At 37.9% G+C, this 248,777-nt stretch overlaps 2 protein-coding genes across 4 annotated transcripts; both read right to left on the reverse strand.

Annotated features, from left to right (window-relative positions):
* Nucleotides 1-97,439: 97,439 nt before the first annotated feature.
* On the reverse strand, nt 97,440-182,920 carry STIM2 (stromal interaction molecule 2). 3 transcript variants are annotated; one of them, XM_051617524.1, is made up of 13 exons: nt 172,167-172,487; nt 132,803-132,933; nt 120,255-120,369; nt 114,237-114,348; nt 113,454-113,569; nt 111,445-111,622; nt 110,384-110,561; nt 109,616-109,783; nt 109,314-109,414; nt 108,816-109,054; nt 105,821-106,022; nt 105,397-105,545; nt 97,440-105,015 (listed from the first exon to the last, which is right to left on the reverse strand). In XM_051617524.1, the coding sequence occupies exons 1-13, from the start codon at nt 172,357-172,359 to the stop codon at nt 104,978-104,980; spliced, it is 1,920 nt and encodes a 639-aa protein (XP_051473484.1). In that variant the 5' UTR covers nt 172,360-172,487; the 3' UTR covers nt 97,440-104,977. The 3 variants fall into 3 exon arrangements, with proteins under 3 accessions (XP_051473484.1, XP_051473483.1, XP_051473482.1); XM_051617523.1 differs by lacking the exons at nt 105,397-105,545; nt 172,167-172,487 and adding an exon at nt 180,141-182,920; XM_051617522.1 differs by lacking the exon at nt 105,397-105,545.
* Nucleotides 182,921-188,705: 5,785 nt separating this feature from the next.
* On the reverse strand, nt 188,706-242,630 carry TBC1D19 (TBC1 domain family member 19). The gene is made up of 21 exons (XM_051618937.1): nt 242,491-242,630; nt 233,028-233,100; nt 232,221-232,266; nt 230,407-230,482; nt 226,282-226,356; nt 225,281-225,344; nt 224,511-224,557; nt 222,230-222,340; nt 221,350-221,422; nt 220,509-220,547; nt 217,955-218,067; nt 207,366-207,440; nt 206,835-206,897; nt 201,653-201,737; nt 199,360-199,404; nt 198,097-198,129; nt 195,749-195,858; nt 194,451-194,542; nt 193,622-193,737; nt 192,625-192,695; nt 188,706-189,094 (listed from the first exon to the last, which is right to left on the reverse strand). Exons 1-21 carry the CDS (start codon nt 242,587-242,589, stop codon nt 189,020-189,022), a joined length of 1,581 nt encoding a protein of 526 aa, XP_051474897.1. The 5' UTR covers nt 242,590-242,630; the 3' UTR covers nt 188,706-189,019.
* Between the last annotated feature and the right edge of the window lie 6,147 nt (nt 242,631-248,777).

Below are 248,777 nucleotides of genomic sequence, written 5' to 3' on the forward strand. Positions count from 1 at the left end.
CTATGAGCATTTTCCCCATATATTTGCATTGCTGTTCCTGTCACAAGAATAAGGTTGCAAATAAGCTCAGAGAGTTAAAAGAATAAATATTCTGGGAAAGTCACAGGGAGGGAAGCATAGTTGTACTCCACGAACACCAGGGAGCTGTTGAGAATTTTCAAAGATATTGGTGGAGGTGCAGGAACACATTAAAAACTACAGTAGCAAAAACTACCATGTATAGAACTACTGGCTGCCAGAGTGCCCAAGATATTTCGTAGAACATCCTCAGTGTTCTGACAGATGAGAACCTGCTTACACCAGGTCCTGCTGTCCTAGATTCTTTTAGGTCAATTTTTTACTTGGCATTTTCACTAGTATTCATTTTCCTTGCGCTCTCTGTGAGCTGGAGCCAATATTAACAGGGATTTTTTTGGTTGCTTTTCTTCACTTTCATAAACTAATATTTTAATTATCCTTTTGTCCAATAAATGCAAATATTTGTTTTATTTTTCACCTTTGTCTGCTTCCAAATTGCCACAATCACCACATACATCTCTGTTCTCTGAGAACCATAGCTGAAAGCAAAATAATAATATCACAAGTTGGCTAACTTCAGAGAAATCACAGGTGTCTGACATATATCTAAAGTTGCAACATCACTCCACATTTACTACAGAGAAATAAAATTGAAGCTACCATTCCCTTTCAACCCTTTGTAATCCTTTCTCAGTTGCCTCAAGGATTAATGTCACTGTATTCCCAAAAAATCTGAGTTTCTCTCTTTGAAGAGCTATGCAAATTGTTATTTGTATGCAAACTGGAACATTAGTCTTTATTCTGCTAATTTTAATTGGTTCACCATCATGCAGATGGCTGCTAATACTGGCTTGATTTCTAGATTAAGGTCAACAGACCCAAACTGCACAGTGTTACTTGTTTCAACTAAAAAGATCAAAACCATGAAATAACAATAAAAAGCACAGAGTTCAAATCAGAGGAGAGACTGGTTTCTCATCTTCCTAAGGGTCCCTAATCTCAGCTAAATATTAACCAGCAACAGGAGTTGGATTAATTTTGTCTGCTTGGTCAGACAATTTCTGAACAGCTGGCAAATGAGAATGATTTACCATTTATATACAGATAGTATTGACAGATCCTGGGATCTTGCTTAAAGATAGGCTTCCAAGTGACATTGTCAAAACTCATGGAACAATTTCTAGGGCTGGAAAGCAAATATTGTATTTTTTCTGGAATCAGTGAGTATTTCAGGTATTTCTAAAAGGACTTACAAGTTACTTTTTCACTTTCGTCCCTCATACCAGTAATGAGTCCCCTGAAAATATCTCCATACCCACAAATTTTCTTCCAAAATATGTAAATAAAATTGGTAGGAGATGCCTATGGGAAAAAAAAAAAATCTTCTGGTGTCTAAAAAGCAAACAGTAGGAAAGAAATTATCTGAGTACTAACTTTAAGATTTACTAAAAAATATTTCAATATATAAGCCTTAAGGATATTTCTGATGTAGTTATCCATATAATTTAATGAGCATGCTCCATTACACCAATAACAAGGACAAAAATCACTTTATGCCTGATTGTCTGATTTGATCAGAGGAGTTGAGGCAACTAGAACATTGGTTCAGAAAATCTCTAACTTCATTATCTTTATTTCTAAATGCCCATAGAAATTGAAAGAATGGAAACGAACCATTCTTTTTTCCACCCAATTTTATCTCTGTACCACTAGACTCTCCTAAAGAAAAATTAAACAATACAAAATGCAACTCAGTATGCTTCTGCAGGTCCTCAGTTAACACAAAACTGTACTTCAATTCATCTCAGAGAAACTATTCAAGTTTAAAAGGACACACAATAAAAAGCCCCTATTGTTCTGACAGACAGGGCATGTTAGAACATGCTCATACCACACAAAAAAAATGTACTTCAATTCAGGAGAAGAGAATTTCCAAACAGAATGTGATTAATGTTACATGCCAAACTAATTAGTGAAGTGCCATTGGAAGCACAGTCATCGCATCTACAGCTCCAAACTTCTGAGCCAAGATCTGGAAATTATACCACTTGAAAGCCCTTAACAGGAAATAATGAGTATTTTTATGGCACAAGAGCCATAATTCATATCAGCTATTTAATATGTGAATATAATTAAACAGTCAATATACTTTGGGGTAATGGCTGGTTTCTAAGCTCTTCTCTCCCACTCTAAATATTACAAAAAGGCACTGAAGAAATCATCAAAGGGATTTAAGCATCATAGGGCCTAGCACGCCCCTAGACCTCAGGATACTAGTGAGATCCTCAGTCAAGCATCCAGGAGTGTGTTGTGAGGAAGCTGATTTTATGCAAAGCTGATTGTCCTCTCAGTGAAAAGAACAGAGTTATAACTGACTAAGGAAATGCAGCAAAAGAAGGACAATTTTCAATGACCAAAAAAGCCAAAAGAAGTCTGGAGGGTTTCATTAACAAGAATTAAAATAATTGCTTTTTGTTTGTTTGCGTGGAAGGCACTAGACTTATACAACATCTATGTGCCTATAATTGTATTCTGAAAAGCATTTCTATTCACAGGACTTTGTAATACAAGCATAGGGAGACACTAGATGAAATTAAAAGAAAATAAATTTTATGTGCATAAAGGATAAGATATTTTATGCACCATATAATTACCATAACCGTCTCAGCCCTGTAAGATACTACTAAAAGAAATAGTGTGGTAAGATTAAATAAATTACAAAGGCCACCATGCCTCATGTTTATAGTACAAACTAATAACTAGCTGAAATAAGAAGGAAATTATTCCTCCTCTTCCCCTTTGTATACAAACTAAAAATAACATATAGCATTGTACATGGCTGTGCATGAGACATGACTTACCACCTCTGAAATACATAAAACATACAGACTACTACTGTAAGAGGAAAGACTACAGAAAATTACCCATGTAACCTATACTGCAGTAGAAATCTTTGTAATCCTAAACTGGAATACAGAATTTGCCTCTGTAGCTTAGGGCACCTTTAGTGTCTGGGCAGTGCCCAGTTTGCACTCATTCTGCTGGAGTTATAGTGATTGAGATATATGAGAAAAGTCTTCAGAGTAAAGACTGAAGCAAAGAAGGTATCCAGTAAATCTGCCTTCTCTGCACCCTCTGTTATCAGGGCTCCTACATCATTCAGCAGTGGGCCCCCATTTTCCCTATTCTTTCTTTTACCACTGATGTATTTGAAGAAGCTCTTCTTGTTCTCTTTTACTTCCCTTGCCAGGTTTAGTTCTAAGAGTGTTTTAGCCTTCCTTGTTGCCTTCCTACATACCCTGACAATGTTCCTGTAGTTCTCCCAAGTGACAAGTCCCTTCTTCCACAAACTATAAACACCCTTCTTCCACGTGACTTTTTTTAGGAGCTCCTTGCTCATCCATACAGGTCTCCTTCCTCCTTTACCCAATTTTTTGCTCAAAGGAGTGCACCTATCTTGATCTTGGAGGAAGTGATATTTGAATGTTAACCAGATCTCTTGGGCCCCTTTACCTTTCAGAGTCTTAGCCCATGGGATTCTTGCAAGTAGATCATTGAAAAATACAAAGTTAGATCTCCAGAAGTCCAGGGTTGCAAGCCTACTTAATGTCCTGCTTCTTTCTTGTAAAACATTTAACTCTACCATGTCGTGATCACTGTTACCAAGGCTGTCTCCAACCTTAATGTCCCCAGCCAGACCTTCTTTATTTGTTAATACAAGGTCCAGCAGTGCAGCTCTCTTCTTTGGCTCTTCCCCTACATGCATCAGGAAGTTACTGATGCACTGCAAGAGCCTTCTGGACTGAGTATGCCTAGCTGTGTGGCCAGCAGCCAAAAGTCAGGTGCTCCTGTCTCAGCTCTTTCCCTTGAGATAAAATTAAGATTCTAACTGTAAAAAAAATCTGCCACAGTAAAAATGAAACTATAGAGAGGCTGCATTCAATTGTGATCTGAGTTTGGCCTCTCTACATCTTTCCTTGAGTTCCACTGACAGAAAACCTGCCAGGTCCTCATCATTTTCTGGAGCACAGAGTTCTCACTAGGCTTTGTTGTGAGCCCCCATATCCCTCCATCTACCAACACACACAAGTTCATTGCAACAAATAACGTACGTTTTCTGAACAGGCTGAAAAGCAAAGGAACCATCAGCCAGTTGGAAAAAAAAAAAAAAAATTAAAAAGTGTGATAATTCATTCTCATGTCAAAGACTGAAGAGGAGAAAAAATGTGATAAATTAATCCGTTCTAATAAGGAGAGATTGTAATAAGAATAGAGACTCATTCAATTAATCCACTCTTAATATAATCCTATAAGAATGATATGGACCTCCTTGAGTACCATATCTCAGATATGACAATTCTTTTTTTCTTAGCCAGCAGTTCCTGATTGCAGAAAAGTAATTAGGCAAAACTGTCTAATAAAGTGTATTTAAGAGATAAGGAAAATATAACACAGAAAAGACCTGTCAAAAATGTAGCATATTTGTTGATAGGACCTTCTTAAAGAGCCAGGTCCTGCAAAGGGTAAGCAAATTGACTCACAGCTTGATTCCAATTATGACCAAGTCAAGATTTTTTTGTTATACCCACTGAAAATATACTGGTTTAAAATAAAAAGCACATTCATATTAGCTCATTCCTCTATATACTGAAAGACTTTTTAAAATTCTGTGGGGTGATATTAGAGGATCTAGGAGAAACTATTTTTCATGCTCATTATCTGTGACCCAGGGCCACAGATTTTTATTATCAGTCAGTTTCCTACCAAGCAATGTCTTAAGAATAAAAGGCCTGGATCACTGAAAAATTGTAAAATACAGTGGTCTATCTGGTTAGCTGCACCAAAAGTCTTCAAGATCTGGCCATATACTAGCAAGCTTTACTATGCCTGCCCCAGTCACTTCTGCACACCATGTTGACAGATCACCTGTGCTACATCCAGCAAGTCACTTGAAATAAGCAAGGGAAAAAATCTTATTCTCTGCTCTATGATGCATAGATACACAATAGTATACCCTCTAACCTACAGTACCAAATCTCCTGCCAATTCAAAAAATAAAAAACAAACACCAAAAACAGGCAGTAATGGGATCCTGATATGTCCTCCTCAAGAGCAACCCAAATCCTAACAGCCCATTAGACATGCCGCAAAACTGTTAGTTTCTGATATATTTTTTTTTTCCTACCCAGTATACTTTACACTGTATCACAGTTTGCATTCCATATAACTACTGCTAGGTTATTTTTTAGTTGAAGTTTGATTATACGTGATAAACAAAATAATTTTTAATCCTCTTTATCTGCATGGTTTCCACTCTGCAGCGGTTACTAGCAAGCGCTGGCATCTAGCCCGCATTTTCATATAGAAACAGACAGTAGACCTGGGTTGGTTCTACTTAAGTTTCTCCAGATGTGTTTCTGTCACCTCATATAATGGATACAACATAAGCTTAAACTTTCATTAAAACTTCAGTTTTCTTAGCTGGTTCTGTCTGCATCTATTTTACAGCTAGTTCTCTCTAGTCACATGTTCCATAGCACCTTCTTAGTGTTAATTTGCCCTTTGAAACATCACCAAACCTGATGCATTCACTCGTGTATAATGTTAATTTTGGGAAGACAGTATTTTATATCATAAACATTTGTTACATATAAATTGTTGTGTTATAATCAAATATATATTCATACAGTGCTAAGTTTAGTATATATTTCTGTATAACATTTCTGTTAAAAGGGCATTTCTTCCTTCAGTACTAGACTTTTTTTTTTTTTTTTGCAGTTTTGGAGGAACCGAAAGAAAATAATATTTTGGTGATGGTTTTGGGTTTCCTAAAAATGTATTTCCTTATCATTTTATGATTTGTCACAACATAAAGATTGCTCTGTGGAACATGTCTAACCGCTTGCTTTCAACACCAACTGGCATTGCTACATTTATTATCTTAGATCTTTCAGTAGCATTTGACATCAGTTGACATTGCTCATCATGGGATTCTCCTGGAGCATCTGGAATCTTGTGTTGGCCTCAAAATCACTACTCTACACTGCCCAAAGCAGTCAGTTCTAATCTTTTTAATTTATCTGTCTTCAGTGCAGTGGGCTTTGCTGCTTGGTTCATTTTTTGGCCCCAGGCTCCTGAAGTCTGTGTACTCCTCTTGGCCATGGTGTTTAAGTAGCAGGGCATTTGCTTCAACAATTAATTAAACAGCAGCATCCTAAAAGTGTTCACCAAAGAATGATTAAATAAATAAATAAAAATTAAATTAATAAAGTACAATATGTATTCTGCAGCATATGAAATTATAGATGGCCATTCTTGGACATAGCAGTAGAAGAATTTCTTGGTAGTGGGTCATTCAGTGAATATAATGTATTTTTTTATTATTATTCTTTTCTACTTATTCAGACTTTAATATTTTTTATTCATTGTATTTTTGTAATAACTATCAAATTAATGGTGTTTAGAAATGGAGCTAAACCATGCTCTTTGTTCAGTAACTGTAATGTGTAATTTGTCCATACACCTCAGAATAGTGAATTATTGATATCATGCTTAATAAATAATGCTTTTATGTAGAATATAAAATGGTAAATATCAGATACCCTTCTTTAAATATACATAATTTATGCAGATATAAAAACTAGTATTATTATGAACTACTGCTTACCAAACACTCTAGATGACAAAGTCACTGCTTTTTTAAACAATTAACTTAGTGGGCATCAATTTTGCCAAATCATAGCTAGCTATGAATCCTTTTTGTTGTTGTCACTAAATTCTGCTTTAGAGATTTAAGCTTTGTGACTCTGAACTGAGTTCTCAGTCATACCTTTCAGTAGTATTACAGACACAAGATACTGCTCCAGGAATTAATGAGAATTTGGACTAGTAGCTTTTCATAATACATATCTGTTTAACAGACACATTGCTCAAGAGTCAGAGTGGAGAAGCAGCCAGGAAGAACAGGTTACTGGTAAAGGATGAAGGGAAGAGAAGTAAATAGATTTTTCAAGCAGAAAGACTGGAAAACATATTAGGATGTAACAGGACAAAGAGGCTCAATCGAACTGTAGTAGCACTGCAGAGGAGACAATCAGTATTGCCAGGGAAAAATAAGGATAGTTTCAGAGTTTAGAACAGGATTATCTGTATCTCCCAGCTATTTTTTTTTCTAGATTGTTGAAGTATTCTTTCAATTCCCAGATGATCTGAATCTGATTTTTTTGGAGCAGACAAGCAGTATGAAAACTCAAAATTTTTAACCTCATAGCTGTATTTCATGTGTGGTGAAAATATTGATATCCCTAGAAGCTTAAAAGTCTTGAACAAAAAATAGCAAGCTAGTGATTTGTAAAAGCCATGGTTCTGATTTGATGTTAAAATGCCTAAACTCAGGATACGGGAGCACTGAACCATTCCAATTCCAGAAGTTCAACTTTTCAATACACTATTTTGCTGGAAAACTACAGCTTACCTCCAGTGGTCTGTGCTGTGTTCTTGACTTTTTTCACTGGTGTAAAAATGGAAAAATTATGGTAGTTAGGAATAAGTTCCAGCTTCAAGTCTCTGGGTTTAAAGTGTCTTCAGATCACTTTATTCAGGTTCTTTTCATTAAAAACTGATCAATCAGGCTTAAAAATGTAGCCCTTGGAGATTATTCTCTGTTGAGCATCTTTACTAGAGTGCCAAAAAATGATGCTGAACTGAATCGACTCGGTCCATACAAAGCTCAGTTTTTGCTCTTGATTGCATAACAGATTGATTTTTTATTATTCTCTCCTTGCTGTTCTTTCTACCCTTCTTCTGAACAGAGACCAAGTAATTCCAAATGCTACAGCTAAAATGCTGACCTGCAAAAAACATCCCAGTGTATTAGCCCTCTTCTTAATAGCTTGTATTGGCTTCTACACAAGGGTCTGATTAACGACATACAACACCATCATCCACCACAAAAACATCTATGGCTCTGGATTTGATAGCAAATTAATTTATTTGTTTCTTGCCAAGCCAAGAGATTTCATGAAGTAATTCACCACTCCTGATTATTCTGTAGTTCCAACTGATTGTTGATTACTCCTATTTCTGAAGTTAGCTACTGCAAGGACTTTTTATTCACCTTTGCGTCTCAGCTCCCTCCAACATCAGGAAGATGGATGCAATAAGCAACTTTAAGGCTAGATTTAATTCATTCTGCCTGAAACAGTTTTTAATTAGATATCATTTGAGATTTTTTTTTAATTACTTCTTTGAGCTTCTGGTCACTGAGCTCTGTAACATGCCCTAGTATGATAATGAGAAGTATGCCTTAGAAGTTGAAATGCTAAAATACTAAGCACAAAATCCATTCTTAATATTATTCTTAGAGTCAGAAGAATTCTGTCATTTGTCTTTTGCAAATTATTTTAGCAAAGTTTCTAAAAACATTGTGGGGAAAAAAAATAGCATAGCCTCTCCAAATCCAGTCTTTTTACAGTGCTTTTTTGGGGGAAGGAGACCCTAGAGTAGCATTCAAATGGCATGGTAAAATATTTTATTTTATGCAGAAGAAACTGAAGTCAAAAGATAAAAACAACCTCATACCCCCTCTCAAATAAATGCTGTAAAGTCCTTCAGTCTATCTCAATAAACCTCATGCGTTCAAGAAAGACAGTTCATACAGTTCTCTCTTGTCTAGGACCATCTCTGTACAAGTTCTGTAAATCTTTTTATTGCAATTAGGTTTGTGGAAATTATACTACCATGCTACAAAGTTAGAGGACAAGAAGTAACTTTATTTTTAATAACAACTATGCCAAACTTGTCATTTTTCTTGACAAGCACATTATTTTCACCGGCAATGTTGAGTAACTGCAACCAGAGATTCTATAATGAAAGTAAAACCAACATATTGTATGGTTTCTATAACTCAGACTTCATTCTAGGAGTTCATTCAAACTACAGAAGCTAAAGAAAAGTGCAGAAAGGTAGTGTAGTGATAGATTGTCTTTGCTTTCAGCAGTCTCTTTCATCCAACAGAAGCTGTCTTTCTCAGGAAACTCGAATCTCAATAATACAGGTAATAAAAGCAACCAGTTTCATCCAAACAACTGTAAGAAAAATCTTACTTTATGCAAGAAGCAGGTGTCATCAGTACAATCTTACTGGTAAAACAGTCACAGACCACTTTAATGAGATTCTCACACTGCTGTTACACCACAGCTCTATGATAAAATATTAACTCTCTATCATACTCCATGTGTTCATATACTACTTCGGTGTAGATGCTTTGAATGCAATGACATAAAATTATAGTTGCACAGAAATTATCCAGAACAGAAAAGACTAGAGTACAAAGTAGGTCTTCTCCAGCTCTGACTTCCATGACTCAGATATAAATAAATAAATAAATAAATAAATATTTCCTGCAGCCTTGCTCATCCCTGCTCACACTATTATGTGCAGGAACAAACAGATATTCAGTAAAAAACAGAGAATGGAAAGAGATGCTATTGTAGTCACTTAGAGAAAAGGGGAGAGCAGTGCTTCCCTGGAAATGTTTGTGTGCACCCTGTTACTATACCCCTAGTGTTACCCTTACATATAAATTTTATGAGCACACTGTATGTCATTGACTCCAGCTGCAGTCTAATCAGGACTAGGAAGGTGATATATAAAGAATAACACAACGATGGGGCATATGGTTACCCTGTAAACTCTCATATTTCAGATACAAATTTTTCTGTCTCAAGGAACAATTGGAAAGCTGTGATCAAAGCATCATGGGGTTAAATGCTTTGCCCAAGACTTGATAATTTTTTTTTTTCCTAGAAGAGAGATTAGAGAATAAAATAAGTCAATTTAATATAAAGACACTGACAAAGGCAAATCAATCTTCCTTATCCAATAAGCATCACACACAAAAGAAGTACTTGGTCTGTAACAATTCTCATTCAGTATCAGAAAATAAGTTGTTTTAATAAGTGCAGGGAAAACATTTTCAGCAGGAATTTACATAAGGTTATTTGCCTGTTGACCTGAATGGCATTGGATCAGACCTTTAGTTGACATTGCCATCCTCTGGTTCATTCTCAAAGATCTTCTTTATCAGTGGGTAAATCACTTAGTCCTCTAAGTCACTCATCCCAGTTTCCTTGCCAGTCAGATAAGATGATAACTAAAGCTTTGGCATGCTATGTATTAGCAAAGATAATGGATAAATGCAGACTTAGTTTAACTAATCAAGAACAAATTGCCGTATTTGTGTAAAAACTAGTATAGATATTTCTAATTAAGCTTGTCATAAGAAGCAGCTGCTAACTGTGGTCGCAACAGCAGTGTAATTGACATGGGAGCTTAATATCTTTGTTTGATTTCATACTACTGACAAATAACAAATTGAAAAAATGGAAGAACCAACACCAGGCATTTAGTTGGAATTGATTAACATTTAGATATGATCAATCCAAGACATGAAGCATCATTAATCCAGGTAGTGACCCCTAGTTATGTTGCTCAACTGCTCACAGATCCACAAATCTCATTGCTGAATTAATAACATCAATTTTATCCTTCCCAACACTGGCTAGCTACAACAACTTCACATTACTGATAGTAGCATAAGTAAAATCAGTGACACAAACATGTTGACGCAACGCAAAAAAAATTTATGCTCAATTTATAAGGCACAGTGAGCCAACACTTTGGTCTTCTGTAGGTCAACAGCATAAGTCTTCCTCATTTGAGAAAACAGCTGTCAAGGAACAATTGAAATTAAGGTATTCTCACACTTGAACTCTATTATACAGCTAGGGTCCAGACAAATTTAACAGCAGAGTCCTACATTTCTTTCTTCTGTTATAAAAGCTAGTGATTCATTAATCTTTTACCATTTGGCTTGCTAAAGATGGATTACTTACAGTCTTTCCCATGGAAATTGTGATCTTTGGAAATTCACGGTCAAAGCATTTTGTTTAGTTAGAAGGGAGTATCCACAAAAGCATTTGTATTTCAAGCAGGCATCCTTTTTAATTGTATAATGCTGAGGCACAATATTAGGCACATTTTTCTACAAATTTCCAAATGCAGACATCTACATCGTGATAGAAAACTTCAGCAAGAACCAAACATCGCTGCAGAGAGAACGCACAAGCCGTGCAAGTCTGTCCTGAGCTCTCTCCATTAAACTATACTTTTTAAGAAGATACTGAGAATGTACTGAGGCATTTAAAACAGACTGCTCAATCACTGATAAAGATGTAAGGAAGATGGATAGGTCTTTTACAAAAAGATAGTAGTGATAGGACAAGGGGTAATGGTTTAAAACTGAGAGAGGGGAGATTTAGGTTAGACATTAGGAAGCAATTCTTCACTATAAGGGTGGTGAGGAACTGGAATCGGTTGCCCAGGGAGGTTGTTGATGCCCCATCCCTGGAGGTTTTTAAGGCCAGGTTGGATGAGGTTTTGTGCAACCTGGTCTAGAGGTAGGGTTCCCTGCTCATGGCAAGGGGGCTGGAACTTGATGATCTTTAAGGTCCCTTCCAACCTTAATGATTCTATGATTCTACGACTCTATGAAAATGTTCAAAGGAAACCCAAATCAAGTATCTAACGGACTTATACCGGCCTCACCAAAACCTGCTCAGTTTTTGCTACTGAATTCAGGGCAAGGCAGAAATTCAAAAAAGGTCTGTGTTCATAGCAATACTGAGGCTGTTATTTAAAAATCTTATCTAGACACAGATATCTAGGTACAGATGATTGTTCAATGCTTTTGGTGTATGAGCATATTCCTATAATTCCAACATTTCTATTATAGCACTGGGTCATTCTGAGTTTAACTTAAGCTGTCTGAAAAATTTGCAGCCAAAAAAACTACTCAGTGAAGAGGCACAAGCAGAAAATTTGAAAGGACACAAATTCCGTTCTCTCATTTACCCAAAGTCTTCTGTATGTTGAGGCACAGATCCCTTGTGGGTCAGTACTGCTAAGGAAAGTTGTTAAGGAATTTTTTTCTAAGTTTGGATTCCCTATAACTAAAAAGCAGATAAAAAGACCTTCATACTTCACCCAGGTATCAGAACAATGATCACAATTTATTTGGTCAGTCTGGTGATGGTCACATAAATGTCACTAGCTTGTTCAGTCCTAAGATGTGTTATTGGAAGTGCTGATTGAAACCCTTCTTTGAAAAGAAAAATGGTACATTCTTCTCTCATTACATGGTTCATTTTCCTTCCTAGCAAATATTGTCAGGCCCTGAAAGCATAAAATCTGGGAAGTTCTCTCAGAAGATGTCTGTTGTTCTTGATAGTTTGGGAAATGAAAAGCTTTAATCAGGTCATCTTCAAATGTCTTTAAATTATATCCTAGCTTCAGTGAAGCCAGTCACCTGAAGAACATTAAGATACTTCAAAATCCCAAATTAATTTGCTACAACTGCTACTCAGCTTCTGTCCTAGTACTTTCCATTTGCTGGGCACAACAAAATATTTTAATGACAATTCATATAGGGCAGAATTAAGGACATAAGGTACTTTCAAAGAAATTATTATATTGCCTACAGCATCATGAGACTCAGACTTCTGAGTAGGAATAAAATGTCACACCTTATATTTACAGGTACCATGAGATGTGTTACAAAATCTGTCTGTGATTCCCACTTTGTAAGGACAGTAGTGTGATTTCACTTAACCTTAGAAACTGCCATTGCTACTGTTTAACTCACACTCTTTTACAATCTGCAGAAAAGGTATTATTTTACGGCTACTGGATACTTTCCCTTTTACCCCTCAGTAGCCAAAACCCTTCCATTCTTGTACAGCTCATCTTCAAGATAAAAGAAACTCCCTGGAAGGATCTGTCATTAAGGGCTACAAAGCATGACCGATTGCATGCAGATTACCTTGTCTATCTAAGACACTTTCACATCCCCATTACCATGGTGCCTGAGCACTTGGCAAGCTTAAATACACTTATTCTCATAAAATAAGATCAGCGCTACCATCAGCATTTCCTAGAAAGAGATCAGAGGCACAGAAAGTCTATGGGCCTTTTGGTGAAGTCAGTGACAGAGGCTAGTACACAAACTAGTGGATCAACCTCTCCATTGTTTTATTTAGCCCCCAATGAAGTATTCAGATAGAAGCAGTCTACATATGAAGTTTTCTGACACATTAATCTGTGTATGTGCATGTGTAATGCAGAGAGCCTAGCGAAATTGTGCCTTGACCTAGTTAGGGGCTCCAGATGTTTCCGTAGGCTGAATAATTATGATAGCAATTATGTTAATTTAGAATAAAGTTGCTGAAGCCAATCAAGTTATTCCAGCATTACATCAATCCAAGATGAGAACTGAGCACTGAGTGACATATCCATTAATGTTTTTGGACCTTTTTAGAGTGTTCATAGCCCACATGATGCATTCAATTGCCTCCTTAAATCTAAACTGTGTCCAGAGTAACGGGAAAGTGCTGTCCAAGCAGAAAGCCTCTCTTGTTCAATAAACTCAGTCCTCTAAAGTACTAGTATTACTGGAGGAGAAAAGCTTCTTTAAGCATTCTTCTGTTACCTCAAATGTTCTAGAACTGTATAAAATTGTTTAGAGGTTACAGCGGCATTTCTGCTTTTACAGCTCATTTAACTATGCAATTAGACATTACAATAGATATGGAAGATTTAAAATTAGATATGCTTATCTTTAGTGCATGGGTCAGTACTTCTAACTTTAAAACAAATTAACATTTTTCTTCTCATCCCCCCCCCCGCCCTGCTACCACAAAATGAGGGTGTTTATCTTAACTCAGCAATTCTCATTACTTCCATCAGATGGTAGGAGACAAACGGTTATGCTTTCTAGATTTAAAAAGAAAGTGTTGCTGTAAAGCAATTGTGGGATAACCACACCAAAAACACATTTTGTAAATGTGGAGGGAAATGTGTACGAATATGAAATTTCCATGATAGGAAGGTGAACAGTCTGTCCAATGACTGGTAATTCAGTGCTGGAAATTACATAATCCTGAACAGATATACAGTATTATATTTCTATTTAAAATAGAGAAACTCATTGTCAGTACAGTGAGGGACAAAGTAGCAGATGAATATTGCATCTTTAATAGGATTTTGAATTCAAATATGCTGAGCAAAACTGCTTAAAACTAGTATCTGAATAATAAACAGATAACATTTTCATTTTAAAAACAAACCAGCTGCTGGATCAACATGTCGCTATAAAATCTATTATTTTATGAAGGGGATGAGAAAATATACCCTGGAAATAGAAACTAGAAGTGAAATCTCAGCCATGTGGCCTTCTTCAAGCTATGGAAAAAAAATATAACAAGGTTAACTTTGTTCTTTTTTGTCTGCAGCCCACAGAAAGTCTCAAAGCCACAGTGTCTCTTCTCATCACAGTTTCTATTTCTAGCATAGAAGAGGAAGGTTTGAGGGTGGAGAGGGGACAGGTTTAAGTGTGTTGGTTTTTGGTTTGGTTTGGTTTTTTTCATTTTCTTTCACTCTCTGAATAGCATTACTGGTATTTAACATTCTATGTAACCTTGAAGTGTTTTATGTGAGAAATTATGCTTATTAGTAAATTACAACACAGTCACAGGCTACAGCGTACCCACATTTCTGGGAGATTAAGAAGTCTAAGGAATCCAGAGAGAATATTTTCAGTGACCAATACAAGAAAGACTGAAACAAAATAGAATAGATCTTGAAGCTTTGCCTGGGGCACATCAAAATCAATAGAAATTTACCTGTTTTCTTTCAATGGGGGTGTAAGGTCAGTTACTCATCTCTTATTCTCTGCTGTTTCCAATGCTGTGTATGTCAATAATGAACACTTTATCCTTACTGATATTGAGGCACCAGTGGAAACAGATCATACTTTCTACATAGAAAACTAAGACTAACCACCTAAAGCAACTGTAATTGTAAAACAATACAGAAAGTGTAGTTCTACGAGTCAGAATACTTGTGGAAAGAATGAAACAAATTGTCAAACAGCTATGTTGTTTCAATGTCCAACTAAAGAAAGTAAGGGCTGAATTTCCAGCCTCACCAAGCCCTCCTTTGGTATCACTTGCAGAGCTGTGTCTAGTATCACTGGAATGACTCTCATCAAACTCAATACCAGACACTTTTGCTGCAATAGCTCATGGCTTCTTGCTCAGAGCCTAACTGAGACAATCCGCAGCTGCGAAACAAAATACAGATAAAATAGGCAAAGTGCTTTTTGTCTGACAGGAATCAACCAACTAAGGTGGAACATCAGCCCTCGGGGATGATGACCCATAAAAAAATCATCAACCACTAATTCATTAAATGAAATCAGCATCTCTGAATCCCTCACTGTCACTATTAGGGTTTGACCACAGTACATAACCTACACAAAGGATTTTACTGCAGGATTTTAACTTTCTCTCTCTCTCTCTCTCTTTTTTTTTTTTTTAAATCTCAGGAATATCACTGATAGATTTGCATTTATTGTTCCACCCCACCAGGTTTTATTCTCAGGAATTCTCACCACCATATTTAACTCATAAATTATTCTTATTTTTCATTATTTGATTAGAAGTAGCAGAATTTTTTTTCGTTAACCAGCTTTTATTTGAGCTATGGCTAGAAAATTATACCAACTGATAAAATGGGAAAGGCAGAGAATAATCAGGTTTTCTGCGCCGCTTCTCTTTCCAAGGAAAATACCCATGATTTTTTTAAAATTCTTTTTTAATTGAATACTGCAAATCTGCAACCATTTGGTTGTAACATCATACCATAGGCTTGTAAATGTTTGGAAGATGTACTTAGTGTACATGCTGAAGGTAAACACATTTTCATGAACACATTAAGCTCTGTCCCACAGGGTTGCAGAGACACTGAATACAGAGAGCATTTTTATTTAAAGGACTGGTAAATCTCTTGGTGTTCTTGCTATCAGTGCTCACCTATTTTAACTAAGTTATTGAGTTAAAATTTAATGAAGGACCAAGTTTGAAATTCTGCCCCACTGCACAAAGTTTATATATACTCCACAACAATATTGCATCATCATGATAAATTATACATATAATGGTGCTGAAAGTTATGTAAATTCAAAACACCTTTATTAAAGTTGTACTCTAACTGACATTACAGAATCACAGAATGGTAAGGGTTGGAAGGGACTTCTGTAGACCATCTAGTCCAAACCTCCTGGCTAGAGGAGGTTCACCTAGAGCAGGTTGCACAGGATTGCATCCAGGCACATTTTTAATATCTCCAAGAAGCAGATTCCACAACTTCCCTGGGCAGTCTGTTGCAGTGCTCTGTCAATCTCAAAGTTTTTCCTCATGTTCAGATAGAAGTTTCTGTCCTCCACTTTATGCCCGTTACTCCTTGTCCTGTCACTGGGCACCACTAAAAAGAGTTTGGCCTCATCCTCTTGACACCTGCCCCTTAGATATTTAGAAGCATTGTAAGAGACCCTCTCAGTCTTCTCATCTCCAGGCTAATCAGACCAAGGGCTGTCAGCCTTTCCTCATAAGAAAGGTTCTTTAGTCCTCTGATCACCTTCATAACTCTCTGCTGGACTCTCTCCAGTAGTTTGCTGTCTTTCTTCAACTGAGAAGCCCAGAACTGGACACAGCACGCGAGATGTGGCCTCCCTAGGGCCAAGTAGAGGGGAAGGATGACTCCCCTCTACCTGCTGACCACACTCTTCTTAATGCACCCCAGGAAATCCTTTGCCTTCTTAGCCACAAGGGCACATTGCTAGCTCATGATTAACTTGTCCTCCCAAGTCCTTCTCTGCAGACCAGCTGCAACACTGATTGTGTACTGTTGCAGACACAATTTTATCAACTGATTCTGAGCTGCAGTAAAAGAGAAATATGTATTCTCTTCTCTTGTTTATTCCCTGGAAGAATAAACTGAAAATCACCACATTATCCTCCCTTCACAACTGTCTGAATATTAATTGCAAGTTTGAAGGGCAATGAAACACATACAGCATCACCAGGACTAGTAATTAATCTGAAAGTTTAAGACTCTGACACATTGTGTACACAGTGCTGAAATGATAACCCAGAGAATGTATTCCTCCTTTGCTGCTGCTGGTCTATGATCATTCTTGTAGATACATTCAGAATTTCAATTGTTCAGACTACAGATAGAATAAGTTGCAGACTTTAGAAACTAATCCTAAACAAAAAGTTACTATTGAAAGGGAAATTATATGCTATTTGTAAGTAATTTTTATGCTTAACTATTAATAAGGAATATTCCTATATTTTTAAATAAAATTTAAAATTGTGTTTCAGCCTATTATAAAATAAAATTGTGGGTAAAACACCATGCCAGTCAGTCAGTTCTGTAGTTGTTTTACTATGACCCTTTACAACTGACTCCAACATACATGAAATTTGGCAACACAGAGAGCTCACAGAATGTCGACAAGTCAACTCTCCCACTTTGGGGAAAATTTTTGCACTTGTTATATTTACTGCAGCATCTGCTGGTAAGGATCATTTTACCTTACTCTGATTATTTTCACATGTGCTTTAGAAGCACACTGTAAAGGACTAAAGGAGTCTGCTGACATGACTCTCTAAGGAGTCTTCCTATTTTCTTTGGAGGAAAAAGGTCTATCCCCTGGATAACTGGAAAGTTGCTTCCCTCCCAAAGGTCAAACTCACGTGCAAATGATGCAGATACCTCCAAGCTTGCAAGGAATCTCCAACAACAGCACTTAGACATCAGCTGCACTGTATATGTTGTTGGAGAGTAAATTATTTTACTCATTAGAAAAGATTAAAAAAGAAAGACACAGCATGAATATAAAATCCAGCTCCATAAATTTTCATTTTGCCTCTAAAAGATACTAAAGGATTTGATCCCTGATTGTTATAATTTTCTGAAGAACAGTTTAGTTTTCAAAAACTGGGAAATGTGCCATATAATTGAATTAATAGCTATGCATACACTAAACTTGAATATGCCCATATTTGTTTCATTTGCTCTACCCAGTCTGGTTAACTGCAAGATACTTGTAATCTGGAAGCAACAGAGATATTAGTGAAACAATCAGAGAACAAAAGGAGGACCTGCTATATGAGGAAAGGCTAAGAAAACTGGGTTTGTTCAGCCTTGAGAAAAGAAGGATTCAGGGAGACTGGCTCCCCTGTCTGGAACAGGCTCCACAGAGAGGTTGTGGAGTCTTCTTCTCTGGAGACTTTCAAGACCTGTCTGGATGCCTTTCTGAGTGACCTGCCCTAGTTTTTTGGTCCTGTTCTGGCAGGGGGGTTGGACTCAATGATCTTCAGAGGTCCCTTCTAACCCCTAATATTCTGTGATTCTGTGAGACCTTGTCATGAGCCGATGTTATTACCATGTACCAGTACTTAAAGGGTGGCTTCCAAGCCAATGGAGACTCCCCATTTACAAGGAGTCACTTGGAAAAGACAAAGGATAATGGGCACAAGTTGCTCCTGGGGAGATTGTGATTAGACACAAGAGGTAAATTTTTCACCATGAGGACAGTCAAACATTGGAATAGTCTCCCAAGGGAAGTGGTAGATTCCCCCACATTGGACAGTTTTAAGTCTCAGCTTGACAAGGTGCTGAGCTACCTCATATGAACTATAGTAGTACCTAGAAAGGCTGGACCAGATGATCCTTGAGGTCCCTTCCAGCCTGGCATTCTATGATTCTATGAAATACCTCTTATACGCAAGGTGCACCTTGCCTTTCATAATCTTTCTAAAAATCATTGACAAGCACGGACAGTCTCAATTACCAGCAGATGTTATCAAAGCACAACATCACCCATCTGTAATTCTTAGCTTCTATGATATAACATACTCAGGGCTCACTAGAGCACCTTGCATGCCACTATATTGTGGTCATGGGTACAGAGGGTGAGACTGCTGACTGAAAAATATGGCATTCTACGAGTGTTAAGCATTCAAAACCTGGTCTTTTGAGTTCCAGGTTGTCTCCGATAGAATTAATTTTGGATTCGGCATTTTATGGAGTTTAATATAACCAAAAGTTCTTCAACATAATAACTAAATGAGGAAAACAAAGAGAGAAAATACATGACACAAAAGCATCATCAGATCATTTCATCAAATCTATCAGTGATAGAGAACTCTGATTTTGAAAGCATAACAATTTGCTTACATTCAGGTAGGACTTAATTCATCCTATTAGAAAGTCAGGAAAAAAAATAGATTTGGCTCAGATCAGAACATATCCTAAGAAAATAAATACTCAGATACACGTTTGGGGTGTACTCATTTGTCCTTCTAGAGGAAACGAATAAAAGTGGCCACATATCACAGAAGTTCTTAAATAAACAACAGTAAAACTCTTATTGACAGCACTACACACAAACTCCATTTTCAGCTGGATATAATTTAACACAATGTGTCAAAGTCTCTCTTTCGTAAAAACTTCCAAAGAGACCTCCCTTCTTGATGGCTAATGGTATGGAGAAGTAATTATTCCCTTATTCTCTATGGTGGCCAGCTGGGAGTTTCAGGCTAACACCTGCAGTTGCCCTTTCTTTGCCTCTTCCCCTGGGCAAATGAACTATATCAGCCACTAAACCTTTTCATCTTTATCTTTTAGTTTCTTAAGGAAAGTTAGTTTCACCTGACCCTCCAAAGACCTGGAGTTAGGGTGGAGCATTTCAGCATTCTAGGGCTGCTAAAGCAGAAATTCAAAGGGCATCCCTCCCACCTCTTCAAACCTAGCCACCAGCAACTCTGTAACCTCTGACCTGAAATGCTTTATATAAAAGTACCGACAAATCAGTATGACACCTAAGTACTATAATACCTCAGGTGACTGTTTCTAAATTTCAAGATCAGAAATGCAAAGAAATTTTTTGTGAGCAAGTGTCAAAAATAATCAGAGTAAGAACTATATTGTTTTTAGTCCTAAACTATAAATGGTTTTCCATAAATATTTAGCACCCAATACAAATTCTCAGGTGGCCTTAAGGCATCAGATACCTTATTTTCCACACCAAGCCAAATGAAGTTCTTTCCCTAAAGTTATATGTCTATGTATTCCTGGAGAGCCTGGATGTCAAACACAGTATTTCTGCTGGGTAGAAATATTTTCATTACCACTCCATATCTGCAGATACTGTTTTGATTTGTTTGTAAAGAAATCTCTCTTTCTCTCTCCAACATGTGCATATCCATGTGCACCTGCTGTGACCATGAAAGCATTTTATAAAAATGGAACGGAAAGCAGAGGAATTTCAGATGCTTTAAGGATGTGGATAGTTGAGCAGTACCAGAACAAGATGAAAATGGTAGTCAATTCCCCTTCCAAAAAAAAGAAGTAGTACACTTCAGATCTCTAAGGCTGTGCAGAACTAGTTCTTAGCACTTGTTTTGCAAGGGTAAGATTTTTCCTCTGTTAGCTTTTGACTCTAGTCTCATTTTCTTCACTTTCTCTCAAGCCCCTCAGAACAAAATATTTTATTTCATGGTGAATGGAACCTTTTGTGTCAAACTAAATGAAGTGTCTCAGTCTTTCATTTCAGCAAGAAACATTCCATTATTACTATTTTAAAAATTCACTCCCCTTCTATTTCCCTTCCCCTCCCCTTAATTTTATAGTCTGATTTGGCAAGGAAACATCTGACATGATTGCACAGGTTGTCATTTCTCTCCTTCTCGCTGACTAATTTCTATAAAATCTGACAGTCAGAATTCACAGCTGCTACTTGAGTTCTGTAAAAATCAGTGTCTCAAGAGATGGTAGAGACCAAGTTAGCACTCCCACTGAAGAAAAGGCAGAGAGAACTCAGCATTTGGCAGTTACTGCTGGGCTAGTCAACACACAAATATCCAGTCAGAGTGCACGTATTTTGCAGTAGACCCACCACAGCACCTACGTCTCTCACCCAGTGACTAAGCTAGAAAGCAGGTTGAGATTCAGGGGGCCTGTCTACAGTATAAGGACAGTCCTCAGGAACAAAGAAGAGAGCTAGAAATATCTCCCTGCTGATTTTTACGTTCTTGCAGTGGGATGGAAGGGTGTCACAGGAGACATAAGACACAAACCCATCATAAACCAGACCTTTTCTGCTCTTTTGCCTGTAGAACTACTTGTTCTAGATTGGCTGCCAAAACAAAATTGACTGTTTACACAACTTTCAAATTCCACCCACCTCAAATTCTGAAAAATTAAATGGAAAGTCTGGGAGGTTTCACTTCACAATAATGTCTCTGGCTCTGACTTAATTTCTGCAGACACTACCAGTAAGGCAGGTAAGAATTCCTGTAGGGTTATTTTCTCTGCAGAAGCACTGAAAATAATTTGCCATCTCCGCACAGTGCTCCCTTATACATACTATTGAGATTCCAGATCAGTCCAGTCTGCCTAGCCATGAAACCCTGACTGCACTGATGAAGGCATTGGCCTGCATTCACTGAAATTTCCATCTCTTTATTCACCCTCAACAAAAAATTGAGGCTGGCCATGATTAAGGAGGTGATCAACTTCCAAGTGTGAAACATCTGCCTTGAGGGCTCATAACTAAGGCAAATTCATAACTCGTGAGATACTCAGTTTTCTTGGATCCATCATATCAGACATGTCAGTTTACGAAGAGCAGTTGTCTGCATCTGCCTCTGTATTCAAATTACTCACACACCAGGGAGGAACACTGTGGGAATGTAGGTCCTCTTCTTTGAAAAACACTTTTAACCTATGCATAAACCAAGGTGTAATGAAGGTCCTTAGTTTAAGGTCCTTAGTCTTGAACCTACGGTTCTGCTGAAAAATAAATAAATAGATAGATAGATAGATAGATAGTTAGATAGATAGATAAAATAAATAAATAAATAAACAAATATCTTTAAAGCCCTCCTTCTTCTCTGATTCACAACAGGAACCTTTAAAAAACTTTAAAACCATCCTTTAAAAAACTTCTTTCTCATACAAAACTTACCAAAGCCATTCCATACACCTATAAACTGTAAAAAATATAGATTTTCAGCTTAATTGTAAACATGATTGTGCTTAGCTATCCTCACTCAGGCTAAGGAACATATCACATTACTGTGTAGATAATCCTTGTAATATTTAGAGTGCTACTAAATGCAAAGAAGGATGAAGACTTCACAAAGTGAGTATCTTTTGGGGGCTAAAATCAAAACTAAAACAAGACAAGAAAAAAAAAAAAGATTCATGGTGTTGGTATGTATTTAAGGATCCAAGTGATTCATTGAATTGTTAGCATAAAAACACTCTCATGATTGGAAATTGATAGAGGTTTTTTCACATAGAGCTGTAGTGTTCCTGGGGTCCTACCTGTCATTTGCATAGGTTAATTTTAAATGGCAGTGAAAATTTAGCTTGAAAAGATAATTATAATATTTCACCTCCTTTCATCTCAGGTTATGTAAATGAGACTTTAATCTTTTTGTAGTTCATATTATATTAATAAGTAAAAGAGAAAATCTTGATTTATGTTATGCTGTCAATCACTTGATAGCAGTGGACGCAAATGAAAGCACATGGGTACAAATCAGGCTAATTTCCCACTATTCTCTTATGTCTTTCTTTTTATCTGTAGGGTTATGGCACATATTCCAGATAAGGAAGTGAATAGAGACATAGTTTTGACAGGCATCTTGTTAGATTGATAAGTAATTTTTTTTAGTAGTAAATGAATTAATGTCTCTGATAAGCAGACTATTTCTTAGCCAGATCTTTCTTTATACAGTGTTTAATTGTCTAAGACTTCCCAGTTCAGCTTAGGATCAACTACCTCACACATATACAGATTCTGAAAGTCCTCCTTTCCCTACTGTTTTTGGTTGTCCATGGTAAGATCAAAGCCCAAATAATTTTCCTGTGGTTTCTTCCCTCCATTTTATTCAAACTGTGGATTTTATTGTACACCTCATAGTTCCTGCATATTGCAACATCCTTCACAAATTGTTCCAAGAGGAGTATCACTCAGCTGGAATCAGGATGAGCCAAGGTACTACTGACTTAGCTTTCAAGTGACACTTTCATTCCAAGGATGAAAACAGGCCCAGTTCCTAATCATGACCACCAGATGACTCTGTTTTTTTAACTGTATGTAAACTGTGTTCCCCATTTCACAGCTGAAACAGTTTCTGGGCCTTGTGACCATCAACCCATCACAGCAGGAATCAATTTTGGGTAGTCAGAGATTTTCTAACTGTCATTTGATTTCTTTGTTCCACAAAACATAAACAAAGCCTGCTTTCTTCATAAGAATTATTGCAGAAATTATTTCCTACAGAAAGTCTGGAAAAAGCCTTCTGTCTCTTTGGACCACCCCAGAACTCCCATCATAACTTTAAAACAGATCCAGACCATGAAACACTTCTTCCTCACTGAGCACTACTTTTACTCCTAGAAGGTATACTTCGACAATGTGATCTGGACAAGATGTGTCTCCATACACACAGCTTCTCTGTGGCACAAAGGAGACTGATAAGATCCAATCATCTGAAGAAATGTAAGTGATTTAATGAGCAAAACCAATAGGATTTTTTTTATATCCTGTATATTTCATGTATAGAGGTACTTGTACATTGGTATCATCAGCAGCCTAAGAATAATTTCTCATTTCACCATAAAACTTCTCTTACGAGTTGAAAATCCAGTTTTCAGGACTACTGTCTCATAGTTGCAGTTTCATCAGGTTTTGATACGCCCACCTGTCACCTGGGATGTTTTTAACATGATTTTTAATGCATAATTGGCAATACTAGAGAGTTCAAACAATCCTCAGACTGCCTAAAAACATTTCAATCCAGGCCATGTCCTTTTTTTAAGATCTTTTAAATCTAGTGTTCTTTAAAACTTTCACATTAAGGTGTTCCCATGTTACTCTCTCCATCAGCTCAAACCAAACCAAAGGCAAATAGAATTTTAATCCTTCTGAAGTAATGCAAAATGGCCCTTGAAAATTACTGTCTAGCCCTTGAAAAGAAGATTTCTCATTGAAAGAAAATGGTTGACTTTCTACAGCAATGTAAAATAACCAACACCTGAAAAAAGAGATCATTTAAGAGCAAAAGCTATACAGACAGATTCTCAGCTGCTATAAATAAAAAAAATAACTTTTATCAGTAGAAAATTTGGCTTATGATTTATGTATGAAGATTTCCTAAGCCACGTTTCATCCCTCTTTTACACTGAACTCAGTCGTTCTGCAGATTCCAAAGTGTTTTCTGTGTCATTTTATAGATTCCAAGGAGAAAAGTAAGCGGAAATGCTGGAATGAGAAAGCCTTTTTCCAGTGTCTGATCTGGATTGAAAGGAAAATCACCAAGCACATTCTTACATGTTTTGAATCAGAAGGGTTTTTTTCTACTGCCAGACATTGCAGTTGGCACACATCTAAACTATGTCTGTAGATTGAAATTTGCTTATCACAGTGCCTTTCCAAAGTAAGCTATCTCAACATTTTCACAGAGGTTTTCTAAACAAAGTAATTTAATAAAACATAACATGATGTTATTCTTCCTGACTGTGTGTGGGGAGGTTCCACCTAATTACTTTTCCTTCCGTTTTCTCCCACACACATACAGATGCATGCACTCTCCCATGCTTTCATAAATGTGCAGTGTGGAATTACTGCACTGACAAGAAAATAGAAATAATTAAGTCCACTTATTTACCACTAGATCATCCAGGTCACATTCCTACACTCCACTTTCAGTGTAATCAAGTATTATTAGACACTTTGACCCATTAAAATCAATAAGAATAGTGCTGGATATAGCTGACAGTACATTTGTGGAAAGGCATTTTTCCCTAATGAGAATATGGATCAGATTATTTTACTGTCTTATTCCCGCTCTTGTTTTCACTGTTACTCACATGAAAGCAATGACAATTTTTAAAAATTAAGTAAGGCTTTCCTTAGCTGCTACTCAAATAAGATTTTTTTTCTTCTGAATGTTAAACTATGCTTGTTCACTAGACTTTACCTTTCAGCTCAGCAAAATAACCTAGTTTGTATGAAACCTCTTCCAGTGCCTAAAATTCAGTGTGGTGAAAAACTGTCTTTTCCTTTCAATTCCTAGGAGAAATAAAGTAGAAAAAATGAGAAGTTCAGATTTGGTAATGACACTAAAATATTCAAAAATGTAAAAAGGAGAGAGAGTGCATACTAGAATTTTACTCCGTGGTTTGCAGTGAAAGTGTTCTACAGTGAAAGGTTGTTTTGCTCTTGGGAATTAATCTACGTTCTGTTTTTAATGTGTTACATAGTCTGCTCCAGAGTAGTAAAACAGTAAATCCAGTACTGAAAGCATTTTTGTTATTTGCTTTTTCTCCAAAGAACAAATTACCAGTTTTCACCTGGGAGAAGCTCCCAGCTGAAAGGCTCAAATATTCAATGAATCAAGTTTTGCAAAGCAATGTTCATTCTCCGTTTATCTTCTTTTTTTCAAGAAGAAATTCTTGTTACTTAGAATTATATTAAGAGACAATCCTGAAAAGTAAACAATCTCTTTAGTAACAGAGGCTAAGAAAAAATAAAATAAAATAAAAACTCAAGCACCTCTTTCATAGAAGTTGACCTTTTAAAATAAAATCTTTACCTTTTATGCTTATAACAGTTCTTCTCTTGAAGCCAATCAGACTGTAGCTAAAATATTGACTAGGCACACAATAAGCAGCTGTCACTTTACTAAACTGTTATCCATTAAACATAATGGTCATAAGTGCATCAATCTAATGTAATAGCAAAAATGTCATGGAAATAGAAAGTTGTCACAGGATCAATGTCCCCTGCCTTGAAAATAAACATTGTGGTTTCGACTCAGCACTTACCGAGCAGCAGGAGACCATTATGCTGTGATAACATCCTATTCTATTGACATTATCTGTTAACTAGAGATACTTAGATAGCAAAATATCAGCTTTGTTCACTTTGGATAAAATAAGTACTCATTTTATATCTACTATATATAATTACTGGGAGTGTGCATTTCCCACAAACCTGAGTGATTTTAAAAATGCAAAAATCATTTTAAAATAGGGTACAACACATACTACTACTTATATGGCCATACAATGTTCTTAAATGAGCAACAGGTAGCAAAGCCATCAGAATTATAGTTACCTGCACATTGCTTTTCACTGCTGCCAAGCACTTTCCTGGTAATTATTCTGTCAATTGTCCATCATAATGTTGAGCTGAGATTTTTCCTTGGCTAACTTCCTTTCCTGAACTACCTAATATCCATTCTAACTACCATACAGTTTATGGGAATTTTTCTTTTTGTAAGTAGGATGGGGTGTTGGGACTGTTCTTTGTTTTGAAGTAAAAACTTTTCCCAGAGCTGATCTAATTAAGTAAAGACATCAGGACTGGACAACATTTTGACTGGCAAATGAAGGATTACTGACCCCAGGATGCTATCTTCCTGCCACTAAGACCTACATGCATCTCCCTCAGAAGTCAGCAAACCACTGGAGCACTGGCAGACCTTTTAAAAGCACATGATGTATTTCCTAATTCCACCTTCCCTTCTTAAGTTAGTAACTAACTTCATAGTTGAGTCTGTTAGGTGGTATGCATATTGCTCATTTAAGGCATCATGTCATGCAACAACTGAGACCTTGGCCCCCCCTATCCATCATTCTCTCACTCAAGTGTCTGTAGGTATTCACAGACAGTCATTATCTGTTGGCTTATGAGGTCTTCATTTTCCTCCTCTTCATTGGGATTTTTCCACTCACAAAACAAAAGTTCTTAATCCTGCTCCCTAAAAGTATAGAAATTGTTTTAAATGTCTTCTAGTTTTCAAGAAAATGATCCGGGTTTTAGAGCCTAAGAAACTTGCAAAATTATTTTTAAAAATTTGGTAAGATTATTTTGCAAATTCCAAAGTTGTGTTATTAATTTATTGCAAAATTACCACATATTTCTAGCTTTGATTAAACAACAAATACAAAAGACCAGATCTAACTGCAATCATATGATAGGCCTGTTGTCTAGGAGGAATAACTACTACACTTTTTATTTCTGTGGAGCTGAAGTAGCTAGTCTGCTACATAATACGGTGTAGAGCATTGAAGTGGAACAGTTTTCCTTGTTGAAAGTTTAATGCCAGCTGTATTCTTCTGCATGCATAATGTGTTTCCTACATTACTCATCAATATTCAGACAAGAAACAGTTGCAGAAGTAGTGAGTGAGGAGTGAATTAAGCTAAAAAATTAAAATAAAACCAAAAAAGAAGGACAGCTTATATAAAGAAGAAAACAAAATATATGCAACTGGTTACACATCCATCTACTCTGTTTTATGTGGGCAAGTTCTCCCATGATAAGCCACATCACAATGCCACATTGCCTTGTGTATCATAGTTAAGCATGTTTGGCACAAGGATTTTGTCCTAGCTTTCTAAGCATTAGGCAGATTGGAGCTTTCCTGTGAGCTGGTTTACAATGTACTGTGCAAGTTTTCTGCTCTGCTTCAGATCTCCATGACTGCTTGACATTTATCTGAGCTTTTCTTAAGCCTGCACCCCTCCTTTCTTCTGTCCTTTACTACAACTACTCCTGCTTTTCAATTTGAATTATAAAAGCTGTATTATGGTCATCTGTGACTCCACAGAACTTCTTTCCAAGCATACTGATGTCCCATCAGTATCAGGTAGTATCAGGTATTATTATGTATCAGGTAGTAGGCCTACCATCTGCATCTCACCATTTCAACAGGGTCCACACTTAGATGTCTCTTTCCTGGACTGTTTCAGCTACCCAGGTATCTTCAAAGAGAGAAGGAAAACAATGCAGGAACAAGAATAATCCAAAGTGCTGATGGGTGAATGTTATTTTGTCCCTTAAAGCCCCCACTGAAACAATGCACCATGGCCAAAACAGAGGTCAGAAGCAAATATGGAGTATCATGTTCATACTGGAATCTCCACAACAACATTCAAATAGTATCTTGAATTTGCTCTTGTGTGGTTTTTTTTTATTTCCTTGCTGATCAGTCATTACTACTGATCATAGCACTTTTTACACTCTCAACAAATAATACATATATGGTAAGTAGATTCTACCTGAAGTCGAAACTTTGTCGTATTATTTCTCTAAATATACTTCAATACATTTCCAATTATTCTTCAACATGAAAGAGCCAAAGTAACTGGTTTTGGCTCACCAAAGAGGAAAACATGCTTCTCACAAAGGCACAGGGAAGAGGGTCAGTGATGCTGGAATCAGCCAACAGACATAACAAATCTCATAACCCACGACTTATTATTGTGGCATGTCCCAGTGCCTTCACTTGCCTCAGCAAGGCACTAAAGAATCCAGTCAGATTTATATGTAAAGCACAGTAGAAACATCCAGACATATGTGAGAACATTTAAATGTTTCCCGTTTCACAGAGTAACAGAAAGGCTAAAAATTATTTCAACTGTTTCATACATTAGGATACCACAATGTTGTACAAGCTGATTTATGCATCCCTCCTGGGCCTTATTACCACAGAGGTACAGCAGAGAAAGACAAAGGGGTTGCTAAATTCTGTAGCAATTACAAATATGCAAGCAATTAGGGGCAAGTTCTTTTTGCCCTTTGTGAAAGCACAAAATAGGAGCTTCAAGTACAAGAAGTATCTATATTCCTTGGCATATTTTCACTCAGTATCTCAGCGTTCAGAGCAAAATTTAGTATACAAATGATTTTTAATATACAGTAATTTATAAAAGGAAGTCATGGCTGCATTTTTGTTGTACATGGTTTTTTTCTTTATATTATTTTTCTAAATTGGTAGAAAGCTATGTAAAAAAAAATCAGAAGTATTAATTAGGGTTGTAAAGGAAGACTCTAGTGAAAATATTTTCATGTGGCCTTGGGTAGTAAAGCAAAGGAAGTATGGTCTGAATTTACTAGGTTTTATGGTTGGTTCTAAAACACTGAACAAAATTTTAATCATGTAAGGCTGTTCTTTCCCAAGAGGAGTTTTGCTTCTTGGAAAGTCCAGCTCTAAAGTAATAAGTGGCTAAAAGGCCCAGCCATTCTTGCCTTGCTGCAAGTCTTTTATATATCCTCTTCAGACCAGGGTTTCAGCCAGTATTTCTCACATGAGATTAGTGCTTTTTCCAAACAGGCCACTAGCTACTTTGAGGTAGGTCTCTCCAACTGTTTCTTGGATCAGTTCTAGTCTATAAAATTAAAAATTCATGTAACCACGTCAAGAGGCAGCCTGAGTTTGTATGGCAGTGATTAGAGCACTTTAAGATGCAAGAAATTGATGTTAGAGTACTTGTTCAATAGAGTTTGATTAGTTATTCAAAATGGAACAGCCCCAACATGGGAAATGTATCCCTGGGAACAGTGCATGGCAGTAAAGGCACTCAGATGACTAAAGTTCATTTTGTAATTAGAATTGTGACAAATTTCTGTAGCACCATTTGCAGTGAATGCCCTAAATTTTGAGCATTTCCTATTAATGTGTACACATGTGGTTCTCACTGCTTTTCCATGAGTAAATTTGAAAGCTCACACCTCAATATTCAGAAGGAAATGAAACAATTAAAGAATATTGTACAGCTCCTAATCAAGCTCTGTTATTCACTAAAGTCTGCCCTAACTCCAAACCAGACTTTTCCATATTACACTGCTAACAGAACATGTACAGCAAAATTATCCATTCTGTTCCAGCAAGTTTATCATACGGTTTCAATGGTTCTGCAACAATTCTGTTCTGTAATCAATCATGATTACTAGCTATATACAGTACACACAGCATAAGAGATTAATCTGGGACAGCCTGGGGTAGCATACTAATTAGTGATATGCTGAAACAGCATTTGTGCATAGCTCCTTGAAACTGCAATTTTTTTCCACTGACACAACCGCCTCACCCTTAGTATCTCACCTTACAAATGATCCACCATTCTATCAAATTAACTGGCCTGTTACATCAACACAGTCTGGAGGGAGACTGGTTTTGTCTATAAAATCTTAACTTTGTTCCTCACATTATATGCTGCATTTCACCATTTTTCTTATATATCTCTAGATACTTTCTACTTTTTCAATCCAAATGAGGAAGCAATAACAATTTCATGTGATCATTATACTTAGTAAGGTGGGTTACAAAGTAGAATCCTGGTAGCCTGTTACATCTCTCCCAACACCAATAAATTTTTGTAACCATATTTTTTATGATGTTGAGTCACTTTGGAGAAAGGAGATAAAAGCAAGAGTGAAAAATGAAAACTCCCACAGCAGCAGCAAGGTTCAATCTCTACTGTCCCTGCAAATGCTAAGAACAAAATCCGACAATGTACCTGCCTGGCTGCAGTCCTGGGTAATGTGCTATAGGCAATTCTGCTTTAGCAGGGGAGTTGGACTAGATAATCTCTAGAGATTCCTTCCAACTCTGACAATTCTGTGACTCTGTGAAATAGCATTGAGTTTGATCTGTTATTTTGGTTTTTCTTCATTTATTGTCTCCTAGGAACAAAAGCTCATCTTGAAACTACTAAAGAGAACAACACGAGTACCCATACTTCAAAGCCATTTATAGACTGAAGAATCAAGAACTAACAGCTATGCTAGCAAAACAGCAGTCCTTATGCAAGCAGTTGGTACATACACTACTACATTTTCCTTTAGAAAAGGCCTGGATTTCTCAAAAAATGTCTAAATAATACCAGACCAGTTTAATGGTAGGATTTCATGTAGTATCTGGCTGAATCAATACTGCTGGATTATGTCCTAAACTGTGCTGTGGTGTTCCATCTCACTCCTTCACCACTAATCTTAATAGACCATATCCAGGACAGTGGATTTGAGCTCAAGATTTCTGATTCTAAATGAATATGCATTGCCAAAGGCTGCCTGAATGTATCAGAAGACACAAGAGTTAGAGCCCATAAATAAAATTAATTTACAGAAACTTTCTTAAGGAGTATTTACTTCTGCTGGAAATATGTTGGATCAAAAGGGTTAACTAGGGGGGTTTACTCAATATTTTGTTGCATTTTGTGCAAGCAAAGGGAAAGAAGAGTCCATTTTCATTCCTTTCCTGAGATTCAACAAAAATGTTGACAAAATTCAAAAAAATTGAAGTCAAAATTCCATTTTTCTTCTACAATTTTTAATTAAAACTATACCAGCTTTCTCTAAGTGGAAGATATATAGCTACTCAGTCCAAAATAGCTTCTGCTATTTCATATAAAGTAAACAAAACCTACAAAATGTTATACTTTGGCAAAGGTCTTAGACATTTGAAGCCATTGTTCAATATTCACAGATACTTACTATATGTATTGTCTGACCCCTTGGCAGAACAAATGTGATCTGGATCAAGCACAAGGACACAATTACATGTTTCTCCAGCTGCCCACACAGGAAGCACTACAGTGCTTATGCCAAATCTATGCCTGTTGTGGGAGGACAGACACTAGATGACTGGACCGGAACTGCTGAGACAGCAGAGTGAGCTTACACAGCTTCTGTGCTTTGCTTTGCATTTGAGCATTTTTTTATTTGTTGCTCTCCAGTCAAAAGCCAGATTTACTATTTTGTGGAGCTGCACCCTGAGGCACTCTGTTCATCATATCAGCGCACACATAATCAGCAAATTATTATTCTTCAGCATCTAGTGAGATGGCTATCTTTGGAGAGGAGATCTACCTAGTCCTAAGGCATATTCATTGTCTGCCTTTTTATTGACACTGTTAGCAAGGGGCAATTACAATCAATTCTGACAATGCTTTTTATGTTACTGATGCCCATCAACTGGAAAACGGTCTGAAAGCATAACAGTTGACAGAATTCAAGCAGCTATTTGAGAATACGTAGCTTTCAGAATTTAATTTAATTCCAGCTTGGCCCCTTCCTGATAATTCTACACTATTTCAAATAGTACAAATAGTTATACAAATAACTTTGATACAGGTTTGTTAATTTTTTCAGGGCAAGCTTCTGTAGTACCTGCCAAATTTTCATCATACCAAAGGCAAAACCAACCTAGTATTTATAGGCATCTCCCCCATCTTCCCAGTTTTCCCCTAAAATACAGACAAGTTTTTCTAGAAGTGATGAAATTGACTGGAAATAAATCCTGCAATTTCTTAGAAAAATTAAACATGAAAGCAAGCCTTGGCCTTCTTCTAAGTAGCTGTATTGTAGGCAATCACCTGTATACAAGTTAACTTACTCCAAGGGTTCTACATTGCTCACAGTGCATGAAAGACACAGTGTCAGCAGCTATCCACTTGATACAGAATTCAAGCAACAGCACATGGATTAAAGATTCCTCAGTTCATTATCTGTGCTCAGAAATACCCAGTCACCTCCAGAAAATGTCAGCCTACTGAACTGTGAGCATGACCATCGTAGCATTGTGAAAAGATAAGCTAAATACAATAGAAAGAACAGAGAATGGCTTTAGTGATAGATTATTAGGCTCTTCAGCAAAATCAGAGGTACAAATTAATCTCTTCTGAAGAATACAGAAAACATATCACCACCATAGTTGGAGTGTTTCTATAATATTAAATTAATTATAGCAAAATAATTTTAATCTAGTAGTTATTAGCCTTCTGTTTAAGTGGTTATCTAAGATAAAAACAAATATCAAATACAAAATGTGACTTTTTGAATATATATATTTATTTATTTTTTAATATATATGTGTGTGTATATATATATAAACAGAGGCATGATTTCAAACTACTGAACTCCTTTTGCGCAGAGATTTGCTGTTTCACCTAACACGGTGCCAAACTTACGATGGGCAAATCCTCCTAAGTGGCTATCTCACATCTACATTTCCACAACATCAGCAAAGCACAGAAAGCATCCATTCCCTTGAGAAAACATGGAAAAGGTCCATTTATTATCAGAGACAAGAAAAACACCTTGAATAAAGAAAACCAAAATAGTAACACTAAAGTAGAGCAACTAAGTAGTCTGGTTCTGCTTTATAACTAACTAACATCAGAATGAAATGGTGGGAATCAGAGGAACAAGTTATTTCCTGAATTAAAGAGAACATTTCCGTAACTCTTTCATTAGTCTTAAAATGGCAGGGGGGAGTGAGGGGAAAGGAGGCAGAGACAAGAAAAATTGGACCAGCAAACATTTCCTTGATCTATGGTTGTCAGAAGCCTGACTACTGAATCAATGTACTTTATTTTCAGCTTATGCCACTTAAGTGGTTTTGGTTATCTTAGAACAGTGTTGGAGATATTTTTCAAATATCTAAGTTAAAGCTGGGTACTCACTTTTCCATGAAAGTCCACTTTATTTTTATACCTACCACGTGCTTGTTTATATTAGGCGTCTTCTATTAACACTTAACATGAGAGGGCATTTTGCCTTATCTTTCTCTTAGTACATTTTTTCCTAATTTTCATAAGTGAACAATGCGTTGGGCTCTTAGTAGTCTTCCTTCTACCACAAAAGCATCCATAAGCAGTGGTGTTATGTATTGGCTTATTGCCCAGTGTTTGAAAGGGTTCTCACCTGTACTAAAAATGTACAAGTCTGAATTAATATAATAAGAATTGATTATGAGTCACTTGAAGGTTCTGAAAATCCCAAGCTCCCTAGCAATTTAGGAGTCTCATTTTAGACTCTCTCTTCTTTGGGCAGGGAGGATATAAAACGCTTGTAAAAATATATTGTGTAACAGAGGGTGGTGACATTTGCTAAGATTTTTTGGGTGCTGAGATTTATGCAGAACAGATCTGACACTTAGTTGCCACAAAGTTATTGCTGAAGCTAACAAGCAGGTGAACAAACCAAATTTTCAGTATTAGCATATTGACTGACTTAGCAGAACCCAAACTTGACTGAAGACACATAAACAGTTTTCTTTTTTTCAAAGAGAACATTGTCACTCATTGCCCCTCTAGAGATCAGCAAGAAAAAAAATAAATATTTTTCAAATCTGGAATAATACTTTGGATCATAACCATGGAGACACAAATATTCTTCCATCCCAAAGAAACTAGAATATTTAAGATTAGTGTCATTGCCTATGATGGGGGAAATGGAGATCTGGGCTGCTGCTGGAAGTCCAGAGTAGGCACTCGAATCTGAGTTTCCTACATCTCCAGTAAACTGTAAGCATGAATACTATGGGATTCCACTATACATGTATTACTTTATGCATGAAAACCACATCAGACCTATTTGATCAACAAAGGCAAAAGAGAAGACAAAAATAAAGAAATAATTTCTAATTCAGGAGTAATGATGTAACAACGCTCCATTTCCCAAAAACATGCAAAAATGCCAGCAGATTCCAAGGGAATACCTATTTACCCAACTGGATATGAACTTTGGAATTTGGCCTAACTGAAACTATACACAGATATAAAATATCAAACTGATTAGGATATGTGCATTGCACTGACAGCAATGTTAGCTGGCTGTTACATTTCAACTAGCACTAGACGTTTCACTTGGCACTAGATTTTCTACAGCTGTATTTCTATAAAAATAAAATATTTTCAAATATTTGTATAATGCCTTTATTGCTATGATAGAATTTTTGTAACCTGCACTGAGTCTTTACTATCTTGAGGAAGGGAGCTATAAAACTGCTGGGTTTAAAATCAATTTATTTGTAAGTCATCTTCCACTAGCAATTGCAACCTCACTCACTGCTACCTTCAGTTCAGTATTTGTATTTCTGTAGTTCCTGCAAAATGCACTTTCCCCCCCATTCTCAATTACAGGTTTCAGTAAGAAAACTATGCTGACAAACTGACACTAAAGAGACCTTTCAGCAAGTTATCCCAGAAAGGGTCAGCTTTAGTCTCTGAAGTACTTAGAAATGTATTGTACATGCCTCTACCATCATAATAACTGAGAACACTGCTGCTGGGTATAAAATCCATGGTCTTCTCTGATATTAGCCTTCACAGTGCTCAGAACACAGTATATTGAATGCCATTTGTGATGAAGTGCCGTTTGGAAATGGAAAAAACAGGAATAGTAATGTAGAGGAGCTTATGAAACCTTCAGGGCTGGGAGTGGGGTGCGCACTGGGAGAGAGAGCCTCACAGATCCACAGATAAAATGGAAGATCGAAAAACATGGTATTCTACCCAGATGGTATTTACAGTGATCCCATAATAATAGGTAGGAAGATCCCAGACATCTCTGCCATACACAAAGAAAACGTTTCTGTACATTGTGCAAAACCAGCTGCTATCCTCCTCATTTGAGGGTGGAGCCTTTCGCCTATTTTTCAGTTGATTGAGGTGATTCACACAGGTAAGTCCAGATTTGGTAGTTTATTCTTTTACAATTTTCCAATCACATTTTAAGAAACTCATCCTGACAATATTTTTTTACAAGGCTTACACGGCTGTTCTCTCTTTTCCATTTAACAAGCCTCCACATAATACTGCCTGTACTTCGGACCGCAAAGTTGACCACACGTGTAAGCATTTTGTTGACAGAGACATAATAAGTAGTTTAGAAGAATTTGTTTAAGAAGTAAGGTACACAGTTAATTTTCATACTCAAATACTGCACTTTCCAAAGTCATTCCAAAGATTTAAAATTGTCTCCAGAATAGCAAACACCTTCCCAAACTTGTAAAATGTATCAACTTTGTCTTTGTTATGAAAGACAAAGGGAATTATAAACAGGAAGGGCACAGCAGATTAATTTGGATCCATTTCCTATGGAGTCATATTCTCTCCTGTTTAGATTCGTTTTGGTTCTAGGATTAGTAGTTTGCCAAATTCATCAAGATAGCATTAAAATATTAAAGTAGAAGAGGGTACCCCATCAAAATGTTAAACTTCTTGGAAAAGTCACTAAGAAACAGTCATGACCCAAACAGACAAAACCCAACCAGCTAAGGAACAATAATGTCCTACGAAACAAAAAGAAAAGAAAAATCAAACCCCAAACCAGAAAATAGCTACCAGAAATTGGAATGGTAATTAGTTTAAACATAATACAACTTATTGCAGTTAATAAGACTTGATGTGAAGAATTAAGTCATTTTCTCATCTTTAATGTGCTGAGCACTGGAAACTGTGAATGAATATTCTTACCTTCCCCTCCTCCCCTTGAGAAATATCTCTATCTAGCAAGAGAAATTAACAGAGAGGGACCTGAAAAGAGATTCCATGTTAGCAATTAAAAGATTTCACAAAACCTCTTATTTCACAGTTGTATTTGGTGAGGGCTGGTAGATAGTAAGATAAGCAAGGAAAATTGAGAACTGTATGGCTGTGAGCACCTCCTGAAGGGGCATAGAAGTCAGCATGCACCTAGAAAGCAGTGAGGAGACAAAGGAAATTAAGTCTCAGATACAAATTTTCTGTTTGATTGGTTTTCTGACAGTTGAGAGGGAAAAAAGAATAAACAACTTATTAGAGATGAACTGATACAACTAGCAAGGTACCAGCTTCCAAAGGGCCCAGTTAAGTCAGGAGCACACTTATAAAAAGGCACTCTGAGTATCACCATAAGAAAGCACTAGGGATGCATTCCTGGCCAGTTACAACTTTTAAAATTAATTAACTACCTCCACTTGCAATGCCATAGCAACCTGATAGCTCATCACCATCCGGTGCTTCCTTCTACTCCACTGCAGAAAATCATCTCTTTTCTACTGGAGTATTAAAATATGGAGCATAAAATCTACCTACATGATAACTGCAGAATCTTGAATTACACCAAGAAAGAAAAAGATCCAGGCAAGACTCATTGATCCTGAATATGTAATTCTGCCAGTCAGAACTAGCCCTTACTGCTGACAAGCCTCCTTCCCAAAATATGACATCTAGCCTTCTCACAGGTCCCGTTTGTGTGGATCAAGTGGTCAGCACTCAGAATCTGAATTGTCTCACTTCCTCTTAACCATCTAATGCCTAATATTTTCTGAATGTGAAGAGCTCTTGCTCTGAAGAACTTTGGCTTGCTTTTTCTAATTATGGATTTTATTGTGGGTCTGGGACATCCATATCTAGGAAGCCTCTCTGACCACAGAGGGGACCCTACTAGAGTGTGTCATGTTTCTTCCCTGCCCAAGACCAATTCTTCCTTTCTTCCACAAGAACGAAAGACAGCCTGTCCGTATGCCTGGGACACACCATAACTGTACACATTCAGCAGCATAAAAATAGGTTAAAATACATGACAATGGCTGTGTTTACAGGTACTTTCACACCCACTTTGTTAATTTGTCCAGCAAGTTCTTCTATCATAGATAATTTCTTGAAGTTCCACATATTTCTGTCTTTTAACACTTCTCTCTCCATTAAGGATCTCATATTTATCTGCCTTACAGAAATTAAACATTTTTCTAGAGCAAGATCTGAGCTCTGATATTATTCTAGTCACTATAATCTCCCATCCCTACCAAACGCACTTCCCATACACTCAGGAGTAGCCTCCACATTCTACAGCAGTAACACTTCTCATCCCCTGAAGTGAAATACTGGTCATACTCCTGACATACTCCTCCATCTCTTGAGAAGGACAGTGCCCTCATCAGGACAGGGAAAATTTAAAGAAGCAATCTCAAGGTTCAGTACCTCAAGAGGATGAAGTCATGGATTTCAATGGATGAAGTAATGGATTTCAATATTAGATAAAATCTCATTAAAATGGAAAACATCTATACAAAACTGTAAACATAACTGCAATTAGATACCTACATATGCTGTGGCTGTGGCAATGCACTGAGGTTCTAAAACGCTGGAGCAATCTACAAGACCAGCAGCCATTTTAAGTTCGGATCAGTGAAGCCTGTGAAGAAAAAATAAAGATGGAGCTTTATTTTGTTCTTATTTTGTTGTCCTTAATTTAAGATGAGAGTTATTCCCACACAAAACATCTGATTGCTCTTTGAATGCAGAGTTAACACAATGGGACAGATTAGCAAGGTGGTTTGCTGGTACTAGTGCCTGTTGCTGAAATCTTTTGTCATGAAAGTATTTTCAGAAAGTAAGTAGAACCTGTTGAGTCCTCCACATTAGTGTTTTTCTCTCTAACAGTATTTGCAGAGACCAATTAACTCAAATGTCATTCTCTTATAGCATCATCCACTCTGCAGAAGAGTACTTGGTAGCTGCTGTGTGTTTTAGATCAAACAAAGCTCTGCAGGAATACAATTGTAACTCCAGAAAATTACTGTTGCAGGAGAATGTTAAGAAACAGCTTTTCAGATATATCCTGGGAAAATCTTACCCTGAATACATTCTCAGAGTAAAATATTCACCATGGCCCTTTCTTCACCATTAGAAACAATCTGTAATTGCTTTTCTACGTGCATTCTGAGGACAAGAGATGCTGCCTCTCAGTAGACATGGGACTTTAGTAGACATGGACTTTGGTCATTACTCCTTGGTGGAAATACTCTTTCTGAACATTTATACTTAAGGTACAGCTATATAACAATTATTTAACAACATGGGGAGCTGCTATTAATAACTCCCATTTGTTTGGGTTTGTTTTGGTTTTTTTTGTTAACCTGCATTATGTAAACAGCACACACACACACATTCTCCTGTGAGTCTTGCAAGTTTAGTCCTGGCACCAACCCTTGAAAATCAGACCCAAAATTAATCTCTACATTCAAAATATCAGAATGATTCAGTAATGTGTATAAAACTTGCTTTTATTCCATTCAGGCAAATCCCCTTGTATTTTTAAAAACATGAATGGGTCTTCACGGAACAAAACAAAACAGAAATAACATGGCCAGGTTGGTCAGTATGAATATATGTGCTAGAGAACAGTTCACCAGGCTCAAACTCTAGAAGTGACTTCACACTTTCATTGCCCCTTCCTGACTGTTAACTCTGAGTCTTTCTTCTCCCTCATTAATGGCTCTTTCCTCCTTGATGTCCATGCTCAGTGACAAAAGATCACAGTCTCTTTTACAAAGATTTCTGTTTTTTCTTCATTGCCATTCTTAAAATATGTCCCCAAAAAAAGGGTGTAGTTCTGATTACCTCCTTCCCACAGTGAAATGATTTTCTCTTTACAATTTTTCCTTCTATGGTTAGAATACAAAACAATTATCCACTGGCATTTAAGGGTAAATGACACCTAGTATAAAACCTACAAAAGTAAATCAGTAAATATACAAACAGGTAGCAAAACCACATTGAAAAACCATATTTCATACTGGATCCTCATACAGAGCAAGTCTGAATACTAGATTTATTTAACAAAAAATAACATCCAGTATAATATAATTACGGTAGCAGCCAGAGGGATAAAAAAGTCCTCTGAATTCTCACCATTCTCTGAGCAGCTACTAAACTAACAGCTGAAAGGGGCTGAACACTTTCTAGGCTAATATAAGGAAGCATTATGACAATCCTGCTCCTGAGCTTCTCTGAGCTTAAATCAGCATGAGTATATTAAAATAATGTCACATAATTTTCCTCATGAAACTATCATTTTGCTGTTACCTGGAGGGATTCTGTAAGATACACTATAGTACTATAAATGTAAATATTCTGTACACCAAGCGTTCCATAAGAATGGAAACTTAATGATGTTTATACTACAACATCACTGCTGGAGTTAGAGTAGTATTAGCATTTCTGTGATAACCCACCCCACGATTTCCCAGAGGTTTATAACTCAACTGTGAAAATTTACTACAAGCTAAAATTTAACGTATCAAGTCCACCCCAGGAGCAATTTATTTTTCTTTTTAAAGGAGACAAGCATCTGCATGTTTTAAGATTGTGAATGTATATATAAATATGTTAAACAAACTTTTTATTGTTCAATGAAAAAAAAAAAAGGTTTTAAGACAAAAATCCATAACCACAGCCTGGTCTGAAGGTGTCAGGTGGAAAACCAATTAAAATATAATTTCAGAAAATGTTTATGAAACGTCAAAGTGACTGTTAGGAATAAAACCTGATGAAAATTGCCAAAATCCTAAATTTTTTCATGTGTATTTATTTTTCTGCCTTGTAAAGACCTAAATTTCATCCTGTTCTGTTTGAGGACACAGAATTTATTTTGCTGATACAGCTAGAGATTCAATCCCTGAGTTATTGATATGCTTTTAAAATACAAGATATACTATATTGTAAGCTGAACCATAAACCAGTTTCTCCTCCTCTTGCACACTTCTTCTCCAAAGCTCAGTGTTCCATATTACAGATTTAGCTCACCCTCATAGCCACCATGTCTAGCTCAAATCCCAAGTAGCTGTGTAGAGATCAAAGCTTTCACCTCCTTATAGTGCTTACAGTTCTTGAGGTCAGCTCTCAAGAGGCATTTGTTTGCTCAGATTATACCTAGTATGACTAAGATAGACATGGTTCTTTCTATGTCTGCACCTGTATTGTGAAGCTTTGATACTCACTTTTATTTCCATTGATTTTTCTTTGTTATTGCTGCTGTATACATTTTACGTTCTTGAATATAAATGAGGTTTAGTGCTACAGTCTCTTATCGCCATGGGCTGTTCTAAGGAAATGTAAACTATCCTTTCTTCTGTAAGACGCTGGGAATGATCTGGGCCCAAGCTTAATGTATGTTTTTCCTCAGAAGAATAACCACAAAGTTCTGTAGGGCAGCAAAAACTGGGAAATTGGGCATGGAGCGGATGAACACACACAAATTTGAAAGTAATATTGCAGAATTACCTTACACTTTGTTTTCAAAAGACCAGATTATCTCTGTGAAGCTTCATTTTTGCCCAGAAAGAGGAATCTTAGTATTTTCTTTTATCAGCTAAAAGTATTTGTATTACAATTGGCTGTACAATGGAATTCGGAGCAGAATTGGAAAGACAAACACTGAAAATAGCTCAGTAATCAAAATCTTGTTGGGGAACATTACAGACTTTAAGTGGGAGGACACTATTTGCTACCTGTTTACCATTGATGGAACCTCTGATCGTACAAGAGCAGATAGACCATGCACTGAAGACTGTATGTGTAAAAAACATAACAAATACATTGAACACAAGAGAATATTAAATAACATGAAAATTTCCAAATGTAAACATTGTATTATTTAACATTCTCTGTGTTTGCTGGAGAAAGATGACTAAGAGGCCAAAGCCGTGCAAAAAATTAAAACAGAAGTTTTAGGACAGTTACAAGCAAGAAGAAGTTATTCAACCGCCAAAAAAATTGTGATGACAACAGCATGCATTGATGTGCATGAAAAAAATCACAAGTTCTTGAGCACAAATATGAAAATAATGGCAAAAATTAGTCGCTTACTTGAAGCTGACTAAATCCTTTCAAATAAAAAGATATTCATTTAGTGAAGCAACCGTGAAGCTGGGGGAAAGAAAACACAACATCTTTGAGTATCATGAACAGACTGTTAAATAGTGAATGAATTTGCTTGCACTTTGTGATCAGTCATCTGCTATTTCTCTCCTTAACAGTTTCATGTCCTAGTACTCCAACTATTTGCTAATACTTGTTTTTCTTCAGATAAAATAGCTTATGTTACAGAAGTGTCAAGGACTGACTGCTATAGTCATTCAAAAGATAGCCAGAATAGACCTTGAGAAGGCAGGGCCTGTGCATTATAGAGAGATCTTTCCCAAAAGTGCTCATAAAAACTTTTAGTGAGGAGGATACCAAACCCTTCCTGCCAAGGGACCTTGGAGAGTCCTTTCCTGTCCAGCAACTACCTCTGAGCCCAACAACTAGCCTCAGGCAGATGACTAGCCCATCTGTAGGAGAGAAGGAAGAACAGAGCTCCAGGTGAAGTATAAGTTCAAAGTCTGACCTTCCCAGCAGACACTTACTTTCTAGGCAAGCTCTACATTGGCTCTCCAGTCTCAAGTCTTAGCAGCTTTGATAAAGTCGCTACCTCCAGGGTTCAGAGGATCTTTTTTGTATCTTTTCTCATTTTGCTCTCTTTCAGCTCCCTTTGCAGATGCACTGAATGACAGCATTACACAACTCAGCCTGGAGAACTCTCATGGAAATCAATTTGACTAAAGCACTCCTAGCATAAAAGGGGATATTTAACTGTAAAGAGGATGCTTTTTCCCCTTGTACTGGAGAACAAGAGCAATCATTTGAGCTAGAGTTTCCATGTGGAAGTTGGAGAGAAGTGATGGTTTCCCCATGGATTAACATTTACTGACTTTCCTCTTCACACAAAGGTTACAACTACTTATGTTATATGCAAGATATGCATAATAATTAGACACAGGGCATCCTGTCTAAATCATCATACTTGTTAGCATTTCAATGCAGATATCATTTTAATCCTTGAATTTCTAATGTCAACAGTAGCTGCTTAGAGTTGTCATTGAAATCCTGCATTTCTCTCCACATTTATGTGCACACATTGCTCATTTATTATGATCTGTCATTTCTTCTAAGTTTTTATAACCTTGCAGTATATTTATGCACAACCGAACTTAAACTGGTAACCTAGTATATGTTATACCAGAGAAGTGTTATATTTGAATGAAAAGCATTCAAGTTACTTAAGATCCTATTCAGTAGGATTATATTGCATAATAAAGGTCAGCTGTGGTACATACTATTGTGTTACTATGCAAAAGGGTGTGTAGTAGTAGATGATAGGAAGGGTTTATTTATTATAAAAACAGGTCATGCATTGAGAATAAGTTTCAGATAGCAACAGACAGATACTGACATAGGCTATTGTAGGCTTATGGGAAAAAATATTCTCATATCAGATGACACAATCACTTTAAAACTGGAGTCAGAATCCCAAATCCTCATAGAGCAAAGAAAATACCTGACAAACTTTTGAAAGCAGCTTTCTTATGGGCTCTGAGCTGGTGTGGTTGTTTCCATCAGCAGGTTTCTTGGTAGTGGATCTATCTATCCATATTAAATTCACATATCTATCCATATTAAACTCACATATCTATCCATATTAAACTCACATTGAAAAGGCCTCACAGTGACTTTTGCACTTCATGCATCAAGAATACAAACACTACCTGTTGTGCACTGTAGATAGTAACAACTAAACCAGGACATTCCCTTACAATTAAAAATAAACATTTTGGACTTTTTCTGACCAATTATTACCTCCATCACCACTCTTCCATCACCATTCTCCCAGAATTTCTGTGGTTTGGGAAGAAAGAGAGAAGAATTACTCTTCTCTGCAGTTTCCTTGTGGAATGTGATGAGTGCTAAAAGGTACTTAAGGCCTTGTACAAGTCAGTTCTGAAGCACAGCTCATGCATTACTTATGAGATTTCACTGAAATGTAAATCTGAGTGATTTTTTTGTTGTTCTTCCCTTGGTCTTAAATGAAACAACATTTACTGAGTGCAAGGAATTATTTTCAGAGTTCAAATCCTAAAGAGAAATGTGTAGTATGGTAAAAATTATTAATAAAAAATAAATACATGTCCAAGCAAATAAGGCTTCTGCACTGTAAAACTTCACATTTGTCTGCATTAATGTTTAATGCATTTGTAAAAAGCAGTCCTGCTTTGCAGAGTATAGCCACAAAAGTGTCCTGCAACCTGCCAGCACTTAGGATCACAGCATGGGTCCAAAGAGGATTGTCAGAAACGCATCATCAGTGTTTGACAGACCAGAAGAACTGTACAGAGTATATTAAAACTGTATTACAGTTACTAACTGGAAAGTAAAGGTAAAAACATGTCTCTGATAGCTCTAAAATTAGACATTAACTTATCATTTGATTGACTTAAGCACGGTTAGGAAATTAGCAGTGGGTCTTGGAATTTGGGGAAAAAAAAAAAAATCAGTTATGACCTAAAAAAAAAAAATAAGCTAATGATAATGTTTTACAAATTACATGTCTTCCTATTACAGTAAAACAAAAACACACTTTAAAAAACCCCAGTGTTCTCTACCACAACCAGTTTACATCCATGCTATTGAAAGCAACGCATAGCCCATAGCTCCTTAGGCATCTTTAAAAAATACCTAATAATTTATCTGGAAAATTTTATTTCATTTCTGAGTTATTAAGATATATAGCTTTTAAAGACAATATGAATTTGGAACACAGGTAGGATATATTTAGCATTTGTTCAGATGGTTTTGCATAGGGTTATGTCAGTGATATTTCTGCTGCTCCTGCATTTGTGTCTGGGTAGGACATGATCTGCTGGTGCAATGGAAAATATTTCAACTCTGTTTAGAGGGTATTTCCATTTCAACTGAAAAAGACATTTGAAATATATGTAAAAGCTATATGTGTCAGTAAAAATCAAAAACTTGAATTCTTTGTTATTGAACTAAAGTTTAATCTTCCAGACTTCTCAGATAAATAGTTTTAAACAGTTGAAAATAAAATACAATCAGTGAAGAAGAGAAAAGATATAAAGAGTCATCTGAGACAGCAGTAAAAAATAAAAATAAAAATACATAGACAAAATAAAGTAAGTTTTCCAACCTGAATTATCTGAAATTATGACTGCATTAGAAAACACAGTAAAATAAACCTCAAGTCAGTTTGGGGAAAAGTTAAAAATAAAAACTGTAAACTATACAAGAGGTATTTTATAGGAAATGTGTCTTGTTCAAAAAGAAGATACCTAACTTATCTTCCCAGATGCAATATTCTATAGTTTAATTTGGTAAGCTAATTATTGTTTTTGATCTTTCAGCTGATTTCTGCCTAACAAGCTTTAATCTTAATGTTTACTCTTAATTGACACTCAGCAATTCCATGAGTTATTATGCCAACAACATCTTCACTATGTAAAAAGGCTCAAAAATATGTTTCAGCCAAAACAACAAATCCAAATGCTGTTAAAAATTGTCAAAATTCTAAAGATGTTTCAAAATGGTCATAAACTTTTTCTGGCAAAGGGAGAGTTCAAAATTACTTACAGTCCACTCTGGAAGTTAATGGCTCACACACAAGAGGAGAGCATACCACCACCAGATCTCCAAAACTGCTTATAATTGTACTTAAATTTGTAGGATAAGGAGGTTTCTAAATATATGTCATGTGATTAGGAACGCACTTCTGTGCATTGTGCAGAATCCCTACGCAGGGCTACAGGCTGGAGGAAGAGTGGCTGGAGAGCAGCCTTTCAGAGAGAGACCTGGGAACACTGGTTGACAACAGGTTAAACATGAGCCAGTGTGCCCAGGTGGCCCGGAAGGCTGATGGCATCCTGGCCTGTATCAGGAATAGTGTGGCCATCAGGAGTAGGGATGTGATTCTCCTCCTGTACTTAGTACTGGTGAGGCCTCACCTCGAGTACTGTGTACAGTTCTGGGCCTCTCACTTCAAGAAGGGTATTGAGGTGCTGGAGCAGATCCAGAGGAGAGGAACAAGGCTGGTGAAAGGACTAGAGGGAAAGTCTTATAGGGATAGGCTGAAGGAGCAGGGGTTGTTTAGCCTGGAGAAGAAGAGACTCATAGGGGACCTTATCACTGTCTTCAACTACCTGAAGGAAGATTGTAGTCAGGTGGGGGCTGGGCTCTTCTTCCAGGCAACTAGCAACAAGACAAGAGGGCATGGCCTCAAGCTGCTCCAGAGGAGGTTTAGTTTGGATATTAGGAAGCACTTCCTCATGGAGAGGGTGATTAGATATTGCAATGGACTTCCCAGGGAAGTAGTGGAGGCACTGTCCCTGGATATGTCCAAGGAAAGGCTGGATGCGGCACTTAGTGCCATGGTCTAGCTGATGTGGTGGTTTTAGGCCATAGGCTGGACTTGATGACCTTAAAGGAGAAGAGTGCTGGCTCTATCAGAGCTTGTGTTGAAAAATTCCTGAGGATATGAGAGGAAAGAAACATGGATTTTTGGAGACTGGGCTGCAAGAATTTTTAGACAAGTCAATCAGTGGAAATGGGGGTGAGGAATACATATATTTACACATATATTTGAAGCACAAAAGGAAGTATGATATAAAAAAAAATCTGACATCTATTGCAATAGACTATTCATTAAATCCTTGCTTTGTCTCCATTCAGTCAACTTCTTGGTACCATTTCAAAGTGAATCCAGGCTTAAATAAAAGAGTTATAGAAAATACCCGCAAAGCTCTTCAGAGTGAGTACAATAGGCAAGGACTTTTTTGGAAGGAGAGAGAGAGAATATTGGTATGTTGAGGCATTTCATCCATATAAAACTTTCTTTTATCAAGTATATATTAATTTTTCTAAGTTCCTAGAGCTAGAAAGAGGCATCTTTAATTATAAATGTGAAAGAATAAATACAAATCTTCAGCTTGCAACACTTCATTTTAGATTTAAGAATAAATGTGATTTAGAATAATTCGTTATTGTATCTCAGTTTTTAGTAACAGGAAGTGAAAGTTACTGAAGACTGAGAGAACAATGTAACCAGCTTGGCTTTGAGAAATTCAGGGCAGCTGACAGGCTCCTCTCAGACAAAGACAATATTCAGATATCCCAGAACTCATCTGGGAGGAACACTACATGCTTCAATATGCATTTTTGTTTGCAAAACCTGCACATTTTCATCCAATAAATATTCCTTCACATCAAAAGGACATATAGTTACTAATATCCAGTCTGATGTCCCACTCTTGAAGAATCTCGGGAGAGCAAGCTTTCTTCCCTTTCTCTTCATCACTACAAAGATCATTAACAAATATGAAAAGGCACCATGATATTAATAAAGCCCTGGTTGTGTCTCCAAATAGGTGCAGGCAATTCCAACACTGCAAAATCAATAGCCAAGGCTTTACCCATTAGCAGCAAGGCAGAGAAGGCTTTCAGTGGTATGAACAGACAGGACTGCAGCTCTGCCAGCCATCTCACCATCTGGGCTTGGAAGGAGCAAGGAAATACAATCTGGAACACAAGCTATTTCCCCTAGCCACAAAAGCACCAGCTTCTCCTAGACCCTGCACAGAGATAGATGTTAGGTACCATTTAAACAAATACATGTATGGATGATAACAGAGAACCTTTGTGCTAACCCTTCTCCTCCGAGAAGCAGCAGCTTTGATTTCTCGGAACCACTTTGCCTAGAAATAGACTGAAAATCAAGAAGGCAAGCTGAAGATCAACCCAATGATATCCACTGAAAGTGATTCCATCGGCTTTTCAGCAGACTGAGGATTGACTGTGCATATCTGCAAGTCGGCAGCAGCCACAGCAGTGTGAAACTTCAGCATTTTGATGAGTTATAGCAAAGGGAATAGGTGTTGAATAGTGAGGGTAAGGAAAGCAGAGAGGGAGTCTGAATCAGGCAGAATCCTGGATCATGCATACTATGCAAGGGTCCTGTGCATTTTTGCAGCTTTCTCCTAATTCTACGGAATTTCATCTTTAGGAGGGAGGTGGATGGGGGAGGGGAGTGGGAAGAAAAAAATGCAGCTCTGGCTATCACAGCCACAGAGAAGTCCTTGAAGTTTGAATCACGTTCAAAAAGCAAGCAAGAAATCCAGAGATGCAGGAAGATCAGAAAACAAAAGCTATGCTACTAATCGCTCCTTGCATGAGCAACACATCAATTTAAAGGAAAGGGTTATTGCCTTCCTCCCCTCCCCACAGCCTGACAGATGAAATTAAAAAACACACAGAGAGGAACCAGAATACTCAGTGTGGAACTAAACTGAGACCACACATGCTGATCAAAAGATGAGAGGTCTAGTTTGCTTGGGGGCAAAAGTGGTAACAATCATCACTTGGAATTTACCAGCAAGACTTCCTTCCATTGGATTTGCTCCACAAACTTCAGATGACATCACTGAATAAATTATAATGGTCAAGTCTCCTCTCGCAACCAGGAGAGCAGGAAACATGACACCCAAGAATTCAAGTCTAATTAAATTTATATTACTGCCAGGTTTAAAAAAGAAAAATAATTCTGTGTCCTGAGCCTTACATATATCCTTACAAAGAGGAATGCTAAGAGAGATTTCATCGTAGGAGTTATGAACTTGTGAACATATGTTCATAGGACATACGTGTGGACCACAAGATAATTCAGCTTGGTAGGGACTTCAAGAGGTCTCTAGTCCAAGCTCCTGCTCAAAGCAGGGCCAATTCTGAGGTCAGACTCCTGAAGCCTGGCTCCATCTTCTCTATGTCCTCCTTGCAGGTACTGGAGGCTGCTGTTAGGTATCCCCAAAGCCATCTCTACTTCAGATGGAACAAGCTCAGTTGCCTCAGTCTGTTCACACAAGTCAAGTGCTCCAGCCCCCTCACCATCTTTAAAGCAGTTGAACATAAGCTCCTAGATAGAAATAGAATAGATGCTTCAAATACCAAACTGCTATATTGAAAAATATTGCTATAGCATCTCATATGGGAGATAATCCATAAAACCACAGGAAAATTCAGGTTGGAATCTAGCCAACCTCCTGCCCAAAGCAAGGTCAGCTGTGAACTCAGGGTTTTAATTCTTCAGTGATCCATTTACCACTGGCAGAATTCAAGCTTTATTTTCAAAGAAGTTGATTTCTTGCTACCTCAAGTTTCATTATAGGATTCTAAGGAATGAAAGTGTTTCATTATGAACATGGGAATTACAAGGCAAAAGGGAGGGGTAGCCATCTGTAGTAGAACATGCTGCTCCTGTTTACAGTCATCTCATCAGTTTGTTTACAGTGAACCCTCGTGAACCTCTCCTTGCTAGATAGGATGCCTTCCCTTTGTGTTAAGCAGGCTTATGCTTAAAGTCAGAATGAGCAGATGGAAAGAAAAGTTTTAACAACAAGAATGCTCTTCCATTGTACTTATGATGACAAAACAGTACAAAGTGTCAGCAGTAGGCAGAGTCTGCTGCCATCTACAATATTAGGTATATTGCAAGTTTTCTTAAATCCAGAGTAGGCTGCCTCTGAGCAACTTGAAATATGCAGAAAAGATTTTCAAAGAAATTAGACAACTGAGGACAAAATTCAATGAAGGCTTTCATTCTGTGTCCTATCCTTTTATATATAATAAAAACAAAAGAAGTAGTCAACCTACAGCCTTGAATCCAAGGTAGTACACAAGTACAATTCATCTACCTCTCCATTTGCTTTTTTTCAGTCAGGGGCACCTTGGGCACAGGCAGGAGGGGAAATGAATGCCTTAAACAGGCAATTGCAACCTACTTCTAGCTGACCTCTTCAGTGTTAAATTCAAATACAGCAGCCTGCACAGCAGTTTCTGGCTCTGCTTATAAATCCTCCTGACCTTCTAGGATTGCTATAGTGCTCCTGGGAACTCTCTGAGGAGCACCAAGGTTCCTGCTGCTGCCAAGAGAGGATAGCTACCTCCTAGCAAACTTCAGCAGCTTCTAACAAGATCTGGCAACTGTTCTTGATCAAAGGGTGTTCTAGCCCTGATCAGAAGATTAGGAAGTGTCAAGCATCCTTTCAGTAGGTACTAGAGAGACACCTGGAGTGCAGCAGTTTGTACAGAAGGGAGCTAAAAACTCTTTATATGTGCCTACGCAGTGGCAGTGAAATGACATAGGGCATGATCCCCACCAGTGACAGAAGCAACTAGCTCTGGCATCCTCTTTGAAAACTGATGACTGCTCGCAAGAGAAGGGATCACCCAACCAAGTGGGGCAAAAGCATCTTACCAACAGGCTGGTGAGGAGACCTTTAAACTAGGAACAAGGGGGCAGGGAGAGATGGTAACACCCAATACAGCAAGGAAGTGATGGGTGGGATTGGCAAGGAAAGTGTGCGGTGTGATATGGACAGGAGACACCTCAACCAATGGAACTGGGCCAAAGGGGCCACCCCAAGTCTATGGACACAAATAAAGTAGCAAAAAGATGACAGATTGTGTATGTTTTTGCAGCATGGGAAACACATGCAAGGTCCATGTGCAAGGTTGCAGTCTCCTATGAATGACAGAGTAGCAAGAGCTTTGACACTAACACAGCTTTGCCACAGACACATTGATGAAATATTAGTGGACAGTAAGGTGGACTGAAAACTTTCTGAACTGCCAGGCTGAAAGGGTTGTAGTCAGAAGAACAAGGTCCAACTGAGACCATCACTAATGGGGTTGATACTGGGACCAGTACTGGTTAACATGTTCATTAATGACCAGGAATGTGAGCCTGAGTTCACGTGAATGGGGAGGAGTGGCTGATACACCAGATGGATGTGTTACCATTCGGATGGACCTCAACAATCTGGAGGAATGAGCCAACAGGAATCTCATGAAGAGGGAAGGAAAGAAGTTGTGCATTTGGGAAAGAATAACCCCATGCACCAGCACAGGCTGGGGGCCAACGGGCTCAAAAGCAACTCTGCAGAGATGTACTCTGCAAAGGAGGAAGTGGACAAGTTGACTATTAGCCAGCAATGTGCTCTTGTGGCAAAGGCAGTCAGGAGCCTCCTGGATTGTGTTAGGAAGAATGCAAATAACCTGGGGAAGGCTGTTCTTCTTCACTCAGTACTGTTGAAGCCACTGAGTGCTGGATCCAGTCCTGGAATCCCCAGTACAAGAGAGACATGGACATACTGGAGCAAGTCCATTTAAGGGCCATGAAGACAATCAAGAGGCTGGCAGCTTTTGACACAGTCTCCCGTAACATTCTTGTGAGCAAGCTCAGAATATGTGGGCTAAAAGAATGGATAGTGAGATGGATTAAGAAATGGCTACACAATAGAGCCAAAAGGGTGTTGGTCAATGGTGCAGAGTCCAGCTGGAGACCTGTAACTAGTGGAGTCCCTCAGGGATCAGTGTTGGGTCCAGTCCTGTTCAACATCTTCATCAACAACCTTGATGACGGGACAGAGTGACCTCTCAGCAAGTTCACTGATGACACAAAACTGGGAGGATTGGCTGATTCACCTGGAGGCTGTGCAGCCACTCAGTGAGATTTGGACAGGCTGGAGAGCTGGGCAAAGAAGAACCTAATGAGATTCAACAAGAGCAAGTGCAGAGTCCTGCACCTGGAACAACAAAACGCACCAGTACAGGCTGGGAGGAGATCTGCTAGAGAGCAGCTCTGTGGAGAAGGACCTTGCAGTCCTGGTATGCAACAATTTCTCCATGGGACAACAATGTGCCCTTGTGGCCCAGAAGGCCAAGGGTATTTTGGGGTGCATTAAGAAGAGTGTATCCAGCAGGTAGAGGCACATTCTCCTCCCCCTCTTCTCTGCCCTAGTGAGACCCTATCTGGAGTATTGTGTCCAGTTCTGGGCTCCCCAGTTCAAGAGAGACAGGGATTTACTTAAAAGAGTCCAATGGAGGGCTGTGACAATGATTAAGGGACTGGAACACCTGCCTTATAAGGAAAGGCTGAGAGACCTGGGGCTTTTCAGACTAGAGAGAAGACTCGGGGGATTCTAATTAATGTCTATAAATACATGAGGGCTGGGTGTCAAGAAGGCAAGGACAAGGTCTTTTTACTTGTGCCCTGTGATAGGACAAGGGGCAATAGACTCAAACTTGAACTTCCTCAACATGAGGAAGAACTTCTTTACTGTGAGGGTTACAGAGCACTGGAACAGGCTGCCCAGAGTGGTTGTGGAGTCTCATTCTCTTGGGAATTTCAAGACCTGTCTGGACACCTTACTGAGTGATCTGCCCTAGTGGTTTTGTGGGTTTTTTTGTCCTGCTCTGGCAGGGGGGTTGGACCCGATGATTTTCGGAGGTCCCTTCCAAAACACAATATTCTGTGATTATGTGGACCACCACTGCTGTGAGAAAAGTTTGAGAGAGCTGGGACCCTTTAACCTAGAGAAAAGAAAGCTCATAACTTATTATATGAATAAAGAAGGTAGACACAGACTCTTCTCAATGGTAGCAGCCACAAGTTCAAACACACAAAACACAATTTAACCATTAGAAAAAAATGAGAGCTAAAAAAACCTCCCACATTTTTTCTGTCAGGGAGATTAAACTTCAGAACAGGTTGCCCAAAGAGGTTGTAGAGTCCCAGTCCTCGGAGATATTCAAAATCAGATTTGACACAGCCTTGAGCAACCTGCTCTAGCTGACCCTGCTTGGAGCAGGGATCTCCAGATATTCCCTCCTACCTCAGTGAGCCTGTGGTTCCACAATCAGTTTGGTCACCATTCCAAACACTTGACCAAAGTGCAGGAACCTTTCATCATGTCTTGCATGCACTTGTGGTCATCTGATGGGAGCACTCATCTGTTTTATCAATAGTACAAGAGTGCATTCACTTCCATAACAAAGGAAGATCATGACCTACAAGCCCTGGAGTACTTTAGGAACACATATATGCCCCACTGCACCAGAAACATTAGGAACTGCTGACAGAGTAGATTCTTTTAGTTAAAAAGCTGTACTGATAACAGAGACATTATAATTAGCTATGGATTCAGAGCTATTTTTGCTGGTAGTGGAACGCACAGGAAGAACTACTCTGATTTACAGTAATATGCCACTGAGGGTTTCAAACTTCACCAAAAAATCTAATGAGTTCATAACATAACAGAAAAAATCAGAAAACTTCTCAGAAGGCTTTCTGTGTTGTAATATTTTTGCAATATTTTTGCATCCTTCTCCACTCTGCATACAAGGCTGTACTTGCTAACATAAGAATTAAGAAGATTAAGAACATTCACTCGGACCAGGATTGGGGGGAGGGAGAAAGGTTGTCAAGCATGTGAAATATTTCTAGTGTTCATAATTTTTAAACCTTGTGTTGGTTTGTAATAGAGATCCCACTTCAGACTAGCCCGTTGACTCTGGCACCTGCAAAGGAAATCAGACATGGAAGTTCACTTTCCTGCTCCAAATCAAACGAAGTAAGGATTTGAAGTCTGTTCTCCAGAATTTCAGCCCATGTTTTATGGGCTAATTTTATCAAATACATTAAGCAAAAGAGAAAGTCTATGGGGCTAATATGACTTTACTATCCCTTTACAGTATTAAGCATGAAGATAAATCTGAGTTCTATGGTATGCAGACTTTAACATCTCAGCAGACAATCACCATTATAGTTTTTTAACATTTCATGGAAAACAGAAAAATAAACAAAAAAGAAATTCAAATCTAAAGACAAGTATTTCTAGATGGGTGTTTGTTTGTCAGTGTAACACAGCAACTCGGTGCAGACTTGAATACTTGTTTGGGAAACTTAGTCAAGACACTTTGATAACCTCTATCAAAACTTACACCCTCAAAGAAATACCAACAACTATATTTGAAATAGAGAGTTTAAAACCAACCTTACATATTCCCACAAGGCATAGTTAATCTGTACCACTGTCAAGATATTATCTTACACATAAGTCCTCCATGGAGAGGAAAAAACCAAAAAGGAGTAGTCTGTAGAGCTGCCAAGGAGGCAGCAACCTTGAAAACTTGTATCACTTATACCATCACCTAAGAAATGTCTATTTGCATCTTTGTTCAGAGGTTTACATCACAATGTTTCAGAACACACAGTCTTTCCTGGCTAAAAAGCTGTCATGGTGGGGGTCAAGGAGACTATAAGAATAAGACATTCATTTCAGACAACTGAGGCCCATTAACCAAAACATCATCTAGGATTGTTTCTTACTGCAATGTTGTCTGATCAGTCTCTGTCTCTCTCTCTCTGAAGATCAGGTTAAATAAAACTCCAAAGTATCTTGAGGGATCCCAGGCTGTGGCAGGAACAGTGAAATCCAAGCTCTTCAATTTAGCTTCCCTCTAGAAAGGAGGGAAGCAAATGGACAAACATCTAACTGTTTCAAACACCTGTGTTGTTTAATCACCAATTAGACCTCATTTCTCGTCTGCCAAGTTCAGCCTATTGATTTCCAGTCACACATTCTTCTTGTTTACTGTAAAGATATGCCTCCTGTCTGCTCAGAGAAAGCAGACACGTGTGGGCCCCGCTTGTGCCCCAAGGCAGCTGGCTGGGAGCCCACTCCAGCCCAGCACCAGCAGCCCCATTAGCACGCAGCTCTGCTCCTGCCCAGGTGCCCACCCGAGGTGTAGGACATTTTATTGCAGGCATAGCTGCACACTAACAGGTCTGAAAGCTTCAGGCTGAAGTTGGCTCAGAGCAAACATCTGACTATGCAGATATTGCAGCTGAAAGCAGCCCCTGAACAGCTCTACCTGCTTCTTAAAATAAGCAAAAGCATCAGTATTGGGAATGATGAACTGCAGTCATACCCACAGTAGAAGCAGAGAAAAAAACAAAGAGTGGCAACAGAGCCCACAAATGAAACAGAAAAAAAGGATTACATTTATTGTCTGGCTATTTTATATGCTAGCCAATATAAACCTATCCTTGTTCCAAGACATCAAGTCATCTCAGCTCTGTACTGCACTCTTTCCTGTTGCAGATAACTAAATGGGTCTCTCTTATCCACCTTTTCACAGTTTGTATTGTTTATTGATTCTATGAAATCACATTTTTTGTGAAAGTATAGTCTGCCATTTTGTGGAAAGAAATGCATAACAAAACTACACTTCTTCGAGCTCATCTATCAGATTACCTGACCACTTCTAAGCTTTCCTAAACCGTTTGAAAGGAAAAACTCTGTTAGAATTAAGAATTGTTACTGTTATTATTATGATTACGCCCTTCTAATGTGCTTAACAAGACAAATCACTACAGAACTTTGGCAAATGTACATTCCTGACAGGGGAATGGCCATTAACATGACAGCAAAGCAGTTTCTCATGCTCAGGAGACACTCTAGAGGTCTACTTTCATTTTAGATGGACTTAAGTTAGATAAAACCAGTGGAAAGAAATCAAATAAACAAGAATGCTGGAGTACAGAAATTTCAACAGAGCCTATGAAAAAACAACAATCTAAAAAATTGCAAACCTACCATCACAGATAGCTGTAGAGGCAGAGGCTGATTAACCAAAAATATAGCATCTGATCCCGTGTTTGGCTAGGTGCTGAAAAGTGAAGTCCATTTATTTAGAAGAACAAGATGACAGTGATACAATCTGTTTAGAACAAGAATGTAATTTTCAGTTGCATGTCCACTTTCAGCAACTGCTGTTGCTGGGGGAAAAACAGGAATCGAATCACACTCGCTGCTAAATACATATTTAATTGCTTATGTTTTTTTTATATTTTGTTTTGCACCAGACTGTTTACTCTGCTCATGATGAGATGGAATTAGTGTTGCAAAGTTTTCTGCTTCCCTTAATCAGTCTTCAAGTGCCCCCTCGTGCACGTTGAAGGAAACGGCCCAGCCTAACAAAGAAGTGCCAGGCTCGAGCACAGAGAATATTCCGAGATATTTTATTTATTGTGAAAATATTTCATTATCTCCCTCCAGTTGATTTCATCACATTTTAGTAGCTGAAACGGATTCTGCGTCTGTGGGAATGTGAATCAGCAAAAGTGAGTCCAGTGAGGTCCTAGACTGATGCAATGTCAAAAGCAGCCCTGGTCCTTTCTAGCCGTGTAACCTCCAGCGCTGCGCAGCGCAGCTCTCGGTGCGGAGGCTGGAGGCTCCGGTAGCAGCTCCGGTAGCAGCTCCCACCCTGCAGGACCCTTCCAGTGCCACCAGCCCAACACAGCAGCCCAGCCCCTGCCCAGGGGACGTCATCAGCCCCACAGGGGACATCCACTCCAGCCCTTCTGTACTCAGCACGAAAGGATGAGACCCCCATGACTCTGTTTATACTTAAGGAAAGAAAACTTAAGGAACAGAGTTACCTCTTCAGAGGCTTTGTAACAGAGTGTTGGGGCCTGATATCCAGCAGCAGAGTCATACAGCAGCTGCAAAGTAAGCAGCTACAGCAATAGATACTGCTGAAAACTGCAGTTATTTAACCACATGCAGACATAGCATTTTACATCATCGTAACACCTCGTGTTTTCCTAAGGGTGAACAAATCACCACTGTTCTATGACACAGTGAAAGGAAAAGAGGGATTATACCCTTTTTAATCACAAAAATAAAGGGATTAACTTACTCAAACACATGAAGTATCTGAAATTGCCTGAGCTTTTTAGTTACCTGACTTGTGCTTGAACCACAGACTTCTTCCCTCCTTTCAAAGCAGGGTATGTCTGAAATAAGCTCTGCTTTTCACTCCCTGAAAATCTTAACACTGCAATGGTATAAAAGAGTTTGTTTCTCAGATGCTTGAATATTAGTCCTGATGTACAGGAATCTACTTGTCTTTTGTGATATGTTGTGATAAGCTAATTTCTTCTGCAGAACTTTATTGGAAAGAAATTATACTTCAGTGTGGAAGTCAAATGAAAATAAACTGTAACTACATTTTCAGCTGCAGAATGAAAAAAAAAAAAAATTAAATTAAAATTAAGAGAGTTCTTCACTCATCATTATCACATATAAACTCCAAACAATTGAGGATCAATGAATGTATCCAGCTGGCAAATCTCAGTGACAAGACGGACTTATAATTATGGAAACATCATCTGTGGCGTGGTTTCTAACTGCTTTCCCCATCCCTCCCCCACAGAAATCACTTAAATCTTGACTGTTTAGGTATTTAGCATTTACACTGATGAGAAGAATTTAAATTGCAAGACAGAAGACTCTGCACAAACATATCAAGAATATTTTAATTCTTCTCAGATTTCTCTTCTCATTGGGATTAAACCAGAGTTCATACTATCACTACATTTTGTGGTTTTATTAATTTGTGTCTAACTACTTAGGGAGCTATTTTGGCTTGACATTATTCCTACTTGGGTCCTGTTAAAAGATCTTCAATAGCTGTTCCAGATCAGTGTAAGAATTGATTTCACATCCATTTGATTCACAGTCATTGGAATTAATGAAGAGAAAGAAATATCTGACTTGCTGTGTGGTCCATGGCAAGTGGGTTTGTCTCTCTGTGAGATTTTCTGCATCAGTACCCTCTGCACAGAAACTTATCAGGAATCAATTTTTTTACATTCATGCAGTTCCAATCACAAAAAAAAAACCAAACAAACACAAACAAACAAACAAAAAAACACAAAACAAAACACAACACAACCCAAAGCCAAAAACCACACCAAACACTGCAGAGAGAATAACCAGCCACATTCTTGTATGTTTCTGATAGTGGTATATTTAAAATTTGTCTAGTGCAGATTCCACATATTTTAAAATGTCATCTGACCATAGCTAATAGGACCGAAAGATCATTAGTCCATCTGGTCAAACCAAGACAATAAGACTTTGTACTATAAGATTTGAAAACATCCTATCATGCCACAGTAAGAAGCACTATGCAAAAATGAATTATTTTATTTACATTTGTCACAAGCAGCTTGTTCTCATTGTCTTCCCTGTAACCAAATTATATATGCAAAGTAGGGTCTGGTAGGATTGTTTTCCCCTGTGTAAATATATATATGTCACTGTGTGCTTATATTAGAGACGTCAAGGTCAAAAAAGTATACTTTCCATTTGAAGCAGCAACTACCATTGTGGTTCCTACAGAAGACTATTAAACAACCTCAGTTGAAACAGACCTTACTTTCATACTGAAGAGCAGCACTTTGCCAGTGAGCCAGTCTACGTCTGATGGCTTTCTTCCAAAACTTGTACTCGGTGGAGTGCTGAATGGATCCAGCCTTTAATCACCTTCAAAGTCTTGAGAGTTTCAAACTGGGTCAAGTAGCTCGGGAGCAGAATCACTGAAATGTTTATAAGACATCACTGAAGCTCTCCAGCCCAATCTAGCCCTCCAAGTGGTATTAACAGCAGCACCACATCAAGTCATTCATAGAACACCCCCAAAGATAGTCACCTACCTGGTGCTGCATGGCATTTCTAGGAAGAAAGGATGGCTAACCTGATACTCCCTATGCAGAAACTGTGGCCGTTGCCTCTTTTTTCATCTGTGCCTTCTGAGGAATGTTTTGGTACTCTCATTTTCATAACTCCCACACTTAAAGTAGTTGCTGATGTCAACTAGATTACTGCTTAGCCTCTAAAAGGCCGTAAGCAAGCCCAGCCTTCTCAAACTGTGTGTGGTTCATACTCTGTCTTGGTGTCCCACTGACAGACACTCTCAATAAGTAAATTATGCTTTTACTTAATTGAAACATGGCTGTGTTTTGAGTTAAAACTTCCTAAGTCACTGGGTTTCACATTTAAATGTGCTGTACTGCTGCAGACTCCAAAGATGTGGCTAAGACATCATCTGCTAGACAGAACAGTATAGGAAACGGTAAAGGGCCTTTCAGATGCTATTATGCAAGAACTTACACAGGGAATTTATCCTCTCCCCAGAGAATGCTGTACTTTGGCTGAAAATACATCAAAAAACAGTTTAGGTCTGCACTAAAACTCCTGCATGTGTGTTGTTTACATTGGGCTATATTTGTGCTTTAAGCACCTACCTCTGGGTAATTTTGATGGGAGTCATATAACCTTACACAACTGAATGAGGCACTGTGTCGTGCATTAAATTGCTTGTATCTTAGCTCAGCTCTTTCTAGATATGTCAGGTTGCATAATGCCTATGCCATCCTAATAGATCTTCATAAGATCTCCATGCAAACTTGAAGTAGGTCTGGAAAAGGATTTACCCTCTTCAGAGGACTGAATCACATGAGAGATAGTAGAAGCGTAGTACTTGTGATACTAATATTTCTCTTGAAGCAAATATATACAAGTTCTGAATTTACAACTTAATCTAAAATGGACTTACCAACAGAATAACCACAGACACCATTCTATGATCAAACTGAAATTCCGGAGATTAAAATGTAGACTGTATTTTTAATACATATTTTACTGTTTACCATAAAGTGAGAGCAGCAGTGTCTGGCCTGCAAATTGGCCCTCAAATACAACCAAAAGCTGAGGCTAAGACAGAATCTCCTTTTTGCAGTTCTCATGTCAGTCACTTCCTTTCCAGCCACTGGTTTAAAAATTGCCTTTTTATCCCTGTACATTTTGACTTCAGAAAACCACTCCAGGGGTTTCAGTTTAGAACTGTGTCAGGTCCCCTCTAGCCTGAGCTGTATCATATTTTCTTCAGTCAGACCTATTTGATCCAATGCATCCAGTTCACTGGTTGCTGTGACATCTGCATTCAGAGAGCTGTGCCTTCCCAATGTGGCAACAAGCAAAAAAAAAACCCACAGACTCTGACAAGTAGCAAACTTCTCAAAAGGGAGAGAAATTGGGACAAGATTTATGACAGACAGCACATCTTGAAATTTCATGTGAGAAATGAAAGACGAACTTCTATTTGTAAATTTTATGGACTAATTTATAGTTGCTGCTTCGTAATTTTGCACTTGCATGAAAACAAATGAGAAAACAATCTTTTACTTTTCTCTTCCAAAAGAACAAGAGAATCACAAAGGGTTTGGCTTTGTTTTAATCTAGCAACTGTTCTTGAGAATTTCGATCACTTTTACACAAATGTGAATGTTTTCCATGCATTGTTGCACATCAGCAACATTTTCCAATGTCTTTCTCCAATAAATTTGTACAGAAGACCACAGCAGGAAATTCTACATGCTCCGTTGGGCTAGCAATCGTTAAACATACAACATCCTAATGAAAGGCAGTTTACAGTACCAGCAAAGAACTTTTCACACACTGACAACCAGTTTCTCAGCTCTTGAAAACCACATAAAAAGGCTTCCAGCTGCCATGCAATATTTGCAACCAAACACAAACTAATCCTTGGCAAATGTCTTTGCAAAAAAATAACTACAGAGAACAATACAGTGGTTAAAATGGAGTCACACCAACAGGAAAAACAAACATTAAAACAATGCTTTTTAGTCCCCTTTTCCGTTTCAAATTGATATGGTTCACTCTTCCATGTCATTCTCCCACCTGTGCAAACTTTGCAGCAATATATCAATTTCCGATCCTTCAGCACAGACAAATATGACAAAAACTCTCCTGGACAGAGCCAAATCCCACATATCTCAACATTCAGTAGTACACAAACCCCATTTAGCTCAGCAGAAGCCTAATGCAGGCTGACATAGTAGTATTTTTACATTCAGCTATGTTTTTCGTAAAAATATTATCAACTCCTGAGTGAAACTCATTTCAAAAACCCTACCAAGACAGGAGAGTACAGATTCCCAAGGGTCTTGCCTTCCTTTCACCCTTGGCCACATGTGGACCAGTGACAGACCTCAGGGTAGCAGAACCATGGTTATGATCTGGAATTTAGAGATACAGAGTAGAAGCCTTTCAAAAGTGCTTGCATTTCATTCTTTTTTGACTACAGGGAATTAGGCAATGGTATTAACCCCCTCCAATACAGCTAGAGGAGCAGGTGAGAACTGCACCTAGAGGGGGAATGTCAAGGGGCAGCCAAGGCCAGTGAAGTTCAGTGGGGGATATTTGGGGTCACTATGGGCTGGGCATCAGCAGGACAGCAGAGGCCATGCTTGGCAATGCACCAAGGTCCATATCACACCTGGCAAGAGTAAAAAAAGAGACAGATTATTTAAATCGGCATCAAAGGCTTTATCACAAACAGACACCCCCGCATCCAAATCCTACCAAAAAAGTGTATCAGCCTTTGGGAAGGAAACTTCATATGATATGTGTGGAACGAGTCCTTGTGGGAGCAAGACTATCATGCTGCACTCTCAGTAAGAAGTAATGCTCCCAGCCAAAGCTTGTATTCCCAGACAGCAAACTTCAACTTTCTCAGAGAAGAGGGTAAGTTTGCAGCTGTGTGATATGACTTAATACAGAGCCAAAGGGAATGGCACATATCTGACCTATTTTAAAACACAAAGTGTGGAAACAACTCTCAGCAAGAAAATATGAGCTTTACTTTCAAGTGCAGACAGGCCAAAGTAGCCCAATTATTTACCACCCAAGATGCTGAAGAGGAAAATAAGTCTCTCAGCTTCCAGCATTGTTACAGAATCTCAGAAATATTCATGCCTGTAATTACTAGATGATGTTCCTAATACCCTTCTCACTGATGCTCTCTTTTTTTTTTTCCTGGTCATCAACAAGCTCAAACTACGAATCTCATTAACTGACCCCATTTAATGCAGCAGTGCTTTTGTTTAGATTATGTTACATTATATTCTTATTTACTTTGGAAATTAATAATATATTCCTTAAGCATAAATTAGCTTGGATCAGAAAATACAATGTTCAAAAGAAACAACAAAGGGACAAATGTGTGTTTAATTCCATTTTAATTATGTATTTCCAGAAAAGAAAAAGACTTTTCCTGCTATCTCCATCATAACAAGAAAAAATATCACTAATGCAGAGACCATACCTCGCAGAGGTACAAAAATTATTTCCCTATTTCTTCTAGCCTCTCCCCAAGAACTCCACATAAAATAAAAAAACAAAAAAACCCACACCAAATCCCACACCCAAGTAGAGGCTCCTTTTAATCTTTTGGTCAAAAACATCTCTTTTTTCCTTGTTGTATTTTTAAACATAAGGAAAAAAATGTTACATGGTGCTTTAGTAACTTGCACCTTAAAAAAAAATAAAAACATGTTTTTTTCTTTTCTCTCTCATGAAAGAACTTCTGCAAGAATCACCTTTCAGCATCACTGCTAAGCTTATTGGCCTGCTTTAAAAAAAAAAAATAAATTAAAAAATTAAGGCAAAATAAAAGCACAGATGTCTAACACTAGCACTGCCTAAGGTAGCAAGAGCCAGCCAGGAGTCTGCCTCCAGTGACATCTATGAAGATGTCCTTTCACAAAAAGAAAATGTTTGCTCGCTCTCATCACTGGTTTTAATAAGATTCATTGGCTGAGACAGCTGCTCATGCAGAGCAGTGATGATCCCCTCAGACTTTCTTTGACCTTCAGGGAATTATAAAAGGAGGAACCGATTTCAGTTCCTTGAAAGGAAGAGGGAGAAAGGCAAACCCCTCTCACGAGGTAAATACTTCAACGGAAAGCGCTCTGATGTTATAAAAGAAATCCTAACAGCAGGGAAGAATGCATCAAATCAATAGCTGTCATTTTAAATATTTCCTACAAAGGAGGAAATATGCTTTAGTGCAATGAGATATCCAGCAGTAGATTTCTACGTAGCATGCTCAAGAATTAATCTCTATGTTCAACCCTGCACTACTACAGCTGAGTCAGCACCATTCTTTTAAATGACCTGATTCTGTAATCCCATTATTAATATCATGAAAATTACTTTCCTCTTTGCTGCTTTGTGCTATCAATGTAAAGCCACACAACCAAAATGCATTAGCCCTCACAGGTCTCCTCTAGGATTATTTGCATCAATACAAACTGAATTAATCATGGGGACATTTGAATAATCACCACTCACATGCTAGTGCCAAGCTATGTCAGGAGCTGTGGTTCACTTCTGTAAAATGCTGCATTTTATTTGTGTTATTGTTATCTGAACTATGCATATTTTATCATTCGTTATCAGTATGAGATCTTACAGTCTACATCGTTATTCTTTTCTTGTTTCTTGGCATATTAGATACACAGTCTGCTTTGCTTCCTAATCTTCAAGCCTAAACTTTTAGGTGGCCCATTCTTAATTTTATGCATCTGAAGGGAGGAATTTATCACATTAAATAAACATAAGAAATACTGATATCATGGAGACCCCCTTTATTTTTTGTGAGCATTGACATTTGATATGTAGTGGTTTATACAGCTACAGCTTTGAACAGCAAAGAGGAGAGAGTCTACTAGGCTACCAGAGGTTTGCGTTTGACAGCAAAGTTTAACACTTCCTTCTGAGCAATGCTGCAATTCAAGTGGGCTGCAAATGTGAAGAGTAAAGTTCTTTAGAAAAAAATACCCATTATAAAATCAACCAGTTCTTACCCAAAAGAGTCAGTAACCAATGGGTTCAAAGCAATTTGTGGAGACTGTTTAGCAACCCAGACTCTAAGACTTCAGCATTTGTAGCAACATCACAGAATCTCAGAGATCATCAGAGATCATCTAGTCCAACCCCCGTGACAGAGCAGGATCCCCCAGAGCAGCTCACACAGGAATGCATCCAGGAGGGTTTTGAGTATCTCCAGAGAAGGAGACTCCATAACCTATCTGGGCAGCCTGTTCCAGTGCTCTGTCACCCTCAGAGTGAAATAGGTTTTCCTCATGTTTATGTGGAACCTCCTACGCTCCATCTTGCACCCATTACCCCTTGTCCCATCACTGGACATCACTGAAAAAAAGCCTGGTTCCATCGTCCTGACACTCGCCCTTTACATATTTGTAAACATTGATGAGGTCACCCCTCAGTCTCCTCCAAGCTAAAGAGACGGAGCTCCCTCAGCCTTTCCTCATAAGGGAGATGTTCCACTCCCTTAATCATCTTTTTGGCTCTGCCCTGGACTCTTTCAAGCAGTTCCCTGACCTTCTTGAATTGAGGGGCCCAGAACTGGACATGAGGAAGCATTTTAAATGCAAAAGGGCCTTGGAGAACCAGGGACAGAGCTGTGACAGGAGTGCTGTGAAGCTAGTAAGCACATTTCTCCTGCAAAATTAATTTAAATAATTAAATGTTTCTTTAAATGAAAGCAACCTGAATTCTCACAAGACAAAGAACAGATTAGGAGTTCTTCAAAAGTTGTGATACACTGCTGTAAAATATTACATCTCCCCCAAAAATTATGTATAAATACACATGAAAGAGATGCAACAGGGACAACAATGATAACAAGTGGTCTTACGCACAGAAGGAGTCAAACGAGTGACTTGTACTGAAAACGGTCACAGAAAAATACATTTACACCACACTGTTGAACATGTTAGAAGCATATTTTTGGCTATGAGGGAAATCTATAATTATCAAGGAGAATTCAGAATAACTGGAGTGCTGCACAGCTGCCACAGGCCCTGGAGGAAGGCTGGGGGTAGTACTCAATGTCCTGACAGTCATTCCCACCACTTCCCTGAGTCCTCCCAACTTCCAGGCAGCCTGTAGCAGTGGTATTGGAACATAAGCACCTTTTCCCAGAAACATGAAATGTCACAATGCCAACAACTTCTAAGCAAAACTATGGAAAAAATAAAGGAATTGCCATACCAGAAACAATAATAAAAGTAAATTAAATAAATAAATAAAAATAAACCAACAAACTGCAAAAGCAAAAAGTGATAATGTATTAAAAACATTCAACCAAAACAAACATTGACTTTCAGTGGAGTAAATATATCAGTCTCTGCCTGAAAGGGGGCAAGGCCAATTGTTTATGCAGGGCAAGGTCTTCCATGAAAGTATAACAGCCAGTTTACAAAAACATTTGACTGGGCTATTTCCTCATTAATTTTCTTCTGAAATGTTTTTGTTTTTTTTCTTTTTTGTATGTGGAAAACAATGCTTCACAAAAGTCCACAAAGAAAAAAAAAAAACAACTATTTAATTCTACCCTGTTACTGTACAGCTCCAGTTACCATAACAACTTGCTGTAGCTCTTTTCATAATAGGCTTAGGGTAGCCTGTCCTCAAAACTACTTTGTGACTGGAGCTACTGTTAGCAAACTTCCGCATCCATGCGGCTTCTCTGTTGCCAAGAGTCAAATCTATCTCACTTTAAGTGTAAAGATAATTCAAAATATTTTGAAATTTCATGGCTAGAAAAGTCAGACTACAGGAAATGTTAGTAATCACACTTATCACTGTGGCACTGGATTCATCACTTTAAACACAGAAGAAAAAAAATTTAAAAAATCAGCATTTACCATACCATTGTTCATCAAATGCTTCAGTATTTCATTGTGCTTGTAACAGGAAATGGTATTTCAAATATGTATGTGCATTTGTAGCTGTATTTTCAGCCATCTCACCAGTTCATTTACACCAAGTCTGTAGTTCTTTCATTTCTATATTTTAAAATTGAAAGTTATTTAAGCCTGCACTATATAACAACTCTTTGTCAGGAATCTTTTACTCCTGTTCTTTGAGAAAGTATGTACTGCAGCTGTGGAGAATGCTCATGAAATCTGCCAAAATCCTGTGCATAAGTTGGAAACCCAGTGCTCAGTTTGGGGGTCAAATTTTTTTGGGAGCTTCATTTCACAATACAGGCATTTAATAATAAACTACATTAAGGAATATCAGTTTCCCTCAGCCTGCTTTTGGTAGGAAGTGTTTGTACAAAAGCTAAGATGGAGCCTGATGTCTAAGTATGGGGTTTGAATGGAGAATCTTCAAAATACCTTTCAGATTTTTTGTATTCTAGTAATTTTTTAATAAAATAATGCTGTCTTTTCAAGACAAATGCAAACCTAAATACAGATACCTCGAAGTTTTTTGCTCTGCAGAAAGTCTTAAAACCTTTTTAAGCACATCATGAAGAGGAACTCATAACTTTGCCCCTATAGCTGATGGTCAAGTTTCATCGACATTGCCAACAACAGGTTCTTCCTCAGGCTTGGCCTCTTGAAGCAGGCTATGCTCCAATCCTGTGTCCAGTTTTGGAGCAGCAAGACTAAGAAACCCTTACCAATAACAGGCATCTCCCCATTTGATACAAGACCCAATAGAATCTTAAAGTAGCAGAGGACTGGTGCCCTCTCTAATTTTGCCGGATAAACATCACAAGATCTGCATGAAAGTCTCTGCCCTGGATGGTGCCTACTTCCTCATACAAAGGTGAGTGTTCTCAAACACTCACCAACATGTATGTGGGCACCAGTATGAAGGTGGGCAGTGCTCCTGACTTACAGAGATGTAAAATCCCCACAGTTCCACTGGTTTTCCATGCAATTTTCTGTGCTCTCTGTGACACATATTAGCCACCTTGTCAACTGAAACAACAAAATTAGAGTCCATTTGCAGTTTTTTATTAATTTCTTTGTTTCCTTTTTAGAGGCATTTCCCAACCTAAATCCTTCCCCAGTGAAGTTTATTTCTATCTAAAACATCTGCCTCTGAAAAGTTCTTTGAGCTCTTTAGATCTGGGGTGTGTTATTTTATGAAGCTTGATGTTTGAAGCATTCCTAAATCAAATTAAACAACATAATGTATTTGGACTTCAGTTGATGTGTAAAGACCATTATTATCTAGTTAGCAATCTCAATTGTAAGTCTTTTAAAAAGATAACTAAGAAAAAATTCTGCAGTGCAACAGTCAACACATACAAGTCATTAGCTAGCACAATAATTTCCCTTAGCCATGGATAGAATTTTGTCTTTTAAATTATCAAGTGTGGAAGAGCTGCAAGAATTTTTGCATGCAGGCATCCTAAGTAGTTCTAGTATAATTGATTAGCGTTTCCTGAGCAGAAGTGGCAGGCTTGCAAACACTACTTAGCTGATGTCAGCTCAGCTCTGACAGCAGTGAAGTCCCTACTGTAAACATACAAAGGACGGATAAGTACAATGAGCAGATTTTTATTTCAGATCCATTAAAATGCTGGAGATTGCATTGTCGAATAAAACCAGGAAAATGGATATGAAAAGCAATTATTTCCAACTTTAAATATTACGATGAAGAAAAATAAACTAAAACTGTACTTTAAGTCTCCTTGGAAAAACAGCAGTAACAAGTTCTTGGAAATTCATTAATCTGTACAACACAGTCCACCTTAATCACAAATTATTGCAATTGAGCAAATTGCTCAATGTGCACAGCTAAACAGCCTTCTGTTGAGGAAAATGCCATGTAAAAGAGAAAGAAGAGGTGAAGAAATAACATCAGTAAAAACTGAAGGTTACCAGAGCCTTAACAGGTTACTTCCATGGTCAAGTTGATAGGCTTGCACATATACAAATTAATGCCTCATTTCTATTAAGACACAGGTATGTGATCCATGGTAATGACTAGCCACTAGGCAGTCCACTTAAACAAGGGAATAAATAGAAACACATCGCAAAAACCAAAGCTGTTGTCCAAGACACTGCTCTGTAATAAACAGGCTGAGTACAACTTGCAGGCAGGGTGAGACTGAACTCCTCAAGAGCCTAGTGCGAGCGCAGTATTTGGAAAAATAAATAGGAGTTTGTTCTGTACAAGGAATAGTGGAAGCCCAAAATAAGTTAGCAATAATCATAGAAGGTTTGGAAATCCTGCAAACACAGAAAACACTTCTTGTCCAGTAAAGCAAGTCTTTCATACATCTTCTTCATACATCTGTCATACATATCAACAGGACAATGCCAGAGAAATGCTTGCCTCATCACAGCCCTCCTCTGAATAAGTCCTCCCCAGAAAAGCCTCAGTGTGGTTAGTCTTTTCAATAGAGCAAGAACATCGAAGACATTCATATCCTGAGATGCTGTAACAGCTCTGCATCTACAAAGACACATTCAAGGATACATGCAAAGTCTGCTGCATTGTCATAACATGAAAAGCATGTTTGACCAAGTGAGCTCATCTTTTATACTCTTCTAAACACAGACTTCATGCTGTATGTCTTAACAAGAAGTAGGCTGTTGCACCAATTCATAATACCCTGAGTGGCATCACTTGCAAATTACTTCCAAGGAAATTAGTACTTAGGAATTTGTCAGAAACCTGATTAGATGATGAAATGAATCAGCGTTAGAACTGCAATAGACTTTGATCAGTTTAAAAATGGCTTGTTTGAACATCTGAAATCATTAACAAGGTGCAAATGGGAGTGATATAATAGTGTTGAAAGCAATTAGATTGGAGTTCATTTTGTAGTGTTTAATGAGTGCATTATTTTTATCTGGTTTAGAAACATTGTAATACTTGCATAATAGATGTGACATCCATTCTCCTTGGGCATTATTATAGATCTCTTTTCAGTAGTTTTCATACACGTGAAGCAGCAGTAAAAATAGTGTTTGCTCATAACTTGATCTTCCTCTTAGAGAAAGCTGAAGATTTCAGTGGATCAAATACTTACACTGCCTCCCAAACTCTTTTGACATTTATCCAAAGATCTACTAAAGCAATCACTGCAGATGGAAATGAAACCTTAAGACCTAGATCTACAAGGTATTTAGATTGAATCGGTTTAGAAAAATCCAACTACACATATTAAATAGAATGCAGCTTCCTTAGAAAATACCATTAATCTTGTCATTACAGCTCCAGCTTCTCCCAAAATGTAGAGTATTACTTTTAAACTAAAGCCAAGTAAAATGAACATACTTCAAGAGATTCTATTCAGAAACTATAGTGATAAAAGTCCCTGACTTTTCTGTTTATTATAATTAATTTAATATTTTGTATGTGAAATTTTGATGGTTGCCTCCCTGCTCTCTTCCTTGCAGTCCTGCCTCCTTCTCCATTAACAAAGACTTGAAGCTCTTTTATATCATTTTTCAACCAAGAACAACTGGTAAATACAGCTGTTTAAAGGAGAACCTGTAGAAACAATAAACACAATGACTGTGGTGATCTGAAAATCAAGCTACATAACTCAATAAATTACCTACTGTCAGACAATAGGGTTTTCAAAATCTTGTTGTTCCATCTAAGTATTCCTTCATTAGAGTAGATAACACTAAGAGCCTGATCTAAACCATTTCAAACTCAACAGCAGTCTTTTCATTGTTATTAGTGTATTTTTGATCAGATACCTAAACATGAAAGTCTAGACATATAGAATAAAAAAGTGCCACTTAGAAACCAGCAGTAGGACACAGAAATGTTGTGGCAGTAAAGGAAGTTACTAAGCTGAAACACCAAGTTCATACAACCAACTTTTTCAGCCCACCTCTTCAGTCTTTTGCCTACTCAGGCATTGCTGTGATAGTTATCTCTGACCATTCCTAGTTTGAAACCTACAGCTCCCTTCAAGGAAACACCAGGAGTTCAGACCGGTAGCATCAGCATGCTCCACAGTGGCTCTGGATGGGATTTCATCCCAAGACAGAGGATAATTTTGTGTTCCTCAAAGTCCTATTCCAGGTTCCACAAGCAGATTTTGTTTTTTCTAGGGTAGTACTGACATGGGAATCTGCTTTGGCACATTAGCCAGAGTACCCATAGTGTACTAACAGATCAGAGGAAAGCAACATAGAGACAGTAAGTTGAGCTATTTAATGTTGCAAAAGCTCCTCATCTGCCAGATAATTTATGCCTTCTACTGGAGCTAAATCATTAGAACAAACATATTAACTACATACAGAAGCAGTTTCAAATAAATTATTACTTCTGCCCTGATGCCAAGTTTTCACTCGGGAGCTTAAATTTTTGTTATCAGGCAAATCAAAACCTGCTGTTCCCCTTGATAGCACTCCACAGCTATCAAGCTCTTAATTCTCATTCAAAATCCTTCCTAAAGACTCAGCTTGCTTAAACATGTGATTGTGGAGGACTCAGTCTGTGAGCTTTTACTAAGCTTCATTCATTCTGCTTTTTCAGTCAGTATTTTATGAGCCACACAGTAAGCACAGTCCTTGTCATGCATTTTGTAAAGCACACCAATAATCAGTAAAATCAGTAATAAAAGGTTAAGAAACAGAGTCAAGCTAGTCAGCAAAAGAGGCTTTCCCAGCATCATAGGTATTTCCAATGTCTTTTGTTAGTAGTTTTCGCTCCTGGAGGACATGGCAACATGGGGGGCAGAGCAAAGAAAGACAATCCACCTCATGAGCTCCCTCTGGTTCCCATGAGGCAACTGAGAAGAGCAAGATTAAGTGGAATCATCCCAAAACTTTTCAACAAGGAATTATTTTTCAATGTTTAATTTTGCCTGTGCAAAATACAGAATTGTATTAATTAAAACATTTCTATAGAAAATTGACTGTGTTCAAAAAGTAACAAGAATCACATTTTTCTTCTGCAGATGACCAAATGGAAAATAAACCTACAAGCTTTTTAACACAGTTCTGTCTACCTAAATAGTTTAATTGTTTTAGGGAGGGAGGTTTTTAAATTTTATTTTATTTTAAGCAATCAATCCTTCAAGAATGTCAAGTCACTTAAAACAGATCCAATAAAAGGAAAAAAAAATTCTGCCCTTGCTAGAAAATGCATAATCAAATAAAAACAAATAACAGCGGATGCAAGACTATTTCAGAGAGAGAGTTAAACAGAGAGAAGCTCCCAGAGGACCTTACTAACAGATGCAGATAGTATATTAGGCCATTTTTATCATGCAAAACTATTTTCTTTGCTTGTAAATTATGTTAATGTGTCAAGATCAATACTTAGGGATTTGAATAATAAAAGAGATTTCAATTACCAGCATATTTCTATACCTGATGGGATCAAGCCCATTGTATCAGGATGCATCCTGCAGAGTATTATCTACTTAAAAGTGATTTCCCTGTTTGTCCACCTCCAATGCTCGCAGGGGCAGGGGAGGGAGGGGAAATTGAGGTGGGTGGCAGCAGAGCTGCTTCTGATGGGCCCCAGACTGAATCCCCCCCACAGGCTCCCAATACCATCCATCCACCCAACATGACAGGGCTGAAAGATAAGCAAAATTAGGGCAGTCCTTACAGCAGTCAATTGAAGACATCTCTAGCACTGATTTAAACAGACAGTGCAGATCTAAGTGATACAACATGTAAGCAGCACTCAAGGGCCACAAGTCTGACCCAGTCAAAAAGAGGGAACCAGAAGGCTTCCTCACCTGCTGCAGCCTCACAGCTGGCTTGTGTTCTCTAGTTCAACCCCCCATGGGCCTTGCCAGTGATACCTCCTTGCACTTGGTTAAGGATCCCCTACCCTTTAAATCCATCTCCCTCTCAGTGACTACCGAGAAAACTTCCCTGTGCCAGATCCAAGTGATGCAAAACAGACCAGGAGGCTCCTCAGTAGAACAAGGAGCTTTTCCCCCACCTCTGCAAGCAAGAAACAGGAAACTTGCATAATTAGTTAATTCAGACCCTGTAATGAATGTTGTTTTATGTTCTGACATTAAAGGATGTAAGAATAATTTACAACCTGGAAGGCAAATTCACTGTTGATGCAAACAGCTGACTTCAGTGACATTCATCTTGTTTATGCAAGCAGTGAATTTGGCCTTGCTCAACACCTCTGTCAAACGATGCAGAGCAAACAATATTTGGCTTCATCTCACTCTGTGCAGATCAACTGTTTGCACCCAGGACTTTTTTCTTTGCTCGCCAGTTTGAATTTTGCCCCAGCCCAGGCTTTGATGTACCTTTATAACAGCTGCAAAACACATTTCATGCCAAGGAGCAATTTGCAGGCACAGCACTAGACATTTTAGAGCATTGCTAGTTATTCATACAGTATTTTTTTGGCAGCTTTTCGAAATATAATACCATAGAACTGTCATCTCTCACAGTAACAAGTATTTTCATGCATTTGTCTTTTCTGGGAAAAGAATTTATAATTTTTTACCACAACAGAGAACACATCCTAGCAACACAGACATTTTAAATCCAGTACTTTGCTTTTAACAGTGCTCATTCTAAAGCAGTCTTAACAAAAGCTATCTTAACATGGGTGTAGAAAACACCTCTTGGAGGTAACAGAAAAGAGACAACAAAAAAACCCTAAACCTTACATCCCCCACTGCATGCTTCAGCTGACCTACCTTCCTCCAGGGAAAAAAATGCAGTGCCTGATAAATCATATGCATGCTGTGAAAGCAAAGGCTCATCTCTCTGTTTCTGCTTTTTCTATACAAAATATACAAATAAGTACTTTTAATTTAGATAATAATTCCACATAAGAAAATATTCGTGTTAAGCAGACATAGGTGTAGGCATTTAATTTACTTTAAACTCCTAAAAACAGGTTAGGAAGGATGTGAACTTTGTACTTTATGAATGATTTTACCATAAACATATGGTAAATATTTTTTTAAACAATATATCTTGCACTCATACTTTACTATCAACAGCATTATCTGGAAAAAACAAAGCCGCTCATAGTTGCTTTCCTCAATGAGGAAGAGTCTCCATCACAGCCTATATTCTGGAATATGAAAGGACAACTTATTCTTAGTTGCCTTTTGAGACCCAGATGTATTTCCTACAAAGCGGTCCAAGGACAGGTCCATCACAGAACTTAAAATCCATTGACGTCCAACTATAAGTAATCCATTCCTACAGGCCAAAACCCACTTGGCATCTATTTCTAACCTTCTATCTTCCCTCAGCTCAGCAGGTATGTCACTGTTTTCTTTTCATTTCACATCACGGGCAGACTTAGTCATCACCCTGAGTTACGTTTTCAATGGAGAAAAACATCCAAATCTCATGTTCTGGAAGGTGCCCATGTCTACTCACCAACCCCTCTCCCCTACCCTCTGCCCCGTTCACCTTGACAAAAAATCATCTCATCAGACTTAGAGGCAACCTGATATTCTGGCTTTCAGGGAAGTACTCATTCATCCCTGGGGGCTGGACTGGAGGCACTTCCAGGAGAACCTCCTGAAAAGACTAGTTTCACCTCCTGCAGCAAGTTCCAGCTCTCCAACGCAGGTCACCTCTGTCCCAGAAGGTAGGGCAGCCCTGCCTGTCCAGAAAGGGATGACCTTCTCCCATCTGCACCAGGCTGAGAACCTCTTTGGGAAACAGAAAAGTATAACCACTGCCAATTCACCACTCTGCTCCTGGCCCTTCATGCATCTTCCCCAGCTGCCAAGCAATTTGATATTCAGCTGGCAGCAGTCAACTTGTTCTCTCAGAGAAAGTAAACTAATTGCCTTCATTATTGCTGTTGTTTTTCATCCCCATTTGTGGTTTGTGTCACTTGGCCCTTTTGATCACTCATCTTAAATACAGGCAGACTTGAATCCAGTATTGTATTCTCCAAGGTTGTTACTCATTCCAGAAAGTAAAATTTCTTGTATTTTGGTTGTATTTGGATAAGTAAGGAGTCAGTGTCTGCCTTTGAACCTTATTTACTTTTCCCCTCCTTCCACATATCAGTTAATAAAAATATACAGATGCAAAGTGTAAGAAAATCTTACAGGATATCAGTGAGTACAGTAACATACAGAGAAGTTAAACACCATCAGCTAGCAAATCGAGAGCAAAGTCAGAAAAATGTCCAATCTCTTGATCTAAATCCTAGACAATCCCAAAAATGTACTTTAATTCTAACATCATCTTGTCTTCATTTATGATATACTTCTCATTTCAGTTGCTTTAAATACTCTCAACAGTGAAAGAAAAAATGCACTATGAGCTCTCCTTTATTTTCCTGGTTTAGTTTTAAATTAAAAAGAAGAACCTAGCATCTTCCATAAATCCTATATTTCAAAATTTAGATTTGATTTTAAAAGGATAGATTAAATGGAGAGCAGAAAGTGTGGAATTTTTTGTTTAAAATCAAGCAATTTTTATTAAAACGTGGAAGGAAAATCTCTACAAGGGTTTCTCAACTGTAACTTGCTAAAGATAAATATAAAATGCAAACATTTTACTCTAATTTGATGTACAGAATAATAACTATACTAATACACAGGAGCAATAATCAAAACCCAAAGATACAGTTTTCAGGATCTTCTAATAAGTTGTCATTTAAGACAGCAAAAATACAACCAGCGAGACAGGTGGATCCACAGTCTCTTCTCTCATATGAAAGATTATTTCTCTGTCATACCAGAAACATTCATTATATTTGGAGCAGTGAAACAATGAAAACATCATCACACTGTAATTGGCCTGGGGGATGCTGGCATTAGAGCAATCAGTTCTTTCAGTCAGAGGCAGATTGTAGCTCATTCCTCCAGTGATCCTCACCCAGAAACAGCTCTGCAGCTGAGAACTCCTACACCTTTGTTCTAGCTATTAGTCTATCCCATCAGGCTTAGATACCCTAAAACACAGTAAACAAGCTCAAAACGAGCAGTCACTCATCCCTCCTGGATTCCACTCTGGCTTGTAACAAATTGCAGTTTTTATAAGCAATTACAATTAAATAATTTTGTGATGAAACTTTTATTGAGAGGCACCATAGGAACATAACTAGCACCATAATTCAGTTTGTTTTCTCACTAAAGATACAGGGTTGATCAGTATTTTTCAAATCAAGGCCTTCTACCCTTGTGTCTTGTAAAAGACAGAGGACATTTTTCTAACCTTATTAAGTTCATAACAAAGACAGAAGGAATACTGTCTTCAGTTTTCAAAAGATGACATATGGTGTGTTCCACAGTATTGTCAGAACTAATCTCTGAAATCTTCACCTTAAATTGGCTGACAACTGTGCTAAGCTAAATTTATTTTTGTATTAACCCTTAGGAATACAAGCCCTTTCCAGATTGCCAGTAAATAGTAGAACTAGTAACCTTTGCAATTTCATTTTGTTGTTCACCTGAAGCCTCAAGGCAGTATACATGTGCCAATCTTCACAACATCCAGTATTAAAGCCATTTAAAAGACAGAAACATAGAGTTACACATAGAATAAATTAGATGGCAAGATAAGATTGCAATTCAAGTGCAAAGCTACTGAGCTGATTTCCCAAGTCCTAGCTCATAGCTACGAACTAAAATAATTGTTTATTAAACATTTGCCAGATCCACCACAATATCCTCTTCAGCCAGCTTGAAAACTTCTGACAACCACCATTTTCACATCCACAGAGAACTATCAACACATAGCACTCACTCCAGCCTTGTTGGAAGCTGCTCTGGTTGGGAACAGAGAGATACTAATTCTAACACATCCATTCATGTATGTCAAGGATCTGATGAAACCTAGAGGACCTCTGCTTCACTAGAGAATCAAATTGCTATTGTCCTGAGCAAGGACCTTAAAGTGAGATGCTAAAAATATTAAGTAACTTGTCTTCCTTGCCCACTGCCCCTCCAAATCTATAAATGGATAAAACACCATGCTATACTTCATAGATTCTATAAGGAAAGCTGATAAATACTAAGATATTCAGTTATTACAGCCAGCAATCCTGTAGACAAGACTTCAGTAAAAGGAAAGTTTTCCCACTAAGTCCAAAGTCACCTGGTAAAATTTCTCCTTCCATCATTTCACATGGTCTCTTCTAGCTTTTACTAAAGGTTGTTTCCAGTATTACACCGTGCAGAATGTGAGGCTATCTAAAAAGATCAATAAGATCAGTGAACACTAGCAAAATCAGTTTTAACAACATGTCCAGACTTATATTTCTCAGAAACTAGACAATGTAGGCATTCTTTGGCTTAGTAGCAGAGAAAAGGAAAGCTTACATCTCTAGAAATCATTTCCCTTTGATCATTTCATGATCAGAAACAACAGCTCCCCTCAACTCCACCTGGAGAAGTTGCCTTAACCCTTCCTAGATCATCTTCACACTAAGGCATATTGCAACTTACTGCTGTTACACGGTGTAGTATTTTTCTCATAAAACATTCAACTAGAAAGAAAGAAAAGCCTTTTTACAAGTGAGGATTTTCTCTTGTCCCCAAGATATTATTGTCCCCTCAACAGTAAGTTAGAGATTCCTACACATTGTTATCTCTAAACCTAGCTCCTCACAGCTTCTTCCTAGTTGTATTGCCATAAACAGCCACAACCCACACTTATTTTTGATCTGTGTGCTCATTGTGCTTGACAGTGTTAGAAATCACAGCCCATGTGGGCATGGCTTTTTTCTTTATCTGACTAGTGTTTGTTATGGCTAAAAAATATTTGCCTCTGCATTCTCCCAAAGATGTGAATGTGTGAATTGAATCATGATAAATAAAGATAATTTCAGAGATAATCTCAGATTTGATAAAAAGTATAGGCATTCATTTCATGAACGAAAAAATCTTCAGCTGGTGTTGTGGTATTGTTCAGGCAAAAACATCAACCTACACAGTCTTCAGGAGACATCACTCAGATTCTCCGTGAATAAAGCCCTCAGAGCTGCAGTCTCTGTCATGCACCAAAAATTAGGCTTGAAAGCTTCTCTAGGAAGAGAGGAAGAAACAAAGAAAACATTCAAGTCCCTTTTATATCACATACACATAATACACCAGTGATGGAGTAAAAATAACACCAGCATAAACCCTTCATCTAGCTGCTCATCACTTCCATTGGAACTGCTAAAGCAAAGACTTTGTGTCAGCTTCTTATTGATCGCAGATGGAAATCAGTTAACCATTTTCCCTTCACAAAGATTCTTGCCACGAAACTGCAAGCATCTTTGTAATAGAAAAGTTACTTGCTCAACAACAGAAAAGAAAGCTTTATCTTCAACAGTCCTGAAAATTAGGCCACTAACTCCACTGAGCTGCAGCCTATATTCAAAACTTGCTGAATTCAAAAGAATTAGGAATGTCTATCTACTGTGCAAAATAATACCTTTTGATTATAGGGGTTGTTTTTTTTTGTTTTTTTTTTCTTTCTTTTTGCAGCTGTACAGTCATAATAGCATAGGTACATCTAGATCTTTGTAAAATTTATTTCAATTATTCCCTAAAAATTAATTGTGACCTTATGCAGTAGGCTGGTACAAGTTCAGTATCTATAGACTTCCTTTACAGAGCTCTGCAGAGGCATTATTGAAAGAAAGGCAGACATTATTGCTGAAATTCACAGCTTCGGAATAGATCGAGTGTTCCACTTGAGAATACTGTCAGGTTGTAAGATCAGACAGGCACAGTTGACCTATAATTAATACCGTTGCAGTGAAAAGTGTATGCATGTCTGTATAACTGAAAATCAGTTATAAAATGCTTATATCTTGCAGAATATTAATCTACATGCAAAGTAATACATAATAGAAATAATTCTCTCCTGCAATTATAATGGTTTCCAGTTAGACCTCACATACTGCAAAAGCTTATGCCTGTACCAAAACATGTATGAGCACTTTTATGCTAAGTCAACACTACAACACTGTATCAGCAAAGCATTTGGGAGCCATCAGGCTCTAGGCTTTCAAACACCTTTTAATCCAAGTTTGTTTTACACCAGCTGTATTAGCAAAAGTGTTTTCCTTTCAAACCAAAGTCTTGAACTTCCAGGGCAAAAAAAACTTTCTACAGCACATTTTCATTTCCAAATAAAGGCAGAAATGGTCCTTTCTGTAGAAGATTCCTAAGCAAAGCAGTAAAACACCAAGGTAGGGGAAACAGTTATTTACTTCAGTAAGATGATGTCTACTAGGTGAAGCTATGCAACTGGCCACAGTTTAGGTGTCCCAAGGTGTGTTCAGGACAGACTTTAAAGAGTACAAAGAGCATTAAGATAGTGTTTCAACAACATATACAGGCTCTAGTTTACACAATCTTTCCCACTGGCTTCAGCAATCCAAGTGGTTTTACAGTACAAGTTATCTGCCCATACTCTGATAGGCTCAGATTTCTGAAATGTGTCCAGCCTTGTCTCTTTAGGAGGGGGAGGAGCTCTGCAAATCAACTTGTACTCTTGTACAAGCGTAACTGCTGGAAACAGAGAAAGCCCAGCACAAGGGGACACCCTCTCCCCTCCTTCACCACATTTCCACAATTCCATGTTTTAGCAGAAGGTTCATCTTCATGACCCTAACATATTTAGAATTCTCTTTGATGACTGCAGAAGAATAGGAGCTCACAAACACCTGTCATCTTCTCTTGACCTTCCATTTGGCAAAACTTTAACTAAATCCATTCATTTAAATAATCATGACATCAACATGAATACTTGCCACCATGACGTTTATACTCCTGTTGTTTCCTCACCAGGTCTATTTAACTTACAGCATCTCTGAGATGAAGACTAATTATTGCTTTGTGTTTGCTCTCCAACATGATTGAGCCCTACTTATCAGCATTTAAGATAATAATTGCATACTTGTATGAATTGCCACAGAGACAATTCAGGCACAACTACTTTTCTTCACTGCATGAAAAAAAAAATCCCATTTTACTTCGCTGTTATTTGGAAGATAAGATACAGCATTGAGGACAATAGGAATTAGCAAAAAAAAAATAATAATTCTCTCTCTCTCAGTACACATACTAAGTCCCTGTGTAAAAACTTCAGGACCTAGAAACAAATTTTACTGTCTACATCTGTTCTTACCTGAACCAACTCTCTAATGAAGGCAGAAAACAATTCAGTGAAGCTCATGAAGTAGTCAGGACCTCAATGTCGTTCCTGTGCCCAAAACTGGACACAGTATTCAAGGTGTGGCCTCACTAATGCCAAGTACAGGGGTATGATCACCTCCCCCTGGTCCTTTTGGTCACACTATTTTTAATACAGGCCAGGATGTCATTGGCCTTCTTGGCCACCTGGGCACACTGCTGGTTCATATTCAGCCACCTATCAATCCCAATTGCTATTTTCCAGTATTTAGAGTTGAACTAGCTTTACGTTTGCAATATGTAGGCTTCATTGAGCCTAAACTAGAAATTACATCTGGTCTGGCCTCAAGTATCACAAACATGATCAAGTCCCCAGCGTTTTTCTCGGGGAGTAGATTTTTGAGGGAAAAAGAAGAAATTAGTAGCTCCTTTTTCACACAATACTTCATAAGAGTAGTAGCACATATTAAAGGAACACAAGCTTTCCAAAGAGTTAATAGCAGAAGCATTTCAACATTCCTGCATGTTTCAAATTCATTCCTAGTATCATCACAACTAATCATTTGTTGTGCTCTTCATCAGACTATGAAGAGATGTGCAGGCTTAGTTTCGGGTTTTTCTAAAGCAAAGAACCTGAGAAACAGTGGATATTTTGATCTATCTAAATACAAGACTACACAAAATGATGATGAGACAGTTAAGGTGATATAGGTGATTAAATTAATCTGCCTCAACAGCCCAGAAGGAAGGAAAGCTGGGCTATCAGAATCTGCTGTAACCATTTAATGTGGATGAAAACTAACATTTCAAAATTGACCACATAACTCAAAATTTCTGTGTGAGTGTTAATGTGCAATACATACATGAGACAGGTTCTTTTGATATAGATTTTGGATCTTCAAAATATTTTTTGCAGCAATTGTTTAGATATGGTGTTTAAACTATAGTCTAGGTTCTTAGAAATGCCAGCTGAGAATTTGAATGGCTTAATACTTTTTTGTACTAAACATGCCAGTATTTTCAGAGAACAGGAGAATGCTTGCTTAATTTCCTGAGATGTTATAGATTAAGATATTAAAATTGCATGGGAAAGCACAACTGTACCTTCTTATGTGCATTAGTAATGTTATCATATGACAGGTCCTGAACACACTACATGCTTTTCTGCCAACTTAGTTTTCAGTTTATGAAACTTCTCATAGAATTTAGTTAACTCTGGGAATAATTCCATAATGACAGCACAAATGTGACAGATAAGAGGCAGCAAAGGGAGATACACCGTAGGCCAGCCCTCCATCCCTACCTCTCAGAAGCACTGTTTGTCCATTATACCCTCCAACACTGCTCACAGCCAGAGGAAATTAAAAAGCTGAATTTAAGCTGAAGGGAAGAACAAAGTATAAGCACATGATTCACTACCCCCAGGCCAGTGATGTTGGGGAACATTGCCACAGGCAGTGTTTAATGCTGCCTTTAATATGCTTAGGATAAGCCCCCCAATTATTTTTTTTAGGTTGGCTATACTGAGTGAGGAATTACTTTTTTTCATTAACAATAATGGAGCACAGTCTCCAGAACTCCAAAGAATCTTTCCAAACAATGAGGAGTAGTTGCAGTGGCAGTCTCTGAGCTTTTCTAACATGGTGAAATAAGATAACTCAGGTGTTATTGGAAAATGACATTGGCTGCAGTAATGTGCTCTGTCCACAGGCTGATGCGCTCCTCAGAAGGGTGCTATTGAAGATCTTCAGGCAAATTTGTTTCCCCATTCAGAGTGACATAACTAAATACCACTCAAATTAAGTCAAAACAAAAAGTTATTGATTTTCTCCACTGTTAAACAAGCTAATTTTGAGGTACCACGTGGATTAACAGAGTACATGAAAGTCTGGCTGGGTCCAGCACTGGAGTTCTCTTTGTAGACAAGCTAGGTTCCTTTCCTTCTTATAGATAATTAAAAAAAAATAAAATCTCATTTAGACAATACAGCTTAATTGCATAAAAATAATATGTCTAATACTAAGCAAAAGAGAAAAAAAACCAAAACATCTCAACAAATTTTAGGAAGGTTTCAGTGTGTAAAGCAGGAAATAGATTTCTTTGTTCCCTCCTTCTCCCCGCACCAGTGTGTTTACACTCTTGGCACAGTGTGATAGAGCCATGCCTTGAAACAATGAGTATGATATTATTTAGGGTCTAGGCAATATCTCCATTGTATGGGAGAAGGACAGGCAATGCTAGCAGAACAACTGTGCAATTCTCAGGAGTGCCTTAAATGAAGAAAAGACTTGTCATGTTGCCAGTGGCTGCAGGAGAAACAGCAAACCCTCTCCATCAAAACAAAAAGAGTTAATGTCCCACAAACAGCACATTTTAAGGGCAAAACTATAAGGTAAGTCTAGCTAGGGACACATTCTTTGGTAATCCAACAATAATTAAATGTTACAATTAATATAGAAGCAATATAACAGCGTGTATCCAACTTTACACAGAAACACTCTTTAATTCTAAAATATTTATATTTATTCTGAGTAACTCTCATTAATGCATGGAGGGTCAGCATTTACTTCATCTTCAGCACTTACTGTGTTGTAATATTTCCTTTTAATAACTGGATTTAAGATGCAGTATGGACTATATATCTTTCCTCAGATAATATTTTGAGAACCACTCAACTTTAAATTATTTTTATGCCTGTCAGGTGGTAGTGGAACTTGCTTCAAAGGCTCTTTGTAGGTGTAAATCATCAGACCTGCAAATTGTTATATTGCATGTCATAAAGTACTCTTATGCAATCACAGATTTTGCACACTTCTCTCTCCTCTGCAGGTCATAACACGTTACAACCTTCCCCTGTTCTTCTTTAAAAAGGCCTGTTCTTCCTTAAAAATACATTTTTCATGGAGAAAAGCCTCAAACTGAGAATAAAAAACTCTGACAACTGACTTCTCTCTTTAGATCAAAGGGCAAAATATTTGAGCAAAGGCTTTTTACTAAGTTGTCTCCAGGTTTTCTCAGGGAAAAAACAGCAGCCCCAGTGGGCAACTGGCTTTAGCTTCTAGAAGCATCCCTGGCCAGGCTGTGGCTCAAGGGGCTCCGGAGCAGCGCAGCCGCTCACCAAGGCAGGCAGACGTGACCATGGCACGTTGGCTTCAAGAAGGAAGGCAAACAGTTTCAGTCGCTGTGTTTGGGTAGTAAAACCCTGAAACAATATTGCTAAATGAAAATGAGGGGAAGGAACATTGACAGAGAGGAAGGTCAAAGCATGCAAACTGACATCCCAGAGAGCAGCAAAGAATTTTTCTTAACACCCTGTTAAGAAGGGCAGAATGGATACTGATACTGTTTGCAGCTCATGTAAATAAAACTGCATACAACCCTCCGTAAAGCAGCAGGTGTAAAGGTTTCACTTATGCTTTCTCCAGGATAAAATGCAAAGTCAAAAACCTTCTGTAAGATAGCTTCATAAAATGTAAAGTCAAAAACCTTTTGTAAGATAGCTTCATTAACATTAAAAAGATGTAAAAGTGTGACATTCTTCTAGAGCACAGAGCAGCTACAAAGGTAGCCACCCTCACCTCCTGAACATCATTTTATGTTACTTGATAGCAAACCCCTGTGGAAAATACATTAAACAATATTACATAGAGCTTCCCACTTCACAGAGAACAGAATCTCCTCAGAGTGACTAGAACAAGGAAGAAGAAAAATGATGTTGCAAAAGGTGACCTCTGAATCGTTTTATAGAGAAGTGATAATATAAACCTATTCTCCAAAAATAGAACAGCATAAGAATCACAGTTATGAGCTAAAGAGGATTAGTTCAGTTGCCCTATAGCAAGGAGAAAGTATTTTGTTTAAAATTAAGAAACTACAAATTAAGAAATATGATTACATTAAGCAGAATTCAGCTTTGTATGACCTTTCTCATTGACAACAGGGTATGAGTAATCTATAGAAACACCAGTCTTGTCATATCAAGCAGTGCATAGCAGCATTAATGCTGTAGACCTTCAAGACACCCTAATGATAAATGGTTCCGTTGCAGTAGCACTAGTTAGCATGCAGGCTGCCAAAATCCCTCGAGAGTCAAAATATTCCCACAAATATATATCACTGATTGCAGTTTTTTAAACACAGCAGATTTCTTACAAACAAATCAAGCAATTGAAGGCAGTCTTCAATTTTATTGAGTAATTGGGCAGATTTATTTTTTTAGAAGTGGTAAGGGTCCAAATTCATACCAGTTTTAGTCAATAAAAAGCTGCTTTTATAGTCTATGGAAATGCTAAACTTGTAGGCTTTGAGGATTTACACATAAATAAAGCTGAAACTCAAAAATAGGCTAAGCATTCTTCCATTTCCATTTAAAAATATTAGAGTCTTTCATCCAAGTTGTCTAGCAGTTTTTTCACAAATTCAAATATTCATATTTTCCTGAAACTTCTACAATAAAAAATTTAGCTATTCAAATTTCCTTTTGCTTTTCACTGCCAAAAAAAAAACCCAGCAGCATGGTTTTCCTCTCATTTAAGTTTTTTCCTAGAACAGAAGGGCTTTGTTTAAGGATGCAGGGAGCAGCAGGCACCTTCAGCAGCTCCCAGCTAGACCCTGTCCTGCCGGTCACCAGAGCCCAGGCTGGTGCCCAGGGGCTGCTGAGGGATGCAGCTGCTGCTTTCCCGTTGCCACGTTCAACCAGTAGCAAAGCTGCAGACATGTCCCAGACACACATACATGGGCTGTGGTGACCAGGCATAGGGCAACCCCTTGTGTACCTCTTTTTGTCTTTAACCACTTTAGTCCTTCCCAATCCCCTTTCCTGGCACATTTCCCCTATCAGTTTGTGCAGTACCATGAACCTGCAGCATCCTGGACCCTCTGGTTTGGACGCTTAGCAATTACAAAGTCCCGATTTGCCTGCTCTTTCCTGATAGCCTGTCCATTTTTGTTTGCCCCATTATGTTTATCTATCAGTCTGTGTCTCTGTGTTTTGGTTATTGCTTCCCATTCTCCTTTTAATCACATTTGACAAGGTCCTTGATCAGATACTTTTACAGAAAGAAATATTCCCACAGTTGGTGTGACATACCCCTACATACTTCCACTTACCCATACAAACCTCTGATTGAAGTTAAATGAAATCAAGTGAAAAATGCACTTCAAAAGTTTCCATGGATAAATTGCTGTGAGAGTCTTCCACCTTCTTGCTTGCTTTTGGGGTGTTCAAGCAAGGACTGTATTCATATCCATAGAGAGAGTTTATACCCCCTGCATTTACAAAGTGACTCCATTTTATTTCAAAGGATCCTTCACAGAGGAAAGCTATAGGCAGTGTAAAGGGTGCTCTCTATGAAAAATACAAGGCAAATTATACTGCAATAAGACAGTCTTAGAGGGGGGGGGGGAATAGTCTAGATAGTCTGCCAATAAAAGGCAAGCATTTAGTCAACAATTCAACTTTCTGTGAGGAGAAATTTAAAAAAAAAATACATTTTCTACAACTTTGAGAAGAGATTTGCAAGGCAACTCTATAGCTATCTCACTCTCCTTTTAAACCACTGAAAACATAGGAAGTTTTCAGTCAAATGTAGTTTTGAAAGAAAATTAATTCTTTCCCTCATGTTCCAGTACTTCGGTGCACAGCTAACACTTTCCACATTGCAAAGAAAGGCAATGTCAGTCTGTGGAGTAGCACTACATAATAGTGCTTAAAACTTCCACAACAGCAACCCTGCTTCAAAATTCAGAACAAATTTTAAGCACCCAAAGAGTCGAATTTAATTCTCCCTTCTTCTGAAAGCATTTATTACTTCTTTCTTTCTCTGTAATATAAAGTTCAGAAACACTGTCATGAGGATACAAGAGTGTTTGCTTGAAGTTAATTAAATTGGGTAACAAAGAAATTATATCAAATGTTCCAAAACAAAATTATTTTAATTAGAGGATCTAGGGTGGACCTTGACCTTTTGTCAAAGTGTTCCTGTAAAGTAAATGACCAGCTCGGTCCTCCTAGACTCTTGCAATGCACCTGAGAGATAGAGCCCACACTTGCTCAGTACAGGCATACAGATTTCAGTCTAAAAGAGCTGTTTCCTTATAACTGTGTCTAAATGCCCCAGCTCCTGTTTAACATGCTTTTTGTGTTATAATTTAATTCCTCCATATGCAAAGAATTCAACACAACATTATTGGAAGATTAACTCTTCCCCCAACCTCAACCCCTCCTAGGAAACTATAGATACGTAGCAGTTCATACACACTCCCAAAACATTGCTCCAAGTATCAGCACTTCATGGCAATTATACTTTACAAAATATTCTGCAACTTCTAATTGAGTCAGGCGGTTTTTATGAAGAAAGGCATTTTTTTTTCCTCTCTTAAAAAACACAGCTTATGAATTCTACCTGCTTACTGACAAATTTGACACTATTGGAAAAATAAGGCAGCTGATTTTGGAAACAAGAATTATTCACACTGGGGAGGCGTACATCATTAACCATTTTTTGTTTCTTAATCTGTTCTTCACGTGCTGTAGATAGAACAATTCTGCCACCTAGAGTAAAATCCAGGACCAAGGTAAACAGATTTTTGTGAACATGCAGTACCTGCTTGACTAATTTGAAATGGGAAAGATACCTTCCATGACAGATAATTAAATGCAAATATTATGGTTTATTCCTTTTTTAAAAATTCTGCAGCAAAATGTTTAGTAGGCTGCTTGCTATCGAAATCAGCAGCATTACCAGACAACTAGGTGAAATATGTGATAAATACAGTTGAGATCATTTACATTTTTATTGGTCCTTTTATAACACACGTCACCTAATATTTCCAAAACTTCAGAAAATAGTTTTCCATTTCTCCATATAAATGTGACAGAAATCCCTTAACAAGGTTTTAAATTATGAATTGGTTCATTTGGTCAAAAAAGGAAATTGTAATGCAATTTAACAGAAAAATGGATCCCGTTCATATATCGATATACATCACATTTTCAAATATTTCTATTTCTGAGTAAAAAAACTGCTGCCAGTTGATATGTAAAACACTGTCCATTAGCTGGGAGAGGAAAAGTGAGGCAATAGCAAGGCAAAGCAATTCCTTACAAAGAGCTGATGATCCTTAGTTTAATTTACATAAAAGCTAGGATTTTAGCATCTTATTAATATGAATTACTGCATACACCTCCAGCTCATAAGGGTGAAGTCTTGATATCTCCTTGGATATGAATCTGTAGTTTTAAAGATTCAGATAAATTTAAAGGAATAAATCATCCTATTCTGAGGGCTGAAAGGACATACACTGAGCTCTTTCATGAGCAGTTATGTCAAAGTACCAAATAGCACATAATTTTTCCACTAGTGACTGAAATACATTTGTCATCGTGGTAGAGGGAGATTTACTTCCAACTAAACAGACAAAAATTCCTCTAGTTTCTCTCTCTCTCAGACAGAAGACAACACCCTACAGAGAGTATGCAGGATGAATCCCCTGGCTTGGCAAGTGCTGGTTGAAGAAATATGGACAAGAATTCCCTTCAGAGGCAGGTTCTGGATGTAACCTCTGGATCACAAAGTCTTTAAAATATTTGTTGCTAGAAGCCAGGAGTTTTGTCAGATAAAGCATCTTTTTTGGAGTTCTCTTCCTTAAACAGTTGACATTCCTGAAGACTAGGTAGCAAGATAGCTGTACCTTGGCATGACCTACCACAGGCATCCTCATGTCATTGTTTTCGCGATAGGAAAAGCACCAAGTTGTTGCTGGAATTAAAAATAGCCTGTGTTTATGGGCAATAATATGTTGCACTGGATGCACACAGCACACTTCATCTGAGGATTAAGTGTTTTGCAAACATTAATTAAGCTCTGCACTGCTGTTATGATTCATGGAATGCCATTATTACACCCAAGGGATGCAGGAAAGCAAGCCATTGAAGCAAAGTATAGGGAGGCAAGCCCTTGAAAGCTCAATGACTCTGGTTCCATTTCAGATCACATCGATCTACATACATCCCAGGACAAAGTCCAGGATTACTCAGAAGAGAGCATTTAACTTTTGCGTGATTTATGAAGCATAGATACTTCTTAAAAGTACTGGTTTCTTCTGACCATTCTTTCTTTTCTTGTTACTTGTGGGATTATATATTACTAACATTTCCCAGTCCTATTATTTCTGTTTACTCTGATCTCTTTTCTTCCTAAAACTGAATACAAATCTGCTAGTTGTGAACTACTTGCCATCATTTGTCCTTTCAGTATCACTTTTCCTCCAAACATCCCCTCCCTCAGTTTCTTTCACTTGACATTCCCCCACAGAAGTCAGAGAACATTTTCCTTTTGCAACCTCTGCCACTTTTCTCAATACTGCACTGATCATGTCTGACTCCCTGGGAAGCAAACAGCTTGTTATCAACATGGAGTAAATAAGCATAGGAGACCTCAGGAGCAGGGAGCAGTAACCAAAATGCATTGCCCTCCACAACTTCCTTTCTTCTCACCTCCATTAAAGCAAAAACTCACTGAAGGACACATCCTCAGAGTTCAAATAACTGGTGCATTTTGTGCTGTGACAGATCTTCATAGAATCAGTCATGGCATCAACAGGAAACCAGCACAACTGAGCCTGTACACTAACACAGCAAGCAGAACTGAGAACAAGACTTGAAGATCTGCACACAGTTGCAGGGTTACAGTCTCATTGGTACAGTGGAAACATGGTGGGACAGCTCACACACCTGCTGCAATGGGTGGATACAGGGCACAATGGTGAGAAGGTGGAGTTGCTCTTGATGTGAGAGCAATGCAGCTCTGCCTGGGGATGGGTGATGAGCCAGCTGGCTGCTTCTGGGTCAGAATCATTGTGCAGATCAAAGCCAGCAATGCTGTAGTGAGTGTCTGCTACCAACTATCTGATCAGCAGGAGGTACTGGAATTTTGTGGCCTTCTTCAAACAACCGAAGAAGCCTCACATGCACAGGCCCTAGTCCTCATGCAGATTTTGAGCACTCCCAATATCTGCTGCAGGGACAACATGGAAGTTTGCAAGCTATTGAGCATGTTTTAGAAGTGCATTAATGATGACTTTCTGATACCAGTGATCAAGCAGCCAACAAGGGGAGATGCTCTGCTTACAAAGAAAGAACAACTTGTCAGGGGGGTTGTGATTTAATCCCCATAAGCAGCTCCGCTCCACACAGCCACTCACTCACTCCCCCTAGAGAGGGATGAGGGAGAGAATTAGAAGGGCAACAGTGAGAAAACTTGTAGGTTGTCATAAAGACAGCCTAATGAGGGGTGAGAAAAGAAGGGGGTGGACCAAATAAAACAAACAAACAAACAAACAAAAAAAGCAAATCACTTACTACCAGCCAGCCAATGCCCAGCTAGTCCTCGAGCAACAGCAACCCCTGGAAAATTACTCCCCAGTGTCATTGTTGAGAACAATGTCACATGGTACGGAGTATCTTGTCATTTGGGGTCAGCTGTCCCAGCTGTGTCCTGTCCTACCCTATTGTCCAGCCCCAACCTACCTGAGAAACAGAGGAGACCTTGACATTGTGTTATCAGCACCACTTTGGTCACAAATCCAAAACAGCACTATAACAGACTGCTGAAAAGAAAATTAACTCCATCCCAGCCAGACCCAGTACAGAGGGTGTGAGGGCTGGGGGCAGCCTGAGTTGCAGCAACTATTAGATGTGGAGTTCAGGATCCAGAGAGGAGAGACTAAGGCAAATACAGAATCCTGAACTCCAGGAAAGTTGACATCAACCTGCTCAGAGACCTGCTTGGAGGTGTCATATGGAGTATGGTCCTGGAGAAAGAGGCATTCAGGACAGATAATTGATTTTTTTTTCCCCAAGGATCACTTTCTCCAGTCTCAAGAATTGTCCATCCCAATGTGCAAAAAGCCAGGATACCTGCACAGACGAACAGGAAGCTCCTGACAAAACTTGTGTATCAAAAGGAAATGTCACAAGATGTGGTAGCAGGGACAGGTGACCCAGGAGGAATACAGAGACACTGCTCAAGTGTGCAGTGACACAGTTAGGTACGCCAAAGTCTATCTGAAGCTGAATCCAGCGGAAGATGAAAAGCAATAAGGAAGGTTTCTACAGGCATATCAGCAACTTAAAAAAAACTAGGAGCAGCGTGTGCCTGCTGAATGGGATGCACAGCATATGCTGACAGCTGGCATAGATAAGGCTGAGGTACTCAATGCCACCTACACTTCTGTCCTTACTGGCAAGATCTGCCTTTCAAGAATCTCAGGTCCCTGAAATCAGAGGAAAAGTCTGGATCAAGGAAAACTCAGTGACAGAAGAGAAGGGTGTTGATGCCCCATCCCTGGAGGTTTTTAAGGCCAGGTTGGATGAGATTTTGTGCAACCTGGTCTAGTGGTAGTGTTCCCTGCTCTTGGCAGGGGGGTTGGAACTTGATGATCCTTAAGGACCCTTCCAAACTTAATGATTCTATGATTAATGAATAGCCATGAGCAGGTTGAAGAGTCTTTTCCAACCTGAATAGTTTTATGATTCTATGAAAGCTTATGAGTAGGAATTAGGGATCAGGACAACAAAAGGAATCTTGTGGTTGGAGTCTACTACAGGCTGCATGATCAAGTGGAGCCTTCTGATGAAGCCTCTTACTCCAGCTCAAGGAGACATCACACGGGCTCTCATCCTGCAGGGGGATTTCCACCACCCTGACACCTGTTGGAAAAGTAGCAATGCAAGCTGTAGGCAATCCAGGAGAGTCCTGCAGAGCCTCGATGACAACTTCTTAAGACAAGAAATTGACAGCCCTACCCAAGGGGATGCGTTATTGGACCTGATGATCACAAACAAACTCATCAGGGATGTCAAAGCTGAAGTCAGCCTGGGCTGCAGTGATCATGCACTAGTGCAGTTCACTGTCCTAAGGGGTAAGAGGCAGATGAGAAGCATAGTCAGGGCTCTTAAATTTTAGGAAAGCAAACTTCCAGCTCTTCAAGGAGTTATTAAGTAGGACCCTGTGGGAAATGGCCCTCAGGGACAAGAGAGCAGAACAAAGCTGGCACATCTTTAAGGATGCTTTCCATAGAGCGCAAGAGATCTCAATCCCCAGGTATAGAAAATGAGGCCAGGAAGGCAAGAGACCAGCATGGCTGAGTTGAGACCTGCAGATCAAACTAAAAGGCAAGATGGAACTACAAAGGCCATGAAAGCAGGGACAGGTATCCTGGAAAGAGCATTGGGATGTTGCCCAGTTGTGCAGGGACGAGGTCAGGAAGTCTAAGGCAAAGCTGGAGCTGAACTTGGCAAGAGGTGTGAAGTAAAATGAGAAGGGCTTCTACAGGTGTGTAAACCAGAAAAGGTTAAAAAAGTGTAACGCCCCTGATGAGCAACAGTGGTGAACTAGTAACAACAGACAAGAAGGCTGAGATTGTTTAAATAGTCTCAGGGGACATTATCGATGTCTATCAATACCTGGTGGGAGCAAGACTAAGTCAGACTCTTCACAGTGCTGCACTGTGAAGGACGCAAGGTAATGATCATAAATTCAAATTAAAAAAAAAACAAACACAAAATTTTTACACTGAAGCTGATCACACACTGAGACAGGTTGCCCAGAGAGACATTGCGGAGTCCAAATCTGTAGAGATATTCAAAACCAAACTGAACACAGTCCAGAACAACCTGCTGTAGATTACCCTGCCTTTAGTAGGGGTGTTAGACTAGACAGTCTCTAGCTGTTCTTTCTGATCCTAAAAGTTGTGTGATTAGGTGATACACATGCTGGTGAGCAAATAAGGTGAAAATAAAATTTAAAAAATAATTTTCAAAAAGAAACTGTTCCCCAGATATGTTTGAAAACCAAGATTCTCAAGTAACATATGCTAACTGCAGTCTAATAGCAGGTTAAATCATTAGTTACCACTCCCACAATAAGATCTCAGAATACTTTTGAAACACTGGGTGGGCTTAATGAGCATGTTTGAGTTCCGATGAAGTCAAGCCACAATGTGAAAAACAAATTCCAGAAATAGGGACTACACTTTAGAGGAGAATATATGCTAATATGTTCAGCTGATGAGCAGCAATGACAGAAGAAGCTTGAACTTTTCTCCCTCCTGCTTGTGTGTACTTCATTATAAAATAAAGGTTTTTAGAACAACTAGCAACACAGATGTGAAATACATACAGAAGACTGTTGAAAGCCTTTGTGATGGCACTGTACCACTTATATTTTACATTCTCACTACATTTGTGTCTTTTCATCATGCCACTTTTTGAAATTCCCTGTTCAAGATGAAGGAAGGTCAAACTTGCTTTTTATATTAAACTCTTTCCTGGTGTTTCATTTTTCTTGCCAATCACTTTTTTTTTTTTTCCCCTGAAAATGAATAGGTTAGAGAATCCTGAATGACAGAGCAGAGTTTAATATAGCTTTGAAAGTCAACACTTCTCTTTGCAAGAGAAAATGCTTAGCTCTTAGAAGAGTTTTATTCCTTCATCTGACTAATTACTATTAAGATCTAGAACTTCCAATTAACAGAAACTTAACATTCATCCTACCCCTTGCAGGAAGCGAGTCACTGTTGCCTTTATTTTACAGAACTGAACTGACTAATTAAGAGTCACAAAGCAAATAAGTGACAATAAGAACTAGATTTCAACTTCTTGTCTGAAGCTTAACTAAATATGTTACCTATTTGTATTCATTAAAATCCAAAGGTACTACACCTTTGTAGATACTCACCTTTGAAGAGCCAGAAAACAACAGAAATCTTTCACTTTGAAGTCACAATAGACAAAAAACAGAAGCTTTCACTTGAAAGATTCATTGCTCTAAGGTGTTACTGGGAGTTTATATGTATGCCTGTATATATAAAACCATACATACACAGTTAGCTGAAGTTGAGTTTGAAGCAGATAATGTAAATTTCATTTAAATTTCTTTGCTTGTTTATTGTTTGTTGGGGTTTTTTTGTCTCCCGTCTTACTGCTATGCTAGGTAGTAGCTACTTCATTTAGACTGAACTGGAATCAACTGCTCTGGGCTGGGTCGTATCAGGTATAGCTCTCAAAATGTACAAAGCACAATTCATAGCAGTCCAGGCAAAGCGATCAAATACTAACTTGGCCTGCACTGGGAAAGCTCAGCTGAGGCTGCTTTATCTTGGCTGCTGAAACAGAAAAGAACAAAGTCCTACTGGCTTATTAAAAGCAGCTTTGAAAGACCTGTCGTTTTGTTGAGTATTTCCAGAGCAGTTGATACCACTTAAAGATTAAGAGGGCTGCTTCAAAAAAAGGTTCATGAAGCAAATTTCTTCACAGCTGTGAGCAAGGTATTACTGCCATGTTTTATGATTAAAAAATAGAAATGAACCCCACCACACTAGCTCTGTTTCACTAAAGACAGGTAAATTATTTGCAAGAGCATAGAGTATGTTGAGTTATATACCTTTGTTGTGGTCAACAAGCTGGAGGGAAGGGATGCCACCCAGAAGGACCCTCACATGCTTGAGAGGTAGGCCCATGACCAGGCCAAATGCAAGGTCCTGCACCTGAGGAGAAGGACTTGTGGGTGCTGGTTGATTGGAAGCTCAACATTAGCCAGCAAAATGTGCTTGCAGCCCAGCAAGCCAACTGGGTCCTAGCATGAATCAAAAGAAACATGACCTGCAGGTCAGGGAAGGTGATCTTCCCCCTCTGCTCCACTCTTTTGAGATCCCACCTGGAGTACTGTGCCCAGTTCTGAGGCCCCCAACACAAGGAGGGCATGGAGCTGCTGGAGCAAGTTGAGAGAAGAGCCACAAAGATGATCAGAGGGCTAGAGCACCTCTCTTATGAAGACTGGCTGAAGTTGGGGTTGTTCAGCCTGGAGAAGAGAAAGATCTGGGGAGACCTTATAGTGGCTTTCCAGTACCTGAAGTGGTTACAGGAAAGCTGGGGAGGGACTAATTCACAAGGGCATGTAATGATAGGGCGAGTGGTAATGGCTTTAAACTGTAAGAGGGGAGAGTTAGATTAGAAATTAGGAAGAAATTATTCAGTGTGAGGGTGGTGAGACACTGGAAGAGGTCACCCAGGGAAGCTGTGGATGTCCCCTCCCTGGAAGTGTTCAAGACCAAAATGAATGGTGCTTTGAGCAACCTGGTCTAGTGGGAGGTGTCCCTACCCATGTTGGGGGGTTGAAACTAGATGATCATTAAGGTCCCTTCCAACCCAAACCACTCTATGATGCTTATAACAACACACAATCTCATAGTCAACAACCATTACCTATGCATTTCTACAATCTAATTCCAAAGTGCTGTAGAGAACAAGTGTAAATAAAAATTCAGTAATTAAGGTTTTGGTTGCACTTCCAGCACAATTTAGCAATAATTTACTAGTTTTAGCTCACCATATCACACTACCAGAGATGGGGCAGAAGTGTAATAGAAACATGAGTAATAATTTTGTTGGAAGACACTTAATTTGGAAGAAAAGCCCAAGGTGACTTGCTTGAGATATAATTTCAGGTTGGCAAGCTGATGGAGCACTAGTTACATGTTTCAGATTTATAGGATACTATTTTAAATCAACAACCATCAGTGCTGACATATCTTTCTGATGTCCATACCAGTAATCCATAAAAATTAAAGGAGGCTTTTGATTACAGGTTCCCAAGACAACCGTATTTTCCTGAAAAGTAAAACCTATGTGATCTTTGAATTTCCACCTTTTCTATTATCCTCTCCCCAAAAATCTTCATTGCTCCAACTACACCCTACAGTACTGATCAAAGCAGGCTTCCTTTGATACAACTGCCTCTTTTCTTGCATGGTAAACCATCCACTGGTAGGACAAAGATTTCCCTAAAGTCTTCAGTAAGCAAATTATTAATGTGATATATCATAAACACAGCACTAAAACTGTGATTCAGTGCAAGACCCCCAAGAAAAAAAGAAAGAAAGAGCTAGTGTTTCAGTAGAGTTCACACTGCATTTAAAGTGAGTGAACTATTTGTTTAATTTCCAAGTCTTTTTGTTCAAATAAATGTTTGACTTCTCCCAGACAGGGAATACAGTAAGAAATAAAAGGCTTTTTCACAAACAGCTAAGAAATTGAGCCGCCTGCCTAGTTTATATAATTCTTTGTAGAGAAGTCGTCCTCTAATGTGCATACTAATTTTCCCTTGTGAAAAGGAGCAGCAATAATAACCAACAAGTTGAACGTTAGCATATTTGCGACCTAGCTGTCAAATTAAAATGTGTGAATTACAGTGCTGCTTTCTCCATTGATGTTCAGAATTTAACATATGCCAGCTTACACAGTGCTTGGAGATGAAGAGCATATTTAAAGGGATGGAAAACATACGCCCCCTCCTCCCTCCAGAACAAAAGAAGAAAATTAATGTTTGGTTGTAATGCAAAAAAAAAAAAAATCAATCACAGCTCTTTGATAATAGGTTTGTCTGAGTTCCCCTAGAAAATAGGACACTTGAGAATTCTTAACTACAGTGGATACAAATCCGAAACCGCCTTTGCAGTTGCAGCACATTGGTGCCAAGGAAGGCTGAATTATTTCCAAACACATCTCAGAAGTTTAGTTCCACAGGAATACTGAAAAATCTGGCAGAAGCTAAAAAGACAAGATGATCATCTGGCCCAAAATACATCACCTTTTACCTACAGATGTGCATGGCAGGTAAGCAGCATGGGGCAAATATTCTTCCTAAGTTTGGCAAAGGGTATATCTAAGGTTATCTAAAGAAAGGAATGAATCAGTATGTGTTACTGGGAATCTTACACTTCATTTCAGTATCCCAAAATAAACAGGGAGCATATGCAGCAGAAGTGTATTCTCTGCTACATGCTCAGGAGCAAGGCATTGGGAAGCAAATGGTCTTCAGCTGTGTTTAGAGAAAATGCCAGCAGGAATTTCTGCTTTTGAGCAGCTCCCATTCACAGGATTCCTACAGGACCTTTATGTTTAAATTACAGGATCTCCAGATATTCCTCAAATTATTACCATTTTATGTTATTAGTGAGGGCTCTGAACAGCAGGAGTCTCTTCAGAGATGTGGAGAAGCCCAGTCTGGGTTCTTTCTAGCTTTCTCTAATGCTGAAGAGTACTTCATATATCTCAGTAAGATTGATCCAAAAAGAGCGAAGTTAGCTCTCACAAGAGAAATTAGCATCACGGTAGCTAATTATTACCTTGCAAAACTGGTCATACTTTAAATGTCTTTATCACTGCATTTTCTACACACCAATTCCAATCCTGACGTCGTGCAGGTTCTAGTCTAGTTGATTAGCAGCTCAACACAAACAAAGTCTATGTTGGGTTGCCAAGTCTCTTACTCGCGTTCTAAACTACATCTAGAGGATTCTGTGGAACAAATAGTTGACATTTCTAACATACATTTCCAAAACCGCTTATGGAATTGTTCTTCTACACTTGTTTATGTGCATTCCATCTTTTCTATCTGTAATGAAGTTCAATATTGATAAATCTAATGTGGAGCATTGAGCTGGTTTCACTGTTCCCATCAGCTATGCAAGCACACTATTCCTTTTAGTTTCTTAACTCTTGGCTGCTATTATCATGAGCACTTTCTTCTGTAGCTCTTTGCAAGAGGAACTACTACATTTTCCTTTATTCCCACTACTTTGGGATGTTGAAGGACTAAGTAATCCTAATTTTTTTCTTTTCAAGAAAATAACCTGATTCAAGACAGCAGTAACTACAGCTCCTTCAAGGCTTTTTCTTAATTAACATTGGCATGATTTAGATACAAGAAGCCTCAATATTTTGGTGCAATACTATTTTCTGCACTCCCTGCAGAGCCTCAATGAAACTAGTAAACTTGTCTGTGGCTAATATTAGCAATGGCACCAAGTAACTACAGCAGTTGCCTCAGCCACATGATCCCTAGCAATGCCCAGACCTGTCAGGAAGGAAGTATTCCAGGCTCAACAAAACACAACTCCAATAAAATAAAATACCCTGAACCTGGCAAAAAAAGCCTTAGGTTTGGCTGTTAAATGAGGAGATACATTAACAACAGCAAAGCAACAGAGGTATCCCGGGCCTGATTTAGGCAATGGAAGTTGCTGAGGTGTACTATATTCAGAGTTTTTGCTGCTTGCAAATCTGAACTCATATGTCAAAGCAGAAATTACACAGTTAAAGCACAGCTTTGGCTGAACAATTCAGAAATGCCTAGTCATAAGAACTTAAGGACTTTTTAAAGTGTCATGAACCTCATTAGAAATAGCCCAGATTCAGAAGCCCTTTGGTTGCTAGGTACCAGTAATACATTAACTTGCATCAAAACTCAGTGTTTCTTTCTCATGTCTCTGCTGCTTCTTCCACCCCAGACATAAGTTAATCAAATTTCTGGCAATGTTAATTACAGTTATCCAGGCTGTTACATGCTCTACCTAAGCAACAGCACCCTAGAAAACACTTTACACCACAGAGTTTGATGGTTGGGTTGTTTTTTTTTTTTCTTATAGAGTTTAGGGTAGTTATCTATCTTGGAGCAGTCCTGGGAGATAACACCAGATATACCACTGGAGATAGTAAGATATTTCTGATGTTTTATTTATCTTTCTCAAACTATTTTCTCTAAAATTTCTACAAAAAATATTAACACATTATATAGGTTGAGCAAAAAGCAGAATGGATTTCACCATCACCCTCCCCAAGCAGTATTTTCATTCACAGTCCTCTTTAAGATTTTATCTCTACACCTTAAAAAAGGGTGTATTTCATGAGAGCAAGAGTAAAGGGGGGAAAGGGGGAGTGAGGAACAGAGCTTCAGCTGTTACAGAGTCTGTTTGAACTTCCCTCATATATACCTCATCTTCCCAATCATTCTCTAGACTCCCGCATTTCAGAGTAGACACTCTTTTCTTTTGTGCCCTTGTTCCCAGACTCTTTCTGAACATGTGTTCAGATCCCTTTACCCACATGCTGTAACTGTTACTTCCAATTTCTAGAATATTTTCCTGTTGCTAAGCTTCCCATGTATAAAACCAATGAGAAAAATTGAAGAATTAGTAGCTTTATAAAGTGTAAGTAGTATACAGAACAAATGGAAATCCAGCATGAGGTTCAGAAATTACTTCCAAATAGTATCAGCCACTAACTAAAGGCCTCTTAGAGTAGAGACAAAACCTGGCCTTCAGAACTTAACTAATCTTTTTATTTTAGATTCATGAGTTTGCCATTTCACTTCCTCTTGGAAACAGTAGGAAAAAAGCGGTAATTTTAAGTACAGGAGTCGGAGAGGAACAGAAATGAAACAGACAAGTACTTCGGCATCAAGCTAATATGAAACTTGGCTAAACTTTACTCAAAACACAGATAAATTCCTTGAATGCAAAAAATATTATCTGCTGTATAGCTACATGGGAAAATAGTTAGCATATCCTTTCAAGGCACTCAAAAGATCGGGGAGTATGGAAGACTTTTATGAAACTGACCCAGAATTGCCTTAACCAGGAGCACTCTATACTTCAGGAACAGCTCAAAGGACAAACACCCAAAGGACAAGAGATTAGCTGTCCCATTTCAACCCTATTCCACTTTCTCCACCTCAAAGTGGACAAGAAGGACGCTATAGAATTTCACAAGCAACACCATCACCCAGTGAAATTGGTAAAACTGTCAGTTTAAAAGCCTACATTTGGTAAGGAAATGGACTTTAAACAAACAGTAATCAAAAGCAGTTCATCTAGGGGGAAAAAAAACAACACACAAAAAACAAACCAACACCCTGACTTCAGTGACTAAATACCAGCTTGCTAAAGCTGTTAATTAACCAAAGCTCAGTAATATCCCACAGGATTAGAATGCTCTGTGCTCCACTTTCTTGGGTGCCAAGTCTTGCAGTAAAACAAGACGTTTCTTATAAGCTATAATACTTCAATCAAAACTTGCTGGAGAAATTAATAGTAGGTTCCCAACAGAAAGGTATTTAGCTTTCTGAAGATGCAAAGCTGATTTAGGCTTTGCCAGCCTCTGTGCTTTTTCCATAGCTAAAGAGTCAACCAACAGTGTTAAATCAAAAACACTAAGGACAAACTGAAGTGAAACTAGTGGCCAACTCACACTCAGTTATTATTTCTGAAGAGGGCTGTGTTAGACAACCACAACTGAAAACAGTTTATATACATATTCTATGACCAAGATCCTATTTTTATTGAGGAAAAACTAATTCATTTTGCACTTCTGAACACAATTCACATTGACCCCATGGTCCACACAGTCATCCATTTATCTCACTGTAATCTTGCCACCTCTGCATAGGAGGGACGTTTGGTCACAATACAAGCCAAAAAAGCTGATGTGTAGCGTCCTTCTCAGAATTGCTAGAAGTTAAAAGGCATATGAAACAACAGCAAGGATTTTTTTTTTTTTTTTTTTTTTGAGAGCCAGATTCTTGAACTAATCCTCATGCTCAAAATCACAACGCTTTGCAGTATTCCTACAGTCATTTGGGAAAGGCTTTTCACCTTGTTTGGAAGAAAAAATTAAGAATGCCAAAATATGAAGCAACTTAAACTCAGAAAGGTTCTTTCAGACAAAACCAGTAAGATTCAGGGTTTCCAAGCCCAACTGCAGCACCCTAGCTGCAAAATAAAATTGTTTCGACCTTTCCCTTCCTAGTAACATTGCTGTTGAGCTTAAATAGTTGCATGAACCAAAGAAATACTGGCCAGAAAACTAAGCAGAACAAAGAAAAGGTATCTTAAGTTAAAAAAATAACAATAATACTATAAAAATTGAAATCTATACACTCTGGGAACAGTCTAAGTTGAATTCACATCACATAACATTTTCACTAACACAGTTGCACTTTTCAAAATGGAAGTCAGATTTATTCAACATTAGGCGTAACAACACATCAGAAATCAATATCCACTTATAAAATAAAGCAAAGTAACATGAATAAACACAAGAAAATACTGTTTGAGACTCTCCAAGCAGGACATCTCTCATAAGACTGACAGGAAAAAAAAATATTTTTATATGCAAACAGACTCAATTCCAAAAAACTCAGGTTTTTTTTCCAGTTGTAAAGCATTATATAGCTAACGAGAGGTAAACTAGAAAGGGGAATGAAATGCATCATGCTGTACCAACACCAAAGAAATACTTCAACTGCATTTGTGTACAGTATTAAGAACATGCAGTAGATGAGGTTAAAAGTATAGTGTGTGCATATTAGAGAGACAGAAACTAGTCAGTCTGAGGGCTTTGCTTCTTATTTTAGTTCAACTAATGAAAACCAAACAGAAGCTAAGAAAACTGAGGAAGAGCAGAATCTGCACTGAGGACAATATCTCTTCCCAGAACAGTAAAGCATCTTAAGAAAGATTTCAGTTGCGCACATAATAACTTGTCTTGCTCCTAGGTCCAATGACAGGCTTTATGCAGATATCTACATTTTTATAAAGCTGTAAATGAACAAAACAATGCAAGTCATTCAATTTCTGCTAATCTTTTAAGTCAGACATTAATATGCTGAACACTCACTACAACTCAATGTTATTTAAATTAAAAACAGGGCAAGACAGCTCTCAAATAGCCTTGCTGAAATGTAAATTATTTGTGTTGCTTGGAAGACAGCAATGTGAAAATACACGTGCTACCCAATTCATTTTATTAAGAACTATTGAAATAACTCTTTTAGACAAAAAGCTGAGATCTTTGTTGGTTTTAGTCACTTCACAGTCTGATAGATTTCTCTTGCCACTCTATTTTTTTAAACAGCAGTTTTTTTAAAGAAACCCCCAAGATCTCCTACAGCTTTCGTCAGCTATTGAAAGGCAGGCAAACATAGCATACATGCAAGTTATTAGAATTAGATAAACAAATATCATTAACTACAAAGTTCCAAGCAGTAAGTACATCTACATTCCCCTGGGGAGACTTGGTCTTATTAGGAGATGGATTTGAAAGCTGATAAAGAACACAGCATATCTGGTTCACTTCAGAAATTCTCTATCTTCTACCTGAAGACTTCCAGGAACCCATTCTACCTCCTAACAAGCTAATAAGCTAGTAAAATATTCAAGAGTTTAATTCTTTTTTGAAGCATGAACTGATGGCTGAAAACTGAAGACTGACTTTTGTGGGGCTGGACATACTGACCTTAATTTTAAATGAATTCAAGTCTTAAAAAAACTGTGTAGCATCAAGACAAATGAAAAAACAAGGAGAATTTCAGGATAACTTCACCACTTCTACACAAATTGCACCAGTCAATGCTGTACATAGTTCAACTGAGATACAGCAGTTTGTTTTTACAACAATATCCAACCATAATCTAGGCTTTAAAAAGTAAATATCTACCACTTAATCTATTAACAAATCTCAGCTGAAAAAAATACTGTGTTCTAAACATAAATCAAGTATCAGTACCTGTTTATTTTAACAGTAGAGGGATGAAAAAGAACGGAGTTGAAAAAAAATATAAGGAATGTGAAGAAGAAAGTCCTATTTTAGATGCCTTTAGCACATATTAAACCAAAACTGACTTTTAAGAAGTGCTACTGAAATCACTATCTGAAACTGCTCTGAGGTCTGGCAATCACGTAAGTTAGTGCTGTAACCACCAAATTTAATGCTGGGTCAAAAATGGAATAGAAATATGAAGGTAATGTGGAATAGAAACATGAAGGCCCTGCAGAGTACGTCTAAATAAGTTGGTTTTTTTCTTGGATAGAATTACTAATACGAAAGCTTTAGATTGAATGTACCTCTCATCTCCAGCAATGTTAGTTGTGAGCCTTCCTTAGAATTCTGACTTACAAACAGATGTAATACCTATGAACTCTTCATCTTCTGCTCAAATGTGCTTTTTAACATCAAGCATAGTGCAACCTTTCCACTTTCATTTCAGAAAAGCATTAAATACATGGAACATGAATACAGTTTGGTAAACTTGAGGATTCAAAGTTGTAGAGAAAAAAAATAAAACACAAACCCGTTTTATTTCTGAAAGACTTAAGTGGACTGATAAGTACTGCCATCTTACTTAAGTGATGTCAGATGCAAAAGCAACTGGGAATAACAGTTTCAAGGTTAAGACTGTTACAGTTTATATGAATCAGTGTATTCTGTTTACACAAGAGAGGACTGAGTGGAGTTTCAGATCAGCACTGTCTCTACAGGGCTGGAGGGGAAAGCTATTTGTTGAAATGTGTACGAATCTGTTGGATTGTTACTGAAGCCTCAAAGAATGGTTACCCAAACATTTACATGCTGTCAGGCAGTCAAACTCTACTGGCAAAAGCCTTTTTTGGTTATTGGTTATATTAACGTCCATATTTTAAGTCACTAGTAGAAAAGCGTACCAGCACTTGTAATCAACCAGCCTTAGTAGGCTTAACCATTATTCAATGAAGATGCAATACCCAGGACTAAAATGCCTACAGCAATCCAGAGCAGGCAGTGTTTCATACATGAGATAGCAATGCCTCACTTTAGTCAGTGCAACTGGAACAGATAAAAAAACATGTTCACCCTATTTAACATATTGTACAAGGCGATAAGCAAATAAAGAGGTCCAAGAACCAGTAATTCCTCTATTTGGCTAAAAAACAAAAACAAAACAACCCACAAACAAACAAAAAAAACCAAACAAAACCCCCCACATTTTAAAGTTAAGCATTCAGTTTCTTTCTTTTTCTCTCCTGCCTGGAAGTAAATGAAAACCAAATGCTACTTTGCATACATTATAAAATTAAGGTAGTAATCCCTCCCTAGCAATGTATCTCATGTATTCATGGAATGAAACTACCCTGAAGCTCTAAAAGCTGCTAGTATGAGAAATGCTAATTACAGCTTGTCTCTCTCCTTTGTGTGTTGTTTTTCCATCTATTGGGAAGCAAAAGGGCAAACTATGGAAAGCTTCAATTTTGATTAATTTTCACCTTCCAGAGTTTCAATCAGTCATAAGTTAATGCCTAACTCAAGGTGACATCCATAAACATCGTAAGAAATCTGAAGTCAAGTATTCTTGGCCTCACCATCTTTAAGGCTTCCAGGGAGGATCTGTATTCTTCCTATAACATTATTGCCTTGACTATGATGGAGAACCTTCCCTCATTCAGCAAACTGCCCATCAGAAAGCAGAGGGTAGATCTAGGTACTACTGAGGAGGGGGAAGGAAAGCCCTAGACATAAGCCCTAGAACTGCCAAAACACAATTTCAAATTTCATCACTGAGCAGGGAAAGACTGACCTGTTTTAATATCAAAGCCCACTGTAAGCTGCTCAAAAGTATCTCCCATGGCAACTAGGAAATCTTTCCTAAAATTGACAGTATTAAGAAAGAAGTGTCACATAGCTTTAGTAAGAATTGTGGATGGGTTCAGGTTTTTCAGTTTTGGAAGAACTGGGGTATTTTTCTTCTTCATACAGAACCACACACTTAACACTTCTTCCCTTCACAGGTAAAAGATTTAAGTGGTAACCTCTTCAGGGACAAGCCTTTCAGGTAGTTTCCACAAAGGGGCTGCTGTGCTGACAAAGGACTCTTAACAAAATACTTAGGAAAACAAAGATTCTCCCTTCTGAAAAGTACTAGAAAATTTAGAACATGGATTTTAGCTATAAGAGCTCAAAAAAGTAACATAACCGTTGTGCATTCAGAGCTTAGGAAGTCATCAGGCATTTAAACGTGATGACACTAGACAATTGCCTCAAATGACTGACATGTCAGAGAAATCCTCATGGTTGGAATGCCAGATCAACTCACTGACTTGAACAAGTTACACCATTAAGCAAATGGAGAAAATAATGTAAGACCTTTTAAAGCATATTGTCTCACTTCTGACATGTCAACATGTATCCGGTGCTTCATGAAGAATCTACCTCAGAGTCAGTGCTCTCGACATACCTTAGCAAAAGGATGCTACTAGTTTGAATATAAACATGTCTATAGTAGCCATAGTAGGAGCAATGCAACTCACTTAGACTGTGGTCAAATTCAGGTGGCAAGATGTGCAAGGGGTCTATTAAAACAATAACAAAAAAAGCAACTTTATTAACTTAAAATTACATTTTGTGCTCCAACATAAAATACTCACCACTTCTAATCATATTAACTTATACCTTTAGTTCTCTAATATTTATTAAGTAGCAGCTGTAAAGTTACAGGACAGCTGGTGATAAACTGAGTGTTGAGAGCAGTCTGTGCTCCAAAGGTTTGCCACTTTGAAGCCAAAATCTATCACTATGATAATCCCATCTAATTTGCTTGTACAACACCATAACATAACTCACAGTCAGTGAAGAGTCCAATTTCTATTTCAATTTTCAGTTATACTTACTACAGGAAACTGAAATTGTCTATTCTGGCCTCTCAGTATTCGAGCTTGCCTGACTGATACAAGGATTAAGAAGTGCTGTCCTCCCACTCCTCAGTACCAGATTTTTTTTTCCATTTGTAAATATTTACTCCCCAGTATCAAAATGCCACTTCATCATCTTTGGTAATGATAGAGACAGAGTTCCTCAAACCTCACACTGCAAGATCTACTGTCCAGACCCAGATCTTACTTTAAACTAAATTATTGTTATAGCCCTCTGAAATGCAGACATCAAAACTGAACATTTTAGTGGTAGTAGTATTCTCCATGCAGTTTGGGATGTAAAGTTCCCTACTTGCACATATTTTTTCTCCTTTGTACAAGGTTCAGATATTTCATCAGGCTTTTAACTACAACTCTGAAAGCTCAGCATTGAGGTGGTTCCCTGGAACAAGTCTTTTTACATAGCTGTTGTGTTTTTTTAACTGTCTATCACGGAGTGTATAATTCTTTATTCAAAGAGATCACTGTTACTTTGTGATCACTTTTTTTGCAGCTATAGCTGTTCAATCTGACAATTCTGCAAACAATGGAACAATAACATGTTCTCATTTTCTGTTCAATCAAGTTTTCCCTTCTCCAAACTTTACCAAACAGTTGATTCCTCTTATGCTTTTCTGTATAGATAACATGTAATAGTTCTTTGTTAAGACAGTAGAACTCTGGATTCCTTACGTTCTCTTACAGAATTAGTCAGTGTACCAGGACTTTCAAGGTACTTGCATATGTAAGGTCTCCATCCATTACCTAACCTTCCTCTTCTAGCAGTTTTACTACCCATAGCAAATGTTTCTGTTAACATCACCACCACTTCTTGAGGACAGAGACGACACATCAGTTATATACAGCAGAACCTAAATGGAAATAGAAAAAACATTTATCACTTGATTTCAATTAGCTACAGGTTTTGAAGGCTCCTTACTAGGAAATTATTTAGGCAGTGAATTAATTCTTTCATACAGTACAGCATGTACATATTGGAAAGGAGTGAGGCAACTAGAATACTCCTATGGAAGAGCTTAAACCATTTAGTCATCACTGGGTAAACTGCTTGTGTTCACTAGAGCAAGGAATATTTCTTTGGAATGTACCTCAAAAGAAATTCCTGCTCAGTATTTTCAGACAAACTGAATAAAAGGCACTGTTGCTCAAGCAGTACATTTGTTGTCTCCAACTGTTCAAAAAAAAGTAAAAACATTTTTTAAAAACTACTAGCTACTGTTGCCCTAAGAAGGATTCCTTGCTACCTATTAGTAATTTCACCTCTCCTTATAAAAGTTTAACATAAAAATTGCTTTTATCTGAAGAATGTCGAGTCTCACCTTTATATCTAAAATTATGAGTTAGTATAACAGTATGCATTATAAAATTATACCGTTTACTTTAGACATGTCTGAACAGCTAAATCTTCAAACTATACAAAAATAAAATGTATTAATTTTTACAAAAGGAGGACATTAAGACATCAATAGCAAATCCAAAAAATATAATAACTTATACATAGCAGTAAGCATAAGCAATGTAGCCTACAACAGCTTTCAATTAATAGGACTCTGAAACATGTCTGAAACAAGCATCAGCTAAAATCAGAACATTCCCAAGCACAATAATGTTTCCAGTTTATTATCTTTACCACAGTACAAACTTCCACAAACCAAATGTCCGTTGTCTGTCAGTCTGTAAACAAAAGCCACTATCCCCCTCCTCATTTTAAGAAGGTAAATTCAGTTCTCAGTCAAGTTTCATCTCCATCACTTGCATCAGGAATCCAGAGCCTCTTCTCTTGTTAATATTTTTTTATTTTCTTTATTTTTATTTTATTTTTGTGTGTGTGTGTATCATACAGCCTGCAGTGAAGCAAAATCACAGTGAAAGTCCTGGGAAAAACATGATCTTTACAGCAGGACTTGAACCATTCTAATAATAAATGCATCTAACAAAGCTTCCCATAATAAATGCATGGCATTTCCATTTCCACAAATCAAGTCAATTAGAAATCCTAAGTTCTACTTAAAAACCCCAAAAGATCTAAAAGTGAAAAGATTCATCTTCTCAGTCAAATACAAGTCTTTCACTTGCAGAGACTTCTCCAGTCTGTAAAACAGTAGTGCAATTCAATTAGTTCTACTTCTTTTGGTTTTCTTACAGTCCTGTAGATAAATGTCCTAGCTCTACGGAAAGATAGGAAGATACTCCAGTAAACAAGAAACTTTGGCAAGCCCAGGAAGGCTTACTAGTCCGTTATAGCTCAGAAGTCCAAAGTGGCTTAAAAATCATTTATGAATACACAGAGAAAACAAACCAACAACAAATCAACAACAAACTAAAAAAACACTACAAAAGACAAACTAGAAAAAGGAAATAAATAGGCAGAAATGAATGTAAACTGTCTGAACTTTTTAATGATTTCTTATTGACAGCTGGCACAACCTTTGACAGTACAGTCAGTTAAATATAGTTGACCTACTGAGCATTCCATTAGGGCATCCAGTCTGGAATGCTCAAATGGAATTACATTCCTAAAGATTTTAAAAAAACAGTTCTTATAGCATTACTATAGGTTTCTTCTGCTAACCTCACTTAGACTTCTTCTTAAAGAGGCTTTTTATTTTTGATGGCTTTTTGGTTTTTTCACCATTTTGGTAGAGGTCCTGTGGGATGCTACTTATCCTAGGAACAGAAGAAGCTTCATGGCTGGGCTTACTATCACTGCTGGCTGAAGAACACGAGGTGTTCCGAGGCTTCGGGACTGGGATCCCAGCTGAAAGCTGGTTCATGCTGCAGGACTTTTCCAGGATTCCATTATAAACTTTGCTTGCAGGACTAAAGATCATGCTCTTAGTTTCTGCCATGCCTATACAGTCAGGAGAAATATCTGCAGTTAGAGAAGAGGAGTCTCCTGTAGATGATTCCTCGAGTGAGAATTCTTCTGGGGATACTTTCTGAGGAGAAAGTGTCTGATATATCTCAAGACTTGCTGGAGGAGACTGCTTCCTTCCAGTAGATGAATTTAGGGAGTCACATTCCGAACCTGTTTCCTGTACTTCCCTGAGTCAGAGCAAAGAGAAAACATAATGAAACTACTATTTCCTTCATGCAGTTGAAAAGGAAATTAATTTAGAATCAATAGCATTAGTCTAAAAGCACCACCCCCACTTTTCCTTAGTAGTTAATTAACGAAAAATGTTACGTTAAACATTTTAACTTAAAACTTGCATTACATCATTTTATTATCTAAACTTAAGATAATTAGTTTGTGCAATCTTGTTTTTGTGGGCAGCAGCATCTGCTCAGAATCAGTCATTTGTATCTCACTTCAAAGAACAAAAACTATCTTTCTGGCACATGAAGTCAGAGAAGTTATGAAATGAAAGAAGGAGATTTAAGCCTATCATATACAAAAAGTTTCTTCAGGACAAGTGTCCCTACCTTTCAACAAGCTCATTTGCTCCTTCCAAAAGGAATTTAACCTTTTCCTATGAGGCCATGTAACAAGAGTAGGTACACGCTCAACATGCTGTAAGAATTGTGTTACCATCCATCTTCTCTTCGCCCAGTAGCTGACACTGCTTTTGATCCTAGTTTCAGATGTAAAAGCCAGTAACATATTGTAATGGAGAATCAGGGTTAGTTCAGTGCACCCTGGATTGTAACATTACTTAACTGTATATGACATGCTAGCTATTTACATACACATTCCAGACAAGAACTCTCTCTGTTCCATGAGGATTACGTTAGTTTATATTACCCTACAGGTTACATTAACTTTTGGCTTGGTTTAACCTCTAATTCTAAACTGTTAGTCTCAAACAATCCTATCAGAGTTTCAAGTGCTGTTTGCTAATCTCCATACCATTGTTTATCAGCAGAGAAGTAAATGGCTTCCTCCTCCTCTTCAGTTCGATAGAGAGCTGGGCAGCTTGACACAGAAAGGATGTCAGGGTCAGGGGAGTGCAAAGCATGCTGAGACTGTGGAGATGATGGCACAACACTGCGTCTTGATCGGCATAAGCTACTGCTTCTTGCCAGTGTGCTGGGAGGTTTTACAATGGACCCTGAGGCAAAGAAAAAGCAAACCAAAACCCTCCAAGTGACATTGATATTAACAAGATCTACTCTGAATACTAATAGTAGGTATCTGCTTCAGCCGTAGTGATTCTTAAACAACTTTTGCATTGTTCAACTGTTTAGAGAGAAGAAAGACTGGCATCACCTTAAGCAGTTAGATGAAGCAGCTAATGAGGATGCAACTTTAGCCGTTTTGTGCCTGCCAAATATTACTCTGACCATGCGCAAAGCTCTAGCTCGCTATGCTCTCTTGAGAACAAAGAGAAAGATTCTGCTGAAAATCCTAACCCTTTCTAAACTAAAAACAGCAGTGCCAAAATTAACTTGTTACACAATTTCCAGTGTTTCATTTGTGTGGTAATTTGGAGCTTACAAGAATATGTCAAAGTTTTGCAATGTAGGTATACCTAACCAAACAGTAAACTGAAATACACTGTAGTGGTTTAAAGTTAGACTAGATTGAAGACAAATTTAATTTGTGTAACATGACAGAAAATATATAATTCAACCTCATTTTAAGCTCAAGAATTTCCTATTTGATAACACCTTCTTTTGTCAGGTTAATTATGAATTTCCAGAAACAAATACTAATAACAGGTGGAGATAGCAACACAAGACTTGACCAGGACAATATCTAACAGGAAGTGACAAACTAAAACATTCCTAATCTTTCAAAAGATGATTAGGTAGCATTACTTCTATGGAAATAAATCTACAGATCTGTTTTCAGGCTAGCTGTTACAAGCCTCAGGACCTCTCATATCTCTCCTCAAACTGCCCCACTGAATGCATTACTGCTTAGGTAAGAAAGACCAAATCCTTAGTGATGTTCAAAAGGTTTATCAAACATAATACACTAAAAAAAAATTTCAATTGTTTTATACACAACGGTGTCTAGGCTGACAAAATGCATTTTATTTTTGAGATGCCGCTTTAGCATCAGGTAAATTACAATTTCTTATCCTTAATCTCAGAAAAGGTTGAGCTGTCATTCCACTTTTAGAGCAGGAAATCACAACTTTCACAAAACAGCAAGGAGATGCACTTTTGCCAACTCTTAGACTTTGTTTCCTGCCAAGCTGAGCAGAAAAGAAAGGTTTAAAAGTTCCAACATGACAATTGTCATGTAACTCAAACTTTTGATTTTACTTTTGATTAACTCCCCACTGATCTGAAAAGCAGGTGTTGGTAACTCAAAAATAAGTTTGTCTTTACAAAAATATTCCTAAAAAAGAAAATGTGAACTGAGATAAAATAATAAAAATCCCTTTAGGTAATTTGTATGATGTGTCTAGGTGTATCAAATGGCATCCTACTCACTGGTATAAAAAAAGAACAAGATTGCACCATCAGTGAATTCTGAGCCAAGTTAGAAGTGTTTTGGTTCCTTGTAGGAACTCCTGAACTGATTTCAACAGATCATTTAGCAAATCTTTCTCCTTCCCCACTCCCAAGCTCTTACAACCTGTACAGTCCTTCTCTAATAGTAATGCCTCTGAACCAACAGCGCTTAGCTCTCCAGCTTCACCTCTATGCAAGATCTGAATGAGAAGAGTGACTAAAAAAATCCCAAGTCTGAAGTCTTATACACATATTTAAGTGTTTTGTCACTTTAGACCATCTAGGAAGTCATGATAATAAATGGAGCTCTTTATTTTGAAATCAGACCACAGGTTTTTCCACACAGACTTAGAAGTCTGACTCTAGGCATCTAGAGTTTACTGGGTTATCCAATGAATTTGTTGTTAAGGTTTAAATTGAAGCCTTCACAGTGAAGATGACTACAGAGACAGCAGTCTCTAAAAGGAGTCAGAACTTGCAGTAAGTAGTGTTGTAAGGGGATTAAACCACTTTTCAATGTCACCTGTAAAAAACAGGTTGGTAAATTCAGAAGAAAAACATGTGCCCAGGGCTCACTAGTAGCCAGTAAAGTGGTGACCATTTATCTTGCACTATTTTAGGAGTTCTAATTTCTTCTGAGAATCCCAGCCCTGGAATAAAAATGTACACATATGACAAAGTTCTTTTCCCTACTCATTCTTCAGCTTGGTATTACTTGTTTGAATCGCTACATGGGAGCTCCTTTTTTTTATTTGCCTCTAGAGTCTAGTTAATCACAACTTCCATGAAACAGGCTGCTGTATTGATGCAATGACGCAAGACACAAGCATGGTCTGAATCTCCAGCATATATCTTTTCATCATAGTTTAACCAAAGCTGGATTTCCTTCCTTCTCTCCAGTCCCTGGCCTTTCTGCCTCACACTCAAACAATCCACTGTATCCAAACACATATTCTGTCTAAAAGCTGCTCTTGAACAACAAATTTTGCTCCAGCCGCTAAGGAATGTTTGAAAAGCTATATAGCATGCAGCTTCTCAAAGGGTGTGATCTTCCTAGAAGCTCAAGGGACCTTAGACTAACTCCATCCTTTCCATCTGAAAGAATAAATGTGCTAACAGGAATTCAGCATTACTCATAAATTTTTGTCTAATTGGTAATCAAAGTATGACAAGCAGACTTCAGAAACCTGAGCTGAATTTATCCCCCACTCACCAACTGAATTGGAACAAAGGCTTTTTTCTTCATGTTATCTTAATTGCAATACCCAGCGTTCTGTTTATGCAAGTCCCAAAAGATGCATCTGAAATGCTAGATAGAATTTTGGTCCTTTTGACTTTGATCCAACCTTGTCTGATTTCAGCACTCTTCTCCCAGCTGACTTTAAAATCTCATGTCTCCACATCTTTTTCCTTTTCTTTTTACCAAGCTCACCACTTACCATGAAACTGGGAAACTATTGGAGGAGTATCTTCATCTAAGTCATCAACTCCCCCTGCAATTGGGTACGGAGGAATGGAAACTCGAGGCATAACTACCCAACTGTGATCAGAGTAGAGCGATGATGTCAAGCTTGGTAGTCCAGAGTTGTGTGCTATTTGAAAACCACAAATCTTCTCAATCTGTTGCCATCGATAAAGACGCTCTCGCAAACATGTCGTCAGCTCAGAGAGTGCTTTCCTGAAGTATTAAAATGACATAAACTATCCTTAATGATAAAGCAAAGCAACAGTCAAACAGCAAAGTGCAGTCATTTCCGCATCCCAGAAGATCCATTACGACTGTCAAAATAGTCACATTTTTAAGTAAAACAATTTAAAATATATTGAAGTGCAAAACCACTAAGACACTAAATTCCATAAAACTCAAAAATTACATTGTTCCTAATTGTTCCGAATAAATAATCTGAAAAGTATATGCATCCTGGTAATACTCTTACTTTGCTTCAAGGATTTTATGGTCCACTTCATCCAGGGAGGAGCTGTGTGCAACATGTAATGTTCCAAATACAGTGCTTCTCTTCTTTTTTATCTTTTCTGCCTAAAAAGAAAGATAAAATGAAATGCATAAAACTAGGACTTATATACCTAACACAGATCACAAAACATTAGCAATGCTGACAGGCAGCAAACAACTCACAAGAGAAAAAAAAAATCATCCAAATTCATATCGGAATGATTTGCATTTACTATTTCAAATATCAGAAAGGTCTTTAAGTAGCTGAAGAGTAAGAGTTAGTACCTCATCTTTGGCAATTGCTAATTGCATTTCTGCATGCTGTCTTTTGATATTATAATATTGTACTTCAACTTCATGTGTTAACTGAAGCCACTTCTGCAAAGCTTCAGGAACGGACCAATTACTTCTCAGTTCAAACTCCTTCTCAGCCTTTTTTAATGCCATGCGAACCTAGCAATCAAAAAAAAAAGTGTCACCAAGAGTATAATTACAACTGACAGCACAAGAAAGTGAATATAAGCACCTTTATACCCCACAGTAACATACTGAAGATTTACAGAGTTTTTGTGTGTGCCAATTGTCAGGAAGGCAGATCAGACAGTTCTGAAATATATTAATTTCCCTATACAATATTATACTCCATTGTGTTTTTTTTCCTATGATACATCATCCCTAAATTGAAGCTTAAATATTTTTAAGACAGCATTTTTATTTGTTACAATTAAACCAATCCATTGCTACTCAGAAGAGCATGACAAAGCTAAAGTCTCTCATCTGATAACAAGAGGAAAAAACAAAGCTTTTGTATATATATTTTGTTCCATTAATCCAACAACATTATGATAGGCCAACATTCAAAGTCTATGTCCCTTTAAAGTTTCAGGATTATTTTACTAGATAATGGTATGATTGCCAGACAGTAATTAAGAGCTCTTACAATTTTCCCATTCAAATCTAACATTAGAGAAACACTGCTTCAAAAAATTCCTATGGATCTAACAAAACCAGGACCAATCTAGTCAACACAAATCGTAATCAGTTTGCAAATACCTGTACTAACTCTTCCTCTGCATATTTGAGCCTGCTGAGCTCACATTCAGCTCCCTCCCTCAACTCCCTTAGGCGATGAGCTTCCCGTTTTGCATCATTGATCTCATCCATCATTTTGCGCTCCAGATTTTGCTTTTCCACAGCAACATTTCTATTCTCTTCTTGTGCTTTCTCAAGCCTTCACAATTGAACAAAAAATATGAGAAAACACAGCATAATTGTTAAAAGTTGCAGTCCTCAGAAGAAGAAAATGTGTCCAGCAACAGGGCAAGAGGCAATGAGCACAAACCAAAACACAAGAGGTTCCATCTGAACATCAGGAAACACTTTCACCATGAGGGTGACTAAGCACCAACATAGGTTGCCCAGGGAGGTGGCAGAGTCTCCATCCTTGGACATATTCACAAGCTGCCTGGACATGGTCCTGGGCAAGCTGTTCTAGATGAGCATGTGGGGCTGGACAAGATGACCTTCAGAAGTCCCTTCCAACCACAACCATTCTGTGATAATAAAGACTTGGGAAGCTTTATGAATCAGCAACAATTACATCACACAATGTGATGTCCATGTCAGACAAAATATGCAAACTTTTAGGTGAACCTTCATTAAAGGTGTAATAAGATAAAAAAACAAGTCTTTATAGACAATTGAGCTACAAGTGCACCAGAAATTACTATCAACTCTCCCATTGCTAAATAAACATTAGAAAATAATCAGACCAGGTCTGTTTCCACCTTAAGAGCTTAAACCAGGAAAAATGTTCTCCTTTCCATGTAAGTAAGTATTCCAAAGTAAACTCTAATTATATGAAAACAGTACATACTTCTAAATCTGTAGGTAAAAAAGATTTAACCTCTATTCTCTACTTTCATCCCCAAGTTCATATTGTCTGCTAAAATATCCAGGGGTAATTTCCACCCCAAAACCCATTGTCACTGAAATCACAATCTCCATGCAAAATGAACAAAATCCACAGGCAGCTTAATACAAATAATTTATGGCTGTAAAGGATCTGTATTTGTATTTAACCTCAAAACAAAAGTTTAGTTTAGTGTTTATACCTTTCCTGCAAGTCAAGAAGACTTTGTTCTGCTGTTTGGAGACTTTCTAAGTCCTTCATCATTTTTGTGATATGTTCTTTTGAGGTTCTGTTCTGTGTATATGCAAACCAGCAGCCTCCAAACCCAATAACTATAGAAACTGTTAATATAAAATCCTTCATCCAGTTGTGAGGGGGACCTGTGCAGAGAATAACATGATCATTAACTGGTTCACTGATAGAGAAAACAGACTATGGACTTTTTGACCTGCAGCCTAAAAGGCAACAGAACCTTATGTTAAGCAGAATTCTAGCTCATTAATTTCAAACCATCTCCAAAAAACACCTTTCAAACATATTCCAGAGCATTTTTCCATACAACATAAGCAACTCAGCTCTAATATAACCTACTCAACCTATACTAAATCACATTTTAGATTGAAGAAAGCTTACTAAACTTCTACAGTACATAGTCTGTATCTTTATTTAAATGAGTTAAGAGAGAGATTCCCCAACTACACTTCACCAGGCCAGCAGGAACTTGAGTTACATGTAAGTTCTCCCCATTCTGCGCCCACTGGAATACCTTATGCTGAGGTTAAAAACGCACTTGTACAAACTAAAGTAGATTTTAAAAGGGTAAATAGTTAATAGCAGCATTTTTTAAAAGCATACCCTGGATTGTCAAAGTAACATATCCAAGATTCACATACACTTCTTTTCTACTTCGACTTTTATAGTCATTTGTACCTTTGCAATACAAACTCTTTGTAAGAATTTCTGCTAGCACTAAAGGTATCATGCAAACAGTGTGCTTTTTTACCCTAAAAATTTCCAGCTCAGATCTGTCAGACTAACTCAGAGCAGTCAGGCCAGCTTAGATATGGTTTGACTTTTCAAAATTCATTCATTACTCTCTCAACTGACCAAACTCTGGAAAGGCCTCCTAGTCCAGGAATACCCAACATACACAGTACCCACAACAGATTTGTAACGGTGTACAAGCAAGCACTGATGATGCGGTAAGGAAATACCTGCCTATGCCAAAATGGGTCAGATGTGGAACTGCTGGATTAAATGTAACTGCACTTAAATTCAAGTTTGCAAAAAAAGACACTGCTATTGTGTCCAGTTCTGAGCCCCACAGTTCAATAAGGACAGGGAACTGCTTGAAATAGTCCAGTGCAAAGACAAAGATGATGAAGGGAGTGGAACATCTCCCTCATGAGGAAAGGCTGAGGGAGCTGGCTCTCTTTAGCTTGGAGGAGAGGAGACTGAGGAGCGATCCCATCAATGTTTATAAATATGTTAAGGGCGAGTGTCAGGACGATGGATCCAGGCTTTTTTCAGTGACGTCCAGTGATAGGACATGGGGCAATGCATGCAAACTGGAACATAGGAGGTTCCATGTAAATATCAGGAAAAACTTCTTTCCTGTGAGAGTGACGGAGCACTGGAACAGACTGCCCAGAGAGGTTGTGGAGTCTTCTTCACTGGAGACATTCAAAACCTGCCTGGACAAGTTCCTGTGTGATGTACTCTAGGTGACCCTGCTCTGGCAGGGAGGTCGGACTAGATGATCTTTCAAGGTCCCTTCCAACCCCTAAGATTCTGTGATTGGATTTGCACCATCTCCTTTTTTCTTCCTTAGAAAAGGTTAGTCTCTCTTGTTTCAGCACCCTAGCTTAAGCTGCCCAAGCTAATTGGGAAGTGAATGTAACATTAGCTGTAAGTGTATTCTGAAGAGTCAAAAACTGTTAGAGGACACTTATTTTGACAGAAAAGCCAACGTCTGTCAGGGTTATAATAAAATTTCTACATAATCTTACACACAGAAGCAAACCTTTGTCCTCATCCCAGCATCTTGATAACCTTTTTTAATTCATTACCCAGTTACACAAAGCCAAACGATCCATCAGTATATCCACAAAATAGATAAGCTGTCCTACCTAAAGTACCAAGTGTCACTGAAAATACTCTGTTGAATTCTTACAAATAAGAGATACGAAAAAACTTCAAGAAGTTACTAACGTGTGAGAGGTCCAAACAAAACAACATCCAAAGCTTTAAGCTGAAGCTTCTGTCTATGGCTTCGGTCAATTATTTTCAAGTGAGAGATCATGAAAGCATGTTCATTTACTGCTATCCTGTTAACGATAAGACAAAACATTACCAATTCCACAAGCTATATTCAAAACCAGTCTATGGAAATAAATACATCAATAGCATTTCCCACAGCTATATAAATGACAGTTATGCAATTAGAGTGAGAAATCTAAATACAATTACAATAGTGCTGTAAAAAAGCCTATCAGCATGTGGCAAAGGAAGAACATTAAATCTTTTCCCCATCCTTTTCTTTCTGGATTAATAATGAAATAAATTCATCTGGCACAGTTAAAGGTAATGGCATATTTGCAGACTTGTGACACCAACACAACTCAATACTGAAATTTAGTAGTTATGCTTAAGAAAAGGGGTTCTGCAGGTAGTTTTTGATGCATGTCCAAACAATAGATCAGAAGTTGTTCAAAAGAAAGTTTGCTACCATACAGAATTATGTGATCATTGATACAAGTTTCCAGAGCTAGATACAAAACTAGGATGAAAGGAGTGGCAAGAAGCATTTACATTTTTTAGTATTTTGGCAGAAAAAAAAATGTAGTCAGCTCTTCATAGCAGCAAGGACACTTCTCTTTTCTTGCATTTGACCATATCCTGTTACACTTTAGGTTCACACAGTTGTTCCCACATACAGACTAAAGCAGCAACCTACAGGGAATTATTTGAAACTAATCCAGAATAAACATTCACCTGGGAAGTGTTGTCCCATTGACATTGCTCTCTCTAAAATTCTTTTCATATTGAGGCAGTTCAACAAATTCTGAGAGCCACTGAAGAGTGTCCTCTTGAGTCCAGTTATGAACTGGAAGAAAACATGAGATTAATTACCTTTAATTTTTGTAAAAATCAATAGCAAGACAGAAAACAAGCAGTAGAAAAGCAAGTTATAGTGAGAAAGAGTTTAGCCAAATATAATTGCAGAAAAATTCACCAAGGTGTTTCTGGCATTTTGCCGTTTTCATTATATGCTTCTCAGAGGCAGCTTAGGCAAGCTACAAACAAACAAGCATGGAACCAATAGCAACATTTCCTTATTAAAAATTCCACAGAATACTTTAGTGGAATTTAAATCAGGACAGCATCTTGCGACTTTTCTCTACTTAAACTGATCTGAGAATCAATCCTTTTGTCCTTGCTACCCTTGCAGAACTAAACACGTCAGCAGGTGCTGTAACCATTTAAGGCAATGTACCAAGATCTTTCCCAGGATGACGGATTAAGGAACTTGTTTTCACAAGAATCTTCATAGAGGCTCATGCCTACTAACCACGAAATGGGAGCAGAGAGGAAGATTGACAGAAAATACTGAAAAACAGAAGAAATTTAACAGGAAAATAATTAAATCTCTCTAGAATATGCCCAAAACCAGCTCTACTATATGCAAAAAATCTTCTACTAATAAAAGTTATTGAAACATGTAGAGAATAATAAATTTTCCTGTATAACAACAACAGCCTACATAACCTTTCAAAGGTGCAGGTAATCAAAGAAAATACTACCCATGGAATCAGCCTTATAGGCCAGTTGCTACAGCTTATAGCTTCACACTGACAAAGTTGAAGAGAAATTGTTCTCTGCATTTATGATTTGTCTGTGCATGAAAAAGATAAAGTGACAGTGTCCTTCTAGACAGACATATCTTTACATAAACAAATACCTTTAAAAAAAAAAACTAACAAAAAACCGCCACATGTTTATCTACCTGCCCATGACAATGCTGGGCAGTGATTTCTTTATAAACTTTATCACAGGGACAAATGCACAATAGTTACTTTTCACAATGATCCCTTACAAAGAGCTACTGAAAGCTTGACAGGGAAGCTGCAAGCAACAGAAATCTTTATGAGTTAAATTCATATTACAGTTTGCACTGAAACTGATATAAGGACTTCCAGGTCTCTTGTCTACTCTAGCACAGCTGAAAAGTAAGTTTAAACATTTCAGATTTTCCTAATTGCAGACCACCGGCAACAGAACACATTCCACAGCCTTATCTACTGCTTTAAAAATTAAACTTGCTGTACAAAGCTTTTGTATCCTATCCATTTGAATAGCTTCACTGCCTTACCAGCATGCTCTCCCATTTCTTGCTCTGCCTATGAGCCACAAACTGTTTTCCAGGCATTGATCTTGAAACATACTCAGTTTTGTCATGTTGCTCTAAGCTTTTATGCAAAATGTCTGGGCTCTATTTATAAACACATAATAGCAGAATTCCAGTGTCAAGTGCCCCAAAATCCCCAACTCTTCCAGTTGGGTATTTCCTACAACACCACAGCGGAGCCCTGGAAGATTTATTTGTATCAGTGAAAATGTTCACTGTTTCTTTTTGTTGGTATCTTCTATATGCTATATATTTGTAAGGAGTATTGCTTAATTTGTCTCCAAAAAGACTTTATGACCAACATACATGCATATTCTACAACAGCACACAGTACAGAAAGCTTCAGCAGAATCAGTTATGGCCTACTGAAACATAACACAAGACCTGTGACACACCAGGTGTACTGAAAGGCAAGCAGGCCAGCTGAAATTCATCTTGATCAGCATTGCTAATTGGAATGTGCCAGCTCTTGCTAATTAGCTGAGGTTGTAACTTTTCCTTATATTAATCACCCAAAAAGAATGTAGCACTTCAGACAGTGGAGTAGCAACTGGCAAATGCTGTAAGTTAAATGCATATAGTATTAAAGAGTTATAAAAACATCCTTCTCTCTCACCCCTATTTTCATAAATATATATTGTGAGAGAGGACGTTGGCAACATGCCTTGGGCAGGCAGGTGTAGAAGCCACAGTGTTTACAGTGCAGCATTCATCTAGACCTCCATCAGCTGCTCTATTTCAGATCACAAGTTTGGAGTACTTTTACTTTTTTTTTCTTTTTTTTTTTTAAACTGTCATAACAACATGCCTGAAGGTGAAGACAAAAAAAAGTCGTTTCAGACTGGTCCTGTATGAAAGTTGCTCATTGCTAACCCACTTTAATGGCTTACAAAATCAGGCTATATATCACTTTTTCATGTTAAATTTATCATGTAGCACAGTGCTTCAGGGTAGGGAGACAGAATATTACTGTGTCAGCCCCAGCACTCCTATGGGCCTCCTACCCCTTTCAGTAATCAAATTACATTTGATAAGAGTATTTTATGGCAAGGAGTGAATGCCAGCCATATACTAGGTTTAAAATTGAGAACAGGCAATAGAGAAAATCCACAAGATTGTTCTGTATCAAGCACACAAATGGATTTAAAAGTTAGTTTTGTTTTAGCAGGACCTCCAGCAGCAAAATCAGCATGAAATATGCTGCCACCAGTACATTTTTAAAGAGGATGAAAAAGCAAAAGAGAGGAAGTGATCCTGACTGTCTTTTAACCAGTTTAACATTGCAACTCATTTCCCCTCAGATGAAAGGGCCACTCCGCAGTACTGTACTGGCCCTGCCTGGAACAGCATGCAGTATTATCTAACTCATCCTTAGCCAAGCTCTGCTCCCATGACACATTTCCAATCTCCCGGTATTTAAAACCTGAAATGGTAAAAGGCTAAGAAAGCACAAGGCAACCATAACATCACTTTGGTATGCAGTCTCATCCCAGTTGCTGCAAGAACACTTATGTGACATGACTTCAGAATATGAAACGGGATCACACGTACACATGTAAAGCAATTTTTAATCTTTTTCCCTCTAGTAAATAAGGTACCAGACTTCAGGTCACCTTCTACTTTCCAGAGAAGGAAAAAAGTTAAAGAAAGAAAAACTACACACACAAGGCAGGGGAGATGCTTTTTCGTATTATAGGGTAATCTATGGGATATACTCTACATTAAAGGTCAAATATGCCACAACGGAAAAGAAAAACTACTTTTTTAAGGCAGTTTAGAAAAACTAGCTTTTGGTAGGGCTCAGATTAATCTGACATTAGTAAACCATTCATGAACTCCAGGTTTCACCACAACAGCTTTACTCCGATACAAAATAAAGTCCCAAAGGACAAAGCTACATCACCAAGAACGCAGCACTCTACCTATTCACCAATCCAAGTCTACCCAGCTGAAAACCCTTCAGCTGATTTACAAACTCCCTTACTACTGAGGCTAATACTATACATTTCTCTTCAGACAGAAAATTCATATGACCTTAGCCCATTGGAGGGGCAAAAAAGGGAATGCAGACACTTTGGGTATACAGAACTTTGAAGTAGAATTGAAAAGACTGTTATTCAGGCAAAGCAGATGTTCATCTTTCACTTTTGCTCCCTCACAAATATCATCTCCTCAAGGTAGAAAAAATACAGAAGATGCACCTTTAATGTTAACCCAATGATAACTACTAAACGTGATACCTTAGAATACCTGAAAGGCTCTATATACATATAGTGTTTAGTGAGATAGAAAGGGAGATAGTCAAAGCAAATACCATACAACAAGCATATACTAGCATTTGCATTTACAGAACACACATACACAATAATAGAAGTCAGAGGACTTTTAGCTAGCAGTGTTTTCTATGCTTCAAACAGCTATGCTACTTGCTAGCCATTCCTCTAAATGAAGTTCTCTCTGTAGAATTAGACTGTGAGACTGAAAAATTTAAATGGTCACAAAAAGCATAAATAACATCAACAAAACTAAATAAAGTGACAGTCTTGTTTTTGTACTAAAACTTTTTGTACTGAAGGTTTTGTACTAAACTTTATTGTTTGCTGGAAACACAATAATAGGTTAGATGCTGATTTAAGCTACAGCATGATTCCTTCCATCCAGGTAAAACCTAGAGCAGCTTTGAAATTCCTTTAATTTACATCAGTTCAGACCACGCCTTAAGAATTCAGCACCAGGTGGGGATATCAAATGCCTGCCCAGTGCCAGAAATATTAAAGAAAATATTAAAGAAATATGTTAAAGAAATCTTCTCAAACAATTACTTAAAATTACACTTTCTTAAACCTAAAAAAGCAATGCACCAACAAAACAGCAATGGCACATTTACTGTACCATAAACAGTGCTTTTGCTTTCTTCCCTCATATCTTACCTCTCTCATCACTAATATCTTAATCAGGAAGTAAAGATATTTCACAAATACTTAAAAAATATCCACATAAAGCACTCTTTCTGGGAAGGAATGAGCAATTCTAATCAGCATAAACCAAGCAGCAACAGATTCAAAAATGTTCCCTCATAGGCAGTTACAGGGACTGTCAAGGACATGATTTAGAGCTTGTCATTTTCAGATACCTCAAACTACTTAAAGTTTCCGATTACTAATACCACCATTTACACCACCTTCCACCCGCCTGTTTAATGCTGTAAAATTGCAATTAGGACTATAAACTAGCAGCACATAAGAAACAAATAAAATTCCTAAAACATCTAGAAATGAAAAAAAGTATTTTCCATGTTCCCTAATATTATTGGAGGGGCTTCATGCTTTCTAACCATCACCAGACCACTGTTCACCCAACCTGGGAGTCTCATTCTAAGGGCGTCCCTGTGGTGCACCATTAGTTTCCTCAATAGGACACACACTACAGCCATTATAAGCAGACACAGTAAGACCAGACATTCCTCTGTATCTTTTGAGTCTTACTCACATTGCTGACTACTTTCAAGAAACCTGAAACAAAGATATACACAACAGGCAAATTAAGATACTTCTATCACTGAGGCCTAAATTAAGAGTTACTCATAAATTAGATTAATACTTGTAGAGAGATAATTTTCTCAGATAATTTAGTTGCAATACTTTCATTGAACAAGATCTTTAGTGACTAAGTATTTACAGAATATTTGAATAAAAAAGATGCTAAAAATTGGTGGTTAAAAACATATTTACTATACAGCAAACACTCTATCACCTCAGACTACACTTAAATTACTTCCTATACTAGAAGAAAGAACCAAGGGTGTATTCCTAGTTTCATTACTCTCTTGTTCCTATTTTTAGCTGTTTGACTAACACCAACTTTCTCATCTCTTATCTTAGCATAACACCTCTGAATGGGATGTATGCGGGGGCATGGAATTAAGAATTTTTCTCCTAACAACTTTAACATTCTGGGCCTCTAGAAATTTCTTTTTTAACACTACATCCCAGAAAATATTTGGCAATGAACACTGTACAACTTATTAAGCACTGTGCAATACTTGGCTCAACTTATTTTATTCAAATCAAAGTGGGGGAGGGATGGTGGTGATAGGGTGTCAGTCCATTTTCCTGTATCTTGAGTTTAAAAATATGTTACAAAATGCTTTGGACTAAGAATTCTAGCTCTTTGTAGCCCAAAGAAAATGTATGCCAAAGTGGAAGCACGTTGGACTTTCCACTTAATACAAGATACAATAAATGTTAAAAATATATAAATGTTACTTGACAGCAGCTCTTAGGGTTTACTGAATTAAAAACATCCTTGTGTGGAATTCAGAGCTTGCAGCAGTCACCTTAATTACAACCTCATACAGATTGAGTGTGTAAACTAGCTTAGTTTACTTACAATATACCCAGCACTGTCAAGAGGAAATCAGCACTAGCTGGACTGACTTTTCAGACAGGTTTAAGTAGGTCTATAAATAACAGTACCAAAACAGATTCATAGAAATGCTTTTAGGAGGTCATCCATTTACTACTCTAAACTACTTGGTGGAAACACTGTTGAATTACACCTATTTCAATAACCACCATTATTTTAAGCTATTCTTCTTTACCTACCTTCAGATGTTTTCCAGCGTTTCCACAGATCCTCAATGGTAATATGTTTGTCTTCTCTGTGTAGGTGACTATGTTTATTAGAGGCATCCTTGTATTGCATATCTTCCCTTAGAAACTGAAGAAAAGGGAAAATACCAAATTTAATGCCAATGCTTTCATGATCTCTAAACAGAAGATACAAGGAAATTAGGCAGAGGAGAATCTTCACTATACCTTTTCCTCAAGCAATAGCATGCAATTTGTCTAAGTTGACTATATAAAACACCCAAACAGCAAATTAAATGCTCTTACAGCATTTGATTTTCAAAATTACTAAAATCTAGAAAAAAACAAAGGTGCAATTGCTAGTATACTAGGTATAACAACATTATTCTTGTGCCTTAGATTTACAGTGATTACAAGAATGCACCACACAAGTCATAATGTGTACTTCTCTATTCTGAAGACATTTAACCAACTTCATCTACTTGAATATAAGACCACATAAGATCTGTAGATGTGCCAGTCAATTATGGGTGAGTGACACCTAAATCCTGTACCAGTTAAATGGAACTGCTTGAGGGATGAGATTACGAAAGTTGATTAGACAAAAATTTTAATTCCATTTCATCAAATTTAAAATAAACAAACAAAAACCAAAAGAAGTCACCTTAGGGTCAATTTTATTATTCCTAATCATTCCTCAGTGGTTACACTCTAAACACACAAGCATTACACAAGACAATTCACGCATTCAAGCATTACAAGACAATTCTCCATAAGTAATAGGAAGCCTATGTCAAAATACCATGCTTTGCCTTTTTGTAAGCATGGTAAAAAGGAAGATCCTGCAATCACATCATACATAAGTGTTACATCAGTATTTTGCAAGTCACTACAAGTGAGTTCTCCAAATATATACACTAAAAAAAGCACAGAATTGAAAAACAGTTTTATTTATTTTTTATTTTGCATAAGCCTAGAAAAGCAAACCACCCCCATTAACAGCAGTAACCTTCCATAGATATCAGTCCCTAAAACCACAGCATGAGCAGTCTCTGTGGGTGGAAACCTCAGTATTAGTACCAGAAAACTAACACAAGAGCTAAGTAATCTTCCACTGTATATTGCTTGTTTTCTTCTGTTCATGAAGGGTAAAGCTGCTTAAACCAAAAAAAGCTACAGATAGTCATGACAGCTAACTCAAAAATCATCAACATGTGGCTGGTCATATGTCATCATCACTCCAAGCAGAGCTGAGGAAGAAGGTCATGCTAGGAATGCACTGCAGAAGACCTCACTTCTTAAAATTTAGTCCTGGTAATGATTTATCTGCAGAACTTCCTGAACAGGCCCCATTTCTAACAAATCTAGACATTATGTCATTCAAGAAACTGCAGGAGAGACCGAAAAGTAGTCAGTGTTAAACCATAATATTAACTGTTAATACGAAACAGTGTATAATAGCAGAAATATGCAAGAAAAAGCTAACACATCAGCTTTCCCTTATTAAAAATTACATTCTGAATCGGAAGGGGATCTAAAAAAATGGGAATGGATTCAAGTTTCTCCTCTAACTGCTAGACTTGGGATGAAGTACTAGCTGCCTTACCTAATCCAATCCATTTATCCCAAAGAAAGTGCATGAGCATTTTTAACTCCTCTTCCCTATGCATATGAGAAACACATAAATACAGATAGATAGATACAGACATGTATATACATAAGAAATATAGAAGAAATGTATTAAATATGAGAGCAATTGAAATTGGCAGCCTGTTGGACAGAGGCAATTACAGAACTTCTGAAACACCATCGACCAGCAACTGTAAAAAGGTACAAGCACAGAAAAGGACTGATGGCTGTAACTATCCACAAATGTAAAAGTATCTGCTGCTCTGGTGTATATTCATTAGCCCAAGTGTGAACCTCTCAAATTGGCACAACTACCACGAAGCCAGCAACTTCTACAGTGAACATGCAACATGCTATCAAAGGCAAATTACCTTATTTGTTCCCACTCCATGTTTATTAAAGGGTAAACTGAAGAACAGGAAACAAACAGCAAGAAAACACTAGTGCCCTAAGCCCTTCAGATTCAAGTGCAGTTTCACAGCTGGAGTAGCAGGAAAAACTGGTATTTGCTCACCTTACCTTTCCCCTTCAAGACTGCAAGTATCTAATATTTGACTACCATCCCCAGTGCGTCTTTTGGGAACTTGTGAAAAAAAGTACTAAAAAGACAATAAAAAAAATATAATATAGGCCCCTCCTCTCTGTAAAAACTATCTCCTTATGGGGATTAACATACTTGTCAACACTCACTCTTCAGCCTTCTACTGACTGGTGATGCACTGCCCTTGGAGACTCCAGATGTCAGGCATAGACATTTGTTTTGAAACACAAATTTTTATTTAAGTATTTTTAAATTTTAAAATATTTCTTTAAATGTTTTAAAAACAAATGTCACAGGCCAATCAAGCTTCTGAAAAGGAAGAGAATGGAATTTATACTATATGTAAAAGTTTCAGCACATTTTGCATCTCTTCAGTGAAAATTCATATTCATATTTCACGTCAATTTAGTTCCTAGGAAAAACATTTGCTTCTACCTTTACTGCTAGTTGCCAGCAAAGGTCATACAATATTTTAGGAAGAGAACATTTGAATACTCATAGGTGCTGCCAAGAAAGATCTGAATTGCTGTTAACAATACCACATACAGCCTCAGGAATAAAAAAAAAAGAAGGAGACTATCCTAACTGCTAAAAAGGAAAGCATCACGTTGTTACATCTCACCCCAAAGCACTATAAGGTAATATACGAGAGTGTTTTGATTTTTAAAATGGGATGGACACAGATTACTTTGGCACCAGGTAAAAGCAATACACAGTTTACCCAAAGCTTGCAGCATTTCCTGCCGTTCTGCTACGGAGCCCGCAGAGGGAGCCAGAGCCAAGGTATGAATTCCCCTTCGCAACACACTGCTGGGACACAACCGGCTACGCTAACAAGTTGAGAGGGAAAAATGAAAATCCTCATTTGAAATTCCAACACAAACACAGAAAACAAAACCAAGTATGAAGGACAAGATTTCCCGGGAGAAGAGGACGACAGTAGAAAAGATCTGGTTTATAATGAGAGACTGTTTAGAGTATGTGACTAAGTCCCTCTTTTAAAGGGGACTGTGAACACACAAACTTAAAGCAGTTTGCATTTAGTACTCAGTATGCAGTTACTCCTCCAAGAAGTGGTTACACATTTATGAGAATTTCTTCAAGAAAAGAGTCCCTAGGCTCTTCAATCCTACCATCATTGCTCCCAGATCCTGCTGGAAAAAACACAATTACTTCCTCAATGGGGTTCTCTAACACCAGATAATCACAAGAACAAAGTTACCGTGTGCATAGCTAGAAAGAAACTGTCATGTATCCAACAATTAATGCATTTACTAATGAAGAGATGTACAAAACCATCTTTTTTTGTTTAAAAGATCTTTGCTTCAAAACTGGCCTAATATGGAAGTTCTACTTTAAGAAAAGGAGTTGTCTCCTAAATAGAAGAAAGCCATAAAAACAGAACTCTGGTAAAAAGAGAGGGTTTTTCTGTTCCTTTGTCATGGCAGCTAATCTCTCTTCTGTTGCTCTGGCCATAAAGTACACAAAGAAAAGGTTAGAAAAATAACTCTAAATAGGGAGGTTAACAGAATAAGCTCTAACAAAAAACATTTAAGGATTATTTTAGCCAAGGAGAAACAGAGAAGGCTTTGAAGACTAGAAAGTTGAAACCAAGAAAGCAGCAGATAAGTTACTTGAAAATTCTGTGAAACAAAAAAAATCACTTGTCAAAGTAGCTACTTCAAAAACAAGTAGAGAGCAAAAAACTGCCACACCTAGACTTGAAGCCAGAGTATTGATCCCAAAAATATCATACCAACCATGCCTCTACAAAGATTCACATCCCCAAACCCAAGGTTCAGCAGTGTAAGAGAGGAAAATCTCTCCGCCCTGGAGGGGACAGGACTTGTGGAGCCCTGAAAATGACTTACAAGGTCAGGTACACCACAACCTTCCTTGCTCTTCAGAAAGGCTTTGGTACTGTAACTTTCAGCAAAATTCAGTCAAGTCATAACCAAAAACCAACCTGAAGCAAGAACCACCAAAAAAAAATAATAATCCAACCGTTCCAAAAAAAGAAAAAAGACACATCAAAACCCAGTATCAGACTGGAGAAAGCACTTACAAACTAAAGCCACATGCAACAACACAAAAAGTTTACATGTTAAAATATGGAAGTTGCAAGAGATGCTTACTGATTGAGAAACGAGTTAACAACTGCATGCTTTTGCAAACTGATGGAAAAGTAAAACTCACTAACTGCAGAAGGAAGTACTCATATGCCATGATTATATTTTGTTCTGAGTGAAGGCTCAAGTTTGATTTTCAGTTTCACCAACTTAAAATAGACTCTCTGACTGGTAAGTTTACTTTAAGAGCAATTAGTAACATCTCCTGGCTAAGAATTGCTGTCTTCCTTGAGCATCTATTTCTTAAACAGCGTTTATGTCCCTCAGAAGTTTTGCTGTAATATTCCCTTCAGATACAGCTGGTCACTCACTATTGGAAAGCCTTTTAGTACATTCCCTCCCATCTACTGCTACCAGACTCACTGCAGCTATTGCAATGTCACACTTACTAAGTTATGATGACAAGTGTGCTTTTAAAAGGCAACATATTATGATTCAGGTATGACAGCATTCACAACTGCCTACCTTGTAAAAATAGCTTCTAAAGATGTTGCACAGTAAAATAAGAAAATGTATTTAAGTGTAACAAAGAGATTACTGGAAAAATGTAGGACAAATGAAAGTGTTACCAAGCACATTTTAAGTAAACTACAAACTCTACTGAAAAAAATTAGCAAGTCTCAAAACAAAACTGTAGCTATTCTACTGCAAAGTAAACTTCCCAATCTGTTCCAAGTCAAGTTAGAATTTCCAAGGGAGCATTTCACTGTAGCAGGACTAAATGCCTGCAGTGCTACATAAACAGGTGCAGACAGCTACATATTAGCTTAAGTACCTCCAAGGAAGCAAGGCATGAGGTAGGTCTGATCCAAATCACGTTGCAACAGGTTTCTATGCAACCGTACCGATAACACACGCTGCCTCTCCAAAGAACTTATTTGCTCAGGCACAGTCACAGACTAACACAGTCATAACGTTTTCAGACAAGAACTGGCTCCTACCTATCCTGCTCTGGAAAAACAGACTGTGTAAACATGCTCAGAGTTGCTAAGAAAGTTTCAGGAGGCTAAAAGACTAATAGATTAGCAGTTGAATAATAAAACTGAATAAATGAAAAAGACCTTTATTAGTAGGTATATGATACACTAAAGGAACCAAAGTAACCCAATAGCTTTGGGGAAAAAAGTTTGCTACATTGGTTAGGAAGCTCAAAATACTACTTTGAAAGATTAATGTTTTTAAAGAGAATGTTCTTGTACAATGAGATGTATAACACACTCAGGAGCCAACCCAGTATTATGCAAAACATTTACAGTGTTTTCAGTTTCTAAATCACTGCAGCAGTGACTCTACCATGCAGCATTTTGCCTAACCAGTCAACACTGAAGTAAACTAGTTACACAAATACAGACACCAGTTAAAGGACCTTCAGTACATAAATGGTAAGGACAAAACCAGAATACTAAAGTACATTTAACGTATTGCTGAATGCATATTTGCAGACAACAAAATTAAGCAAGAGCTCAGTCAATAGTAGAACTCCTCCCAACTAAAATTATAACACCCAGGGTAGGCTCCTGAAGTTTAAGAGAGTCCAAAGATGCACGAAATGAAGGGAGATGAAGCTTTTGAACTGTCATCCATTATTTTTTAACATCTGTTCCATACATAGCTGTACTTTTCCAAAAAAAAAAAATCTGCTAAATCTTTGCTCCCTTCAAGATGTTACAATTAAAAGGAAGATCAATTCTGCACATAAGTTTTATTTTGTTCAAGTATACAGAAGAGCTATTCTCTTAGTCATACTGAGTTTAATGTTAAATTCAGAAAGTGTTTTTTCCCCCTCATTCTTTATGCTTCTAGTATCCAAAATACACACATTTAAAATTGGAGCACACTATCCCATCATCTAGCTCTTCAGGATTTCGTAGCATGGAATTTCTTGCAATTTTGCCTGAAGTCTTTAGTAGTCACTATTGACTAGGACAGATTATTGAAATGAACAGGTCTCTGGACCAAATGAGCAAATAATGTTCCATTAATTTTTTTACATTTCTTAAGGAATTAAAGAACAAAGATATCCAGACATCATAGAATCATAGAATATGCTGAGCTGGAAGGGATCCATCAGGATCATTGAGTCCAACTCCAGTCCCTGTGTAGGGCACCCCAAGAATGACACCATGTGCCTGAGAGGAACATCCAAACGCTTCTTGAACTCAGGCAGGCTTGGTGCTGTGACCACTTCCCTGAAGAGCTTCTTCCAGTGCTTCACTGCTCTCTGGGTGGAAAAACCTTTTCCTGATATCCAACCTAAACCTCCCCTGATTCAGCTTTCTGCCATTTCACTGAGGTCTGTCATTGGTCACAGGAGCAAAGAGATCAGTATCTGCCCCATCTCTTCCCCTCATGAGGGCACCATAGACTGCAATGAGGTCAACCCTCAGCCTGCCCTTTTCCAAACTCAATAATAGAAGTCACGGCTCTCCTTTGGACACTCTGCAATAGCTTGATATCTTTTTTTATACTATGGTGCCAAAAACTGCACACAGTACTCAAGGTGAGGCTGCACCACTGCAGAGCAGAGCAGGACAAACACTGCCCTCGACCAGCTGGCAATGCTATGCTTGATGCACCCCAGGACACAGCTGGCCTTCCGGGTTGCCAGGGCACACTGCTGGCCCTGAACATCAGCTAGCCATCAACCAGGACATCCAGGTCCCTCTATGCCATATTGCTCTCAAGCCACTCATTCCCTAGTCTGTACTTACCACCAGGGTTGCCCTGTCCCAGGTGCAGAATCTGGCACTTGCCCTTGTTAAACTTCATGTGGTGGTGACTGCCCATCTCTCTAACTTGTTGAGGTCTCTCTACAGGGCCTGCCTGCTCTGAAGGGAGTAAATAGCTCCTTCCAGTTTTGTATCATCAGCAAACTTGCTTAGAATTCCTTCGAGTCCTGCATCCAAGTCATTGATGAAGACGGTGAAGAGGACTGGGCCTAGGATAGAGCCCTGCTAGGTGGGTTACCTTGTCATAAAAGTAAATTCAGTTTGACAAGCAGAACTTTCTCCTCATGAAGCCATGCTGGCTGTGACCGATGACTGCTTTGTCTTCCAGATGTTTTTCAATACCTACCAGAATAACCTTCTCCATAATTTTACAAGGCACTGAAGTTTGACTGACTGGCCTGTAGTTTCCAGAGTCCTCCTTCTTGCCCTTCTTGAACATTGGAACAACATTAGCCAGCTTCCAGTCAACTGGGATCTCTCCAGATTCCCAGGACCTCCCAAAATTCATTGACACATGCTTGGCAATGACCCCAGCCAGCTCTTTGAGGATTCTTGGATGGATTCCATCAGGTCCCATGGACTTTTAGGGATCTAACTGTAGCAGCAGATCCTACACAAGTTCAGGGTCAGCTAAGAGTTGATCCTTGTTGCAGTCATGGTCCTCCAGTTTCAGGTGTTGAAGCCCCCTTGGTCCATCATCAGTGTTAAAGACAGAGGCAAAACACACATTAAATACCTCTGCTTTGTCTATATCCCTGTTGATGAAGTGTCTGCCCTTGTCCTATAAAGGACCGATGATGTTTCTACACTGCCTTTTGCAGATAATGTATTTGAAAAAAACCCTTCATTGTCCCCCACAGCTCTGGTCAGTTTCAGCTCCAGTTGAGCTCTGGCCACTTAAATTTTCTCCCTACAAACTTATTTCAACAACTCATCTTTACAAAAATTTTCAATAACTATTTCAGCACTAATTGGGAAAAGTTACATGTTCAATTTTATTTCCCCAGATTCTCCTAAAATAGTATTGCTAATGCATAACATTTTAATTTAGCCAGCTTGTAAAGTAGATTGTGATGTACAGATGCATGTAGCATTTTAAGTGCTAAAAGAAAGGAAGCATAAACAACCACAAATATTACTAAAAAATTAATTACATAATAAAAATAAGTAATAAGAGCACAAACCGGTTCTCCTTTATTACTGAATCTTTCATCACAAATTAGCACTAAAGGGAGGGCATACTGAAATACGTATTTCTGAACTAGTTCCAGTTCCACAAATTATTTACAACTCAGTAGTTTACACTTGACCTCCATATCTTCTCCATTTTATTTCCTTCTGGATTCTTTGACTCCACCTCTTTATCTCCTCTCAAAAAGCACAGCATACTCTCTCAAGGCATGTTTGTTCCACTCCTCTTGGACAATTTGCACCTTGGATGTAAACAGGACCTCAGGCTCTCCAACAATAGCTCCACAGAGCCCATCCATTCAGAAATGGTCACTTCAAAGGAAGATTATGGGCTGTCAAATATTCTGCCCAGTCAAACTTATACCCAAAGTGCTTTAATACTACCGCTATTCCTGATCAGATCTTACAAGATGCTTTTTCTGCTTTATTGCTGTATAAAAGAAATCATACTTGTTTTAGGCCACTAAAGCTAACATTCCTGATTCTTGCCTCCAGACAACATTTCAAGTCAGGCACTTCTGCATATCACTCCTGAGGTTCCAACTTATTTGACCATATTGTTAAAAGCCATTCTCTCTTTTGTGCTTTCAATACTGCAGTCTCTTCCTCTCCATACAGCAATTTTTATCCTTTTTTGTGGTTTTGTGAGGTTTGTTTGGTTAAGTAATTATGCAAGTGCACTCATAAAAACCCTCAAAATATTAAGATAATAAGTGATCCATCCAAAGATCCCACGCAACCCTGCAAATTCCTGCTATTAGCTTTGTTTGACATTAGACACACAGTAGGATATTGGTATTTCAAAAACATCAATTTATTCTGTTTCTACAGAGAGATTCCTTGAGGAAATTACTTGATGTAGGATTTACATATAAAGGTTCTCTGGAAACAGGAATAAACTCTGTAAATAGTGAACATATGATAAGTCTGTCTTACTGCTTGTGCCTCTTCATCATTAACACAAATCACGTACACAAGGTGTAACAGATGCTTCCTGAGGCCAACAGCCTCCCACAACACATGACTAACATCTCAGTTAGTAATACATTCTCCTTTTCAGTTACCCTTTCATAGCCTACTTCTTCAGATCAATGTAAACAATTGCAATCCTTTTTATATTAATAATAAAGCAATAGTAGCAGGAGCCAGATTTGATAGAAATATTCATATTATTCTGTACTAACTGTAGGGATAGTATTTTTCCACATCCTTCTTTTCCATTTTCTCTGCTGTAACATACTCTCTGGTTTTCACACTTGACAGTCTACTTGACAAAAAAACAGAAACTGCAGTTACATACTCTGAAGTACAACACAAATCTATTATCTAAACCATTTAATTTCTTTAAGTTATGCTTGTTTTCAAGTACATTATTCTACATGGAAAATTCTAAGCTAATATTAGAAAGTTACATGAATCCTGAATGCGGAAAAAAAAAATCAAATGTATGAGTACCTATGACAAAAGCTCTTTTTTCCAAGTATGTGTAATAACTAGAATTGGAAAGTAATGTTCTATTTAATTTAAAAGTTTGAGTTTTTTCATCTTTATAAATCTCTGAAGTTTTAATATCTAATTTAACTGAGGTAAGAGAAAGAGACCAAAGAATAAGGAAAATATCATCTAACCTGTTCATGTTCCAACTAGAGCCCCTTTATCTTCCTTAGACGAGCTCCACAAATCCCTCATATGTTTCAATGACTAATAAACCCCATGATAAAAATTCAGATCAAGTTTCCCCACATCATCTTCATCAAGGTCAAGCACAAGCTTCTTTCTAGTCCACACAAGGTATCAGGCAATTTTTGAGAAAAAGTTTCTTTTAAGAGTTCAAATTTTCTTACATTCTAGAAAAACTCTCTTCTCTACAGAACAATTTTATGTGAGACTACATTTTACAGAGAAAAGACAAACTACAACATAAAACAGGGCATGACAAACATCAGGAAAAATAAAAGCATGCAGACAAAATGTCTGGAATCACTGTTGGGAGTTCTCAACTGGATTAGCAAATTAAAATAGTTAAATAGTTCAACTTCTTTAGCTCTTGTTACCTTCCCCTCTCAAAATAACTTATTTACAAGAACTTCCTTCCTTGGTGTAAATACAGAGTTGTACTTTGTAACACTGTTTTAGAGCAGAATGTTATGGCCCTTTCTTACATTTTTCCTGCCAAATAAAAAGCCGATTAATATCTAATCAACATATTCTATGTACTGTTCTGTTCTTTCAGGAGTCTTGCAAGCAAAAACCCTGCAGCATAAAACAGGAATTCCATTATCCTCCTGTTAAGTGAAATACCTGTACTTCATGTAAGATTTACTTCTAAAGAACTTTGTTTTTTGTTATTATCAGCACTCAATCAAAAGAAGCAGCACTACTGTCTGTGTCAGAACAAAAAAAACCTACTGTGATAGAGGAAATAATTTTGTTTTGAAATAGCATATATTAGGACATATTTCGTATATATTCTGAGGTATCGTAGTCAGGTAATTACATAACTATGTTAAAGGATCAGCTCTTTTAAGATTACTTCAGTAAGAGCAAGAGCACTACAACAAAAACATACATATTACAACTTGAACTTGCAACTGCATTTCTCAATTTCAGGTTTGCTTTTTATGTCTTATAAGATAGCACTCTATGCAAACACATTCATCACTGATTTGCAGGGAAACTGTATGTAGAAAAGAGCTAATTTTGAGGGAGTTTATTACATATTTCTCAAATAATTAAAAATGAGCTAGCAGAGAAAAGGTCTACATTTCAGTCATTTTGTACACAGTGAGTAGTTTAAATTTATTTCTCATTACCCCAACTATAACAGCACCCCTCAAACTGTTGTAATTTTAGTAAAATTAACAGGTTTTAAGAATAGCTTCTGTAGCTTGGTTTAATTGCCACAGTCTTCTGGAACAGGAAGGAACTTAAGGCCAGATAGAAAGATGTTCCACTGGAAACATATTTTTTTTTTAATATTAGTAAGGAGTTTCTAGTGTATAAATATTTCTGTATTTTAACTTTCTTAAATTTAATGTATAAAAATACAGCACAAGTGAAGAGAATTGCACAGTGCTGAGAAGCTCCTCAAGAAGCTCACACTCCCATCACTATTACTGCAGTTTGCAGAGTGGATCATCCTTGCTCCAGTCATTAACAAGAATAACCAAACATAGAACTAGACTAATGCCTGAACTACCTTGACATGACACTCCCTAAGATACAGAGCAGATTTTTTTTTTAATCCAAAGTTAAAAGATACATTATTTTATTCTGGACCATTCTCTCCATTGTACTGTATTCCTTCAGAATACTCATATCAACCAAGCATCAATCACGGTTGATGGTGATTTCTACACAGTCACACAGAAAAGAAAGTAGCATCACACAAAACTTGACAATGATAATAATGCACAACAAAACTCATTCAGGGAGAGCAATCTTCCCTGAAAGGTTACCAGAAAGGGAAATCAGGACTAGATTCTTCTCCCACTCACCTCCAGTGAGAATGGACTTCAAAACCTCATGGCAATAGCCTCATTTTTAGGAGACAGGACACGATAGAACACCTTCACTCCCCTTCCTTTCTCAAGCCTGTACCTGACAGCCGCCAGAAAGCAAAAGCAGCAAGAACAATGAAACTACATGGATATTTCCATTCTTACCCAGTAATTTTGAGAATCCTGATGATATAAAGTTGATTAAGTGCAAGGGGAAGTCCTCTGACAGGACCTTCAGAAGCCTACCCACCAAACTCATTCGAGCACAACTACAAAAAGCTTCACACAGGTCTGAATAACCTTCCTTAGTCCATAGGACTTGATCTACCAGTAACCTACCACAAAAGGTGGTTACTACTTGCCCACAGAATGTAAGCAAAAACGCCTAAGGAAGCTTGCTAGACTGTTGTTACAACAGGTGTTGCTTTGTACCATCAAGTGACTGGAACAGATCTAAGCTAAACTGGAGAGCCCAGCAATGACTTAAGCAAGAAAACCTTGGAGCAAAGAAAGTAAAATCTGATGGTAGATCATGTCAGCTCTTAGTTATCTCACTGCACATTAAACCAACACCATTTGCCCACCTCTTAAAACTAATAACAAAAATAACAGCTTTTGTACATAGTCATGTAAAACTTTCCTTTAGACTAGAACAAGGGACAGTAGCATTCCTTTTCAAACAATTCTAGAAATTAGATTTCCCTTCCGCATTTGGCTGTGGAAATGGCTGAGCTAGGAACAGTACAACTACTCAAGTGGTGGAACACAGACAGCAGCTATATAAAACAGGGAGGGGAAAAAGACAGACATTATGTATGCACAAATGAAGGCTTTTTACTCCTACCTCATCACTTTCATCTACTTCAATCCCACCATCTTTGTCATCATCCATTTGCTTATGGATCATGCGAAGAGCTTCTAGGCTGAAACGGTCCTCCTCAGTAAAGCATGGTGGGCTGAGTGAACTGCAGAGATCTAGAGTGTGGGGGGAAAAACAAAACAGAAACATTAGCTACTGTCACTCTAGAATATAAACCTCCCAAGCAAGAGAAAGGGTTTAAATATCTGTATGTGTACATGTACTTCACTGCACATAGCCACCAGGTCATAGATGTCAAATTTAGCTGTAAAATAATTCTTATTAAAAAAAAGGAGGGAGGCATTGGTGGGGATATGAGCTCTTTTTTTGTATCCAGGAAGAAGCCCAAAGAATAGGTTGGAATAGTTTGACTCTTGAATTTTTTCTTCCACCCCTGTAACTGCTATCTCCACTCCTCCCACCTACTTTCCACCCTTAGTAATATAATCACTGCAATAGCAAATAAAGTCACTGCATTTTCCAGCTTCCTTTCTGAAAGCCTGGGCTGAACACAAGAGTGGTGAAGGAAGAGAAAAATAATTATGTCATACACTTGTAGCTTCATAAACAGGTAATAAAGGGATAGTAACCACAATCCAGAACAAATTCAAAAGTACACGGTACTACTGAATGCAAAACATTCAAGGAGAACTGCAACAGAAGAAAACACACAGCAAAGAAAGTTCAACTGATGATAATACATAATATCTCAGTTGTATATGCTCTGATCAAAAACGGCAGAGTCACTGTAGAGCAGGTTTCTAGGGCAAAAATAGAACATTTCCATTTGCATTCATTACTGAAGGCTTGTGATTTGTGCACTCTGCTTCCACCATGTCAGACTGTTACAACTCTGTTCTTTTCCTTCCACAAGATACATGCCAATTTCTAAAATACATGATGATTAAACATCTGTAAAGACTGGTCTTTCACAGACCTTGGTATTAACTAGTGAATTCATTAATTCTGATGTACTGAACACCATAAAAGAACAGAAGGTACAGAAGGTGCAGAAGGATACAGAAATCATTTTTTAAAGTTAGCTTTCATAAGATATTGAATTCCCACTGTAACAGCCATTATAAAAATGCACTGACTAATCCCAAAAACTAGTACACTCCACTTAAATCATATACATGCAAATACAAATGGAGGCAGCATGTGAGTAAATTTTGCTTCTTCTAGTGTACCAAAGAATTAAGCTTTCATGCTACTACAGAATTTATTAAAGTCTCATTTACATAAGTAATGAAAAGGAAGCACATACAGATAAGTTCAAGAGTTTGCACAGAAAAATAAATGTATTTTGTTAGTTTTTCCATACCAGTTGAGTTGGCATGGTGCTGCTTTTCTGATTATTATAAATTTTAAAATAATGAAAAAATAACAGATGCTGGTAACATTTGGCTTGCGTAGGACTACAAATAAGAGTACAAAGGTAGCAAGCACAGCATAGCCAGAATCTCAGAAACATATTTACAGGATTGATCCCTACAGCTAGACATGAGTCAATGCATTCTTTCTCTACACACTAGTTTTATTACACAGAAGTTAACAGTTACCTATTATCTGTGACCACTACCAATTAAAACAAACAAACAAAAAAACAGACAGAAATCACCACAAAACAACCGAAAAAATAAGTGAAAAGCATTTCACAAGCATATCTATGAAGACCTACCAAAGAAAAAAAAAGTAAACAACCTCACCAGTATGGCAGAAAAAATTAAAATTAATACTATATTAAGTGTTGTTCGTAACCTCTCAAACATCCAGTTAATGAAGATAAAAACTAAGAGGAAAAGTCTCCAGATACAGCAGGTGCCATACAGACCTGAGGCCTCATAACAAATTGTAAGATTAGCTGATAGCTAATTTTTCACCTTGAATCCACACTCTTGAAGGTGTTCAATTCCAAACCTCCTATTGCTCTTTAAGGTCCATTCTGGACCAGTTTCTTTGTCCTAGTCTGGTATGCTTTAATAAATACACTTAGTCCACAATCGCCATTCCAGCACAGAGAAGATTCCAAGAAGCTCACTCAAGGAGTGAACACTACAGCTCAGAATTAGACCCTTCCTTTAGCAAACAGCACACAAGAATTATCAAAGCATACAAAAATGATACAATTGGTGGACAAGAGGCATACAAGCACATCATACATCACTCCAGGCAGGAGTTGCTTTATAGACCAGTTTTTACTGTTGCTCAAAAGTTAGGAAGTTTCAGAACTTCTGTTCACTGAGGGAATTTGTTACTAAAAATTAAATGCCAAATATATAGCTCAACAAACTTGACAGAGGATTTTGAACCAAGCCTTCCTCCTGTCTTAAGTAGCTCAGTAACTGCCTCTGAGGCAAGAGGATAAAGTAGTCTTCATCAGAAGATGCCATGGGTACAGACCAGTTGTATAGGAGACAGTTTGATAATGAATCAAGTACAGAGTTATCCAACCATATTTACAGGAAACTTCATATTTACAGATAAGGGGGAAACTAACACTTGGCATTTCTTTTTTCCCCCTTTATTTTTTTTTTCCCCTCTTCTTTCTTATTCAGTACAGCTAAAATAAGGCAAAACTCCAAGAAAAACTTCAGTGTGAACTTTTACTAAACTTTTAGAATCACAGCTTTTTCACCCCATTTCCTGGAGGCAAAAGAAGCTGAACTTACTAAGTGACACTGTCAAGACAAGCCAGTAAGGAAAATTAGTTACACCCCTACCTTCAAGCACTCATGTCAGCAAAGCCCTTGACATTTATTTTAGGAATACACTGTAAGAAATCATCACAAAGCAGAATTGTATATATACACCTCACAGTCTTACCTGTCCTGCATTTACTTTTCCCTGAACTGTTGTGAGCATAACAGACATCAGAATGGAAAAGACTGAAACCAAGAAATAGCTAATAATGCTGCACTTCTCACACACACACAGCCTTTTGCATATGGACACTGGAGCACGGAAGTTAAGCCCGTGACAGAGGGACCCTAGCCAGGCGTTTGCTATTCCAGTGTGGCTCTGAAGCACCTGAGCCCAAAAGTCTTTTCACTGCCTCAGAGAGCCTTTTTAAGAACACAGGGAGAAAAAAAAACCTTCATGATTTTCAGAAGTACCTGGAACTAGATACACACCTCTAAATTTAAATGCCTTGGAATTTCCTCATTAGTTCATTCAGAACAACTTGGCAGTTGGAAGTTACTTGAAAAGACTGGCCACCACATACAATTTTTGTTCTGTGAGGATGCTGAGCATTCACCAAGAAGGAAGAGCACTTTTCTATACTAACATATGGCAGTCCTATGGAAGCCTGCAGTGTTTCCGTGGTTGCCTTTTTCTGATGAATTCTGGAGTGTACCATGTTAAGTTAGTTTTAGGATTCCTCGTTCCTAAGAAGCCATCTGGTATAAAGGGAAGCCTCACAGAAAAGGCAAGCACTGCACTCAAGTGTCAGCTTCCCAAGTGCATACACTCAGCCTAAAATAACTGTTTCAGCAAGGCATGATGACAGAAGTAGAATTTCTTTGCATTTTCCAGAGCCAAAGCAGGTGGTCACAATATCCCCAACCTCCTACTAAATCCATCTTCACATAACTAGGATTTCTACTCCTTGCACTTCTTCTGTGCTTTAGTTTTACATTGTACTTTAATACATTAGTTTCTTCATAAATTAGACAACTCCTCTCAAGGCAAAAAAACCTGGAAGAGAACAACCACCTTTAAATACCTGAGTACAAACCTGAGTATCAGGTACCGTATGGATTATTGAAATTACTGAAAAGGACATGTTCTCAAGAATTTCACCAGATGTTCATAATAGCTATTCACAGTCATGGCAACAAACATGTTGCTTTTATCTTCAATCCTTACATAAGGTGTCACTAAAATCTTCAAATGCTTGAAAAGATAGCCTCAGAGTTAGTTTCATTTAATCTTTCAATTAAAAGCTCCCAAAGCAAATCACTCCCACTCTTAATAATTAAACTCCTCCATATGGCAAGTAGGCTGAGCAGGATGTAACAGATAACTTGACAATGTCATTTGTGACATTTATTTAAGTGATTAGAGTCAAAAATAAAGTTCATCATTGCAGCACATCTTTCCACTAAAAAAAACATTTTAAAAAACAGACAAAAATTTTGACAAAAGGGGCAGAACACATTAATCTTCTAATCACAACACTGATATCATTTAGATTAGCTTCCTGAAGAGGAAAACGCAATAATACTAATGACAGCACGGAAAGGAGAAGGGCTGGCAATGGGAAAAAAGATTTGGGACATTGTTGTCTCCAAATAATTCTAAAATGTAAATTTTCTCATTAGGCTTTCCCACTACTCCGTATTAGAAACTTGGGTCATTTCTGAAATTGTACTTACAAACTCATACAACAGCAGATAAGACTCATAGATGAAATGCCTGATGGCAAACCCCAATATCTGAATCATTTGTTTCTGAATACACATGTAGAGCTTAATGACTGCAACACTTCAGTTTTTTAAAACAAACAACAACAAAAAGACAACTATTTGCAGTTCAGCCCCACGAAAGCTGCCATAAATCTTTTAAAATCTACTAAACATCCTTCAGTAAAATCACAAGTCATTTCACATAACCTTAAAAGAAGTTATTACCACTTCAGTATGCATACCAGTGATCTTTACATGAGAGAATCAAGTCTGGCTTAGTCACTACTGAGAAGCATCCATTTATTTCAGTATCATTTAATATATGCAAATGGATTATATTCTTTCCCCCGTATGGAAGCTTGATGAGGCAAACAAGGCTTTGATTTTTCCTTAAATCACCATTAGCTCATCTCTGCTTTATCCACACCCAAAAGAAAGATGTCTAATTTTAACTTAAAAAAAAAAAAAAAAAAAAAAGGAAAAAGAGAAGTTTAACACACGGAAGAAATACAAACCAAAAAAAATACTGAAAGCACAGTTTTTTAAAGCAGAAATTCAGTCAAATAATGCCATTATAGCAAAATCAAGTGTTAGGGCAGTTCCAAGTCAAGCTTTTCTAATCTTTCATAGATAAAAAGCTTCAAAACAAACTGCAGAACAGCAGACACCATTAACTTTCTGATCACCTGTTAAGACATTGAAAACATGCATTATCTTGGAAAACGGTTTAGTAGCTTCATAGCAATAAAAATGTTAAAAAACTGTTTAGATACAAAAGGAATTCTCTACAGAATTAAATTTTTATTTAAAAATCTAATTTTGCTTTCATTTAGCCACATTTCATGCTATTATCTCGATTCAGCAATGCTTGTTTAAAAAGGAAAACTGCAAAAATGGGTTTGAATACATTAATCATGCCAAGGATTATCCTGACAAGTTAAAATATCAGCTTAAAGCCTTCAGATAGACCGTTGGGAAATTCATTATTAAATTACAACACTGCTCTAACTAAACAAAAACAAAGAAGATGGATTCATGGCTTTTCCATCTCCTTTCCACACCCTCCCTGACACAGACTGAAGGGAAGAGGAAGTTGGATAATTATTGTATACAATGGTCAAAGTAGACTGATTTAGAAGAGGAACTTCTGCCAATCCTAACAAAGCAGGATGAGAGGAAACTGGGAGATGCATCTTACGCAAGCCATCGAAAATTCTGGTTTTTCCTTCTTCCAACCTTATTTGTACTTTAACAATACTTACCATACAAACACATATAACCGTTCCATTAAAAAACACTTAAAAAATATTAAAGTGCCAGATGTCTGATACCTACTCTCAGCAATAGGAAAGCCTGTCTCACTTATAAGTATGAGACAAAGGGAAATATTTTAATGCTGTTTAAATCTAAGATTTCATCCATTTTAATGTGGCAGTGAAGACTAACACAACTTTAAATACATATGTACATAATAGTAATTATTAACATCTAAAATTAGATTAGTTCCAAGAAAAAAAAAATACATCGGTTCAAAGATTACTTAAAATCAGAACTTCATCTGGAATAAAAACACACCCTTAACAAGAGAAAACAAGCAAGACAGTATTTTTGCCTTATATTTCACATGTGTTTAAGACATTACAGCTATTGAAGGAACAGGACTGCAAATTTACTATTTGAGTTTTTTTGTCGACAGAACATTACTTAAGCTGACGGAATAAAATAAAAAAAACGTGTATTTGTATATATTCATAATACAAATCTAAGCACATGTATCAACACATATCTATGCTTCTTATATATTTTAGGTCTGCCTAGTTCTTTACTGCTGTCCCTTTTCTAACAGCAGGAAGCTGGAAAAGATGCAGGAAATCCCTGATCCTATACTATAATCTGCCCAAGAATTTGCCAGTTGTCAAGGAAGAAGAATAGTATAGCATTTAAGCCACTTTCTTAATTTGGTCAGGAAACCAGAAAAGCAATTTACAGGTGACCTTCAAACATCTGACAGTATGTCCATCTGATTTCTGAAGCAAACTTCCTTGTTTTCTAGATAAAAACTTATATTCTTGCTTAGAATTCCATCCTTGTAAACACCTTTGCTGTGTATTAGTCTGAAAGCCTGATCTTTAGGCTGTCAGTGAAAGTTTGTCTTTAATATTATGTGTACCAATTTCTACTCAGTAGCTAAGCAGAGCACAAGCCACTTAATTATTTTCTGGAAGACAGTGATCTGCAGAATACAATAACCATGACAGTACTGCTGATAAAAACTTTATAAGCTTTGTTTGTGTTGAAAAGGTAGCTCAACTTCTTAGAATGAAAAAGAAGGGCATGGAAACACTTGAAAAGGATTTTACCACCTTATGTAATTTTAAAAAAGTTTAGTAAAAGGCATAAGAAGTTTCACAGGTATGGTTTTAAGATTTAAGATTTAAAAGTATCTTTTAAGACCTAAATCCTTACACTTTCAGACAAACAAACTGAAACATGCTAGAATTCTAAGTTAGAAGAGTGTCTTAAAGTAATATTATTTTCATATAAAATTATACATATATATCTTTAAACTTCTACTTTTAATAAGTTTTTTCCTCTGATATATTTATTTTCACATGTGATTCATAATCATATCCTATATCCATGAATCAGGCATGTAAGCATGACATTGCTGACATTACTGAATTACTTCAGTCTTCTACACCATCTGATCTAGTACATATATTATTAACTGTTCTACCCAAGGAATCAAATTTAATCCTCTGTGAGCACCATCTGTAGCATCATCAGTTCCCTCAGAGTTCCTGTAACAACATGTTGTCAGAATGTATTTATACTTTAAGAGAACATATTAGAATTATACAACTGAATCTTAAATTAAAATCACATAACATCTAACATTGTACTTACAATAAAAGAAGCTTAGCAGCTCAGCATTTTTTTAAAAATACAGTCTGTTAAGATTCTAGCATTTGAGTATTATATTTGTCAGCCTATGTAATGTTTACACTTTCAGAAATACAAAAGCACTGGGTGCATATTCATTCTATTTAATCAATAACACCATAATGTAATACTTCCTTTTAGCACCATTCAACATATCAGTAATTTGAAGGATGTATAAATATCAGTCTCTTTAAATAGTCCTATTAGCTTATGTGAAGATTTATCTGTGCAGATTGCTGGCTAGTTAAAGACTATCTTACTTCCAGAAGCTTACATGAACTGCTCTGCAGTCAGCACTCACATCCAACTTCAGATTGCAAAACTGGCAGGTTTGCTTCTACTAATATGCTGCTAAATATTTTTCTCATGATGAATTTCACCAAGTGATAAACCACACTGACAAATCTACTGGTGGTGTCTCAGTTCACCTTGGCTTATTTGATGCAAATAAGATCTAAAGAGCCCATTTAAAAAGAAAATATAATAAATCATAAAGTAAAAACAAATTAAGGAGTCACAGAGTCTTTGGCAATAACATATGTATTGATTCAACTTAACACGTATAGTGGTATTTACATTTATCAGAATAAACCATAGCTGCACATATCTTGGACACATATTGGTTGACACCATTTCAAAAAACATTTTTGAGCCCATATGAATAGTAGCAAATGGTGTAGTTTTCCAATATGTATTCCTTAGTTGTTAAAGTGGTGAATAAAATAGAAGGTAGCTCTTACACAAATCATAGAATCATAGAATCATAGAATCATAGGGGTTGGAAGGGACCTCGAAAGATCATCTAGTCCAACCCCCCCTGCCAGAGCAGGGTCACCTAGAGTACATCACATAGGAACGCATCCAGGTGGGTTTTGAATGTCTCCAGTGAAGGAGACTCCACAACCTCCCTGGGCAGCCTGTTCCAGTGCTCTGTCACTCTCACAGTAAAAAAATTTTTTCGGATATTCACCTTGAACCTTCTATGCTCCAATTTACACCCATTACCCCTTGTCCTATCACTGGTCATCACTGAGAAGAGCCTAACTCCATCTCCCTGACACTCACCCCTTACATATTTGTAAACATTGATGAGGTCACCCCTCAGCCTCCTCTTCTCCAAGCTAAAGAGACCCAGCTCCCTCAACCTTTCCTCATAAGGGAGATGTTCCACAAAGAGCACACACAACTCTCACATTCTGTGCATAAGGTCATACACTGGAATCACGCAAAGTAGAACATTAGGAAACTCAGTTCAATTAAACAAGAGCTCCAAAACTTAGAATAAGCCATATAATGTTAGAGATAATGAGGACAGATTATTATTGGTTTGTTGTGGGTTTTTTAAAATCATACTACAAAATATGGCTCTTCCTATCAAAATTAGTTCAATTCAATTTGCATACAACTTTAAAGTAGTAGTATTCCACCTCTAGACACATCTCCGAAAGTCACATACAAAAGAAAACATTCCCCAATAATCTACATCTGCCTGAACAACACACATTGCCAAATCCTACCTGTACAGCTTCAAATACCACCAGTTGCTCCCCAAAAGCATCAGCATATTCAGGATGTGACAAAGAGCCAGGTATTAATTTCATATATGCTCTAAAGCAGAATAAGCTGAAGGCCAATGCTAAAAGGGTTCCTAATTGTTCATGCCCCCGCCACTGGTTCCTGTCCCTGTACTACCCCCTTGCTTGTACCAACATAAGCACATTTGTGCAACCATGCTGCAGGAAGAATCAGGAAACTGATTCTGCCTGAATTGTTTATCTATACGCCTGCACAAACACTTATGACAAAGGCACAGAGGGAGGAGGAAACTCATGCAGAAGCAGGCAGAATCACACTTCATAGGCAGTGCTGCTGCTAAACCCTGGTCCTGACATACCCAATGTTACAACTGAATCTAACCAGCAACACAGTAGGTGAACGATAAACTGAAAAATGGAATTAATGCAGTGGAACAACGTCTACACTACTTGAGTGGAAAACTCCACCTCTGTCTTTTAGATCCTTGCTTTCTCTACTTGGAGGCATGGGACAAGGCCATGGCCTAGACAACCTCTTGCAATTAATAACTATCAAGTGGAAAAATTACACACATTTATTCGCAACAAGTCGACTACATGGCTGGACTTTAAATACAACAGTGAACTCTCTAATTGAAGCAATCTGCATTTTTTCAAGTAGATTTTGTGACCTATAAACCTAAAACAGACTTTCGTAACACTACAACAGGAGTTAACTGCAACCTCAATCAAAACACTCCACAAGATCCAACAGAACAATTTCTAACACCACTGCCAGCAAGCTCAGAATGTGCTGTTTCTCCAAGGCTCTCCTCACAAGCCTAGAGAAGTCACAAGCTTCACTTCAGCTGCAGTCAGTTGCCATCATAAACAGTACATCTTCAGAGACACATCCCTACAAACTTGCACTGGCAAGCTCAAGGTATGGCTAAGTGCATAATCTGTCCCAAATATTGCTAGAATTTATGTAGTCCCTTCATTCAAACTCCAATTTTATGACCTGTTTCAAAAAGCAAGGAGCCAGAGCACACATTAAGAATTCAACACAGAGAAGTATAAAAAAGCAACATAATAGAATAGGATCTGTCCCAAAGCTGACAAGCCATGATACCTGGCTAAAGCCATTTGAGTTTCTGTTCGGACTTTTGTTTTGTTGCTTAGGGGCTTTTTATATTTTTATTACTGGCAGCATAAAATAGTTTTCTGAAAAGAAGATACAGACAGGAAGATACTTGTGGAAAGCTCAGAGGAAATATGTATAAAGGTATTTTTAAATTTAACACTGTGACAACTGAGGTTACAACCAACTGTAAAAGAGTATAAGACACCTTTAAAGGTAATCAACGACATTAAGAAATATATAAACTACTCTTAAGTCCTAATGTATATTCCTGACATACATTGGAAAGAACTAAAAATGAAATATGAAGGGCAGTGAAGTTTTTCCAAGTAATGACTACTTTTACTTACAAGAGTCATTGCAGGCACTTTATGAAATATGTACACACAGTTAATTTAAATATAACATTTCAGTGTATAAATTAAGAGCCTTACATAAGACTTTTAAACACTAATATTGATCTTTATCTTTCACATTTGAAAAGACTAAAGCATGAAAAAAAAACCCAAGTTTTTTTTATATACTGCAAATGGAACTCAGTATCTCATGCATAGAATTACCAATGCTTCTGCTGCTATTTGCTCCCTGCAACATACAGAAGTAGGGAAACAGGCATCAAGCCAAATTCCGAGACACAAATGTTTCTGCTACATTATTTTTTTTAACACATCAAACATCAACATGTACAGGCAGTCCATCATTTTCAATATGAAAAAGGAAGTAACTTCCAAAAGTTAAAAAAAGCCACCTGCCTGTCATTAAGTATAAGCAAAAGTAAACCAGAACCATGAAAGATTAATTTTATTTCAATACATTCACTTAGATCCCATTTTAAAAAAACCCAGGAAATTAAATTCACATGAAACTGTTTCCCACAGAAACAGAAATGCTATTAACAGAACATAGAGAAAAAATACTTTTTATTAAACTGGAATTGTTTTCAAATATGTTGGGGTTTCTGTATTTTGTTAGCTGTCCTGTTGCTGGCTTGTGGCTTCCATACAAATAAAACACATCTGAAGTTCTTCATTCACATCGTGCAGATAAGCACATTTTGTAATAGTATTCTACTTTGGAATTTCACTGTGGTTTAATAAAATACAAGAACCATACATTCTACAGGCTTTGTCTCCAGAATTATTCTCATGCCCTAAATGCAATACTTAATAAAGCTGACATCCAAAAAACAACTGTTCTGTGTCAGTCACATCTATCAACCAGCATAAATGTTTTAATCTTTTCCATATGACCACAGCGATTTGTAGGTTATAAATCTTTTACTTAAATCTGGTTTACCTGTAGCCATTTAAAAGCAATTTCTTACACTAAGTAATCTTTTGAGGACAGTGGGACAATGTTTTTCCACTCTGCATTTCTACAGAATACTGAGCACAATCAACACAGTTTATATCACAAAATGAGTAACAGTTATACCTTACTCCATAACACAGAGCTACACTCTTCGTTTAGTCCATTAAAACACAAAGCAAAGTTTCTTCCTTTCATTAAGTTGCATTTCTACTTATTAATATTTAAATTACCACATAAGTTAACACAGAAATTCCCATTTAACATCAAAACAGATAAACAAAAACATTTTTCTGACATTAAAAATGTTTGCTGATGTTCTCTTCATGCAAGTGAGTTTTCACTACCAATGCCAAACTAAAGCCAGGTCACATTGCCTCTAAAATCTTAAGACAAATGAGTATCTTAAAAATTACCCAGTTAATGTTATCAAAAAAGTAAATTTTCAAACTAGAAGGATACACTCTGAAAAACTCTACTACTGTTCAAAAACTCTCTCTGGAAACAACATTAATTAAAAGTCTTAGACACATGCTGACTTCTTAACCTACAGTAACGTTACAAACAGCCTACACCAGACACAGTACAGTACTGACCCTCTACTAGCTTAGCAATTACCAATTTAGTTCTCAATTCTCCCTTTCTTTTCTGTAAAATTTAATTTTGGTATCCAAAACCTTAAGATTTAAAGGGGGAAGTGTTGAGGCATTAAAAAGTCTAGACGTATCAAATTCAATTTGAAAACTTCCTTTTAAGCAAGTCTACAAATTTACTTCTCTGTGAGCTACTAATTCCTATCTCATACAAGATAATACTCTCAAGAAACAGAAGCTGTTCAGATATTTTGAGCTACAAAGTCTCCATATTTTTCTCACTGGAACAATAATAAATTATTATATTTTCTGCTCACATCTCCTTAGACTCAGTTGAATGAAAGAACCTTTCTATATGTGATTTCACCTTGTTTCTCTCCAAAGACTACTGGTTATATACATATGTTACGGTCTAACACATGAGTAACCTCCAGGCAGAAAAATTTTGAAAATACAAATTTTTATGTATGCAGATTGAAGCAAAACATTATGTATCTTCTATACAGAAACAGACTGCAGTTTTGCAGCAAATCAACTGACAATCTACAACATTCAAGTAACTTTATTTTCTTAATTAAAATGTTACATTGTTAATTGTACACACAAACACACATACCTGCAGCGTGCAACCTTTTGTTTTGGAGGCTCATTTTGAATCCATGAATACTACTAGTTCTTAAGGCTTTTGCCTCCCAAATCACGTGCTCAATGAACTTGTTAAATTTTATTAGACTTAAAATAAAACAAAGTTTCAAGTCTACATCATTTCAAGGAGATAAATGACTTTCAGAAAACTGGGTTTGTTTAAGCTTGCAAAGAGGAGGCTAAGGTGATCTAACATTTACTTGAAACAAACTAACTGAAGCAGGTGGCAAACCCTCCTCAGTAGGGGCAGAACACATAACTTGGGGCAACAGTCAGATTACACGGAGAGGGTCAGGTCATATACAAGAGGAAACCCTTTTTTGCTATGAAGGCGAACTACTCAGAGGTCATGGAGTCTCCACCCTTAGGGGTTTTCAGAAGTTCTCCAGAAAGCATTATAGATTATTTCTTGTGACTGTGACATTCTTGCATAGAGCACGAGCTTGACCTCCAGTACTCCCTTTCAACCAGCATATTATCTCTTTTGAAAGGCAAATTCTAGAATAGCAACTTACCCCAAAACTGAATACTCCAATTCACAAATACACATTAAAAAATGTAACACCATAATGAAATGTTAATTGTATGTTGCCATATGTTCCTAGCATGCTCCTCAGACGCATGCTGTTGTGAAGAAGTTGCTGACTCACCACAAACCCAAAGTATAAAGTCAATACCTAGTGATAACAAAAAGAACTAACAAGGCCAGCCTGAAGAAACACTTGGAAAATCCTCATCAAAACTCAAATGGGATCTTACAGCACTATCATTTGGGCACAGGTTTTACTACCTTGCAATGTGCTTATGTATCCCTCATGTCCATAATCATAGAATCATAGAATCATAGAATCATAGGGGTTGGAAGGGACCTCGAAAGATCATCTAGTCCAACCCCCCTGCCAGAGCAGGGTCACCTAGAGTACATCACACAGGAAGGCATCCAGGCGGGTTTTGAATGTCTCCAGCGAAGGAGACTCCACAACCTCTCTGGGCAGCCTGTTCCAGTGCTCTGTCACTCTTACAGTAAAAAAATTTTTCCTGATATTCATCTTAAACCTCCTATGCTCCAACTTGTATCCATTACCCCTTGTCCTATCACTGGTCTTCACTGAAAAAAGCTTAACTCCATCGTCTTGACACTCACCCTTTACATATTTGTAAACATTGATGAGGTCCCCCCTCAGTCTCCTTTTCTCCAAACTAAAGAGACCCAGCTCCCTCAGCCTTTCCTCATAAGGGAGATGTTCCACTCCCTTAATCATCCTTGTGGCTCTGCGCTGGACTCTTTCAAGCACTTCCCTGTCCTTCTTGAACTGAGGGGCCCAGAACTGGACACAATAGAATGTTTGAACTCAGGCATGCAGATGAACTGCTTAGGAATGCCTTTGCAAAATCTGTATGTTTTTATCACTGCACCAGTTCAAAACAATACATTATATATAACAAAGGGATGTGAGTTTCAAGGCATTCTGAAAGACAATAAAAGCAACAGGTTGTCAGGAACTCCTAGAAGTGCCTAGAGCTTGAAAACACGGTGATACACATTCAGAAGAATTAAATTCAACTACAGCAGGCATATTCACTGGAGAGCAAGGGGTTTTTTCAAAGCTACACTGTATGTTATATAAGATTTCTTTACATCTTGTACTTTCATATAAAACGCTTTTCATATTAGGAGACATTTTGTATGCACACACTTATGAAGGCAAATAAGATAAATTCTACTATACACAGCCATGTCTAGCCCTAAATAAATGAAAATGTTAACTTTTAAGAAAGATACCTATTGCAAAAGTCTACACCTTTGTGCCATGACTGAATCAAAGAAACTCTGTGACAATGTTAGTTTTCCAAAGCTCCAGTAAGAACCAGTGTTGTTTTGGTAAAAAGTCTCACCTTTCCTTTTAGCAATATAAAAATTGAGACATTAAATATTCTCTAGCGACAAATATCTAAAAAAAGCTTTTATGGCTTTACTGACTTTTACTTAAGTTTAAAGCTTAGGATTTTGAGAAGTAGTAACAATTTTCAGATGCAGAAGGAGAAGGGAAGAAAAGACAGTATTCTTGCAAAATCCTTTCACTGTTTTTATAAGCAGAAAAAGTAACTTAAGAAAAAATGTTACATAAGTTACTGCACTACAACTGCAATCTTGATCAAAAATAAGATTCAAGTTGCAGTCAACAGCAGGGGAAGGGGGAGGGAAAGAGAAGGCTGTGGAAATGGTAGAAAAGGAGATAGGATGATAAACTGTCAATGTTATTGATCTACTTTAGCAGCGTTAAAAAGCAACTTTAAAAAAACCCAACATTCACTATATTAACAAAAAACACCAAGAATTTGTAACCTCAAACCTTGCCCATATTTTGACTGAAAACCTGCAGAAATTATTGCATATGAAATGCACTAGCAAAATCAGATAACTTGAAGTGAAAATAAGGTCTGAAGAATTAATGCAACCAATACCCTGAAAAGGTACCCAAATTTATCCCAATGGAGTTCAGTTCATTAACTGAAAGAAGTTGTATCTTGACAGGAAAAATTCTGAGCTCAGTCCTCATCTGTGGTAACTACCTGCAGCAGCACCTTACAGATGTAAACCCTAAAGCAAACTCGGGATTTCAACAAAACACCAACAAGAATTCATTCCAACCTTCTTTGAATAGCATCAACTGTTCCCAGCAACTGCACACTGAATTTGAGCATTATTTATTGAAAGGTGGGCTTTAATGCCATTAACTAAAACCTTTTCTCAAACACTTGCCAGGAGTAGCTTACCTAGTAAGCAGAGTAAAGCTATTAACATTTTTTTAAAGTAACTGTAATTAATCAGTCTCAAGCAGCAAGCTGACACGTAAAAACTTCAGTTTACAAAATTTACTGGTGCCAAAACCTGAAGTTTCATCGAGCTTTTTTTAAAAAAATATTTCAGAATATAGCAGTCAGTAGGTAAGTAAATTACTGGCAGTAAAATTTAATCTCCACTGTATAAAAGATTCTTTGTTTTTGTTTTTTTTAAAGAGTAATTACTTTAACCCAAGTTTTAATAAACAAACTTAAACACTGGAGTTCTTTAAATTCCCTTGTTTCACACGAGATCACATGGCTATTGATTTATTGATCCCTTAGAAAGGATTATCTGCTGTAGTAAAACCTGGTTCATAGAGTGATCTTTAAGGTCTCTTCCAACCTTAACTGTTCTATGATTCTATGATAGAATTTTTCTAGTTTGACAATTAAAATAAATATTACACCACCAATTTAAAGCCATAAACAAGATTGCAGGACTACTACACTGTAGCAAAAATTAAGTATCTACCATTCGAAGTACAGAATACAAAAAAAACTTACAGAAATTGTCAAACCAAAAAAAAAAAAAAAAAACAAACAAAAAAACAGCTTAACTTTGATAACATGAAAGTTGAAAACCAAGTACAAGCTTACAAATGACAAAAGAATTTTGCAAAAACCTGCAGAGATTATTTTAAAAAATACAATAATAAAATGCAATGTTGCTACCAAAGCACTCCCTTGAAAACAATCATGCCTTTCACCATTAAGTGTGTTTTTTCATGAGAGGTCAAAGAAACAGGAAAAAATCCACAAATGCAGACCAGTAACATGACAAATTAAATATCCAGCTCCAGAACATGCATTTTCACATACTTTAGTCTAAAAGCAAGTATTCCATTTATCCTAAAGCCGAGTAATAAGTAACTCATGTCCACCCTCTATAATATGCAACATCATATATACCCTTTTTCTTGTTTTTAAACTCCTTAAGTGAACACAAGCACACCAGACTGGGCCTTCTACCTGCAGGCCAATTTGTAAAGGCCCCAAAAAAGAGAGAGCAAGAGGGTGAGGGCTGTCATAAAAGGAGATAATCTTTATATGCTTAACCACCCACTTGCACTTTTCAAATTAGACCAGAGTGTCAGAATTGTATGCTTCTGTGTATGCACAAAAAAACCACTACACTCATGAGGGAAAATATGTATGTACATAATTGCTAAAAGTTATGTAAATTACCAAAAAGCAAGCAACTAGATAAAATTAAAACTAAGACAAGCAGAATTTTAGCAAGTTTTTCAAAGGACTATCTTGATACTAATGACCTCTTTTTGACTTAACTTTTCTCACAATACTTTAATTTTTAATTCTATAGCTATTGCTACATAATAATCTACATAAATAAATGCCAAGTTCATATACCAATAACTGAAAACAAGTCAATTGACCTACTTAACAGAAACACCTGCAGTAGCCCAGTCAAAGCCGCCAGGGAAGAATTTGAGAATGGTTTTGATCTTTGTTTAAATAAAGCCTGATGACAATTTAAAAACAATACAACTGGGCAACATTTTCATGTTACATTTTTTTCTCCAAAATAATGCCATGGTCCAGAATTTGTTCAGTCACTCTGAGCATCTTGATCCAAGCCTTACAGTGTCACCTCAGCTCTGCCTGAACACAGTACACTCGTTTGATTAATCGGTTTCTGTAGTCTAGAGAATTATCCACCCACACCAAGATGTCTGATAGAAGCCACACCTCAGAGAGGTTTCAAACAGAAACAAGGAAATTGGGCCAAACATTCAGCCATGTCTGTTGCATCGAGTCTTCCTGTCACCTCTGAGACTGCAAAATGACCCAAACGCCCGTCTCTTCTCATTAGCATCTTCCCTTCTTTAATCACAGCTCCACTGCTCAGCCACCCCAAGGTCCTGTGCATGGGCATGACACAGAACAAACTGCAGCTCAAGCCCAGTGCAAGCTGAAGCTGCAGCCTCTGTGGTATGTCATTAACTCATCAGGAAGACAATAGAAATCTGATGTTGTAATTCAGTCTTGAGATTTTTCTGTATGGGTGCAAGTATTTAACTCAGCTTGCACATGCCTCAGGCAGGACTTGCTAAAGCGAACATAATCACTTTTAGCACATCACTGAGCAGTCTGTTGCTAGAACCACCGGCCTGTGGTTTTGCCTGCTCATTACACAGCCAGGAAAACAGCATGATTTGAATCAGCTACAGAAATATTTAGTACTCCAAACAGTCAACTTGTTATCTAGCACAAAAACAAGTTTACAAAGATGCTGCATATACTGCCAGATAGCTACAGCTACCAAGACATACCATAATGCAAATCAATGTGACAGAGGCACGCAACACTTATTCCTACCCTACACACTTAATATTTAAAAATTAGCAGAAAACTGACCATAATGTCTTACTTTCTGCTTTCAGTTCCTACAATAAATTAGGTTGCCACTTTTGCTGCTTGTCTCACCTCTCCCTCCACTTCATCACATACACATAGCTTATTCCCCACTTTGCTCATATTTTTCTTCTTCCCTTTCCAGATCTTCCCTCAGTGTCCTCCATGTTTCATTTCAAGTCACAAGGTTTTCATACCAGTTTCTTGTCAAGCCCCTTATCTATGAAAGGGGTGTTATCAAACCACTTCCAGATAGTTTTGATGTTCTGATACCAAATCCATCTTCTTACTGCATCTTCCTACCGTTTTTTTAACCATAAATATCACATCATACACAGCAATTTATCAGTTGCTTACTTGATTATGAAGACCTGCTAATTCCTCTTCCTTCTCAAAATGCAGTTAATGACTTCCTACAAAAAGAATTGTTTTTAAGCAGTAGCAACAATGTATTTCTCTTTATCCTTCTCACCCACCCTGCAATGCTACAGGGGTTCCCTGCAGTTCATCTCTCATTTTATCAATGATAGAACAGTTATGTATAACTAGGTAACTCTGATCAGTTGGGATTTTTTTGTGTTCTATTGTTTATTTTTAATTTCAGAAAACTATTTGTTCAAATAGTACATTGCAGAAATAATTACAGAAAAAAAATTAGAGGGACAAAGAAAATTTGATGCAATAATAAAAATCCCTGCTCCTGCGCAGGGAAGGAAGTAACCCCAGATTAACAACATTGCCTGGAAACAGTATGGTCTCTATCCAGGATTTCATTCACGGCTACACTTGCACAAACCATACACCAATCTTGAAAACTTAAACAACAATGTAATTTTGCATGCAAGAAAAAAGCATCTTCTCAAATACTGCTGAAGGCAAATACAGATTTTAGGGGTGCAAAATTCTACATTACATTTCCATTAACAGTACAACAATGCTAAACTTTAACCACTTTCCCTTATTTTTTTACTTCCTCAGTGTTTGCCTATCTCATAGTTTAGGTTAATGAACCTGTAGGAAAACAAAGATCCTTCCACAGAGCAATTAAGAGAGCTCTTCAAAACAGGTACTTGTACGCCATTTAACATGACCTGCTAAATTTGATCATTTAGAGTTATCCAGCTGTGTCTTCTCTAAGCAATAGCTTCAGTCAAAATTCTCTTCTCCCCTGCCACTTCAGGGTTTCAGCTTTGAGAAAATTATTCCCATAATTTCCAGAAAAGTGGATCATTTAAAATAAAAATACAAATTTCTATATGCGGAAAGATAATCGCCACTCATCATAAAGGACGATCATCTTAAATCAGTATAAGCATGTCAAAAATTGTTGATACAGGAACATCTTTATGCCACCAGAGTGATACTTCAAGCTGTCTTGCTGTGGTATTTCATCTCTTTAAGTACTGTACATGAACTAAAAAGTCCTGCCTTTCAACCTCTTCCGTGTGAGGGGAGTTATGACTGCCTGATGCTGTGCAGACTCCCAGATAAAGTACACACTAACTCAGAGATCTCAGCAAAGTAATCCTTCAAGCCATAAAACTCAGTTCATCATGCACTTATTTTTCCCCCAGAAAAAGTGGTTGTGTTCTTTCATTCCACATTGATATTTCTTGGGAAAGAGGCCAAGGAACATTTGTGTTAAAAAGACAAAGTAGTACATCATAAAATCTTAACACTTGTTTATCCCACCTAAAGCTTTCCTTCGTTAAACCAGGTCACAGTAAAACAAAAAACCTGTTTCAATTTTCTTATTTATTCTTGTTTTCCCAAACACCAACAACAGAATTTCATCTTTGCACAATGAGAGCATGTTTACATACTGTTTAAAACAAAAAAATACTTTCTTTTCTCTGTGAAACGGAGAGAAATGTGATTAAACTAAAGGAAATAATCATCATCATTATATATTAATTTGGAGATACTGTAACTCACTAGAATCTAAGCAACTTGACCATATAGTATTTGTGCATAAATATGCACTATATATATATATATATTTACATAATATATGAATAAAATGTTGCTTCCTAATAGGAGTTACTTCAAAAAAAAAAGAGGTGGTATGGTTCATCATTCGGTGGCATCAACTCTTGCTAAAAACACTGTTGTCTGTCTGGAATTGCTTTTTCCAGAGACACTCTTTCAGACAACAATTGACAGTATTATTCACAAATAAGATTTTAGGCATATTATTATAGAATCATAGAAAGATTAAGGTTGGAAGGGACCTTAAAGATCATCAAGTTCCAACCTCCCTGTACGAGCAGGGACATCTCACACTAGGCCAGGTTGCACAAAGCATCATCCAACCTGTTCTTGAACACTTCCAGGGAGGGGGGCACTTCCACAACCTCCCTAGGCAATCTATTCCAGCACCTTACTTGCCTCATGGTGAAGAATTTCTTACTGATGTCTAACCTAAATCTCCCCTCTCTCAGTTTAAAACCATTACCCCTTGTCCTATCACTGCCCTCTACTAGTGAAAAGTCCCTCCCCAGCTTTTCTGTAGGCCCCCTTCAGGTACTGGAAGGCCACTACAAGGTCTCCCCAGAGCCCTGCCTTCTCCAGGTTGAACAGCCCCAACTGCCTCAGCCTGTCTTCATAGCAGAGGTGCTCCAGGCCTTTGATCATCTTCCCTTCTCTGGGCCCTTTCCAACAGGTCTATATCTTTCTTGTGTTGAGGGCACCAGAACTGTACACAGTATTCCAGGTGGGGTCTCACCAGAGCAGAGTAGAGGGGCAGAATCACCTCCCTGGCACTGCTGGCCACACTTCGTTTAGTGCAGCCCAGGATGTGATTGGCTCTCTGGGCTCCAGCACACACTGGTGGCTCACGTTGAGCTTCTCATCTACTACCACCCCCAAGTCCTTTTCCCCAGGACTACTCTCCAGCCATTCTCCCCATAGCCTGTATTTGCGCCTGGGGTTGCGCCAACCCAGGTGCAGGACCTTGCAGAAGGCCTTGTTGAACTTCATGAGGTTGACACTGGCCCACCTCTCCAGCCTGTCAAGGTCCCTCTGGATAGCATCCCATCCTTCTAGGATGTCAAACACTCCACACAGCTTGGTATTGTCAGCAAACTTGCTGGAGATACACTCAATCCCACTGTTCATGTCTCCAACAAAGATGTTGAACAGCACTTGGCCCCAGTACTGTGCTTCTATCCCCTCATTGATCCAGAAGCAACTGGTTAAAATCTTGTTTAAGAATGTAATAAATATCTTACAGAAGTGGAGAAGTAGCTTATCTATGCTCTTAAAATAACCACCTGGTGCTCCAGAAAAGACTATTGCAATGCCATAGTTGTAGCACAGTGATTCAGTGTAACTCTTCCTTACAAAAAGCATTTACTAGTTGCTTTATGTCCTGAAGTGTGAAGACTTGTTCCAGATTGCATGATTTTTATCTTAACTAACACATAGGTTTATGTTCTCTATCACATAGATCTCATTTTGAAAAAACTTTGGTGTCTCGGACATGATGATCATTAGAACTCCTTGTCATAACTGTGTATTACATCATATGTAGAGGAAGTTTTGGGTTTTTTGTTCTTCTTGCATATTTTTTTTAACTAGTAGCTTTTCAAAATACTATCAGTTGAAAAAAAAAAAGTAATAATACAAAAATCAGTATTTGGTTCAGTTTTTCTCTGCATTGTTTTCTATTGGCCCTGACTTTTGCATATGATGATCTCCCATTTCTTTGGAATTACTCTGTTTGGAGATCAGGAGAACAGCATAAAGTACTCAAGGGTAGTATAATTACTTCTAGCATTTCTTGGTTTAGTAACTTTTAATAGTGGCTTATTAAGAAAATAACTTAGCAGAGTTAACACCAATTAGCAATCTTTCTGGTAAGAAATTATTAATTAAATTATTAATTAAAACAAATTTCAATGTGCATAATTCCCTCAGGTGACTGACATTACACAGATCATCAACAGCCATTCTTTGGTGCCTTCACTTCCACATCTCCCTCTCTCCACATCTCTGGCTTGGATTTCTCTTCAGGTTGTCATAGCTGGCATTTGATGTTGACACGCTTAACTTTGTCAACAGCAAAATTCAGCAGGAAGGGAAAAGACTGCTATGCTTGGTATAATTTCTGCAACTGAACTTGTACTCTTCAGCACTGACAAGGGGAACAAGTCTTAGTTTCTGTTCTGTGTATAAACTGAGAAATCCTTTGAGTATAAAAGATGAACTAGTGTTCAATATTTCTCTGCTGTATTTGTATCCTATCTCTGAAAAGTTGTCTTGTTTTGTTTTGATCTCTTGAGTCCAACAGCTTATGAAAGGGGTTTTGTACGGTTTATTGACTGTTGAATTTGACTTCAGGTAACAGACTAGATTACCTTAAAGAAGCAAAGTTTTCCAGAACTGTTTTTTTCTCCTACAATGTATTTAGGCAATATTTTTTGTATTGGTAAGAGAAGAGAAAACTTAAAGCACTCTATTAGGCTGAGTAAAAGGAAGACATTAAAAGGAAGTGTAGTTTTTCTTTACTGGGTAAACATTTTATGTTAAACAGCAAACAAATGGAGGACATTCTATGAGGAACCTGTTGGCTCTGTGTGATGAAGCATTCCTGTGGATCCAAACTGAAATGAAAAAGCAATTCCAGACAGACACCAGTGTTTTTAGCAAGAGTTGATGCCACAGGAATTGAATCCTCTCCCCATCAGGAAGTTAAATTCTGGCAAACTGGTTCTGAATAACAGACAACAGGGATAGATGCTCTGCAGAAGTGCAAGCAAACTCTTTCATAAAAGCAGTAAAAATATTGCCCAAGATCACTTTGTTGCAAATACAATATTTCAGAGATCCATCAAGACATATAGTTGCATCCAAAATTTTATTCCATTAATTCTCTTTAAAAATTAGCTAACAGAAGAATACGATACATGCATAAAATCCGCCTTGTCTGTTATCCAAGTCTTTTGAAATAACCAAGAATTCATCAGTAGGGCTAAATTACCTACATAAAAGTGAAAAACAGCCTTTAGGATTTCTTGTAGCATAATTTCAGTAGTACTAATTTTTGGACAATCTGTTCTCAGGCATGCACAGATACAAATTCTGCTAAACCAAGTTTTTTTTAAAAGTAAACCAATTACTAAACCATACCCTAAAACCAAAAGGTGCTTTATCAGTGGATTAGCTAACAACTTCCAGTCACACAACTATAGTATGCAAGACAGTATGCCATGTGGAATAAGGAATACATACTGTAACCTGCCAGACAACCACAAAGTGGAAAATTTCAGAATCAGCACATTTCTCATATAAAAACAAACCATACTATTAAAGATGTATCTTAATTTAGCATTTCTGTTTTGTGTTATACTTGTTTCTTAAACAGTTATGACAAAATATTGTTTATTCACATGAACAAACATACCAAAAGAATGCGAGACAAGGAAAAATCCAAAGCAGTATCTCCCAGGTTCCTCAACGTGCTGCAACTTCCATATGCAACTCATAAAACACTATATAAAACAAATCCGTCACCACGGCTACCCTAATGACTTGTGTATCTAACTGTTATTAATGCTAAGGTATTTTTTTCTAGACAGATGCAGGCTTTTATAGAATGCATCATGTAGCATGCACAATCTTTGCTACCCTCCATTGACAGAGCTTTCCCCTGGCCCATCCTTCATTACACTAGCATTTTTTATTTCGTTTTTCTGCCCATGCGCTAGCCACTGAATATTCACAGGAGGCAATCTCTCATTACCTACTCTAATTTGCCTCCTATTTCCCTATTTCATCTCCTTCTACAACCTGGGTGGGTAGTAGCGACAGCTGGTTGGCATATTAAATGTTATGCCAAGCAGGTGCAGGGACAGAGTGGAGGAGTTAATTTTGACACATCTTTTGCTGAAAGCTGCTACTTTTATTATGGAATATTTCATATTCATTGAATATTCACTTATTTACTAGCATCACTATACACAAGGTCCCAGTTCAGAGGGGGTATTATTGCTATAATACAACATGTAAAAGTCTTTTTGCATCTATTAGGTGCGTTACACTAAACACTAATAGCATTTGGAACATTAAGTGTTAGCTTAACCATCAACTCTGAATGCAATGAAACAGACATTAATTAATTGGGCAGAAAACACAAAGAGTCAAAATTAATTCAGACAGTATTAAGGCCTATTTGGCTTTGAATCATTTATTAAGAACAAACTCCAGATTTCTCAAGCACTTGCTCTAACGTCATTCACTCCCTATACGAACCGAACTACCTTATAAATAATACAAAAGCAAAAGCTGCACAGAAAATGTACTTAATGGACTTCTTTTGAACACATTGCTTAGCAAGCTCCCTTGGACAATCAACCTAGGAGGTAAATAACACGTGACCAAAAGTGAAAGTAATGTCAGAGATATCCCGAGTTTTGCCCAAGAAAAAATACATTAATTTTAAAAATTACATGACAGAATAAGTCACTTAATAACAGGCAAATCACTATTTATAAATACATTACTTAGTTATTAAAAGATTTGCATATAAAGAGCTGCTCTGCAGATTTCTGGAGGTTTTAATTACATGAAACACATTCAGCTGTTGTTAGAACAGTACAGAACTTAAGCATAAATGCTGATTTATTGTAACTTGCATTACTCAGATGTAACAGGTAAGAACTTTCTGCAGATTCCAACATTAGCCTAAAAAGGGCTAACTCCAGAGAATCCTATCAGATATTCTGAACGACTACTGAAAGATTCTCAAACACAGAACTGTAGGCTCCTAACAAGCAGCAGATTATGTGCCACCAAACAAACATACTGGAAGATTTTGGGTCTTCTCTGTCTCTCTGATAGCTTTCAAGAACGAGTCTATGCCATAAGAAAAAAGAAAGATATTGCCCACAATTCTCATCCTCCCTACTGCAAAACACGCATGTATAGTAATGAACTGCTAGGAGCAACTCCAACGCTATGGTAGCTTGCAAAGAGAGTAGGCAGACCAGTATTCTCCTTGTAACTAAACCAATCACAGTTGCATGATACTGAACAATTGTGGGTGAGAATATCACAATTTCTAATTTAACACAACACTCTGCTATGAAGTACAAACTGTTACTTGAAGTTCCCAGATGCAATAAATGCAGAGGTGGAATTGTTCTTTTCTTTTTCCATAGCTGTGCTTTAGTCTTATCTAAGGATCTAAAATATTTCTATTAAGAGGTTCAGAAGCACATTAACTGCTGGTAATCTCCTCTTTACTGATGGTACTCCTTATGAACACAGGCAGATGGACTAGAAGCAACCAAGCACCTTACATCCACAAAAAAGCAAAAAGCTAGCAAAGCACGGAAATGCCATCTGGAACCTACATAGTTTTTTCAGTTATGGGCTGCTGCATCCAGAGTTTTACAAGACCCACACAATTCCTGCATAAACGTTTGGCAATAGGGAATGGAAGTATTTAGCTCTTGGTATTCCTTTTCCATTCTTAAACTGGAGAAAAAAAATGAATGATTAATCAAATGAGGTGAGGAGGCCCATTAAGGAGGTTGGGGTACACAATCAGAACACACCAAACACACACAAGATTTGTTGTGGTGGAGGAGGCAAGGCAAGAGCAACAGCATGACTCAACAGATAAGACATTTAAAAGAATATTACAAAATACATTATTAAATATTAGTTCATAATAGAATTAATATATAATGTATGTTATTAATATATTCATATATTAATTCATAATATGTAATTCATAATTCATTAATTTCCTTACACTGCTACCCACAATTCAGATGAAGTCTGTATAGTTTGAAAGCTGAAGTGTATTCAATCATAGATCATCCTCTCTACTAAGAAGCTTCAAACCTTCTGAAAGTAATACATTATGACTCACATGGCTACCAAAGGGGAGAAGGAGTTAACACCACATCCCCAGAGTAACATTAATTATAGCTTCCTAGGTAGTATTACTGATTGGCTGAAATCTAACCCTGCAACATTTTAAAGCTAAATAAGTTATAGAAACCACAACTTAAGTGCTCTTAGGAAGCAATGTAAACATAAATTATTAATTCTGTAGCATACAAAAAAAAATAAAATAAAGAAACATGGCAAAAATACCTGACTCGAAAAGTGTTTATGTTTAAACTTAAACAGGTAAGAGGCTTCTTAAACAGGATGAGGCATTGCTCCTCGAACAGTTCCCATATAAAGCCAGAGGAGCAACATTTTTTTCCACATATTTGAAGTAAGCATCCTCTTCACACTCAACAGAAATCTAAGTGACACAGCAAATAGAGCTAGTGGTGTGATCCATGTGTCTGAACAGGGCTTTCTACCTCATGGCAAAACAAGTTTACTCTGTTACAGAAGGAGCACAGATTCCTAGCTCAGATGTCGACACCTCCAGAGATGTGAAATGAATGCCACCTTTTAAGCTTCTGATCAAGTAACACCACGCGTAAGCACTTTAACACCTCTGGGCCCTACAAACTCAACGCTTTTAAACAACATTAAAATAGTGAACAGGTGAAGGAGGAAACTGCTACCCAAGTATGCTTTTCCCACCACGTCTTCAAGTTTGCATGGTCTGAAACACCAGCTTCCAAATGATGCCACATTCTCCAAGCCCAGTACAACAACAGCCTTGGCATCAGCAATGTCCAGGCAGAAAAGCCAAGGAGAAGGAAGCAGGCTCACTGCTGGAAACACCCAGTGTGGGCAGCAACAGCTGCTGCTGCAGCTGGCTGCTCCCCTCCGCTCTGGGCCAGGAACCTCACCAGTAACCATCCCAAATGCTTCAAACCCTTCTGGAAGCAGCACTGAAGCCAAGAGCAAAGCTTTCTGCCTGTCCTGCCAAATGCAATTCATTATTTCCCTATTTCCTCTGAAAGGAATGACAACCGGACAAGAGCTAGAGGATGCATGGAAGTCATCCTTGGATGATGACACCTTAATAAAAATAAAATATGATTTATTATAATAGAAGTATTTTTTTATATATTCACATATCTAGGTATACTCAATTATCTTTAAAATCTTTTAGGTTAGGAAAGAAATAACTGAGGTTGCTTTCTTTAAGACTAAACTTCATATCCATTTCAATTAGTAAGTTGGTAAAATTAGTAAAATTACTAGCATGAAATCAGTAAAATCAAGGAGTTTTGCTTGTTTAACAAGCCAGCTAACTACTTTGCAATTTGAAGTAATCTGTGTTTAACAGAAGTTTGAGATAAGCCAAAGAGCAACCAAGTTTCAAAATATTTTTAAGTGAAAAATCCAAGACCATCAGGTAAGGCTATTTCACAAAACAAGTGAACATGTCAGAGCCAAAGGCTTGTTCCTCCTGCAAATCTAACAGGCTACTTACAACACTTTGACAAGATGCAAAGGAAAAGTATTTAGCTCACCCTAGCACTTACAGCTGAATACTCTGAAAACATCAGTAGTAGTGTTGGCACCTTACTTGCCACCAGTACGAACAAGATAATTCACCCTCTATGTCTCTAACTTATACTTATTCACATACACACATTAAGTATATCCAAGTATGCTCTACACTAAGGTACCCAACAAGCCTAGGGTTAAGTAAAATGCTTAAGAGAAATGCCTTGTATGCTTTAGTTCTACACAATACAGAATTATCTATATTCAAGTTATGACCTTAAATTCCCTACTTAGCAACACAGAAGTTCTTTTCCAATATCCAAGCATTTGAACAAATGGCAGCCTCCATGGTGATCCCAGGACATACGCTATGGTTTTCCACAACAGTTTACAGTTTATATTTACAATTTTCATCTGTATGCAGAAAGTGCCAGAGAACTTCATATTTAAGTCAGTCTTCTCCAAAATTCTGAATGCAAAACTGCTGAGGAAAATAAAATTCTAACTGTCTTGATAGTGACATACACACTCCTTCCTGCTTCTAACAAGTCCTTTACTACACTCTCAATAAACAGACCAAAATTAAGCTTTTGCTTTACAATCATTGAAAATAAAGCCCAGACTCGGAAAACCAAGCTGTGCCTGTACTCCTTCAAACATCATACTTCTTAATTTTCATGTGCAAAATGTTCTTGCTACTAGCCATGTTTCATTTCCACTTTCATTTTTATGGTGTACACCAAAAAAATTTTGAAAAGGCAAAGTGAACAAGACACTTTAATGAAACATTCCTGCAGTCAAGTTTTCAGAACAGAATCCATAAGGCAAGACCAGACAGTTTCAACTACTGCATACATTATCATATAAGAAGCAGTGAAACCATAATTTTCATTGCAATAAGCCTTAGAAACCTTGGGGGGGGGGGGGCGCGAGGGACCAAAAACAAGGCAGGGGAAAGGGAAGAGGCCACAAAGTCTGAAAAGTTGGTACACTTAGTCCTCTGCCTAAAGTCCTCTCAAACGCTTCATAGACAAAAAATACAGTATAGCAATACTGAATGACCAGAATTGAAGAAGCAGTGCTTAATAAAACGTTTGTTCAAAACTTTAAAAAATTCTATTTGTATGAATAATCAACTACTACTTTAATACTTAAAGAATAAAAGCAATAATAATTTTGGTAACAAGACAATGCCTGTCTTATTCTGTGGCTTCTGTAAGAATGTTAATCTGCTGCTGACAGCATTTTGGGCATAGAAAACTGCCAAGTGCTAAAAAAAACAAAACAAAACACAAAACAAAAAATGTCATTGTAATTTTACTAACTTCAGGAAGGAAGGAAATTTCATACTTAGGATAACATTTAGGAGAATGCAAACCAATACCAATCAACAGAAGAAATACAGCTCAGTAAAATCGATTTATGAAGTGAGTCAGTGCCAGCAAAAATTTTGCCAGGCCTCAGATGAAAAACTCCCACTTAGTAACATCTCCCAACAACTTACTGAATAAATTATGATGCAGCTTACTCCAACACTAAGACGTTCTCCTTTAACCATTTTACCCTTACTTCTTTCTACACTAGCAGTCCCTTTAAACAGTTACACAAAACAGAAAGCTAAATGTTAATGGAAAACAGCAAGCATTTGTCAAACTGTTTTGTCTCAAACACCACAACTGCTCCTTGCAGCTTCACTGAAGACTAGCAAAAACCTATTAACTGGCCCCACTGACTCAAAGGTGTCCATCTAGTTCAACCTTGGGCAGCACCAGTTAGCAGCAGATGGTGCAAGACAAAGGGTGACAGCAAGAACAGTCTTTCTCTAAAAGAACACATTTTTAAGTTGCAGAACAGACTGCTGCAATGAGTTTTCTAGTTTAATTCTACCTGTTCACACAGGTGTGCTCACCCTTCCCCCAGGTAAATGGGAAGTGGGAGGATATATCTATTCTTAAATCATCTTTTATTCATCACTAATGCCCCCAGGTCTCATAGCATGAAAATAATAACTAGCCTTCCTATCTTTGCCTTCTTTATAATACTCATTATTTCAAAGATGTCTATCACTATCACCTCCTAAGACCTGAAATCCATCTGGCTGTCACAGTGCTCTCTCTTCTGACCCTCATTCCCTCCACCTTCTTGGCCTTCCTTACGTCCAGCCCAGGGCTCATTTAATCTTCACTTAGCCAGTTTCAGCAAATTATTCCAGCAGAAAATGAACCCAACAACTAAGCTTAAAGAGCTCATTGTGAGAAAGAGGCCAGGCTGAAGGCCTAAACCACAGTTGCCAACATATATTGGCTTTAGCTTCCAAAGAACTACAGCCACAGAGGTCTTTTAAAATCAAGAAGTCCTAGTTTCTCTCCATACACAAAAACATATACACAAAAGCACTGGCAAGCTTTACTCATAACTTCTATAATTCTGCATATCCTTTCAAGTGACAACTATTAGTATACTGTTTCCCTTTCACAATTTGTCACATTTCTTCCTGACCAACAACTAGCCTTTTTTACAAGGAAAAAGTGTTAGTATCACTTCCAAAAATCACTAGTAAAATGGCAAATCAGAGCTCCAATTATTCAATTAAAGCCAGTCCAAGTATAGACTTAACAGTACGAAAGTACTGAATAAAATAAGCTCCTTCCTCCTTTCTCTCCCTGCCCCACTTTGCTGCACTTTAACACTACCATCTCATCATCCTGTCACACAGTATCATGTAATACCATCAGAGATGTCTGCAGGCAACAGCAGTTTACGTTGGGTCCCCCCCCTTCATTACCCTGCTATACGACTAAGCTGAAACAGTACAGAGCTCCATTTGCAATTATCTAGTACCATGAAGATTAATCCGTTTTCTTCCTATTAAAATAACATTTTACCTGTTGCTGTTTATCACTCTTTTGTAAGGGAACAGCAAATTCTGTGGACATGACTGCTGTCAAGGCTGTGTACAGAGCTTCCATTTTGTTGAAATAAGGAAGTCTTACCACTCCTTAACATCAAGAGAAATTAGAGCTTTGACTGCTGTTCATAAGATACTATAAGCAGACATGAGGCAACATAAAACAAGTGCTTCTGTGACAAATAAAAACGTATCACAGATAGTTTCTTATGAAGGACATTTACTTTATAAAGGAAACAAATAAGTTTTACTTGAATTCCTTTGTAAAAAAGTTCAGAAGTTTTCAACTGGATGCATTTAGAGCTCAAATAAGTGTTTGGCTTCTTTTATTTCAAACATCTCAGCTGAATCAGAATGGGACATGTCGTTATCCTGCATTAATAAAAACATATTTCATCAATTTTGTTCTACAGAAGTAAATAGTTATGCGAGGCAAGTGATTTTAGTTTTGAGACATGAACTCTCTTACAGTAAATCAACTGGTAAAACCAAGTTAATCACCAAAACAAAGGCTTCATTTCAAAATGTGGATTTTTCCATAAGTTAAGTTGATGACATCTACAACTAATTTCTTTTAAGAAGCACAACTAAAATATTGGCTCTACGGCTAATCTAGACGTCTCCAATTTTTAATGTCATTTTTCAGCCTCGCATTTGGTAGCATTCAGGTAAAACATTGTTTTTTTCTAAGTAGGAAATCTCCCTTGCCCACCTTTGCCAATCACTTACTATTTACTTGGCATGTATGGGCTCCTACTAAAATGGTTAATATTACTTCTCTCCAATGCTGTTACCTTCTCACAAATGCCCTTCTGCATCTGTGCAATCAACTGAAGCAAGGACTTGATCCTGCTGAAAAAAAAATTACTGTCAACTTTCAGCTCAATCAGTTCCCCTAAACTAGCCCACTTCTAGGCACGAGAATGTTGAAGAGCAGCTGGAACACACAGGATAGGCAGGGATGGAGAGGAACAAAAAAGATCAAAGGAGGAGCACCTCTTTCTGCAGCAACAGCCTACATACACCAAAGACAGTTTAAAGCAGTAACAAAGCAACATCCTTCAAAGACTGCAGAGCTACACACCGGTCTTGTACTGCTGCCTGCACCACAACCAAACTAAGACCAATTATCAGGAGTGCAGTTTCGTAAGACCAAAACCAAAATATTAATCCGCTTAAAATGCAGTCTCAGAATGAAATCTCACAGAGAGTGCATAATACAGGTTCATACATCAAAGGCAATGGAATCCATTTCATTCTCTTCAGAGTGGCATATTACTGTTCTGTTTCCTAAGTAACTGCAATACCCTGTATGGCTCTGACAGCAGTGTTTCAGTAGATATACTCTGGGAACATGAACCAGGTAGGAGAGAAGAGATTAAGACAGCCATGTTCCAAAAAATGTACTAGCAAAATTAAGCCTTCTGAAAACGAGAAAAAAATAGATATATACAGTGGGGAAGGCAGAGCTGTCTTGATGCATTTCATTTGCAACTAAAAAAATGTAAGTAGGAAAGGATATAAATATTTTTTTCCTACCTGCCACATCCTAAGTATTGGAACTACATTATATTATCATCTAATTTTCATATTTAGAAAAACAGTAAACAATACTTGCAATACAAAATTAATTTCCTTTTCATTTCAAAATAATTTTTAAGTTTTTAGGCAATTAATAACTTAAGCCAATAATCTTTTTCATATAGATATACAATGTTACAGCAAGAAGTCATCTTGCAATCTTCTATACAGAGCAAACTAGAATTAAAACTACAGTAGAGGTAGTCTCCTACTCAGACTGATTAACCTTCACATTTGTTTCAAAATCATCACAGATCACATAGTTTGGGTGGCTTTATTTGTTAACACTATAATATTTCTGGCTTGTTCTTCAAATAAAAATACTGGGTAGCACTTCAAGTTGAGGAAAAAATATTCAAGCTTGTTATTATCAGACTGTAGAGAGAAACAACAAACCAATATTTTATTTGCTTTAGATTTAGGTTTACAAACAAAATTCATACGCTTACTGAATCTAGTGAGGTTAGGAGTGAAGAATGCATCTCAAGTAAAAACCTGCAGTTGCTACAAAAACATCCAGTATATTGACAAAAGTTACGTTGATAATTTCTTAGTAAAGCTTACTGAACAAATGTCTACATGTGAACAGAGACTGTACTGCAAATCAAAAAAAAAAATTATCTTACCGAGACATTCACTCATTCAAATACTACACATGGAGGAAAATAATAATAATAATAATAATAATAATAATAATAATAATAATAATAATAATAATAATAATAATAATAATAATAATAATAATAATAATAATAATAATAAAAATAAAAATATTCAGGAGTTATTAATGACCGCTCTCAGTAGCACTGCATAGGAGTTATGTACTATTAAGAATAAAAGAACATGAGCGTGAAAATTTCCTTTCTAAATAACATTTAACTTTCAGAGAACTCAATTTTAATTCATTCACTTCACACAGACACCTGATGAAACTGAGAAAACTGTTTGCGTAACGTTACTACATTGTGCTTAATAACTACATACAGTTAATCCCTTTCCCTTATTCTGAACCACAAAGCAAGAAAGAACATTTATACCACATCTTCATGTATGGAAATTTTCCCATTTGAAGGAGAAACTACACAAAAGTTAGAAATCCAAAATATCTTCACTAATTTTTTTATTCAATAAAAACGTGTTTAAATTAATTCTCTACCACAGGGTTTGTTTGCTTTTAAACACAGCTTTAAACAGGTTCAGATAAACTGCTGTTTATTGCACCTCAGTTTTAGAACTGAGCACATGACCATTTTCTGCAAATGAACAATAACCACAAAGTACACACAGACAAGAAAAATAATCAGGTATTAAACTTTTAACTGGAGGCAGTACTAGAGGGCTGGGCTGCTGCTGTCTTTTAAATGCTTCACCATGCAGAAAAGGCAAGAAACAGAAAGCATTGCCTAGAGTAAAAGAATAAAAGCCACCTTTGCATTCCTATAAATTTTAAGCTACTGCCAAAGTTAAAGCTTCACAAAAATCTAGGTAGCCTCAGCAATTATTCCAATTTACTCAAGTTTCTGTCGTGCTGCTTGTGGTTTGCAATACAAGCTGCAATAGTCAGTGACAGGTTCTCTAGCACCTCTGCATCCAGCAACCACCAGAGGAGCAAGATTCAGCTACAGTAGTATGACACTATCTGCATAGGGAGGAAACTTTCTCCTGATACACTTCTTTTTCTGCTAGAGTCCACAAGAATGAGATTTAAAACATCAGTAGTTCTTACCTGTTAATTCAAATTATGTTGCCTCATTTGACTCAACAGTTCTGCTAAAATTAGTGCTGTTAACTCAAATTCTTATCTGTTCTGACAAGCACACTATCTTCAATATCCAAGCCAGATTTTAGTTAAAACGCTTGAGTACTTTTCATTATACAGATTTAAGGATTCCTCTAGCAGGTCTCTGAAAAATGTTGTGCTTTTGGAATTGGAAGGAAAAGAAGTAAGGTGCAGAAGAAGAAAATAAAAAGAAAACAACAAAAAGGAAGATAGAGTAATAAATCCTCTTAAGTTTCAAGTGCTCACAGAAATCAAGCAGACAAAGGTAAATTTTACAGCAGCGAGACAATCATCACATTATGTTTATTCTGATTCTAGATTCCTCCCCCTTTCAGATATGCAAAGATAGTTTCCATAGTAACAGGAGAGACTTAGTAGTATCCAAAGGCAGAATAACACAAACTTATGTAATAACCTGAAACTCACCTTCATTTATTAAGTGTGTATGTGCTTATTTTAATACAATATACATAGTGGTTATTTACTTTTAACACATACCATATGTGGTAAAGATAAACATCTCAAATTCCTGTATTTTAAAAAGCCAGTTTCACACATAGGATGTAGTAGACTAATCCCCAGTGAAGTCTTCTCATACACCAGGATTTGTGCAGCAAATTAGTCAGCTTGTGTAAAATAAAACACTTTTGACTCCTTTTGAGATTTTTTGACAGACAATGCATTAAAGGTCGTAAGAAAAAAAACCTGCAACTTTCCTATAACTTCACAGCTCTTCAAAGCAGTATCTGCCCTCCCCAATGCTGACTGAATATTAAATACAAAAAGGATGTACAAATTCAGCATACAAGCTAAAAAAGCCATTAAAAGGATATCAAATCATTTACTTAATGAAAACTTAAGAAAAGGAAGCTTAATTTTTAGGCGTTTTTCACAGTGATAGTATCATCATGGGAAATCTTAACAAGATCAACTCTGCCGCTGTTATTTCGTCCAGTCCTCCTTTGACAAACACCTGGCAGCTCAACCTAGTTATGACAGATCAGTATCACTGAGGTTAGTTAGAAGAAAATGAGTCATGCCCAAGTTGCATAGGAGCAGCTAGCCAGAATCTGGTAGGAGGTCCCCCGAAAAGCAGAGTTGTCTTCAGAAAGCTTACAGCTGAAAGGGCAACACAAAAACCTGCTGATGGAGGGAGGATTCTGAGTCAAAGAACTTCAGGGAGGGACACTGAGGGGTGTTAAGAAAGGGTCTACTACAGGCTACTGCTAGACAAGAAAAAGAAAACATCAGCTATATAACCTCGCTAATTCCCAAAAGGAAGACCACCTCTTCAGAAGAGGTGAAGCTGTTGGCCAAGTGAAAAAAAAAGCTCACAGGACACCAGAAGGTGCAGAATGCACTAGCAGAAGCACTGAGGAGTTACAATGAAAACACTGGAAGACTGAAAGGCAAAGGTACTCAGCTACGGGCAAAGAAGTTACAAGTGCTTAAGAACTTGTTTCTGAGTGGGACTCCAATGCCATTCAGCCACAGGCAAAGATTTTTCCTGGTTGACAGAGTTTTAACCTTTGTTTCAAAAACCTCTACAAATCCAACCAACTACCACTGTTTAACCATATCTTGTAGTTATGACAATTCACCAACAGTTGATTGAGCTATCAAAACCTGGATTTCTACTATTGCTGGGTTTCTCCTATACATTATCAATTAAAAAAAAAAAACTAAGAAATTAAAAACCTGACAAAACAGAGAACAGAGCAGAAACTCATTAGATATCAGGGATAAATGACTACATTGAGATGCTGACAGCAAGTAAATGACAACTTGAGGTTGACATCCTTTAGAGAAATAACTCAAAATTTCTGTGCAACAGAAATCGTAAGACCAGATTGTGACATCTTAGCTGAGCTAAAGACAAACAGAAGAAACGGAACGAAAAACACCTGAAACACTCAGATATCATCACTAAATAAATCTACTAGCTATAAAAGCAGTTTGCTACGGAAGTGACATAAGTCTCATAGCTCACAACCTTTTTAGACCAGCGTATGCCAAAACAATCATGCAAAGATCATTTTGCTACGTGACCAAAATCACTGCACTCTTTGCATTACTCCACCATACATGAAGTCTCATACACAACCACCCACCTTCAAACGGATCACTAAAGCCCAAAAAGGTCACTATTGCAGTTTCACAGTCACCTTGGTGATACACTTCAGTGGACACCCAGGCTCATGGCATCATCACAGGAGGAAGGCCACCCTTCTGCTGTACTGCTGGCCCTATCTGCACAGTCCCATCCTCCCTCTTCTCTACGCTAGTGCTTAAAGCACATCAGTAATGAGCCCGAAAATAAATCTACTGTTTTTTCTGTTGCTTGCACTTCTTTTCACATTTCTGCAAGCTAAAGCCAGACAGTGCTCATCACAACACTGGGGCAAGAGGATACAAAGTGGAAAGGGAGAAGGAACTTCCTCCCTTCCTGTGGACTGTGCATGCCTACTCCTACTAGCTCTCTTACACTACCAATCTTGCTTGCGTAGCCAGCTGGGGTCAAACTCCAAAGAAAACCACCCACATCAGAATGGCTTAAACCAATTGTGAAGTTGCAGCTAAAAATACACATTCTCTAGAAACTCTTCCTTCTCAAATGCTGAAGTCAGATTAATTTGAAGAGCTCAAAGCGTTAATATGATAGATGAGATCCCGAATGGAAACTCAATTAAAATAACAAAATCTTTGACTGAGTTTCAGGAAAAGGTTACATTATGTTGCCCATTGTCTCCTCAGTAAACGCAATGTAGTGATGTAGTTAAAAACAGTCCAGCTCAATATTATAAGCCATTATTTGAGAGAAATTTATTAGCCAAATTCAGTTCCAGGTTCTCCGTCTCACCTGAAAGACAACTCAACTAATCCATCATCATATATTAAATTAATACTTTCAAACAATAAAAGCATGCACAATTATGCAGAATTACAAAGCAACTTAATTGAAAGTCAACAAATAAACTGAATGTGAAAAGCCCATGTTATCTTCAGGCTCAAAAGACAAGGTTCCTTAAAACCTTTTACCAAATTAAACAGTGAATGAGCAGAGCCAGAATGAACAGAAAATAGCCTCATGGTATTCCATCCAGTGGAAACACAGCTTTGTTGATCTAATTTTTATAACTGACTAAATACCTTTAAGCACAGTATCAGATGCTACCTATACAGCTGTCCTTCATAAACCACCATTAAAAAGGCACATACACACAGGAAGACAATAGTAATGTTAATCTATATAGACAATTAAGTAAATCCCAAAGTATCTCACAAAATTTGGCAGGTGTAGAATCTTAGGCTCCTTCCTAGACAAAAAAATTAATTATACATCCCTTTCCTGTCAAGCGTCTAGATTATCTTTGCCAGCTGCTTCTCTAACCCAATATAAACCTCCAGTAATGGGAACTTGTTGAACGATCTACATAACTTGACTGTTACAGCTAAAAACTTTCCAGCCTACATTTAACTTAAATTTTGCCCACTACGATTTACTTCCTCTTAACCTACATCTTAACCAAAGAAAGCTGAAAAAGTTAAGAAAAAATCAGTATGTTTCTGTGAACTATTTCTTACATACATGTCCCTCCCACAGCTTTTTCCACCCCCACTCCCCCCCCAGCGTAAAGCAACACTTTTAAATAATGTTTTTGCATCGGTCATAGGTTCTCAGCCTCTCAATCTACACTGCTACTTTCCTTGGTATTTCTTGGATTGTTTAACACTCAAGACTAGGCACGAAAGTGCAGTCAAAAAGAAAAACAGCCTTCTGTAACTTAAACTGGAGCAACACATCCCAGGATAGCACCCACTTTTGCCAGCTGCATTATGTTGCTTGTTCAGATCAAGCTGTGACTAGAACTCCTGGACTATTTCCTACAGCTGTGCTGCCCATACACCTCTGACAGCCTCTTTCTAGCACAGCATGTTCTACTTAGCAGCTTTTTATTTTCTGGATTGTACTTCTCAAACCCATCAAAATGCATTGAATTACAACTGCTGTTCTCCAGATAAGCGTTGGCAATCCCTCCTAACTCAATGACACATGTTGAACTTTTATCTTTTAAGAAAAGATAGATAATATCACTAAAATCACCCCTGAACATTTCATCTTGTTTTCTCCCAACCTTCAAGAATTCTTCCAGCTTTATAAGGAGTAACTTAAAACTATTTAAGGGTTAGTTACCAGACAGGCAAACAAGTGGATAAATCCTCCTAAAGATTACAACTGATTCTAAGATGGTTTGTAACCATGTATTTTCCAGACCAAATTGTCGCGTAACACAATAAATCCACCTATAAAAATGTTAAGATTTCCAAATACACATACGTATTCACCTGATTCTCTGCTGGTGAAGAGGGGGAGGCACCATGGCAGCTGATAAGCATCTCAGTACTTCTACAGTCCATAAAATATAACAAAATTTGCTTTCCATACAGACTGACACATCAAAACTGATTAAGCATGTAATGTAGACACCATCAGCACCATACATCACAAGAACTATTTAATACCACCTACAACCAGATTAAGTACAGTCTGGGAGGGAAAAAAACCACCCTGTTCCAATACATCATTTTCACAACACCCTTGAGAGTTATGACTGCCGCTTCACAGACTGCGGATGTTCCAACTTCCTTAGTTTATACGAAAAGCCAACAGACTGGACAACTCAGATTTCAGAACTGCCGTGTCCTCAAATAAGATCTCTAAATCATGTAGCCTTGCAACTCTCAACTCAGAGTTATTTCAGGAATATCACTGAAGTTTCATTAATTGTAATCAAAATTCGTGATTTAAAGCGTGACGTTGGGAAGAAACCCATGTATGTTTAATCCACTGATGTTCGGCAGTTTTAGTGCACGATGTCAATACTATTTCAAACAATGTAAGAAGTTTTCCTCCGATAAGAAATGCACACTGCTTTGATTCAGAAGGGTTATGGTTTTTTTTCCCCCTCTTCCACCTTCTGCTCTCGCAATTAGAGGGCTCTTTGGAAAGCACATTATGAGACACAATGAAGTTCTAAATGTTTTTTAGTACTACCTAACATATAAATCCCATTTTCCTAAGTGAACAGTCTAAAGACCGTAAAGCTTCCTACTGTTCATTACAAGACAAATTCAGAACGTGTGTAAGCAATTCACAACCGACAAAGTACTCTGAAGTGAGACTACTTAAATGCTTAAGTGCAACCGCTGTTTTTAACGGCAGGCATTACCACACGGCAGCATTAACGTATTCACTTTTAAAAAAATAATTAAGTGGAGGCAGAAAAGCTGTCCGTCGTTTTTATGAGAACTAAAACCCCCGTGAGCGCGCAGGATGGACACCTCTCTTTGCCCTCACAGCCGCCAGCTGTGCTGCCATACAGCAGGCTCCGCAAGCTGGCTGGGGCGGGTCACCTCACCACCTGCCCGGGGCCGCCGCAGCCCCCGCTCCCTGCGGGAGGGGTCCCGCACCTGGCCGGGGTCCCGCCCCGCGGGTGGGCGCCGCGCCGGGCGGCTCAGGGCGGCTCAGGGCTGGAGACGCCCGCCCGCACGGGCGGCACCGCGGGCGCCGACGCGGAAGCGGCGGCTACGGATCTCAACAATATCGCTATTCAACAGGATCCTGCAATTACCCTGCGGCGGGGTCCCTCCCGGGGAGGGGCGGCGCGGCGCGGCCGGCGCCCGGCCAGCCCCGCCGGGGCAGTACCGCAGTGCCGCCGCCGCAGCCGGACCCCCCCACCCCCGCCCGGCTCTGCAGAGCCGCGTCTCGGCTGGCCGGACGGCAGCGGGAGGCGGCCGAGAGGCGCCCAGGAGCAGCGGGGCTCCGCCGGGCGGGGCAGGGCCCCGCAGGACGGTGTCCGTCCCGCCGGCCCCGCCGCGCCGCTGCCGGGATGCGCCCCCCCGCCCCACCGCCGCCGCGCGCGGGAGCCGTTACCTGCCACAACCGCCGAGGGTTCTGCCGCAGACCCGGCGGCGCCTCCCCGTCCTCCCCGCCGGCCACCGCCAACCTCCGCAGCCTCCAGCTCGCACCCCCCGCCTGCAGCAGCGGGCAGGAGCAGCCCCAGCAGAAGCAGGCAGGTCGACACCGCCGCCGCCGCCCGGCCGCGCCGCGCTAGGAGCCCGCTCATCGGTACCGCCGCTGAAGCCGAGCGAAGGGAGTGGAGGAAAGGCAGGCAGGCAGGAAGGGGCTGGAGCTCCGCCGCGGCGACGCTGCCCGCTCCGGCGGCACGAACCCGCCTCAGCGCCTGCCCCACGCTGCCTGGCGCCGCTTCCGGCGGCCGCCGCTGCCGCCCGGGCGACACGTCACCGCGCGGTGACGTCACGGGGAGGCGGGCGGGGCCGGGGGGAGCGGCCGTCATGGCTGCCCCGCGGGCGGCGGGAGCTGCGGCGCCGCCCGGGGCGGAGGAGGATGAGGCGGAGGAGGGGGGCTGCTGCCGCGCCGCTGTGCCGCGGGGGCTCGGGCAGCCCGAGCGAAACCCCGCGGCGGGAGAGCTTTCTAAAGGGAAAGAGGAAAGCCGGAAAACTGAGCCGGCACAAAGATTAAATTCCGATTTAATTGTGTTTAGGAACTTGGCAAACAATCCAAAACCCAGCAGACTTTTTCTTGAGGCGTTTCCGTTGAGCCACTGAATGGGAACAAAATCTTTATCGTGCTTTGCCCCGTCCAAATCTGGGGGATTTTTAACCAGTCTGCTTTGAGTCATTTAACCAAGGGTAACACAGCTTTAAAGACCAAAATCCAATTTAGTATCTCGGGTACAATGCAGCACGCACGGTGAAAGCTGTGTAAGCCTTAGTTCACAATGAACGTTTGCAATCACCTAAGAAATAACACAAGTGTTTTGAAAGGGTCTTGAGAAAAGCCTTGCCTGCTTCATAAAGCCTGCAGGAGACAGGAGCATTAAATGGAGTGGTACGAGCTGCTTTCACAGGTCAGCAGAATCTAGAAAGCTGACTGTGAAAATATTATAGCACTATTAAGTGCAGCAGGAAATAATTTCTCTAGCAAAATCATTAACGTGCATACTCTGTCCCAGCTGAAACATATGTTTATGGGGGAAAAAAAACAAAACAAAAACCTACAAAACTTTAAAGTATATAGAGTATAAAATATAGCATATGGAGAGTTAGAAAACGTGTCTAAACCTAACGAATTCTGTTTGAATTACGAAGTTGTGCATAGCCTTATCATTTCTGTTGGCTGAATACAACAGCCTTTAAAGACCAACAGTATCCGACCAGATCTTGTGCAAAGAGAACACAGAAATACCTGCATCTTAGGAAAGCTTGTCGGTGTTTAACTTCAGGGAGGGGAGCTGGAGGAGAGTAAATTCTCCACATGGAAACAAATAAACCAGTTGTTAATTGAATTAATTAGTTAATCTAAAATTACAAAGAGAGAGGTGTTCATAAACGGGACATGAAAGAGGCAAGTTTCCTGGACGAGTGTGAACTGTTTTGACCGAGGGCCACTGGAGTCAAAGGAAATGGACTGCATGAGTCCTGCAGAGAAATGCCACACTTCAGACTAGCTCTTGAGATGGGGACACTGTCAGAAAGCATTTCTGTGAAAATGCTGGGGCCTGAAGTAGAAAATGATCCTTGTTAAAAATCCTACTGCAAAGTCGGTTGATTTTCACCTCTTGCTTTCAACTACAGGTCCCCAAGTTAGAAAGCATGGAATGGATTGTTTTCAGGCAATGCTTGATTTCTGGATGTGGGGGAGGTGGCTGCTGATCAGGGCACCTTATCAGAAGATCTAATGGTGAGAAGCATATTCAATGGAAATGCCTCTTAATGCGCTGCTGCTTCACACCATGCAGACTCAGCTGCTCAGAAGCAGGGAAGGGACCACCCTGGGCTGCAGCCTAAACCAGTAATCCACAGAAACCCAAATTACTTGTGGTTTCAATATGAGGACCCAAATACTGCTGAGTACCCTGAAAGGCTTGATTACAGAATCACAGAATAATTAATGACCTCTAGAGGTCATCTAATCTAACCCCCCTACTCAGCCCTGAGGAACACCACTCACAACCACATGCCAGCTTCATTTTGAACCGTTGATCGCTACTTTTTATATAATTATTCAGACTGTTTTCACCTCCCTATCCAGTCCACACCTCCCCTACTGGACTACGAAGATGCTATGGATACTGTGGCAAAAACCTTGCTAAAATCAAGGTGTGCTGCTCTTACCACCTCATCTACAGAGTCATCTCATCACATAAAGCAATCATGTTGGTACAACTGTGGTGGTTTTTTTCTGAATCACCTTATTGCCCTTCATCATCCTGGAAATGGCTTTGCTTCTCTGAGAGAGGCTGGGTAGGGATGACTGTCCTGTAAGTTTCCCACACCCTGCTTTGATGATAGTTGTGACATTTCCTTTTTTTTCCAGCAACTGGAAATCCCATCTGATTGCCACATCCTTTCAAAGTGATAAGAGCACAATGACATTAACCAGCTTCCTCAGCACCTTCACAAGCACCTCCTGTCCAGCCCTAAAGACCTGTAAATGTCTGAAGTGGCCCTAATTCATCCTTCCTCTACAGTTAGTAATGGTCTCCTCCCCCGAACTTTGCATCGAAGTCTGTGAGTCCTGAGGGCTGACCTTGCTAGTAAAGAACAAGGAAAAAGTGTTTTGAGTATCTCAGCCTTTGCCGCGCCCTTCATGGCTAGGTCACCTACCCCATTCAGCAGCAGAGCCTGTGGTTCTTAGGGTTAGTATGCTTGTAATTAAAACAATTTAGATATTTTTTTTTCTACCTGTGAGTGTAATAGACAGATGTAACAGCTTCTTGCACACCAGGTGACAGACCCCGCTTTCAGGACAACAGCAGTATTTCCAAAAAGTGCATATGTTTTCTTTTTGCAGAGAGCAAACCGGTCTCAAGGCCTAGAGTCAAGCCATTTATGTTACTTTCAGTCATGAGTCCTGCTCAGAATTAAAGGACAGTTACAGTCTTGGTCAGATCTCCTGAGTGTATGGATAACCTGAGGTGCTTTTCTGAGTCATGTCCTCCATCTTACCATTGACCTTCAGACCACTTTTTTTTTTTTTTTTTTATAGTGTATGTTTAACTGCTTTGACTGGCCATTTCTGTAAGAAGTTTTATAATCCACCTATCCTTGTTGTGCACACTGATTTATCCAAACAGAAAAAGGGAAAGAAAATAATCCTCAGAGATAAATGTCCCAGGTTCTTTCCTATACATACATTCAGCCAGTCCTAAAAGCCCCTGGAAGCAGGTTTGAACAGTAAAAAAAAAAAAAAAAAAAGGTGCTATTTACAGTTTCTCCAACCTACATGTTGGGAATGCTCTAGGTAGATGTGAGGACTCAAGAGAAAAAATATTAACCAAGTAAAGAAACAGGCTGACAATAACAGAAGAGAAAGAAACCTGGTGGGCAGAACAGAAACAGCTGAAAAAATACTGGGAGGTCACATTACAGGAAAAAAGACTTAGAAATAATATGCAAAAGTTCAGGTAGGAATTAGTACAATCTGATTTATTTATTTAAAAACAATGCAAACACAAACTGACAGTAAGTTAATGTGAATTCAAATAAAGCAATGACCATCTGATTATTAGTAAATTGTTAAAAAATTATTTGATTCTACACGTGCTGTGAAGCAATCATTTAGAACAAGCTCAAGAATAAAATTTAAATGTCTCACCTTGATTAGGTAAGTTACTCATATCTACATCCAAATAACAAAAAATGGACTAGTTGCAACCTCCTAAATCTCTGATTTCATAAGCTGATAAAATCTTGAAGGTGGAATTTTACAAGTTTTATATCTGCTCAGATGAGAGGTTCAGTTTAGGAAGACCTCATTTTTTTCTGAGCTACTGAAGTTTATGTTTTGAAGAAGGAAATTCGTTAGTTCAAGAGAAAACTATACTAAGTATTTTAAGTGGTCCTGTATTTGCAGCCCCATTAGGGGCTGCAAAGAAACTATGGGCCATAGATGTTATTTCAGGCCAGTAATGAAATTGGCACCGAGAGAATGGAAGTAAATTAAACATTCTCCTTATCTCATGAGAGCATTAGCTTTTATGACTAAGAGTCTCCTCAAATGAGCAAATTGCCTGATAATAGCCTAAAATGTTGCTAAAATGATGACATCTCTTTCAATCAGTAAGGACCAATCTTTGTAGATCTGCAAAGAACTTTTTGATTGTATCTCCTGATTTTAGATCGTTCGTACAATCAGCTTTGTCACTAGTATTGCAGAAGATATTTTTATTCTCTAACATTTAAAAAGTAAAGTACAGATATAAAGAAGTCTTGAAAAATACACAATGTTCAGCAAATGTTTATTGCAGCTGAGTCTCCTATTTGCATGGAAGCTTTGCTTATGTGTTTTCCAATTGATTGAGCTCTTTATGGAAACAAAAATGCCATTCCAGCTAGAAGATACTGGCTAGGCAGACTGTGGTTGGATTTTGTTTATTTCAAAAATAAACAAAGAATCAAGCTGTTTACACAAGATCTGGAGGCACATCTGGAGATACCAAATCTGAAGGAAAACAATGGCAGAACGAGTGAATAAAATGTTTCAGGCAGTACTTTAATTTCTGGAATCTGCAGTAGGAGCCAAACAGCTTGCCAGAACATAATCTTACTGGTGACAGAGGAGCAGGAATCTCACTATCTGACTGTTATTTGACATGTCAGATAGATTACAACAAAGCAATAGGTTGTTTTATGTTCTGACAGCTGAAGAACATTCCAGAGGAACTCAAAAGCACTTACAGAAATTAATACATTACATATTAAGGTGATCAGAAGGATGTTAAAGACCACCAAGGGACAATCATGGAGATAATGATATGACTGAGTCCCTCTCCTCATCTGATCTACTTCGAGCACACCTCACTATGTGAAGGTAACTGATTGCCAGACTGTAGAAGTCCTTATTAAATTTTAAGAAGGCTTTGATTGTGGCAATTTTGCATCCCCAGTAAAGTCATCATCAGTTCATTCATAGTTCAAACTGTCTTTAAATGATCGATGTAACCCTTCTTGATGTTTAATGAACAGCTGTATTATACAACCAATCTGTACATTGAAAAATAATTTGCTTGCCACCTTTACTTTTCAGTTTTGAAGAAATGCAGTTCAACTCAACACAGAAGTGACAGCTATAGAGATGACTCATTAGAGGGGCTATCTCAGAGGGAAGGGAGTACAGATAATTTCATTGTGATATAAAAAAATCCCAGCATGTACATAGTCTTTCTTTCACCCTCACTGAATCTTAGTAAATTTCTGAATCTACTCTTACCTAGAGCACATACAGTCAATGCTTTGTGTCTGCTTATTCCCTCCCTTCCTGCTACACAGGAAACAAGGAAAAAATTACCATCAGGAGGTGATGAGATTCACCACTGCACAACTAGCTTTTGTAACAAGCATGCTGCCCAACTGTGTCATAAATAAATAAATAGAAAAAGTCACAATAAAGAAAATCTCATTTGGACATAACTATTTAGCACATACTCATGATCGTAGCAACTACTGAAGACTGCCTCCTGGAGCATGATTGGGTGTGTTTTGACTTGGAGAAAAAAGTTCCCTTTCCCAACCAGAACTGCTCAGGATGGAGTCTGCCCATTCAGGCTGGTAGAGCTGTGCCGAGGGATCATTTGTAACCCTTCAGTGGCTGGAAGGTAACTCTTGCATTAAAAATAATCTAAGTTGTAACTTTCAGAATATTTTTCTGCCTAAAGAAGGAGCTAAAGCCCTGTTAGCTTGTAACGTGTACAGCTGCTCTTCTCGCAAATGAGCATGGTCAGAAAAATGCTGTTGGATTAATTACTTATAATGGAAATCATTTGACACTTTAAATAAATATTTGGGATAAGATCAGAGATTATTTATGAACGTCTGAAGAAGCAAGAAGGAAGTACCTAGAGCTTTTACCTGAAGTGTGGTTCTGGTAGTTTTAGCAGCTGTTGGTTGAAAAAGGGAACAAGCAATCACAGAGGCCAGAGCTGGAGTGAACAGGAAATTATATTCTCATGATCTGTGACTAGCAGATAGTAATAAAAAGCCTAGTGAATGCATGTGTCGTGTGTAAATACAATTCTATTGTCAGATGGCTTGTGGTAGATTGAAATTGCTGCTCTGAGGTCACAGCAAGCAGTCTGTTTCCTGGAATTTCTGCAGGCGAGTTACACATCCTGTAAAGAGGAGCCCTCTAGATCCGCCACAACTCCACAGCACGAACAGCCAGGTCTCATGAGTGAGGCGGCACCTAATATATAAGATCCTTCTGCAGAGACAGAGACAGCTAGTCTCAAATCACCCAGAAAGTTGAAGGAGGTCTGGAAACTACTACTGAGAAAAATCAAATAACTTTTATTTTGTATTTGTCTTTCTCTCTCTTTTTTTTTTTTTATGTTTTGGTTTGGATAATAGGGAAAAAAGTACCAGAGACCGTATCCTCGGGTACAGGGTCACTGGAAACAGACTGTCTTCCTACTTTCAAACACAGCCTTGGGCATTTCGCATTACGACTCACTACAAACAGCTGTATTTTTTGGGGGGGTGGAGGGGAAAGTGAGCACAAAATTTCATGCATTGCTTACATCTTCAGAAGCAGTACATACAGTTCCTTTTTGTGTCTTCTTGCTTTGCAGGTTGTGACACTGGAGGGTTGTGTGCAATTCTCCCTGAGCACTGGAGTTGAATAAGCTTCATGGTCTCCCTTGGATCTGGATATTTTTTTTCCCTTTACCTGCCTTCATTATGAAATTGGAAGAATTTTGTTTAGGGGTGGGACAAAGGAGATCTGTATTCATTGAAGTTACAGAATCACAGAAAGGTAGGGGTTGGAAGGCACCTCTGGAGACCATGGAGTCTAACCCCCTTGCCATAGCAGGACCACCACAGAATCTAGGGCAGGTCACACAGAAATGCATCCAGACAGGTCTTGAAAGACTCCAGAGAAGGAGACTCCACAACCTCTCTGGACAGCCTGTTCCAGAGCTCTTGTAACCCTTACAGAAAATATGTTTTTCCTCATATTGATATGGAAATTCCTGTAGTCTAATTTGCATCCATTGCCCCTTGTCCTATCACAGGGCATGACTGAAAAGAGATTGGCCCCTCAAGAATAACACCCACCCTTCAGATATTTATACACTTGAATTAGATCCCCTCTCAGTTTTCTCTTCTCTAGACTGAACAGCCCCAAGTCTCTGCCTTTCCTCACAAGATAGGTGTTTCAGTCCCTTAATCATCCTTGTAGCCCTCTGTTGGACTCTCTCAAGTAAATCCCTGTCCCTCTTGAACTGGGGAGCCCAGAACTGGACACAATACTCCAGATGTGGTCTCACTAGGGCAGAGTAGAGGGAGAGGAGAACCTCCCTCAACCTGCTGGATACACTCTTCTTCATGCAGCCCAGGATACCATTTGCCTTCTTGGCCACAAGGGCACATTGCTGTGTGGATATGTTAATCACCTTTCTTTGTTATGACCTGTTTAGAACTTACTTATCTACTATTTAAATAACTTTAGCAGTTCTTTTTAAATTGTTTGTGATAGTTAATAGGAAATACAGGGAAGGGCTCAACTAAAAGTTAGACATCTAAATCAGAGACAGTGAACTCCTGATCACATTAGGATCCATATAGAGTAATGGGAAGTTCGAGAAGGTTGTTCACTTCCTACTAAACAAAGCATCTAAGATGAGACAAGATTTCCTTTTAAACACTTAGTACTCTCCACTGACAGTAAGGGGAGCCTTGCAAAACAATTACAGCCATTTAACTGCTAGATTTCTACAATAAGTTGAACTAGATCCTGCTCAACATATCTTGTCATTAAAAATAAGATTTGAGAAGGAAATGGAGACAAGAGGTAAATCAACTTTCAGGAAAAAAAAAAACAAACCTGAATGATCGTTTCTCACTTATCCACTCAGGAATGAGCTGCAGAAAGTGGTCCTGATGCTTTTCCATATGCCTTCATGTCCTTGGGACACAGGGATCTGAATAATTTTTAGGCCTTACTGAAATTATATACCTAGAAAACAACCATAAAGGTAAATACAGCATGAAAAAGTTGGAACACACATCCAGTAGCAGTGGGCAAACCTTTCCTAATTATTTGCTGTTTGCCATATTTACACTTACGCTAGTTCACAGAGTACCTTCTGGACCAATCTTAAAGGGCTAAGGAGACACTCAGAGAAGCATTTGGCTCCAAAGATGCATTCCCAGTGAGAACAGCTGTGCTAACATCAGAACTGTTCCCCTTCACATGGAACAAGGATTTGTGATCCTTCAAAACAGAAAGTTTCAATATCACTCCAGGACTGGTACATTCTACCCAATCTTGATGTTTTTGTAATCTGAAAAAAGAAAGACAAGCTGAAGAAGCAGTTAGCTACAAGACTAAAAAATTAGGTTGGTAATGTGTCCTAAATGATAAAGGCTTGAGGTAGATATGGCACCTACCCAGAGTTACTGGAGAGAGATTGTAGCAAACCATGACCTATGGCAGTGGGTCTTGTTCCTTAAAGCAGGGCGGCTGCTTTCTCCTGGGAGTCTTAAGTTGTAAAGAAGAGTACAATGCCTGGTGTTCTTAAATTCTAACTACCCCTTCTCTTAGACATAACAGACAGCCTGTAAACTCCCATTGAAATAAGGGGGGTAGTGAAAATTTAAAATAAGTATTATGAAGGCAATAGAAAGCTAAAATGCCTAGTATTGATCCTCACTAAAACCTTAATACAGCAATGAGTCTTGAAATGTCTCTGTCCCATAATAACCCTGCCTTTGAGTGGGCCAGTCCCAGCAAAAGCAGAGAAGACAATGTTGACCCGTTTGCATTGGAACAGTTTCCTGGGCAGTATCAGTAACCATCTCTCCGTTCAAATGTCTGGACTGAATTCAGGAGAGAGAAATTTATCCTGCACTTGCCATTTAATAAGCTCCCCAAAGTGTTTTCAAAAAAGGGGCAAAATTTCAGTCAAGAGAAAACCAAAAGCTGCCTTACAATTGCATTGAGAACATACTCATTTCAGCTGGATTGTGTCCAGTTTTCTGAGAGATCTTCAGTAAATTCTACAGAAACAGAGCAAAAAAGGCCAGTTAAACTGCAAATATTCTCCATGAAACTGTTCCGAAGTTGTGAACAAAAATATGTATCTTTGAAGGGCTGTTTCTTCTGTTAACATTTTCCATTGTGTATGTCCTTATGCTGGTAAAAAAAGGTGGTATTTTCCTTTAGAAAATTACAACAGACTGAATAGATATTTTATGAAAATGTTCTAAATTGCTTAGCTGTAAGAATATTAGTCTTGAGTTGAACACACAGCTAAAATAACTCTGAGAAATACAGCTCCTGCTTCTGAACTCGGAAAATACTTATTTATATAAATTCCCTTATTCAATGGGAAAAAAAACGCCCAAACAAACTAACACATCTGAATAGGCAAAGATAGAACTTACATATCAGAGAGATCCTTATGTTTCATTAAATAAAAAGAACCACCACCACCAAAACAAATCCCAGTTTACTTAAAGAACCTCCAAGACTTTTGATTAGCCTCTAGGAGAAAATTTTACCATTCTGCAGAGACCAGGAAAGATCTGACAAACTAGAAGAAAAAGTTTAAAGCCTGCAACATCTCAATTGTCTATTGCACATATTGTACATATCATATAAGATTATTATTTTATTATTATTCTTTGCCCAGATTTCACCATTGTCTGGAAATGATACTCTATATTTTTTCTATGCTTGTGTTCTAGAATAAAGATCTAGTGTAAGCAGAACAAAGTTTATTTGTACAAACTAACATCTTGACCCATGTCTCAACCAAAGCCTAGTAGTAGGGATGAGTTTTATGAGTGGCATAGAATAATGGGAATATACTCCATTACCTGCTTGACAGTTAGCAAATATACCTCTGTGTGGGACTTCTTTCAAAGCCAAGGTGCTCAGTATGGTTTCAGGCAGGGGTTTTCCAGCTTTGAGTGAACACCTAGGCTACCATCCTGCCTGCCTGAGAAACTTTGCACACTTTATGGTGCCCTAAACTTCACTGCTTCTCTCTCTTCTTCTAACTGCAAGCTGATGCAGTGCACCCTTTCCCCACATGGTTTCTCCAATGTTTGCATTCAGAACTGTGACACAGGATGTTCAGGAAAACGTCTTGGGCATTAGTCGCTGCTGCTTTGGGAGGACTGCACTGACAGGCAGGTCTTTGGTGGACCTGACTTTCTAAGATCTCAAGCCTCTACTTAGGTCTTTATTAACCTAGATTGTTGCAAAGCACAAATATCTACTACTTCCATCTTTTAGCTGTGTTTTCAGGTCTGAATATTGTTTATCTGCCTAAATAAGTAATACATGCTGTAAACTGACTCTCTGCTGTAATACTTGCTGTTTATCCATATCACCACTCTAATGTGGGAATGGACTGATACCAAATCTTTAGTTTTTCCAGGATTTCTTCATAACAGATTAGAAACAATATCTTTCTTAGGGAAAGATAAGAGTCCTAATGAGAAAGGTTTATATTTTCTGTAAGTTGTAAACTGTAATTCACAAAGACAGGAAAACCAGATTACACAAAACCATGTAAGGATGATGAATATTGCAAAAAGAGAAGAAGGTATAAAGCTCTGGGACAGAAACATCTAGCCAGAACAGTTTTAAAATTTATACAAACATACAAAAAGACATTTTCTCTGTCATAGGATTAACAAAGTGTACTCAATTTTTAAATTAAAAACTGAATTCAGAAACACCTTTTTACCTTTTAGTTGATATATGTATTTTAATTGCTGAGAAAAGATACAACCTGAAGCTGGTAGAAGAAAGTGTACTTTGTTAAATATACAAATAGCAAATCATCCCTTTCTGTGTTGCAGAAATCACAGTGTGCAGGATTTCAGCATTTCTCCCCACAAGCTCCTTCTTTCAAGATTCACTTTCCCCAGAGTGGAAGCGTGTTTTGTGAGAGTGAGGCAGAGGTGGGAGACAGGTTCTCCTGCCTTGTATCTTAATGCTGATGGGTATTAATACTGATAACACTACCTTCCCATGCCTACCAGTTAACTGCAGTGTATTCAGAAACTGGTTATGGTTAGAATGTCTCAAATGTTTCACAAACTAAAATTAAATATCTAAATATGTCTTGATGTCGGAAACTATTGAGTGACCTTCTTCACCACTAATGTGAAAGCTGAAAGCAACCCCAACTTCCTTCACAACCTGTAACAATGCCAGTTTTCCACAGTCAGAACTTGATCTTAACTTTAATGAAACAAGACTGGGCTTCAAAGCAATGCTTATGTTTTGTAACTCAGAAGCATTTAAAAAAAAGGGAGAAAAGGGAAAATGTTGTGACACTAGATATATTATCAACAAAAGAGATAATAAATAATTCTGAACAGAGATAACATTAAATATAATTGCTTTTTACAATTGTGCTTATTTATTATCTATAATTGGACTCATTAAAAGAGTAACTATCCTAAATACAGCTTTTCAGAAAAAAAATATACAGAATATCGCATTCATGGAACACACAACTATTGAATAAAATTAACTATCAGATAACTACTAAAGCATATGTTGTGGCTATAACATAATATTTTGTCTTTGACTATCAAATTCTGATTTGTCTCTTAGCAACATGATACAGATTTTTCTTTTGTTTAAAACAAAGCACAGAAATTGGTTGCTTGTTTTGCTTTGCGCAAATTGTGAGCTTTAACTCCTTTGTTAAATATTCCATTTATTTTGGTCATAATCCCAAATGAAACAATTTGTTCAAACTGTTCAGCCAAACATAATGTCATTTGGCAAAGCACCATGGTCCTCCATAAAGCCAATTCTCTAGAGATAATTGTTTGAACATATCAGTAGTCCAACATCTAGAACAACATATTGACTTTGAAACATGAGTAAACATAGGCCTGGCTACATCCTTCGTCACAAACCCTGAAGTTCACCTTTAGCAACCAGCAACATTTGACAATATACAGAATCATGTGAACCTCCTGGGGCTTAAATGCAGACTCAAAACTACTTTAAAGTTGATCCCCAGTCAGTATTTAGCAGTTAGACCGCATTACAATAATTCGTGTGTTGCAGTCTTATGAACCCTGCTGAACCCAAGATCAATATCCTACTCTAACAGTCTTTGTAACACTCTCTTAAAGCAGAGCAGAACTGTTCCACTGCTGGATCAAAATTATCTTCCCTGCATTAGCAGTTTTGTTAAGTTATTGAAACAGTGCACAGGAAAAAAAAAATGTCTTTCAGTGATTTCAGTTAGCAGTACAGCTTATTCTGGATTCTAGAGATTTTGGATTATTCTGTGGTTATTTACTACAATGAATGGTTCTTGCAGGACTGCCCACAGACATGCAGTTCCTCATAACAAGTGTGGCCTTGTGCTAAAGGCCTGAAGCCTTCAGAAGGGTTTTTGTTGTGTTGGTTTTTTTTTTCTCCTCTCTCATACTGGGTCCTAGAGCTATAAAATAAATTTGAAAAACCCAAACCAACCCCGCCACAGTTGTCCTTCAGAGATTTTTCTAAAACCCAGTATCATTAGTATGGTTGTCAGGAGGGGGAATCGTTCACAGGGATGGTTCTCCTGCTGGGCTTGCCCAGGAGGGCAGGAAGGCTGGCTAATGTCCCCTCTGCCGGCCATTCCCCAGTGGGGACCTCGTCTTGGCTCTGGCCCTGGCCCTGCCTTGGCCCTGGTCCTGCTCTTGGCCCTGGCTCTGCTGCGTTCCCCTGCCCTGTAACTGCACATCAAGTGCATTTCTCAGGGCTGGAGGAAGCTGCTGTAGCTGGCTGTACAAAACACAAAGCTCTGTTGATCTCAAATATGCACTTCAGCTAATTGCCTTTCCTCTGTGGGCTTTGGGGATGAAAGCAGCTGGTGCAGCAGCCTCTGCCAGCAGCCAGGCATGGACAGGAACAACCTTCAGGAAAGGAGGGACAAGGAAGAGCCCAGCAGCCCCCACCACCCCTGCTGCATCCTCCTTCCCTTCTCTATTTCCTCACATATAATACTGGACAGAATATTTTAGAGATTTGTTAAAATATGTCAAAAGGCTCTTCCCCTTCCTCACTAAAGATACAGCCCTATAGTTTTGCAGTATATTTCAGGATCTTTTAAATAGCCTCACATTCAGTGTTAATCTGTTACTCACTTAATTTCTTCCCTCTAACTGATCTTTACACAGCAATTCTCTTTAATGAAATCCCTTCAGTCTTGCTGGAAGAATTTTATAAAATTCATTAGATGACAGTAAAAGAGACATATCCTGGGGCATACATTTTTTTCTGGTAACAAGTAGAAATTTGTCCTAAAATGGTGTCTCTTTTCAGCCGTTTCTGTGGCATATCTGGCTGTTTTATAGTCTCCATAGTCTCTCCATCTCTCATAATAAAATTTGTTACTATGACAAAAAATTCCATTAAAAAGTAGAAACTGCTCTAGTTATGCAACTGGTTCACTACCCAGCCATGAAGATTTAAGTTTCAATATATTTTTGGAAGTACTGAACAAAGATAACTTGGGTACATTTTTAGAAAAGCCTGTTTACTTTTGTGGTTTTTAAACAGTCTATTTGACATTACAAGAAACTTTCAACAGACCATAGCCAGAATCCTAAGGCAAGCAGCAAAAAATTGGTTTGAAAGTCAAGTTACAGACTACAGACATCAACAGGTTTGAATGGGTCTCTAAAGTTAAGAAATTTAAATTTAAATAATTTATACTATCTATGTACACAAGAGAAGTATCTAGCTCTAAGATAGAAACCAGTCATTAATAAAAATATAATTTTAAAAAAATAAAATTAAATGACAGAGTGTTACATAAGGAAGGAAGATTAAAAAGACAAGGTGCTAAGCCACATCATATAAACTATAGAAGTACCTAGAAAGGTTGGACCAGATGATCCTTGAGTTCCCTTACAACCTGGCATTCTATGATTCTATAAGTATCAGCCAGAAACTGAAAAGTAGTATTTTATTGGAAATAAAATGAGAAACTGAAGTGAATGTGAAAATAATACATCTTCAGTAAAACCAATTTTTAAAAATAGATTTTTTAAAAATGTAGATTTAAAAAATAGATTTAAAAATAGATTTTACAAAAGATTTAAAAAATATTGTAAAATCTAACAATATAACTGAAGTCTAAGGAGGGGATCTGGTTTATTTTTAATCTCCTCTTAATCTCATTTTTAAAGTAGTTATACTCTTTCTTTCCATATACATGTCCCTGTGAGAGTGTGTGCATGCATCTTTCTGAGTCTCAAAAAAGTCAATTAAACATCTGGCAAAAGGCATCAGAGGTCTTCAAGATATTTGCTTCTATAGCTGGTCCAGACAATACCTGGCTCAAGCTCTTCACATAGTCAGTCCCTGAAGCCTTTGATCAACACTGAAATAAGAAGCACAGCAGTATGCCAGGCTCACGGAGCAGCAGCCTGGGCAGTCAGCACGGGTGGTCTAGCAAAAAATGTGTGTTGGTCCTCACTAGCCATGGAACATAAGGTCCCCTGTCCAGTCATCAGGAGAAATGAGGGTGGTGCTCCAGAAAAGGAGTTTAAGTACTCCAGTATGGAGGGAAGATGGAACACACAGGAGACATGAGATTGTTAGGACAAATAACAAGGTGGCAAGTCAGAGGACAACAGACCATATTCTGTTACTCACAGAACTGCTTGTTCAAACAAGAACCCCAAAGTCTCCATCTCTGCCTATTTATAATATTTTCAAAACTACTGAAACTTTAAAAAAGAGGAAAACCATTGGTTGAAAATCTCAATACAGAATGGGTTAGGGTAATGGTCAGATTCTGCATCATGCACTTGCACAGAGCAATGGGAATTAGAGGGTCAGCTGGCCTCTAAGGAATCTCCCTTGCTATTTAGTTAATACTTTTAATTCCCTACGAAGCCATGGTAACCTTGTAATGACCTTACAGAGCCACAGTCCTTGTGACTGCTTTGTAACATTCTAATTTATAAATTTCTACCCACTCTTACAGATTTTAAAAACTGCAAAATGCTGCATTTATGGAGGTAGATGTGCATTATGTTTTGTTCTGAAGATGAAATAAGGTCTTGTGGGTAATACTGAGCATCCCAAAGTATAAACACTAATTTGTGAGACTGCTCACCTTTTTTAGGAATTTACTCTGTAATCTTAAGCAAATCATTTAAGCTTTCTATGCCTCCATTCCCCATATATAAAACAGTGTAATATGTGCTGTAAAGATCAAAGCTGTCACATGTCCACTTTTAAAAAACTAAACATCATAGAAAAGTCTCCAGTTAAACAGTTAAAACAGCTTCTCGCAAAATATTAAGGAAAAGATCCATTTTCTTTGTTATGAAGGACAAAATTTCCCCAAATATTGTCATTCAATGTGCCCTACCTGTTAAGCAATTTGGGTCTTCACATAAGTCACTGTACCGAGACCATAACTTTACCCTTTTTAAAGTTAGCCTTATAGATTTACTAGCAGTCTGTAAAAATTCAGGGTTTCTTACTACATTATCCTGACAGAGACAAGAAGAATCACAGATGTAAAGCTTATTACCCTGTCTGAGACTATAGCTTAGATCACTTTTCAGACAACTTTTGAGCAAACTACGAGGGATTAATGTTTCACTGTCATACATTGGGTATGTATGACAAATGATGACAACAAAAGTCCAATCGCAAACAGAGTGGCTGTATTACCCATTATGCTCTTTTGACTTTGCTCCTTATTCAGGTATTAAGATATGCTTAACCAAATCAGATCACTGACTCAGTGGAAACTCAGACGATCGCTCGAGAGGATGAGCCGACCTGACAGTGCAGTGACAATCTGCCACACATCGATATCAGTTTGGGTTCTGAAGCCTGAGCTGTTGAATCGGAGAGGCTGGAAAACTGGCAAAGACATAACACTGCTCTCCCAGAGAGGGCGTGGGGCACAGCAAAAGGACTCTTGGCATAGTTCTCAGGGGAGTATTTTGGCTCATGCAAGGACTAGCTGCAGTGAGTTCTGAAGGAAGGTGCGCTCAAGCCTCCTCTGCAGAGGAATGCATTTTACGACATGGGGCCTACGATGGGACTCAGGGTAGGAGTTTAGAAGATGCCTGAGGTAGCTGTACACCTAACTGAAGATGTATGGGGAATGTGTGACTACATCTCTGTATATTAAAAGAATCAACAGAAGGAGCTAGCATGAGAAAGAACACAGAGAAAAATTCTGTGAAGAGAATAAGTAAGAGATAGCAGAGCTGCTGTACGATCCTATCTTTTTCTTAGAAAACAAGAAAAAAATATTGCAATTTAAAAGCATCTCTGTTTTCTCAATTTATGGTATGTGAACTGATATCCTCTAAGCTTTGAGCTTGAAAAAGTAATTTCATATCAAAAAAGAGCTTTTACAACTCCAACATCTACATCACAACACTCAGATAATGAATTACTTCTACTTTATTTAACTGCATATTACATGCATTTTAGACACTGATTCATATTGCTTATTTGCACAAGCAGTCATTCTCAATGTACAAATAATAACTATTGCTGTTCCAGTGAAATGTTCAGTAGCATGCACTGCATATGCTTGTGTGCAAAATTATCACTTTCAGTTAGAAAATTTTAAAGTCATGATTTCTAAATTAACATTATACATACATTTTAGTTTTGTTTTTATGCAGACATTGCATAGTTGGCGATTAGTTTCTCAAGAAAGAGTGGGATTCTGAGACCAGTACAGTTGAAGCATATCAAGTGACAGTAGCAAACAGGAAGATTTGAAGAAGAGGCATAACTTTCAGGGTGGAAAGGTCAGCAAGCACAGCCTAGGATGAAAACCAAAAAGACTTGTTAAACTTGACATTTGAATCAAATTTCTTTCAAGAAAGTCAAGAAGTCAGAAAAATATTCAAATATTGAATACAATACTAGCAATAATTAGATTCAGACCTGGCTAGAAAACAAATAAAGCTGGTTTTTGTTAGTGCCTTATTGTATTATTTTTCATTTAACATTTCAAAGAAAAAGCATGTTTATGTATATAAATCAAGTAACTTTATTTTAGCCTTTAGCCTGACTTCAAACACACACAGCATCATGGGTGAATAAGGGGTCTAACATTTCAACTTGCTTCTAAAAATAATTGGGAATTAAGAATCCTTATCCTTTGGCTTGGCTAGTACTTGTGAAGTAAGTCCAATGTAGTAACTCAAATAGTCAAAGTCTTTTCATGAAAATATGTTAAAAAAGAAGAGTCATCACAAGCTAATGGGAAAAAATATATTTTAACAAATAGCTAGAAATAATAATCTTCGTCTTCATGACTTAATTTTTCTTCACTTCCCACCAGTAAAATGATAGTATTCACAGTGAAATTTCACTTTGAATATTGAAAAAAATAACCTGGTAAAACTTTTTAATATCAAAAAGCACTGAAGCAACTACATTAAAACGCACTTAGAAAAACAGTACAAGCCTCCACAATATTTCAAAAATTGTGTATCCATCAAACATAGGTGATACATTAAAATAGAAAAAAAATCTGATAGTACAAAATTATTTGGTAACATTATTTGGGTGACACAGTTGTGGGGGTCTACTACAGACCTCCTGATCAAGATGAGGAAGTTGATGAGGCTTTCTACAGGCAGCTGAAAGCAGCCTCACAACTGCAGTCCTTGGTCCTCATGGGAGATTTTAACTATCCCGATATCTGCTGGAAGACTTATACAGCCAGCCTGTCACAGTCTAGGAGGTTCCTCCAATGCATTGATGACAACTTCTTAATGCAAATGGTGGATGAGCCGACTAGAAGAGGAGCGCTGCTGGATCTTGTGCTCACCAACAAGGAGGGCCTTATTGAAGCAGTGGTGGTCAATGGCAACCTTGGCTGCAGCGACCATGAGATGGTGGAGTTCAGGATCCTGTGTGGGAGGAACAGAATTTCCAGCAGGACCAGAACCCTGGACTTCTACAGAGCAAACTTCGGCCTCCTCAACCAATTGTTAAGGGAAGTCCCATGGGACAGAGTGCTAGAAGGTAAAGGGGCTCAAGATAGCTGGACAATATTCAAGGACCACTTCTTGCAAGCACAGCATCAGTGTGTCCCAATGGGTAGAAAATCTAGTAAGGGAGCTAGGAGACCAGCGTGGTTAAAAAAGGAACTGCTGGGGAAACTCAAGTGGAAGAGGAAAATCTATAGATCATGGAAGGAGGGACTGGTCACTTGGGAGGAATATAGGAATGTTGTCAGGGAATGTAGGGAGGCAACTAGGAAAGCTAAGGCCTCCTTGGAACTTAACCTTGCAAGTCGGGTTAAGGACAGTAGAAAGGGCTTTTTCAAATACATAGCCAACAAAGCTAATACCAGAGGCAATATAGGCCCACTGCTGAATGAGGTGGGTGCCCTGGTGACAGAGGATATGAAGAAGGCAGAGGTGCTGAATGCCTTCTTTGCCTCTGTCTTTACTCCTGCAGGCTTTTCCCATGAGCCCCAGATTCATATAACCCCAGAAGTAGTCAAGATAGGTGAGGACATAGTAGATGAGGATTGGGTTAGGGATCAGTTGCATAATCTGGACATCCATAAATCGATGGGTCCGGATGAAATGCATCCAAGGGTGCTGAGGGAGCTGGCGGAGGTCATTGCTAGTCCACTCTCCATCATCTTCGGTAAGTCATGGGTAACTGGAGAGGTGCCTGAGGACTGGAGGATAGCAAATGTCACTCCAGTCTACAAGAAGGGCAAGAAGGAGGACCCGGGTAACTATAGACCGGTCAGCCTCACCTCCATCCCTGGAAAGGTAATGGAACAACTTGTCCTTGGCACTATCTCTAGACATATCAAGGAGATGGGGGTCATCAAGAGCAGTCAACATGGTTTTACCAAGGGTAAGTCATGTTTGACTAACCTCATAGCCTTCTATGAGGAAATTACTAGGTGGATAGATGATGGTAGAGCGGTAGATGTGGTCTATCTTGATTTCAGTAAAGCATTTGACACCGTCTCCCACAGCATCCTTGTAGATAAGTTGATCAAGTATGGGTTTGATGATCAGGCAGTGAGGTGGATCAAGAACTGGTTGAAAGGAAGAAGTCAGAGAGTTGTAGTCAATGGGGCAGAATCTAGTTGGAGGCCTGTGACTAGTGGAGTCCCTCAGGGGTCGGTACTGGGACCGGTGTTGTTCAATATCTTCATCAACGACCTGGATGAGGGCACAGAATGTACCCTCAGCAAGTTTGCTGATGACACCAAGCTGGGAGGAGTGGCTGACACACCAGAAGGCTGTGCTGCCATTCAGAGAGACTTAGACAGGCTGGAGACTTGGGCGGGGAAAAACCTGATGAAGTTTAACAAGGCCAAGTGTAGAGTTTTGCATTTGGGGAAGAAAAACGCCATGCACCAGTACAGGTTGGGGGCTGACCTGCTGGAGAGCAGTGTAGGTGAAAGGGACCTGGGGGTCATGGTAGACAGGAGGATGACCATGAGCCAGCAGTGTGCCCTTGTGGCTAAGAAGGCCAATGGCATCCTGGGGTGTATTAGAAAGGGTGTGGTTAGTAGGTCAAGAGAGGTTCTCCTCCCCCTCTATTCTGCATTGGTGAGGCCACATCTGGAATATTGTGTCCAGTTCTGGGCCCCTCAGTTCAAGAAGGACAGGGAAGTGCTTGAAAGAGTCCAGCGCAGAGCCACAAGGATGATTAAGGGAGTGGAACATCTCCCTTATGAGGAAAGGCTGAGGGAGCTGGGTCTCTTTAGTTTGGAGAGAAGGAGACTGAGGGGGGACCTCATCAATGTTTACAAATATGTAAAGGGTGAGTGTCAAGAAGATGGAGTTAAGCTTTTTTCAGTGAAGACCAGTGATAGGACAAGGAGTAATGGATACAAGTTGGAGCATAGGAGGTTTAAGATGAATATCAGGAAAAATTTTTTTACTGTGAGAGTGACAGAGCACTGGAACAGGCTGCCCAGAGAGGTTGTGGAGTCTCCTTCGCTGGAGACATTCAAAACCCGCCTGGACGCCTTCCTGTGTGATGTACTCTAGGTGACCCTGCTCTGGCAGGGGGGTTGGACTAGATGATCTTTCGAGGTCCCTTCCAACCCCTATGATTCTATGATTCTATGATTCTATGATTCTAACATTGCATTTCTGTAGCAAATATACTCTTTTATCTCTTTTCACTCCAGAAAAAGCAGTATTATATACTGCACGTTCACAATTTCTGTAGTTTTTTACCTAAGGTAAGAATTTAGGCTGAAAGATTTGCACTATGTACCACGTGCCATGGGAAGCTTAAGTTACTCTTGTTGGCAAAGCACCAGAAACTATTTCAAACTCTAACTGAAACTTATCCTTACTTCAGCTGCAGCCAGTGATGTCACCTCCATCAGGTTGACTGCTCGGAAAGCAAACACAGCAGCTGCCAGGACTGAAAGAGAATGCCCAACATTTAAGTTGTTGACCTGTTAATTAGTGGTAAGAATTAATCTTGATGTAAAATACTAATTCTCACTCAGTCAGAGTAATTATTTTACTTCTGAAGAACATACAATGGATGGCTCTGTTTGAGATTCTGTGGCCATTCTTTAAAACACACAGGAAAAACACAACATTCTTTCAGAAAAGTGAATGAAAATGCTTGAGTTTAAGCCGACTACCTTTTAACTAAAAGGGACAAGGGGATTTACAACTAGCTTATTTCTAAGCAAATCATTATAATTCCTTTAAACAGCAATATTTCAGTTGTGAATATTATAGAACATTAAAAATGTTCATTTATTTTGTACTATCTTACATAATTCCACATCTCTAAGTAGCTGTCTTATACATACAAATGGAACCAAAAACTTTTCTCTTAATCAACTTTGTATTTAAAAGTTGACTTGACTGAAGATACATCTCCTTTATATCTCCAATCTTAAACCTTGCATAAATCTTAGCAGATAATTTCATTTATAAAAATAAATATAAAACTTTCAAACTTAAAAGATGGGATTTTGAATGAAGAAATCCAGAAAAATTGGGGGAAATCTCAGTTCCTGTAAGTATTGAAGAAGTACTTGCCATAAATGAGTACCATTTATTGTTACCACTGAAGCTGGGAGAATGTCTTATGTTCTGTTCAGAGCTTACCATTTTCAAAGTGCTATCATTAAAAAAATACTTTACATATTTTTGTTAGAGATGCAGTGTTTATGCAATTTTTTCTAAAAGTTATACTCTCTGACATGTATGTAATCTGCTTTCAACATTAAAGAGCAACTATTTCCTTCTTGTCAAAAACACATCAAAGTCAACAGGTATTTGCTTACATTCATCTGTACTTCACACATTTTGCAAAAATAATTATATTACCAGCAAGAATTTCTAGAGAGTTGTATCCCAGGATTCTGTCCCACAGAAGCAAGAGCTGATCTGTAGCTAAATAGCCAGAAAATGCTCGTACCATCCATTTAAATGAAATTCGTAGCCTGCAAAGAAGTGATAAACAACAGTACTAGATTTCTGTCTTCCATAATGATCAGACAGATCCTTTATAAATTGAAAATATTTAATTATTCTTCTGAATTTCTCTTCCAGGAAAAATAGACATTTCTCTTGCTGCAGTAATTGTATTCCTTTGCAACAGCCATCAGAAAACAATCTATCATCTTATTTGATGAAGTACTAATATAATTACATTTTCTGACCATCACATTAGAGGGATCCTCAGCTATTATTACCTCCAATGTTTCATCCCTTCTGCTGTTAAGCTATTATGATGGATACCAATTATAACAGTAAGGTTTTCAGGTGCTATTACACTTAGTGCCATGAGTATCCAATAGAATGACAACCTCTTGCAGCTTCTGCTGTAACTAACATATCTCTGTGTCTTCTGGCCCTTGGAAATAAATCACTTGGTTCTATCAGATCTGCCATGAGTAACTCAAATTTAGGTGAATAATGCAGCATTTGTCACACAGCAATTCACCTCTTTTCCACAGAACATACAGAAGAAATGCACAAAACACACACCCTCAGATTAGACCTAGTACTCTCACTGACTTTCAAGGAAAAATGGAACATGAATATTTGCACTTTTGAATAATTTCCCATCTCTTCTAAATGAAAATACCACAGAACAGTATTTTCAGAACAATGAATCTGCAACATTTGTAGCAAGTCAGAAAGAAGTACTTACGGCTGAGCCCCAATTTCTCGAAGGTGATAAAAGAGCTGAGGCAGATGGGTTTGTAGAAGAGTCTCAAATAGCAAACACAGTGACACAATGCCCTAATGAAACAAGATAATATCCAGAATACTAACACTCAGCCTGTCAAATCTGAGAAAATAGTATCAGCATGTAAGTATGCATGAATTTTTAATTCAAACAATAAAGCACTATTAATGATAAAATGTACAGCTCACTTAAGCAGGACACAAGCAACTTCAATGCTTTCAGTCACTAAAGCCTTCCTCTGACAAGTCTATATATGTATTAGCAACGTAATATGTTTTGGTAGTCTCTTTCAGCTGTAAGTTACTTATGGTATTTGTATGTCAGGGTCTAAGTACTTAGTGGGTTATTATAATAGGACCTACTTGAGATATTTCCACTCTGATGAAATAGAACTCATACTATATATATACACTAACAAACAGAGTGTGTGTGGAGTAGTTTATCTCTGATATCTAGAAACAACAATGGGGATAGTTACAAAAAGTTAAATGTAAATGCATTTTAAAATTTCTTTGTAAAGTCCATGAAAATGAATAGATTCCTGTCTGATCAGTTTCCCTGCTATTCATATTCATGACTGAAAGCACAATGCACAGCCTTGAAATGGTATATGAAGGAAAGAATTTTCTTTTCACCAAGAAGTGTTTTCAAGAAGTCACTTCACTTTGTGAAGGAGAAAAAAAATAATATTTTATTCTTAAAAAATAGAATATAAGCAAATTCCTAGAGTTGCCTTACATTCAAGACATCTCGTCCTGGTCATAAACATGACCAAAGTCTTTCAATTCATCTAGTAGTACTAAAATGCATGTGCTGTATGCAAAGATACTCAAGTTAAAGAAACAGACACTAACTTGATATCACTGAAACAATATCAGTATATATGACTGTAATTTAATTCCTCTACCCCAGAAAATACTATATTATGTGTGCTTACATGTCACTGATTAAAATGAAAGCAAGTATGCATTTATGTGACTTCTTGAACTCATAAACCTATCACATAAAATAATTTATTCTCAAAAAACACACCAAAAAATGAGAACGGTACTATTTTAAAGTACATGATATTATTCTATAGCAAAGACTAACACTCATGTAGAAAACTAAAATATCCAAACTGGAGTTACTTTATATTCTTTCCAAGCTTGCCTAAAGTATATATATTTCAATCATATAGAAAATCATGCCAATGTATATCATCATTCCACAGCAAACAGAGTATCAGGTGAGTGTGTTTTAATTCCTAATGAACTTACAGAAGGATGAGAAGAGATGGAATGGAGTCTGAAGAAAAAACGCACATACATCTCACGGAATATCTGATACAATTTGGAAGGTTCATGATATAGAAAACAAAGTGGAGCAACTGAAAGCATAAAAGAATTATAATTGACTCAACATTGTAAACTGCTAAAAAAGTTTAATTATTAAGTGCATGAAGTATGGGGAAAAAACAGTAATTTATAATGGTACAATTTACAAAAACAATACTAAATTAATTATTTAGAGCTATTCTATAATAGAATCTATAATTTTATATAAAAAGTTAAGAAAGGGAGAACAGTACATTCCTAGGCAATAGTTCCATATATTAGTTCTATATATTTCAAGATTCTAAACTAATTAGAACATGCTTACTACAGTGCTGGCTTCCTTGGCATAACAAATAGACTTTAAGTTTGCTGATGACACTAAACTGGGAGGAGTGGCTGACACACCAGAAGGCTGTGCTGCCATTCAGCAAGACCTAGACAGGCTGGAGAGTTGGGCAGGGAGAAATTTGATGAAATTCAACAAGGGCAAGTGTAGAGTCTTACATCTGGGCAAGAACAACCCCATGTACCAGTACAGGTTGGGGGCTGACCTGCTGGAGAGCAGTGTAGGAGAAAGGGACCTGGGGGTCCTGGTGGACAGGAGCATGACCATGAGCCAGCAATGTGCCCTAGTGGCCAAGAAGGCCAATGGCATCCTGGGGTGCATTAGAAAGGGTGTGGTTAGTAGGTCAAGAGAGGTTCTCCTCCCCCTCTATTCTGCTTTGGTGAGGCCACATCGGGAATATTGTGTCCAGTTCTGGGCCCCTCAGTTCAAGAAGGACAGGGAAGTGCTTGAAATAGTCCAGTGCAAAGACACAAAGATGATGAAGGGAGTGGAACATCTCCCTTACGAGGAAAGGCTGAGGGAGCTGGGTCAGTTTAGTTTGGAGAAGAGGAGACTGAGGGGTGACCTCATCAATGTGTACAAATATGTTACGGGCGAGTGTCTAGAGGATGGAGCCAGACTCTTCTCAGTGACGTCCAGTGATAGGACAAGGGGCAATGGATGCAAACTTGAGCATAGGAGGTTCCACATAAACATCGGAAAAAACTTCTTTACTGTGAGAGTGACAGAGCACTGGAACAGGCTGCCCAGAGAGACTGTGGAGTCTCCTTCACTGGAGACATTCAAAACCCACCTGGACACATTCCTGTGTGATGTACTGTGGGTGATCCTGCTCTGGCAGGAGGGTTGGACTAGATGATCTTTCGAGGTCCCTTCCAACCCCTAAGATTCTGTGATTGGAGTGCTGGAGCTAATACAGAGAAGCGCAATGAAGCTGGTGAAGGGCCTAGAGAATAAATCTTATGAAGAATGCTTGAAGGAGCTGGGAATGTTTAGTTTGAGAAAGAGGAGGCTGAAGGGAGATCTCATCAGTCTCTACAACTACCTGAAAGGTCATTGTAGAGAGGCTGGTGTTGGTCTCTTTTCACAGGTAGTTAGTGACAGAACAGGAGGGAATGGCTTCAAGCTGCAAGAGGGGAGGTTTAGACTGGACATTAGGAAAATTTTTTTCGTAGAAAGAGTGGTAAGACACTGGAATAGGCTGCCCAGGGAGGTGGTTCAGTCACCATCCCTGGATGTGTTTAAGGGTAGTTTGGATGTGGTGTTAGTGGATATGGTTTAGGGGAGAACTTTGTAGAGTAGGGATGATGGTTGGACTTGGTGATCCCAAGGGCCTTTTCCAACCTGAATAGTTCTCTGATTCTCTAATTCTATGATCAAAGGAAAAAGCAGGAGAGCTGTAACAAATAGTCTCACGTTGTTGGAGCATCTCTGCACTAGCTGCCTTCTTACATCTGAGAACTGAGATTTTTCTGCTCATTTCCTAGAAATCTTACGGATACTTGAGCTTTCCTCTGTGCAGTAAAGTAATGACCATTCCTCATGGATAACAGCATGTTATTTAATGCTCCTTTAACACCTGTTCTAGCAAATGGATACAGCAACAGGCCTTCACATAATTAATGTTTTCAAGAACTCTTTTCACAGGTAACATGCTAGAAGTGAAACACAAGAGCACTCTGCCAACAAACTCCATTGGTCCATATACATTAAATGTATAGCTGAACTATTAGCTCTCAAAGAATAAACTCCCATATGGTAGCAAGCTGCAATGTAAGAAAATAGAAACAGCCTGGAATTTGTAAAAGTATATACAACAGTCCTCATACACAAAGAAATAGAATACACACAAGCTTAAAAGTTGCAGATAAGCACATACAGCTTTAAAGTGCAACAGGATAAAAGCAATCCTGAGGTTTTAAGAGTTTATGAGAGTCACACTTACCATACATAGAAAAGCCGTGAAAAGGAATTACACCTACAAAACAAAAATATTTCTTCTTTGGTTCTTTTATTTTCTTTTTATCTACGTAGAAAACTGTATTTTTGCCCCAAGTTTCTAAACTTTGTTCTGCCTACAATAGGAATAAAATATTTCCTTGTTATGATACCTGCAGTCCTAGATCTCAATCTGGTAAATATTTAAGTACAGGAATTGTATTACTTACTTCAGCACAACCAAGTACGTGTCTGAACACATGCTACAGTTCCTAGAAAGCCAAGTAAAGTTCCATCTGCATGAAATTATTACATATAAGCTTTCCTGAAATCAGAACCTAATTTCAGATAAATGACAACCCGTAAATGTCATGCACTGACAAGGAGGGAGAGGGGAAGAAAGGAGGCCAAGAGCTGCAGCAATTCATGTAGTACTCAGATAAAACATTTAGAGGACTTGACAGTTGATCATGACAGTTCTCTCCCCCTTCCAGCTGATCTTCATTCCCATTCATTAATTTTTGTGTAGAACCAGAAAGAGGGAGCTGCTTTGGCAAAAGATGATAAGGACAATGCTTCATGGCTACAACACTGCACAGTATTGCAGAGGCAAAAATGGAAGAAGGGGGAACAAAAGTATGTGTTAAAATTGACACCACTGGAACACAAAAGACATAAAAGACAAGGACAGAGAGACAGATTTAAGATTGGTGATGTAAGACTGTGAAAGCAAGAGCAAAGAACTTGAACTTAAAATACAAATGCAGTGCAAAAACAGGGAAAGGATTTAATAGATAGGGATTGAAAGGGTCAAAATAAGCTGAAAAAATGTTTTAATAACTGAAGTAACTACAGCAATGATACTAAATTACAATTACCTATATTAGTTACGTCTGAATTTTTAAAATTAATAAAAATTTTGAGAGGAAAATACTTGGTTTGCTGCACACTGAAAAGCTGGGGGTCAGACAGTTTCAGCATGTATCATTCAGATCCTCTAAGTGCTGGTAAAAGACTGGAATACAAGATGCAGCACCACAAGTTGTTTTCCTTCTCTTTCCCACACACACCAATTCTGCACATGACTACTAAAACCAGGCTGAATGTGGCTTTGGGGTAGCTTCAGTCCAACTTACTCCTTTAAATAAATGAATTTTGCAGAATAACAGTGAAACAAAAGTTATAACAGAAAAAAGAAGTAACGTATTTGAGGAAAAAATGCTGCATCTTTCCAATCTGCCACTAGAGGAGGCAATAGTATTATTCTTACCGTTTGGAGGATAGAAAACAGCATATTCTTCCATTCCAAGTTTTCCTGTGAATCATCAAACCACGATTAAAATGTGATTAAACTGTTAAAGGGTGTAAAGATTTAAATCGCAAATATAGATTCTAAGTTACAATTATAAAGATCATAACTAATTATGTTACTGACTTATTTGATACTGCAAAAATAAGCAAGCAATGCGATAGGACAACTACTGTGTCAGATATAAAATGAAAATGCAGCACAAATAAAGGAGGATGACAAACAGCAAAAAAAGAGGACGAAGATTTCAGCAATGCAAACCCATGGAGACTGTATTGGGTTCTGTCTTGCAGCTCTGAAGGTGCTTCCTGCATATCTTGAAGACAGCGAAGCATTATGAGGGAATGAGGTTAAGGGGATAAGTCTGCCATGCTGTGGCAGACTTACCTAGGGGCAGGAAAGGCATCTAAAAAGTTGTAAGAACAGATAAAAAACATTCAAGGCTTCATTAAGCCTATAAAAGAGAGGCAGATGCATGGTATAGTTTAGCTATAACAAAAAATATTTAGGTAATCTGTTTAATACAAAGATCACTTTAGTCAAGACAATCACTGATAGGATAGACTGACCATATAGCTTTTTCTCTTCCCTGCAAAATTAGCATTATCTTAGGCTATTTTATTTTAACTGTAGAACCTAATAATTTAAAATCTACTATTAAAATTTAACGATTTATGTAGAAAAATGTTTTAAAGCATAATTACAAGTAATTAAAAACTGTAATTATTTTCACTTTGCAATGAGAAAAGTAGAAAATGTAATAATTTATATGAAAAATTACAGAATATTCAAAGATCCTTTAGAACTCTGTATTTTTTGCACTCTAGACATAAGAATTCAGCACAGGGAACTTTTGTCAAGTTCAGCGGAATCTGGACTTAGGTATTTTCCTGTTGTATGTATCAACTGAATTAAATTCTAAATTACCTTGCAAAGCTCTTGCCTGCTATCCCATGAAAATAAAATTTTCCAATGACAGGAATCAATTGCTTAATTAAACTCAAAATTGTTTTGCACTTTTTCTTTCAATAGTTTGCTTGCCTCGCAGCAGGGAGTGTAATCTGAAAGGAGAGTAGTTTTAGCCTAAAGCATATATCGGAAAATTAGCCCAAAATAGGACCTAAGTCTTTTGGATTTACACTGTACAGCTTCAGTAGAGATTTAGGTATAAAAACCTGCCCTCCCCAGATCTATATAGGATTAAGTTTCTGGGCTGCCATGGCTCTGTGCCTGAGTGAAACTTGGGATCCCACTGCTGTTTGTCTCTGAGGTCGATTCAAGAAGTAGGTAGAGAAAACTTCCTAATTCAGTTAATGAGAAATAAAAGACCTACAAAGCAACAAAGGAGGAAGAAGAAAAACAAGAAAAAAATATTGTCTCTCGTGACATAAGAAGCAGCAAAAGGTAAAGTGTCAGCAGAGGTCCTGTTCAAAAAAAGTATTTGATACAGGGATCACATTTGGCACTGGCATGAGGGATACAGGAAGGAAACGGGAATGCACAAGGTAAAGGTACATGGAAAACTAAAGTGATTGGATGGCTGAATGATTCAAGAAGGAAGACGAAATTAGGAGCAGATAAGGATCTAAGAAGCAAGAAAACACAGTCCAGAGGTATGGCATTAGAAGTCAGCAGAGAAGGCAGGTGGACTGAACCAATACATTTTATATTGTTAAGAAAATTAAGATTCACATGAGAACTTAATCCAAAGAACATCCAGAAGAAAGCTAACATTCTGGAAGATGTAATGCTTTGAAAAAAATCAGTATAAGTCTGCTTGGTAGGGCTCTCCTTTTCCAGACCTTTCAAGAGAGCCCACAGTTCTTCAGCAGGATATTCTACTCCTGTCTATAAATATCTGCAAAACTCAGATAATGTCCCACCACTACTTCCAGTTGCTAAATGTATTGAAGTTGCAGGGGACAACATTGTACTTTTAAATTTCTAGCTCTGATGAAGACAGATGTTGTCAAGATTTTACCATATTGTCATAGTTGTATGTTTATTTTATTTTGGTAAAACACTGGAGAATTATACACGAAAAACTAAAGTAAAAGAACAACATTGTAATCTGGCCTTCATGTTATCAGCTTCTACACTGTCAGAATCTGAGCAGATGTCAACTGGGCACATGAACATTTGTTTAATTGCAGTCCTCTAGGTGTAATGAACATAAAGCAAAGTGATATACTATATTTCTGTAGCTGTCTCAATATAAAACCTACAAAATATTTCTAAAAACAACTCCCTTTACCTTGTATGTATGATTTGGGTGGGGTGGCACTACTGTAATTAAAGTGCTCCAACACAGATGTATCTCGGGAAAAACAGAGTAATACCTGTAGGAAATACAGCATATAAAAATCAGCTGACTTGCTGGATCAACAAAGCAATGTCAAACAGATTTAAGGACTAGCCTTAATTAGCACCTACTGGATGCTCTTGAAAATACAGCTGAAAGCTTCCAGGCTCACTGAACTTACTATGATTTTACCTTCACATTCGTTTGTTTTCAGTAAAATGTGCCCATTCTCCAATCCTCCTTTTTGCCTCTCAGCCCGGGTTTATCCCCTTCTGTCACATCATAAGTAACTGTGCAAGCAACTAGCTGCTTTGATATCTATTAGGCTATTTTCCTATTAAGTTACTATGACCTGGGGAAGTTCTAGTAAGTGAATAAGCAAATGAAACATTTACAGTTTTGCATATGTGCAGTTCCAGAAGACTGATCCTTCAATTAGCCTTAATTCCCAGGAGCTTTACAGAAATCTTACACGATATTCACATTTTTCTAAAAAGCACAGATTATAATTTTCACCTTGTATCCGTAATTTCTGAAATGCCTATTACATTTTGTACATTATATATGTATTTTTTATTGTTTACATATATGAAGTATCTGGTATTCACAGCAAATGAGTATATAATTAAATACTAAAAGCATTCCTAGAAAAAAAAAACAAACCACAATAAAGAATCTAATCCTATATGCAGTTGTAAAAGATTAATTAGTACTGTACTTGAAAATTTTCATGTTTTCCTGAAATAAAAGACTGTACTACCAAGAATTGTATGCCAGAGGGTAGAAGTGAGACAGATTTTAACTTGCTGCTGACTTTTTTTGCATATGTTAAATCCTCTCAGCTCTTGTAGTTTGTAAGAGTTTGATTGTTTTAACTATAGCCAAGGTGTAAAAGGTGGAAATGTTTTAGATAGTGTTTCACTACATAATTTATTTTGAATAAAAATGAGAGGATTTTTCCTTCGACAAATTACTGCAAACATATTTCAGGTACCAGCATTTGTCAAAAGGGAACATATAAAACCAAAACACCATGACACCTGAACATCATTGCTTCGGAAAGTAGGTCATACTTCGAGACTTTTTCCTCTTTTGAACTTCAAAACTATTTCTCAGATACAAACACCCTTTAAAAATATATAGTTTATTTATTTCAAACAGTTTAAGCTAAATATTATTTTCCAGCAGTACACAATCATTTTCATGGCTGTCAAAATATAGCTGACAATAACAATTCACAGGCAGATGTAATTCTCTGTATATGTTAACTGAGGTCAAAGAAAAAGAAACTAATCTAAAAAGGACATAAATTATGTTCTCTCATAGGAAAAAGAATGTAACCTTAATTTGAGGCCCCCTTGTTTAGGAATACAGTGTCCAGTACCAGTATCTGGAAGTCTTTAAAAGATTATGCATCTTTTTAAATGTAAGTCATGACTATACCTATAAACTGCTGGGTGAGGTTCTTTGCATATATTCATTATGCAGGACGTAAGAATAAAGTATTCAAATTGAACCGCTGACCCGGAATAATGAATTTACAAATTTAATAATTTATGTGTTTGGTTTTTTTCATTCACAAAAATGACAATGCTAAATAAAACAATGGCACAAACTGCTTTTTAAGTACAGAAGTGTTTGGTAAACTATAGGATATTTATAATCAAAACTGAAAGAAAACCACTGAATTCAAAATCAGAAAAACAAAGCCAAAGCTCTAATGAAAAAAATTACTGTATTACAAGTAACTGTACTCTATTCCAAGAGTTATAAGAAGCAATAAAAACATGTAAACTTAGGGATAAAGAAAGCAAAGATATTAAGGGAAATAAATTGCATAATTTCATAGTGTTCCTCCCAAAAATTATTGCATGCTACTAAAAAGGTACCAATAATCCAACCAAAAAATCCTCACTGCAATTATATGCCCAAATTTTATGGTTTTGATGGATGTTCCATTTGTTAAGTAATACAGACAAATGGCACCCTCTGCTCAATGAATTGGAAACTTAAAGGCAGTAAATAGTCATGAACAAAAACACCTGCAAACACAGAAATAATTTACTTTCATTACCTATTTTACTTTCTATTTTAATTTACTTAGTATTGACTTTCATTACCCATTTTATTTAAACAATATTTAATTCCAGTTATCATATGATATCAGTAAATAATATTCCATATCAAAGTAACTCATACGGCAAAACTTTTCAGGCGCCACAGAACAACATAATTTGGCAGCAAAGCACTTGCAAATCAGGTTGGAAGATAAACTTGTTAAAGAAAATGGATAAATTTATTCTAGGAGAGTCTGAAGAATACCACTAAATATCAGACAAAACCAGTGCAACAAAAAATTAGAAGTTTGAGATATTCCTTGTCTCAAAGCCTTGCAGTAAAACTCTGCACTTCATTTTTCAAAGATTTCTGATGACTCTCCTTCAAATTAGGAAAGATAGTTTAGTCCTTTTTATTATTTTCATTCTGTATTATTTTTTTTAGTTAATAGATATATATAAAAAATTAGAATATTCAACTGTGCTATATATTGGGAATGATGAACAATATGTTTTTAGAATACTAGCTCATATTCCTTCACAGACTATAATACTGTGTCCTCTGGAACTGTCAGTTACTAATTATTATGCTTTAGAAGGCTATATAATGAATGAAACAGAAATAAGAATAAGATTTTCACATCTCATGATGAAGAGATAATGTTACAATACAGAAGATAATCTTTGACCCTTAAATCATAAAAAGAACTTCTACACTTAAATAATTCAGTAAATAAATATAAATGTTTGAGTTGTTATTGTGTAGTCACTTTTCAAATTTTAACTCAGAAATAAAGTCAGATACCATCTTAATATTGAAGCTATTTTAAGGTTAAAATTATTATATTTTCATTAGGTTACAATTTTAAATATTAATGTTTAAATGCATATTATGCTAAAATATTATACATAGACACAATTTAATAGTAAGCTTAAAGAGTAACATATACTTCAATAACTATATGGACTATGCAGCATTAAGGACAGTTTCTTGTTTGGTTGAATTACTAGCTGTTTTACGTATTACCATCAAAGAGGAAATAATTTAGTTCCAAATAACTCTAAAACAAAAAATTAAGCAAGTCTAACCTAACAGATGTGACTAATGAAATGGAAATCACTGTGGAAATGGTAAGTTTGCTGCATGACATTTATGTTGACACCGCAATCAACTACACATTAGGAAATTCATAGATGTAATCTCCTCCTATTTAAGGATATTTGACAGGCTGCAACAAAGATAACTCTTTATAAATTAGCTGATTTCCTCATTGCTAGAAGCAGCTTTGGAGGGAGAAATCCTAAAAGTAACCAAACTTATTACTACTACCTTATTCAGAATCAATGTTTTCAATTTAAAAATATGTCAATACTATACCTTTAATGCTTATTGCAGTACGTAACTGTAAAGCAAATTTATTTTTTTTGTAAACAAAAACCTGAATATACTTCTCAAATCTTAATTTTTCTGTATGCCACAGCATTAAACATTTTACTACTGCAACGCTGGAAAAGTAAAAAACATGGACTGACTGGCAAAGGGGAAACATAACCTCCAGTTTTAAAAAAGGGGGAAAAGGCAGACCCAGGGAACTACAGACCAGTCAGCCCCACCTCTGTGGACAACAAGATAATAGAGCAGATCATCCTGGAAACTATGCTAAGCCACATGGAAAATGATGAGGTGATTTGAGAAAGCCAACACAGCTTCACTACGGGGAAATCATGCTTGACAAATTCGGTGACCTTCAATGTCAAGGTTACAGTGTTGGTGAATAACAGAAAAGCAACTGATGTCATCTACATGGACTTGGACAAAGCATCTGACAATGTATCTCGTGACATCCTTGTCTCTATTAAATTGGAGACATGGATTTGATGTATGGACCACCACTGTGGATAAGGAATTGGCTGCACAGTGACATTTAAAGAGTTCCAGTCAACGGCTTGATGTCCATGCTCAGTGATGAGTGGCATTCCTCAGGGTTGGTATTGGGACTGGTGGTGTTTAACACCTTTGTCAGTGATGTGGACACTGGGATCGAGTTCACCCTCAGCATGTCTGCTGTGTGGTGTGGCTGACACACAGGAGGGAAGGGATGCCATCCAGAGGGACCTGGACAGGCTTGGGAGGTGAGCCCATGCAAACCGCATGAAGTTCAATAAGGCCAAGTGCAAGGTCCTGCACATTGGTCAGGGCAACCCCAAGCACAAATACAGGCTGGGTGGAGAATGGATTGAGAGGAATCCTGACGAGAAGGACTTAGGGGTGTTGGTTGATGAGATGCTCAACATGAGGTGGCAATGTGTGCTCACAGCTCAGAAAGCCATCTGTGTCCTGGGCCACATCAAAAGAAGTGTGGCCAGCAGGTCAAGGGAGGTGATTCTCCCCCTCCAGTCTACTTCCTTGAGACCTCACCCAGAGAAGAGAATGATCTGGGAAGACCTCATAGGGGCTTTCCTTGTTCCTGAAGGGGGCCTACAGGAAAGCTGGGGAGGGGCTTTTTACAAGGGCTTATAGTGAAGAGGATGAGGGGTAGTGGATCAAAATTAGAAGAAGGGAGATTTAGATTGGGCATTCGGAGAAACTTTTTAGTGTGAGAGTTGTGAGACACTGGCTCAGGGAAGTAGTGGATGCCCCCTCCCTGGAAGTGTTCAAGGCCAGATTGGATGGGGCTTTTAGCAAACAGGTTTAGTGGAGGTGTCCCTGCCCATGGCAGTGGGGGTGGAACTAGATGATCTTTAAGGTCCTTTCCAACACAAACCATTCTATATTTCTATGATTTTATGGCTGATTTTGTATTTTCTGACTTACTGCATTGGAAAGACACTGTGTAGGTTCCTTTAGAGTAGGAGTTTTAGAAGCCTGTCCTGCTTGATCTGTTTAAATGTACAAGATCAACTTCCAGTGTCATTATTCAGAAGGGAAAGTGTACATAGTGCAGCAAAAAGGTGCTGTCTAGGCTCCCACTGTACTCAGCCTACACATGAAACATAAAGACAGTCCTTAATCAAAAATTATATAATGCCACAGTAGTATATTTTCTAGCTTTTCTAAGAAAAAAACAGTTACATACCTGATATAAGTAATCCTCAAATACAAAATAGTAGTCATCATTGCTTGCTGTAAGCTTCACATCCTGTAATCAATAAATACAGCAGTTTGAAGCCAAAAGACACTTTTTCAGACTCCTGTAGAAGCTGAACATGACTCAGTGGTGGAAGACACTGTTTCACAACTGAATAAGGAAAGAGCTATAGTTAAGCATATACTCTATATTCTAAAAATAAAAAAGGCTATATTAACTTGATGATTAAAATATTCAGAATTAAAACTTGAAATGGAAATGCCTGGATGCCAGTGCTTTCTTCCTTGCGAAATCAGTTATTCCTTCTAATTAAGTTACAATTTCTTTATGACCTAATGGCTCAGCTCAAACAAATGTCTTACACAAAAGCCAACACAGGTACAAAGAGAGAGTTTACAATAATAAATTCAAACTAATTATCCTAATCAAACCATCTAGCATTTTCTTTCCTAAAAAAACCAAGATATTGGTGTGATGAGTACATAAAATCACTTAATTACCATCTAATGAATCACTTACTTTGTAAATCAGGCTGTCCACTAAAAGGTCGTGCTGAATCACATTTGACTTAAGCTGTTCATAATACAGGATATCCTGAAATTAAAATATTAACATCATCAATCTGAGACACAACTATAATTTATATTTAAAGTAATGAAACAAATTTTTAACAATTAAAAAACCAAACAAGAAAAATCATAAGCACGTATTCAGCTGAAGAAAACACTGTGTAAGTTATGCAGCATTCTATCACTGTTTATTCTTGCTTAAGCCCCAAGAAACCAGGCAAATATTTGAGACTTTATAAAATTACTTCCCTCTTAGATAATGAATAAAATGAGAACAAAGGAACTAATTCAAACCAAAGATCTCTATCTTCCAACCTTTGAATGCAGCTAAAATATTTTCAATGTTCAAAATCAATAGGGCTTTTTTCTTTGTTGCCCTGTATTTTCATGCACCTCTCCATTCATAGATCCTGTTACATATTCTAGCATTAGTGAGGTGCCACATATATTTGATATTAATCTCATATGAATCACTAAATAGTATACATTTATGAAGAGGTGAAATTATAAACATATATTTTTAAATCTTGCAAAGAACACAAAGAAGTCAGACCTTTCTGTAAACTCCAATTGTTTCCTGAATCTCTACAGAACATACACAAGGGTGATACAAAGGGGAAGTATCCGAACAAACATTTCTGTGCTTTTGTGTATTCTATCCGTTTCTTCTTAGAAAGAGCTTACAAAGGAAACAAAAAGCTAAATATCACACCATCATCATATAATTCCCTTTGAATAACACAGTTTCAGATTGAACACCACAGTTTCAAATGGATTTGGAATAAATTTATAAACTAAAACAGCAGTCCCAAAGCTCCTTCCCACTTCACAAAACTATTCTGAATTCCATGTGTCTCTAAAGGCACCACACAAATGTTTGTATATTGCAAGATTTATATTATATTTATAGAACATATATTTGCAAAAGACGGTAAGTCTGGAGTAAGGATTTAAAGAACAAATAGGAAGCAAGATGAAATTCTGAGAGGGAGAAAACAGAAAAAAAAAAGAAAGTTAAGAGAAGGCTAGGGAACACTGTAGCTGGTCTTTGTATTAAGCCCAAACTGAGAAGTGGTGAATATTATACACTTAGAAATTACTAGAATTAATACATTAATAGACTGTTCAGTTGAAATGAAGACACAAGCTGTATTTATTAGGTACTGAAATCTACCACTGGGAAAATATTTACGTTCTTCATTCTGAGATATAAAATGTGTGTATATGTAGATATACACACATATATACAGTACACTTTCTCTACTAAGGATCAGACACAAATATTTAGTAAACGTAAGTTAATTACACTATGAATGTATCACTCTCTCTTAAGAGCTATAGAGAAATACTCTAATATTAAGCCACCATTTTAAAGCATCAATACTGTAGTCTAATTAAGTGTACCACTGACAACGAAGTAATGGCTAAAGACTTTTTTGCCATCTCAGATGACTGTATATATTAGAAAAGAAGAAGCTAATAAAAAAACCAAACCTCTTCATTTTTATGCTTAGCAAATTAAATGATTAACTGTTTCTGTTGTACATGGAGGTACTCCTGCATAAGAAATGGTACAATGAAACTCATGGCTTCAAAGGTCCTAGTTAATACAACTACTTACCTATTGTAACTTGGGAAAGAGATTCTAATAACCTCATGGTTTCTGGTTACCATTTCCTAGCTTTTAGTTCTCCAAAACTGCCATGAACAACTGCTATAGGCTGTTTGGAAGTGGGAGAAGAAAGCGGTATGAAGCAAGAGAGTAATCTTTTGCTGCTCTCATATGGAGCACACTTTAAATTTATATGCAGAAACAAGTTTTCATCTTAAAATACTTTTAACCTGTGGTCACACAGTGGCTCCAAGCCACAAGTTAACATCATCACTAGTTCAGTATTTTGTCTTAACCTTTTCCTTCCTTAATTAGTAAGTTATTATGTTTTACACCTGTTTACAAGAATCCATTTTCCTCTTATTATTAAAGTGCTTGTAAAACCACAAATAAAAAGTAATCACTTAAGTACACGGTTCTTTCATCTTAACAGTCAGAATAACTTGGTATTAAGTTGAATTTCTGCTGTTTTATTCACACTTAGAACAGACTTAGTGATTTGACATGCAAGGAATGACTTCACTGACTGTATGAAGAACAGACTTTGAATTAAAAAAAACAATCATAACCATTCTAGGAATAATGGTTTTAACTCATTACTTGAAATTTATTTATTCTCAAATCGTGATTGTTGTGATACAGAGTTAAAACAGGGCTTGGGAATCACAGTCTTTTAACATGCAATTTCACCACAAGTAGATCTTGCCCCTGCCTCTTAGTAAGACAACAGGCTTGTAACTCATGCTGCATTAATAAATATATTCCTTATATCTGATTCATAAACAAGATTGGTCACAGATTTGCTTTCCAGTCACATGACCCTTTTCCTTGGTGATCAGTTTTTCTCAAACAGAGAGAATTTTTTTTTAGGAGCCTCACTCAGGCTTCCAAACAGATTCAAGTCTTGTTTTACTATTTTATAGGTTGCATTTCTTCCTCCAGATGAGACAACTGAACATTACCAAGTTTCAAGAGTGTCAAAAAATGTGACAGATTTCTTAGCATAAAATGTTTCCATTTATATAACCAGAATCTTGCAACCTTAATCTGATTGAACCTCTCCTCTCTGTCTGCCAAATCTTAATTTAACATTGATTTGTAAACTTTTTATTTTGTAAAAAACATATTGCATTTTCATATAGATCCTAGCTTTTCACAAGATAATATATATATTGTTTATACTGCATGTCCAAATATACTAGTCTTTCCAATTTGGAACAACGTACATTTCAGGATTGTAGTGTCCAGCCCTCTCCAACTTAAGAAAACCTCATACCAAATTTTCCACCCAAAAACCTCATCCTGCATCCACCTAAGAGCATAAGGAAAACGGAGCTCTGAAAGTGGCTCACATGCAAGGGAGAAGAGTATAACAGAATCACAGAATAGTTTGGGTTGGAAGGGACCTTAAAGACCATCTAGTTCCAACCCCCCTGCATGGGCTGGACACCTCCACTAGACCTGATTGCTCAAAGCCATATCCAACCTGGCCTTGAGCACATGGAGGGACGGGGCATCCACAGCTTCCCTGGGCAACTTGTTCCAGTGTTTCACCACCCTCACACTTAAGAATTTCCTCCTAATGTCTAACCTAAATATCCTCTCTTCCAGTTTTGATCCATTATTCCTTGTCCACTCACTACAAATCACTTGTAAAAAGCTCCCCTCCAGCATTCCTGTAGGCCCCGTTCAGGCACTGGAAGGCTGCCATAAGGTCTCTCCAGAGCCTTCCCTTCTGAAGGCAGAACAGCCTCAACTCTCTCAGCCTGTCTTCATAGCAGAGGTGCTTCAGCTGTCTGGTCATCTTTGTGACCATCCTCTGGACTCACTTCAACAGGTCTATGTCTTCTTATGTTGGGGGCTCCAGAACTGGATGCAGTATTCTGGGTGGAGTCTACATGGAAGCAGAGTAGAGGGGGAGAATCACTTCTTGACCTGCTGGCCACACTTCTTTTGATGCAACCCAGCACACAGATGGCTTTTCTGGCCTGCAAGCACACATTGCCAGCCCATGTTGAGCATCTCATCAACCAACACCCCTAAGTCCTTCTCGTCAGGATTCCTCTCAATCCATTCTCCACCCAGCCTGTATTTGTGCTTGGGGTTGCCCTGACCAATGTGCAGGACACTGCACTTGGCCTTGTTGAACTTCAGGCAGTTTGCATGGGCTCACCTCCCAAGCCTGTCCAGGTCCCTCTGGATGGCATCCTCCTGTGTGTCAGCCACACCACACAGCTTGGTGTTGTCAGCAGACTTGCTGAGGGTGAACTCGATTCCAATGTGATGTCACTGTCCATTTGGACATCAAGCCGTTGACTGGAACTCTTCAAATGTCACTGTGCAGGCAATTCTTTATCCACAGCGTGGTCCATCTGTCAAGTTTGTGTCTCTCCAATTTAATAGAGACAAGGATGTCACAAGATACATTGTCAGATGCTTTGCCCAAGTCCAGGTAGATTACATCAGTTGCTCAGTATCTTTCAGCAGAAACCAGTAAAGCTAGTTTAAAAAGAATTTGGTGATTCACCTTCTTTGAAATTAAGGTTTAGATTACTCATCAGCCTCTGCACAGGCACAGTTCTGTGGCCTGTCACAAAATCCCTGGCACAGGAGCTGCAGTCTCACTGCTGAACTGTAGGCAGCTCATATTTAATTTTTAGGTTACCCTCGTCATTTCATTGCACTATTGATACTTGCCTCCCAAAGCTAATAGATTAAATGTGTGGGTGAAGCATAGAACTAAGAATACGAAGAAGAACTGACAATGGGGAGTCTAAGATTTGTGGGAATTGAATGAAGCCTAAAGAATGGCAACCAGCACTTACGAGGTGAGCTGTAAGATTTGAAACAGAAGTACCACAATCAAGTACAAAACCAAAAACTAAACAGATTACACAAAGAGATAATGGAAAAAAAGCTAAAGAAAGTCCCTTCTTGCAAATAGTGGAAATGGGCCTAAAACTTAGTTTCCTTTTACCAGGCACTAGTGAAATCGACTTGTAAAGTACATCCTTCTCCAATCAAAGATGACAGTGTGTCGCTGCTACTGGATTTTCTGTTGTTTGAATGGTTAAGTGGGTATCTACTGATAAGGCATAGAATTACATCACGCTCCATTATGAACTTATCACTTCACCTATTTATTAAGTTTTTAAACCTAGGAAATTACATTCAGTAAAAGCTGTAGAGCAAAATAAAGCATTACTAATTTTTGCATGCTGGAATTTTTAGAATTAAGATTGTTTTTCAACTCATTAACTTAAAAAAAAGTAGAAGAAAAAAACCTATAAGATACTGAATAGTTTTGGGTTTTAAGCACTGCTTGAATAGCATGCACTGAATAAAGAAAAGGGTAACACACTGAACAGAAGGGAAAAGATAATACATTAAATGAATTCTCAGTAAGTGTTTGCCATCCATTTTGTGCAATCCAGGAGGCAGACATCCCACAGGAAAAACAGTTACTGTGTGATTCAAGATCACAGGATAAGATACATATATACAGCAAATTGAATTGTTCACACAGACAGTATTAACTGTGAGACTGTCCAGCTTTTAAATGTTTGAGTTTGCAATCTTAAAAATGCTCTTTTAACACTGTTTCCCTCAAATGTTCCATTACAAATGAAAACTAATAAGCAATTCATGGCAGGAAATGTGTTAACGCATTTCTAAATAATCCTGTGTATAGAGCTTACAGGTTACCAGTTTTATGATTATGAAGCTAGATTGCTAGTATCACCCCCTGCCTGGCTGTATATGAGCTTTATACAGAGGCTGAGCTTTACCGAATAAAAATTTCCAAGCAATAATATTGGATGCTAACATGCACAACACTGCCCATACCAAACTCTCATAATGTATTACATTCAAGAAAGGAAGTTCATGGTCTTTATGAGATACAGATTCACACCGTTACAAATGTAATACAAGCCTAAACTGCAAATCAGAAATATTACAACAAGAAATCTCTGCAACTGTGCAATTCCACTTCAGCAGAGAAACAGTACACAAGAGATAAAGACATGTTAGATTAAACCAATGATGTCTACATGAAATACAGGACCTGGCCAGGGATGCTAAGAACAAGGAAGGATTCTACAGGTACATCAGCAATAAGAAGATGCGGGAAACTGTGGGCCTGCTTCTGAAGGAAACTGGAGATCTGGCTGTGCAGGACATAGAGAAGGCTGAAGTACCCAATGACTGCTTTGCCTCCATCTTCACTGACAAGGGCTTTGGTCACACTATCCAAGTTGGAGAAGGCAAAAGCATGGACTACAAAAAGGAAGATCTCTGCATTGTAGGAGAAGAGTAGGTTTGTGACCATCTGAAGGACCTGGAGGTACACAAGTCTATGGGACCTGACAGGATTCATTCACAGCTCCTGAAGGACCTGGCAGACTAAGTTGCAAAGCTTCTGTCCATCATACTTGAAAAGTCTTGGCACTCTGGAGAAATTCTCACTGACTGGAAAAGAAGAAATATAACTTCCATTTTCAAGAAGGGAAAAAAGGAAGACCCAGTGAACTACAGACCAATCAGTCTCACCTCTGTGCCCGGCAAGGTGATGGAGCAGATCCTCCTGAAGGCTCTGCTAAGGCACGTGGAAAACAAAGGGGCTTCAAGATGGCTTCACCAAAGGCAAATCCTGCCTCACTAATTTGATGGCCTTCTACAATGGGGTCGCAGCATCAGCAAACAAAGAAAGAGCAATCGACATCATCTACCTGGACCTGTGCAAAGCACTCTATATTGTCCCACGTGACATCCTGGTATCAAAACTGGAACAGTATGGATTTGATGGATGGAACACTTGTTGGGTAAGGAACTAGCTGGACGATCAGACTCAAAGAGTGGTAATCAATTGCTCAGTGTCCAGATGGAAACAGTGCCAGATGGTGTGCCCCAAGGGTTGATACTGGGACCAGTGCTGTTTAACATCTTTGTCGGTCACATGGACAGTGGCATTGAGTGCACCCTAAGCAAGTTTGCAAACATCACCAAGCCACGTGGTGAGGACAACAAGCAGGAAGGAAAGGATGCCATCCAGAGGGAACCTGACAGATTTAGGAGGTGGGATTGTGCAAACTGCATGACGTTCAACAAGGCCAAGTGCAAGGTCCTGTACATGGGTCAGGGCAATCCCAAGCACAAATACAGGCTGCGTTGAGAATGGATCGAAAAGTCAGGAGGAGAAGGACTTGGGAGTAATGGTGGACGAGAAGCTCAACATGCACTGGCAATGTGCACTTGCAGGCCAGAAAGCCATCTGTGTCCTGGGCCACATCAAAAGAAGCATGGCCACCAGGTTGAGGGAGGTGATTCTCTCCCTCTACTCTGCTTTCATGAGACCCCGCCCAGAGTACTGTGTCCAGTTCTGGAGCCCCCAACATAAGAAGGATGGGATGCCATCCAGAGGGACCTGGACAAGCTAGAGAACTGGGGCCAGGTGAACCTTACGAGGTTCAACAAGGCGAAGTGCAGGGTCCTGCACCTGGGCTGAGGTAACCCAAGACATGAATACAGGCTGGGGGAAGACACACTTGAGACCAGCCCTGTGGAAAAAGACCTGGGAGTACTAATGAACCAAAAGCTGGACATGAGCCACTAATGTGCAGTTGTAGCCCAGAAGGCCACCTCCATCCTGGGCTGTATCAAAAGAAGTGTGGCCAGCAGATCGAGATAGGTGATTCTGCCCCTCTACTCTGCCCTCGTGAGACCTCACCTAGAATACTGCGTACAGCTCTGGTGCCCCCAGCACAAGAAAGATGTGGACCTATTGGAACATGTCCAGAAAAGGGCCACGAAAATGATTTGGGGCTTGAGCACCTCTCTTATAAGGACAGGCTGAGGGAGTTGGGATTGTTCAATCTGAAAAAGAGAAGGCTCCAGGGGGATTTCATAGTGGCCTTCCAGTACTTGAAGGGGACCTACAGGAAAGCTGGGGAGGGTCTTTTTATAGGGGCTTGCAGTGAGACCAAGCTGAAAGAAGAGAGATTTAGGTTAGAGATCAGGCATAAATTCTTCATTATAAGGGTGGTGAGACACTGGAACAGGCTGTGCAGAGATGTTGTAGGGGCTCCATCCCTGGAGGTGTTCAAGGGCAGGTCAGATGGAGGTCTGAGCAGCCTGTTCTATTGGAAGGTGTCCCTGCCTATGCAGGGGAGTTGGAACTCGATGACCTTTAAGGTCTCTTCCAACTCAAAAAATTATGTGATTCTGTGACATGGACCTGTTGAAATTAGTCCAGAAGAGGGTCACAAAGATGACCAGACAGCTGGAGCACCTCTGCTATGAAGACAGGCTGAGAGAGTTGGGGCTGTTCAGCCTTCAGAAGAGAAGGCTCTAAGGGAGACCCTATGGCAGCCTTCCAGTGCCTAAAGGGGGCCTACAGGAAAGCTGAAGAGGGGCTTTTTACAAGTGATTTGTAGTGAGAGGACAAGAGGTAATGGATCAAAACTGGAAGAGGGGAGATTTAGGTTAGACATTAGGAGGAAATTCTTATCATGAGGGTGGTGAGGCACTGTTCCCTGGGAACAGGTTGCCCAGGGAAGATGTGGATGTTCCATCCCTGGACGTGTTCAAGGCCAGGTTGGATGGAGCTTTGAGAACCTGGTCTAGTGAGAGATGTCTCTGCCCATGGCAGGGGGGCTGGAACTAGATGATCTTTAAGGTCCTTCCAACTCAAACTATTCTATGATTCTGTGATGGTTAAACAGCTACACGTACCTGAAAACTGCTTTGATATACTTTGCAAAAAATAAAGCAGTATATGCAAGAACACCTACAGGCCTACTTCTGTGACAGCTTAGTACATGAGATGCTTAAAGTCAACTATGGACATTCAGCTTATAATATAGCTATAATAACTCACATGCTACCGTACCTGATCTCTGGGTAGTCTGCTAGATCTCAGTCAGAAAGCCTATCCCTTTAGTACATTGAAGTTTTTAGTACCCAAAGTCCATAAAAAAATTGTAACAGACCCCAGGATAACAAATACAGTCCCATGTATGTTATGCAAAAATAGTCTTGGAAAATAAAAGGCTCCAATAGCTGTTACATTAGAAGATACAGCTTCAGTTCAGCATGCTAGAAAAACATTAATATAGAATCACAGAATCATAGAATCATAGGGGTTGGAAGGGACCTCGAAAGATCATCTAGTCCAACCCCCCCGCCAGAGCAGGGTCACCTAGAGTACATCACAAAGGAATGCATCCAGGTGGGTTTTGAATGTCTCCAGAGAAGGAGACTCCACAACTTCTCTGGGCAGCCTGTTCCAGTGCTCTGTCACTCTCACAGTAAAAAAAATTTTTCTGATATTCACCTTGAACCTCCTATGCTCCAATTTGTATCCATTACTCCTTGTCCTATCACTGGTCATCACTGAAAAAAGCTTAACTCCATCTTCTTGACACTCACCCTTTACGTATTTGTAAACATTGATGAGGTCACCCCTCAGTCTCCTTTTCTCCAAACTAAACTGACCCAGCTCCCTCAGCCTTTCCTCATAAGGGAGATGTTCCACTCCCTTCATCATCTTTGTGGCTCTGCGCTGGACTCTTTCAAGCACTTCCCTGTCCTTCTTGAACTGAGGGGCCCAGAACTGGACACAATACTCCAGATGCGGCCTCACCAATGCAGAACAGAGGGGGAGGAGAACCTCTCTTGACCTACTAACCACACCCTTTCTAATACACCCCAGGATGCCATTGGCCTTCTTAGCCACAAGGGCACACTGCTGGCTCATGGTCATCCTCCTGTCTACCAGCACCCCCTGGTCCCTTTCACCTACACTGCTCTCCAGCAGGTCAGCCCCCAACCTGTACTGGTGCATGACATTTTTCTTCCCCAAACGCAAAACTCTACACTTGCTCTTGTTAAACTTCATCAGGTTTTTCCCCGCCCAAGTCTCCAGCCTGTCTAAGTCTCTCTGAATGGCAGCACAGCCTTCTGGTGTGTCAGCCACTCCTCCCAGCTTGGTGTCATCAGCAAACTTGCTGAGGGTACATTCTGTGCCCTCATCCAGGTCGTTGATGAAGATGTTGAACAACACCGGTCCCAGTACCGACCCCTGAGGGACTCCACTAGTCACAGGCCTCCAACTAGATTTTGCCCCATTGACTACAACTCTCTGACTTCTTCCTTTCAACCAGTTCTTGATCCACCTCACTGCCTGATCATCAAACCCATACTTGATCAACTTATCTACAAGGATGCTGTGGGAGACAGTGTCAAATGCTTGTAATATGGACTTAAATCACCAGCTTAGATATGTATCTTGTCCACAAACTTGATAATTTCTGTTCTTTGTAACTAGGAAGGGTGGATTTTGTATTTTACTATTTTCTAACCCTTTATTTCAACATTCTCAAACAGGTGAGAAATTCACAGTCTGCATCACTTAATCCATAATTACTTACCACTTTTTCTTAATGCTATTAACATTTTCCAGACAGTTATCATCATCTTCCTTGAGTTATTTCAGCATCATGACAAGATATTGTCTCCCCAACAATTCCCTGCACATAGTCTACTCAGTTCAGTCTCAAGGCTCGCTACCCTGTAGAGCATCTCCTAAAGGAGAATGTCTTCTGCACTGAATCTCAGAATACTGTGTCTACAGTTGATTTTTCTTCTTCATCTATAGTTAATGAGAATCACTAAGATTAAGAATCATTAATAGTTTGTTCTACAGTATTTTTCTCATGTATCTGTTAAAAACATAGGGAAGAGCCTAAAAAACTTCACCACCACACAGGCTTTTACAGGCATGTGTATATCTCTCATAAAATGTTTATCAGTTTCTGTGACAATTCAGTAGAGAATTTCTAATCTGGAAGGAGATCACTAGAAGATATGTGCTCGCACTTTTATGTTCCCACCCAGTCTTCAAATCTTACACTCCCTTTGCTCCTTACCTCTGGCTGATTAGAAATATTGAGAATGAGGGCCCACAGATCAGCTCGGAGTGCTGTTGGACATCCCTGACGAACATATTGCTGAGCAGCAGCACTATCTTGTTCTGCTAAAACTGCAAGAAACAAAGTAGCTAATGAATTGATGTAGTTTAAGACTTTCAAAGTTTATCAAATAATAAAATACTTTCATTTTTAACTTTACAAGCTGGTTTACCATGCTGTAAGCATTAGCTAATGGGAAAATATCTAAAAGGTCTGGTTTCCAAAGTGCAATTTTGATGTAGTTCCCTGGGAAACAAGGCAATTGATATTAATAAGGAAGGTTGTACTTCCTTCTGTCATAAAATAGCACTCAGTATGTATCCTCTTAGCATGCACCTATAACTGTATCAAGTCTAGTTGCAGCTAGCAGGCTGGCATCAAGTGGAACAAGCAACTGTATATGACCACAAAATACTCCTGTTTAACTATAAGTGGTATCTCACTTCCAATAGGAGATTGACACTTAATGGGGTTTTTTTGTCTCTTTACACTTTTTATGTTAACTATACAAATATCTTCACAGACAACAGTGGGGCAAGAATTTTCTAGTTCAGAGTGTACTGTCACATTCTTTCATTATTGGTTTATGTACTCTGGGGGATAAAGACTTTATTTCTCATAAGTTTTTATTTTTCCTTCAGGTTGACATAAAACAAATACCCTTCTGTTGACAGGTTTGCTTAGATGGGTCACTGTTATGAAGCTTTAGTCTACTCTGTACAAAGGCCTCATCCTGAATACTGTGCTGTACATACTGTAGAGTAGATGATTTTATTCCTTACTTAAATTTATAAACCTGAAGACATGCATCTTTAGCTATCCTAATCTGGTCAAGTGCTGTTTCCCACTGAGGTTATGTAATTAACTATACCCTCATTACAGAGAGAGAGTTGGGAAAATATTTCTGCAATATTATCTAGACATTAGGTCAGTGTTGTACTGGTAATCAGAAGCTTCTAAATCTGTATCCTCTGATTTTTCTGAAGTCTGTCAGAAACAACATTTCTAAATTTCACTAGATTTTATATTCATAATATCTCCCTAACACAGAAGGATGACGTTTGGAATTACGAATCTAATAATAATAATTTATTAGTTTCCTCTCTCCTTCCCTCTCTTCTTAAATACTGAATAGACCAGTCTGCCAATTTTCTCTTTAACCTGCAGAGCTCTAACACAGATGCTGTGTGATCCTTTTTTTCCAAACACAGAAGGAAAAAGAAAAAAACTTTCCTACATTCCCCACAAAACTTCAGAAAAGACCGTGATTCATCTCAATGCCCATGAGTGATTACCTTACTATTTCTTACTGAGACACAAAGTATTAAAAAGTAATTTTGCTACTTGGGTTTTACTAAGTACGATATGGAAAATTCCTCAGACTTGCCAAGATAAAGCAAAATTAATAGATCAGTGGCAATCGAAGTCACATCCAACAACCAACATCCAAGAGAGCATGCAGCAGGATTCAAGAATGAACTGAGATTTCAGTTTATGGTCAAGACTCAGCTTATATGTTTATAAAATTTTGTGTCTTGGCATATAGGAAAAGCCAGTCTCTGTAACAGAGGCTGCTTTACACAGACAAGAAACAAGGAATGAGAATTACACTGTGGGCTGAATGACTGGCTCACAAAGTCTGGATGGGGAATTTATTTGGAAGAAGGAGAGAGAACAGAGAGATGGATGGTACCCTAGTGAGTCACTCTTGTATCAGAAGACAAATTATAAGAGATAAGAGGGGACCACGAGAGGAGAAGAAAGGTCACTGTTTTGTTACTTCAATTTAAAAAAAACTGATAGAGGACTTTTGGGATGGTATCCACTCTGTTTTTTTCTTTGATGCTGATAATGTTTAGCAGGAATTATAAGAGACAGAAAGGAGCAGATATTGACAGATTTCAAACATGCCTTGAATGTTTCTTCTATAAGCAAACTTGAGTTAATAAGTGCTTATTTCTTTTGTTTCTCTTTCTTTTGTAGATTATTTCTTAACCTACTAAAAACCCTGAACTTCTTCAGAAAAAGCAGTATACAGAGACAAAGGAGTGAATTTTCCACAGTGGCTAAGTATTGGAATATGTAGCAAATTCTGCAATTGTAAATAACAATTAAAAAGACTGTTCTGATGCACAGGCGTAAACCCCATTGTATTAATGAGAACTGTGTGTGCAGAGAAGGGAGTTCAGTCTTCTGATTTTAAAATTAAATTCAGAAGTGGCCTAAGTTAAGTTATCACTAACAAGTTATGTCTCTATGCTTCCTATTTAATTTTTAATGAAATATCTGGTAGCTACTGGTAAACTGGAAATGCTTGCTTTTCTGTCTCTGTCTAAATTACAATGGTATTACAGACTGTCTCTGTCTAAATTACAATGGTATTTCTGACTATGCTTTGTGCTAGTCTGTCTAAATTTTTAAAATTCTAAAAGGTATCCATAATTGAGATAGAAATTTACTGAATGTATTCCTAACTATTCACAGGTTATTACAGGTGAAAACAGATCCATACCTTTCTGTCCAACATGTACATGTTCATTTTCAAAGAATTCTAGAAAATAAAAGAATTTAAAATAACGGCAAAAATTAAATTAAATATTACATTCCAGCTAGTCATGTATTTTATATTTTACTACACACCACTACTTTCACCTGATTTTTACATTTGTGACTAAAAAATAACCTCTGTGAGCACCAATGTTCTTTTTCAAAAACTAAGAAGAAATAATACTACAGAAATTTTCCTTGTCTGAAAGACACAAATACCAAAGTAGCATGATACTGCATGAACCTAGACTTTCAATTAGGTAAGTTTTCATTTAAAAAGAAAAATCATTTGATACTATAACATTTTCCATTTTTATATGGAAAGACCATTTTAAAACTGATTTCTACAGGAACAAATGCATACACACAGAAAACGAACAGAAATGAGACACTCATTAAGCTACTGAATATTAATATATGGATATTTTCTGTAATCTTTGCTTCAAGACAGTTATTTAAAAGATGATTGTATATATGCCTGTCAGTTGGCCTAACATTTACTGATATTTTCTTAATTTTTGGAGACAGGCAGTTTTGTTCTCTAGATTATTAAGTGTTTCAACACATTGAAATTAACATATTTTCCACTTAAGCTGATGATTCTAAACCTTTTCCAATTATGACCCTTCATATTTGCAATGTTTTCTATTATTAGCTATATTTTACTAAGAGAATCACTACAATCATAGGTACAAAAAAATAATTTATGGTTCATTATGGTCAAAATACACAAACTACTTGATAATTACAAAGCATTCTACTCATTAACATTCTGTTTAAATGACTGAAGCACAACATTAGCTAACCAGGAGGCACTTGTGCTGAATCATCAATACCCAGCTGTCCTATATTTAAGCTTAGTTCACTGAATTCTTCTTTCTGAAAAGAAACAAAACCATAAAATAGTAATTAACAGTGTTTGATTCTCCAAATCACTAGAGATTTCTTCTGAAAGGCATAATACAAATATTTTCTAAATCAAACACAGTTCTTTTAAATGCATATAAATTAAATATGAGCTCAGGTTTTTTAAGAGTGAAATCTCACATCAATTCTTACTCTAGCTTCAGTTACAAGACAGTTTTCATGTCAACTATGTGTTACACCTCGTCATAATAAAGTGGCAAATAAAAGATTAGGTTAAGGATATATAATCCCCAGCTCCTTCCCAAATCAGGTGCAAAGCTTATCAGTGAAGTGTTATCAAGAGCTCTCCTATTTTCCAATTATAATACTAGTTCCCAAATATTTCCCTTCATGTACAATCCGACAATAAAGAGATTTTAAATTATTTTGAAAAGAAAAATAGAAGTAAACTGATTATTGGGATATTGATCTTGTACAGTGTCAAATAAAACTGTAGAATTAAGATTAACTATATATTTAAAATTTTCTTGAACAGAAAAAAAAATAGTAAATAGCATGTACACAAATCAAAGCTGTGTAGCATAAAATGAAAATTCCCTACTGGCAGATAATTTACCATTTATGTTTTATTTTTCATTTTAAATGAAATGAATTTTTTTTAATGCTCTATGTTTTAACTAAATATTTAGATTGACTTTCACTTTTATAAGGAGAAACTTACCATTATAGCAATATTCCTCATTATTGTTTAGAATCTTATTTATTGACAAGGCAAAATAATTCTTACAGCACCCTCTTGTAAGAAAAAAATATACTTACCAATTCTGGAATATCTTTAACTTTTAGAGGAACTTGAATTAGCCCCAGATGACTTCTGAAACTAGGCTGTTCTCCATTTTCATAATTTGGGTTTCGAAGATTCATCAGTACCTTAAAAATTTTATCTCTGTCATTCCTTGGATATATTCAGAAATTTACATTCAGAGCTCTTCTTAACATCATCAGTATTACAAACAGTACATTCAGCATAAAGCCACTTCCTGCAACTATCTTATATATAGCCCCAAATTATTAAATCATAGCTCAACATTTTCAAAATCAAAAAGGAGCCACAATGGAGTAATGGTTTTAAGCTAGGAAAGGGTAGATTTAGGTTGGACTTTAGGAAAAAGTTATTTAATATGAGGGTGGTGGATCACTGGAAAAGGTTGCCTAGAGAGCTGGTGGGGGCCCCATTCCTGGAGACATTCAAGGCCAGGCTTGATGGGGCTCTAAGCAACCTGTTCTAGTGTGAGATGTCCCTGCTTATTGTAGGGGGGTTGGACTAGATGACCTTTAGAAGTCCCTGCCAACCCAAGACATTCTATGATTCTATGATTTTAAGGAAGTGAGTGATACTTTGAAAATTAAGCTCAAAAAGGTGAAACAAAAAAAGTGCCTAAATGCTGGCTACATTTGACTAAAATTCACTTCCTCATCAAAGCCATTTGAATGCCAAAAGTGTATTCCTGATGGCTACAACATCCAGAATATTCTTCAGTATTACTTTTTTCAGAAATAACTTTTATCCATATTTGTACACTGGCAATCCCATGTAGCTTTCAATCAAAGTGCTACATAATTTGCTACTACAATAATTTCTTACTAAATAAAAATAGACAAAAATATCTTCTTTGCTTTAAGAAAAAAAAATTCAATTACAGAATTAAAAAACCTAAAGTCAGGATAAAAATTAAGAGATGAGGAATCCTAATGTCAAGATAACTTTGATCTATAAAGGAACTGACAGTCTCTTACCTACTGTTATTCAATGAGTATATATTTTGATATTGTAACATTGAGCTGTCAATAATTCTTTCTATGGTGAGTTTCCAGCTCTTATGAAATTCTTCCACAACATCATATCTCTACAATTCAGCCTTGTAAATATTCTAATGGTAAGAGTGCCTTTGAAGGTCAATGTATGAGGCTGAAATGAAGATGGATTTTTTTACAGAATCAAGATTAAATACACTTGTCTGTTAGTACAGTGATGGAATAGAATAAATAAAAAATTTCCAATATCATTATCACTAACTGAAAAAGACAAGCTCTTTAGACATGTACTAGAATTTATAATAAGTATATTGTTGGATTGAGAAATGCATTCACAATTCATAACCATGAAACAATTTACACTTAGATCAGAAATACTGTAAAACTCCTCTACCACTGCAAAAGATATTCTACTAAACTTGCACTGAATAACATAGAAATATTAATTAATTGTGACTGATAATTCAGTATTAGACTTCTAAATTTTATTCTGTAAATTAGGAGGCCACCTTAACTCTGTAATTCTACACTGTCATCATGCTCTATACAATTTGTTTCCTCTATAACTCACAGGATATACACATACTGATTTTCTGAATTTTATTTTCAATCACATTTTAATCTCCTGCTGTCATCAACCATGTTTATTGTCCATTGTCCATGGCTATTCTAGGCATAGCTGGCAAAGTAAGTTCTGTTTTACTAAGATATTATGTGTTTGACCCATACAAAATGATGAGCAATACTGACTTTAAAGACTTCTGACTTTAGAGACTCTGCAGTCATCACTTCTTAATGGTTTGATTTGACTACAGACAAACACCTCCAAATAACACACAGTTCTGTTTCATGTTTGATTTTTCAGTCTTCACAGAGGACCTACAATTTCAGTTGCACACAGGTCTACTATCTACCACCAAACAGCCTAAAAGCTTCAAATATTGCAATTTATCAGCTTAACATATTGCAATTTAAAATGTAAAATTATTTATGAGATCAGTTGGAGAACTGCTCCCAGAGGAAGGAAGTTAGCTACAAACTGATCATCCTTCAAGAGAATGAGAAGTTTACCACAAGTACAACTTAAAAATGCAGTTAAAAAAAAAAAAAAGATACAATGGCATTTTGTTTTGCAAACAAAACACAGAGTCATAAATCCATGCCAAATTTCGCTCGCTATAAAGACAAATTGTCTGAAATATACTTAAAAATTCTTTTTCCCACTTCACATAAAAGACTAATGCATGCAAGCTAATGGCTGAGTCATTGTTTCATAATTGCTTACCTCAAGAAAATCTTTAGGTGCATAAACAGGCCGGAAGAGACTCAGATCTGAAATATAATTTCAATAATGCTATATTAAAACCAAGAGAAGAAAAAAAAATACAATTTTCCCATAACTGTAATACGATTGAGCAATTTCAATAACATACTAGAGTGAAGATTAAAACAATGAAATTACAGACATCATGGCGACAACAAACAAATATTCTCCAAAATTATGCTGCTGTTAGTACCTTAATTTTGTAACCCCCAAGTAAGTAAAGAGTAGTCACAAGAAGCTTTTTACTTATTCCACATAAGTCTTTGTATTGAACCATTCTTAGACATGGGAGAGATATGATATTCAAAAGAGGTGGTTTTTTTTTTAACAGCATAGATTGCTGAATTAAACATACTACTGTCAAATAAAAAATAGAGATTAGTCATTAACAATCCAAGAAAAGTATCTGCCACTGCAGAGGTGGTACTGTGATACAAACTAGTACCTTTGCAAAAAAACTTTGCACTATTCTGTGCAAGAGTTACTTTTGTCTTTTGTTAATAAAACATCTGAGCCTAATTGTCCATAGTTCTGAATATTTTCTACTATCCTAAGCTTACACTAATAAGAGGTGTGCCCTAGCTGTCTAAATCTCAAAAGCATCAGAATAGGGAGTACTATACCATAACATCTCAGTGATGTTCCCAAGTCAGTACAGTAACTTCAAACAAAAAAGCATTATTTATGTATAATGGCATAAATCTAACACACATAAATTTAGTTGACCTTACCTGGCTCATCAGTTCCCATTTCATTCCATTTATTAAGCAGTTCTTTCTGTTCACTTACAGGCCTCTGAAAAGCACAAGAAATTAACTCTTCTTTATTTCTAACAGAATGAGTAAAAACATGCCTATTTCAAATATATAAGTTAATGTAACACTTTAAAGATAGATTGTACTAGCAACACAAACTTATTCTACTTATAAATTATCCCTAACAGAAAGTTCAAGTTCAACAGAAAAAAGGAGCCCATTAAATAATTTCGGTGTTTACTAATGAATTTTAGGCTATTTAGTAGTCAGTTTCATATTACTGAAGCTTTATTCCTCACTCCATAGAGCTGTTGGACTTTGTCATCAAAATCCTGTCCCTGGCACAGTCATGAAAAGCAAACACAGCTGCATCCTTTTTCTCATATTATGAGCCATAGAGGTTCTGTTACCTGTCACAGACAGAACAACAGGAGAAAGATAATGAACAAAGCACTCTAACATTACTTCCCAATTCCATAATCTTTAAAATTAAAGCCTCTAAATTAATAAAAAAACCCATAAACCAAAACAAACCAGAGCAGAATGAATGACAAACAAAATTAGCAATGTACCAGGGTCTCTCTCTCTCCTAAAGTACCAGTTCAACTAAAGCTTTCTCCTGCACGCAAAGCGTATCTATACTGTGTACAGGGTATGCAGCTAGAGGTTGAACTGCCGAGTCTACACACAAAAATGCTCTATTAAGAGCAATGGATGCAGCAATTAGCTTTCCAACTGGCTGCTCCCTCAAGAGGCTAATTTCTGCAACAACAAAGAGGAAGATCAACCTATAGACTTCTTCAGAGTTGAGCTGATGCATGTATTGGGCTATCCCTGAAAATTATTCTGTGTTACAATATTTGGATAGAAGCTTTGCAGCTCTCAATAACCTTGTGTAAAACGAACATTACAACTGTGCAAGGCAAGGCTTAATGTCCAAAAAATGTCAGTTTGGCAACAGAAAGTTAATACATTACCTTCTGTGCTAGTGGGATACTGAGTTCTGTGCACATGCTGTTTAGACTTTTTAGAATTCGCTTTTCCCAGCTTCCCTAAAACACACCAAAAATTTAAATTACATGGAATTTATTTTTCCTCTAATTGCATTTATCATGTAATAACAAGGAGTTTATAAAAGTAATGTATAAGAAAGGATAGCAAGAGTCACTAACTGACATCTGCACAAACATCAAGGAAATATTTACATGCTTGTTTAAATGGAAACAAGAGTAAACACATTTCATCATTTACACCACAAGAACAGAAAAATTAGTTGTTTAAATTTCACATCTCCAAAAAGCAAGTATTTAATAATCACTGATTTTTGACATATGCCTAATGATGAAACTTCCTTATACATAACATTCAACAAATTTTTCAAATTATTATATAAGCAGGGCAATCAACTGTGTACAGAAAATGCCTTCTCCACTTTGTGACCTGAAGAGTGCAAGTCTTTCTTCACAAGAGGTATCTTAGATGCCCTAAGAAGTTAAAAAAACTTAGAAATTTGGTATTCTGTAATGCTAAAATAAAATAGTTCTAAAATAATGCTCAGGAAGTAGTTGTCTAACCAAACAGAAAACCAGAAGCAGAAAATACCTCAGTAGCAAGTGGACAGCTTAAAGAGCAATCAGATTCTTCCACTTATTGCCTTAGACTTCAAACTTACCATATGGTGCCCAATCCGTGGATAATTTCTCTGAAGTTAATGCCAACTAGTATTCACTTCCTAGTCAAGTGACTTAGGATTTTGCTTCCGTGATTACAGCAGCAGTGGTGGCTTTTATATTTAATTTAGTTTTCTGTGGATGATGAGTCAGGCCCAAATCAAATGAATGCAAAGACTCCTCTTAATGTCATTTAGCTCTATTTATTGTTTGTAATTTGCTCTAGACACAAATTCTACAACAGTTAGTTACTGTCTAACTACATGTTATTAAAACTTAAAGTTCTGCTCACAAGAGGGTGTAATTTATTAGACAGGAAGCAAATCCAGGGAAGGGCAGATGTTCCAATGTTCTTTTAAGAAATAAAAAATTGTATCTTGCCTATAGTTGTTTCAGTTTAGCTTTCATATAACAAGATCCTCTCATTACTTTTTCCATCAAACAAAATAGCTATCTTTGACCAGAAATTTCTTCTCACAGTCAAGCCATCCCTTCACCTTCTCTTGCAGAAACCAAAGAGATCTGAGCATTAACTGCAAGGAATGTTTTCCAAATGGCAGTATTTTAAATATTTTTATTTAACTGCTATACTGTATTCAAATGCCTTCCAAATGCTGCAGTTACACAACACCACACCACAAAGTCATTACTGTCTCATGGAGAGGTGGTGTAAAGCATTTACAATACCCTGTTTTACTGAGAAGTGGGGTTTTTTTGCTGGAAGAAATGAGAAGTGAGAAAGCAAGAAGACTACTATGCTATATAGAATAAGAAAGTGGAAACTGAGAAAAACAACCTAACAGAATATCAATAGCAAGTATCTTCTGTCTTCCTTCAATTCTGAAATGCAGCCTGTGCAGCCCAATGGACAACAATTTATCTTTTCAGGTCCCTGTATTTTTAGATAATCACCTGATCCTACTCAAGTAGAATATGCTAAATTACACTTAAGATTTCCTGAAGTAATACATCAGAATTCTCATTTTTGTGAATGTAATCCAGTGCCTTAACTTTAAGAACTGCCCTATGTTCAAGAAGGTACACTGTATTGCAAAAAATCACCATGTTTCTGAGTGCAAAAATTTCAAAGAAGATCAATAAAAACTATTATTATTAACTCAAACAACATGGGTTCTCCAGAGGTAGAAGAGTATCTCAGCTTCCTTTGAAGACAGATAGTTTAATTAACATTATGTCCCTCTGGCAACTGATACCTTTCCTACTCCTCTTGTGGACAAGCAGCTGCTGGAGCCAAGCAGACCCACACCAACACAGAACTGGCTACTCCCCAGGCACAAATACAGGCTGGGGGGAGAATGGCTAGAGAGCAGTCCCAAGGAAAAGGACCTGGGGATGGTAGTAGGTAAGAAGCTCGACACAAGCCGCCAGTGTGTGCTCACAGCCCAGAGAGCAACTGCATCCTGGGCTGCATCAAAACAAGTATGGCCAGCAGGGCCAGGGAGGGGATCCTGCCCCTCTGCTCTGGTGAGGCCACGCCTGAAGTACTGTGTACAGCTCTCAAGCCCTCATCACAGGAAAGGCATGGAGCTGTTGGAGAGAGTCCAGAGAAGGGCCAGCAAGATGATCAAAGGCCTGGAGCACCTTTCCTATGAAGAAAGGCTGAGAAAATTTGGGCTATTCAGCCTGGAGAAGAGAAGGCTCCAGGGAGACATTATAGCGGCCTTCCAGTACCTGAGGGGAGCCTACAGAAAAGCTGGGGAGGGGCTTTTCACCAAAGAAGATAGTGATAGGACAAGGGGTAATGGTTTTAAACTGAAAGAGGGTAGATTTAGGTTAGACATCAGGAAGAAACTCTTCACTATGAGGGTAGGAAGGTGCTGGAATAGGTTGCCCAGGGATGCTGTGGTCGCCTCCTTCATGGAAGTGTTTAAGGCCAGGCTGGATGAGGCTTGTGCAGCCTGGTCTAGTGTGAGGTGTCCCTGCTCATAGCAGGGAGGTTGGAACCTGATGATCTTTAAGGTCCCTTCCAACCTTAACCTTCTATGATTCTGTCTGGAGTAACAGTGTCTGTCTGTCCAAGCAACTACTACATGTGGCGAAGTCCTACTTTCCTGGACATGGCTAAACATCTGTCTGCCGATAGGAAGCAGTGAATTGATTCCTATTTTGATTTGCTGCCATACGTAGCTTTTGCTTTACTTATTAAATTGCCTTTAATTGTCTTTTTCACAAGTTTCTAACTTTTACCCTTCCGATTCTCTCCTCTATTCCATTAGGGGGAGTGAGGGAGCAGCTGAGAGGCCTACCAGGGTTAACCCACCCCAGAGGATACAAAATACTCTGAAATAGAGCCATGAAATTTTTAAACTAGTAAAGACATGACTTTGCTTACTCATTTCTAAAGTATTAGAAAAGCAGTCCTTTCCACATACCACATCGAGCTAAAAATATCGGTTGCCATAAGTATTGTATACACTTTTATAAAATAATAACCAATAAAACTGGTTTAGACAAACGTACAGGCAGATACACCTCTGTGGTTTTTGCATTAGCAAACTGATGGGTGATTATTTTCAGGCAGAAAATTGTGGCATTGCATTTCACATCACAGCATAAAAATTGTTTAATACAATCTTTGTCCCCAAATGCTAAAAAATGAAACCCAGCACAGCAAGGCATACTGGAATACATGACAATACGACTGAAAAATTATCACAATTTGTTGAATATCTTGTAAAAGAACACTGCAATACATTTCTAGGCACAGCTGAGTTTAATACAATTTTATTGTTATCTCAGATATTTGGTTAGATCATATTCTGGAAGGTTTTATATACATATATATTTTTTAATGTGGATTTAAAAAATTGATTCCAAATGGCACATATTAGTAAAAAACTAAAACTAGTTAAGCAAACATATTTTTTTATTGACACCAAAAATCCTCATTTAATCTTTTATAGTCTAGTTTCTCTTATTCTTCTTCAATATGCCTTAACCTCCCTAGCTCTATACTTTTCATTTTCCTTTCACATTTCTAAGAACTAAATACATTTTTCTTCCTGAAGAGCTCACTATCTCTGCAGCCTGTTGTCTTCCATTGCAAAATTGCCTGCCAGTGTCACTTCACAACAATATTTTTGTAACCCTAAGTGAAATGACTTATAGCCACATTTGTTCTTCTTCCCAACAAAATCAAACTCTCTTCCTTGACGTATTTCACTGTATTTTACAATATTCACCTACCTGCCACTATATACTACTTCTTTCATGGACAGAGTATTACTTGAGCATTTCTTGTATGTATGTAAAATGTCACATATATACAACACTATTATTAATTTCAATACAATTACAAATTTGTGTTTCTCCTAAAGTATAAAACCTAGAAATTGTACAGTAACATTATAAAGAATCTCAAATAGTCTAATCAATGATCTGATATGATTGGCAAAATTGGTAACAACTAACCTGTGCCTTCCTCATATAAGCTAATGGTTCTTTCATATGCTCAGGTGGTGCTGCAGGATGACAGGGCGAAGGAAACCTTGAAGAAAACATAGCATATTTAAAATATTCAGATTTTTATTTTGCTTAATTAATTCTGTATTTGTAAACCTAAATATAACCTCTTTCACGACAGCACTAGCAAAACCACTGTGCATGTTGAGCAAGAAATAAAAATAAATATTACTTTTAGAAGTATTTCTTCCTCATCCTTGCCTATGGATGCAAATAGTATAAAGATAAGGATTAATAACATTTCTGCATTAATTATTATATTTAAAATAATACTTCCTCATAATTTCACATATTTATAAAATAAACTAATTCTGCAAATACATCAGGTATTTTAGAAGTATGTCCTTTTCACATCATGTCATCCTTATGACTCCCTGGAATTTTCACTATCCAGGATATACATTTTTTAAATAGACAAAATATTTTTTGGAGAATATCCTTTTAAAAATCAATAGCGAGTAAGTACATGTCCAAAGCAACTAGAAGTTTGTGGTGTTGACTTAAGCAAAGCTGAAAATCCATTCATAAAATGCAATATGCCAAAATAAAAAAGCTGGAAAAAAATATGTAAAAAACCAAAACAAAACACTAAGTTGTCTTCCACCAGTGCAGATTATTTCCAATGAGTTACTGCCAAACATTTCATCCAGCTTAATTTTAACTGTCTCAAATGTTTTTCAGGAAAAAAAAAATACACAAAGTTTTTCTTACAGTTAGCCTGAATTTTCATTTGTTTATATGTATACAATCAGTTCCTATAATCTGATTTTGGAGAAACCCTCCCCAAATTTCTTCCCATTTTTAACCGGTAAGGTCATTCTTCTACTTGCCACTAATTTGTTCTGGAGAACTCTCTGCCTCTGTGCAAAATGGAATAAATTCTAAGAGATTTCAGTAATGATCCTTCTTGGCTTTTCCACAATGCTCACAAAATCATAGCATTCTTAGCTTAGTTTCAATTTTCCAGGGCTAATTGCATTGTTGTTTGCAGCTGATTTCCGTGAACTCAAAGGAAGCATAAGCATTAGTCCAGAAGTCAGGTAAATATTTTGCCCTTGAAAGACATAATGAAGATGTGTCCTTACTAACAGACACATTTCAAGCACTTTGCTGAATTGAGTCCCTCATACTAGAAAGACACAATGTTCAAAAATGACAACACTAATAAGCTTATTTAAACTAGTGCAAATAGATTTGCATACACAATTCTTGTTATACAGTTGCAATTATGCTTATACCTGTTACAAAATTCACTTTTACACCTTCCCAGAATATAAAGGCAACTTATGTTTCCCAGAAGTCTAATCCAAATTCGCTGAACAATAATAAAAATGTAATTTCACAAATTTCATTGTGCTTATAACAATATCCGAAGCATGATGAGCACTGATCGGGTAAGTCTAGAGATCCAGTGTCATCATAAATAACTGAAAAGAATGAAAATTTATTTGCAGCAACTACCTCAGCTACACAAGAATTTTGACTGTTGGTACCTTTGGAAGTAAAACAGCAAAGAAATTACTAAAATAACTAAAAAATGTGGTGATATTTGTTTCCCTCATTCTTTACAACGTATTTGAGTCCAATATTCTTACCAGAATGAAAAAGAAATAACAGCACTTAAAAATTTAAATGAAGCAGGCACCCTCGGTATGACAAGTCTTGCAGATAATGGTAACATATCCTACACCTATATATACAAATGAGTCAAAAGTAAATAATGTGAGTAGAACTTATTAAATAAAAATACTAAATAAACTCACACATTGAGCTCACTATAAACAGCATTCTGAAGCTTCTTTTCCCAACCTGTTAAAATAAAAAACATCCAGAGGACAACTTTAGAAATGAGTACTAACGGAACATGAATCAGAAGTTACTTTACAGTACTAAAATTTTCTCTCCTCTATCAATTCATGTCTACCTACCAGACAGACAGGAAGAGATGAAGAAACCCTAACCCAATTAAGGTAGGGAAAACTGCAAGTTGAGACCCATATAAAGGTTGAATATCCTTTATTTCCATCTACTGTTCAAATAAATACAACACAGCTTTGGTTAAATAATTATATGCTATATTTCAAAGCCATAATTTTATTAAAACAACTATAAATATTAATACACAGCAGTGCTGATTACTACAGATCTTACATCACTTATCATCAAACCTTCACATTATAGTTACACCGCCTACAGCTTCTAGTGGAAACTGGAAATTTAATTAAGGGCAACATTTTCAAGAGTACCTGCATGAATGATAATTTCCATTTTCAGAAGTGAATGAACTCTTACATAATTCAGAACTTTCAAAAAAATCACCAGTAATTATAAATAATTATAAAATAATTTCTTTGCATAATAAGTTTTTCAAAATGCTGCTGGAATCCAACAACTTTTTCCTTCTTAATTTTCTTGATTTCATTTAATAATCTGGAATCACTGAATATCTACTTCTGGGTACTGTCAGTGACAAGATACCAAGGTGCACAAACTATTCTCACCATGTATGTCACATATATTCTTATGTATATCTATACTATCCACAAATGTATCAATGAAGTACTACAAACCTGACGTCTTTAGAAAATCTTTAATATCTTCTTTTAGTGATTCCAGCTTAATTTCTGGTTTGTGTAGGCTAACCTAATATGAAAAATAATAAATAAATAAATAAATAAGCATCAAGCAAACACTAAGAAGAAAGAAAATTGTTTTTTAAGTCATGAAAGCAGAATCATACATGTTTAAGTTTACACACAAAGCAAACTGCTTCCTACTAACTTGACAATGGTAATTGCAGCCAATAAAATCAGTCAACTTTTTCATCACTCAATGTCTTTGCTTTTACATTACTGTTAAAAGCTGTATGTGGGAAAGGAGAGAGGAGGAAAAGGGAGCATCCAGTGACAGATACACTTAATATTCTGAACAAGCATCCCACATACTTAGCGTAAATGCTAGACTCTACACATTAAAGGATTGGTCATAAGGTGCACAAGTAAAAAACTAGACACCATTCACTGCGTTCTTCATTAAACAATTAAGCTGAAAATGTTACCTGACTTCTCAACATCCCACAGCTCACCCCTTTCAGATAAGAAATGACACCTTCAAACCTTCAAAAAAACCCACATGGCCCAAACATGCCCCACTGCAGCTGTGACTACCCAGGTATATACAGACTCTTAGAACAAAATGCACTTACACAGACCATTAAGGCACCAACCAGTTTTTACAACCGTACCACAATACCACTCAAATGCTGCTGCAGGTTTTCTCCTCTGTCTTCTACAGCTACACCAAGAGGAGAAAACAGACTGGAAAGGTCCAAAAGGATAACAATCAGAAACTCTGGAGTTTCTGTGCAGTGACTTCTAATACACATTTTCATAAACATGGAGTGTGGCAATAATTGATTAACACCAGAGGATAAAGCTAGAGGTTTAGAAAAGAATAGCAATGCTAGTTGCTAACTCAAACCACTGGGCGATCTGTAACTTACTCCGCTGTCATGACAGCTCAAGGCATATGTTGGAAGCATATGGCCACATCACCTACCTAAGTAATGTGAGATATCTCCTACCAAAAGCTATTCAGAAATATGCTATAGGCAGATCAGCTGCAGTAAGTCATGCTGCTATTAAAAATATGTTTCACCAGCTTGTACAGCTTGTCAGCTCTAACAGCACTGATGACAGCATGGTATGCTTCAGGTCCATTACACAAAACTTACCAACTCCACAATCCTACCATTTGCTTTACAGTTGATACACAAAAAAGGGTATTTGCTGTGCTGCACAGCTTGCTGGAAAAAATGGTCTGGATCAATTCATAATGTACAATTTTCCCTAGTTGAAAGGGGAAATGGCCAACAATACAGATTGATAGCATCAGCATTTCTGCTCTTGTGCCTTACTGTCTCTTAGAAGTTGTTGTGCACACTTTTGTAAATGATCACCTTTGTCTTCTGGGTTAAATACAGCTAATTTTAATCCCAACGTCCATGGGCTGTTTACCTGTGGAGCCTGGTACGCGTGCTTCAAAATCCTTTTTAGATATGTAAAAAAAAACCCTCAGAAATACAATTCATTGACAGATGACTAATCGTAACAACAACAAAAAACTTTACAATCTACTAAAAACTGGGTGTATTGTCTTGACACTGTAAATAGAGCAAGAAGTGACAAAAGTGCAAACAGGCGAACAGTATTTGAATTCTCTGCTGTTCACACACATGCAAAATCTGTGAGGCTTTAGCTCATTAAGGAAGGTCTGACACTCATACTGGCAATTCTTTGATTCTTTTGTTTGTTTGTTTGGGTTTTTTTGGGGGGTGGGTTTTTTGTGGTGGTTTTGGTTGTGGTGGTTTTTTGGTGGTTTCCTGGAAATTCTGGGAATTACTAGGGCATACTGAATTAGAGACGATAAAGAAGTTCAGTCAACAGAGATGACTTCCCGTTTTCCCCGTCAGCCCAAAAGATACAAAAGGGAACTTTCTTGTGAACACTCTTTTGTATGCAGCAGGGTGGCAGTCCAAAAAGAAGCACAACAGCATTTTGGGGAAAACTTTATCTGGGGATTGCATTAGTGATCTCCACTAGTTGCCTTTACTGCCATTTACTCAGTCAAGTTCAGTTAACATTACTCCAAGTCCTGCTGCAGCTGCAGCAAATATTCCTATGCTAATCTTAAATTTACCAAAACTTTTACTTTTAGCCTGTTTCCTGTGTCCTTTTCAAAATGCCCCACTGAGAGACATTTTAGTGTAAGAAACATGAAAATTCTCCCCCAAATTATAGGGGCACTTGTGTCCCCCGCTCAAGTCATTTGAGATGCAATAGCCAAAGCTTCCTCCCATTTCCACTTTTCCTTTTGTTTACTTCTGCGTTATGGTTGATAGATTCCTACAGTGCTATGCAGAGCTAAAGTCACAGTAACTGTTACTGACTCATGCATACCTTGCCAATCAGTTCTCAAATCAGAAATCAGATACCTGAAAGGTGAGGATCTGGCAGACAGTCCAGTTAGTAGCTGCAGCCAGTTCTAACAGAGAACATACCCTAGCTCTGTGCAATATAACCAAACAAGAAAAGACTTACATTGGTAGGCAAAGGAACTCCCTTCAGAATTGTTTAGCCATAACTTAACAGAACGGTACATCTTCAGAATTTACATGGGTGTTTACAGGCACTAAACTGAGGAGTCACAGAGACTTAGGAGAGCTGATGTCCAGTGTTCCCAAATTGCTAGACCAGGGCTCCCACATACTTTTATTTTCCCTTTGGACTAACTGGTCTAAATTATTTTTGCATTGTACTATACTGCGAAACACAGGTAGGTATTTTGGTAGAGTTTGTTTGTTGTGAACTGCTTGATAGAATATATTGCCTAAGTGTATTTTGCATTTTCATCCACTATGGTTTTTCGGTAGAAGGAAAAACATGTTGACATGATTTACACAAAAAGCATTACTGTGATTTGCACTGATAAAAATGCCTGGCGAAGGTTTATTGGGAAAAAAAACACTTTGATGAAATTTGTACCGATGAACTGAATTAATTTCCTGCATGATCAAAACACAGAATATACCAAGGTAGAACTACAGGCTCTCCAATTTCAATAGACATATCTTGATGAATAAGCATCTTCCGTTTTTAAAAACAAATCTGGTACTATCAGGAGGCTATCACAAGCAGGGTAAAGGAGAGTGAGCAATATAAAGGAACAACCTGTGAAGGAAAAAAATATCAGCCAGACCAGGGAAGAAACCACACTATTCAGAGGCTCAGTCAGGCCAAGACTGAGTCCTGAAAGGAGAGGAGACAGGGATGAATGCACCATAATTCAGAGAGGAATAACCAATGATTTTGAATAAAACTTAATGCCTAGCAATGTCTGTTCCAGTATAACTGGCATTGTGCATATTCTTATACATAAGGCATCAGGGTTCAGCTGTCGGGTATCCACATTTATCTACAGTCTTGGTCAGCTTCTTTTAAATCAAGAAGCAATTGGCTGTTAAGACATTCCTTCACCAAACAAGCTATCGTTTCAGCATTTGTTGACACCCTCTTGTCCTTCAGCTGTACTGAAAAGACAGTTCCAAAATTTTGCCAGACCTTCTGAAAGGAGGCTGAATTACCACAAGGAATCCTTCATATGTATGTTCTCTGCCTTTGACTTTAGTAAGGTATTCTGCTGAGATGTGGGCAGTCACTATCACAAGTGATACTCTGAGTGAATTACATTTTCTGTACTTCCATGGCAAGACAAGAAAATCCAGACACTCAACATTGATCTGATTGAAAGCAAGCAAAGGAATAGCACAGGCCTGGTTGGAAAAAGTTGGTAGGTGTAGTAAATTGATTTGAAGAGCAAGTGAACACAAAGAGACAATTCTATTTTCAAATTAGCCTCTAAATGGCATTCAGTCATCATGACTGGAGCAGCATTGATCATGCAAGAGGACAGGTGGGCCATCAAGGCACAGCACTCAAAGTAGTATAGGAAAATACCTAGAGGAACAGGAACATACTACAATGAGGAGGTTTGGCAGAATGAAGTATTCCAGCATAACTCCAGTGTTAAACTATTTCTTTTCTCCACTAGAATAAACACTGGAGAGAAGTGATTCAATGATACTGAAATGTGGAACCATATCAAGTGAACACATATTTATATCCTGCTGCAAACTATTCTGCAAATAACTTTACACAATCTAAATATTTTTACAGAATATCAACCATAACTTCTCTTCAAAGCCTTTTTGGTTTAGACAAGTATGTACACTCTCAGAACATTTATTACTGTTCATTATGATTTTGCACAAGTGCACAATGTTTTTAGCTTTTATTGCTATTACTTCCCAAATTACAACAAAGTACACTACCCTAAATAAGTTCAAATTTAGCAGAAGTGAATTGAATTAAAGAAAATAAATATTAACAATATTCACCTCTTCTCACATACTCATAACTAAATTTTATCAGGATCAACCTGTCTTGTTAAAAACCACTTCAGGTATTACCATAACAATTTCAATGTAAACTCTCTAAACACTTACAATCCTACAAATTTAAGGGAGTGATTTTGGTTTTGGTTTATACATTTCTGTAGCAGAAGGAAGAACCATTCTGAGCATAAATAAACAAATTTAATTGAGTATAAAACCTTGATTACATCAACAATTTTCCAACCCTTGTACATTTCTACAGTAATTCCAAGAGGAAAAGTATTGCGAACTTTCTTAAAAAAGTGAAAGTGACCTAGTAGTTGAAACAAGAGAGCTTCAATTAGCTACATCCAGTAATAAACAGTTCTAATATTATGTTCTTCCAAAATATGTGCAGGATACATTTATAATAATCTGATTTTTATTTTTAATATATTTTCTAGGTTTTATTTGAATATAAAATTAGTGCTGCAAATAAAACACACACTCTCTTCAACATATTCAGAATTGCATTCAATTTAAAATTCACTATACTGCAAATGTTACTGCTGAACCATTTAAACCAAAGTATAAGCTCTATCAGGAGGGGATAGTAAGACCTTTGTGAAATACAATACAGGAAAAGTAATAGTTAATTACCTATGATGACTCATTTATGCTCACATTTGTTTGCTAAGTTTTATTAAATAAATGCGGCATCATTTCACAGAAACATTCTCCTTAATTTGACAGTTTACTTAAGTAGGGATCAGTCTCAATTTATTTTTTTAACTGTTGAAGAAAAATGTTATGAAAATAATATCCTCAGATTTCTTGCAGACCGTTCACTGTGGTCATAAATGATTCTAAGGTGTTTATGTGAACTCCTTTTAGAAGAACACAGACAGGCAATAGCCCACTAGCACCATCCCTAGTGCTCCCAAAGCATGCTCCTCTACCTCTTTGCCACTTTTAAAGTTTTGTAAAGACTGTTACCTCTCACTTATAAATCTTTTCTTTAAACCCTTCTGATACTAGTCTCCTCAAAGAGTGACAGCAGAGTCCTCTCCTCTGGAAAGTCATTCTGACCATGATATATCCTAGCAGATCTCCACTCCACATCTTGTTCATACATTCAGGTACCTCCTAAAATAACTTCTCGCTCTTAAACTTAATAATCAATTGTCAGAGCGAGCAGGTCAGGATTATTCTTACACTCAAATTACCACTTTTAGCTTATTTTAACAGCAATTATCCTGTTTTTCTACCAGTTCTCCTTTGAGTTGTCCCACTACAGCCATACCTAGAAAATACAAATCTGAGAACATCTACACGGAAAAAGCCTGGAGGGATTCTCTGTATTGTGAGTCTGTCTTGTTAAATTAAAAGTATAATTTAGAACTTTTATATTTAATTTTATTTTCACATCTTGTTTTAGAAAAGTTATTTAGGAATAAACTACTGAAGCTTTAGTTTGGTTTGGCTTTGCCTTTTTTTTTTTTTTTTTTTAACATTCCTTGTTATTTGCTGCTAGTTACCAGAGGTTCCAGGCACCTCAGAGTCAGACTGATTCCTATTAGAGGTTTGTGGAGGACAAAAAATTAAGATTGATTAATCTTAATTAATTAATAAAGCCTGGCTTCCCTCAAAGATGAAGAAAAACAGAGTTCTTGAACTGTCTGCAAATGAAAATGTGTTTAAAAGGCAGCAATTTTTCATGTCAGAATTCTTCAATTTTTACTTAGTTCACCAACAGATTTTCCCTAAAACAAAATTTTAGCAAGATTCTACAAAAAACCTCCTTGTTTTAAAATGGCTTTTTGTGATTGAAGATGTCCATGTCTCGGTTTTTCTATCCATGTCTTATTTTTACTTCAAAAACATCTACATTTCAGAGAGGGAAGAGACAAATTAAGACAAAAGCAAACAAATTTGGTTACAAAGTTGCATCTGAGAAACAAGATCAGATTTCTCCTCTGACATCACCCCAGCAGCAATTCTACTTGTTGAAAAGCTAGTATCTAATATTTTGGCTCCTTGTAACTGTTACTCTTTCATTTCAAAAACACTACAAAATATGCCGAGAAGAAATTACAAAGTGACAGTCACATTTACACTCCTTCCTGCATTAATCTCTTTGTATTAACAGCAGGCACAGTATCAAGATACCAAAACTCAACCTACAAAATCAAAGTAATGTTTATTTTCCTAGTTGTAATAGGCATATGACCCTACCTCTACTTCAGTCCTTGTGACAAAAATGTGATTATTTTCGTACTCCCAGAGCTAAAGCTGTGACAGCAAAAGATTTGTTGCCCATGCCAAACTTACTCCAAAGAGATTGTGTATCACAGTCCTTGACACGAGCTCAGGCTCTCAGCGACAGCCACGCATAGCGCTGGTGTGATCAGTTTATAACCACAGGGCTGCTCTCTCAACCCTCACAAATAATGTCAGGATATTGTGTTTTCCCCAAAATTCTATTTATTAATGAAAGAAACTGTTCAGTTTGAGCTCTCCTTCCCAGAAATAAGAGATGAATTTACAGAAGTGAGTTTTTGTTAACAGTTAAAACACTGTTTGTGAGACTTACATGAAGTCTCAAAAATTTCAGGCAGTATTATAATGCACCTTATGATCCATTCTGACTCTCCTGTTTTCAGACAGTTAATATTTTTGAGAAAGGAGTATCAACAATATAATTTTCTACACTGGCAGATAAACAGCAATCTTTGTAAGGGTAAAATATAACTGTAGCATAAATATCCAAAACAATCTCCTCAAGTGATTTCTCAAAATATAGTATGCTTCCCAAAAATAGCTTACAAATAATTTGAAAAGAAACCACTTATAGATCAATACTACAACCAGTGCAGAATAAGCATTGCTCAGAAACTGACTTAACCAACAGACAAAAAACCCATCACATCCTATCAAGAAACTGGTGTTCAGGTGTCATGCACAGCAATAGCAAAGGTTTCACATTTGATAAAGAAACCAGAGAAATAAGCAATGAGAGGAAAATCAGGCATTAATTTAATACAAAGAGTAGCCAAGTTCAGAAACTGTCAGAACTCTGTACAGTGCTATGGGATGGAGCAAAGATGAGAAACTGACTGATAGGGCCTTTGCATATAGTAATAATATGACTACACAAGCATGATGAATAAAACAAGTCTATGCTGTACAGGAAAGAACATAAATGGATGCAAGGTCAATCAGAAAATTCAAGATCAAGGAGAACATACAGTTTGCTGTCAAACAAGGTGTATATTTAGCCCTATTAATTTAAACTATAAGCTCCAAAAGATGATCCTTTATATTGAAAAAGCCTCTGGTCAATATAAATAAAAACCTTCCAGTATTTCAGATCACTACAATGACCTATACGTCCAATTTAATTTTCTATTGCAAGTTCAATCAACCTGAGTATTTGTTGCCCTGTTTCTTTCCCCTTAGCACTTCACATGACTGGAAAAATAATCTGACCTATATATATGCACATGTATTTTCTTCTCCAATAAACTTGTAAAATACTGTTCTGCAAAGCTATCATGACAGATTTGGCTATGGTCATTACAACATGTTTTATTTATTTTACCTTTATGCTTTAATTATGCAGTGTTTCTGCTTGTATTGAGTAAATTGATATGCTACAGTCAGGGAGGGATTTAGGTATTTAACTGCCCTTTCAGACATCAGACACCACCATGGAAGGGCACTGATAAGGCCCTCAGTGTGCACCTGTACAAAATGCACATACAAACCAATCATCTACCAACACCATTTATACACCCCACCAAGTCCTGAAAACACCAAGCTTCCTGATGTTTCAAAATGAACATACAAAGTATCAAATGACTGTGAAATCAGGCCTCACGGGAGACAGAGACAAAAGAACGAATGCAAAGTTGAGTACATCCAGGTTTTATGATAACCAGTAATGCAGTTGTTAAGAGAGTACTGTTCTGAAAATCCACCACTGCCTTTATTGAGGATGAGGTTTTGAATTTGGCTCTCCACACCTCAATTCCAGCTATCCACTTGGAATGCTGAATTCCCCAACACTAAGCAGAACCCAAAATCTATAGTCCTTTATAATTCCAGCCCCCTTTAAGTCGGGCACATTTGATTACCCACATATTTAGAGGGAAGCCAGTCAACAGGAGTAAAGCAGGCATACATTTAAAAAAGCTTTTAGAGACCAAATCAGCAGATTTAAAACCAAAACAAACTGAAAAAAAACAGAAAAGGCATGCAGTGGTGCCACTTGCTATGGAAATCTCTAGAGATATTCAGAGAAGAATATCATGTTTCACTACAAAATCTAACAAAACAAAGGCAGATAATGGACATTATATCCTAAAAAAAATTAACTGTACCATTTTAAGCACTGTTGGCAAAAAAAAATCCCAAACAAACAAAAAGACCCAAATCCACCGATTTTATAAAATCCAACCCAAAATATTTCAGTAATGCACAATAATCCCTATAGCACCACTACTATGATATTATGGTCTTGAACACTGACACAATCTTAATCTGAAATATCCTAAATAAAGTTCGGCTAAAATATGAAAATCTGGTTTTGCGCATAGATAAGTTACTAAATATAAAAAGGCAACCGCTTTCCCAGCTACAAAAATGGTCTTTCATGTGCGTTTTTCATTTATTTTCACTTCCTTTCAACAAACCCTCATTTTCTCAGGGGCACTCTGAAGGAAGACGGGGAGGGGGGCAGAAGGGGATATTCAAAGCTTTCCGTATAGAGATTAAAAGACAAAGCGATTCATGTGATGAACAATTTGAAGCAGTGAGATTTCAAGAGGATAATCTTCACATTCACTACGAAATCCTTCAGGCCCAGAGGCTGAAACGATAAACACAGCTCTAGAAACCAACCAGCCCGCTCTCCGGCCCCTCGAGGAGGAAGGGAAGGAGAAACGGAGGGGAAGCCCTGGACCCCAGCGCCGGAGCCGCCTGGCGGGCCAGGCAGGGCCGGGCCAGGCCGGGCCGGGGGCGACTGCCAGGCACAAGGCGCCAGGGAGGGGAAGCGGGAAAGGGAGGCGGGCCTGCGGGCACAGCGCCAGGCCGGGGCTCACCCGGGCCTGTCGCTCCAGCTGGGAGTGGAGGCTGGAGCCCTTCAGCCGCTGCACGATCCGCGCTATGGTGAGGGAGAGGCCTCTGTCCGGGTCCGCCATCGCGGCGCCCCGGCCGGCCAGCGGACTGATGCCCCGGACCACTTTCGCTGCCGCACCCCGCCTCATTAACCTTCGTTGCCAGGCAACCGCCGGAGCGGGGGCGGTCCTCTTCGGCGGCGTCCGGGTAGAAAGCGGCGCCTCATAGAAGGGTTCCCCGATCGCGCGTGGAAGGGGCAGCGCAGGGCCCTGGGCCTCCCGGGGCTCAGCCCACGAGGGCCCGCGCTGCCCCCAGAGCCGGGGACACGGCCCGGGGGGTCTGCAGCGGCCGCCCCTGCCCAGGCAGCTGACCTGGCCACGCGTGCCTGGCCCGCTTGCTCTGCCTATATTTTCTGCGGAGCTTGCAGAGAAGTGTTCTTGTCCCCACCATCTGCGTGGCTCCTTACTTGTGTGTTCAGCTGCTCCTAGGCGGCCTAGGAAGGTGTTTGTGGCTGCTGTCACTTGCTAGTCACCACTGGCCAGGTGAGCTGTAACCGGCCGTGAGCTTTCCAGGTCTGTGTCAGTAATACGTTAGATAATATCCTACATCATCATTAGCTACAGCTTAATTAAGCTGTCTGGCTTTGCCCTGGAATGGACTAAGCTTTCTTGTACAGTCAGCTACTGCACTTGAGCTGAGCTGCTGCAATCAGTATCTACAAGGCAGCATGTTCGTGAGCTGCTTCTCACCTGGAGCTGACAGTGACAGGCTGTCAAACCCACCTTAGTGCAGTCAGAAAGATTAGCTTAAAAACATCTTTAGCTGCGGTTTAAGTTGCTTTGCACGAGTATGGTGCAGTGGGATTCATATCGTTAAAGCTTGAGAGACAGTTTAGAAAGCTGCAGTTTAGGGCCTGAGGTGTCACATCCCGATGGTGTGAACAGCTAATTCAGCCCCAGCTGTCCGTGTGCTTCCTGAAGAGTGCTAGTTGACCTGTGATCAGGTGAATTTTTATTTTGCTCTTGAACATTTTACCCTGGTCTGCTCAGCATGGTGAGGCATTAACTCGGGCTCAGTAGCAGAAGCCCTAGTTTAAGCGGAATAGCTGTGTGACACTGTGTACCTCTCCTTGGGTGACATAAATGCCAGGAAAGTTCATCCACCTAGTCCTTCTGCGAAAATCTATTCCTATGCACATCAGTAACAGGACCATGTAATCAGATTCTCACTTAATAAACTAACTTACTAAGCCAAAATATTAATTTTGAGCATTCTAGAATAGTCAATAAATAAGCTATGAGAGTTCAAGGAGGTAACATGGAAAAGCTGATCACTGACCTCCAAAGCCAAGCATTAATATCCATTTTCAGCTTTGAGTGTGGCCATACCTTTGTAAAAGAAAGAATGTTTCAAGATTCTGAAACGTCAGGTTGCAACTTTTCCACTGCTGTCAGCTCTGCGAGTGAGTCACACAGATGTGAGGAAATGAAGGCTGATGTCATCAGTTACCTTGCTAGAATTAAAAGAAGATACAATAGGTATAAAAATGCACCTGAACTCTCTGCAACCTCTTTTGTCATATCTGTGAGCATTTCTGGATAAAATGAATCTTAATGAAGAACAGTAATAGAAGATCAGAGATAAAACTCAGCCAACTCTGGAAAAACATGAAAAAGCCATTTATGCTAAATCAAGACATTGCAGAGAATTCACTTCTTGATTCACGGAGAGCACAGGGAAATCAAATGCCCAGTTGTCTGTTGATGCCTTGAGTATCTGTTCTAATTTACAAGTTTTCTGTCAGATCTGCACTTTCATGCATATATGAATTTAGGGGCAATAGTGAGCACATTTTTTATTTTTCTCTGTGTGTTGGGAGTTAATGAAATATTTGCCTACATTCCCAACTGAACAAGCATACAAAGTGTAACAGCTGAATGTGCTGCTTCATTATAAAATTCTGCAAAGAGTTCCTCTTGCAGGAATTCCTCTCCTTGTTGATTTTTTGTTGTTGTTGAGGAAGATTATTTGTTTGTGTGGGAACTTTGCCCAAGACAGGCACATGCATAAAACCAGGGTATGTCACCAAGTGCCGCAGCTTAGTGCCTGTAAGTCCAAGGTTTCACATCACATGAGGCAAGTGTGAGAGGGAGCCCCAGTACCCTCTTGCCTGGCACAGTCCTCAGCAGTATTTTCTTTACTAGTTTTTGAAAGAACCAGTGGACTGTCACTGCAACAGCAATCTTACATTGCTTTTGGCAAGCACGTCACCTAACAGGACTGCTTGATATGTGGGGACTGAGAGGCTGGAGATGTTCCTACTGGTAGGACAGAAAGGGATCTGACTGTTTCACATGTGGTGATCTGCAGGCACCGTGTTCAACCAGAAGCCGTGACACCATGCTGGTTAGAAGTGTGAGTTCCCCTGCTCCTGGGGAATGTGGGCAAGTGATACATTTGGTGAGTTTCATGTGCCGTGCTTATGCAAAAGCCATCCTTATCTTCTATAGGTCAACAAATCAGGAGGAAAAGCTACTATCAGCTGCAGATGAGTAATTTCCTGCAGTTGACTTCCTCTGCTCCAAATCTGCCTTTGTTTGTTACCCTCTGCACATACACATCTGTCACTCTTCATTCCCTGTTTTTCCCAGGCTATTTCCAGTCTGATCTTCTTCCTCTAATGCACTGGGTTTCTCGCTGGTCAGTTATGTCTCCAATATGGGTAGGAAAAGTTACTTCTTATTAATACTAATCAAAGCCTCAAAGCAAAGCAATATAAAGAGATAATCTTGAATGCACCTCACCAAGTGCTGTTAACTGCTTCTTGTGTATCTTTACCATATCCAGTTAAGAAATCTCATGCGTGAGTGCATGCTTCTTCTTTGTTTCCTTACAAGGATCTTACTGCATAGCAGCTTGAGAAATACTGGATCATTGTTAAAAAATATCACTTAAATAACTGGCACTGGCAGAAATCCCAACCAACACTTTAGCCTGTCCCCCTGGTATCACGACTGGTTCAATATGATTCATATGATATATGTGTTTGACAATTCCTGCTCTTCCGCCATGATTTACTTTTATATTGCAAGTAAGCAACTGCAGTGCAGTTAGCACAGAGTGGTTTTATGATGTCCAGTACCACATACCAAAGATAGTTTGCTGGTTTTATAGAAGGTCTGGTGTAGGTATCATTGTTTTTCTGTTGGAAGGGTTTATTTGGTGGTCTTTTCCTCTCTTCACCTCTTTCTTATAACCTTGAACACCAACTCTCTACCCCATTGTGTCACACCCCCTTTTACAGCTGCAGAGCTGTACACTGTTCTACCTTTCTTTACCATTTTTTGTGTCAAGTTTCTGCAGTTAGCTATAACTGATACTGGTATCCCAAGTGTGTTATATTTATCTGCCACTGCAGGTCTGGAAAGCATTGAGAATTTGGCAAGGGGAAGTAAAAATTACATAGCCAGTATCTGAAGTATTGCACCCATATTCTCTCCCTCTTTTCCCTGGCAGGTTTTAGATTGAGAAGAGGATATGAAGCAACAGATACATCATACCATCATTTTTAAGGCCACATGTGACAAAATACTTCTTAATACTTCAAAATTATTCTGAAGACCAGTTTATTTCCTGGAGTGTAAGAGCATGCATTACAAAAGAAAACCATTCCAATAAAGCACTGAGTGCCTGAAAGCTTGTCTTTTTTCCTCCACACCTTTAGAGCTAATAACCAGAGCTGTCTGCAAGTATCACCAAAGGAGGCAGTTGCCTTGTACAAGAGAGTATTGGGTAAGGGAGGTCAACAAAATCCCAGCAGTCCCAACTCCAAAATCCCAGCAGTCAACAAAATCCCAGCACTTTCAAGCTGCTCCCAAGACATGCTTCCCCTAAGCAATTCACAGCACTCATGCTGCCCTGATTATCTTTCACTCGTATTTCATTCTCTTGCTGCTAGAAAAGCCAAGTCAGGAAGTCTCCTCTTAGGGCTGCTTTTTCTGCTGGGAGAACAGGGATGGGGAGGGGCTGGAAGGGGAACACTGCACTCCTACCTGTGCTGAGGGTGGGTGCATTCATGCAGTCAGTGTTGGCATGGTAAGGGAATGAGCTACGGTGCAGAACAGGGCTAAACATACAATCACTGTCACTACTGTAGATAAGCAACTTACCTTTCCTTTACACCCTGAGTAGTAAGTGTGTTAGTGCTGTCCCAGAGGGAGTTACACATTGGATTCACCCTGATAACAAATGTGTGTATCTCCAAGTTCCTTTGTTTTGTGCTACATGAGACACTGCCAAGAGAATGACAGTGGGTTGTGGGCTGGTTTTGGTTTTGTTGGGGTTCTTTTGCCAAACCAAAAGGAAAATACAATAGAGAAAACAAGACAAAACAAAATAAAAACAAACCCCAAACCACACATGCTCATATCTTCCACCAAACCCTCCAAATTTGCCTTCCTTCAGATAAGAGAACATGGCATTTTTCTCTCTTATATTTATAATATTTGTATCTAAAATGCTACTCTTGTTCAGACCTTTATTTTCTCTTGCTCCTCTTGAAACCATTTTAAGTCCTGAAGGCTTCAAATCCATAACCCAGATCCTCTCAAGCCATTAGCATAACTTCACCTGCTAACTGTCAGATTCAAACAGCTACTTTCTGGATTTCTCATCTGAGCAGGTTCTTTCAGAGAAGAACACATTCAGTCCTTTGCTCAGTATGTTCATTCTTTATATTAGACTAATGTCCATTAAACTTCAGTCTCCATTATGGACCAATCCTGCAAGCTTACCTTTATAACAGCCACTGGTTTCCTTGTGAAATCAGGACCACAATATATTGTTTGTAGTTGATAACTGAGAAGTGTAGTGAAAACTAGAAATGCAAGAAAAGGAAATTACTGTCAGTGACTTCCACTCATAAATATTAAGCTTTTATAAATTACTGCCCAAGAAGTGACAGTGAATATTTTGACAAGTTTCAATACTTTATATAAAATAATCAGCTCCTGTGAAGTAATGAGATTTTTTGCCCAAATACCACTGACGCAACATGAAGAATGTAGGAAGCTTAGATGACATCTCTTCACTTATCAGGGCAGGAAACATGTCTTATTGCAGACTATTGTTCATGAGAAGTAATATGTTTTATCTAAGATGTGACTGAACTTGAGAGCTAGACGTGACTACCAATGACATCACATGTTGCTAGTCCAGTTTGAGGAGTTTCACATTGCTTCAGTTCTGGATTTTAGGTTATTTCCATCTAGACTTTGGCTTAAGACAGCTATAAGCCTGGGTCTCAGGTCATAGTATCTATTACTGGTATTTTTTTAATAGCATTGCTGAGTCATACCAGCAACTGTGAATTATAAGGCAAATAACATGCAAAAAGTTAATAATTTTTCTGGTATTATTATTTTTAGTCCATTTTATTATTAACCAAGTGACACGAGCTTTAGCAATAACATTCTCTATTTTCTGGTTTATAAAATCCCGTGTGATACATTTACCTTTACTATTAAGATGTAATTATGTAGATAGAGGATTTCTTGGACTTAAACCAGAAATGGAGTCTGTCGGTCTAGATCCACAAATGCAGTTTATATACTAAGTAGTATATGCGCTTCATATGTGATATATATGTCATATTTGAAGTTTAAATTGTATATTCACCTAACAGCAAGTCTGTCATGACATTTACACAACTGTTGTACATAACCAAACATAAGAGACATAATTCAACATTCACCAGCAAACATTTTCCTAGTACACATGTAAGCTTTCTTTAGCCACTTCTTTTAAGTTCCTCAGAAATTTTAACCAACTGGTCCATAGGCAAGATAATGCACCAAAAAAAGCTCTCTTAAGAGATTCTTAACATGTCCAGGGATGAGTTTATCAATATATAGGTATGCTAAAGTGGGTTTCTGTGTTGTCTTTTCAAACCTATAGATTTCAGTGAGGCTATGTGATGCAAATACAAGCAGAAGTTTGGTTGTGTCTGTGACAGGAAGTATTCCCCTCCTAAAAATATCTCAAAAATGTGTGTGGTGGAGTTCTATAACTACTATTAAGAATATATAAAACTCTGATTTTCTATTTATTAAACAGCATTGAGTATTACTCCACTGAAAAAAACTTACTGGTACCAGAAGACCTTTAAGACCATTGAGTCCAACCATAAACCTAACACTGCCCCATCCTCCACTAAACCATATCCTTACTTACTGCAGTAGGGGAATTAGTCTTCTGTGGAAAATGTAACACG

This window comes from Apus apus, chromosome 4 (genome assembly GCF_020740795.1).
Source record: "Apus apus isolate bApuApu2 chromosome 4, bApuApu2.pri.cur, whole genome shotgun sequence".
Classification (NCBI taxonomy): domain Eukaryota; kingdom Metazoa; phylum Chordata; class Aves; order Apodiformes; family Apodidae; genus Apus; species Apus apus.

Excerpts from the sequence above, each read along its gene's own strand:
- STIM2 (XM_051617522.1), bottom strand. The coding sequence starts at position 172,359 with ATGAGCGGGCTCCTAGCGCGGCGCGGCCGGGCGGCGGCGGCGGTGTCG. Across the intron at positions 110,562-111,444 it reads CTTCTTGACTTGCAGGAAAG|GCTTGAGAAAGCACAAGAAG; the intron begins GTATAAACACTA and ends TCAATTGTGAAG. Across the intron at positions 106,023-108,815 it reads AATAGTTTCCCAGTTTCATG|GGTCCATTGTAAAACCTCCC; the intron begins GTAAGTGGTGAG and ends TCTTTGCCTCAG.
- TBC1D19 (XM_051618937.1), bottom strand. The coding sequence starts at position 242,589 with ATGGCGGACCCGGACAGAGGCCTCTCCCTCACCATAGCGCGGATCGTG. Across the intron at positions 206,898-207,365 it reads TGGACAGCCTGATTTACAAA|GATGTGAAGCTTACAGCAAG; the intron begins GTAAGTGATTCA and ends TATTGATTACAG. Across the intron at positions 195,859-198,096 it reads TCACGGCTTTTCTATGTATG|TTGCTCCACTTTGTTTTCTA; the intron begins GTAAGTGTGACT and ends TTATGCTTTCAG.